This window comes from Oncorhynchus clarkii, chromosome 2 (assembly GCF_045791955.1).
Source record: "Oncorhynchus clarkii lewisi isolate Uvic-CL-2024 chromosome 2, UVic_Ocla_1.0, whole genome shotgun sequence".
NCBI classification, from domain to species: Eukaryota; Metazoa; Chordata; class Actinopteri; order Salmoniformes; family Salmonidae; genus Oncorhynchus; species Oncorhynchus clarkii.
In genome coordinates, this window is record NC_092148.1 from 87,773,851 (window position 1) to 88,039,447 (window position 265,597).

Below are 265,597 nucleotides of genomic sequence, written 5' to 3' on the forward strand. Positions count from 1 at the left end.
ATTGACTGACTTCCATTAGAATGCTGTTTGGATGTGAAATTGACTAACTGTCATTAGAATGCTGTTTGGATGTGAAATTGACTAACTGTCATTAGAATGCTGTTTGGATGTGAAATTGACTAACTGTCATTAGAATGCTGTTTGGGTGTGAAATTGACTAACTGTCATTAGAATGCTGTTTGGATGTGAAATTGACTAACTTACATTAGAATGCTGTTTGGATGTGAAATTGACTAACTGTCATTAGAATGCTGTTTGGATGTGAAATTGACTAACTGTCATTAGAATGCTGTTTGGATGTGAAATTGACTAACTGTCATTAGAATGCTGTTTGGGTGTGAAATTGACTAACTGTCATTAGAATGCTGTTTGGATGTGAAATTGACTAACTGTCATTAGAATGCTGTTTGGATGTGAAATGGACTAACTGTCATTAGAATGCTGTTTGGGTGTGAAATTGACTAACTGTCATTAGAATGCTGTTTGGATGTGAAATTGACTAACTGTCATTAGAATGCTGTTTGGATGTGAAATTGACTAACTTCCATTAGAATGCTGTTTGGATGTGAAATTGACTAACTGTCATTAGAATGCTGTTTGGATGTGAAATTGACTAACTGTCATTAGAATGCTGTTTGGATGTGACATTGACTAACTTACATTAGAATGCTGTTTGGATGTGAAATTGACTAACTGTCATTGGAATGCTGTTTGGATGTGAAAATGACTAACTGTCATTGGAATGCTGTTTGGATGTGAAATTGACTAACTGTCATTAGAATGCTGTTTGGATGTGAAATTGACTAACTGTCATTAGAATGCTGTTTGGATGTGAAATTGACTAACTGTCATTAGAACTGTTTGGATGTGAAATTGACTAACTGTCATTAGAATGCTGTTTGGATGTGAAATTGACTAACTGTCATTAGAATGCTGTTTGGATGTGAAATTGACTAACTGTCATTAGAATGCTGTTTGGATGTGAAATTGACTGACTTCCATTAGAATGCTGTTTGGATGTGAAATTGACTAACTGTCATTAGAATGCTGTTTGGATGTGAAATTGACTAACTGTCATTAGAATGCTGTTTGGATGTGAAATTGACTAACTGTCATTAGAATGCTGTTTGGATGTGAAATGGACTAACTGTCATTAGAATGCTGTTTGGGTGTGAAATTGACTAACTGTCATTAGAATGCTGTTTGGATGTGAAATTGACTAACTGTCATTAGAATGCTGTTTGGATGTGAAATTGACTAACTTCCATTAGAATGCTGTTTGGATGTGAAATTGACTAACTGTCATTAGAATGCTGTTTGGATGTGAAATTGACTAACTGTCATTAGAATGCTGTTTGGATGTGACATTGACTAACTTACATTAGAATGCTGTTTGGATGTGAAATTGACTAACTGTCATTGGAATGCTGTTTGGATGTGAAAATGACTAACTGTCATTGGAATGCTGTTTGGATGTGAAATTGACTAACTGTCATTAGAATGCTGTTTGGATGTGAAATTGACTAACTGTCATTAGAATGCTGTTTGGATGTGAAATTGACTAACTGTCATTAGAACTGTTTGGATGTGAAATTGACTAACTGTCATTAGAATGCTGTTTGGATGTGAAATTGACTAACTGTCATTAGAATGCTGTTTGGATGTGAAATTGACTAACTGTCATTAGAATGCTGTTTGGATGTGAAATTGACTAACTTCCATTAGAATGCTGTTTGGATGTGAAGTCCAGGTTACGACCTTGTTAGTCACAGCCAGGTTGTGATTTGAGCACATTGTGTCTTTGAGCTTTTTTTGGTTGTACATCCAGAAAGCAGAGTCAAGTAATTTACTCCTTAATCCCTCTTCAATCCCCTGTATTACATTTGAAAGGAAAATGCTTACCCATGTTAGGAATGAAAGTTTGCGTGTGCATTTAAACCCGGGAGTACTAGCTACCTAGTAGCTCATGGCATGATGAATATCAGACTGCTTCTCTGGGGCGGTTCCCTGGAATACGCTTCTGTCAGCAGATTCACACTTTCCACAGCTATAGCCTAGCTTGTGCTATTAAGGATCATTTGTGTGTGTGTGTGTGTGTGTGTGTGTGTGTGTGTGTGTGTGTGTGTGTGTGTGTGTGTGTGTGTGTGTGTCCCAAGCGTGAACCCACTGCGGTATGCTAAGGGGCATTAACTCAGACGTGAACCTGGAGAGGCACAGCGAGCCACGTTAACTTCGACATGAACTATGGTAGTGTACAGAGACAGCTCCCTGTCCTCCCCAGGCACAGGGGATAACTCACTGTCATATCCTCATCTTTAGGGTACAGTATGATACTGTATGTGGCACTTGATAGACTATTTTATCCAATGTGTCCTACAGTATAGGGAATGCAGACATTTTGAGTCTTTTGTATGTGATCATTGTGGGGAATTGAACCTACACTTGTGTGTTTAGCGCCATGCTGTTACAAACGGAGCCTCTCAGTAGGACCACTCCTTATGGTCCAATAAGGAGCTGATGTGACTCACTTAGACTGTATCAGGTTACGGACCAAGCTCCGATTTCCAGGATATGTTAAATGACGTGGTGATGGGAGAACTACTGATGTGATGAGTAACAAATTGGTGACTCAAAACACAAGTGCCACTCTCTCAGATTCCTGTCTGCATTAGTCAGTCATTGCTCCTGGAAATACGATCCTTTAAGTTGATGCAGAGACGAAAAACCCTTTCACACAAACACAACGGGTCACAGACAGACCTACTAATGTGTTGTGATGTCTGTAGAAGATTGCAGAGTAATGAATGTGTTCTTTCAGCTTTCCTCGTACATGGACATGTACTTGTTTTGCTTTAACAGTCTCTCTGCATGACAGTTTGAACAGCTTAGCCTAGGAGCTCTGACATGTACAGTTCAAGTCGGGAAGTTTACATACACCTTAGCCAAATACATTTAAACTCAGTTTTTCACAATTCCTGACATTTAATCCTAGTAAAAAAAATCCCTGTCAGTTAGAATCACCACTTTATTTGAAGAATGTCAGAATAATAGTAGAGAGAATAATTTATTTCAGCTTTTATTTCTTTCATCACATTCTCAGTGGGTCAGAAGTTTACATACACTCAATTAGTATTTGGTTGCATTGCCTTTAAATTGTTTAACTTGGGTCAAACGTTTCGGGTAGCCTTCCACAAGCTTCCCACAATAAGTTGGGTGAATTTTGGCCCATTCCTCCTGACAGGGCTGGTGTAACTGAGTCAGGTTTGTAGGCCTCCTTGCTCACACACACTTTTCTGTTCTGCCCACAAATTTTCTATAGGATTGAGGTCAGGGCTTTGTGATGGCCACTCCAATAACTTGACTTTGTTGTCCTTAAGCCATTTTGCCACAACTTTGGAAGTATGCTTGGGATTCATTTTCCATTTGGAAGACCCATTTGCGACCAAGCTTTAACTTCCTGACTGATGTCTTTGGACATCATCTTTGGACCATCTGAGAACAGCCCACGCTCTCAACACAACCGTTATTTACATGGTTGCATTGAGATTCGTAGACTCTCACTATAACACACAACTCCTCTCTATATTACAAGCTAAGTCTATTTTCTTCTCCCTCTTACTCTCAGGAGGAGACCTCCCAACCACCCGGGAGCGTCCTGCCGTGCTCTGCTGATGCTGCACAACGATACTGTACTGGACCTCTGTCCTCTTCAGGGAAACTGTACTCTCGTATGCATGTAAGAAGTACTGCCAACTGTAATGGTAAATGTGCAAGCTTTCAGAATATCCATGCACTGCTCCTCACTCCTGAAGTAAATGGTAACCTACCCTCGTGTGTATCCAGGAAATACGGCCCGTTGTATTGCTAGAATGCAAGCTGGCAGAATATCTCCATGACGCATCCTCTTTGTTTCCCTGTTTAGGTTTTCATCACAACCGTTTTGGTTTTGGAATAGGTCATGTGACCAGGCCACACTCCCCGTTTTCTATCCTTTCATTTTTAGAATGGGACATGACATGCAGACAGTGAAATGAGAGAATTAGGACAGTTTCTTTCTCTCTCTCTCTCCAACCCGTGACCAAGGTAACCTGTGATCTCTCTACTTCCTTTAATAACAAGCTGGTCTCAGCCAGGCCATCGCATTGTTCTGTAATCCACAAATAACCTACCACACCCACTGTCTGCAGACAGTGACCTCTTCTGGCAGAATGAAGAACATTTCAATGACCTCAGACACAGTAAAAATACAGAGCACTGAAGGTGCACTGAGTAACTCCCCCCAGAAGCTGGTTTCCTATGGTGGTTTAGATGTGAGTTCCCTGGTCTAGCACCATATGAAATCAGTGTTCTGGGAGGCAGATTAGCAGCTCATGGAAACAGACCAAATTGTAGTTTACACGTATATGATATATAGTGATGTATGGTGTATATGGTAAGTACAACCGCATGAAGTGTTTCATTGCAATTTTGTAATAAAGTTATTTCTGTCTTGATAACTATGTTATTAGTTTGGCTGCTTTCTGTATAACCTCTAAAGGTATTAAAGGGAACAAATGATACCATCAGTGTGTATGACTCCTTTATTTATGGTTGTAGTCTCTGTTGTTGTTTATTCCTGTACTCTCTCTCTGTTGTTGTTTATTCCTGTACTCTCTCTCTAATGTTGTTTATTCCTGTACTCTCTCTCTGTTGTTGTTTATTCCTGTACTCTCTCTCTGTTGTTGTTTATTCCTGTACTCTCTCTCTGTTGTTGTTTATTCCTGTACTCTCTCTCTAATGTTGTTTATTCCTGTACTCTCTCTCTGTTGTTGTTTATTCCTGTACTCTCTCTGTTGTTGTTTATTCCTGTACTCTCTCTGTTGTTGTTTATTCCTGTACTCTCTCTGTTGTTGTTTATTCCTGTACTCTCTCTCTGTTGTTGTTTATTCCTGTACTCTCTCTCTGTTGTTGTTTATTCCTGTACTCTCTCTCTGTTGTTGTTTATTCCTGTACTCTCTCTCTAATGTTGTTTATTCCTGTACTCTCTCTCTGTTGTTGTTTATTCCTGTACTCTCTCTGTTGTTGTTTATTCCTGTACTCTCTCTGTTGTTGTTTATTCCTGTACTCTCTCTCTCTGTTGTTGTTTATTCCTGTACTCTCTCTCTGTTGTTGTTTATTCCTGTACCCTCTCTCTGTTGTTGTTTATTCCTGTACTCTCTCTCTGTTGTTGTTTATTCCTGTACTCTCTCTCTGTTGTTGTTTATTCCTGTACTCTCTCTCTGTTGTTGTTTATTCCTGTACTCTCTCTGTGGTTGTTTATTCCTGTACTCTCTCTCTGTTGTTGTTTATTCCTGTACTCTCTCTGTTGTTATTCAATCCTGTACTCTCTCTGTTGTTGTTTATTCCTATACTCTCTCTCTGTTGTTGTTTATTCCTGTACTCTCTCTCTGTTGTTGTTTATTCCTGTACTCTCTCTCTGTTGTTATTTATTCCTGTACTCTCTCTCTGTTGTTATTTATTCCTGTACTCTCTCTGTTGTTGTTTATTCCTGTACTCTCTCTATGTTGTTGTTTATTCCTGTACTCTCTCTCTGTTGTTATTTATTCCTGTACTCTCTCTGGTCTTTATTCCTGTACTCTCTCTCTGTTGTTGTTTATTCCTGTACTCTCTCTCTGTTGTTGTTTATTCCTGTACTCTCTCTCTGTTGTTGTTTATTCCTGTACTCTCTCTCTGTTGTTGTTTATTCCTGTACTCTCTCTCTGTTGTTGTTTATTCCTGTACTCTCTCTCTGTTGTTGTTTATTCCTGTACTCTCTCTGTGGTTGTTTATTCCTGTACTCTCTCTCTGTTGTTGTTTATTCCTGTACTCTCTCTGTTGTTATTCAATCCTGTACTCTCTCTGTTGTTGTTTATTCCTATACTCTCTCTCTGTTGTTGTTTATTCCTGTACTCTCTCTCTGTTGTTGTTTATTCCTGTACTCTCTCTCTGTTGTTATTTATTCCTGTACTCTCTCTGTTGTTGTTTATTCCTGTACTCTCTCTATGTTGTTGTTTATTCCTGTACTCTCTCTCTCTGTTGTTATTTATTCCTGTACTCTCTCTCTGTTGTTGTTTAATCCTGTACTCTCTCTCTCTCTCTCTGGTTGTTTATTCCTGTACTCTCTCTCTGTTGTTATTTATTCCTGTACTCTCTCTCTGTTGTTGTTTATTCCTGTACTCTCTCTATGTTGTTGTTTATTCCTGTACACTCTCTCTCTCTCTCTGTTGTTGTTTAATCCTGTACTCTCTCTCTGGTTGTTTATTCCTGTACTCTCTCTGGTCTTTATTCCTGTACTCTCTCTCTCTGGTTGTTTATTCATGTACTCTCTCTCTCTGGTTGTTTATTCCTGTACTCTCTCTCTCTCTCTGGTCTTTATTCCTGTACTCTCTCTCTCTCTCTCTGGTTGTTTATTCCTGTACTCTCTCTGTTGTTGTTTATTCCTGTACTCTCTCTCTGGTTGTTTATTCCTGTACTCTCTCTCTGGTTCTTTATTCCTGTACTCTCTCTCTCTCTCTCTCTCTCTGGTTGTTTATTCCTGTACTCTCTCTCTCTGGTTCTTTATTCCTGTACTCTCTCTCTGGTTGTTTATTCCTGTACTCTCTCTGGTTGCTTGTTCCTGTACTCTTTCTCTGGTCTTTATTCCTGTACTCTCTCTCTGGTTGTTTATTCCCGTAGTCTCTCTCTCTGGTCTTTATTCCTGTAGTCTCTGTGTGTTGTTGACCATGAACTGTTGCCTCAACACATTTTATGGCTTTTCTTTAATGGTGCTAGTTACAATCAGATGAACCATAAGCATGTCAATCTTTTGTGGTGACTCGACGGTGACTGCACACACACACATGCCCGCACACACACACATGCCCGTACACACACTCAGGGCCGTAACTACATATGAGGACACCGAAGTCCGGACCTCTGTATTCTTTTCGAATTTGAAAAAACAAAAATGTTGGAACTTGGTTGGGGTCTCATCTTACTGGTGACAGTTAGATTTTGTCTGTGTTTTATATATCTCCACACTATGAGGTTGGAATTACTGTGAAAATTATGATAATTCCCTTTTAGTGTAGGAGCTGTTGGTGGGATGGAGTTTTGGCAAATTAGTTAATAGACCAATAAGATGGTTCCAAACCTTTCTGTAAATAACAGCTAGATTTTAGACCCAGGTCCCAGACAGTCCAAGCAAAATTCTTACTTGAGAAATTGCTTTTTGCTAAGAAGCTTTTTAGTTTATTTTTTACATTTTAATTGAAAACAACCACAGTAAGGTACTTAATTATTACAGACAAATTATTTGATATTGAGATAAAAACATGCGCATTGGATTTTTTTATAAAATACTTTTTCTGCTAACATATCCCTCTGTACTTATTAAATGATTAGTTTTTAATTCTGGTGCTGAGTTAATGTGTAGTGGCTAGTATATAGCTAATAAGCTAGGTGTTTGTAGATAGACAGAGGTTAATGAAGCAACAGCAAGCATTGTGATAATGGCAGGAGTCATTTTGGCTTGTTTTTGCTGTTCTCCAAATAGCATTTTAGCATTCACTAAAATTCAGATCCTGGTTACACATATTACACACACACACACACTGTCCCATTTGACATTAAAGCACACACCCCTCGCTCTTCGATGGCAGACTGTATTTCACCTGACAGACAGGGAGGCGATTATTGTACTTGTACAGCCTACTGGGCTCCGAGAGAGTTCCTCTCTCAAGTGATCATGTGAGTGAGTCTCTGAACTTACAATGACTGGCTCCAAGTCGTTATACTTTTTTTCCTGTGCTTTGTGCTATTTGCCTCACACTCATGTGTGCTTTGTTAACTATGAACTTTCTTGTTTACCCAACCGTGGGACAGACTATGTTCCCACACTCAGGACTCTGACTCTCTATTGATTACACAGACTTTTGGCCTCCCATCCTTTTCTAACCACCTCTCGCCAGCTTTGTATTCATGTTACCTGATGAAATGGCTGTACAATATCATCTTGTTGCCATCTGGTGCACATTCAAATGTCATAAAAAATCAACACTGTTTCTAGCCCCAATTCTGACTTGTGCTCTGATATCTGCTTCACTGATTTCTGCTCCTAAAATGGATCAATTGAAAGTGTGGATTCACAGCTCCAATCCAGATGTGTTGGTCATTACTGAGACGTGGTTAAGAGAGTGTTTTGAGTACTGATGTTAACCTTTCTGGTTATATCCTTTTTCGGCAAGACAGATCTTCCAAAGGTGGGGGAGTGGCAATCTTTACCAAGGATCACCTTCAGTGCTCAGTTGTCCCCACTAAGTCTGGCTCCAAACAATTTGATTTGCTGGGTTTAAGCATTACAATTTCAAATAGCTCTTTGTTGACTGTTGCTGGGTGCTATCGTCCTCTATCAGCACCGGCCTGTACCCTAGCTGCCCTAAACTCTCTCCTGGCCCTTTACACGCTACGTCTTAATTTGTCCTGCTAGGTGACCTAAACTGGGACATGCTTAAACAACCTGACCAAGTCCTAAAGCAATGGGACTCCCTAAATATTTCTCAGATTATTACTGATCCCACAAGGTATGACTCCAAACACCCAGAAAAGGCAACTCTCCTAGATGTCATACTCACAAATAATCCTGATAGGTATCAGTCTGGTGTTTTCTGTAATGACCTTAGTGATCACTGTTTTACAGCCTGTGTTCGTAATGGCTGCTCAGTGAAATGACCTGTCCTGATTTGTGATAGATGCTTGCTAAAAAACTTCAATGAGCAAGCCTTCCTTCATGAACTGGCTTCTGTAAATTGGTATAGAATCAGCTTGATCCCCTCTGTCGAGGACGCTTGGACCTTCTTTTTTGATATTTTCAGTGGTATTGTTAAAACAAACCCACATAAAGAGAATGAGCATTAAAAACAGGTTTAGCCCCTGGTTCGACCGTGATCTGGCAGTTACTCCACCTTAAGAATTCCATTTGGGGAAAGGCTCAGCACGCATACTCAGGCTGACTTGCTCTCGTTCAGGCAAATTAGAAATAAGTGTACTCAGGCTATCCGGAAGGCCAAAGTTAGTTACTTTAAGGAGCAGTTCTCTCTCTGGAAAACGGTTACAGACCTAGAGAAATGAACCCTCCTCACAGCTGCCCATGTCCCTTAATGTTGATGTTACTGACAAGGAGCACATGGCTGAGCTCTTTAATTCATTAAATCCTATTTGACTCAGCAATTTTTTTATTTTATTTTTCCTTTATTTAACTAGGCAAGTCAGTTAAGAACAAATTATTATTTTCAATGACGGCCTAGGAACAGTGGGTTAACTGCCTGTTCAGGGGAAGAACGACAGATTTGTTCCTTGTCAGCTCGGGGATTTGAACTTGCAACCTTCCGGTTACTAGTCCAACGCTCTATCCACTAGGCTACCCTGCCACCCCCGCATTGCCTGTCTTTCATTTCTTCATCTCCAACCCCTTATAATGTGACTAGCCCCGATGCCCTACTACAAAGTTTCTCCCTGCAGGTGGTCACTGAGTCCGAGGTACTAAAGGAGCTCCTTAAACTTGACCCTACAAAAAAAAACATCTGGGTCAGATGGTTTGGATCCTTTATTCTTTAAGGTTGCAGCCCCTATCATCACCAAGCCTATCTCTGACCTTTTTAACCTGTCTCTACTCTCTGGGGAGGTTCCCATTGCTTGGAAGGCAGCCATGGTTGTTCCTTTATTTAAAGGGGGAGATCAAGCTGATTCTAACTGTTATAGGCCTATTTCTATTTTGCCATGTTGTCAATAATCAACTGACTGGCTTTCTTGATGTTTATAGTATTCTCTCTGTTATGCAATCTGGTTTTTGCTCAGGTTATGGATGTGTCACTGCAACCGTAAAGGTCCTAAATTATGTCACCATTGCCTTTGATTCTAAGCGATATTGTGCTGCTATTTTTATTGCATTGGCCAAAGCTTTTGATACGGTAGACCATTATATTCTTGTGGGCCGGCTAAGGAGTATTGGTGTCTCTGAGGGGTCTTTGGCCTGGTTTGCTAACTACCTCTCTCAAAGAGTGTGGTGTATAAAGTCAGAACATCTGCTGTCTCAGCCATTGCCTGTCACCAAGGGAGTACCCCAAGGCTCAATCCTAAACCCCACTCTCTTCTCAATTTACATCAACAACATAGCTCAGGCAGTAGGAAGCTCTCTCATCCATTTATACACAGATGATAGTCTTATTCTTAGCTGTCCCCAACCCCGGATTTTGTGTTAAATGCTCTACAACAAATCTTTCTTAGTGTCCAACAAGCTTTCTTTACAATTAACCTTGTTGTGAACACCTCCAAAAGAAATGTAAGAAGAATGCCCCTCTTCCCACAGGTGTTATTACTACCTCAGAGGGTTTAGAGCTTGAGGCAGTCACCTCATACAAGTACTTGGGAGTATGGCTAGACAGTACATTGTCCTTCTCTCAGCACATATCAAAGCTGCAGGCTAAATTTAAATCTAGACTTGGTTTCCCCTAGTGTAATCGCTCCTCTTTCACACCAGCTGCTAAACTAACCCTGATTCAGATGACCATCCTACCCATGCTAGATTACGGAGATGTAATTTATAGATCGGCAGCTAAGGGTGCTCTTGAGCTGCTAGATGTTCTTTACCATTCGGCAATCAGATTTGCCACCAATGCTCCTTATAGGACAACATCACTGCACTCTATACTCCTCTGTAAACTGGTCAACTCTGTATACCCGTCGCAAGACCCACTGGTTGATGCTTATTTATAAAACCCTCTTAGGCCTCATTCCCCCCTATTTAATATACCTACTGCCGCCCTCATCCTCCACATACAAAACCCGTTCTGCCAGTCACATTCTGTTAAAGATCCCCAAAGCACACACATCCCTGGGTCGCTCCTCTTTTCAGTTCGCTGGAGCTAGTGACTGGAACGAGCTGCAACAAACACTCACACTGGACAGTTTTATCCCTATCTCTTCATTCAAAGACTCAATCATGAACACTCTCTAACTGACAGTTGTGGCTGCTTTGTGTGATGTATTGTTGTCTCTACCTTATTGCCTTTGTGCTGTTGTCTGTTTCCAATAATGTTTGTACCATGTTTTGTTTTGCTACTATGTTGTTGTCATGCTGTGTTGGTACCATGCTGTGTTGTCCTCTGAGGTCTCTCTTTATGTAGTGTTGCGGTGTCTCTCTTGTCATGATGTATGTTTTGTCCTTTATTTAAATGTTTAATCTCCAGCCCCCGTCCCCGCAGGAGGCCTTTTGGTAGGCCGTCATTGTAAATAAGAATTTGTTCTTGACTGTCTAGTTAAATAAATAAAAATATTTTTTAAAAGACAGGGTGATGGATGGACGGCCTCACTGAGCTGATCTACACACAAAGGAGATGATGATGATGATGATGTACACATGAAGGAGATGATGATGTATTCATGAAGGAGATGATGATGATGATGTACACATGAAGGAGATGATGATGTATTCATGAAGGAGATGATGATGATGATGTACACATGAAGGAGATGATGATGTATTCATGAAGGAGATGATGATGATGATGTACACAAAGGACAGGGCCAGCAGAATCCAAGGAGTTCGTTTGACTGAGTGATAACAAGGAAACCTGGGCAGTGGGCAAGTATTTGTAAAACCTCTGAGTAGAGGTGCTGATCTAGGATCAGTTTAACCTTTTTTTATCAGAGTAGAGGTGCTGATCTAGGATCAGTTTAACCTTTTTTTTATCAGAGTAGAGGTGCTGATCTAGGATCAGTTTAGCCTTTTTGATCAGAGTAGAGGTGCTGATCTAGGATCAGTTTAACCTTTTTGATCAGAGTAGAGGTGCTGATCTAGGATCAGTTTAACCGTTTTGATCAGAGTAGAGGTGCTGATCTAGGATCAGTTTAATCTTTTTGATCAGAGTAGAGGTGCTGATCTAGGATCAGCTTAACCTTTTTGATCAGAGTAGAGGTGCTGATCTAGGATCAGTTTAATCTTTTTGATCAGAGTAGAGGTGCTGATCTAGGATCAGTTTAACCTTTTTATCAGAGTAGAGGTGCTGATCTAGGATCATCAAAAAGAAAGGAGGACCAAGGCACTCTTCATATAGTGAATTAAAATGCTTTTATTTGTATGGCATGTTCAATAGAAACAAAGTTTTAAAAATCCGACGCGTTTCGGCTGCATGGCCTTCGTCAGGGAGTACAAAGAAATAATACAATGTCCTCTTTTGAACAGCTTTTCCAATTAGCCCTAATTAGAAGAGGGAGTGGTTACAAAATGTATTGGACACACCTAGTAAGCAATACTATACACATTAAAAGGCGAAATGCTGTAGCTACGTTAACATAAAGATACAACTCCAAGCTAGAAGTATCAGAACACTTAGAAAGGTAGTTCTAACCTTAAATATGACTGGGAGAAGTGTCAAGAATAAGAAAGCTAAATATACCATAGTACACTAGAACACAGCAAAACATGAACAACAACAGTCTAAACATAGCTGAAGGCAATAGAGCAAAATGTCCACTAGATGACAGCAAATGGACCCATCACAACCCTACAGGAAGGGTGAGAAATCCATATCTTCATTTAAACTAGGGTATTTAGTGGCCTGTAGTTTGTAAATCCATATCTTCATTTAAACTAGGGTATTTAGTGGCCTGTAGTTTGTAAATCCATATCTTTATTTAAACCAGGGTACTTTGTGGCCTGTAGTTTATAAATCCATATCTTTATTTAAACCAGGGTATTTAGTGGCCTGTAGTTTGTAAATCCAAAAAAGTTCCATTTGGTTTAACTGTTTAAGACGGTCCCCTTTTCTAATAGAGGCCGGAATATGATCAATACCATAGCTTGTAGGGAGGCAGGGTTGCCATGGTGTAGGGACTTGTAGTGCCTTGCCATGGGGTAGGATCATTTGAACCTTTTTGATCAGAGTATAGGTGCTGATCTAGGATCAGTTTAACCATTTTGATCAGAGTAGAGGTGCTGATCTAGGATCAGTTTAACCGTTTTGATCAGAGTAGAGGTGCTGATCTAGGATCAGTTTAACCGTTTTGATCAGAGTAGAGGTGCTGATCTAGGATCAGTTTAACCGTTTTGATCAGAGTAGAGGTGCTGATCTAGGATCAGTTTAACCGTTTTGATCAGAGTAGAGGTGCTGATCTAGGATCAGTTTAACTGTTTTGATCAGAGTAGAGGTGCTGATCTAGGATCAGTTTAACCGTTTTGATCAGAGTAGAGGTGCTGATCTAGGATCAGTTTAACTGTTTTGATCAGAGTAGAGGTGCTGATCTAGGATCAGTTGAACCTTTTTGATCATGCTGATCTTACATCAGCACTCCTTCTCTGAGTTTCTTCATGAATGAAGGCCCAGACCTATGGGCCCCACAGGTCTTCCCACGTCATGCAGTTTATCAAAACACTTCTTGTGACGTTTTCCCATTTTGTGGTACGACTACAATACGACAAGCGATATGAAAATGTTTACCAGAGGGCCAACATGTCCTTTCCTAATCTCCATTGTCTAATCTAGATGGGCCTAGCCATGATTGCTTGTCTGGGCCAATTATTTAGGCAGAAATGAATGCAAGAGCTGTTCTCCAGGATTACATCATCAAAATTCTTCGCATTTCAGCATCCGCTGTTATCCTTTGTCTAATACTGATGAGCCTCTGGTTACTGTAGGCCTACCACACTGTCTCTGAGAGTTTGTAGAATACATAATAGGATTATTATTGTAGACAATGCAATGCTGAATAATATCAGATGAAACACTGTCTGAAATGGCACCCTATTCACTATAGTCATAGGGTCTGGTCAAAAGTAGTGTACTATGTAGGTAATAGCGTGTAATTTCGGACACAACCACTCTTTGTCACGTGCTGGCATTCTGTAATATTCGTAAGAAAACTGAAAACAGACTATTTCAAATCTACACGTGTCTTTGTTCTTGGAAAAGATGAGTTCTTCTCCCCTCAACCCGAATCTATTCTAATGTCCTTGAATTACACACAGTACTGTGTGTTCTCTCTGTACCTCATAAATCGGACGTGTGTCCTTTTGTTTCAGAAACGGCCTTGGGGTATGAATGATTTCATTTTGTAAGAAGACTTCTTTCTCTAAGGTCTTCTGCTAGACTTACAGTGACGTCATGCAAACGGTTGGTACTAAATACATTTCTATGTCTATGTGATGATGACCCTGTAATCATATTATGTGATTTTATTAACATCATTTCCTTGACTTTGCCTCATACATCCAATAGAATGGATCCTGCTTTTTCATAAACAACAATATTATGACCAAATGGGAGTAATGATGAGGGGTTTGGGATTTTATTTTAAACTGTTGGCAACAACTTCAACATATTAAATGCAGCACTATTATACAGTATAACGTTGGCTGTCTGTGGTCCAATCATTGAGAAATTCAATTAACCTTGAATATGTATAAAATGCATGTATTACAAAGATATAGTAGGCTCACATTTTAATATAAACTCTACATTTGGTTTGAATAGCAAATGGGTTTGAATTTGATTACATTGGTATAGGCCATCATCAGAAAGAGTGAGGCAGGCCTGACTGTTTTAGTGCTGTTCAGAGGGACATCAATTATCTTCGCAGTGTTCACTGTGTCACATATATTGGAATTCCTCTCCCAGTATTCACTGTTACTGTAACAGTTTCCCATGTTAGCTGGGAACCAATGGAATATTACAATGCACAAAGGAATGTCCCATTTGTTACCATCCACTGACCTACATGTACCCCACCACCACAACCACCCTCATTCAATGCTTCTTGCTCATTGTCCAGGGCCAGATAGTTACCATTAATTGGATCCTGAGACTGGTTTCAAAGGAAATAAATATTCTATAGCATACTTTTCATAACTCTACAGTTAGGTATTTTCCCATGCTCTTTTAGAGGTTGCACCTCACAACAGATCTAGGATCAGCATTATTTGTGTTCTATATGACATGTGTATCAATACATAGGTCTACTATCAGCAGTGGCGATTTTATCATATAAATCTTGGTGGGGCAAAAAAAATTAACTATGTGGGGAGTAGGGTTGCAAAGGGTCGGACATTTTCCATGGGAAGTTAAGCCTGGTAAATTTGGGGAATTTTGCTTTAATTCATCAAAAAGTTACCTTATAACAGTGAACCTGGTGCAGAGATCAACAAGGCCTATGGTGTCATCACTACCGTGTCTCGCCACCTTGGCCTGGATGAGGGCAAGGTTCTTGGCAGTCTGGCGAAGTACACTTCCAAGCAAGGGCTTTGCGTTGGAGATGCAATATGGCAGTCGTGCCCACATATCTCATCAGCCACCTGATGGAAGGAACTTTGTGGATCTGAGGCTCTTTCCCCTGTTGCCTCCATCATCCTCCAAATCCCACCAACATCAGTCGCCTCAGAGCGCAACTGGTCCTTGTTTGGGAACACACACACCAAAGCATGCAACAGGCTGACCAATACAAGGGTTGAAAAATTGGTGGCCAACCTGGCAATTTTTAGGCTTTTTGAATCACACAACGAGCCATTCTCAACAAGGTTGGAAAGTGACAATGAAGATGAGGCCTCAGAGTCTGATGTTCAAGAGGTGGTCATTGAGGAGGTCCAGGGAGAAGACATGGAAACCTGAGAGGAAGACAACCAAAGCTTTAGTTTCTAGACTATCATTTTACAGATGTATGTTGAAAATGTTTTTGGGAGATACGATGGATCATTGAGGGTCATTCAATATTCCCTTTCTTTTGTTGTTCAGTGAAATCATTCCAATCATTCCACGTGAAGAGTCAACTCATTTAATTAAAGTTAAATTCGTAACTTAAATGTTTTTTTTATATATCTATTGGAAGGATTTCATCATTTGTAATTATGTCTACTTATGATAAGATAAAAGGTTTATGTTTCTGTCTCCATATGATATGGTAAATATATCCAATGCAAAAGACATCTACATTTAAATGGTATTAACATTAATTTGCATATATTTCCGTTAATTCCCGTTATTTCCTGTATATTCCCGTGAATTCCCACGGAAAGTTTCCACCTCTAAATATTTCCCAAAATGTGCAACCCTAGTTGGGATTCATGCCAGCAAAGCCACTACACAACAAAACGCAACACTGAACAATACATGAATTGCACTATACGGTGACAAACGGTGCCCACAAACTGTTAGGGCCGACATAAAGCTGTCCCAACAGCAGAGTCCCAACAGCTTACCACTGCTACACCTGGCTATCAGCTGTCCCAACAGCAGTCCCAACACCTTACCACCGCTACACCTGGCTATCAGCTGTCCCAACAGCAGTCCCAACACCTTACCACCGCTACACCTGGCTATCAGCTGACCCAACAGCAGTCCCAACACCTTACCACCGCTACACCTGGCTATCAGCTGACCCAACAGCAGTCCCAACACCTTACCACCGCTATACCTGGCCCAACAGCAGTCCCAACACCTTACCACCGCTACACCTGGCTATCAGCTGACCCAACAGCAGTCCCAACACCTTACCACCGCTACACCTGGCTATCAGCTGACCCAACAGCAGTCCCAACACCTTACCACCGCTACACCAGGCTATCAGCGGAGCCTTGTCTGGCAGTGAAACAGTTCATTCAGCCCCATTTACTGCCTTTAAAAACATAACTGACATGGCTGACTTGCTTAAACAAATGTGGTTTCTACTGTCATTTGAGATGTACGGACTAAGGCATAAAAGGGACGACAATCGGATGAGAGGCAATCCGTAATTTTGATTAAGACGTTAATGAGCGAGCTAGGACGGACATAGTCATAACTATTTGTTCAGCACTTTTGAAATGTACAGTGACAGAATTCGAGCTGCAACAAACACTCAAACTGGAAAGTTAGCCACTGTCACTGATTCCTTCCAAACCACTCATTGTCGAATTTGCGATTTCCAACTTGTTGTTTATGTCTAATGGCCTATGAGCATCGATACATTTTTATCTATCATTTCTCTTCATTATTTATCTTCATATGTTAAGGATTAAAAAGGGTTTGCCAGTAGATTGTTGACTTGATTCATAATGACTGCTAGCCAAGATTTTGAAAGTTGGTTGACATGGTCAGTCCAATCAAAGCTACTGTACATATAACGTGATTTGACGTCATTTTATCTGTGGCCAATGACCTTGAGCCTTCTTGGAAAGACACTTCTAATGTAACTCTATGGCAGCACCCAAGGGGCTAGAATTTCGTAACTCTTGTCTTAGACTTGGCGGTGACGTTGTGTCCCCATGAGTGACAGAACACTGAGCCAATCACAGAGCACCATATTTTCTGCTCCCCACCACCACAGAAAGCACTGAGCTAGGCTGAAACACCTGCATTTTGGAGCTGCCTTACTCTAGAAAACAAAAAAGAGAATGTTTGTATGCAGCTTTATTAACGCAAACTGATATGTGACACGTATTAATGCCAACATAACATGTAAAACAGGCAAGCCCTGCCCCACCTGCCTTGAATAATGGGTCACCACTGCTTGGCATAGATTGTACAAGTGGACCTAAACCATTCCATAAAAATGCACCCCACACCATAACACTGTATCCCTCATTTACTCAAGTGTTTCCTTTATTTGGGCAGTTACCAGGATGCCTACAGTCGGGAAAAGAGTTTGTGCAGCATGCAAGCTAAATATAGTTTGTTGCATTGTGGCCACAGACATATACTCCATAGAAAGGATTTGTAACCTCTTACCCTGACAATTTGCCTGCTAAACTAATGGGTACTCAAGCAAATGGATGCCGGTCCTGATTTGAATGGGAACTGCCATCTATGGATTATATTTCTATGGTTGGTTGGTGTTGTCAGTTTCCCTTTTGCAGATTTCAAAATACAATCGCGGGAAAAACGTACAGTTTGGAATGCAAATGCCTTCTACTGAAAAGAGAGAACCAACAGAATAAAAACAATTCTCAACAACTCCCAATTTTTTAGCTAACAGCCGCATTGATCACTTAATCGGGCCATGCTTAATCCGGCCATGTTTCTCACTGAAGTGAATTTACTGAGAGACCGCCAACGTGCTTTTCCTCAATATTCTTTTCAGTAAATTAACTCCTCCCACTCGAAATCCTCAAGCTTTTCCCTCATTGGCCGATTTGTGATATTCCGCCATATTCAAACTTCCGCCGTCACTTTTGGTTGGATTGATCGATTTACTGCGGATTTCTTTCCTTCTTTCATCCATCGTTGCAATATCCATTGTTTTGAATTAGCGATATTGGCTAGCTTCCTACTACACCCAACCTCTAAAATGGAGGAGTCAGAGGTGGGCGAATTATCTGTGGAAGACGAGCCGAAGAGACGAAGGATTTCCTCGAAGAGAACGTCCACGGTCAACTCAGAAACCTCCCCCGCCACTGTCAACAACTCCAAAAAGTAAGAAGCGATGGGTAATATTGATACATTAAATGTGTGTTTCTAGACTAAAAAAAATAATATTCAAGATTAGCCCGATATGCTAGCCAAATTTGGAACCTAAAATTTGTCACATCACATTGTTAATCCATTTAATAATGGTTCAATCAATAAAATATGGATTTAGGTTGGCCTTCATGTTACTGTGGCTAGTTAGCCAAACGTATCAAGCTTAGGGTCCCTGGTTTTAACGTATGGGTCATGTGCTCTGTTTACATTTTCTAGTAAATTAGCCTCAAACAAACACTGCATCGTTAACTATAATTCTGGATTTGCACTCTAGTAAGTTAACGTTAGAGTAGTTAGTTAGCTAAGTTAGCATGTATTGGCTATACTAACTAGTAACGTTATGTAGCTAACTAGTTTCGTTTGATTTTTTTTTTTAGACAAAACAAAATGTTAAGTTTGAGTAGTCTCAAATTTGCCTAAAATAGTTAGCTAGCTAACTACGTCCATAGCAGTACATCAGTGGACCACCCCACAGCCTTTTAGAGGTATCTGATGCTGAATGTACTATCAATCTCCTGAGGAAAGAGTCCATCAAAAGATAACATTGTTCTTCTATATCGGTGTTGTAGGTTTATCTAGAACACCTTTTCAGGAAAGTTGTATGCTTTGCCTAAAACATACTGACGAGACCACCATCGCATGTTGATTTTTGTCCACCCACACCAGACGCGATCAGGACACCCAGGTTGAAATATCAAAACTCTGAACCAAATATATTAATTTTGGGACCGGTCAAAAAGCATTAAACTTTTTGGGCAGTTTAGCTCGCTTGCTGTTGCTAGCTAATTTCTCCTGTAATATAACAAATACTCCGATAATTAATCCACAGATAAAAGGGTAAACCGAGTAGGTTTAGTCATCTTTCCTCCTCCAGGCTTCATTTTCTTTGGACTTTATATGGCGGTTGGCAAGCTACATTGCAATACATTTTTAACTGCTTTTCGACCTGTCCTCCAATTTAATATAGTTTGTTAAGAGATCGTTTTGATATTTCAACATGCTTGTCCTGGTCGTGTCTGGTGTGGGTGGACGAAATCAACATGTAAGTCTACACTTAACACCAAAAGTATGATTTGTGTGTGTCTGATTTGTCAAAGAGTCAGATTCCATACGCCCTAGGTAGGGGCATTTGGGTTGGGATACAGTATGAATATCTCAAATAGTGTTTATTTCTGCCTGTTTTCCTTTCTCTCACTGTAGACCTCCACTGTGCCGAGGGAGTTCCTTCACCTTTCTGACTCCAGGAACACCATGGGACTTCAGTCTGGTGAGTAGTACTAAACTAATGTAACGCCAACATCAATCCAGCATCTATCTCTGTCTTTCTCAATTACTACGAAGTCAGTCAATAAACTTTTAACACAGTACAAAAATTATTACTTGATTTATTTCAATGTGAAATGTACAGTGCCTTGTAAAAGTATTATGTCCCCTTGTTTAGACATGCCTAAGTGTAAGGAGTAAAATGTGGCTTAACAAATCACATAAGTTACATGGATTCACTCTGTGTGAAATAATAGGGATTGACATGATTTTTGAATGACTAACCCTTCCTCTGTCCCCCCCCATACATACAACATCTGTAAGGTTCCTCAGTCAAGTATTTCAAGCACAGATTCAACTTCAAAGACCAGGGAGCTTTTTGAAAGCCTCATAAATAAGGGCAGTGATTGCTAGGTAACAATAACTCATCAGACATTGAATATCTCTTTACGCGTAGTCAAGTTAATAATTATGCTGTGGATTATGTATTAAACCACCTAGACACATCAAAGATACAGTTGTCCTGAACTGAGCTTCAGGACAAGAATGAAACTGCTGAGAGATTTAGTTACCATGAGGCCATTGGTGATTTTAAACCGGCTACAGAGTTCAATGGGTGTCTTTTGGGAAAACTGTAATGACTCACAATAATTACCTAAATGACAGAGTGAAAAGAAGAATACAAATATACAGAATAAAAAATATTCCAAAATATGCGGGGAGGAAAAAAACAGCAAAGGAATACACTTTTTTGGTATAAAGAGAAACTAGGTGGGGCTAAGCAAAAACAAAATCCTAGAAGAAACCGTCTGCATTCCACCAGACACTGGGAGAGGAAATCAGCTTTCAGCAGGACAATGAACTACAACACAAGGCCAAATCTACACTGGAGTTGCTTACAAAGAAGACAATGTTTTTGAGTGGCCAAATTACAGCTTTGACTTAAATCTGCTTGAAAATCATTAGCAAGTTTAGAAAATTGCTGAATAGCCATGATCCCCAACAGAGCTTGAAGAATTTTGAAAAAAAATAATGGCTAAATATTGCACAATCCAGGTGTGCAAAGCTCTTAGAGATTTACCCAGAAGACTCGCAACTTTAATCAATGCTAAAGGTGTTTCTAACATGTATTGACTCGGGGAGCTGAATACTTATGCAACTACTATATTTGTATTAATATTTTATTATTTTTCTTAAATTTTGACATATGAGTATTTTGTGTAGATCGTCGACAACAACAAAAAATATGATTCAATCCATTGTAAATCCCACTTTGTAACACAATAAAATGTGAAGAAATTCAAGGGGGGTTTTTGAGTACTTTTGCAAGGTACTGTATATTCACATTTGTAAATCTTGTGAAGGTTAGCAACACTCATTCTGTACACGTGTTTATCTTTCCCTCAGAAGAGGAAACACAAAGAGCCCAAGGATGATGACACTGTCAGTCTGTCCAGCTTTGACCTCAAAGTAGTAAGCCAAGGCTCCACCAAATGTTACACGTTTTCTGAGGATTAATATACCCCCCCCCCCCCCCCCCCCCCAGCATGCCAGTAGGCTATATTCTGCCCCCCCCCCTCATGTGCATGTGATATATGTATATACTGCATACCGGTAGACTATATCCTGCCCCCCCCCCCCCTCCCCATGTGATATATGTATATACTGCATACCGGTAGACTATATCCTGCCCCCCCCCCCCCCCCACAGCATGCCAGTAGGCTATATCCTGCCCCCCCCCCCCCTCCCCATGTGATATATGTATATACAGCATACCAGTAGGCTATATCCTGCCCCCCCCCCTCCCCATGTGATATATGTATATACAGCATACCAGTAGGCTATATCCTGCCCCCCCCCCCCCCCCTCCCCATGTGATATATGTATATACAGCATACCAGTAGGCTATATCCTGCCCCCCATGTGATATATGTATATACAGCATACCAGTAGGCTATATCCTGCCCCCCCCCCCCCCCCCCCCCCCTCCCCATGTGATATATGTATATACAGCATACCAGTAGGCTATATCCTGCCCCCCATGTGATATATGTATATACAGCATACCAGTAGGCTATATCCTGCCCCCCCCCCCCCCTCCCCATGTGATATATGTATATACAGCATACCAGTAGGCTATATCCTGCCCCCCATGTGATATATGTATATACAGCATACCGGTAGGCTATATCCTCCCCCCCTAACGGCCTTGTGAGCGTCACTGACTGCAGTCTAAGCCTTCTCTGGTACCATCTTTACAGAAGAGAAAACGCAAAGAGAAAAAGGAGGATGACGACACCGTCAGTCTGTCCAGTTTTGACCTCAAAGTAAGTCGACAGAGAGGAATGCCTCACTTCTAGTCCTTAGGACACTTTGCTGTGTTTTTTTTAATGTATTATTTCTTACATTTGGCACAAGCATTTTGCTACACTTGCAATAACATCTGCTCACCATGTGTATGTGACCAATATATATGTGAGAAGTGGAGTAAAGCAAAGCGATAGGGTTGTTAGTTATATCCCCTGGGTATGTATTCAGATTGCTGTCCGTAACAATGATTTCACTCCTCTGTATTGCAGGAGCCCAGTAACAAGCGTGTGCGACCACTGAGCCGGGTGTCATCTCTGGCTAACCTGATCTCCCCTTCCAAGAATGGAGCCGTCCGACGCTTTGGTCAAACCATCCAGGTATGGTATATATCATGCTGTCATAACTCCAGACAGAAGCCAATGGCACGTGACCTGATAGCAGATCCTTTTTGTTGTTGTGTGGATTTTGTTTAATGAACTGCAGGAAGTTATAGAGAAGGAGATTGACAGTAGTGGCACGGACAGAGAAGCCCGAGACCAGACTCTGGCGTGTCTAAATTATTACTCGTGTCCTCAGAACATGTCGCTGCGGGGTGACAGCAAGTCGCCGGGGACGTCCCTGAAGTCGTGCAGTAAGGCAGCGGGCCCAACACCTCCCAAACGTAGGAACAGCACTCTGTGGTCTGAAACACTGGACGTTCACCAGAAGAGCACCTTCTCCACCAAAGAGATTAAGAGACAGGAGGTAACATACAACTGTAGGATACGTTATCATCATAGTTCAATGACTTTTATAGATAATGTGTTGTGCCAAGCATAATATAATCACAATATATCATGCCTTATTATAAACTGGGTGGTTTGAGCCCTGAATTCTGATTGGTTGAAAGCCATGGTATATCAGACCTTATACCACGGATATGACAAAACATTTAAGGCACCTTGGAGGTTTGTGATATATTGCCAATATACCACGTCTAAGGGCTGTGTCCAGACACTCAGCATTGCGCATAAGAACAGCCCTTAATCGTGGTATATTGGTCATATACCACACCTCCTCTGGCATTATTGCTTAATTATCTATATGTAGTAGGGCTGGGTGATATAGTTAATTTAATTTATTCTAATTGATCATTTAGCGCAATATTCCAAATGCCTGTATTGCAAGAATCACATTTTTATTTAAACATAAATGTTTTTTAGTGTTTGTCTGCTTTTTCTCATGTTGCCTTGTCGTTCTCGCTCCTGTGCTGTGTGCATCTTCCCATTTACAAACACACCAAGCCCCTGCCGCTCACACCGAGCCCCTGCCGCTCACACCGAGCCCCTGCCGCTCACACCGAGCCCCTGCCGCTCACACCGAGCCCCCGCCGCTCACACCGAGCCCCCGCCGCTCACACCGAGCCCCCGCCGCTCACACCGAGCCCCCGCCGCTCACACCGAGCCCCCGCCGCTCACACCGAGCCCCCGCCGCTCACACCGAGCCCCCGCCGCTCACACCGAGCCCCCGCCGCTCACACCGAGCCCCCGCCGCTCACACCGAGCCCCCGCCGCTCACACCGAGCCCCCGCAGCTCACACCGAGCCCCCGCCGCTCACACCGAGCCCCCGCCGCTCACACCGAGCCCCCGCCGCTCACACCGAGCCCCTCCCCCGGCCGCTCACACCGAGCCCCTCCCCCTGCCGCTCACACCAAGCCCCTGCCGCCCACACCAAGCCCCTCCCCCGCCGCCCACACCAAGCCCCTCCCCCCGCCGCTCACACCAAGCCCCTCCCCCCGCCGCTCACACCAAGCCCCTCCCACTGCCACAGATCCAGAGCAGACACTGCTGAAACGTGCGCATCAATGAACATTGATTTAGGAAAATAAGGCCACGTACAGCTAACAGCAACAAATAAACCGATATGATTTTTAGGCCGTTTCGCCCAGCCCTAGTATGTAGTAAGGGGATTGATGTCATAGTTAGCAGTTTGTGTCTGAGTTCGATATGTACTCTTTGTCTGGTATGGAATAAATGATGAATTCAGAAGTGGCAAGTCTTATTGACCACATAATGTTCTCTTTAGGCCATTCATGAGCTGTCCAGAGGAGAACAAGACCTTATTGAAGACCTCCAAATGGCACGAAAGGTACAATAAATGATTAAATTAACAAGTTTGTCTCTTCCCCTCATGAAGCTGATTGACCTTAGCTTTAATTTCTTGTTCAACAGGCATATCATGATCCCATGCTGAAGCTTTCCATCATGACAGAGGAGGAGCTAACTCATATATTTGGAGATCTGGATTCTTACATTCCACTTCATGAAGGTACTAGGTCTTCATCGTATTCGTACATTCCACTTCATGAAGGTACTAGGTCTTCATCATATTCGTACATTCCACTTCATGAAGGTACTAGGTCTTCATCATATTCGTACATTCCACTTCATGAAGGTACTAGGTCTTCATCATATTCGTACATTCCACTTCATGAAGGTACTAGGTCTTCATCATATTCATACATTCCACTTCATGAAGGTACTAGGTCTTCATCATATTCGTACATTCCACTTCATGAAGGTACTAGATCTTCATCATATTTACTACTAGCCTCAACAGGGTTGGGGGTCAATTCCAGTTAATTTTAATTACATTTTAGTTTCAAGAATTGGAGTTGGATTTTCCATTTACTTCCTAAATGGAATTGACCCCAGCTCTAAGCATTAGTGTCAATAGTGCTGCCAACTCTTTATTTGAGAGTTGGTGGCTTCTGGTTTAGTAACCCCCAATACGGCCTCTGGTGGCTACTGGTTTAGTAACCCCCAATACGCCCTCTGTTGGCTACTGGTTTAGTAACCCCCAATACGCCCTCTGGTGGCTACTGGTTTAGTAACCCCCAATACGCCCTCTGGTGGCTACTGGTTTAGTAACCCCCAATACGCCCTCTGGTGGCTACTGGTTTAGTAACCCCCAATACGCCCTCTGGTGGCTACTGGTTTAGTAACCCCCAATACGCCCTCTGGTGGCTACTGGTTTAGTAACCCCCAATACGCCCTCTGGTGGCTACTGGTTTAGTAACCCCCAATACGCCCTCTGGTGGCTACTGGTTTAGTAACCCCCAATACGCCCTCTGGTGGCTACTGGTTTAGTAACCCCCAATACGCCCTCTGGTGGCTACTGGTTTAGTAACCCCCAATACGCCCTCTGGTGGCTACTGGTTTAGTAACCCCCAATACGCCCTCTGGTGGCTACTGGTTTAGTAACCCCCAATACGCCCTCTGGTGGCTACTGGTTTAGTAACCCCCAATACGCCCTCTGGTGGCTTCTGGTTTAGTAAACCCCAATACGCCCTCTGGTGGCTACTGGTTTAGTAAACCCCAATACGCCCTCTGGTGGCTACTGGTTTAGTAAACCCCAATACGCCCTCTGGTGGCTACTGGTTTAGTAACCCCCAATACGCCCTCTGGTGGCTACTGGTTTAGTAACCCCCAATACGCCCTCTGGTGGCTACTGGTTTAGTAACCCCCAATACGCCCTCTGGTGGCTACTGGTTTAGTAACCCCCAATACGCCCTCTGGTGGCTTCTGGTTTAGTAAACCCCAATACGCCCTCTGGTGGCTACTGGTTTAGTAACCCCAATACGCCCTCTGGTGGCTACTGGTTTAGTAAACCCCAATACGCCCTCTGGTGGCTACTGGTTTAGTAAACCCCAATACGCCCTCTGGTGGCTACTGGTTTAGTAACCCCCAATACGCCCTCTGGTGGCTACTGGTTTAGTAACCCCAAATACGCCCTCTGGTGGCTACTGGTTTAGTAACCCCCAATACGCCCTCTGGTGGCTACTGGTTTAGTAACCCCCAATACGCCCTCTGGTGGCTACTGGTTTAGTAACCCCCAATACGCCCCCTGGTGGCTACTGGTTTAGTAACCCCCAATACGCCCTCTGGTGGCTACTGGTTTAGTAACCCCCAATACGCCCTCTGGTGGCTACTGGTTTAGTAACCCCCAATACGCCCCTCTGGTGGCTACTGGTTTAGTAACCCCCAATATGCCCTCTGGTGGCTACTTAACCAGTGACTACGACAAGACTATTTGAAGAAGAAAAAATCCTCTTCAAATAGAGGGCTGATGGTTTCGTTCGTGTGTTTCTCCTTGCTACAGACTTGTTGGATAAGCTTGCAAAGGGCACCGGTCCTAATGGAACAGTTGGTCAGATTGGACAGATCGTCGTGGACTGGGTAGGTGCCGCCTCTCTTGTGTATTGGGTTTATGGTTATTATCTGTGTATTTGTATATTTCTTTATGGCTATTTTTTTTATCGCGAGAGCTCGGGCGAGTAAGATTTCCAATGTATTAATTACACTTTGCAAATAGATTTTACATTTCAAGTTTTTCTCGCATCGCCAGTATTTAGAATTAATGTGTTTTGTTTATTTATGAAATGTAGTCCCAGCTTCATGCTCTCGCCCCCTGTGTTGCCTTCATCCACAGATGCCATCTTTGACCTTCTTCTCCCCGTCTTTAGAGTGAGAGGAGTCAGCTGCCATCTTTGACCTTCTTCTCCCCGTCTTTAGAGTGAGAGGAGTCAGCTGCCATCTTTGACCTTCTTCTCCCCGTCTTTAGAGAGAGAGAGGAGTCAGCTGCCATCTTGGATCATCTTCTTCTCTTTGACTTAAAAAGCAGACATGTTTCCATGATCTGAAAATGACACTTGTCTTCTTCTCTTCCAAGTTTTCTTTGTCTGAATGCGTACAGGGATGAAACTCCTTTTTTTCCCATTTCTTAAAGTTTTGTGTGGGGGGGGGGGGGTGAGAAAGAGAATGTGTCTTCATCTTCATCACCCCCCTGTCGTCCTCTAGTTGCCAGGTCTGAATGCGTACAGAGACTATTGCAGTAACCAGCTGGCTGCCAAGGCCCTGTTGGACCAGAAGAAGCAGGACCGGAAGGTGCAGGACTTCCTGCAGCGCTGCCTGGAGTCTCCCTTCAGTAGGAAGCTGGACCTGTGGAGCTTCCTGGATATCCCCAGGAGCCGTCTGGTGAAATATCCCCTACTGCTGAGAGAGATACTGAGACATACACCACCAGATCACCCTGACGTTCCCTGTCTGGAGAAGGCGGTTTGTAGAGAGCACCCACACTACCCTACATCGTCACACAGTTATCGGACACATCATAAGAGTTACAAATGGCACAGCCACACATGCTAATAGAATTCTACATGTATTAAGAGTTGAATTGACTGAGGTGTAACACTGTGATTCCAGATAGCCATCATCCAGGGTGTGCTGTCTGACATCAACATGAGGAAAGGAGAGTCAGAGAGTCAGTACTACATTAATAAGCTGGAGTATCTGGACGACAGGCAGAGAGACCCGCTCATCGACAACTGCAAGACCTTGTTGTGTCACGGAGAGCTACGCAACAAGAGTGGCTCGGTGAGCCTTGTTCAGACACGCTGTATATCAATATAACCTGTTCTGTATGGCTTTATGCCCCCTCCAACTAACATGTATCCAGGCTTTCTGTTTTTCTCCTCCGTGTAAAGTTGATTCATCAAATGTATTTATAAAGCGTGTGTTTTACATTAGTAGTTGTCACAGTGCTTTACAGTACCGGGCATGTTGTGATAACTCTGTGTGTTGTGTAGAAACTGCACGTGTTCCTGTTCTCTGAGCTGCTGGTGCTGACGAGGCCGGTGACACGTCACGAGCGGAGCTGCTACCAGGTGTACCGTCAGCCCCTCCCCATCAGAGACTTGGCTCTGGAGGACCTGCAGGATGGAGACGTACGCATGGGAGGGTCATTCAGAGGGGCCTTCAGCCAGGGGGAGAAAGGTGAGGAGTTATGGTCTGGGGCTCAATTGTTTCAATTAGACTTTCTTCAATTCCTTGTGTTCTTTTTCAAAAATGTGTTGGACAAGTAGATCTCAGGATTAAATGCCCAGTTTATGAGTTGCTGACACAATATCCTGTGTGTCGTTAACACCACCTATATTTTTCTGGGTTCATGATCCTATTGGGACAGATACTGAGACCAAGGAGATGTGCAGTTTCTTCCAGTTGTGCTTTAGGAGGTATTATATGTGGATTTGTTTTACCATGAACAACAGTTTATATCATCTTCATTTTTTTTCTCCTTCTCTCGCTGTCCTCCAGCTAAGAACGTGTTCCGCGTGACCTCCCTGGACCCGACCCACGGCCAGTCTCACACTCTGCAGGTCAACGACGTCTTCCACAAGCAGCAGTGGCTCAACTGTCTCCGCAGCGCCATCGACGCCCAACCTCAACAGCAGAGGGCGCCACTCAGAGATCAGCACAGTGAGGCTACAACCATGACCAGGGCCAAGCGTCGTTCTTCTGTGGTGTCCATGTCTGATATGGTGGGGGAAGGGGCAGATGAGAACGTCTGGCACCAGGTCGGTGAGCCAATCCTTGGGTGTAAAGGCACAGAGACACTCCCCGCGTCTGGTTCTTCAAGTAGAATCAAAAGAGAGTGGAGCCGTGGTACGCATCGCAGGAGGAAAGAGACCGGGGTTTAGGAGAACGGAAGAGTCCACGGAGCCTCGTGGGATGTCTACACCTGTACACCTTCATTCATTTTTATTTTTACTGTGTCTTCTTCTTCTATGGTGTTATGTTGGACTTCTTACTTGTGATATTAATGTGGAGGCTACTTGTTTGTGAATTTCCATGACACCTGTCTGTCGAGTAGTGATTTTGCATAAAAGAGTATGTATGACAATAGCAGTGATGTACCATGGCGACCATGTAGTAAGCTATGTCAAAACCGTCCAATCACATCCGTCCAGTCTGTGCACTGCAAACCAATGAAATTGAAGAGTTCTGTAAATTTCAGGAGAAAAAAAGTTATTGGTTTACTTTACAAGGGAATGATATTTGCCAACCAAATTGACTGAAAAATGGTTTTACAGCGATTATGAGAATTAGGATTTTAGGATTAGAATTTTTTTTAATGTTAAAATGACTAACTCTGTTTTTATACAAAATAGCACTGTTTTTAGCTCTTAGAATAAGAATATATGTTGCTTGGAACTGGAATTTATTAACCACTTTTGATAAGTCATTATTTCTACAGGGTTGGTCAGTGTGTCCTTCGTTACTATTAAAAAGGCCTCTGCAGGCTTTGTGATGTTTCTCTGTGTCCCAAATGACAGCCTATTCCATGTTTTTTGGGGGGGGTTCATAGCCCTATGTGGCCTGGTCAAAAGTAGTTACACTATATCGGGTTGTGGGGTGCCATTTTGAGACTGGAGCCTCTCTTTCCATGCAGCACCATGTGTTGAGGTTGATCTTCAGTAGTGTACACAGTGCAGACCACATGCAAATATTAGTCAACTGTCTGATGTGTTGTGGAGACAAAGGTGACAAAGGATGAAATGAGTATGTTGTTGTGAGAAGGCTCGGCCGATTCTCTACCCTCCTTCACAAGGAAGTGTTCACTCTCTCACATTTTAAAAGTCTTGGATTAGTGTAAGTACGGCAGAAGGGAGTTTCTAACATATTCCTACAACCAGCCCGTTCCTTTTAAATCCGTGAAGGAGAGTGCGCAAGTGTAGGGTATGAGGGCACGCCTGGAGAGAAGGGTAGAGAATTGGACTGCAACTGAGTTGGGAAAGTAAAGGTTTCGGAATGGGTTCTCTTGAGAACTGGAGGTGAGAGAAGCACGAAACTGACACGACAATCAACCACAAGTTATGCTGTGTGCAAAGAGAGGGGAAAAAGTATCACTGGAATGCTTTGTGTGAAAAGGGAAAGACCAGTTAGATTATGTGAGGGAAAATCTGTGAGAAGCTACCTGTGTTCCTTTTCAATTAAAAATAAAGAGCTTTGATGTTTGAATCGATGCTGTGAGATTTCCGTTTGTCAGCTGTCACTGGTGAAGAGAACAAGACCTCTGATGTGAAGAAAGAGGAAGTCCTCGTGTGTGTGTGTGTGTGTGTGTCAGCATACTCGGAAGCAGACAGTGACTGCTAAACCATGCTTACTTGCGCAATCGTTTTAACCCTGGAAAGCCCCTACTTCCATGGCTACATCCACCAAACAAGATGCTCCTTCCCCATTCTCCAACAGACTGTTAACTGTGACAGTTTGTCATTTCAGATAAAAAGCTAATGTTAACCACACAGTAGTTCTGTATTTCTTCTCAAAAAGTATTGTGAATATGGCACTGCTTGGTGCTCGGTTTACATGTTCCAACATATAACACAATATACAGTACCAGTTTAAAGTTTGGGCACACCTACTCATTCAAGGGTTTTTCTTTATTTTTACATATTTCCTACATAGAGTAATAGCGAAGACATCAAAACTATGAAATAACACATAGAATCATGTAACTGAAAAAGTGTTAAACAAATCAAAATATATTTTATATTTGAGATCCTTCAAAAGTAGAGGCTCTTTGCCTTGATGATAGCGTTGCACACTCTTGGCATTCTCTCAACCAGCTTCACCTGGAATGATTTTCCAACCGTCTTGAAGGAGTTCCCACATATGCTTGTTGGCTGCTTTTCCTTCACTCTGCGGGCCAACTCATCCCAAACCATCTCAATTGGGTTGAGGTCGGGTGATTATAGAGGCCAAGTCATCTGATGCAGCACTCCATCACTCTCCTTCTTGGAGAGTCATTGTCCTGTTGAAAAACAAATTATAGTCCCACAAAGCGCAAACCAGATGGGAAGGCGTATCACTGCAGAATAATGTGGTATATATTTGGACTGCAATTTCTGAGGTTGGTAACTCTGGGTCTTCCTTTCCTGTGGTGGTCCTCATGAGAGTCAGTTTCATCATAGCGCTTGATGGTTTTTGCAACTGCACTTGAAGAAACTTTCAAAGTTCTTGAAATGTTCCGGATTGACTGACCTTCATGTCTTAAAGTAATTTATTTGCTTATTTGAACTATTCTTGCCAAATAGGGCTATGCTCTGTATACCACACCTACCTGGTCACAACGCAACTTATTGGCTCAACGCATTAAGAAGGAAAGAAATTCCACAAATTAACATTTAACAAGGCACTCCTGTTAATTGAAATGCATTCCAGGTGAGAGAAGCTGGTTGAGAGAATGCAAAGAGTGTGCAAAGCTGTCATCAAGGCAAAGGGTGGCTACTTTGAAGAATAGAAAATATATTTAGACTTGTTGAACACTTTTTTGGTTACTACATGATTCTATATGTGTTATTTCATAGTTTTGATGTCTTCAGTATTATTCTACAATGTAGAAAATAGTAAAAACAAAGAAAAACCCTTGAATGAGTAGGTGTGTCTAAACTTTTGACTGGTACTGTACATCATTTATTTTCAGTAAAGCAACAATGGAAGAGTAAAAAGTATTAAGAACAATACAATCAATTAATATGATAACAAAATTCATTTCAAGGGGTGTGCACTTGACCCCTGCGACAACACCCTCCTTTCTAACACTCCAACCATACAGAAGAAGACAAAATGAAACACTTATAAACTCAAAATAGACATGGAATTTACATAAATCAAATAATTTGTATTATTTACATAGTTTATATACACATTATTCAAAATAAACATACATGTTTGATATGTACACATAATTACACAATCCTAAAAGCTTAGCTAAAAGATTTAAGAATTCAGAAAGGTTGGACAGACTAGCCTGGTCCCAGATCAGTTTGTGCCGTCTTGCAGTTGGCAAGGCACAACATCCCTAACATAAGGCAGGACAAATAGATCTGGGTACAAGCATGAGACTATGCTTAGTGGGAACGCTTAGGCCTAGATTCAATCCGTATCGTAGAGACTGCATTTAAGATATCTCGACTCAATCAGAAATGACCTTTACAGATGGATAGAAATATAACCCTTCGGCGATACAGATTTGAGTATCGCCCTCAGTCTTTCGAGCATAGCTAGCTGACACCTGTCACATCAGTAAGCTTACATTCATATCCCTACTTTTCATTGTAGTTTAACTGAAACCTTAACTCAGACAAATGAGTTTGGGCTCTCTTGCTTCTAGCCTGGTCCCAGATCTGTTTGTAATTGTATAAACAACTCCTATAGTCGTTGTCAATGTGTTTTTAGCCTGACAATGACAATAGGAGTTGGCAAGAACGCGCAAACAGATCTGGAACAAGGCTACCCTGCATCTTCATTCCCATCTAGTCTGAGTGCCAGTCTGTTTGTGCAATCAGCCATTGTTATGCTAATTGGTTGAAAAATGTCAGCATTACAATGAGTTGGCATTGACAAGAACACAAACAGACCTGGGACCAGGCTTATTCCTATGTGGTGGAATCATTCGGCACAAGACAAAACAGACTAATAAAAAGGATGGGGCTTGTTAGAAGTAGGATGGGGCTTGTTAGAAGTAGGATGGGGCTTGTTAGAAGTAGGATGGGGCTTGTTAGAAGTAGGATGGGGCTTGTTAGAAGTAGGATGGGGCTTGTTAGAAGTAGGATGGGGCTTGTTAGAAGTAAGGATGGGGCTTGTTAGAAGTAGGATGGGGCTTGTTAGAAGTAGGATGGGGCTTGTTAGAAGTAGGATGGGGCTTGTTAGAAGTAGGATGGGGCTTGTTAGAAGTAGGATGGGGCTTGTTAGAAGCAGGATGGGGCTTGTTAGAAGTAGGATGGGGCTTGTTAGAAGTAGGATGGGGCTTGTTAGAAGTAGGATGGGGCTTGTTAGAAGTAGGATGGGGCTTGTTAGAAGCAGGATGGGGCTTGTTAGAAGTAGGATGGGGCTTGTTAGAAGTAGGATGGGGCTTGTTAGAAGTAGGATGGGGCTTGTTTAGAAGTAGGATGGGGCTTGTTAGAAGTAGGATGGGGCTTGTTAGAAGTAGGATGGGGCTTGTTAGAAGTAGGATGGGGCTTGTTAGAAGTAGGATGGGGCTTGTTAGAAGTAGTCAAAGTCCAAGTCCAGATCTGGGGGTGGCTGATATGAGAGGTAGCAGGTGATGCGATTGGGCAAGCCCAGTTTGGACACGTCGTCCAGGGCTCTTCTGCCCAGTGCTGTTCTCAGAGCTATCCTGCTGATCTGTTGTAGACTGAGGGGAGTATCTGGGAAAGAACGAAAACATGTCCGTTGAGATAATTATATTATATTAACCCTTTTCACACTGTTGTGCCAACCTGAACTGCATTGTGAGGTTCTAATATTTTATTAAATATTTTATTTTCATATTGTCCTCTTCAGCATGGCTCCAGCAACTACGGTGGATGCATAACAACTACGGTGGATGCATAACAACTACGGTGGATGCATAACAACTACGGTGGATGCATAACAACTACGGTGGATGCATAACAACTACGGTGGATGCATAACAACTACGGTGGATGCATAACAACTACGGTGGATGCATAACAACTACGGTGGATGCATAACAACTACGGTGGATGCATAACAAATGCAGCTCAGCTCTGCTCAGTAGTGTGAAAATCTCTCTTTGAAGGTCATATTTTCATACATAAGATAATCTCTACACTTTTCCAGTCTTTTCTACCTACGTGGCATGAATAGAATACTTACTTTCATAGAACTCTAGGCAGATATTGGTGGGAGAACCTTGACTTGTGTAGTTGATGGGCTTTTTGCCCAGGTTGTCCCTGGCATATATGTTCCCACCGAACTCAATCAGCAGCTCGATCAGATCCACGTTCTTTACTTTGGCTGCGTGATGGAGCGCCGTCTCGTGGAGCTTGGCAGCGTTCACGTTCGCCCCTTTGGAGAAGATGAAAAGGTTTGATTTTAAAAAGGGAAGTGGTCGAGACTTACCGTTCTTACACGTTCTGAAAACTACAATCTGCATCAAAAAAGTACAGGACGTTGTTTTAACTGCAAAATGTCAAGATCAAATTATGGTTTGAATTGATGTAATGCTTCAAATGCAAAATCTCAAATTTCACCTTTTTTATAAAGTTAGGTTAGGTACTTATTTACTTGAGAGAGCACAGTCCCATTAATAGTCTTTGAATGATCAGGAGCAAAACAACATTTTGAAATAATGTTACCACAATGTGGTCCACCCACCGGCATTGAGGAGGACCTTGGCGCAGTCAAAGTGTTGTCTGGCACACGCTACATGTAACGGTGTCCCGAAGTGGCAGTCATGGGCCTCCATCAGAGCTCCCACGTCTATCATGAGCTGAACGCAGTCAGAGTTACCTGTAACACACACACACACACACACACACCCACGTCAGTCATAGTTCGACACTTGGGTATTGAGGGGGACTAACTACACAATATCAATCAATCAAATGTATTTAGAAAGCTTTTTTTTTTTACATCAGCCGATGTCACAAAGTGCTGTACAGAAACCCAGCCTAAAACCCCCAAACAGCAAGCAATGCAGATGTATCCCATTATCCCAGTGTATGTGTGTGTTCTTTATACTGTGTTACTGCCGCGTCCTCGCCCCCTCTCACAACATGAACATGTACCCCCCATGCAGGCCTCGTGGAGGGGTGAGAAGGTGAACAGTGGAGGGTTGACCGTAGCCCCATGTTGTATGAGTAGTTTCACACACTCCAGGCTGCCCGCAGCGCAGGCATCGCACAGCGGGGTACTGCCGTCAATGTTCCGCGCATCCACCTGAGTGAGACAGACAGGCAGGCACACACAAATCAACATTATAGCACCTCATTTTTTTAAAATGTTCACTGATACCTCTCAAGAGTCCTTAAATAGAGAATCTGAACTATTGATGGTCCATTTTATAACAGTTGTATAACAAATCAATGTGTAATTTCAAATCTAAAAACCCTTAGGCTCCCAGGGACTAGCTCCCCCTCAAATTCTGAATTTGGCTTCTGTTCAAATGTCTCCCGGCCCTCACAGAAACAGTCACAGTTGTTTGCATGTAGGGGTTACTGCAGATAAGTCACCACCCTAAGGATTCCCCCCCATTCCAGATTCAGCAGTAGTACCATTACCGACAGACCTATCACAAGAGAAAAATAGCCCTCTGACTCACGTGAGCACCAGCGTCCAGCAGCAACCGGACACACTGTGTTTGTCCCTGTATGCAGGCCTCGTGGAGGGGGGTTATGGAGTCCACAGCCACTATGTTAACTGCTGCACCTCCCTGGATCAGCTTCTGTAGCTGAAGAGCCTTTCCCTGGGCTGCTGCCTCGTGTACCGCCGAACGGTCTGTCCAGAACCCCAGGCCATGTGCTGCAGGCCCGGGAGGGAAGGAGAAAAGCAATGAATTCCTATATATACGCTGAGCTCCGAAAGTACTGGAACAGTGACACATGTTTTGTTGTGACGACTACCCCACTTTGGCACTTCGTCCAATAGAAATGAATGGGAAATAATTTTGGAGTCACTTTTATTGTAAATAAGAATAGAATATGTTTTTAAAACACTTCTACATTAATGTGGATGCTACCATGATTACGGATAATCCTGAATGAATTATGAATAATGATGAATGCGAAAGTTAGACGCACAAATATCATACCCCCCCCCCCAAAAAAAAAACAAATGCTAGCCTCCCATGTTATTGTAATGGTGAGAGGTTAGCATGTCTTGGGGGTATGATATCTGTGTGCCTGTAACTTTCTCACTCATCATTATTCACGATTCATTCATAACTAACTGTAATCATGGTAGAATCCACATTAATGTAGAAGTGTTTAGAAACATATTCTATTTTTATTTACAATAAAAATGTGACTCGAAATGACACAATACATTATTTACCATGAATTTCTATTGGGCACTAATTAATCTGAAACACAACCAAAACAAACAGCAAATGCATCCAACAAGTTTGTAGAGTCACGAGCTTGATGTGGTCATTGCGTGCGAGGAATATGGGACCAAATAGTCAACTTTTTACTACTTTAACACACATATAAGTGAATTTGTCCCAATACTTTTGGTCCCCTAAAATGGGGGGACTTTGAACAAAAAGGGCTGTAATTTCTAATTGTTTCACCCGATATGGATGAAAATAGCCTCAAATTATAGCTGACATTCTACCCCTTTAACTTCATTGTCACTGTATCATTTCAAATCGAAGTGCTGGAGTACAGAGCCAAAACAACAACACAATTGGCCACTGTCCCAATACTTTTGAAGCTCACTGTATGATACAGAGAGTACATGCACATGTTGTATTGATGCCTATATCTATTTATTCTGCCCAATAACTGTTGATCTAATTTTCATGATACAAAGAGGGCAATTATATATTTTACAGTCAAATTATTTGAGCTCATTACACAAAGTAGGCCTTTAATTTATGTCTGTATTTATTATTAAATAATGTCCGTTGCTGATTTGGGCAGGAGCTCACTGGAGCTGAGTACCAGTGTTGTGCCGAAAATCTCCCCCCTGGCCAGAATTCTCCCTCTATGTTTAATATAACACACATACAGTCATTATTAATTCCCCCCCCCCCCCCCCCCTTCTATCTTTGGACTGCAAGGACTGGTACACATCATAATTATTTTGGTAGCTCATGTTGACCAGTAGTGTGTGCCACAGAAATGATTTGACTGTAGCCACAAAATTAAGGAAATTAGAGGGGGAGTTCGGCAGGCAAGAAAATGGTGTTGCCGACCCCCCCCCCCCCCTCTAATTTCCTTAATTTTGCGGCTAGAGTCAAATTATTTCTGTGGCACTTATCAGAGTCAAATACTTTCTATAGAACAAACTTCACGTTATGCAACCCGAAATGGATAATGAATGTGTGTGTGTTATATTAAACACAGAGGGAGTGAAATGTAGGCAAGCAATAGATATTTCAGAACAATTCCCAGTCGAATAAGACATGGGAGAGATTACACATTTTGGCAAAGAGATGTATTTATAGACTAATACACTTGAAACAAATTGCCAAACCGAAAACTGTAAACATTACTAGTGCTTCCCCCGCGATCAAACCGCCATAAAAAAAATGAAACAAAGCCTAACGTGATCATTGACAACTGCCTTGAAGGACACAAATAAAAAATGATTTCTGCTACAATCAGTGAAATGTAGGCTAAACTAACAACGGAGTGAAGAGCAGAAATCTCAACTACCAAGCAAGTCGCATCAATGAAGCATTGAGTGAGTACAAGGGGGGTGGGGTTCTGGCAGGGGGGTGAAGTTCGGCACAACACCGGTACCTCACACTTTCTAACGCTTCAGCTCTTGTTCCTACTATAGAATATGAGCTCGAACGTATTGTGGAGCTCCTGCACCTAAATATAAATACTAGAGGCACCGAAAATGAGTAACGGCAACTAATTTCAGTCCAAGTCAAGCAGTGAAAAAACACGGTGCTAGATGTTGAGTTCTCGCTGAAACCCTTTGTAGGCTCCAGAGCAATAAATCATTGGTCCAAGACACCGCTCTCACGACACGTGAATCCTGTCATAAACCCGCACCTCCTTCCCTACGAGGCTTACCCGTTGCTGACGTCCGATGTCTGTCTATGTGATGGTTGGTGACATGCATAGGCATAGTCCTAACCTAAATGTATTACATCTAGACAACATTGGCTAGATTAATGATCTGGTCAGCAAAAAAAGCTAGATACAGCGAATGAATGTTATATAAGGATCACCCAGGTTACCTACGTAGCCTACAAAATAGTACATGCTCTAATACACTGGTCTCTAGCTTGTTATAACAAGCTTAGCTGGATGGTCTCAAATTAGGTCAGTAAAACAAGGAAGAGCAGAACGTTTTCTAATATTAGGCCTGAATAAGCCAGCTAAATAAAATACTCAACAAGGGAGAGGCATGACAAATATTTTACTATAATTTTGATTGTGGGTTAAGCATTCATGCTGTTTACGTCATGAGCATTAGCCTCTTTGAACTTTCAGACAGGCGAGACACAAATAAAACAACTCACCTATATCTCCAAACAGCGATGGTCTGGCACGAGTAATCTCCATTTAGCTATAGATATTATATCCTCTAGTCTTGCAGAATAAATTGATGCATTTTAAAACGCAGAGAAGACCAGTGAAGCATTGCTGCAGTAACGTTGTTGATAGTGGTGGATGATGGCTTAAATTAGAAGCACACAGAAGTAAAAAGAACATCAATGGCTTGTGGGATTTGTAGTTTGTTGTAACCAGGTCTCAGTTCATATTATCCTGTATGAGACACTTAATTTAGTATGAGATGTTACGTTTCTTATGGTATGCAATTCATTTGTGGTTGTCCATTACCCATTTCATATGATATGTTATGAATTACAATTCATATTATATTTTACGAATTTGCTAAATGTACAATATGTTAGGAATTCTCTAAACGTATGATATGTTACAAATTCTAGCTAAGTGGTTAACGTTAGCTAGCTGGCTAACATTAGCTAGGGGTTAGGGGTTAAGGTTAGGAGTTAGGTTAAAGGTCACCGTTAGGGGAAGTGTTACCTAAAAGGTTTAAGGTTATGGTTAGGGGAAGGGGAAGTAGTTGCAAAGTAGCTCAAAAGTAGTACGTTGTTGAAAAGTTGCTAATTAGCTAAAAAGCTAAAGTTGTCCGTGATGAGATTCAAACTCGCAACCTTTGGTTTGCAAGACGTTTGCATTATACGCCTACCCATCCACCCCTGCTTTCATTTTCTGTCTTAAGTAACCGTCTGTCTCATGTAACCATATGAAATGTAACATACTCTAAAAGGAGTGTCCAGATTTGCGTACAAAATCATATGAGATGCTCTGAGACCAGGTTGCAATGAATGATGGTTCCAGACAGAAATATATATTTTTCTTAATATTTGGTTCTGGTTCCAACATGGACCAACTTGAAAGAAAGTTGAACATCCATGCCTCTGCAGTAACTGGAAGACCAGTTCCACTCACACTTACCCCACCAGACATGCCACCAGGGGTCTTTTCACAGTCCTCATATCCAGAACAAATAAGCGTACAGTATTATATAGAGCCCTTATTGCATGTAACTTCCTTCCATCGTGTATTGCTCAAATAAACAGCAAACCTGGTTTCAAAAAACAGATAAAGCAACACCTCACGGCACAACGCCTCTCCCCTATTTGACCTAGATAGTTTGTGTGTATGCATTGATATGTAGGCTACATGTGCCTGTCCTTGAGCTGTTGTTGTCTATTGATGTTCTGTATTATGTCATGTTTCGTGTTTTGTGTGGAACCCCAGGAAGAGTAGCTGCTGCTTTTGCAACAGCTAATGGGGATCCTAATAAAATACCAAATACATGAACAATATTTGTTTGTCTGTGATTTTTTTAAACTGTACCTGTGTGTGGACGATACTGTTGTGTATTCTATTGCCCCTACTGTCTGACCTACAGTCTGCTTTCATTGTTTTACAAAATACCATTATTGATCTTAAATTAGTATTGAATATGGGAAAAGCAAGTATGTGTTGTTTTCTAGAGAGCATAAAAATGACTTAAAATATTTAAGCATCTGTACCTTAGACGGTTCCCATATTGATCGTATCCCTACTTACAAATATCTTGGCATTTAGATAGATGATAAGTTGTCCTTTAAAAAAAACAGATGAATTTAAGTAAGAAGATGTGAATGAAAATCTTCTATCTTTCTATAGCTTCTTCTATAGAAAAGGGCAATGCTTCTTACTTAATAGTAGAAAGCAGATCATTCAGTCAATATTTCTACCGGTCCTAGAATATGGCAACATCATTGACACGCTTACAGCTGCCACTTCATTAAAGCCGTTCGCTGCAGCTCGTTCCAGTCTCTAGCTGCAGCGAACTGAAAAGAGGAGCGACCCAGGGATGTGTGTGCTTTGGGGACCTTTAAGAGAATGTGACTGACAGAACGGGTGTTGTATGTGGAGGATGAGGGCTTCAGTAGACATCTCAGATAGGGGTGGAGTGAGGCCTAAGAGGGTTTTATCAATAAGCATCAACCAGTGGGTCTTTCGATGGGTATACAGAGATGACCAGTTTATAGAGGAGTATAGAGTGCAGTGTTGTATCCTATAAGGAGCATTGGTGGAAAATCTGATGGCCGAAAGGTAAAGAACATCTAGCCGCTGGAGAGCACCCTTACCTGCCGATCTATAAATTATGTCTCCATAATCTAGCATGGGTAGGATGGTCATCTGAATCAGGGTTAGTTTAGCAGCTGGGGTGAAAGAGGAGCGATTATGTCAAAGCTGCAGGCTATGTGCTGAGAGAAGGACAGTGTACCGTCTAGCCGTACTCCCAAGTACTTGTATGAGGTGACTACCTCAAGCTCTAAACCCTCAGAGGTAGTAATAACACCTGTGGGAAGAGGGGCATTCTTCTTACCAAACCACATGACCTTTGTTTTGGAGGTGTTCAGAACAAGGTTAAGGGTAGAGAAAGCCTGTCGGACACTAAGAAAGCTTTGTTGTAGATTTAACACTCAATCCGGGGAGGGGCCAGCTGAGTATTAGACTATCATCTGCATATAAATGGATGAGAGAGATTCCTACTGCCTGAGCTATGTTGTTGATGTAAATTGAGAAGAGCGTGAGGCCTAGGATCGAGCCTTGGGTTGCTCCCTTGGTGACAGTGGGTGACACAGCAGATTTTCTGACTTTATACACTGCAGTCTTTGAGAGATGCACACACAAACAAAACGTACGCTTGAACGAATAAGACAACAAAAATGTGTCTTTTGGAAACAAACTTTAGAAGAGGAATTGGATCAGCACGAAAACAGAATGAGACGTAGCAACATGACATTATTGTCCTTACCAGAACTTTCCAGTTACGTGGTCAAACTGATAGAGGAACTTGATGTGGGTATATCACCAGAGGATTTGGATTGATGCCATAGGATCTGCGTGAAACAGAAAAATTCTAAATACCCACGAATGATAATGTTCACACTTTGGAACTATCAGACCAACGTCAACATTCTGAAGGCACGAGGGGGAAAGGAGATCAAAATCCAAGGCCAGACCATTCGATTATTCCAGGACCTGTCTGCTAAACTGAGAAAGAAACGTAAGGAATACCTGCCAATCAGACAGCCTCTTGAGGAAAATGGGATAAAATCTCAACTCCGCTTCCCGGCAGTGCTGTGGGTAAGGAAGGGAACGCAAAGGATGGAATTCACAAGCGCTGATGAAGCCTTAATCAAGCTGCAAGAAACCTTTCCAGTCGAAGGCCTACAAACATTCTGCATAATGGGGACCTCAGTGGACAGAGTGGAGTTCCCTGCACTGAGAAGAAGATGGAGTGGGAAAAAGCCATGAAGGCACTGTAGGTTACATACAGTGATACCTAAGACCTGCTTATCGTATGTTGTGAAAATATTATTTTCCCCTCCCCTAATACAAACTATACTCTACTTTCCCCAAACTGTTCTTCTCTATTTACAGTACCAGCCAAAAGTTTGGACATACCTACTCATTCCATAGTTTTGATTTATTTTTACTATTTTCTACATTTGTAGAATAATAGTGAAGACATCAAAACTATGAAATAACACATATGGAATCATGTAGTAAACAATAAAGTGTTGAATAAATCAAAATATATTTTATATTTGAGATTCTTCAAAGTAGCCATCCTTTGCCTTGATGACAGCTTTGCACACTCTTGGCATTCTCTCAACCAGCTTCTTGAGGTTGTCACCTGGAATCTGGTGCATCAGACACTTCCCTGAAGTATGAGTGGTGCCTCCACTCATCTCACTTTTCTCTTTTCGGTGGACCCACTCGCCCCATGTAGAGCCCCACCAGCCACTATACTTTCATTTAATTCATAAGGTATAATTCATAAGAAGTACTTTCTTTATGTTTTTTTGTCTGTTCCCTGTTAAATGTTTGCTCAGCCTACATGTTCACACGTTCTCTATATGTAATGTATACAATAACTATGTACTCATACTATGATTCTTCCATACCCACGGGATGTCCAACACGCTCATATGACATGTCTGCTCAAATGTTTTATCTGGTTCTTCAATGAAAGACAAGGTTAACTTTTATTCTATACAAGTAAGAGCCAACAACATCCAACTGATTACATTGTGCACAGGGGGAAAAAAGCATAAGGTTCTTGAACATTTAAAGAGATTGTCAACAGATGTGGTTTCTTGCAAGAGTTACACTTCAAAAAAGGAGCAATTAAAAATATTTAAAGAAGAGCTGGGTTGGACAGGCCTCTGCTTCCACCTACTGTGGTAACAACAGAGGTATAGGCATCCAGATAAACAAGAATACACCCTTTTCCCTTATATCCCAGCACATGGACCAAGAAGGACATTTTCTACTTTTGAATTGTACAGTCATGGTCAAAAGTTTTGAGAATGACACAAATATTAATTTTCACAAAGTCTGCTGCCTCAGTGTCTTTAGATATTTTTGTCAGATGTTACTATGGAATACTGAAGTATAATTACAAGCATTTCATAAGTGTTGCCTTATGGCTGGAAAAGGCATTGTTCGTCACCAAACTGTTTCTGGATGGTTGGGGAGAAGTTGCTTTCGGAGGATGTGTTGGTACCATTCTTTATTCATGGCTGTGTTCTTAGGCAAAATTGTGAGTGAGCCCACTCCCTTGGCTGAGAAGCAACCCCACACATGAATGGTCTCAGGATGCTTTACTGTTGGCATGACACAGGACTGATGGTTGCCCCAAACAATCGGAAAGGGGATTCACCAGAGAAAATTACTTTACCCCAGTCCTCAGCAATCCAATCCCTGTACCTTTTGCAAAATATCAGTCTGTCCCTGATGTTTTTCCTGGATAGAAGTGGCTTCTTTTCTGCCCTTCTTGACACCAGGCCATCCTCCAAAAGTCTTCTCCTCGCTGTGCGTGCAGATGCACTCCCACCTGCCTGCTGCCATTCCTGACCAAGCTCTGTACCGGTGGTGCCCCAATCCCACAGCGGAATCAACTTTAGGAGACGGTCCTGGCGCTTGATGGACTTTCTTGGGCGCCCTGAAGACTTCTTCACAACAATTGAACCGCTCTCCTTCAAGTTCTTGATGATCCGATAAATGGTTGATTTAGGTGCAATGTTACTGGCAGCAATATCCTTGCCTGTGAAGCCCTTTTTGTGCAAAGCAATGATGACGGCACATGTTTCCTTGCAGGTAACCATGGCTGACAGAGGAAGAACAATAATTCCAAGCACCACCCTCCTTTTGAAGCTTCCAGTCTGTTATTCGAACTCAATCAGCATGACAGAGCGATCTCCAGCCTTGTCCTCGTCAACACTCACACCTGTGTTAACGAGAGAATCACTGACATGATGTCAGCTGGTCCTTTTGTGGCAGGGCTGAAATGCAGTGGAAATGTTTTTTGGGGGATTCAGTTCATTTTCATGGCAAAGAGGGACTGCAATTAATTGCAATTCATCTGATCACTCTTCATAACATTCTGGAGTATATGCAAATTGCCATCATACAAACAGAGGCAGCAGACTGTGAAAATTAATATTTGTGTCATTCTCAAAACTTTTGGCCACAACTGTACCTTACATGGTGAAAAATACACATTGATTTCATTGTATGTGGTGTTTTCAGATAGAATTCAAGCTATATTAAATCAAACCCAGACATGAATTCTTATTTTAGCAGGCAATATAAATCAGACATTCGGCAAGTTAGACAGACAGCAATAAAAACGGAAAATTCAAGGAGTCTCCTAAGAGGCAGAAATATGTAATCTCTACCTCTACCATCTCTATCTCTTTTACAGGACCCCTGGAGATACCCAACTACAGAGTACTACTAATTTTTTTCTCAAAGTAAGAAAAGCTATTCAAGAATTGACTACATTTGTATTTCCAAAAATGCACTCAACAATATACTGGGTTCAAAAATCCATGATAAAGTGATATTGGATCATTCTCCGGTGTCATGCTTAAATACACAAACAGAAAATACACCTAACAATAGAATATGGAGAATGAACAGAGCGCATCTTCAAGACCCGAAATGTATTTAAAATATAAATTATATAATTAAAACCTTTACCAATACAAATGTAGACATACAGGACAGAGAAAAGCCGACCCCCAACATAATTTGGGATGTTTTTAATGCGTACATTATGGCAATGATAATCTCATACTCTGCTAAACTTACATCTGAGTTGGAAATTCAAATTATAAAAAAATATAAATAAATCACTATCTTAGCCCATAAAAAAATCTTTACAAGGTATAGAAGAAAATGCAATTTGTGAAATTAACCAGGAATATGATCTTCTACCTTTGAAGAGAGCTAACAACTACAGGTGCAACTCAAATAAAGCATACTATTTAATGGCAAATAAACCTGGTTATCACCTCGCAGCCATCCCAAAAAGAATACACGCCAAACCAGTTATAATTTTAAAAGATAAGGATACAAATGCTTTAATTAGAAACAACAAAGCTATTAATAAAAAGTATATAGTTTCTATGAAAATGTACATAAATAAGAATTAAATAACAGTTGGATTGGTACTACAGCCTTCTTAGACTCAATAACCCTGAAGCAACTATCAGCAGACAAAAAAATAATTTAAATCACCCAAAAATAAATAATACCGGCTTTCCCCCTATTTACTCAAATGACTCTCAATTCAGTGTTTTCGAGTTCCATTTATCAAACTGTTATTTCAGCTACAGTGGGGCAAAAAAGTATTTAGTCAGCCACCAATTATGCAAGTTCTCCCACTTAAAAAGATGAGAGAGGCCTGTAATTTTCATCACTTCAACTATGACAGACAAAATTAGGAAAGAAAATCCAGAAAATCACATTGTAGGATTTTTAATGAATTTATTTGCAAATTATGGTGGAAAATAAGTATTTGGTCAATAACAAAAGTTTATCTCAATACTTTGTTATATACCCTTTGTTGGCAATGACAGAGGTCAAACGTTTTCTGTAAGTCTTCACAAGGTTTTCACACACTGTTGCTGGTATTTTGGCCCATTCCTCCATGCAGATCTCCTCTAGAGCAGTGATGTTTTGGGGCTGTTGCATGTTCAGGGGCAGAACAACAGATTTTTACCTTGTCAGCTCGGAGATTCGCTCTACAACCTTTCGGTTACTGGCCCAACACTCTAACCATTAGGCTACCTGCCACCTCCTGCTGCTAACAGTAGAGTTTCCGCCGCTGTACCTGTCCCCATACCAAGGGGAACATTTTGGTTTTTCCCTTACACTTATTTTACTTTAAGAATAAAAACCAAGTATAATAAAAATCTAAATGCATTTTAAGCTAAAATCTTCTTCCAGCCGTTAACAAGCTCAAAAAAAAGAGTCCTCGTCCAAAATCATGCCTCCTTTATACCCTCCATTTTTCTTTCTGCGAACTCATTGTGGCCAACTCATTGTGGCTAACACCTACCCCAATGACGCATCCAGTGGTGAACAAACACCTAAGGAGGCCATCATTCAAAAAGGTGCTTTTTCAGCCCCCCTTAACTCCCACCTAGTTCTCACCAAAGCAGGATGTCCGCTTCAACCCCTTAACCGCTCTAAACCTAGGGATTAACTTTTAAAACAGTAATTTATTATCATGAACCTTCCTTACTCTAATCTTACTCCAAATACTCGTACCCCCCCCCCCCCCCTCTAAGCTAAACAACATTATAAAACTGTTAACAATTTACTGCATTCCTCTAATGACCCTTGAATATCTTCCATAGTATATTACCCCCTGTTTCCAAGCTTTAACATTTAACATATTTAACCTTTAATCATTTTGTAAATAAATGCCACTCATTAATTTTTTGATATTTTTCTTATTTTCTTTAATCAATACCAATTCCCTCTCAGAGTTCATTCTTCTTTGTGCTCCGTGTGTGTGTGTGTGTGTGTGTGTGTGTGTGTGTGTGTGTGTGTGTGTGTGTGTGTGTGTGTGTGTGTGTGTGTGTCTGTGTGTGTGTGTGTGTGTGTGTGTGTGTGTGTGTGTGTGTGTGTGTGTGTGTGTGTGTGTGTGTGTGTGTGTGTGTGTGTGTGTGTGTGTGTGTGTGTGTGTGTGTGTGTGTGTGTGAAAGTGAAAGTGAAAGTGAAACTTCTTCATGACTATGTGTGCGTGGGCGTATGCAAGTTGTGTTTTTAAAATGTCACACAGAAAGATAGGCCTTAATCTACTACTCTTGTGTGACTTTATTCAGCAAATGATAACTCCTAAACTTATTTAGGCTTTTTATAACAAAGGGGTTGTATACTTATTAACTCAAGACATTGCAGCTTCACAATTTTTATTAATTTGTTATTTAAAAAAATTGAACAACATTATTCCACTTTGACATTATGGAGTATTGTGTGTAGGCCAGTGACAAACAGTCTAAATTTAATCCATTTTAAATTCAGGCAACAAAAAATGTAAAGTCAAGGGGTGTGAATACTTTCTGAAGGCACTATATCGGTAAAGGCAACAGGATAGATAACAGACAGTAGCAGCAGCGTATGTGGGGAGCGTGAAAGTGTGTGTGTGGTGTGTGTGGTCTGAATGCATGTGTGTGCATGTCATGTGTGTGTGTATGTAGTGTGTGTGTGTGTGTGTGTGTGTGTGTGTGTGTGTGTGTGTGTGTGTGTGTGTGTGTGTGTGTGTGTGTGTGTGCGTGCGTGCGTGCGTGCGTGCGTGCGTGTGTATAAAGAGTCCAGTGTGTGCATAGAGTCAGTGCAAGAGAGTTGTGCAGAAAAAAAGTAAATGCAGGTTGTCTGGGTAGCCATTTCATTGGCTAATTAGCAGTATTGTTTAGAAGTCTGATGGCTTGGGGGTGGAAGCTGTTCAGGGTAATGTTGGTTCCAGACTTGGTGCATTGGTACTGTTTGCCGTACGATAGCAGAGAGAACAGTCTGGGGTTTGGGTGGCTGGAGTCTTTGACAATTTTTGGGGTCTCCTCTGACACCGCCTGGTATAGAGGTCCTGGATGGCAGGGAGCTCGGCCCGAGTAATGTACTGGGCCATACGCACTACCCTCTGTAGTGTACACACTACCCTCTGTAGCGCCTTGCGGTCGGATGCTAAGCAGTTGCCATACCAAGCGGTTATGCAGCCAGTGAAGATGCTCTCGATGGTGCAGATGTATAACTCTTCGAGGATCTGAGGGTCCATGCAGAAACTTTTTAGCCTGCTGAGGGGGAAGAGGCGTTGTCGTGCCCTCTACATGACTGTGTTGGTGTATTTGGTTCATGATAGAACCTTAGTGACAGTTGTGGCTGCTTCGCATGATGTATTGTTTTCTCTACCTTCTTGCCCTTGTGCTGTTGTCTGTGCGCAACAATGTTTGTACCATGCTTTGTACTGTTACCATGTTGTGCTGCTGCCATGTTGTGTTGCTACCATGTTGTTGTCATGTTGTGTTGCTACCATGCTGTGTTTTCATGTGTTGCTGCTATGCTATGTTGTTGTCTTAGATCTCTCTTTGTGTAGTGTTGTTGTGTCTCTCTTGTCGCGATGTGTGTTTTGTCCTATATTTTTATTTTATTAATTATTTTTAATCCCAGCCTCCGTCCCCGCAGGAGGCCTTTGCCTTTTGGTAGGCCGTCATAGTAAATAAAAATTTGTTCTTAACTGAATTGCCTAGTTAAAGGTTAAATAAAAATGTAATAAAATTAGAAATGTGGACACCGAGGAACTTCAGGAAGTCCAGGATCCAGTTGCAGAGGGAGGTGTTTAGTCCCAGGGTCCTTTGCTTAGTGATGAGCTGTGTGGGCTGTGTGGGCACTATGGCAAGCTAACTTGCTATATAACTAGGCTACTAGCTGCTAAAGCCATCCATAGAAAAAAAGTAAGCATTCATATCTAGTTATCTTAGCTCTACACATTTCCTAAAGTTCAAGGCAGAGTTTTTTTTTACCATTGTGGGTAAGCAGCTTGCATTGCATGATTACACTGTCTCTCCTGTGCTTGAAGGAGAACTGGTCACTGAAATGCAGCCAGGGATTCTCCTCCTCAACTTCTTCAAGGATTCTCCTCCTTGCCTTCAGACACTGGGTTGACTCTCCTCAGTCTCTTCCATCTCCATTGTTTTTCACAAACGCCGCTTTAATAAAAAAGAAATGTTCCTCTCTTTCACGACACGTCTCTCTAAGTAAGTTATTTTATTAGCCTTTTTCCTACTACCAACGTTCAGTTTATGTGCACAGCTTGAGTTGATTGGCCTGTTTTGCATGCGATGCGTCACAATCAAATGCCCACCGCATTACCTCCCTAGAGAAATGTATTTGGTTATTGTCACAGCTGTGTATATTCCCCCTCTAGCTGATACCACGACAGCTCTCAAGGAACTACACTGGACCTTGTGCAAACTGCATATCCCGAAGCCGCATTTATTATAGCTGGGGACTTTAATAAATCTGAGGAAAACACTACCAAGTTCTATCAACACATCACCTGCAGTACTCGCGCTTCAAATACTCTCAACCATTGTTACTCTCCCTTCCGGGATGGATACAAGGCCATCTCCCGACCTCCCTTCAGCAAATCAGATCACTACTCCATTCTTCTCTTCCCTCCTATAGGCAGAAACTCAAACAGGAAGTGTCCATGCTAAGGTCTTATCAACGCTGGTCAGGCTAACTGGAATCCTGGCTTCAAGAATGTTTTGATCACGTGGATTGGGACATGTAACAGGTTGATTCTGAAAATAACATTGGTGTATGACGGAGTTCATCAGGAAGTATATAAGGAATGTTGTTCCCACTGTGATGATTAAAACCTATCCAAACCAAAAAACGTGGATAGATGGCAGCATCTGAAGCCTGAGCACCGCATTTAACCACGGCAAGTTGACTGGGAATACGATTGAATACAAACAGTCCAGTTATGTCCTCCGTAAGGAAATCAAACAGGCAAAACGTCAGTACAGAGACAAAGCGGAGTCGCAATTCAACGTCTCAGACACAAGACGTATGTGGCAGAGACTCCAGACAATCACAGATTATAAAGGGGAAACCATCCACGTCGCGGCCCCCGACGTCTTGCTCCTGGATAAGCTAAACACCTTCTTCACCTGCTTTGAGGATAACACAGTGCCACCGACACAGGCCGCTCCAGAGGACTGTGAGCGCTCGTTCTCCCTGGTCGTTGTGAGTAAGACATTTAAGCGTGTTAACCCTCACAAGGCTGCATGCCCAGACGGCATCCCTAGCCACGTCCTCAGAGCATGTGCAGACCAGCTGGCTGGAGTGTTATTGGACATATTCAATCTCTCCCTATCCCAGTCTGCTGTCCCCAATTGCTTCAAGATGTCCACCATTGCTCCTGTACCCGAGAAAGCGTAGGTAACCAAACTAAATGACTATCGCCCTGTAGCACTCACTTCTGTCATCATGAAGTGCTTTGAGAGACTAGTCAAGGATCCTATCACCTCTACCTGACCTGTCACCCTAGACCCACTGCAATTTGCATACCGCTCAAATAGATCCACAGATTATGCAATCGCCATTGCACTGCCCTGTCTCATCTGGACAAGAGGAATACCTATGTAAGAATGCTGTTCATTAACTACAGCTCAGCCTTCAACACCATAGTACCCTCCAAGCTCATCATAAAGCTCGGGGCCCTGGGTCTTAACCCAGCCTGTACAACTGGGTCCTGGACTTCCTGACGGGCCGCTCCCAGGGGGTGAAGGTAGGCAACAACACCTCCACTACACTGATCCTTAACACAGGGTCCCCACAAGTGTGCATACTCAGCCCACTCCTGTACTTCCTGTTGACCCATGACTTCGTGGCCACGTACGCCTCCAACTCAATCATCAACAGTGGTAGGCCTGATAACCAACAATGACGAGACAGCCTACAGGGAGGAGGTGAGGGCCATGGCGGCGTGGTGCCAGGAAAATAACCTCTCTCTCTCAACGTCAACAAAACAAAGGAGCTGATCGTGGACAGCAGAGGGAGCACGCCCCCATCCACATCAACGGGGCCGCAGTGGAGGTGAAAAGCTCCAAGTTCATTGGCGTACACATCACTGACAATCTGAAATGGTCCACCCACACAGACAGTGTGGTGACGAAGGCACAACAGCATCTCTTCAACCTCAGGAGGCTGAACAAATTTGGCTCTACCCCTAAGACCCTCACAAACTTTGACAGATGCACCACTGAAAGCATCATGTCAGGCTGTATCACCACCTGGTGATATGGCATCTGCATCGTCCGCAACCGCAAAGGCTCTCCAGAGGGCGGTGCGGTCAGCCCAACTCATCACTGGAGCACACTGCCTACCCTCCAGGAGACCTACAGGAGACCTACAGCACCCAATGTCACAGCTCCTCAAATCAAATCAAATCATTGTATTGGTCACATACACATGGTTAGCATCATGTGTATCATGATGTATCATTGTATCATTGTATTGGTCACATACACATGGTTAGCAGATGTTAATGCGAGTGTAGTGAAATGCTTGTGCTTTTAGTTCCGACCATGCAGTAATATCTAACAAGTAATCTAACAATTTCACAACAACTACCTTTTACACACACACGTGTAAAGGAATGAATAAGAATATGTACAAATAAATATGTGTATGAGCGCTGGCCGAACGAGATGCAGTAGATGGTATAGAGTACAGTATATACATATGAGATAAGTCATGTTGGGTATGTAAACATTATATAAAGTGGCATTGTTTAAAGTGACTAGTGATACATTTATTACATCAATTTTTTTTATTATTAAAGTGTCTAGAGATTTGAGTCAGTATGTTGGCAGCAGCCACTCAATGTTAGTGATGGCTGTTTAACAGTCTGTGTACGCGACCAATAAAATTTGATTTGATTTGAAGTCAGTGGTAGGGAAGAGTGTATGATATTGTTTGAAAGTTGCTCTTACTAGTTAGGCAAACCTGGGGAAGGTATTTAGTATTTGATCTGTTATATACCTATTTGGGCTAGTGGTCATTTGTAATGTGATTCTCTATTTGCCCTCAGTATGCATTTCTTCAACATTTCTGAATTCCATTTCGCTGCACCCTGATAAATATTTCTTCAACATTTCTGAATTCCATTTCGCTGCACCCTGATAAATATTTCTTCAACATTCTGAATTCCATTTCGCTGCACCCTGATAAATATTTCTTCAACATTCTGAATTCCATTTCGCTGCACCCTGATAAATATTTCTTCAACATTCTGAATTCCATTTCGCTGCATCCTGATAAATATTTCTTCAACATTCTGAATTCCATTTCGCTGCACCCTGATAAATATTTCTTCAACATTCTGAATTCCATTTCGCTGCACCCTGATAAATACTTCTTCAACATTCTGAATTCCATTTCGCTGCACCCTGATAAATATTTCTTCAACATTCTGAATTCCATTTCGCTGCACCCTGATAAATATTTCTTCAACATTCTGAATTCCATTTCGCTGCACCCTGATAAATATTTCTTCAACATTCTGAATTCCATTTCGCTGCACCCGCTACCTATTGCTATTCTGCTTTCACACAGCTTACTTTATTTATTTTTTCCTTCACTAGTTTTCTCGGCAGTATAGACTTGTGGCTCACAGAGTGGTCTTGGAATGAGGATTGGAAAGCGTACAGCATGGCAGCGGTCAGAGAAAAGTGTTACCCAGTTATGTTGTCAGAACCATCCGTAACAACTACCCCTCATCCACCGGTGTCTACGCTGAAGTCAAGGAGGCAGATCACACCTTCAGAATCCTTTGAAAAACCTTCCACTGATGGCCCATCGCCTTTCCCTTCCCTTAGTTTCTATCTCATTTTCTCATTCATAAACGATTTGTTGGTATACTGCAATTCTACTGTCAATGTGTACAAGATCAAATACTCCTTACTAGACATGCAACACATAGCCTTGAAAAATCCCAATTGACACCTGTGCTATGGATGTATAAGAAGACCAAAAACAGTATAATCACTTCGAATTGTTTTCTGAGGGAAAATAATACATTCTAAACTTGTAACTGTATAACAGTTTTATTTCACAGATGGAATAAATAATAATATATTGACAGTATCTGTAGAAAATCCTCTCTGAACCCTCTCTCTGACCCTGGGAGTTGTATCATTAAAAGGCTGCATCAAGCAGCTTTACCATCCCCCAATCAGAGCCTGACTATTGTTTTGCAACAGAGGGCAATTCACAATGCCGTTGTTAGGGAGGTTACTAGGGAGCCTTCTGGGAGAGTTTCAGAGATAATCACAAACTCTCCTTTACTCCCTGGGTCAAAGAGAGAGGGTTCAGAGGGGATTCTCTACAATATCAGTGCAATACAGTAGCATCAGTTAGCTAGATGGTGGTTGGTAGGATAAAATGACTGGATTTGAATAGGAAAATATATAGTAATAATGCTTACAGTAGGTTGGGTGGGTACATTGCAGTTGAGTCAAGTAAGAGGTAGTTGTTTAAGTAATAATGTCCTCGAAGACGGTTTTTGGAGGATATATTGGCATGGGTGTTGTTAGAGCCGAGACGAAGCCGATGGCCAGCAAACCGTGCCAATACAGCGTAACCTCCAAACACCGGTTTCGAGGGCATTATCACTTTTATACAACGGGTTACCAACATACTAAAATAATGATTGACATATTTTCATTTTTAAAAACTTTATGTTGATGCATTTATTTATACTATTTCATCCTTGCACAAGGTACAGTCCCGACACAAATCAAGGGTTGTGTCGGGACCCAAGCCGACTGGTCATTCATTCTATCGGTTCGGTTGCTAGAGATGCAACCCAGTCGTTCAGTCTTTTTTGTTCTATATCTATGGACAGTTGTTCGTTCTAAATGTTCCATTTCCATACTGGCTAGGCAACGTTCTTATCCCTTGCTTGCTAGCAAGCCAACTACGGTTAACTTGCAGTCACTTCAAAAAGTGCAGCCAGAAGAACAGCAAAGCATTTGCTGTTTTTTAGTGACATTTATTTGGATTCATCCATAGTAATGAAATAACGAGGTGCAATTTCGCCTGGCAAAGAACATTTTCTCACTCGTCAGGACACTGTTGTTCAGAGGAGCTAGCCAACAACACAGCTAACACAATCCATTCAAACTGAAGCTGGAAAGACTGCAAACTAGCTGCACTTTGTTTAGTTTGAACGTTTTTCAATTGACAACTAAATGTAAGGAAAAAAGAAATGTGAGATCATTTCTAGATGCTTTTTATAGTGGAGATCAAGTTTATAAATTGCGTGGCTGGGCTGATGAGACAGTGGATTGTGCAGTCAGATAGAACAGAGTAAACAGACATTTAAACGTCTTAGATTTAGCCGGTGGTACTTGTGGAATAGACACCGGCTAGAATGCAGATTTAACCAATCAGCATTGAGGATTAGACCCACCTGTTGTATAATGTGGCATAGGTAGTTGCGCAGTAGCAACAGTTGTGTGTGTGTGTGTGTGTGTGTGTGAGATGTAAGGAAAAAGACAGCTTCAATCTCGACAAAAGGCAATATTTTATTACCAAGTCTCCTGTGAACATCATGCTACACACTCACTTTTGCTCACAGACATATAACACGCGCACTCACACACAGTCTTGGTCGAACAGGGAGTACAGGAGGGGACTGAGCAAAAAAAAACACATAAGCAACAAGACAATGCCAAATCAGTATTTTATTTAATAATACATTTTTCTTTTACATTAACTAGGTAAGTCAGTTAAGAACAAATTCTTATTTACAATGACAGCCTTTTATACATTGGGATCACTGAGAAATGACCTTGTTTTTGAAAGAAAAGCAATTTTTTTTGTCCATTAAAATAACATAAAATTGATCAGAAATACAGTGTAGACATTGTTAATGTTGTCAATGACTATTGTAGCTGGAAACGGCTGATCTTTATGGAATACAGTGCCCTACGAAAGTATTCGGCCCCCTTGAACTTTGCGACCTTTTGCCACATTTCAGGCTTCAAACATAAAGATATAAAACTGTATTTTTTTGTGAAGAATCAACAACAAGTGAGACACAATCATGAAGTGGAACGACATTTATTGGATATTTCAAACTTTTTTAACAAATCAAAAACTGAAAAATTGGGCGTGCAAAATTATTCAGCCCCCTTAAGTTAATACTTTGTAGCGCCACCTTTTGCTGCGATTACAGCTGTAAGTCGCTTGGGGTATGTCTCTATCAGTTTTGCACATCGAGAGGCTGACATTTTTCCCCATTCCTCCTTGCAAAACAGCTCGAGCTCAGTGAGGTTGGATGGAGAGCATTTGTGAACAGCAGTTTTCAGTTCTTTCCACAGATTCTCGATTGGATTCAGGTCTGGACTTTGACTTGGCCATTCTAACACCTGGATATGTTTATTTTTGAACCATTCCATTGTAGATTTTGCTTTATGTTTTGGATCATTGTCTTGTTGGAAGACAAATCTCCGTCCCAGTCTCAAGTCTTTTGCAGACTCCATCAGGTTTTCTTCCAGAATGGTCCTGTATTTGGCTCCATCCATCTTCCCATCAATTTTAACCATCTTCCCTGTCCCTGCTGAAGAAAAGCAGGCCCAAACCATGATGCTGCCACCACCATGTTTGACAGTGGGGATGGTGTGTTCAGCTGTGTTGCTTTTACGCCAAACATAACGTTTTGCATTGTTGCCAAAAAGTTCAATTTTGGTTTAATCTGACCAGAGCACCTTCTTCCACATGTTTGGTGTGTCTCCCAGGTGGCTTGTGGCAAACTTTAAACGGCACTTTTTATGGATATCTTTAAGAAATGGCTTTCTTCTTGCCACTCTTCCATAAAGGCCAGATTTGTGCAATATACGACTGATTGTTGTCCTATGGACAGAGTCTCCCACCTCAGCTGTAGATCTCTGCAGTTCATCCAGAGTGATCATGGGCCTCTTGGCTGCATCTCTGATCAGTCTTCTCCTTGTATGAGCTGAAAGTTTAGAGGGACGACCAGGTCTTGGTAGATTTGCAGTGGTCTGATACTCCTTCCATTTCAATATTATCGCTTGCACAGTGCTCCTTGGGATGTTTAAAGCTTGGGAAATATTTTTGTATCCAAATCCGGCTTTAAACTTCTTCACAACAGTATCTCGGACCTGCCTGGTGTGTTCCTTGTTCTTCATGATGCTCTCTGCGTTTTTAACGGACCTCTGAGACTATCACAGTGCAGGTGCATTTATACGGAGACTTAATTACACACAGGTGGATTGTATTTATCATCATTAGTCATTTAGGTCAACATTGGATCATTCAGAGATCCTCACTGAACTTCTGGAGAGAGTTTGCTGCACTGAAAGTAAAGGGGCTGAATAATTTTGCACGCCCAATTTTTCAGTTTTTGATTTGTTAAAAAAGTTTGAAATATCCAATAAATGTCGTTCCACTTCATGATTGTGTCCCACTTGTTGTTGATTCTTCACAAAAAAATACAGTTTTATATCTTTATGTTTGAAGCCTGAAATGTGGCAAAAGGTCGCAAAGTTCAAGGGGGCCGAATACTTTCGCAAGGCACTGTATATACATGGATTTAAATTTCTGCTGGTCCTTGACAGGCGCGGCAACGTCCTTCATGAGGTAGTCACCTGGAATGCATTTCAATTAACAGGTGTGCCTTGTTAAAAGTTAATTTGTGGAATTTCTTTCCTTCTTAATGCGTTTGAGCCAATCGGTTGTGTTTTGACACGGTATGGGTGGTACACAGAAGATAGCCCTATTTAGTAAAAGACCAAGTCCATATTATGGCAATAGCAGCTCAAATAAGCAAAGAGAAATGACAGTCCATCATTACTTTAGGACATGAAGGTCAGTCAATACGGAACATTTCAAGGCCTTTGAAAGTTTCTTCCAGTGCAGTCGCAAAAACCATCAAGTTCTATGATGAAACTGGCTCTCATGAGGACCACCACAGGAAAGGAAGACCCAGAGTTACCTCCGCCACAGAGGATACGTTCATTAGAGCTAACTGGCTCTCATGAGGACCGCCACAGGACAGGAAGACCCAGAGTTACCTCTGCTGCAAAGGATAAGTTCATTAGAGTTACCAGCCTCAGATTTCACCCCAAATAAATGCTTCACAAAGTTCAAGTAAGAGACACATCTCAACATCAACTGTTCAGAAGAGACTGCGTGAATTAGGCCTTCATGGTCGAATTGCTGCAAAGAAACCACTACTAAAGGACACCAATAATAAGAAGAGACTTGCTTGGGCCATGAAACAAGAGCAATGGAACATGTTCCGGGATTCTTCCGATGGCATTGAGGAGTACACCACACCAGTCACTGGCTTTATCAATAAGTGCATCGAGGATGTTGTCCCCACAGTGACTGCACGTACATACCCCAACCAGGGTAGGTAGCAACACATCTGCCATGCTGATCCACAACACTGGAGCTCCCCAGGGGTACGTGCACAGTCCCCTCCTGTACTCCCTGTTCACCCACGACTGCATGGCCAGGCACGACTCCAACACCATCATTAAGTTTGCAGACGACACAACAGTGGTAGGCCTGATCACCGACAACGACGAGACAGCCTATAGGGAGGAGGTCAGAGCCCTGGTCGGGTGGTGCCAGAATAACAACCTATCACTCAACGTAACCAAGACTAAGGAGATGAATGTGGACTACAGGAAAAGGAGGACCGAGCACGCCCTCATTCTCATCGACAGGGCTGTAGTGGAGCAGGTTGAGAGCTTCAAGTTCCTTGGTGTCCACATCACCAACAAACTAGAATGGTCCAAACACATCAAGACAGTCGTGAAGAGGGCACAACAAAGCCTATTCCCCCTCAGGAAACAAAAAATATTTGGCATGGGTCCTGAGATCCTCAAAAGGTTCTACAGCTGCAACATTGAGAGCATCCTGACTGGTTGCATCACTGCCTGGTACAGCAATTGCTCAGCCTCTGACTGCAAGGCACTACAAAGGGTAGTGCGTACGGCCCAGTACATCACTGGGGCTAAGCTGCCTGCCATCCAGGACCTCTACACCAGGCGGTGTCAGAGGAAGGCCCTAAAAATGGTCAAAGACTCTACTATCTACAATCGCATGGCAAGCGGTACCGGAGTGCCAAGTCTAGGACAAAAAGGCTTCTCAACAGTTTTTACCCCCAAGCCATAAGACTCCTGAACAGGTAATTTGCATTGTGAGCCCCCCTCCACCCCTCTTTTTAAGCTGCTGCTACTCTCTGTTTATCATATATGCATAGTCATTATAACTATACATTCATGTACATACTACCTCAATTGGGCCGACCAACCACTGCTCCCGCACATTGGCTAACCGGGCTATCTGCATTGTGTCCCACCCACCACCCGCCAATCCCTCTTGTACGCTACTGCTACTCTCTGTTCATCATATACGCATAGTCACTTTAACCATATCTACATGTACATACTACCTCAATCAGCCTGACTAACCAGTGTCTGTAGGTAGCCTCGCTACTTTTATAGCATCGCTACTGTGTATAGCCTGTCTTTTTTACTGTTGTTTTTATTTCTTTACTTACCTATTGTTCACCTAATACCTTTTTTGCACAATTGGTTAGAGCCTGTAAGTAAGCATTTCACTGTAAGGTCTACACCTGATGTATTCAGCGCACGTGACAAATAAACTTTGATTTGATTTGTACATTAGACCGGTGGAAATCTTTCCTTTGGTCTGATGAGCGCAAATTTTTGACTTTTGGTTCCAACCGCCGTGTCTTTGTGAGACGGAGAGTAGGTGAACGGATGATCTCCACATGTGCGGTTCCCACAGTGAAGCATGGAGGAGGAGGTGTGATGGTGTGGGGTTGCTTTGCTGGTGACACTGTGGGGGATTTCTTTAGAATTCAAGGCACACCTAACCAGCATGGCTACCACAGCATTCTGCAACGATACGCCATCCCATCTGGTTTGCGATTAGTAGGACTATAATTTGTTTTTCAACAGTACAATGACTCAAAACACCTCCAGGCTGTGTGTGCCAATGTTGGTGTTGCTTCACAGTCGCCGCTGTTCCATAAGGTGTTTTTTAATCTGTTTTTTAAAATCAAATTTTACTGCTTGCGTCAGTTACTTGATGTGGAATAGAGTTCCATGCGGTCATGGCTCTATGTAGTACTGTGGCCTCCAATAGTCTGTTCTGGACTTGGGGACTGTGAAGAGACCTCTTGTGGCATGTCTTGTGGGGTATGCATAGGTGTCCGAGCTGTGTGCCAGTAGTTTAGACAGACAGCTCGGTGCATTCACCATGTCATAAATAAAAGTAGTGATGAAGTCAATCTCTCCTCCACTTTCAGCCAGGAGAGATTGACATGCATATTATTAATATTAGCTCTCTGAGTACATCCAAGGGCCAGCCGTGCTGCCCTGTTCTGAGCCAATTGCAATTTCCTAAGTCCTTTTTTATGGCACCTGACCACATGACTGAACAGTAGTCAAGGTGGACAAAACAGGGCCTGTAGGACCTGCCTTGTTGATAGTGTTGTTAAGAAGGCAGAGCATCGCTTTATTATAGACAGACTTCTCCCCATCTTATCTACTACTGCATCAATATGTTTTGACCATAACAGTTTACAATCTAGTGTTACTCCAAGCAGTTTAGTAATCTCAACTTGCTCAATTTCCACATTATTCATTACAAGATTTAGTTGAGGTTTAGGGTTAGTGAGTGTTTTGTTTCAAATACAATGCGGCAGGGTAGCCTAGTGGTTAGACTGTTGGACTAGTAACTGGAAGGTTGTAAGTTCAAACCGCCGAGCTGACAAGGTACAAATATGTCGTTCTGTCCCTGAACAGGCAGTTAACCCACTGTTCCTAGGCCGTCATTGAAAATAAGAATTTGTTCTTAACTGACTAGCCTAGTTAAATAAAGGTCAAATACATTTTATTTTTAGAAATATTTAGAAATATCCTTGCCACCCACTCTGTAACTAACTGCAGCTCTTTGTTGAGTGTTGCAGTCATTTCAGTCGCTGTATTAGCTGATGTGTAGTGTTGAGTCATCCGCATACATAGAAACTCTGGCTTTACTCAAAGTCAGTGGCATGTCGTTAGTAAAAATTGAAAAAAGCAAGGGGCCTAAACAGCTACCCTGGGGAATTCCTGATTCTAACTGGATTATATTTGATAGGCTTCCATTAAAGAACACCCTCTGCTAGACAAGTAACTCTTTATCCACATTATAGCAGGGGGTGTAAAGCCATAACACATAACTTTTTCCAGCAGCAGGCTATAATCAATAATGTCAAAAGCTGCATTGAAGTCTAACAAGACAGCCCCCACAATCATTTTATCATCAATTTCTCTCAGCCAATCATCAGTCAGTTGTGTAAGTGATGTTCTTGTTGAGTGTCCTTCCCTATAAGCTTGCTGAAATTCTGTTGTCATTTGTTTACTGTAAAATAGGGGTGTATCTGGTCAAACACAATTTTTTTCCAGAAGTTTACTAAGGGTTGGTAACAGGCCGATTGGTCAGCTATTTGAGCCAGTAAAGGGGGGTTTACTATTCTTGGGTAGCAGAATGACTTTAGCTTCCCTCCAGGCCTGAGGGCACACGCTCTCTAGTAGGCTTAAATTGAAGATGTGGCAAATAGGAGTGGCAATATTGTCTACTATTATCCTCAGTAATTTTCCATCTAGATTGTCAGACCCTAGTGACTTGTCATTGTTGATAGACAACAATAATACATTTTTTCGCCTCTTCCACACTGACTTTACGGAATTCAAAAGTACAATTCTGGTCTTTCATAATTTGGTCTGATATACTTGGATGTGTAGTGTCAGCGTTTGTTGCTGGCATGTCATCCCTAAGTTTGCTTATTTTGCCAATGAAAAAGTCATTCAAGTAGTTTGCAATATCAGTGGGCTTTGTGATGAATGAGCCATCTGATTCAATAAATGAAGGAGCCGAGTTGGCTTTTTTCCCCTAAAATTTCATTTAAGGTGCCCTAAAGCTTTTTACTATAATTCTTTAAATAATTTATATTTGTTTCATAGTGTAATTTATTTTAAGTTTTATTTAGTTTAGTCACATGATTTCTTAATTTGCAGTATGTTTGCCAATCAGTTGGGCTGCCAGACATAATTGCCATACCATTTGCCTCATCCCTCTCAACCATACCATTTTTCAATTCCTCATCAATCCAAGGGGATTTAACAGTTTTTACAGTCATTTTATTAATGGGTGCAGCTTATTAGTAACTGGAATAAGTGATTTCATAAAAGCGTCAAGTGCAGCGTCTGGTTGCTCCTCATTACACACCACAGACCAGCAAATATTATTTACATCATCAACATAAGAATTATTACAACACTTCTTGTATTACCTCTTATACACTATATTAGGCCCATCCTATGGAACTTTGGTTTTCATAGATATGGCTATTATATTGTGGTCACTACATCCTATAGATTTGGATACTGCTTTGAAGCAAATATCTGCAGCGTTAGTAAAAATGTGATCAATACATGTTGATGATTTAATTCCTGTGCTGTTTGTAACTACCCTGGTAGGTTGACTGACAACCTGATCCAGGTTGCAGGCACTGGTTACAGTTTGAAGTTTTTTTCCTGAGTGGGCAGCTTGATGAAAGCCAGTCAATATTTAAATCACCCAGAAAATATACTTCTCTGATGATATCACATACTGTACATTATCAAGTATTTCACACATATTATCCAGATGCTGACTGTTAGCACTTCGTGGTATATAGGACCTTCCCACAAGAATGGGCTTTAGGTGAGGCAGATGAACCTGTAGCCATATTACTTCAACAGTATTTAACATTAGATAGTCTCTAAGCTTTACAGGAATGTGGTTCTGAATATACACCACAACACTGCCTCTGTTGGCATTTCTGTCTTTTCTGTAGATGTTATAACCATGTATTGCTACCACTGTATAATCAAAGCTATTAACTAAGTGAGTTTCAGAGATAGTCAGAATATGAATGTCATCTGTTACAAGCAAGTTATTGACTTCATGGACCTTGTTTCTAAGGCTACATGTGTTAATATGGGCTCTTTGTAGCACTTTTCTGGGTTGTTTGATTGACAAGCTTCCCAGTAAAGCATTAAAAACAATGGTAGACTTCCTCATGTTATTTACATTGGAGCTGATAGTGCAGGGTGAGCTGCATAAAGTGGTCTTCCTACTATTGCACACCGCCTCAGTGCTAACAGTGTAACTCTGGTTTATAGGCTCATGATTACTGCTTACAATAGCTGTAGGATAAACAGATGTATTCGGTGCAATTAGGCGTACATAAATTAAATGACTTACATTGTGTTTGCCAATGCCCCTAAGATCATGTACATTTGATGCAGCATTATGACGACTCATTGTCACAATGGTAGGGATTAACTGAGATGGTCTCGGATCACTTATTGCAGTGTTTCAATGCAGCCTTGAAATGCGTGGACAGAGTCCAGGAGCCAAGATCACTTGGATGGACTCCGTCATTCCTGTAGAGTATCTTCTGTTTCCAGAAGGTATCAATAAAAGTGACTCCAGCAGAGCTGCAGTAGTCTTTTAGCCAGATCTGTAATGCCACCAGTCTACTGAATATTTCACACCCGCGGCCCAATGATGGTACTGGACCGAAATGATTGGCCATTTTTTGGAGTCTTTTAATGCTAAAATTAGTTATTTAAAATCCATTTTCAGATGTTCCGAGCTAGCCCTCCTGATGTCATTTGACCCCACATGGACTACGACAGTGTCAGCTCCCGGCATCTGTGGTAGAACAGTCGGAAGCAGCCTTGGGGACCGAGATGTTTCTCACCATAGAGCTGCCTATGAGGACAGTTGGTGATGTTGAATGGGCCAGTCTCTCAGGCAGCCTCACGGCCTGGTGAGGCTAGGTGCTACGAGGATCTGAACCCGAGGTAGAAGCCACCGGAGAGGTAGACTAAGCCGAGGATGAAGACGCAGGTACCCCTGGATCCGATCTTGATTGGGAAGCCACCACGGACGAAGGCGCCAGAACCTCTGGATCCAGGTCGGCAAAGCTGTTTCTGGTCTGTGTCAGTTCCGCAGAGTGAAGGAAAAGCAGCCAACGAGTGCTCAGCATATGTGGGAACTCCTTCAAGACTGTTGGAAAAGCATTCCAGGTTAAGCTGGTTGAGAGAATGCCAAGTGTGTGCAAAGCTGTCATCAAATCTAAAATATATTTTGATTTGTTGAACACCTTTTTGGTTACTACATGATTCCATATGTGTTATTTCATAGTTTTGATGTCTTCACTATTATTCTACAATGTAGAAAATTGTAAAAATAAAGAAAAGCCCTTGTGGATAAAGTTTGGCATGACACAATTTCACGTGTACAACATCTAAAGACCTGCATCATGATACAGAGAGCTTTTCAGTCTGAAAAAATATGTATTTGGGTGTTTTTGGAGCCTTTGTTAATTATTTTTGGATGCCCTGTATCTCCTGAATGAGGCCCAGGAAGTAAATTGCTGTTGGGGCAAGTTTCTCAAAAACAAATTAAAAGATGTGTCTGAAACCTTCTATAGCATGCAATTTACATCAAAAATACTGATCAGATCCCTAAATTGTGAAAATTGTCTTTAAATCTGATGTCACCAAGCAGGCACCAACTCACTTCAACATAAACATGAACATAAATACATTAATATGGAAAAATACCACCACAAACTCTCTCTCTCTCACACACACACAGAGAGAGACACACACGTGTGATCAACAATAGGATATACATAAGGTTACCCTTGAAAGTTGAGAAGGGCCTGATGCAAAGTGCACATTGGATTAATGTGATACAGATGTCAAAATAATGACTTACTATCTCATAATTATTACTTAGTATATTATTATTATGAGTTACTATTTTATAATTATGACTTATTATCTCATAACTCGTAGTCAGATATTTTTTGTGGGGGTGGCGGGAATGGGCTTCCATAAATGCGTCCACTAGCGGTAGGCGAGTGAAGAAATGAAAGCGAAGCAGTCTCGAAATGGATGCAGGTAGTTATAGCTAAGTTTCTGTTTCTTTTTTGGAAGCAATACTTCACTTTTAGTTAGGATTACATTGTTTGGTCATTATATATAAGATATATGTAAAACATATCTGAGCATAAACTCAGAAAAAAACACAAAATATCGAAATGTGTTCTAATGGCGAAGTTTTTCCTTGTGCTCTTTCTTACTTCCTGGTTGCAACATATTTTTCCTCAGCCTACCAAACTCACTGACAATGTTGAGATTTGATTTTGGCACGAAGATTGCGCCAAATCGCTCATATGGATTGGCAACATTTTCCTTGGATTAGAGAACTTAAGTGTCGAAATGTCCATGGAAGACAGAGGTGGTCTGCAAAAGCCCAGAGAAATAGAGACAAACTGATTTAATACATTTCCAACCATGGAAAGCGATAATGGTGCCGTGAGAGAAGGTGACGTCGAGTTTTGTTTTTTTGGTCTATCACAATGTTCTATCACTTTTCTATTATGGTTACTATTCATAATTTAACATTTTAACAACTCGACAATATTGGTTTTAGTCATACATCATTTGTTTTAGTTTAGCCTAAAGGATTACAGTATTTACCGTTTGAAGTATTTTATCAAGTGCGCATACTGGTCGAAAGAAGTTGACTGCCATTAGCAGCGAGAATCATGTGTTCACATGGGCGAGACATTTCTTTGTGGTTGCATATATCTTTTTATATTGTTTTTTAACAGTATGCTCACCAATGTTAGACCTACCTCAAAATATATATGTAGAATATAATCAATAAGGTTGTTGAAAATGCAAGACACCTAGTATATAATTAAATAGAATGGTATAGAAAACAATAATTGAAATTATCAATGTGTTATTTATAAATGCAATATGCATAGAATAGAATATATCAGTATGGTAGTTATAAATACAAGATGCATTTAATAGAAAATAAAATGCATGGCACCTTTTGGTAAAAACAGAACAAGTTTGCAACTCCACAGTAGTCACTTTTTAACCTTGTTCCTGTTGCAACCTCCAGGTGTGTTGGTACCTGTGCTACCAGGTTCGAAAAACTTTGACAACAGCATTCGGCCTCCACTGCAAAACTCGTACATGTACAAGGAGTCTAAGCAGTCTTTCAGATACAACTCTGCTTTCTTGATAAACAATGCTACTCTGCAGGAACGGGTCAGTATTTCACTACAGTACATGGTAAAATTGGCCAACCCTGGCTTACTCCTTGGTGTACTGTACCCCGGCCCTGACTCTGCCCATAGAGTCCAGTTTATAGTATCTGTGCAATACTTAGTACAGGATAGTATATGTACTATTTCATGATAATATCTGTGTAATACTTGATAGTACATGTTAGTATATGTACTGTTACATATCTGTGTAATACTTGATAGTATATTTGTGTATTACTTAAGTCATTTTGTGCTGCCCCTTCATTCATTAAGTACATATTTACAACATAAAATAATTTAACTTAATATCAGTATTTAAATGTTTTACTCTTATTATTATCTATCCTGGTGCCTAGTCATTTTACCCCTACCTATATCTACCTCAATACCTTGTACCCCTGCACATTGATCTGGTCCTGCTACTCCCTGTATATAGCTCCACATTGATCTGGTACTTCCTGTATATTGCTCCACATTGATCTGATACTTCCTGTATATAGATCCACATTGATCTGGTACTTCCTGTATATAGCTCCACATTGATCTGGTACTTCCTGTATATAGCTCCACATTGATCTGGTACTTCCTGTATATAGCTCCACAATTGATATGGTACTTCCTGTATATAGATCCACAATTGATCTGGTACTTCCTGTATATAGCACCACAATTGATCTGGTACTTCCAGTATATAGCTCCACAATTGATCTGGTACTTCCTGTATATAGCTCCACAATTGATCTGGTACTTCCTGTATATAGATCCACATTGATATGGTACTTCTTGTATATAGCGCCACATTGATCTGGTACTTCCTGTATCTAGCTCCACATTGATCTGGTACTTCCTGTATATAGCTCCACAATTGATCTGGTACTTCCTGTATATAGCTCCACAATTGATCTGGTACTTCCTGTATATAGCTCCACAATTGATCTGGTACTTCCTGTATATAGCTCCACAATTGATCTGGTACTTCCTGTATATAGCTCCATTCTTGTGTATTTTATTCCTCTATTTTAATTTGTGTTATCAGTTTAAATGTTTCTTATTTTTTAAATATGCATTGTTGGGAAAGGGCTCGTAAGTAAGCATTTCACGTTAAAGTTTACACTTGTTTTATTCGGTGCATGTAACAAATACAATTTTTATTATATTTGAGAGGCTAAACTATTGCTTGTTGTTTGACAGTATGAGGCTTTCCGAACAAAGAGGAGAGACATGGGATACACAGAGGAAGAAATGGAGGAGTCCTATGGCTTCTTGCTGTTTGACGACGAAAATAAGGTAGCAAAATAAACATTTCAATGTATATCTCACAATAATGTTTATAGTCATTCATACATCTCTATTTCTGTAGAGTCACACACACACAATGTATTCTCCCCAAAAAAATGTTTTATGGAGAAACCCTTATCTAACTTTGTGTCATAGAAAACGACCTCAAAACATTGTAATCAAGTTACCAATCGCTAATAATCAATATTCTTCTATTTTTAAGGCAAATAGAGTGGGAGAAACTGGTGTTGTCCCTGGACACAGCACATGTACCACACTTGGAGATCCTTCAAAGGGTAAATGAGCTGCGCCATATTGTGTAAATAACAAGATATCAGACAAGACGCCTGGGTTTTGAGTTCCACAGCACGGGAGTTAAATACACTAGGACAATAACGCCTCGATAAAAACAAGAACAACCTGTCTTGGGTTAAGGATATATGAGAAAAACTGGTTTGATCTATTTCTACTGAAACCTTTTTCATATTACCGAACAAGGCCTCATCTAAACAATGGAGCATTTATACGCTTTTACATGTTAAATATAGAGGCAACTCACACACTACATGACACGGAGTAGTCTCTAGAACGAACCTAAACTAATTCCATTTGAGTGTGGACTATATGGCTAAAGACATGTCAAAACGTAAGTAGTGAGATTTAAATAAGTTGTCTTACTAGGATAATGGTGTACTGTTTCAGGTGTTCGGTTTCAGTACATGTTTGGTCCATTGTCCTTCTGCTTTTGAAAGTGAAACTGCTTTACGTACATGATAGTGTAAAGAGAAAGTGGAAGGAGAGACCAGTAGTGTTTGCTAGGACCAGATATTTAACATTAGTCTATACTTAGGGGCCTGCAGTAAAAATGTTTGAATGATGTAGAAATTAGATTTTTACCTCATTGGAATGAAAGTGAGGAATGAGGGAGGAGTCTACTTTATCGACAGAATATTATGTTATGAGAGTTTAGCTCTGAACATACATACAATGAAACTCTGGTAAATATCTTTCTTTGTTTGAAGTTAGAATTCCTCAATAGAAATCTCCATTACTTCAGGTTACATAGTGAGCCAAGCTGTGTTCGGCTGCAGGCCCTAGTAGAAAAGGGGGAGGGTGGTGGAAGATTATCTACAGTTGGACAAAGTCTGCTAGTTTTTTTTTTTATCTACTAGGCTCAGATTGCGATAACTGCCATAGTTATGGAGGAAGGAAACAGTGGTCAAAGTCTAGTGTTCTGTTTCATCATGTTCCAAGTTTACAGTTCTAGATGTTTATGAGATCACCATAGAAGCTCTGTAAGACATGAAGTGTTTTTTTTCCCTCTATAGCAGTAAGTATAATAGTACTTTTTGTCAGCCCTTTTCATTCACGTATTGTTTCTTCACTTGTCACCTCTTATGTCCTTCAACTTCCTGTTTTGTCACGTGTAGGTTAATCAACATGACACAGGTTTCTTTGGTTAGATTAAATTATAAGGAAAGAGAACATCTAATCACATATCCATAGAATGTACCTTGTGTGCCACAAGACAGTGTTTGCCTGCTGTGCTAAAGCCTAGGCATTAGCTTAGGGAGCCAACAAGTTCATTATGTGCATGTGGCGCCAATTCTGCCAAACCACCTCAGTTACATTATGCAGTGTTGGAACTGTAAAACCACTAAACCTAAAAATAAAATAATGTAAAGTGTGAAGTTTCACAGCCTCTTCTAAATTTCTCACTTAATTGTTCTCACATAGATCTTAAACGAATGCTTACATTCAGATATACAGTACCAGTCAAAAGTTTGGACACTCCTACTCGTTCAAGGGTTTTTCTTTATTCTTACTATTTTCTACATTGTAGAATAATAGTGAAGATGTCAAAACTATGAAATAACACAAATGGAATCATGTAGTAACCCCAAAAAATGTGTTAAACAGATAAAAATATATTTTATATTTGAGATTCTTCAAAGTGGAACACTCACCACCCCGTGTTCTTGTTGTTTTGGTTTTATCAGAAAGAGGAGGGGGGATACTGGAACACTCACCACCCCATGTTCTTGCTGTTTTGGTTTTATCAGAAAGAGGAGGGGGGATACTGGAACACTCACCACCCCATGTTCTTGCTGTTTTGGTTTTATCAGAAAGAGGAGGGGGGATACTGGAACACTCACCACCCCATGTTCTTGCTGTTTTGGTTTTATCAGAAAGAGGGGGGGGGGGGGATACTGGAACACTCACCACCCCACGTTCTTGCTGTGGAAACAAACTTGTCAATGTTGTGAATGTTCTTGTTTAACTCAGGTGTGTACGTGTCCAAGTACTCGGACTGCCTGGACTTAAACCGCTGGTACCACGGGAAGTCTGGGTACATCGCCATCATCAGGCTCACCAAGGTATTTACACAGTAGCAGGGCAATAAGGGTGCTGACTAGAGGGAGTACAGCTATGACCGGAAGAACCTTTTTGTAGCAGGTTATGAGAGCATTTTAAACCGTTACCCTTTTCCCAACCTTAACCTAAATCTCCTAACCTGCCACGTTAATTATCGTAACCTACTGCGTAAGTTCTCCTAACCTGCTACAAAAAAAAAACACTTCCGGTCGTAGCTGTACTCCCTCTAGTCAGAACCGGCCACCGGGTCATAATGTTGGGTAACCTCACAGTTGGGTAACCTCCTTTCCCCCAAAGGTTTCTCTTGAGGTTTCTGCCTCCTGGCCACTGTGCGTCTGCTTCTGTTTGCGGTCTGGGCCCGGGTTACTGTAAAGCAATTTGGGACGACTGCTGATGAATATATTTGGGACGACTGCTTTATAAATATATTTGATTGATTAGTTGAAAGGGCCTGCAATTTAATTCTCTCTCTTTTTGTGGGGTTCTTACAGGGCAGGGTCAGAGAGGTGACTGAGAACTACACAGTAAACTACACCTCTCCCTCTAATGGGTTTGACTGTCATGTATCAGAGCAGCTCAGTTCTGTGTCAGCCAACACCAGCTCCTTCCTGGCCTTTGAGAGAACACAGGTGAGACTCCTCCCTCCTTCCACCATCATCCCTCCCTCTCACATGGTGTGTTATGTTGCCTTCAATTGTCAAAAATGCACTCAGTGTGTCAAAGCAATAAAACAAAAATGTTATTTAGTAAGCTACCTTTAACGAAAACATTTAATGATGTATTATTCGTCTTTTTGCCACAGGCATTTAGCAAAGTTGATGAAATACATCTGCAGATACAGTAGTGATAAATACAACACAATAGCAAAGCTGACGAGATTTGTGTTGGTCTTTGCAGTACTACATGTATGAGCTGCCTGTTGGAGGGGCAGTCCAGCCTCCCAGCCATGTCTGCCCATTCGCTGTCGTGGCTTTCTCCTATTGGGATACCAAGACACCCGCATCAGAGGACAAGGAGAAAAGGTACACCTCCCTCTTTCCCCTCGTGGGGTTTGTCACAAACGACATTATGCTCACTAGAAAATATTAGGTGAAAAAAGGAATTAAACTGTTATCGTGATTAATAAAATAAAAATGTCTCCCTGTCTTTTTAGTGAGGAAGAAAAAACAGGTGAGCAATGAACTGATGGCTACTTATTAATGTGTCTTTGTCTAGTGTGTTATCCAAATGAATTTGACTTTTTGTGTGTATTGTAACACTGCACTGGTGCTTTTGGATAATGTTATGATAATGGTAATGGAATGCGATTACAGTCTTTCACTACTATCCGTGGAGGGGCCAGCTCCAAATCAGCTCTCAGATCTACCATGTGGGTCTGAAGTCCAGCACAGGACCCCTAATCCCAGCTAAACTGTAAGTTCAATGCAACCCTGTGAAGGTGTACTGTCTCTCCCTATGATATGACTTTAAAAATATATTCTAAATCTATCTCCAATTGACTTGATGTGGGTCGTGTTCAGTAGAGCACACCATTGGAAAAACGCAACGGGAAAATCTAAAAGCACATTTCAAGTACCTCCCCATTTTATTCTGTTTTCATGTGGTGACATAACTTGAGAAGGTCACATGAATCACACTTCCTTCCTTTTGGTTGATTGCAGTCCAACAATGATGTCAGTTGACGGAGCAATTCCAATGTCAGATCTGAGGCAGAAATTACCGAAGGCTATATTTGAAACCTGTTTCTCCGGTGAAGGTACAGTCATGTTTAAAATTAAACCTCTTAAGAATCCGCCCCTTTTTTCAATTTTTACTTATAATGACATACCCAAATCTAACTGCCTGTAGCTCAGGCCCTGAAGCAAGGATATGCATATTCTTGATACCATTTGAAAGGAAACACTTTGCAGTTTGTGGAAATGTGAAAGGAGAATATAACACGATAGATCTGTAATACAAAGAATGAACCAACCGTTCTTTTGTATTTTTTTGTACCATCATCTTTGAAATGCAAGAGAAAGACCATAATGTATTATTCCAGCCCGGTTGCAATTTCGATTGTGGCCACTAGATGGCAGCAGTATATGTGCAAAGTTTCATACTGATCCAATTAACCATTGTATTTCTGTTCAAAATTTTGTATCAAGACTGCCCAAATGTGCCTAATTTGTTTATTAATAACTTTTCATGTTCAAAATTGTGCACTCTCCAAGAACAATAGCATGATATTATTTCACTGTAATAGCTACTGTAAATTGCAGTGCAGTTAGATTAACAAGAATTTAAGCTTTCTGCCAATATCAGATATGTCTATGTCCTGGGAAATGTTCTTGTTACTTACAATCTCATGCTAATCGCATTAGCTCAACCGTCCCGTGGAAGGGACACCGATCCCGAAGAAGTTTTGTAAATGTACTCAAAAGGGGGTTTCATTTTGATAGCATTTTGTTTGAGCAGTGTCACCACAAACAAAACCTTCTCAGGAAATGTTTAGGTGTTGCTTATCTGAATAAAGATGAAACTGTTTATTTATTCAGCTTTGATAACAGAATTTATTGAGTGTGTATGGCTCAGTGGTAGAGCATGACGCTTGCAACGTCAGGATTATGAGTTTGATTCCCGGGGCCACCCATACATGAAATGTATGCATGCATGACTGTAAGTCACTTTGGATAAAAGTTTCTGCTAAATGGCATATTATATTAGCTTTACACAGATTTATTTTTTGTTTTTTACCATGGAATGTCTAAATTATCACCTTTTTTCTGTATTTTGTATTTTCTTGTAATAACTAACTTTGCACACTAGGAGTACTTTATTATATTGAGTTGTACTGTTTTTCAGTGTCTCTGGAAGGAATGGGTTGCAGTCTGTATGAGCTTTCACCCAGTGAGGCTGAAGACACCTCTCTCTCTCAGCTCACACAGGGCCTCAAGGAGAAAGACCTGGTGAGCTTTCATTGTTTTTAAATTTGTCTCAAGGACTATTGAAAGAACGGAATGCAGTATGTTGTTGCCTTGTCAGACTGTGATTCAAATGAATTATATTTTTGTTACTAACAGGCCCTCACAATACAACTGAATGATAATGGTTTTCTTATACTCTTACATTCATCTCACTTCCTCACATATGAAGGTAAGACAGAACCTGTATACACAACATACTGTATTTCGAATTTGGACATAGATATTTAGCTTCTAACGTGACATTATAATTGTATATTTCCAGATACTGGGTCCAGTAAGCCAGAGGTATTGCAGGGGATGTTTGTGTTTCCAGACTCCAGAGCTATACATAGAGGTGTGTGTGTGTGTGTGTGTGTGGCCAACTTTAATTTGTGAACACTTATGCCCTTGTATACAGTAGTGATTTTTATCTAATCTTTTGTAATGTATCTTTATGTAATGCCATTTTAATTTTCTTTTTTTACCACAGACACCAAGGTCTGCTGGAAGAAGCCCTTCCTCTCACCAGAGTGCCTCCAGGTGGTGCCTGCACTGAACTACGCAGAGACAGAGGTGGAAAAGTGCCTCCCTTCACCAAGCGGGGAGCTACGTGGTTTACTAGAGCAGCATATCCAGAGCTACGCTTCCCTCATCCACCCTGGGCTTACCATCAGTCCATCCAGGGAGGCCAGCATCTTCCCAGATCAGTTTGATGTTCCCGACGCCCTCAAATACCTATACTCCGCCCCCAAGTGGACTGAGATGGGATGGAAACGTCTCAAATCTTATTTCCACCAGCCGGGCTCCTTTGAGCTGTCGGTGTCCAGAGCCACGGAGCTTCTGGTGGCAGGGCGAGAGGAGCGAGGAGATGAGCCGGATGATGATGTCTACTACTGTCTGTCATCTCCAGAGGGGTCCCCCATGAGTCCTGCTAGTCTGGGTGGCCCAGAGGAGCAGCAGTCAGGGGGAAAGTCCCCAGGAGACACAGCTGACACAGCAGCAGACTTTAGTAAAGCACTTGCAGTGTCAATGGAGGACTTTGAGAAACCTGGTAAGACTATGGAAGACATTAATGCGCCAGACAAAGCAGTAAAGGAAGGGAATAACTTGCTTTTGAAGGAAGTGCGAGAAAGGTTGCCCTCTGATCTTAGCAAGCCTCTAATCCCTGCGGAGGATTTCGCGAAACCTGGTTTGAACAAGGCACCAAGTAAAGCACCAGTGACAACTTTGCCTCCAAAAGAGGTGCAGGAGGAGCTCACCTCTGATCTTTCTCAGACTCCTGTGTCGGCAGATGACTCTGAAAAACCTGGGAAGACCAAGGCTGACTGTAATGCACCAGGGGTAAGAACAGAGGATGAAGGGACAAGTTTGATCCCAGAGGAGGTTGAAGTTGATGAACAAGAAAAGGTGCATTCTGATCTTTTAGAGCCTGTAGTCTCTGCAGAGGACTCGAGGAAACCGGCCCTGGCAGCATTGGGCAAGGCAGACTGCAACGCACCAGAGGTAGGAGTAGCGAATGAAGAGACTAACTTGTACCTGAAGGAGGTGCAAAAGGATATGCCCTCTGGTGTTTCACAGCTTCCAGTCTCTGCAGAGGTCTTGAGGAAAGCTGACCTGGCAGCATTGGGCAAGGCAGACTGCAACGCACCAGAGGTAGGAGTAGCGAAGGAAGAGACTAACTTGTACCTGAAGGAAGTGCAAAAGGATATGCCCTCTGGTGTTTCACAGCCTCCAGTCTCTGCAGAGGTCTTGAGGAAACCTAGTCCGGCCCTGGCGACCAAGCCCAACAGCAAGGCACCAGAGGCAGGCGTAGAGGATAATATGAAAACCTTGCCTCAGAAGGAGGTGCAAGAGGAGGTTCCCTCTGATCTTTCCCAGCTTGCAGTGTCGGCAAAGGCTTTTGGGATAGCCAGTATGAGAGTGATGAAAAAGGCTACAGAGGTGACAGAGGTTTCAACCTCACCTGCATCAGGTAACCTCCCAACAGTGTTAGTCATCACTGCCACTGAAAGAACTGCAACCGTTTTACCTCACAATGAGTCCACCACAAATAACTCCTCCAGTTTACCTTGCGCCAAATTACAGGATAAGGGCGGGAGTGCTCTCAATGGACAACGTGGCAAGGCCAATCAGCCTTCAAAACCCACAGAGGTCAGTCATTCCTCTATATCTGATTGGAGGAAACGGCCAAGGAAACGTCATAGATTTAGCGGATTGTGTAAAAGGATCTTGAGGTCTACAGTGGCTGACTTTGAAGAGAAAGAAAAAGAGGACATGGAAAGTATGGATTCAAGTGAAGTCTACCTCTTGAAAAAGAGGAAGGAACGGATGGATTTAATTAAAGTTAACCCATTGCAAAAGGAGGAAAGGATGGATGTAACCCAAGTTCGCCCATTGAAAATGCCAAGAGAACTGATGAATTTGATCCAAGATCCCCCATTGAAAAAGAAGGAAAAGATGGATGTGACCCAAGTTCACCCATTGAAAATGCCAAGAGAATTGATGAATTTGATCCAAGATCCCCCATTGAAAATGAAAAACAAGGATTTAATCCACTATCACCCATTGAGAAATAAAGAAAGTATGGATTTGATTCACGACGACCATCCTTTGAAAAAGAAGACCGAACGATGGGACTTGAAGGCAATCATCTCCGAATGTGGTAGAATTTTTGTCCCTCACGGTTCAGAAGTTATCGCCAAGGATATAGAATCTTTGAAAGTTAAGGGGAAAGTGTTAGATCACAAACAATGTGCTGACGAGATGATGGTTGAAGCTTGTATCAAAGTCCCCCAACCCATTGAAACAGGAGATGGACCTAACCTAGAGTTGAACAAGTCAGATGAGAACAAAGATTTTCCCATAGGGATGTTAGACAGTGAAGACAGTCTGCATGAGGTCAAAATGGCTGATGTAGGCAAGATGGCCTCTCTGAATCCCTCAGAACTGCTCCTGAACAAAGACACGGATTCTCCTTCCTCAGGAAAACACAAAAAGAAGCGTCAATATGTCGCAATATCCCTCAGTCAACTAAAGACAGTCCTTTCAAGAGGGGGAAAGAGGAATAAACCCATCAATCCTGCTCCAGAAGATCAAACATCACCTGTGAACAAGAAAAGCAAGGCTGATACTCCTGGCATGGATGAAATGGAAAATGTTAATATCAACAAAGCCAACCCGGACAGAACCACAGGTGCTGTTGAAGTTGCAAAGGAACAGACATTTGGCCTAGACCCAAAGTTTGCACTAGCATTAGGCTTGACTCCTACGGAGTTGAATAATGATGCACACAAATCTCCAGAGAAAAGTGATATTCCATTAAAGAAAGACATTCAGAGCAGACTGGACCTGGTCCCACCTCAAGCCACATCTGACCAAACGTCTGAGGCTTTGCCCAGCTCACCTTCAACAACAATCATCTTGGCGAGTCAGAGGAGACCATTCAAAAAGAAACACGAGCACGCAGACTCCATTAGGAAAAAATGTAAGTTCCTTTTGGGGAAGTTCGTGGTTGTTGTGAACTTCACATGTCATGAAAATAACAGAACATGCAGATGGATTTTTATTTTGTTCTTATTAAACCAAATGCTAAATTAGATAGCAATGTTCTTCATCATTGACTTGTGATTACAGTTAAATATATGCGCTGAAATGTTGAAATATGCCCGAAATAATCAGGTTGTCTTGAATTCCTGACGATTCCGTTTCTATATTTCCTTCTTCATCTGAACTGCAAAGCGGCATTCTGAAGTAACGTGCTAATGGCCTCTTGCTTGCCTGGTCCCAGATCAGTTTGTGCCATCCCCTATGGTCATTGTAACGCAGGTGGCAAGACAGCACAAACAGATCTGGGACCTCTTGCTGGCGTCTCTGACTCATCTTGCTGTGTGTTGATTGGCTAGCTCCCCTATCGCTGCGGTCCCCCTGTTGAACATAACGTTGCATCTATTACAGATTATGTTCAAATTAGGTTCAGTGGGTTGGCGAGGATATTTCTTACTATTGCAAGAAAAACATCATCTTCAAAAAAGTAAAAAAAATAAAACAAAGATCTTTACTAAACAATTTGCATGCAGGGGGACTGCTTTACAGCCATGTAGGTATTGATCATCACCATGCGCTCCTTTGTGTCTTTTGTTTCTACAGGGTGGTTGCATTATCGCTCACCAGCTGCTTTAGAAAGGGAGACAGTAGCTATATCCTCCCAACTAGTGACACTTGACCCGGATGTCAGCCGTGTTGTCAGTAGGGGTAGGCCCTGCGAAGGTGCCAGCGCTGTATCGTGCCCACCTGCAGAGTCTCTGACCCTATTGGCCGATTTGGCTCGCAGTACCAGTAATGACAAGGTACTGGAACAACAGTCAGACCCAAAGGCTCTTGAGAAACAAGATGACCACCCAAGTTTGGTGATAAGTGACAACAGTGTCAAAGATGGCATCTCTCCTCATGATCCAGATGGTGAGCCAGAGTTTGTCCTTCCTGCTCTGCTGAAGCACCCTTCTGCTGCTAGGCTTAAACTCCCCCCTCAGTCTCCGTCACCCAAGGGGCTGGTGGTGGGGAGTGGGGAGCGGGTTGTGTTAGTCTCACAAGAGCATTCATACTCACTGCCGCCATCCTCTCTACTATTGGGTTTGTCAGGTTCAATCGTTCAAGTCCCCATTTCGGAGGGACTTCAGCAGCATCGCAAGGATATCTTTGCTGACGGAACTCAAACACTACGGGCCTTCCTGTATCAGCAGAAGGACCAGAACGGGAAGGAACCGGGATTGGCTCGGGAATCCCTGAGCAGAGGAATCAGGTGCAGGCAGAAGTTCCATCGCTTCCGGCGGTTCATTGAAAAAGATGGCTCAGTTCAAGTGACAAGGCTGTGGAAGGAAAACTATAACTTTAATTCAGACAGCAAGTTTACCAACGACCCTAAGGATAAAACAGTTATTAGAGCCCTACATGGGTATGTACTTACAATCACTAACTTAAATACTATTGTCTTCAGTTTGATTAGTTATGCATACAGTAGCTAGAAGAAAGGATAACTGAAGAGTTTGCTAGAGACCAAAAGCTGATACTATATTACTCACAGTGGTCGACTAATTGTTTGACTGGAAATGCAAATTAAAACTCTGATTTTTCTCTGTCCTTTCCCTTCATCCCTCTGCACTCCCTCTCTGTACAGCCCATGGGATTTTGACATTAAGGACACAAAGGAACAGGTTCAGCTCATCATCCACATGTGGATAGGTCTTTTCTACAGCAGGTCCACTGCGAGGTTCTGCCAGGCAGACTCAAGTCTAACATGTTTGGAAAAAAAGGATTCTATAGAAGTGGCTCATGGAATGGTACCAGCCCAGGTTCCACCTGGGACCAAGACAAGTTCCCCTGCTTATATAGACCTCTCCAGGATACCAGAACCTGACGTTTTGGACCTTAGTAAAATGGGTCAAAAAAAAGCACAACCATTAAGCCTGGAAGCTGAGGTATTGGACCTTTCAATGAAAACAACCTCAACTGTGCTAGACTCTCTAGACACAGAGTCTAAGCGGAGAATAGATTTGAAAAATCATCCATCATACCTACCAGCAACTGGCCTGCACAAGGAAACCATCTCTTGTCCAAAACAAAGTACAAGTGTTGAGTTAAAGGTTGGAAAACAAATATATGATATATTTAAACCACATATGTTTTCCAATAAATCTTTTGTAGACTTTTTTTGTTTGTTGTTGCAATGATTAATCGTTTATCTTGGTGTTCTCTTTCTCTGCAGGTTTACAGAGACCGTGTGGACAGCGTGATGTCAGAAAGATCAAGTGACCTGGGTGATGATGAAGACTATGAAACCAACAACCATGAGAATGACAGCAAGGGTACCCTCCAAAATGGTGTGTCCCCTTACGAAAGAACTTTGGAAAGTGATCGATCGTACATACTTTTGTGTGAACAGGCAGCAAGTGTGTACATTCATCACAAAAAGCTCCTGGAGACTCAAACTGCTCAGGTTTTGGAGGGCAACAACAAAAAGCTCCTGGAGACTCAAACTGCTCAGGTTTTGGAGGACAACAACAAAAAGCTCCTGGAGACTCAAACTGCTCAGGTTTTGGAGGACAACAACAAAAAGCTCCTGGAGACTCAAACTGCTCAGGTTTTGGAGGACAACAACAAAAAGCTCCTGGAGACTCAAACTGCTCAGGTTTTGGAGGGCAACAACAAAAAGCTCCTCCAAAAGGAGGAGGAGATGACGGGTGATGGAGAACCAAACGCAGTGTGTCTTAAAACCATGGGCTCTAAGGATGTCAATAAGGAGCAACAACTTAAAGATAACGATTCAGTCAAAACAATGCCATGCACAGAAGTGCAGATGGATGGTGATGCTGCCAATATGGCTGACACAGTGGAGCGTAATGCAAATGAAGCCAGAGACGGGGCTCACGCTGTCATCTGTGATGGCAGTGAGTCAAAAGAGGAGATGCACAAAGTAGATCACAACGTGAAGGATTCTGTTGAAGCGGCAAAACCAGAAGCAGTGCATGCTGGGAAAGATACCACAAACAAGGAAATCACTAAAGCACAAACTGCTGTGCATGTTGGGAAGGATTTCATTGATAACGATAAGGCACTCAAAGCAGTGCACAGTGAAAATGTTCCCAGAGATTATGGAAACACCAAAGACCAGGTGCAAACTGCAATGCAGGATGGGAATGATACTAGAGATGAGACCCTACCAGCGGTGATTTGTGGAGAAGATTCAGGAGATAAAACACCACCTGTGGTGTGTGATGGGAACACGTCTGTGGCTGAGACACTACCAGAGATATCACATACTGAAAATGATTCCCAAAAAGAAACACTGGCAGTGTTGCATGGTGGAAATGATCTGAGAGATACGACACTACCTGTGAAATGTAATGGCAAGCTGTACATAGACGTAGAACCCACTGTAGTGCATGATATAAATGGTTCCACGGATGAGGAACTACCAATGGGGCAGGGTGGAGATGTTTCTGCTGGGACTAGCAGAGTACTGCCAGAGATGCATGGTGAGATTAAATGTAAAGATTTATTGCCCACGCAAGTATTTCCAGAATGCGATGGGAACATGCCTTTTGTAGGCGAGTTTGACACACTCATTCAGCCCAATAATGTTTCAGGAGTGGCTAAACATGAAATAAATGAGGCTGATGTACAAACTAAAGAACAGGAAAAAGAATTGATGCAGGGTCAGAGTAAATCTGATGATGTCACAACTCAAAGTTCCACAACATTCCCGCCAGGGTCCCAACATTCTCAAGACGAGACATTAGAAAGACTGACAGGTCAGGTAGAAATACCACTGATTCCCAGGGAAGACATCGCACACACAGATGAGCTACATTCAATAGGTGAGGTATCAGAGATGGCGCAAGGTCAGGTAGAAATTCCATTTATTGGAGTAGAAATACCATTTATTGGACTAGAGAAGAATAGCCAGGATATCAATCACACAGAGGTGCATGATACTCACCCAAGTCAGAAAGAGACACTGATCACAGTCTGTGATAGTGCTAATGTGTTATCAGGTGAAATGCTAGCAAAAATATTTTCAAAGGGAACAGAATCTGTCAGTCGATGCCCAACTGTGGATGAGGTGCTGTATGGTTACATCCCCATTCCTGACATCTGCAGTGCCTCCTTGGCCATCTGTGATGCCGATGGGGTCAGCAAACCCCTCAGAACTGGGGAAGGTTACGGCAGATGCCCAACTCCTACAGAAGACGAGCCACCTTTCGTTCCAGGATTTTCTTATGACCATCACACACCAAACACTGTTTTGTTGCCCAATGCAAAAGACACCAACAGTCCCAACCTCGATAGTGGTCTTGCGCTCATTGAAAATGAAAAGGATCATCATGAACCAAGTCTTAGTCTCTATAAAGCTAGGGCTGCTACTGGGTTGCACAATCTGCATAAATCCAGCAACAATAACAAACCAAATAATCTGGAAGCCATTGATAATCGGTTCTCTCAAGTATTGGCTGATCCTCGCAAGAACCCAATCGCCACTAGCACACCTCTCAACACTCCCTCATCTTCTTTAAAGGAAAGAAGCGATTACGATCCATATTCAAATACGCGACTTGCCGCTGTTGAACCAGACCTGCATGCTAATTCAAGTCGCCATTCGCTGCATAGTTTCTCTTACTCGTTTCCCAACACCCACTGTTCCTTAACAGAGAAAGCTGCCTTCTCTGTGCCATCAATCCACCCGGAAGTCCTGTCCAATGAAACAACATTAACTGGGAACTTTAGTGAAATTGCTTTAGAAAGAGAGACTTGCTTGCGTCCTGCCTTAAGTGAGCTCATCCTACAGTCCACCCGTCTGAGTATTCCAGCGGGCAGTGGACCTACAGCAGCTTCTCAGAACCTTTCAATGCACAGTTTTACTCAGCCCCAGCCAAACAGCCAGAAACCTGCCATGATTGTGAATGTCTCCAAGAGTGAGGACAGCAGAGGACAGTACAACTGGGAAGAAGGACAAACAGATATTGACCCTATGTCTTCAGACGTCCTAAAAAGCAAACAAACCGATACCCCTGTCCGCTCAAACACTAACGCTCACTCTTATAACACACAGTATGCCACAGAGATGAGACAGATTGCAGTTTTGCAAGATTATGAGGATGTTATGGCTGATGAGGATGTTATGGGTGATGATGAGGATGTTATGGCTGATGATGAGGATGTTATGGGTGAAAATGAGGCACCTTCTGTAGATAAAGACAACATTGAATCCAGTTTAGAGACCAATTGGATATCAGATGACAAACATTTAAGAAGTAAATTCCGGTTAAATAAAACAAGACTTGACTTCATCAACTCTTTACGCCAGTCTCGGGAATGGGAGCAAAGGGAATTTGATGCGGTTTTGGACTTCAACAAGCAAGGCACTTCCTCGTCAGTCACCATCCAGTCTGAAGAATCAGACAAAATACTTTCCCATATGGAAGAGAACCAACAGGAGTGGTTAAAGTATTGTAGGGCTAAGAGGAGTGGCAGCCAGATGGATATGACCAAGGAAGAAGACTCCTCAGTGGCAAAGCCACGCTTAGTTACCGTTTTGGATCACAAAGGAAACAGAATCACCTATGAAAACTATCCCGTTTTAAAACCTACAGCAAGCATGCACACACGGACAGTTCCTGACTCGAACAGACAGGGCTTGAGCAGTTTTCTGGAGTTCTCCAAGAGGTGGGATGATACACATAATGCTGATGAATCTGATCTTACTCAGTCATCTATGGATCTGGAGACCCTCATCTTCTCAGAGAGAATGAACCAGATGCTAAAACGTAAGAGTAGTAGCAGCAACAGGAACATCCGATCGAGACACCGCAGGTCAAACGTAGAAGAAAGAGCTTCCACCAGTAGCCCGGCTGTGACAGTGCACTTTTCCAGTCTACAGGAGGATCAGGACGGCTCCGAGGAGCACTGGGAGGCGATACCATCACTTGCGGGACAAAAGATCAGAGTGGAGATGCCTGAAAGGATGGCAATGCCTGAAGAAACAGATGGAGAACCTCAGCATCTTAAGAAACTTTCCTGTACAAAGGGCAGTGAGATGACGCATGTAAAAGTTTCAGATCTGGTTGTGGATAGTTTCAGGGTGTACCATGCTATGATGACTGAGGTCTGTGCAGGCAAGAAATACCCATCCAGAACTGAGAGACTCAAGAGAGAAGACGCAAAGAGAAACAGTTCGCCAAAGTCTCGAGCTCCAAGCAAAGACAAAGACTTCTGTGGGAAGATGAAGGAGGACATGTATGACAGCCTGCATGATAATCTGAACTCTGTTGTGAGACAGTCATGTAAGAACAAGTTCAGGTTCTACATACTGGTGACATCATCTGACCCATTCTTCAGAGAGACGAAGGTAAGATGAATGTAAAAAACGTTAGCCTATGCAGTGCAAACAGAACTGGGACTAGTCTATGAAAACCATTAGTACAATTAATGAAAGCCAAAATGTTAATTATTCCGCCACGTTTACAAACAAGCATTTTAATTTTGTAGGAGCTGTTAGAAGCAGAGGGCCACATTGCGGTAGAACAGTCTCAATTCTGCCTGGGAAAGGATAGTCCATTGTGCCCTCTACACATCATCTTAAGGAACGAAGATATCGCTGAACACATTTGTGAGGTAAGACTGTTATACCCATTGTAGACTTATAAAAAGTATCTCAAACTCCCGGAAAAGAATAACCAATCCAGGTTCGAAATCCAACCTTTTGAATCGGTATACTTTGTCATTACACATCGTCATTTTGAGATTTCTGTTCTACCCTCAGGTCCCTCACTTGCTTGAGTTAAAGAAGTCTCAGAATGTGTTGTTTGCTGGTATTGACCGTCCTGATGACATCGTGAACCTGACCCACCAAGAACTCTTCAGCAAAGGCGGTTTCGTGGTGTTTGAGGGAGCAGCTCTGCACACACTCAGTCTCAGTATGGACGCTTCTCTATTTGCAAGAGAACATATAAAAAGTGTATTTTCTACATGTTATTTTGTTTTCACAGGCAACTAGGATGTCTCTAGCCTGGTCCCAGATCAGTTTGTGTCATCGTGCCAACTCTTATGGCTGATGTTTGGCAAGAAACAGAACTGGGACCAGGCTATGTCCCCTCCCAGCATTGCATGGAATGTGCGTGTCGCTGAGTAACTCTCGCTCTCTCTCAGGCAACATGAAGAAAATGTCTGGTTTCCTGGAGGGATTGAGTAAAAAAGGGAAGTGGAAATGGCTCTTGCACTACAGAGATAGCCGGAAGCTGAAAGAGAATGCACGGTAAGCTTATTCTTGCGCTTGTAAGAACCTTGGTGGCTACTTTGGATGTGTGGTGACGACTAGGGCTGTTAGGGCGGTGACCATATTACTCCCACACTGGCAGTCACCAGTCATGACCACAGTCAAATTCCACTTGACTGTTTAGTCACGGTAACTAGGCTTCCAGCTCTGATGCTGCCGATGGTCATTAGTAGCCTACCAAACGTGCTAACTGCCTGGTACTCAGCACTAATCACTCTGTCCCTATAATCACTCTGACATCAATGCAAATGTAAACAAAAATCTAATCAAACACTTCATGAGTGCCCATGAGCTCATGTTGTGCAACAATTCTATAGGCTATGCAATTGCGTGAGAAAACAGTTTAGAAGACCTTTTCAAAAGAGGATCCCATCAGCTTCCTATAGGCTTGGCATACTATATTTCTCAACTTTCCTAATATTAAGCACATTGCTTCTCTTTACAAACAGGAGTATAACCTACCTGGCTGGCATGAAAATGAACCAGGGGAAAAGCGTCCTCCATTCGCTATAGATAGCATAGATTACGTATTTTCCCCTCCCCCGAGACAGGTGCATGTTAATGGTCCATTCTAAATCCAAACAAATCTCACGCATATTATTTAGTACATGTAAAGACCAGATTAAATCAAGAATAGTCTGATGGGTGACAATATTAGCCTATCACTTGTGAATGATATACTATGACTTGTGAATGATGCCCAGCTTGTGTGTAGTAAGGCAAGAAACAGCACATGCCTTTTTTTTGGCGACTTTTTCAAATCATAGTAGCGCACCTCATGTAGCCTAGCCCATGGGCCTATATGTTTTAATAAGGTTAGTGTAACGGATGTGAAACGGCTAGCTTAGTTAGCGTGGGCGCTAAATAGCGTTTCAATCAGTGACGTCACTTGCTCTGAGACCTTGAAGTAGTAGTTCCCCTTGCTCTGCAAGGGCCGCGGCTTTTGTGGAGCGATGGGTAACGACGCTTCATAGGTGTCAGTTGTTGATATGTGCAGAAGGTCCCTGGTTCGCGCCCGGGTATGGGCGAGGGGACGGTTTAAAATTTTACTGTTACATTGATGCTGTTGACCCGGATTACTGGATGCTGCGGAAAAAAGGAGGAAGGTCAAAAGGGGGGTGAGTGTAACGGATGTGAAACGGCTAGCTTAGTTAGCGTGGGCGCTAAATAGCGTTTCAATCAGTGACGTCACTTGCTCTGAGACCTTGAAGTAGTAGATCCCCTTGCTCTGCAAGGGCCGCGGCTTTTGTGGAGCGATGGGTAACGATGCTTCGAGGGTGACTGTTGATGTGTGCAGAAGGTCCCTGGTTCGCGCCCGGGTATGGGCGAGGGGACGGTCTAAACTTATACTGTTACATTAGTATCACACCTCATGTAGCCCATGGGCCTATATGTTTTAATAAGGTTAGTATCACACCTCATGTAGCCTAGCCCATAGGCCTATATGTTTAAATAAGGTTAGTATCATACCTCATGTAGCCTAGCCCATAGGCCTATATGTTTTAATAAGGTTAGTATCACACCTCATGTAGCCTAGCCCATAGGCCTATATGTTTAAATAAGGTTAGTATCACACCTCATGTAGCCCATGGGCCTATATGTTTTGATAAGTTTAGTATCACACCTCATGTAGCCCAGCCCATGGGCCTATAAGGTTAGTATCACACCTCATGTAGCCCATGGGCCTATATGTTTTGATAAGTTTAGTATCACACCTCATGTAGCCTAGCCCATAGTCCTATAAGGTTAGTATCACACCTCATGTAGCCCATGGGCCTATATGTTTTGATAAGGTTAGTATCACACCTCATGTAGCCTAGCCCATAGGCCTATATGTTTTGATTAGGTTAGTATCACACCTCATGTAGCCTAGCCCATAGTCCTATATGTTTTAATAAGGTTAGTATCACACCTCATGTAGCCTAGCCCATAGTCCTATATGTTTTAATAAGGTTAGTATCACACCTCATGTAGCCTAGCCCATAGTCCTATATGTTTTAATAAGGTTAGTATCACACCTCATGTAGTCTAGTCCATAGTCCTATAAGGTTAGTATCACACCTCATGTAGCCTAGCCCATAGTCCTATATGTTTTAATAAGGTTAGTATCACACCTCATGTAGCCTAGCCCATGGGCCTATATGTTTTAATAAGGTTAGTATCACACCTCATGTAGCCTAGCCCATGGGCCTATATGTTTTAATAAGGTTAGTATCACACCTCATGTAGCCTAGCCCATGGGCCTATATGTTTTAATAAGGCTAGTATCACACCTCATGTAGCCTAGCCCATGGGCCTATATGTTTTAATAAGGTTAGTATCACAACTAAAGTGGCCAAATAACTACTTAAAATTAAGCACATTAATCCGCTTTGTAACCAGTGGCATAAATAGGCGGTGTGTGATTTTCAAGTCTGGGGAAGATCATTTTCACCATAAAAATGCTCCTTTATAATAAAGCATTACATGTATAATTGCATGCATTTTAGAGAATGGTGTTTTCCCGCTAATTGATTGCATTTTGGAACATTCGCGCTTATAGCCTACTGCCATGTGTGTATCGCTGCGCTTATAAAGGTGAAGAAATATCCTAATAGTTTATCAACATTTTAAAAAAAATAATTCTGATCTGTTGTTTCAGCCTCATTGCTTTTGAAAGTTTTTGTTGATGCAAATAGTTGTATTAATTTGATATTTAATCGCAACCCACAACTGTCCCAGACGATGTTTGGAATATTTCTCTCTCGGACCAATAGAATAGGTCAACTTTATAACTATGGGGGGTAGTGGGGCGGCAGATAGCCGAGTGGTGTTGAACTTGTAACCGAAAGGTTGCAAGATCGAATCCCTGAGCTCACAAGGTAAAAATCTGTTGTTCTGCCACTGAACAAGGCAGTTAACCCACTGTTCCCCGGTAGACTGTCATTGAAAATAAGAATGTGTTATTAACTGACTTGCCTAGTTAAATAAAAAGGTCAAATGAAAAAAAATTGTAGATTGACATAGGCTAGTACTTTTGCTCTTTGTTAGGCCTACTCCTCTTGTTAGCTGACGAAAAGTAAACGTGGACAGTTCTAGCACCTTCAATATGCACCTCGGAATTTGCTAAGATTGATTAGCGCAGTTGCGTCCTCGATGTGTCTTGTCTTCACTTGTAGCCTACTTCAGAGCTGAGATAGATGCCTGTAAGAAGAACCTGATCACGTTACGGGCATTGGCTAATAAGAATTGAGATATCTGAGAACCATGTGAGTGAGACGTGCGACGGAACATGCAGCCGGGAGAAGGGAATTATAATTACTATATTGAGCCCAAGGGCACAACGGCCACAAAATGCATGTTTTTATTTCAATTTTATTAGGGAGCATTACGGCCACACTAGAGGGATGCCGCCGGGAAATTCGAGGCACTATCAAGTGCTTGTCAAATTGTGAATGAGAGACTGATGAAGTGTTAACAGCCTGCTCAAAAAACAAAGAGCTCATGCCTTTCATGCAAGTCGCATCATGCAGCCTTAGAATGTATTAAAAATCAAAACATATAGCCCAACGTTTGACAACGTATCACCACTAAAGTTGAATATATACAGTTGAAGTCGGAGGTTTACATACACTTCGGTTGGAGTCATTAAAACTCGTTTTTCAACCACTTCACAAATGTATTGTTATCGAACTATAGTTTTGGCAAGTCAGTTAGGACACCTATTTTGTGCACGATACAAGTCATTTTTCCAACCATTGTTTACAGACAGATTATAATCACAATTCCAGTGGGTCAGAAGTTTACATACACTAAGTTGACTGTGCCTTTAAACAGCTTGGAAAATTCCAGAAAATGGTGTCATGGCTTACGAAGTTTCTGATAAACTAATGGACATCATTTGAGTCTGTGGGTCTGTGGATGTATTTCAAGGCCTACCTTCAAACTCAGTGCCTCTTTGCTTGACATCATGGGAAAATCAAAAGAAATCATCCAAGACCTCAGAAAAAAAGTGTAGATCTCCACAAGTCTGGTTCATCCTGAGGAGCAATTTCCAAACACCTGAAGGTACCACGTTCATCTGTACAAGCAATAGTATGCAAGTATAAACACCATGGGACCACGCAGCCGTCATACGCGTTCTGTCTCCTAGAGATGAACATACTTTGGTGCGAAAAGTGCAAATCAATCCCAGAACAACAGCAAAGGACCTTGTGAAGATGCTGGAGAAAAAAGGTACAAAAGTATCTATATCCACAGTAAAACGAGTCCTATATCGACATAACCTAAAAGGCCGCTCAGCAAGGAAGAAGCCACTGCTCCAAAACCGCCATAAAAAAGCCAGACTACGGTTTGCAACTGCATATGGGGACAAAGATTGTACTTTTTGGAGAAATGTCCTCTGGTCTGATGTAACAAAAATAGAACTGTTTGGCCATAATGACCATTGTTATGTTTGGAGGGAAAAGGGGAGGCTTGCAAGCCAAAGAACACCATCCCAACCGTGAAGCACCGGGGTGGCAGAATCATGTTGTGGGGGTGCTTTGCTGCAGGAGGGACTGGTGCACTTCACAAAATAGATGGCATCAAGAGCAGGAACATTATGTGGATAAATTGAAGCATCATCTCAAGACATCAGTCAGGAAGTTAAAGCTTGGTCACAAATGGGTCTTCCAAATGGACAATGACCCCAAGCATACTTCTAAAGTTGTGGCAAAATGGCTTAAGAACAACAAAGGTTTTGAGTGGCCATCACAAAGCCCTGACCTCAATCCTATAGAATATTTGTGGGCAGAACTGAAAAAGTGTGTGCGAGCAAGGAGGCCCTCAAACCTGACTCAGTTACCAGCTCTGTCAGGAGGAATGGGCCAAAATTCACCCAACTTATTGTGGGAAGCTTGTGGAAGGCTACCCGAAACGTTTGACCCAAGTTAAACAATTTAAAGGCAATGCTGCCAAATACTAATTGAGTATATGTAAACTTCTGACCCACTGGGAATGTGATGAAAGAAATAAAAGCTGAAATAAATAATTCTCTCCACTATTATTCTGACATTTCACATTCTTAAAATAAAGTAGTGATCCTAACTGACCTAAAACAGGGAATTCTTACTAGGATTAAATGTCGGGAATTGTGAAAAATTGAGATGAAATATATTTGGCTAAGGTGTTTGTAAACTTCCGACATCAACTGTAACACTAATTGAAGCATGTAGGAGGATATGTTTCTTTGTTAAACTGCTCAACACAGAATAGCCGCATGTGTGCGCTCCCATAAGGACAATAGAGTATGCTATTCTGTTCTTCTGAAATAGACTTCATTTTCTTCATATCATGTTTCTTTAGACCTGTCTAAAATAAATCATGGATTTATTGTGATGGTGTCGGCTATATTAAATTGATTTAATAGACTTTTAAAAAATGTAGATGTTCCAAAGGTCTTCATCAGTGTGGAAGCCAGGAGATGCTAAAAATGTGTTTGTTAATTAACGGTCAATTACCTTGAGACCGGCAGTTATTTGCTTAACAATCACGGCTGACAAAATGTAATGACCGCCACAGCCCTAGTGATGAGTTGATATTTTAGAGAATTAATTCTGTAAATGCCACAGATGTCAGCTCAAGCAGAAATCCCCTTTAAAAGTTGATTGCAGTGCACTCGTCATCAAAGACACTGCATTTCATTTAATGTCGGCCAAAGTACATTTTTATATTTTTTAAAGGTACTTATCATCCCGTAAAAGATCCTTACTAACCACCAGAATTGTTCATTACACTTTTTATTATTCTGTTTGCAAAATTGTATTGTTTTACTGTAGTGTGTTGCGATTTTAAATGCACTTTTAAAAAATTAAGTTAGCTTTGATTTGATACAGGTCTAGGGCAGGTAGTCAAAGACACTGCATTTGATTTGAATCTTGGACAAAGTACATTTTATATTTCAAGGTAACTAATGATCCCGTAAAATCCTAACTGTTCTTACCTCCCTCTACAGGTCTAGTGCGGAAGCACAGGGCAAAAAAATATTCATGGACATCTGCCAGGAGGCTGGAATGGTGGAGGTCTTACCCTACCATGAATGTGACGTCATTTCAAGGGAACGACCCAACTACCTCCACTGTCTAGTTCGCCTACAGGTCCAGAATGTATCGGCTCGTTTACCTGTATTTATAACTGGTGAGATATCAGAATTTCCTGTACAGAATTCGTTAAGATTACGTGTGTAGCTAATAAATATACTGAACAAAAAATATAAATGCAATTTCTAAGATTTTACTGAGTCAGTTGAAATACATTCATTAGGCTAGATATCACAACTGGGAATACAGATACCTTAATTTTTATTTTTTAAAGAAGTAGGGGCGTGGATAAAAAAAACAGTCAGTATCTGGTGTGACCACCATTTGCCTCATGCAGTGTGTTACATCTCCTTCGCATAGAGTTGATCAGGCTGTTGATTGTGGCCTGTGGAATGTTGTCCCACTCCTCTTCAATGGCTGTGGGAAGTTGCTGGATATTGGCGAGACCTGAAACACGCTGTCGTACACGTTGACCCCAGAGCACCCCAAACATGCTTAATGAAAATGGGTGACATGTCTGGTGAGTAGGCAGGCCATGGAAGAACTGAGACATTTTCAGCTTCCAAGAATTGTGTACAGATCCTTGCGACATGAGGCAGTGCATTATCATGCTGAAACATGAGGTGATGGCGACAATTGGCCTCAGGATCTTGTCACGGTATCTCTGTATTAAAATTTCCATTGATAAAATGCAGTTGTGTTCTTTGTCCATAGCTTATGCCTGCCCATACCATAACTGGGGCATTCTGCAAACCGCTTGCCCACACAACGCCATACACGTGGTCTGCAGTAGTGAGGCAGGTTGGACGTACTGCCAAATTCTTTATAAACAAGGTTGAGGTGGCTTATGGTAGAGAAATTAACATTCAATTATCTGGCAGCACCTCTGTTGGACAATCCTGCAGTCAGCATGTCAATTACACACTCCCTCAACTTGAGACATCTGTGGCATTGTGTTGTATGACAAAGCTGCACATTTTAGAGTGGCCTTTTATTGTCCCCAGGACAAGGTGCACCTGTGTAATGATCATGCTGTTTATTCTTGATATACCACACCTGTTAGGTAGATGGATTATCTTGACAAAGGAGAAATGCTCACTAACAGGGATGTAATTATTATTATTTTTTTTTACCAAATTTGAGAGAAATAAGCTTTTTGTTCATATAGGAAATTTCTGGGATCTTTTATTTCAGCTCATGAATCATGGAACCAACACTTTACATGTTGCATTTATATTTTTGTTCAATGTACATGAGGATTCTTAGTTGCAAGAATGCTGGTTTCTGACATAATTCTTTATTTATTTTGCAGACACAACGGCAGACAAAGCGTTTGCAAAACATGGGATCTTCACAATGAATATAAACTCTTTCCTGCTGATTTCTCAGAGTGACACATGCACTATTTCTTAAGCTGATGGGGAAGCTGTCCACAGAAGTCCTCAGTACATCAAAATGCAATGACATTCTATTTATAAAGTCCTTTTTTTTAAGTTGTCACAAAGTTGTCAAAGTGATTTAAATGAACCCAACCAAGAGGCCAATGAGCAGCGGAAAAGAAATACTCTAAGGAAACCTTCAAACCTCGAGAGGAACCACTCAGAAGGGGGAGGCCCCTTTAAGAAATAAACATTTCTATTCCAAAATCAACTTTTTGGGGAATTCTTGAGAGTTCTCTCAGAAGTTTAATACATACTGACGATCTAACCCAGATCTAAACCATTGTAGTGTAATAATACAAAAAAAAGAAGTAAAATTTAAAAAATAAATAAAAATTGTTTATATCAAGGCTAAGAACATTTACGTAGAGCAACGTTTTGGTTCCTTTGTGTAAATTGCCTTTAATTTCATGTAGATATATTTATTCGTAATATTATTATTTTTTATAACAGGTAGATTGTGTATAGATTAACATCTGCTTCGCCATTATATTTCTTCAATTGTGTATTTATATGTATGTTTGTAAAGACATTTATTGTACTTTTGCGATATAAAGAAATTGAAGTAGTGTTCCTCATCTTTTCTTTTCAACCACATACATGCAACAAAAAAAGCAAAGTGACCATGGCTCTTTTCTCTATCCCAGGTAAAATACATCTTTATTTCACTTTAAACAACAGAATAGTGCCTTATGTAAAAAATACAATTTATATCACATTTATATTGTCTATGTATAAACCCGAATAAAACCAATTATTTGGCGACATTCACATTTGTCAGAAAGTGAAGAAACCTTCATGATGTCACGCAATGTGATAATTGCATGTTTTTTAACTAACTGTCAAGCAAATTAGCCTACAAAACGCAGCCATCACAAATTAGTAAAACATAATTCATTCTTCTTTTTTCTACAAAATGTATTTCCATTGTTTTAAAGGGTCATAGATACAGATTCCAACAATACATTTGGATTATAAACCAGTTGGTTAAGATTTGGGAGTCGTCTGGACGTGTTGGTTATACTATCACTGATCACCAGCGTCTCCAAAGATGTCGTTCTTCGTGCGCTCCATCTCTGCAAAGTCAAACTCCGTGCCCATCGCGCGCTCGTAAATGTCCTTGATGTCATCACAGGTGGTCTCAAAGTGGGTCGTTGCGTCATACGTGCGTGAAATAAATATCTGCATAGATATCCCAGAAGCATAGAAGGGAAAAATACATTTTGACCATGTATTTAAAAAGAAAATGTCATAAATAAAACAAAGGCCAACATGAGGATTAGGACTAGTTCACTCACCTGGCTGTCTTTTCCCATGTCAGTTGGTGCATATTGATCACTGACGCTCACAAACCTGTGAGGAGAGAAGGTTTGAACAGGGTCAGAAAACATCAACGAATGGAGGATATGCTACCAGGCCAGTGCAGTACATCTCAGTAGTGTGAAAACAGTATTTACAGCATTGTGTTCCAGTGATGAGCCCCTGTGCTAGTAGTAAAAAAAACAGTTCGTACCATGGCATTGTTGAATACTCGTTTCTCATTGGCTTGAAGGGCATTCTAGAGCATGCATTATTTAAGCAATAAGGCGGTGTGGTATATGGCCAATATACCACAGCTAAGGGCTGTTCTTAGTCACGACGTAATGTGGAGTGCCTGGACACAGCCCTTAGCCGTGGTATATTGGCCATATACACCACAAACACCGAGGTGCCTTATTGCTATTATAAACTGGTTACCAATGTAATTAGAGTAGTAAAAATGTTTTGCCGTACCCGTGGTATATGGTCTGATATACCATGGCTGTCAGCCAATCAGCATTTAGGGCTCGAACCACCAAGTTTATAATTCCCTTTAACAAACGAGTGGGTCTAATCCTGAATGCTGATTGGTTTAAACCGCATTCCAGCCGGTGTCTATTCCACAAGTTACCACCGGCTAAATCTATGACAGTAAAATGGCCATTTACTCTGTTCCATCTGACTGCACGATCCACTGTCTCATCAGCCCAGACATGCAACTTAGAAACTTGATCTCCACTATAAAAAACATCTAGACATTATCTCACATTTCTTTTAGACCAACAGTCTTCAACAGCAGAGATTTGTATAAACATTGCTGTCTGTCTCTCCAACATTTGCAACATTGTTTCAATATTCAAATTTGATCTCCAGCTGTCCCATAGTAATGAACGTGTTGGGAGTCAGACGAGACAGACAGTCAGGCAGCGTTTTTCAGCCAGTCAAATCATGAATCAGCTGGCCTTATTTTTATGCATATATACATAAAATTGTATGCATATATCACAAAAGTGAGTACACCCCTCACATTTTTGTAAATATTTGAGTATATCTTTTCATGTGACAACACTGAAGAAATGACACTTTGCCACAATGTAAAGTAGTGAGTGTACAGCTTGTATAACAGTGTACATTTGCCGTCCCCTCAAAATAACTCACACAGCCATTCATGTGTAAACCGCTGGCAACAAAAGTGAATACACCCCTAAGTGAAAATGTCCAAATTGGGCCCAAAGTGTCAATATTTTGTGTGGCCACCATCATTTCCAGCACTGCCTTAACCTCTAGCACTTAGCCATCCCGGATTCGGGATCGTGAATACAGCCTCAAGCTCATTACCATAACGCAACGTTAACTATTCATGAAAATCGCAAATGAAATTAAATAAATATGCTAGCTCTCAAGCTTAGCCTTTTGTTAACAACACTGTCATCTCAGATTTTCAAAATATGCTTCACAACCATAGGAAAACAATCATTTGTGTAACAGTAGCTAGCTAGCGTAGCATTTAGCGTTAGCATTAGCGTTAGCATTCAGCAGGCAATATTTTCACAAAAACCAGAAAAGCATTCAAATAAAATCATTTACCTTTGAAGAACTTCAGATGTTTTCAATGAGGAGACTCTGTTAGATAGCAAATGTTCAGTTTTTCCTGAAATATTATTTGTTTAGGAGAAATCGCTCCGTTTGGTGCGTCACGTTTGGCTACCCAAAAAAAACGAAAATCCAGTCATCAAAACGACAAACTTTTTTCCAAATTAACTCCATAATATCGACTGAAACATGGCAAACGTTTAGAACCAATCCTCAAGGTGTTTTTCACATATCTCTTCGATGATATATAGTTTGTGGAAGTGTGCTTTCTGTCCTGAATCCCAGGAGAAAATGCCCGCAACTGAAGATTACGCACCAATTTAGACAAAGGACACCGGGCGGACCCCTGGAAAATGTAGTCTCTTATGGCCAATCTTCCAATGATATGCCTACAAATACGTCACAATGCTGCAGACATCTTGAAGAAACGACAGAAAGCGCAGGCTCGTTCCTGGTGCATTCACAGCCATATAAGGAGACATTGGAAAACAGAGCTTCAGAAATTCTGCTCATTTCCTGTTTGAAGTTTCATCTTGGTTTCGCCTGTAGCATGAGTTCTGTGGCACTCACAGATAATATCTTTGCAGTTTTGGAAACGTTAGACTGTTTTCTTTCCAAAGCTGTCAATTATATGCATAGTCAAGCATCTTTTCGTGACAAAATATTGCGCTTAAACGGGCACGTTTTTTTTATCCAATAATGAAATAGCGCCCCCATAGACTCAACTGGTTTAACCCTCTTGGGCATGGAGTTCACCAGAGCTTCACAGGTTGCCACTGGAGTCCTCTTCCACTCTTCCATGATGACGTCAAGGAGCTGGTGGATGTTAACAGACCTTGCATTCCTCCACCTTCTGTTTGAGGATGCCCCACAGATGCTCAAGAGGGTTTAGGTCTGGAGACATGCTTGGCCAGTCCATCACCTTTACCCTCAGCTTCTTTAGCAAGGCAGTGGTCGTCTTGGAGGTGTGTTTGGGGTCGTTATCATGTTGGAATACTGCCCTGCTGCCCAGTCTCCGAAGGGAGGGGGATCATGCTCTGCTTCAGTATGTCACAGTACACGTTGGCATTCATGGTTCCCTCAATGAACTGTAGCTTCCCAGTGCCGGCAGCACTCATGCAGCCCCAGGACCATGACACTCCCACCACTATGCTTGACTGTAGACAAGAGACACTTGTCTTTGTACTCCTCACCTGGTTGCCGCCACACACGCTTGACACCATCTGAACCAAATAAGTTTATCTTGGTCTCATCAGACCACAGGACATGGTTCCAGTAATCCATGTCCTTAGTCTGCTTGTCTTCAGCAAACTGTTTGCGGGCTTTCTTGTGCATCATCTTTAGAAGAGGCTTCCTTCTGGGACGACAGCCATGCAGACCAATTTGATGCAGTGTATGGTCTGAGCACTGACAGGCTGACCCCCCACCCCTTAAACCTCTGCAGCAATGCTGGCAGCACTCATACGTCTATTTCCCAAAGACAACCTCTGGATATGACGCTGAGCATGTGCACTCAACTTCTTTGGTCGACCATGGCGAGGCCTGTTCTGAGTGGAACCTGTCCAGTTAAACTGCTGTATGGTCATGGCCACCGTGCTGCAGCTCAGTTTCAGGGTCTTGGCAATCTTCTTATAGCCCAGGCCATCTTTATCTAGAGCAACAATTCCTTTTTTCAGATCCTCAGAGAGTTCTTTGCCACGAGGTGCCATGTTGAACTTCCAGTGACCAGTCAGTGTGAGGGAGTGTGAGAGCGATGACACCAAATTTAACACACCTGCTCCCCATTCACACCTGAGACGTTGTAACCCTAACGAGTCACATGACACCGGGGAGGGAAAATGGCTAATTGGGCCCAATTTGGACATGTTCACTTAGGGGTGTACTCAGTTTTGTTGCCAGCGGTTTAGACATTAATGGCTGTGTGTTGAGTTATTTTGAGGTGACAGCAAATTTACACTGTTATACAAGCTGTACACTCACTACTTTACATTGTAGCAAAGTGTCATTTCTTCAGTGTTGTCACATGAAAAGATATACTCAAATATTTACAAAATTGTGAGGGGTGTACTCACTTTTCTGATATACTGTACAAAGAAATGTTAATTGAAAAAAAAGTTACAACGAAACAAAGTGCAGCTAGTTTGCAGTCTTTCCAGCTTCAGTTTGAAGTGATAGTGTTAGCTGTGTTGTTGGCTAGCTCCTCTGAACAAACAGTGTTCTGACAAGTGAGCACATTTTCTAAAGCCAGGCGAAATTGCACCTCATTGTTATGGATGTATGCAAATAAGAATGACACTAGAAAACAGCTTGAACAAATGCGGCTACTTTGCTGTTATTCTGGCTGCACTTTGTTGACGTGCCTGAGTTAGCCGTAGTTGGCTAGCTAGCAGTATAGCAATGGAACATTTGGAGTGAATGACTCTGGGTTGCTAAGGAACGCCGTTTGGGTCTTTGCGTGTCAAAAAAAAGAGAAAGTTAAACTTCAAATTACACCGTTATATTATTGAAACGTTGTGTGTGATGAATTTGCATGTGCAAGCCAAGCTCCACCACTATCAGTAGCACTGTCAATGCTGTACAACAACAAAAACAACAACAAAAAGTCTGCAAACAAGCAAAACACCGGGCCACGAACGATTTTTACAATAACACGTTGGTAATAATTCCCTTGTTTACTTTAACCATTTGTACATTGTTACAACACGGTGTGTGTGTGTGTGTGTGTGTGTGTGTATATATATATATACACACACACACGACATTTTTAATGTCTTTATTGTTTTGAAACTTCTGTATGTGTAATGTTTACTGTTAATTTATATTGTTTATTTCACTTTTGTATATTATCTACCTCACTTGCTTTGGCAATGTTAACACATGTTTCCCATGACAATAAATCCCCTTGAATTGAATTAGGCATTATTTGTTAGACCGCAACTTCTGGGGTAGCTAGCTAGCTTTAGCTTGGTACCTAGCTAGCACCAATCCAACCAGCCTAAAAACAATGACCAGTAGAAAATGCAGTCATTTTCATTATTCTTAGCAATGATTTAGGAATCCTTGTGAGTAAGTATTAGCTAGGTAGTCAATTGTTGTTCGCCTATTGAAATGTAACTAGCTAGGCAGCTACTTAAACCCTGTTGCCCAAAGCAAACATGATAAGCAGCCAGCTCGCTTCATCTGGCTAGTGAGGTTCGACCGGACCGGGTTATGTGTTGTGAAGCTAGCCACAATAAGGATTAGGCACAATAGTGGAACTTCAAAATAAAAGTACCTATTTGAAAGTGATGACCAGTAGAAAATGCAGTCATTTTCATTATTCTTAGCAATGATTTAGGAATCCTTGTGAGTAAGTATTAGCTAGGTAGTCAATTGTTGTTCGCCTATTGAAATGTAACTAGCTAGGCAGCTACTTAAACCCTGTTGCCCAAAGCAAACATGATAAGTAGCCAGCTCGCTTCATCTGGCTAGTGAGGTTCGACCGGACCGGGTTATGTGTTGTGAAGCTAGCCACAATAAGGATTAGGCACAATAGTGGAACTTCAAAATAAAAGTACCTATTTGAAAGTGATGCAGAAGGTTACAATTGGTGGAATTATGCCATATTTAGACTAGATAATGTTAAACAAGGTTGGAATGTGAGTCTACTCTGTGACACCCACAGAACACAACTGTGAAGAGTTTATGCAAATATTAGCGTTGTAGCTCTTATCGCGGGACTGTGACTGTGTGAAATCACCTCCCCAGTCAGCCTATTGTGTGTATTGACATTCATATTGCATTGTACAGCTTTACCTTAGGATTGGGGATCAATGAAATGGGGTATCAGTCTACTCAATACCCAATATATGCCCCCCCAACATCCTCATCAGTTATCAGACTCCAAAACATCCACACGGTATTGTTTTTCCTCTGGAATACTGTTCAACACACACAGGTTGACAATAAATGTGGCTCAATTCACAGTTGTTTCAGAATCCCGCAATAAGAGAGCACTAATGTTCTCTGGGTGTCACTGAGTAGACTGATACCCTAAGTCATTGATCCACAATCCATAGGTAAGGCTGTGCAGTGAGATAAGTTTGCCCCCAATGCAATTATAAAGTATAATACAGTCAGTGTGATTACAACAGAATTTTGTAAAATTAACAAATTATTGTCTTTTGTTGATTTTATATAAACATTCCAACCTCATTTAGCATGATCTATTTAATTATGGCATAATTCTACTATTTATTTGCTATTTATTAGCTAGCTAACTATATTGCTACTGAAACAGATGTCGTTTTCTATGTTTTTGGGGGAAGAACATTGTTTGCATCCAAGAGCTAGCTACTTTTTTTTTTTTAAATGACCAGCACTGTATGTGCGCGAGATAACTTTACTAGCATCGTAGCATACTGTACATGCAGTGAATTTCTCAATGTCAACAACCCACTTTCCCATTAATAAACCCTGAATATGAATACACGTCATCTGGCTGACTCATCGATCCTGCCCTGTGAAACCTCACTGTGGCTTTGAATATAATATAATCACATAATAATTTAACACATTTTTTTTAGCGTAGTTATTACACATCGATTTACACTATCACTCGTATTTCATATGTCACAAAGATTCATCGATTCATCAAAGATGAAGTGAGGTTTCACAGGGCAGGATCGATGAGTCAGCCAGATGACGTGTATTCATATTCAGGGTTTATTAATGGGAAAGTGGGTTGTTGACATTGAGAAATTCACTGCATTATATTATTATATTCAGGTCCTGATTGGCCAACAATCTTATTTGACACGTTAAATTGTGTTATTTGACGTGTATCTTTTTTGACAAGACCCAAACGGTGTTCCATAGGCTGTGTCCATAGATGCAGAACAAAAAGACTGAATGACTGGATCACGTCTCTAGCAACCGAACTGATAGAACGAACGATCAGCCGGCTTGGGTAGCAACCCTAGATTTGTGTCTGGACAATACCTTGTGGAATTCATCACAATAACGTATTTTGTGAAAATAAAGTATTAGTTAAAAGTTGACACCTACTCATTCCAGGGTTTTTCTTTATTTTTACGATTTTCTACATTGTAGAATAATAGTGAAGACAATGCCAAGTGTGTGCAAAGTTGTCATCAAGGCGAAGTTTGGCTACTTTGAAGAATCTAAAATATATTTTGATTTGTTTAACACTTTTTTGGTTACTACATGATTCCATATGTGTTACTTCATAGTTTTGATGTCTTCAGTATTATTCTACAATGTAGAAAATAATATCAATAAAGAACAACCCTTGAATGAGTAGGTGTGTCCAAACTTTTGACTGGTGCTGTATGGAAAATCATTATTTGAATATGTTTGTCACTTTTACCATGTCCTCGACGTCAGTGTTTGGAGGATATATATAAATCCTCGGGCATTATCACTTAAATAACGCACGGTACATACAATTCAATAGTTCATTTTTACATGTTTTGTTTGAGCTACTTTTGGAAGCAAAAGTGGAATTGAAAACATTGTTATTGTTGAATTCTACTTTCATAATAGCAAGCTAGGACTGATGGTTTGGCTAGCTAAACTAGTAAGGCCGTTTTAGTTACCTTTTAGGCAACTACTGTAGCTATATAGTAAACTTGCTAGCTAGCTACTTCACATTTATATGCGTTCTACGGAAATCAATGCAACTCTGGAAGGTCAGTTCCACTCCACTAGCGCGTCGTGGAACACACTTTTCCTTACACTGTTGACTATCCCTTACATAACAGTATAATAGTTACAGTAGTAAACCAAAAATCTAAATTGTATTTGTCACTTGTTTCGTAAACAACAGGTGTAGACTAACAGTAGCTAGGTTTCTATCCAATTGGTGACAGATTTTCATGCGAAAATTCAAAGATCTACATAAAGACAATATTTACATTTTCTAACAGTGGTGTTTCCACCAAACGGACTTGTTCAGTGAGACAGGCCTGTCTCACTGAACCCTACCCAGCAGGCCTGTCTCACTGAACCCTACCCAGCAGGCCTGTCTCACTGAACCCTACCCAGCAGGCCTGTCTCACTGAACCCTACCCAGCAGGCCTGTCTCACTGATCCCTACCCAGCAGGCCTGTCTCACTGAACCCTACCCAGCAGGCCTGTCTCACTGAACCCTACCCAGCAGGCCTGTCTCACTGAGCCCTACCCAGCAGGCCTGTCTCACTGAGCCCTACCCAGCAGGCCTGTCTCACTGAGCCCTACCCAGCAGGCCTGTCTCACTGAGCCCTACCCAGCAGGCCTGTCTCACTGAACCCTACCCAGCAGGCCTGTCTCACTGAGCCCTACCCATCAGGCCTGTCTCACTGAACCCTACCCAGCAGGCCTGTCTCACTGAGCCCTACCCATCAGGCCTGTCTCACTGAACCCTACCCAGCAGGCCTGTCTCACTGAGCCCTACCCAGCAGGCCTGTCTCACTGAGCCCTACCCAGCAGGCCTGTCTCACTGAGCCCTACCCAGCAGGCCTGTCTCACTGAGCCCTACCCAGCAGGCCTGTCTCACTGAACCCTACCCAGCAGGCCTGTCTCACTGAGCCCTACCCAGCAGGCCTGTCTCACTGAACCCTACCCAGCAGGCCTGTCTCACTGAACCCTACCCAGCAGGCCTGTCTCACTGAACCCTACCCAGCAGGCCTGTCTCACTGAGCCCTACCCAGCAGGCCTGTCTCACTGAACCCTACCCAGCAGGCCTGTCTCACTGAGCCCTACCCAGCAGGCCTGTCTTACTGAGCCCTACCCAGCAGGCCTGTCTCACTGAACCCTACCCAGCAGGCCTGTCTCACTGAACCCTACCCAGCAGGCCTGTCTCACTGAGCCCTACCCAGCAGGCCTGTCTCACTGAGCCCTACCCAGCAGGCCTGTCTCACTTAGCCCTACCCAGCAGGCCTGTCTCACTGAGCCCTACCCAGCAGGCCTGTCTCACTGAACCCTACCCAGCAGGCCTGTCTCACTGAACCCTACCCAGCAGGCCTGTCTCACTGAGCCCTACCCAGCAGGCCTGTCTCACTGAGCCCTACCCAGCAGGCCTGTCTCACTGAGCCCTACCCAGCAGGCCTGTCTCACTGAGCCCTACCCAGCAGGCCTGTCTCACTGAGCCCTACCCAGCAGGCCTGTCTCACTGAGCCCTACCCAGCAGGCCTGTCTCACTGAGCCCTACCCAGCAGGCCTGTCTCACTGAGCCCTACCCAGCAGGCCTGTCTCACTGAGCCCTACCCAGCAGGCCTGTCTCACTGAGCCCTACCCAGCAGGCCTGTCTCACTGAACCCTACCCAGCAGGCCTGTCTCACTGAGCCCTACCCAGCAGGCCTGTCTCACTGAGCCCTACCCAGCAGGCCTGTCTCACTGAGCCCTACCCAGCAGCTCTGATTTTGTTTATATAATACAACACGTCGCACATTTTCTTACTGCACCAGACACCTTAGTTTAATGTAAAAATTGCACAACTGGGCCTCCCGGGTGGCGCAGTAGTTAAAGGCGCTGTACTGCAGCGCCAGCTGTGCCATCAGAGTCCCTGGGTTCGTGCCCAGGCTCTGTCGTAACCGGCCGCGACCGGGAGGTCCGTGGGGCGACGCACAATTGGCCTAGCGTCGTCCGGGTTAGGGAGGGATTGGTCGGTAGGGATCTCCTTGTCTCATCGCGCACCAGCGACTCCTGTGGCGGGCCGGGCGCAGTGCGCGCTAGCCAAGGTTGCCAGGTGCACGGTGTAGCCTCCGACACATTGGTGCGGCTGGCTTCCGGGTTGGATGCTCGCTGTGTTAAGAAGCAGTACGGCTGGTTGAGTTGTGTATCGGAGGACGCATGACATTCAGCCTTCGTCTCTCCCGAGCCCGTACGGGAGTTGTAGCAATGAGACAAGATAGTAGCTACTACAACAATTGGATACCACGAAATTGGGGAGAAAAAGGGCTAAAATTCAAAAAAGAATTAGTGGAAACACCACTGTTAGAAAATGTAAATATTGTCTTTATGTAGATCTTTGAATATTCGCATGAAAATCTGTCACCAATTGGATAGAAACCTAGCTACTGTTAGTCTACACCTGTTGTTTACGAAACAAGTGACAAATACAATTTGATTTTTGGTTTACTACTGTAACTATTATACTGTTATGTAAGGGATAGTCAACAGTGTAAGGAAAAGTGTGTTCCACGACGCGCTAGTGGAGTGGAACTGACCTTCCAGAGTTGCATTGATTTCCGTAGAACGCATATAAATGTGAAGTAGCTAGCTAGCAAGTTTACTATATAGCTACAGTAGTTACCTAAAAGGTAACTAAAACGGCCTTACTAGTTTAGCTAGCCAAACCATCAGTCCTAGCTTGCTATTATGAAAGTAGAATTCAACAATAACAATGTTTTCAATTCCACTTTTGCTTCCAAAAGTAGCTCAAACAAAACATGTAAAAATGAACTATTGAATTGTATGTACCGTGCGTTATTTAAGTGATAATGCCCGAGGATTTATATACGTGCCAAACGGCGTGTTCAGTGGCTCTACATTTTCATTTACCAAAAAAAAAAAAATTGTAAAGTTCAATGTGTTTCCATCACATGTTCAACTCTACCGGTAGTTTTATCACAAATAGAAAATGTACCTACAGTACTATGGTCTTGCCACGTGCGCTCTAGCCAACAGCTCGCAGATACAGTGCAGGTAGGCTGTATGGGTAGACTATGACATTATTATGGAATATTATGAAATATGTTTATTTGTTTATATGTTTATTTGTCAAAAGTCAAGCATCGACCATCAGGTCACCAGAATAAGACCTTCAATAATTATTGGAAAGAATAATCACTTTCACCCCCCCTCTTAATTTATGTAATCTGTACACCTAATAAATTACATGGTTTCCCTAGTTGTAATGGGAATACCAAACACTCAATTATCGCGTGAAGTATACTTCGATATGATGGTTATTATAGCAACATTTGCACATAAAGCCATTTCCAACTGCCATTTCTCGCTAATTAATTATAACGACACAAAACGTTTCCACCATGTCGAATTTATTTTTTTATTTTACCTTTATTTAACCAGGCAAGTCAGTTAAGAACTAATTCTTATTTTCAATGACGGTGTTACGGATACAGTTATCCTGTGTGTATCCTGTGTGTGTGTGTGTGTGTTTCTTTTCTCTCCTTCTCCCCTCACAGGTGAAAATCATCACTCCCCAATCAGTCAACAATCAACCCATCAATCAGAAGACACACCTCCTCCTGTTTCCTACCCTATCACAGTTCCTTCCCCATGGTTTAAAAACCCCATCATTTGTTTGTTCAAGAGCTCAATCTCTTTGTAATGCCATGTTGGTAGATCTCTGTTCTATATAGATTTCTAGCTCAATCTCTTTGTAATGCCATGTTGGTAGATTTCTGTTCTTTATAGATTTCAGTAGCTCAATCTCTTTGTAAATACCATGTATGTAGATCTCTCTCTTTGCGTCTTAACCTCTTTTGTTTGAGCACCTCCAAATCATTTTGTCATCTCCTGTGAGTATTGTTTTGGTTATGGTGTTTGTTTGTTGCTGGTGGGAAAAGGGGGAAACCAAGACAAGTCGCCCATGGGCATACACTGCCCGTAGGTAAACTTTGTTAAAAACACTAGTTAGAACTGGGCGGACCACCCACTGTATTTTTGGTTAGTTAGTTAGCTGTTGTTAAAGTAGGCTAGTCTAGCTTAGGGGTGTTTTTGCATATTTGTTTCTTTCCTTGGGTCCAGCTCAGCCCCTTTTCCTGCTCCCCCCATTACCGTGTGTTTATCAAATAAACCTTGAGTTTGACGGTAGATTTCAGTTGTCCTGGTTATTACGTTCACACTTTTACTTTGTCACAATTATAATTTACATGAGTTATGTTACGGGTCTCACTACCATCACCCCTAGACTGTCGGGCCAAAAGGGATTCGTAACAGACGGCCTAGGAACAGGGTCAGAACGACAGATTTGTACCTTGTCAGCTCGGGGGTTTGAACTTGCAACCTTCCGGTTACTAGTCCAACGCTCTAACCACTGCCACCCCAATGAATAAATGACCTGTCGGTATTTATACAAATTGTACTGAAACTTCCTGTTTCCATCACAACTGTCGTTTCCATCACAACTGTCGTTTCCATCACAACTGTCGTGGTTTTTATACGGTATGACTTGACTCGCATTAAAAACTGTGGATGGAAACGTGGTGACTGGAATGCTTACTTACTTACGGGCCCTAGATAGATCAATACACACAGTGTACAAAACATTAGGAACACCTGCACTTTCCATGAACTATCCAGATGAAAGATTTGATCACTTATTGATGTAAATTTGTTAAATCAGTGTAGATGAAGGGGAGGAGACCTATTAAATAAGGATTTTTAAGCCTGCAGACAATTGACTGTGTGCCATTAAGAGGGTTAATGGGCGAGACAATATTTAAAAGTGCCTTCAGAAAGTATTCACACCCCTTGACTTTTTCTACATCTTGTTGTGTTTACAGGCCGTATTTACAATATATTAAAATGTAGATATGTTTTTGTCACTAGCCTGCCTACCCATTCATTATGTTAAAAAAAATGAAAAGCTGAAATGTATTGAGTGAATAATTATTCAAACCCTTTTATGGCAAGCTTAAATAAATTCAGTAGTAAAAAAAATCTTAAACAAGTCACATTATAAATTGCATGGATTTTTTTGAATGACTACCTAATCTCTGTACCCCACACATAATTGTAAAGTCCCTCAGTCAAGCAGTGAATTTCAAACACAGATTAAACCACAAAGACCAGGGAGATTTTCCAATGCCTCGCAAAGGGCACCTAATTGCTAAATGGATTAAAAAAATGTATGTATCAATACAGGCATCCTTCCTAACTCAGTTGCTGGGGGGGGGGGCTCAGGGATTTCACCATGAGGCCAATGGTGACTTTAAAACAGTTGAGGTTTAATGGCTGTGATTGGAGAAATCTGAGGATGGATCAACAGGGTAGTTACTCCACAATAGTAACCTAAATTACAGAGTGAAAAGGAAGCGTGTACAGGATAAAACTATTACAAAACATGCATCCTGTTTGCAACAAGGCACTAAAGTAATACTGCAAAAAAATGCGGCAAAAAAATGTGGCAAAGCAGTTAACACTTTGTATTCAGGACAAAAAGTTGTGTTTGGGGCAAATCCAAGACAACACTTTACTGAGTATCACTCTCCATATTTTCAAGCATAGTGGTTGATGAATCATGTTATGGATATGCTTGTAATCATTAAGGATTAGGGAGTTTGTCACGTCCTGACCTTAGTTTATTTTTTATGTCTATTTGGGTTTGGTCAGGGCGTGAGTTGGGGTGGGCATTCTGTTTTGTTCTGTGTGTTGTATTTCTATGTGTTGGGCCTGGTATGGTTCCCAGTCAGAGGCAGCTGTCAATCGTGGTCTCTGAGAACCATACTTAGGTAGCCTGTTCCCACCTGTGTTTGTGGGTAGTTGTTTTCTGTTTTTGTACCAGACAAAACTGCTTCGTTCATTCTCTTGTTGTTTTTTCATTCAGTGTTCAATTCATAAATAAAGATGAACACGTACTACCACACTGCACCTTGGTCCTCACCTTCTTCAACCCACAACAGCCGTTACAGTTTCAGGATATAGCAAGTAAACAGAATGGGAGCTAAGCACTTCCAAAATCTGGTTCAGTATGCTTTCCACCAGATACTGGGAGAAATTCAACTCATTTGAAAGAGCTTGAAGAATTTTGAAAAATAAAATAAATAAATGGCAAATTTTTCACAATCGAGGTGTGGAAAGCTCTTAATAAGAGACTTACCCAGAAAGCCTCACAGCTGTAATCGCTGCAATCGCTGCCAAAAGTTATTCTACAAAGTACTGACTCAGGGGTATGAATACTTAAGTAAATTAGATATTGAATATTTCATGTTCAATAAATTTGCAAACATTTCTAAAGGCATGTTTTCACTTTATCATCATGGGGTACAGTGCCTTGCGAAAGTATTTGGCCCCCTTGAACTTTGCGACCTTTTGCCACATTTCAGGCTTCAAACAAAGATATAAAACTGTATTTTTTTGTGAAGAATCAACAAGTGGGACAACATTTATTGGATATTTCAAACTTTTTTAACAAATCAAAAACTGAAAAATTGGGCGTGCAAAATTATTCAGCCCCTTTACTTTCAGTGCAGCAAACTCTCTCTCCAGAAGTTCAGTGAGGATCTCTGAATGATCCAATGTTGACCTAAATGACTAATGATGATAAATACAATCCACCTGTGTGTAATCAAGTCTCCGTATAAATGCACCTGCACTGTGATAGTCTCAGAGGTCCGTTAAAAGCGCAGAGAGCATCATGAAGAACAAGGAACACACCAGGCAGGTCCGAGATACTGTTGTGAAGAAGTTTAAAGCCGGATTTGGATACAAAAAGATTTCCCAAGCTTTAAACATCCCAAGGAGCACTGTGCAAGCGCTAATATTGAAATGGAAGGAGTATCAGAACACTGCAAATCTACCAAGACCTGGCCGTCCCTCTAAACTTTCAGCTCATACAAGGAGAAGACTGATCAGAGATGCAGCCAAGAGGCCCATGATCACTCTGGATGAACTGCAGAGATCTACAGCTGAGGTGGGAGACTCTGTCCATAGGACAACAATCAGTCGTATATTGCACAAATCTGGCCTTTATGGAAGAGTGGCAAGAAGAAAGCCATTTCTTAAAGATATCCATAAAAAGTGTCGTTTAAAGTTTGCCACAAGCCACCTGGGAGACACACCAAACATGTGGAAGAAGGTGCTCTGGTCAGATGAAACCAAAATTGAACCTTTTGGCAACAATGCAAAACGTTATGTTTGGCGTAAAAGCAACACAGCTGAACACACCATCCCCACTGTCAAACATGGTGGTGGCAGCATCATGGTTTGGGTTTGCTTTTCTTCAGCAGGGACAGGGAAGATGGTTAAAATTGATGGGAAGATGGATGGAGCCAAATACAGGACCATTCTGGAAGAAAATCTGATGGAGTCTGCAAAAGACCTGAGACTGGGACGGAGATTTGTCTTCCAACAAGACAATGATCAAAAACATAAAGCAAAATCTACAATGGAATGGTTAAAAAAAAATAAACATATCCAGGTGTTAGAATGGCCAAGTCAAAGTCCAGACCTGAATCCAATCGAGAATCTGTGGAAAGAACTGAAAACTACTGTTCACAAATGCTCTCCATCCAACCTCACTGAGCTCAAGCTGTTTTGCAAGGAGGAATGGGAAAAAATTTCAGTCTCTCGATGTGCAAAACTGATAGAGACATACCCCAAGCGACTTACAGCTGTAATCGCAGCAAAAGGTGGCGCTACAAGGGGGCTGAATAATTTCGCACGCCCAATTTTTCAGTTTTTGATTTGTTAAAAAAGTTTGAAATATCCAATAAATGTCGTTCCACTTCATGATTGTGTCCCACTTGTTGTTGATTCTTCACAAAAAAATACAGTTTTATATATTTATGTTTGAAGCCTGAAATGTGGCAAAAGGTCGCAAAGTTCAAGGGGGCCGAATACTTTCGCAAGGCACTGTAGGTAAAAAAAAAAAAATCCATTAAGAATTCAGGTTGTAACAACAAGATGTGGAATAAGTCAAGGGGAATGAATCCTTTCAGTATGTGTGTGTTGGTGTAAGTATGTGCGAGTGTGTGGGTTGAGTCCAGTATGTGTGCTTAGAGTCAGTGCAAGAGTTAGTAAAAAAAATGAAATGTCCAGTTAGACATTTGATTAGCTATTTAGCTGTCTTATTAAGCAGTTGTTTCCAGACTTGGTGCACTTGGTGCTACCACTTGCCGTGCGGTAGCAGAGATTACGGTCTATTGCTTGGGTGACTGGAGTCTGGGGGCGTTCCTCTGACACCGCTTGGTATTAAAGTCCTGGATGGCAGGGAGCTGACCTCAATCCTGTAGAAAATTTGTGGGCAGAACCCTAACTGTGTGCGAGCAAGGAGGCCTACAAACCTGACTCAGTTACACCAGCCCTGTCAGGAGGAATGGGCCAAAATTCACCCAACTTATTGTGGGAAGCTTGTGGAAGGCTACCCAAAACGTTTGACCCAAGTTAAACAATTTAAAGGAAATGCTACCAAATACTAATTGAGTGTATGTGAACTTCTGACCCATTGGGAATGTGATGAAAGAAATAAAAGCTGAAATAAATAATTCTCTCTACTATTATTTTGACATTTCACATTCTTAAAATAAAGTGGTGAACCTAACTGACCTAAAACAGGGAATTTTTTTACTAGGATTAAATGTCAGGAATTGTGAAAAACTGAGTTTAAATGTATTTGGCTAAGGTGTATGTAAACTTCCCGACTTCAACTGTACACATTTTTACTATGAGTGTTACAGGGCGATAGTCATTTAGGTAGGTTACCTTGGCGTTCTTGGACACATGGACTATGGTGGTCTACTCAAAACAAGTTGGTGTTACAGACCGGGTCAGGGATAGGTTGAAAATGTCAGTGAAGACCCTTTACTAACTAGACACTAGTGTAACAGTACAGTAGTATAACAGTGTATCTTATAGTAGAGTACAGTATAGCAACATAGAATCAAAATCCTTACTTCTGTTCAATGGGCTCCAGGAGATCCAGGGCTGGCTTGAGTTCCTTCTCTGGGTCGTTAGTCTCCACTACGCTGCTGGCGATGGCAATGTACTTGCCCTGCGCTGCCACGTTGTGGGCCGAGGAGATCATACACACGTAGATGTCTGCGACAACAACAAAAAAAGAGACCAGACCAGTGACAAACACCCTCAACTAAGCTCCACCGCTTTGTGTTCAGTAGGGTGTAAAAAAGTAGCAAAACGTTTTGAAAACAGAAAAAAAAACCAAAAAAAAAACCCATCTGCGTTTCTTCCAGGTAGACCATCCCTGTTTCTGTTTTCTTCCGAATGAACACAGACGATGCCATTCAAAAAAAAGTCACAACAGTGGCAACTTAATTTCACACACACAAGAATTGATGAAATGCTCATGTACTGCTTATGAATGTGGGTATGTATGGGTTATAAATGTGTTACGAAGTCCTTATGTAGGCTAGGTACCCTAGTATCCAGGGGTCTCACCATGTTTCCTGTTGACCTGGATCTGAGGGATGATGATCTGGCAGGAGTTGACGTCGCCGGTGTTCTTGATGGGGTGGCTCATGACACAGATGATACGGACCACTTGGCCAACTTTGCTGACTCTGTCCATGATGTAACTGGGGTCACAGATCAGCTGCTTACAGCGGGCTATCTAGAGAGGAAAGGCGAGATGGTAGCGTTTAGGGTTTATAAGGGTTTATAATTCAGGTGAGGGTGGGTTTAGGATAGGTTCAGGGTTAAGTTCATCAAATCAAATTTTATTGGTCACATACACATGGTTAGCAGATGTTAATGCGAGTGTAGCGAAATGCTTGTGCTTTTAGTTCCGACCGTGCAGAAATATCTAACAAGTAATCTAACAATTTCACAACAACTACCTTATACACACACAAGTGTAAAGGAATGAATAAGAATATGTACATATAAATATATGGACGAGCGATGGCCGTGCGGCATAGGCAAGATGCAGTAGATGGTATAGAGTACAGTATATACATATGAGTAATGTAGGGTATGTAAACATTATATACAGTGGCATTGTTTAAAGTGACTTGTGATACATTTATTACATCCAATTTTTTATTATTAAAGTGGCTAGAGATTTGAGTCAGTATGTTGGCAGCAGCCACTCAATGTTAGTGATGGCTGTTTAACAGTCTGAGGTTCTTGAGATAGAAGCTGTTTTTCATTCTCTCGGTCCCAGCTTTGATGCACCTGTACTGACCTCGCCTTCTGGATGATAGCGGGGTGAACAGACAGTGGCTTGGGCGGTTGTTGTCCTTGATGATTTTTTGGGCCTTCCTGTGACATCGGGTGGTTTAGGTGTCCTGGAGGGCAAGTAGTTCGCCCTCGGCGATGCGTTGTGCAGACCTCACTACCTTCTGGAGAGCCTTACGGTTGTGGGCGGAGCAGTTGCCGTACCAGGCGGTGATACAGCCCGACAGGATGCTCTCGATTGTGCAACTGTAAAAGTTTGTGAGTGTTTTCAGTGACAAGACAAATTTCTTCAGCCTCCTGAGGTTGTGGGTGGACCATTTCAGTTTGTCTGTGATGTGTACGCCAAGGAACAAAAAAACAAATTCCCCATTCTCCACTACTACTGTCCCGTCGATGTGGATAGGGGGGTGATCTCTCTGCTGTTTCCTGAAGTCCACGATCATCTCCTTTGTTTTGTTGACATTGAGTGGGAGGTTATTTTCCTGACACCACACTCCGAGGGCCCTCACCTCCTCCCTGTAGGCCGTCTCGTCGTTGTTGGTAATCAAGCCTACCACTGTCGTGTCATCTGCAAACTTGAGGAGTTGGAGGCGTGCATGGCCACGCAGTCGTGGGTGAACAGGGAGTACAGGAGAGGGCTGAGAACGCACCCTTGTGGGGCCCCAGTGATGAGGATATGTTGTTTCCTACCCTCACCACCTGGGGGCAGCACGTCAGAAAGTCCAGGACCCAGTTGCACAGGGCGGGGTCGAGACCCAGGGTCTCGAGCTTAATAACGAGTTTGGAGGGTACTATGGTGTTAAATGCTGAGCTGTAGTCGATGAACAGCATTCTTACATAGGCATTCCTCTTGTCCAGATGGGTTAGGGCAGTGTGCAGTGTGATTGCGATTGTGTCGTCTGTGGACCTATTGGTGCGGTAAGCAAATTGGAGTTGGTCTAGGGTGTCAGGTAGGGCACTTCATGATGACGGAAGTGAGTGCTACGGGGCGATAGTTGTTTAGCTCAGTTACCTTAGCTTTCTTGGGAACAGGAACAATGGTGGCCCTCTTGACGCATGTGGGAACAGCAGACTAGGATAGGGATTGATTGAATATGTCCGTAAACACACCAACCAGCTGGTCTGTGCATGTTCTGAGGAAGCGGCTGGGGATGCCGTCTGGGCCGGCAGCCTTGCGAGGGTTAACACATTTAAATGTTTTACTCACATTGGCTGCGGTGGAGGAGAGCCTGCAGGTTCTGGTAGAGGGCCTGTCGGTGGCACTGTATTGTCCTCAAAGTGAGAAAAGCAGTTGTTTGGTCTGTCTGGGAGCAAGACATCCTGGACCGTGACGGGGCTGGTTTTCTTTTTGTGATCCGTGATTGACTGTAGACCCTGCCACATACGCCTTGTGTCTGAGCCGTTGAATTGCGACTCTACTTTGTCTCTGTACTGACGCTTAGCTTGTTTGATTGCCTTGCGGAGGGAATAGCTACACTGTTTGTATTCAGTCATGTTTCCAGTCGCTTTGCCATGTTTAAAAGCAGTGGTTCATGCTTTCAGTTTTGCATGAATGCTGCCATCAATCCACAGTTTCTGGTTGGGGAAGGTTTTAATAGTCACCGTGGATACAACATCACCGATGCACTTGCTAATAAACTTGCTCTATCCGGAACATATCCCAGTCCATGTGATCGAAGCAATCTTGAAGCGTGGAATCAGATTGGTCAGACCAGCGTTGAACAGACCTGAGCAAGGACGTTTCCTGTTTTAGTTTCTGTCTATAGGCTGGGAGCAACAAAATGGAGTCGTGGTCAGATTTTCCTAAAGGAGGGCGAGGGAGGGCTTTGTATGCGTCGCAAAAGTTAGAGTAACAATGGTCCAGAATTTTGCCAGCCCAAGTCAGGCATTTAATATGCTGATTTTAGGGAGCCTTGTTTTCAGATTAGCTTTGTTAAAATACCCAGCTACAATGAATGCAGCCTCGGGGGGGGGGGGGGGGGGGGGGGGTATACACAGCTGTGATTAAAATCGAAGACAATTCTCTTGGTAGATAATGCGGTCGGCATTTGATTGTAAGGAATTCTAGGTCAGGTGAACAAGGACTTGAGTTCCTGTATGTTGCTATGATCACACCACGACTCGTTAATCATAAGGCATACACCCCCGCCCTTCTTCTTACCAGAGAGATTTTTGTTTCTGTCGGCGCGATGCGTGAAGAAACCTGGGTGGCTGTACCGACTCTGATAACGTATGAGCCATGTTTCCGTGAAACAGAGAATGTTACAATCTCTGATGTCTCTCTGGAAGGCTCGAATTTAGTCTACCTTGTTGTCAAGAGACTGAACATCGGCGAGTAGTATACTCGGGAGCAGTGAGCGATGTGCCCGTCGACAGAGCCTGACCAGAAGACCTCTCCGTCTGCCCCCTCTGCGGCGCCGTTGTTTTGGGTCGCCTACTGGGATCCGATCCATTGTCCTGGGTGGTGGTCCAAACAGAGGATCCGCTTCGGGAAAGCCGTATTCCTGGTGGTAATGTTGGTAAGTTGACGTTGCTCTTATATCCAATAGTTCTTCCCGGCTTTATGTAATAAGACTTAAGATTTCCTGGAGTAACAGTGTAAGAAATAATACATAGTTTCCTAAGAACGTGAAGCAACCATCTCTGTAAGAGATCATGTAAGAGATGGCGAACCGCCATCTGGAACCATTCAAATTTTGCCAGTTGTATACAATGCCAAAAGACATTCACCGTGAGGAACTAATAGAAAACAATCATTATAAACTGGGTGGTTCAAGCCCTGAATGCTGATTGTATATATACTGTACCACGGCTATCAGCCAAATGTATCTGGACCCCCTTCAAATTTGTGGATTTGGCTATTTCAGCCACACTTGTTGCTGACAGGTATAAAAAAAATTGAACACACAGCCATGCAACCTCCATAGACAAACATTGACAGTGGAATGGCCTTACTGAAGAGCTCAGTCACTTTCAACGTGCCACCGTCATAGGATGCCACCTTTCCAACAAGTCAGTTCGTCAAATTTCTGCCCTGCTCGAGCTGCCCCAGTCAACTGTAAGTGCTGTTATTGTGAAGTGGAAACGTCTAGGAGCAACAACGGCTCAGCCGCAAAGCGGTAGGCCACACAGAACGGGACAGCTGAGTGCTGAAGCGCGTAGTGCGTTAAAAATCGTCTGTCCTTGTTTGCAACACTCACTACTGAGTTCCAAACTGCCTCTGGAAGCAACGTCAGCACAATAACTGTTCATCGGAAGCTTCATGAATGAAATTTCCATGGCCGAGCAGCAGCACAAAAGTCTAAGATCACCATGCACAATACCAAGCATCGGCTGGAGTGGTGTAAAGCGCACCGCCATTAGACACTGGAGCAGTGGAAACACGTTCTCTGGAGTGATGAATCACACTTCACCATCTGGCACTCCCGACTGGACAAATTTGGGTTTGGCGGATGCCAGGAGAACGCTACCTGTCCGAAAGCATAGTGCCAACTGTACATTTTGGTGGAGGAGGAATAATGGTCTGGGGCTGTTTTTGATGGGTCGGGCCAGGCCCCTTAGTTCCAGTGAAAGGAAATCTTAACGCTACAGCATTAAATGACATTCTAGATGATTCTGTGCTTCCACCGTTGTGGCAACAGTTTGGGGAAGGCCTTTTCATTTTTCAGCATGACAATGTCCCCATGCACAAAGCGACGTCGATACAGAAATGGTTTGTCGAGATCTGTGGAAGAACTGGCCTGCACCAAAGCCCTGACCTCAACCCCATCGAACACCTTTGGGATGAATTGGAATGCCGACTGTGAGCCAGGACTAATTGCCCAAAAATCAGTGCCCGACCTCACTAATGATCGTGGCTGAATGGAAGCAAGTCCCTGCAGCAATGTTCCAACATCTAGTGGAAAGCCTTCCCAGAAGAGTGGAAGCTGTAATAGCATCAAAGGGGGACCAACTCCATATTAATGCCGACGAGCAGGTGTCCGCATACACTACATGACCAAAAATATATCAGACCCGATACCACGGGTATGAATCCCAAAGATATTTGTACTGCTCTAACTAAGTTGGTAACCAGTTTATAATAGCAATAATGCACCTCAGGGGTTTGTGATATATTGCCAATATTCCACGGCTAAGGGCTGTGTCCAGACACTCTGAGTTGCGTTATACATAAGATCAGCCCTTAGCAGTGGTATATTGGCCATATAACCCCCTCAGGTCTTATTGCTTAATTATAACATGAGGCAAAAATGTGACAAAAACTCACCTCTCCCTCTGACTTGACCCCCACCACCTTTCCATTCTCCATAACAATCTCCTCTATGGGCTTGTTCAGCATGTAGGTGCCACCATAGATAGCGCTCAACCTAGAGGGAGAGAAGTCAAGTCAAAGACACTGGTGAATGGTCGAGCATGGGATGGGTTAGTTAAGCAAAAGGCTAAAAACAGTCAAATCAGGGATGTGATCAGAACCACAGAACTAGAATGATTTATACGATCAGAACAACTGAAATCAGTAGGATATTGGTTTGGGAGTAGGTTAACTTCAACTCTAGTATGTACTGAAAACGATAGCGTCAGAAAAGCAGGAATTCTTGATTAATTAGGAACAATTACATAATACGGACAAAGTCATCTTACCTGGCAAAGCCTTGTGGCAGCTCCCCCAGGCCGTAGAGAGGGTAGAGGTAAGGACTCTTGCCATATCTGGCCAGAGACTCACTGTACAGTTTGATCCTATTGATAGTGTTGATGCAGGGCTGATCCAGGTACCTGAGAGATCACACAAATACTAGATTGTAACACAGTTACTTTGTTAAAATGTTCCCGAATAAAACATCAAAAATGCTTATAAATGTTTATAGATGTTACATATTTTAGATTTGACACCCCTTTAATTATGTGTACCTGCCTGAACACAGTGGACAGTCGCCCATCCTATTAATTCCCATCATTCAAGTTTCTAATAGTGTCGAGGACAAACATCGTACTCACCCCGAGCTCTCACAATAAATAATAGTAAATAAAACACTAAATAAAACCTCAAGAAACATCCACATGTATAGTAACGCTGATACACAAGAAACATCCACATGTATAGTAACGCTGATACACAAGAAACATCCACATGTATAGTAACCCTAATACACAAGAAACATCCACACATATCATTTTATTATTATTATAATAATAATTTGGGTGCCTATATTTGTCTTATTTCAGACAAAGCCACTTACTCGTCTGTCCTGTAGAGAGCGAGGGCGTGACCAGTGAAGTCCATCACATCCTGGCCCAGGCTGAACTTCTTGTACAGGGCACGCATCGACGACTTGTTGGGGTCGACACCCTCCATGGTTTTGGGATCGTTCAAGTCGTAGTTGGCAACGAAGATCAAGAAGTTCCTAAACCGCCTCTTCTCAAAAATTCCCATCAAACCTGAGGTGTCAGGAAAGTCAGTCAGACAGAAATAGAAAAAGCTACTGTGGTCTGAAATTAGACTAAGAATGTGGTCCTGTGTGGTTGTGGGTTCAATTGTGAATTTCATTCCTGTGGGGGTCGCATACACATACAAAACAAATGGATGCGCTCAGAAATACTGTAAGTTTCTTGGGATAAAAGCTTTGGTTAAGTGGTATAGCTATAGCATAAGTTAATAGAATAAGACTTACTAGACTTAACTTTTTCTCCTTGGGGAGCATAGGTCATCAACAAATAATCAACCGAGAAGATAGCATATACATACCAACAAATGTATGCACTCACTGTACTGTAAGTATCTTTGTGCTTAATGGCATAATATTATAGGAATAAGCATCTGAGAATGCCATTGATATACACTGAGTGTACAAAACATTAAGAACACCTTCCTATTGTTCTCAGAACAGCCTCAATTTGTCAGGGCATGGACTCCACAAGGTGTTGAAAGCATTCCACAAGGATGCTGGCCCATGTTGATCACAGTTGTGTCAAGTTGGCTGGATGTTCTTTGGGTCGTGAACCGTTCTTGATACACATGGGAAACTGTTGAGCGTGAAAAACCCAGTAGCATTACAGTTCTTGACACAAACCGGTGTGCCTGGCACCTACTACCATACCCCGTTCAAAGGCACTTAAATCGTTTGTCTTGCCCATTCACCCTCTGAATGGCACACATAGACAATCCATGTCTCAATTGTCTCAAGGCTTAAAAATCCTTCTTTAAAAACTGTCTCCTCCCCTTCATCTACACTGATTGAAGTGGATTTAACAAGTGACATCAAGAAGGGATCTTCGACTGACCAGGTGAGAGCTGTCATGGAAAGAGCAGGTGTTCTTAATGTTTTGTACACTTAGTGTATATACACTCACTGGAGGCCAGTGCCTCTGTCTCAGTGACAGGCACTTTGTAGATGGCTCCCTTCTTGTAGACAAAGCTGCCCTCGATCACCTTGAAGTCCAGGTAACGGGTCACCTGAGTGATCAGCAACATCCTCACCAGCTGACCTGGGTACAGCCGAGAGAGGAAAAGAGACCTGATCATTAGGGCATGCAACGGAAAACATTTCTTATTGGACAGGGCCAGTTCGTCCCTTCCTGTTCCAGTCCCTCCCCCGTGTGGTGGCTAATAAACACAACCCTGCACTCAGTATTGTATCTAGAATGCCATATTGCTTTCCTACCATTGGCCATCAGGAACTTTGGGATGAGGTCCACGCTCCAGTCCCGACCTCTTCCCATGGACTCCGGAGGTTTACCTGGAAGGCTGAAGCGCTTGTACAACTGGAGGGGGACAAGTAAAAAAATAAACAGGAATGATTAAACATTTTATTTGTTATTACTTTTTTATTACTTGTTGTTTTTATTTCTTTACCTACCTATTGTTCACCTAATTCATTTTTTGTACTATTGGTTAGAGCCTGTAAGTAAGCATTTCACTGTAAGGTCTACTACACCTGTTGTATTCAGCATTTCACTGTAAGGTCTACTACACCTGTTGTATTCAGCATTTCACTGTAAGGTCTACTACACCTGTTGTATTCAGCATTTCACTGTAAGGTCTACCTACACCTGTTGTATTCAGCATTTCACTGTAAGGTCTACTACACCTGTTGTATTCAGCATTTCACTGTAAGGTCTACTACACCTGTTGTATTCAGCATTGCACTGTAAGGTCTACTACACCTGTTGTATTCAGCATTTCACTGTAAGGTCTACTACACCTGTTGTATTCAGCATTGCACTGTAAGGTCTACTACACCTGTTGTATTCGGCATTTCACTGTAAGGTCTACTACACCTGTTGTATTCAGCATTTCACTGTGAGGTCTACTACACCTGTTGTATTCAGCATTTCACTGTAAGGTCTACTACACCTGTTGTATTCAGCATTGCACTGTAAGGTCTACTACACCTGTTGTATTCGGCATTTCACTGTAAGGTCTACTACACCTGTTGTATTCAGCATTTCACTGTGAGGTCTACTACACCTGTTGTATTCAGCATTTCACTGTAAGGTCTACCTACACCTGTTGTATTCAGCATTTCACTGTGAGGTCTACTACACCTGTTGTATTCAGCATTTCACTGTGAGGTCTACTACACCTGTTGTATTCGGCATTTCACTGTAAGGTCTACTACACCTGTTGTATTCAGCATTTCACTGTGAGGTCTACTACACCTGTTGTATTCAGCATTTCACTGTGAGGTCTACTACACCTGTTGTATTCAGCATTTCACTGTCAGGTCTACTACACCTGTTGTATTCAGCATTTCACTGTAAGGTCTACTACACCTGTTGTATTCAGCATTTCACTGTAAGGTCTACTACACCTGTTGTATTCAGCATTGCACTGTAAGGTCTACTACACCTGTTGTATTCGGCATTGCACTGTAAGGTCTACTACACCTGTTGTATTCGGCATTTCACTGTAAGGTCTACTACACCTGTTGTATTCAGCATTGCACTGTAAGGTCTACTACACCTGTTGTATTCGGCATTGCACTGTAAGGTCTACTACACCTGTTGTATTCGGCATTGCACTGTAAGGTCTACTACACCTGTTGTATTCGGCATTTCACTGTAAGGTCTACTACACCTGTTGTATTCGGCATTGCACTGTAAGGTCTACTACACCTGTTGTATTCAGCATTTCACTGTAAGGTCTACTACACCTGTTGTATTCAGCATTTCACTGTAAGGTCTACTACACCTGTTGTATTCAGCATTTCACTGTAAGGTCTACTACACCTGTTGTATTCAGCATTGCACTGTAAGGTCTACTACACCTGTTGTATTCGGCATTGCACTGTAAGGTCTACTACACCTGTTGTATTCAGCATTTCACATTAAGGTCTACTACACCTGTTGTATTCAGCATTTCACTGTAAGGTCTACTACAGCTGTTGTATTCAGCATGTCACTGTAAGGTCTACTACACCTGTTGTATTCAGCATTTCACTGTAAGGTCTACTACACCTGTTGTATTCAGCATTTCACTGTAAGGTCTACTACACCTGTTGTATTCAGCATTTCACTGTCAGGTCTACTACACCTGTTGTATTCAGCATTTCACTGTAAGGTCTTCTACACCTGTTGTATTCGGCGCACGTGACAAATAAACTTGGATTTGATTACTTAATTTCTTTGACAGTAAAACAGTGGTGTCAGTTTTTGAGTATCTCAAACTCAGCTGTGCCTCAACTATAATAATGAAATGTGACAGCATAGATAACATAACATGTCACTTACTCTATATCTGTGTGACAACATAGATAATAGAACATGTAACTCTATATTTGTGAGATAGCACCACATGATGTGGGCTGTTTTAGAACCACTGGTGTGTATTCATTAGTTGGATTCCGTTACAAAACATTTGGTTTACTACAAACAGAAAACGTTTTGCAACGGGAAAACAAGTTTATATTGGACAAATTCAGGTAGGTCCCTCCCCGTTTGGTTCCGATTGGGTTCTAGAGTAAATGGTAAACGGTATCCATTGCAAAACGTTTTGCAAAGGATGAAACGTTTTGCAACGGAATTCGAATAATGAATACAGCCCAGGTTAATACCCTTTCCACACTACTGATCTGAGTTGAGCCAATTACTGGGCTGGCCTAGTTAAGGCTTGACCAAAAGAAAAACAGGACAGGCATGATAGCATGAAAATGGTCATCTTGTGTGCCTTCGCTTACGTCTTCCAGTGGTGTGATGGAAGCGCTCTCTGCTCCATAGTACGAGTTCCTGTCCATATGAAGCACCTTCTTCCCCTTTACTGACATAATGCCAGACAGAATGCATTCCTTAGGAAATAAATAGATAGAAGTCAGACAGGTAAATTCGTTAAACAATTTTTTTTTTTATAAAAGTGATATTTTATGTTTTAGACAGATGTTTAAAGAACAATGTAAACAGTATAACAGCTAACACCACAACTAGCTAAACTGGCTACTATTAGCTAGCTAGTGTAGCCAACTAGCTAACGTTAGCTACATTTTACCAAAGATTTTTTTTATAACTAAACCAAGAGACCACAGCCTGTCGTTTCCAATGTGAACACGTGAGCCATAGTGGGCAGAACAAGCAAGGAGGGGTGAAGAGTCAGGGACGTGTGAGCGAAATCCTATTGGCGCGTTCTACCATCATCTGCATATTTCCGTTAGGGAACGCTTAATAGCTCATTTCGCCTTTGCGTTCCTTCTAAACAACAATAATTAAAATAAAATAAAAACGTCCACAAAGGGTAAAGTCTACAAACCTTGGTCCACTATGTTCATAGCATATTTAATTTTGGCTACAGAAAACTGTATTGAGATCAAATGTTTTTGTCGATAAGAATTTGCAGAATGTCGGCCAAAATCCATCTCCTCCCACTGCCCGCCAGTGGGCTTCCTCTCACTGCCATATTTGGTAGTGAGTGGAGACGCCAAGCGGATGCTTCACATTTATACATCCTGTGAAATATCTGTCTCATTGTTCTGTGATTTTACTCTAGTTGAAAATAACAGGAAATACTAGTTATTGTACGTGAGCTGTCACTTGTTGTAGACTGTGGAAAGTATCAACACACACAGATAACACTACTGAAAAACAAAGTAGACACATTTCTGAAAATAACTTAAAATGGATATCTAACTAAACAGAAAGCAAGCTCATTTAGCACTAGTTAGCCATGACATTAGCCTACAGATTAGCCTACACACCTAACTGTGACATGTCATGCATGAGCATGCTTCGACTATTGGAAGTTCGTACTATTGCTTTGTCCATTTTCTCACCGTTAACCCGGTACCGAGAACGATAACATCATATTCTTCATCCATAGCTGAGTGTCCTTCTTTACTTTATTCCTACGGTTATTTATGTCAGTGAAAATGGAATGGCTGTTTGGTATTTGAAAAGTTTTCCGGCTGCGCAGCGTAGGTAATGATCCCTGCGAACGTACCTTTCTTCTGTGGGTTGTCCCATGTTTTTGCGCATGTCAAATCGATGGTTTTGTCGGTGGAAACAAGATGGCGGCTCTGACAAGACCGCCAACATATTTACTCGAATAGATGTCAAAATTAACCCTCATCGAGCGTTTTGTTCGCGACCTGCATGTATTTCATGCATCATGAAGACCAGGAAGATGTTCTATAGTAGGGATTGACGAAGCCACGACCGTCACTAAAGTCAGCGTGATGTGCGAGAGCTATGCCCGCTCGCTGCTGCGTGTGTCGGTGGCGCAGATCTGCCAAGCGTTGGGCTGGGATGCGGTGCAGCTCACCGCCTGCGACCTGCTTTCCGATGTTCTGCACAGATATATCCAGCAGTTGGCCAGGGGTTGTCATCGATATTCGGAGCTCTGTAAGTACTGTATTTCTGAAATGTCTACTTGAAGTGAAAGTGATCTGGCTAGTTATTGAGTCACGTTGTTTATTCCCGGCTCTGTGACTAAGCGCCCCCTCCAACCGAGGCCTAACGTTAGTTCTAATAATATACATTTTCAGTAAACATAACCAAGCTGCTAACCAACTATGTTAGTAAGCCACATTATGTAATCAATGACCAGACTTTGTTGTGTTTGCGAGTATACATTTTCTAAGTATTGCATGTATGTAGCTGTTAGCTTAATTGTGTATGTTTTGGCCATGTGTATTTGTGTTTCTCTAAAAACCTGTCATGCTGTGTCCGACATGGTTAGCTCAGATGTCAACACAGGGGAGTGTTCAACATGGCAGAGAAGGAAAACAGTGTGGTATCTCATTTTAGAATGGCTTTTAAGAAAATACTGTCCTATAAATGTAGTAGGTTTGTCAATAATTGTACAGGATGAAATGACAGAAAAGCAACTATTTGCTGAAGACATAACAGCTAATGGTTTAGGATATCTTCATTTTGGCTCAATCAAACCAGGATTTAAGAAAGAGGAGGATCTGTTTGACAAAGGAAATACTGTATGCAGACAAGTCCTGGTATGGTATGATCCTTGTTGTCCATTCAGTCTCACCCCTTGGGTTTGACCCTTAGGAAGATGCATGTAAAAGAAGGCCTTTCGTTTTGATGTCTCATGCATTCTCCTGTCTGTTCCTAGATGGGAGAACAGACCCGGTGCTGGATGACGTAGGCCAGGCATTTAGGCTGCTGGGGGTGAGTCTATCTGAGCTGGAGGACTATGTCCACAACCTGGAGCCCGTAGGGTTCGCCCAGCAGACGCCCCTCTTCCCCCTCAGCAAGAACAACGTGCTGCAGTTCCCTCAGCCTGGAGTGGGGGTCCGGTGGGACGCAGAGGAGAGGAAGGACTACATTCCAGATTATATGCCACCCTTGGTCTCACTACAGGAAGGTAAGGCTGTAGCATTGTGTGTGTTTGTGTTACACAACTTACCTCTATGGAGAACAGTTGTGCGTGGAGAATGTTGTGAGATAGGGAGTGATGGGGAGAGGATGCTTCTGTATTTGTGTGTTTATGGGGTTTTGTCAAACAGATAATGTTTTTATCCTTGACCTTTAATTCAATGCCAATCAGACCCTAGAAGATTTAGTGATTGATTTAACTCAGTATTATATCTCTCTCTCTTTCTCAACTGCAGAAGAGGAGGAAGCCCTGGCTGACATGGGCACCTCTGCTGAGGCCATGCAGGTCCCGCTGGACGATACCGACGAGGATATGGATGATGACGAGGCGGTGAACGATGAGAACCACCCTGTGAAGAGACACCTGGACAGCCCCGACGCCGCCATGGGTATGATGCCCACCTCCAAGAGGCCTCGCATGCACTCTGGCTTCAGCCCCGACTGGAGCATGGAGCCCAGGGAGCCCCTCACCTCCCTCAACCCCCAGCGTGTTCCTCCAGGCATGATGGCCTCCCACTCTCACGACAGCCTGGGTTCAATGTCTATGTCCCCTGAGACACCTGGGCCTCCAATGTCGTTCAGACCCCAGCCGGTGACCCCCGGGAGACACTCAGATCATAAGTCACATGGCAGTCAAAGCCGCAAAGGGCCCAAGGGCTCATCCCCCAGCAGGCCACGGACTAAGTCCCCCAAGGGGGTCAACGCTGGTGGGGCTATGTCAGGCAGCCCCATCCGCTCGCCCAAATCTTCCAAGGAAAGGAAAAAGTCACCTTGCCGGACCAAGAGCCCTAAAAGTCCCAAGAGCCCCAAGATAGGCTCTGGAGCCAAGTCTGGGTCTCACCCCCAGGGCAAGTCTGAGGCTCAGGTCCTTGGCCTACAGAGGCTGCCCCTGTCAGCCCTCAGTGAGAGGATGGGGAAGGAGAATATCCACGTGCAGAGCCTAGAGGACCACGAGCTTGCAGGTTTCGTCTCTAGTAAACTCGTCGAACCTGGCACCAACAACGCCGATATCGACGACTCCATCGACACTGTGATCGCCAGGGCATGCGCCGAGCGGGAGCCCGACCCCTTCGCCTTCTCGTCGGGCTGCGAGTCGGAGAACGATGGCTTCTCCTCTCCCCGCAGGCTCACTATCATGGAGCCAGGAGGAATGCCTAAGCTCTCACTGGGAGCCAACACCATGGCTAAAGACCTGTCCACGCCACTACACCTCAACGCAGGTGGCGGCCCCGGGAGCTGGACCATGGACGACTCCATCAACGAGGTCATACGCAAGGTAAACCAGGGGGATCCCTCAGCAGGACAGCCCCAGGACGAATCGTACCTCTCCTCAGCGTCCGCCTCACCCCCGACGCCGGAGCCCCTCCTCAAGATGTTCCAGGAGAAGAACAAACTCGTCTCCTCGGCTGACATCAAGAAGAAACTGAAGAAGGAGCTCAAGACAAAGATGAAGAAGAAGGAGAAAGGAGAGAAACCGAAAGATAAAGAGAGGGATAAGGACAGGGGGAAGATGAAAGAGAAGAACAAGGATAAGAACAGGGACAAGAGCAAAGATTCTTTCTCCAAAGAGGCTAAGATACCATGGAAGGACCTTGGAAACAAGGACGACCTCAGGGAACACTTCCAGGGTCAGATGTCAGGGTTTGGCAGTCCGGAGGGCTCCATGATCAAGATCAAGTCCCGCGGTGGAGGGGATGGCAGCGGCAAGAAGGAGAAGGACAAACACAAAGACAAGAAGAAGGACAAGGAGAAGAGCAAGAAGGACAAAGACAAGCGGGAGAAGGGCAAGGACAGGCAGAAGATATCCTCCCTCACCCCGTTCAGTTTGAGTGACATGCCTGTCCTGTTCAGCCCGTCGACGTGTCTCCGCATCCCCTCGATGTTGCCCCCTCTTCCCCCCATCCTCCAGGACAAGGATGTGAAGAGCAAGGAGAAGGACAAGAAGAAAGACAAGAAGGAGAAGAAGAAGAAGAAAGATAAAGACAAGGAGAAGGAGAAGGAGAAGGAAAAGGAGAAGGAGAGAGATAAAGAGGAGAAGAAGAAAGAGAAGGAGAAGCGAGAGAAGGAAAAAGAGAAGATCAGACTAGAAAAGGTAACTTGTCTTTTCCCAGGATTGGTTTGTAGTGTAGCGTTTTATAAAACATTAGTGAAGCATCTTATGCACACACACACACACACAATAACAACGTTGCTCCTTCTTCTTTTCCCCACTGTTCCAGGTGAGGGTGGAGACTCCAGTGACTGTCCCGTCTCCTGTCATCCCCAGGCTGACCCTGAGGGTGGGGGCTGGACAGGACAAAATGTAAGTTTCTCAATTCAAATCAATACAACTTTAATAGTCCATTCAGAAAGTATTCAGACCCCTTGACATTTTTCACTTTTTGTTACGTTACAGTCTTATTCTATTAAATAAAAACAAATCCTCATCAGTCTACACACAATACCCCATAGTTACAAAGTGAAAACAGGTTTTTAATATATATATTTTTTTAGACAGAAATCAATTCAAATTTATTGGTCATACACGTGTTTAGCAGATGTTATTGCGAGTGTAGCGAAATGCTTGTGCTTCTAGCTCCGACAGTGCAGTAATATCTAACAAGTAATATCTAACAGTTTCACAACATGTACTCCAAAATACACCTAAATATAAGTAATACATGGATTAAGAATATATATACATATATGTCAGAGCGTCATTGGACAGTACCAGTCAAAAGTTTGGACACACCTAGTCATTCAAGGGTTTTTCTTTATTTTCACTTTTTTCTACATTGTAGAATAATAGTGAAGACATCAAAACTATGAAATAACACAAATGGAATCATCATGTAACCAAAAAAGTGTTAAACAAATCAAAATATATTTTAGATTCTTCAAAGTAGCCACCCTTTGCCTTGATAACAGCTTTGCACATTCTTGGCATTCTCTCAACCAGCTTCACCTGGAATGCTTTTCCAACAGTCTTGAAGGAGTTCCCACATATGCTGAGCACTACAAAGAGAAACTCAGCCGTGAGCTGCCCAGTGACGCGAGCCTACCGGATGAGCTAAATCCCTTTTATGCTCGCTTCGAGACAAGCAACACTGAAGTACGGATGAGAGCACCAGCTGTCTTGAACGACTGTGTGATCACTCTCTCCGTAGCCAAGACCTTTAAACAGGTCAACATTCACAAAACCACGGGGCCAGGCGGATTACCAGGACGGACAGTACTCAAAGCATGCGCGGACCAACTGGCAAGTGTCTACACTGACATTTTCAACCTCTCCCTGACCGAGTCTGTAATACCTACATGTTTCAAAGCAGTCCACCATAGTCACTGTGCCCAAGAAGGCGAAGGTAACCTGCTAAATGATTACTGCCCCGTAGCAGACTCTTTTCGTAGCAGACTCTTTTCGTAGCAGACTCTTTTCGTAGCAGACTCTTTTCGACTACTGCCCCATAGCATTTTTTTTAATTTTACCTTCATTTAACTAGGCAAGTCAGTTAAGAACAAATTCTTATTTTCAATGATGGCCTAGGAACAGTGGGTTAACTGCCTGAACAATGGATTTGTTTTACCTTGTCAGCTCGGGGATTCGATTTTGCAACCTTACTAGTCCATCGCTCTAACCACTAGGCTACCTGCCGCCCCATTTACGTCGGTAGCCATGAAGTGTTTTGAAAGGCTGGTCATGGCTCACATCAACACCATCATGCCAGAAACCCTAAGACCACTCCAATTCACATACCTTTCCCACCTGGACAAAAGGAACACCTACGAGGTTCACTGACTACAGATTAATTAGCATTCGACACCATAGTGCCCACAAAGCTCATCACTAAGCTAAGGACCCTAGCTGGTAAGGGTAGGCAACTACACATCTGTCACGCTGATCCTCAACACTGGGGCCCCTCAGGGGTGCATGCATAGTAGAGGTTGACCGATTAATCTGAATGGCCGATTAATTAGGGCCAATTTCAAGTTTTCATAACAATCGGAAATCAGTATTTCTGGACACCGATTTTGCCGATTCTTTAAAAAAATATGTTTTTTTTACATCTTTATTTAACTAGGCAAGTCAATTAAGAACACATTCTTATTTTCAATGACGGCTTAGGAATGGTGGGTTACCTGCCTCGTTCAGGCGCAGAACAACAGATTTTCCCCTTGTCATCTCGGGGTATCCAATCTTGCAACCTTACAGTTAACTAGTCCAACGCACTCCACAAGGAGACTGCCTGTTACGCGAATGCAGCAAGCCAAGGTAAGTTGCTAGCTAGCATTAAACTTATCTTATAAAAAAACAATCAATCAATCATAATCACTAGTTAACTACACATGGTTGATGATATTACTAGATATTATCTAGCGGGTCCTGCGTTGTGTATAATCTGACTGAGTATACAAGTATCTAAGTATCTGACTGAGTGGTGGTAGGCAGAAGCAGGTGCGTAAACATTCATTCAAACAGCACTTTCGTGCGTTTTGCCAGCAGCTCTTCGTTGTGCGTCAAGCATTGCGCTGTTTAAGACTCCAAGCCTATCAACTCCCGAGATGAGGCTGGTGTAACCGAAGTGAAATGACTGGCTAGTTAGCGCGCGCTAATAGCGTTTCAAACGTCACTCGCTCTGAGCCTTGGGGTGGTTGTTTCCCTTGCTCTGCGTGGGTAATGCTGCTTCGAGGGTGGCTGTTGTCGTTGTGTTCCTGGTTCGAGTCCAGGGAGGAGCGAGGAGAGGACGGAAGCTAAACTGTTACACTGGCAATACTAAAGTGCCTATAAGAACATCCAATAGTCAAAGGTTAATGAAATACAAATGGTATAGAGGGAAATAGTCCTATAATTCCTATAATAACTACAACCTAAAACTTCTTACCTGGGAATATTGAAGACTCATGTTAAAAGGAACCACCAACTTTCATATGTTCTCATGTTCTGAGCAAGGAACTTAAACATTAGCTTTCTTACATGGCACATATTGCACTCTTACTTTCTTCTCCAACACTTTGTTTTTGCATTATTTAAACCAAATTGAACATGTTTCATTATTTATTTGAGGCTACATTTATTTTATTGATGTATTATATTAAGTTAAAATAAGTGTTCATTCAGTATTGTTGTAATTGTCATTATTGAAAATACATTTGGTTCTTTTTTGGTTCTCCAATAATCGGTATCGGCGTTGAAAAATCATAGTCGGTCGACCCCCCCCATAGTCCCCTCGTGTACTCCCTGTTCACCCACGACTGTGGCCAAACACAACTCCAACAACATCATTAAGTTTTCTGACGACACAACAGTGACCGACAAGGATGAGACGGCCTATAGGGAGGTGGTCAGAGACCTGGCAGTGTGGTGCCAAGACAACAACCTTTCCCTCAATGTGAGCAAGACAAAGGAGCTGATCGTGGACTACAGGAAAAGGAGGGCCGAACAGGCCCCCATTAATATCGACTGGGCTGAAGTGGAGCGGGTCGAGAGTTTCAAGTTCCTTGGTGTCCACATCACCAACAAACTATCAAGGTCCAAACACACCAAGACAGTTGTGAAGACAGCACGACAACACCTTTTACCCCTCAGGAGACTGAAAAGATTTGGCATGGGTCCCCAGATCCTCAAAAGGTTCTACAGCTGCACCATCGAGTGCATCAACGCCTGGTATGGCAACTGCTCAGCATCTGACCGTAAGGCGCAACAGAGGGTAGTGCGTACGGCCCAGTACATCACTGGGGCCAAGCTTCCTGACATCCAGGACTTCTATACCAGGCGGCGTCAGAGGAAGACCCAAAAAATTGTCTAAGACTCCAGTCATCCAAGTCGTAGACTGTTCTCTCTGCTACCACATGGCAAGTGGTACCGGATCGCCAAGTCTAGGAACCAAAAGGGTCCTTAACAGCTTTTACCCCCAAGCCATAAGACTGCTGAACAATTAATGAAATGGCTACCCAGACTATTTACATTGTAAATCAATGTAAATAGTTTCTCTTTTTCTCCCCCTTTGTTTTTACACTGCTGCTACTCGTTGTTTATTATCTATGCATAGCCACTTTAGAAATGACCTCGACTAACCTGTACACCCGCACATTGACTCGGTACCGGTACCCCCAGTATATAGCCTCATTATTGTTATGTTATTTTCTTGTTACTTTTTTACTTTAAAAAAAAATGTTTTGTTACAGAAATACTTTTAGTTAATTTAGTAAATATTTTCTTAACTCTGTTTCTTGAACTGCATTGTTGGTTAAGGGCTTGTAAGTAAGTATTTCACGGTAAGGTTGTATTCAGCGCATGGACTTGTTGGCTGCTTTTCCTTCACTCTGCAGTCCAACTTATCCTAGACCATCTCAATTGGGTTAAAGTCAGGTGATTGTGGAGGCCAGGTCATCGTTGCAGAATTATGTGGTAGCCATGCTGGTTATGTGTGCCTTGAATTCTAAATAAATCACAGACAGTGTTACCAGCAAAGCCTCCTCCATGCTTCACGGTGGCAACCACACATGCGAGATCATGCGTTCACCTACTCGGCGTCTCACAAAGACACGGCGGTTGGAACCAAAAATCTCTAATTTGGACTCCAGACCAAAGGACAGATTTCCACCGGTCTAATGTCCATTGCTCGTGTTTCTTGGCCCAAGCAAGTCTCTTCTTAATGGTGTCCTTTAGTAGTGGTTTCTTTGCAGCAAATTGACCATGAAGGCCTGATTCACGCAGTCTCCTCTGAACAGTTGATATTGAGATGTGTCTCTTACTTGAACTCTGTGAAGCATTTATTTGGGGTGAAATCTGAGGCTGGTAACTCTAATGAACGACTTAGCCTCCCAGTGTGAGTTCTGCGGCAGAGGTACCTCTGGGTCTGCCATTCCTGTGGCGGTCCTCATGAGGGCCAGTTTCATCATAGCGCTTGATGGTTTTTGCGATGGTTTTTGCACTTGAAGAAACTTTCAAAGTTCTTGACATTTTCCATATTGACTGACCTTCATGTCTTAAAGTAATGAGGGACTGTCTTTTCTCTGTTATTGCCATAATATGGACTTGGTCTTTTACCAAATAGGGTTCTCTTCTGTATACCACCCCTACCTTGTCACAACACAACTGATAAGCTCAAACTCATTTAGAAGGAAAGAAATTCCACAAATGAACTTTTTAAGAAGGAACACGTGGTAATTGAAATGTATTCCAGGTGACTACCTAATGAAGTTGTTTGAGAGAATGCCAAGAGTGTGCAAAGTTGTCATCAAGGCAAAGGTTGAAAACTTTTGAAGAATCTCAAATTGATTTTGATTTAACACTTTTGGTTACTACTTGATTCTATATGTGTTATTTCATAGCTTTGATGTCTTCACTATTATTCTACAATGTAGAAAATAAATAAATAGAATTAAAGAAAATCCCTGGAATGAGTAGGTGTGTCCAAACTATTGACTGGTGTATGTAGGTAAATCTGTTTTACGTGGCACTATTTCTATGCTTCACGTGTCTTTTTACATTTGATTTTGCACACCAGCTTCAAACATTTGAAAATACAATATTTTTGGTTATTGAAAATAGATTTCACAGCGGTTTAGATGGTACAATGATCATCTACACTATACATTCCTTGTTTTTGTTACAAATTGAAATTAAGCAAACTTTTAGATTTTTAGTAACCAGGAAATGCGGAGCAATTTCTACATATTGCACCTTTAACTTAATTTGGCCGAGGCATTCAGCTGCATCAAACATGTATAGCACACACTGATACAGGAGTAATTATACATAGATGTACAAAACAAGTGCTGTGGCTGGTCCTATGTGGTTCAGGGCCTATAATTTTGACCCCCATGAAGTAAGTTTCTCATTGGCTCTGTTCTGATGTCTCTTTCTCTTCTTCTCTCTCTCTCTCGCCTTCCGTCTTTTTCTCTCTCTCTTTCTGCCTATCTCCAGAGTTATCAGCAAGGTGGTCTTGAATTCCGAGCCGCCGCCACCGCCTAAGATGCCAGCTCCTAAGACCCCCGCCACCAAATCTGGACCCGGCAATCGCCTTCAGCTGCCGCCACCTCCTCCAATCCTCCCTCCAATACCCTCGTTGGCACCCCCTGCATCCCATCTTCCCCCTGACAGCCCTCCCCCTGCCATGCTCTCCCCCGCATCCTCCGGCAAAACATGTGTACGCAGCGTGGTCACTGAAACTGTCAAGACATATGTGGTGAGTGCCATGCCACTATATTACTCATGTATCTCTCCGGACTATTCTGTCTTCCTGTGGGACCCCCTTAATCACTCATATACAGCTCATTTTTTAAACCATATTTAAAAATGTATTTAACCTTTATTTAACCAGGTAGGCCAGTTGAGAACAAGTTCTCATTTACAACTGCGACCTGGCCAAGATAAAGGAAAGCAGCAACAACACAGAGTTACACATGGAATAAACAAACGTACAGTCAATAACGCAGTAGAAAAATATGTATACAGTGAGTGCAAATGTAGTAAGATTAGGGAGGAAAAGGCAATAAATAGGCCATAGTGGCAAAATAATTTTAACTTAGCAATTAAACACTGGAGTGATAGATGTGTAGAAGATGAATGTGCAAGTAGAGATACCAGGATGCAAAGGAGAAGAAAAAAAAATAAGAAAAAAAAACAATATTAGGATGAGGTAGTTGGGTGGGCTATTTACAGATGGGCTGTGTACAGGTGCAATGATCGGTAAGCTGCTCTGACAGCTGATGCTTAAAGTTAGTGGAAACATATGTCTTTCTACTCCTATGTGTTTTGAAATCTGTTTTTAATGAAGAAGCACAACTGCAGTATACATAGTCTTGAGCATGTTCTCCATTGCTCCGGATAGTTAGCAGGTAATGGATATACGCTGTGTATACCAAACATTAGGAACACCTCACTAATATCGAGTTGAACCCCCTGTAGCAGAACAGCCTCCATTCGTCAGGGCTCTCTACAAGGTGTCAAAAGCATTCCATGTCAATGCTGGCTCAAGTTGGCCTCCCACAGTTGTGTCAAGTTGGCTGGATGTCCTTTGGGTGGTGGACCATTCTTGATACACACTGGAAATAGTTGAGCAGTGTTGCAGTTCTTGACACAAATTGCCTGGCACCTACTACCATACCCCGTTCAAAGGCACTTAAATCGTTTGTCTCGCCCATTCACCCTCTGAATGGTACACACAGACAATCCATGTCTCAATTGTCTCAAGGCTTAAAAATCATTCTTAACTTGTCTCTTCCCCTTCATCTACACGGATTGAAGTGGATTTAACAAGTGACATCAATAAGGGATCATTACTTTCACCTGGATTCACCTAGGAAAGAGCAGATGTTCCTAATGTTTTGTACACTCAGTGTACACAGGCATACATAATAAACATAATAAATGCCTATTCTTATTGTACTCCTGAGTGTCTTGTTGCTAATGTTGTTTCCCCTGTAGGTCCGTGATGAGTGGGGAAATAAGGTCTGGATCTGTCCTGGCTGTAACAAGCCTGACGACGGCAGTCCCATGATTGGCTGTGATGACTGTGATGACTGGTACCACTGGTAAGAGAGAGGTTTGGATTCATTTATCCAGCCATTAATTCATTTATTTTATTAATTTGTTAATTTGTTTGTTCATCCATCCATTGATTAATTAATTCATTTACTGTAGAACCATAGTGAGGAACATTGACTAGTTGTTGTTGTAGAACCATAGTGAGGAACATTGATTGACTAGTTGCTGCTGTAGAACCATAGTGAGGAACATTGACTAGTTGGATATTGACTAGTTGTTGCTGTAGAACCATAGTGAGGAACATTGACTAGTTGATGTTGTTGACTAGTTGGAACATTGACTAGTTGTTGCTGTTGAACCATAGTGAGGAACATTGACTAGTTATTACTGTAGAACCATAGTGAGGAACATTGACTAGTTATTGCTGTAGAACCATAGTGAGGAACATTGACTAGTTGTTGCTGTAGAACCATAGTGAGGAACATTGACTAGTTATTGCTGTAAAACCATCGTGAGGAACATTGACTAGTTATTGCTGTAAAACCATAGTGAGGAACATTGACTAGTTATTACTGTAGAACCATAGTGAGGAACATTGACTAGTTATTACTGTAGAACCATAGTGAGGAACATTGACTAGTTATTACTGTAGAACCATAGTGAGGAACATTGACTAGTTATTACTGTAGAACCATAGTGAGGAACATTGACTAGTTATTACTGTAAAACCATAGTGAGGAACATTGACTAGTTATTACTGTAGAACCATAGTGAGGAACATTGACTAGTTATTGCTGTAAAACCATAGTGAGGAACATTGACTAGTTATTACTGTAGAACCATAGTGAGGAACATTGACTAGTTATTGCTGTAGAACCATAGTGAGGAACATTGACTAGTTGTTGCTGTAGAACCATAGTGAGGAACATTGACTAGTTGTTGCTGTAGAACCATAGTGAGGAACATTGACTAGTTATTGCTGTAAAACCATAGTGAGGAACATTGATTGACTAGTTGCTGCTGTAGAACCATAGTGAGGAACATTGACTAGTTATTACTGTAAAACCATAGTGAGGAACATTGACTAGTTGATGTTGTTGACTAGTTGGAACATTGACTAGTTGTTGTAGAACCATAGTGAGGAACATTGACTAGTTGTTGCTGTAGAACCATAGTGAGGAACATTGACTAGTTGATGTTGTTGACTAGTTGGAACATTGACTAGTTGTTGTAGAACCATAGTGAGGAACATTGACTAGTTGATGTTGTTGACTAGTTGGAACATTGACTAGTTGTTGCTGTTGAACCATAGTGAGGAACATTGACTAGTTATTACTGTAAAACCATAGTGAGGAACATTGACTAGTTATTACTGTAAAACCATAGTGAGGAACATTGACTAGTTATTACTGTAAAACCATAGTGAGGAGCATTGACCAGTTATTACTGTAAAACCATAGTGAGGAACATTGACTAGTTATTACTGTAAAACCATAGTGAGGAACATTGACTAGTTGATGCTGTTGACTAGTTGGAACATTGACTGGTTGTAACCTAAAGAATACAACGTATGCTACGCGGTGGAAAGCTGATCTACTCTTACGATGCATCTCTTTTTGATCATTCCGTCTTCCCTCCTTTTTATCACTCACTCACTGATTCCATCTTTCTCCCCCCAGGCCTTGCGTCGGGATGGTCTCGGCCCCTCCCGAGGACCAACAGTGGTTTTGTGTGAAGTGTGCCGGCAAGAAAAAGGACAAAAAACACAAGAAGAGGAAACACAAAGTGCATTGAGAGAGACTATGCAAAAACATAGGACTTAGGACTGTTCATTCGCTGGACTGACTGCTTCTTCAAGCCATCCTCTTGGAACATTCCGGGCCACTGCTGTAAACAAAGAAAGAAAGACAAGTGGGAAAACGTGACAGATGAGACATTCACACCTCCTGATGACTTTAGTTAATGACATGATGAGCCAATGATATGATAGCGCCCGTGTATGACTGTAGGAAACAAAGAAATACAGACTCTTTAACCAGCACATGTCCAACCGCCGTTCTGTGGGTTCCATGGTTACGACGCTTCCTTCCCCTCCCTTCTGTAAAGTGTTTTGGGGAGGGGGGTGCTTTTAAGTCTGCGTCCTGGTTTTCTACCCTTCTGTCTGTGGGCACTAGCACTCCACATCATGGATATCTACCCAAGTGTGCACTTGCACAGTTCCTTTCATGGATTGAACAATCTCTTAGTGTGCACTTGCACACTTTGGTAGATAATCAGGACGCAGCCTCCTGTTGATGTGAGAGCCCAGCGTTCAGGAAGGAATGTTCAGGTGCTCTAATGTCGTCACGGAGATCATGCTTTTCAATCATCATGGCTTCAAACAGATAATTGTTGAGTTCAGTGTTGTCAAAGAGAACAGGGTATAGAGAGAAGTCTACATTCATCTTGTTGTTGTTTACCTTAGTAATGTCATAGCCTGGTCCCAGATCTGTGTGTGCTCTCTTGCCAATTCTGATGGCTATTGTCTTGAGTTGGAGACAGCAAGACAACACAAACACATCTGGGAACCAGGCTAGTATTGTCACATAAAAGGAGGTCAATAATATCAAACTGAATGACAGATTCAGATTCTGTTTAAAATCCCCCCTCTCGGTTTTCTGCTGCAGTATCCTAAAATATGTATTCTCCCCTATGTATTTATTGAGAAAGACTTTTAATGTGGCTCTATGCTCCAGCATTTTGGATTTGAGATCAAATATTTTATACGTGGTGATGACAGAATGTCCTATTTTATTTGAGGGTATTTTCATACATATCTGTTATACCGTTTAGAAATGAATGCACTTTACGTATCTAGTCCGTCCATTAGAATTTATAGTGTATTACATTTAGTCAAAAGTTGACTATTTGTTTCCGTATTTCTAGCACACAATGACTACATAAAGCTTGTGACTCTACAAGCGAGTCAGATGCATTTACAGTTTGTTTTGGCTGTGTTTCTGATTATGTTGTGTCCTATAGAAAGCTATGGTAAATAATGTATTGTGTCAATTTGGAGTCACTTTTATTTTAAATAAGAATATAATATTTTACATTCATGTGGATGCTACCATGATTACGGATAATCATGACTTGATCGTGAATAATAATGAGTGAGAAAGTTATATTCACAAAGATCATGCCCCCAAAACACGCTAACCATTAACAAAAACAGGTTAGCATTTTTACATGTTATGATATTAATGCCTGTAACTTTCTCACTCATCATGATTCAGGATTCATTCAGGACTATCTGTAACCATGGTAGCATCCACATTCATGTAGTTGTGTTAAGAAACATATTATATTCTTATTCACAATTAAAAGAGACTCCAAAATTACACAACATTGTTTACCATTAGTTGAATTTCTATTGGACACAACATAATCTGAAACACAAACCAAACAAAATGCAAATGCTTCCAACAAGTTTGTAGAGTCACACACTTGATGTAGTCATTGTGTGATAGGAATAATGGGACTAAATACTAAACGTTTGACTAAATGTAACACACTATAGGTTAATTTGTCCAAATACTGTATTTGTCATGACAACTTCAAATGGGGGGCGGGGCTAAATGCATAAAGTGCTTATATTTCTAAACAGGAAAACAGATTTATGAAAATACCCTAAAATAAAAAGGGACATTCTCTACTGTTGCCTCATATAAAACATTTGATCTCAAATCCAAAATGCTGGAGTATAGGGCCAAATGTAAACGTTTTAGCTTCCCTGTCCAAATAAATACGTAGGGGATAGTATATAAAGCCACATGCATTTTGTTCTTAGGACTTTTATTCTAATTTGTTAAATCCATTTCCAGGTGATTGGTTTTTAACTTGAATAATTTTCTGTAATTTCTGTATATATTTCTTTTGAATGAAAGTTTGTATTTTTTATTTTTCATATAAATTGTCTCCAAATCAGTTCTACAGTAGCTGTGCTCATTGTAAAGGTATCTAATTTAGCTGATATTTCATATATTAAAGCCTAACAGTCTGTTAACTACACATAAATCTCATTGCCATCCTAAAAAATGAAAAGAGTAGTTGGTCATCTTCATCTGTACCCAAGTTCTCTGTAGGCATCTGTCCTTGTTTCCATGATTCAGGTTGAGATCCCACTTCTATCTAACATTGTGCATTTTTTTTTTTTTTACATTGATTGTTCTGTGTGCAATCCTCACCTTTTTACCCCAAGATACGTTTTTCTTAGTTTGTTTTGATGCATTTAATTCATGAAAATACAGTGGAAATATTTTAACAAAACCGAAGTTGAATTTGTTAAATGAATCTGAAATGTTTGGATAAGGAAGCAGTGTGTCATTTTTTTGTTTGTTGTTGCTGTCATTTGGATTTAAATTTGCCTGAGGAGTATGGAGTCATACAGCCCAAAATAAGTAGTTTCCTCTCCCTTGTCCACAGTCCCCTTCCATAAGGAGTTGGCAAGAGATTAAACAGACTGGCACCCAGAAGTCTAGTGGATAATATACAAGAAACACCTCATGTAGAGTGTTCAAGTGGAGCCTACTAGAATGTTCAAGTAGTAGAATCTAGCGCAGAGCGTTTTACGTAGAGTCTAAAGCCTAGTGTAAACTTTTCAGTAACACTTTACTTAAAGCTGACGGGTAAAATACTTTATTATTTGCTGAAGACATATATGATCCTTCATAATGTCTTTATAAGACTTAAAAATCCAAGGGTAGGTAGAATGTTTTAAGAAGTAATGTCTTCCTGGTGTGGTAATACACAGTATTTAGCCAATTTAAAAGGTCTGTCCGGCACTATACAGCACATTTAGATGTTCCATTACACAGCAATTCTTCAAATTTAGCATTTCTCCATATGACCACATGGTGTCATTCTTAATGCAGGTACTGGCAGGCTTCTTCACATGCCACAACATTGAGTGTGGAGCTCTTATCCAATGTTGGATTCTGGGGTGTGAAGAAGTGGAATTCATTTTGTGTACAGAATGCTGTAGAACGTCTCTGAGGAATAGTTTGGCCCCGAGCTGACAAGCTAAAATTCTGTCGTTCTACCCACTGTTCCCCGGGCGCTGTGGATGTCGATTTAAGGCAGCCTCCCGCACCTCTCTGATTCAGACGGGTTGGGTTAAATGTGGAATAGACATTTCAGTTGAATGCATTCAGTTGTACAACTGACTAGGTATCCCCCTTTCCCTATACAACTGACTAGGTATCCCCTTTCCCTATACAACTGACTAGGTGTCCCCTTTCACTATACAACTGACTAGGTATCCCCCTTTCCCTATACAACTGACTAGGTATCCCCCTTTCCCTATACAACTGACTAGGTATCCCCCTTTCCCTATACAACTGACTAGGTGTCCCCCTTTCCCTATACAACTGACTAGGTATCCCCCTTTCCCTATACAACTGACTAGGTGTCCCCCTTTCCCTATACAACTGACTAGGTATCCCATTTCACTATACAACTGACTAGGTGTCCCCCTTTCCCTATACAACTGACTATACAACTCACTTTCTGCAATTTGAACTGTTAATTAAAGTCCAGTAGTTTTTATAGTGTCTGTCTTCAAGCCCACATGATGCAACAAACCACAGGTGCCATGGGATTGCAATATTTTTTTTACCTTTATTTAACTAGGCAAGTCAGTTAAGAACAAATTCTTATTTTCAATGACGGCCTAGGAACAGTGGGTTAACTGCCTTGTTCAGGGGCAAAATGACAGATTTGTACCTTGTCAGCTCAGGGGTTTGAACTTTCAACCTTCCGGTTACTAGACGAGTAAATAGATTTTCTGATTGGACCATAATGAGGCCTATATCATGCAGGGAACTATTATGTTGCTACCCATCTGTCTAGGTAAAAATGCCATGTGCTGTTGGCAAGGTTTGATTTTGAAGAAAGCACAAAAATATAATAATATAAACAAACGTTTTTTTTTTTTTCATCTTGCCAAATCCTATGGCCCCCCCAGAGGTCAAATAACTATATATGTGAATAGGGACTGGGTTTTTGTTTTGTTTTGCCGTCGTTAATAGGATACGTGTTAATGTTACATTTGCTCTCCAGATCTCTCATCCTTTTATATACAGTATATAACCGTTCCTGTGACAATAATAGGAATAGCAACACCATGCAAGCAGCGAAATCATCACCATAGTAACAGGCAGTATTTTTTTTACCTCGCGTCTCTCCATGAGTTAGGAGGCAATTGGTTTGTAACTTGCATCGTGATGACATTTAAAACCAGAATCTGTCATCTGTACTCCAATGGGTCTATAATATATTATTAATTGATTGCACCTTTAAGGAGATACCTACACTATTCCTTTCTTCTGTCTATCTCTGCCTGTCTGGCTGTGTCTCTCTCTGCCTGTATGGCTGTGTCTCTCTCTGCCTGTCTGTCTCTCTCTCTGCCTGTCAATCTCTCTGCCTGATTGTCTCTGCCTGTCTCTCTCTCTGTCAGTCTGTATGCATGCCTGCCTGTCTGTCTCTCTGTCAGTCTGTATGCCTGCCTCTCTGCCTGTCTGTCTGTCTCTGTCAGTCTGTATGCCTGCATGTCTGTCACAACCCGGTACATCTCATGCTGGGGGTTTCATTTTGGTCTATTTTAGACTGCTTGAGTCAGATGATTTGGGCTCCAAATCTTCACAGTAAATTGAAATATTTGGCCAGGCAGAAAGCAGAACTGATGCACTATACTGTCATGCTTGGGCTGTGTTGTGTTGTATGGGTGGTGGCTGGGTGGGTGGGTGGATAGTGTAGGTGAGTGCTAAAAATGTAATGGCGTATAGAGAGTGTTATGAGATAAAGAGTGAAAGTGTGTGTGTGTGTGTGCCACAGCTGGCCCTCGATGGGAAAGAGACAGTCTTCTGATGTGAAGAAGTCTGAGAGGAAGTGAAACAGGACCTTGGAAAAAGAGAAGTGAAAAGTGTTCTCTTGCAAGATAAGCTCTGTGCTTTGTACAGATAACTAAAAACGTGTTTTAATGGCGGCTCTCTGCCAGTTTCATCAGGTTATACAACACCATGCATTCAATGAACAATACATAGATCATTGAATGTGTAAACAGTTCCCTCAAATGCCTTTCTTTATAGAAAGTGTGGTATGCTCAGATGTGCTTATAAAAAGCCAGGAAGCATTATACAGTGTGTGCAGGGTTTAAGTCAAGTCACTGTTACAGAAAGTGTAAACAGAGGGAGAGAGAGACAGAGAGTAAGTGGTGTAAACAAGTTTGGCATTTGAAATTGAACTGGACTTTTTACAAGCTCTTCCCTGCTAATGTAAGAGTCATATCAATGTCGAGCATATCCTTTCTTACAAGCAAACCGTTTCCTCTCCCATGTGACATGTGAGACCTTATGAGATGTATTGGAGATGTGTGAGACCTACAGGGAGATATATTGGAGATGTGTGAGACCTTAGGAGATGTATTGGAGATGTGTGAGACCTTAGGAGATGTATTGGAGATGTGTGAGACCTTAGGAGATGTATTGGAGATGTGTGAGACCTACAGGGAGATGGTGACGTCAAGAGAAACAAGGTTATAGGAATGCTTGTCACCTCTCGTGAATACCATGACTGTCTAGTCCTGTTGATCATCTTAGCCAAACGCATCTTATGGTGTTGGGTAGTTAAGATGTCCCCCCCCCCACCCACTCAACATACTGTTGGGTGTCAAGTCTCATACATTCACAGCTTGTTGCTGGGTCTTGTTGCCGGGTCATCTGTTGCCGGGTCTTGTTGCCGGGTCATCTGTTGCATCATAAATTGTTTATCTGAGGGTGTTTAGATGACCCAATTAAAGCTGGTCATCACAGGGCCTGGACTGGAGGTTCTCATAGACATAGTCACTGGCCAGAAACGACCAATACCCTGAACCAATACCTACGGATGGAGCTTTCATTTCTACAAAATAATGGATAACAAGACACAGACTGACAGAAGTTTCAGAATCTGTTTTCACAATCAGACCCATGTGAAAGTGCATACACTAATAGAAAGGGAAAGGGTCTCTAGAACAGTCTGCAGCATCCGGCCTCCCCCTACTAGAATCTGAAGTCAAATGTCTACTGTTTGCTGATGATCTGGTACTTCTGTCACCAACCAATGAGGGCATACAGCAGCACCTAGATATTCTGCACATATTCTGCCAGACTTGGGCCCTGACAGTAAATCTCAGTTAGACCAAAATAATGGTGTTCCAAAAAAGGTCCAGTTGCCAAGACCATAAATACAAATTCCATCTAGACACCGTTGCCCTGGACACAAAAAACTATACATACCTCGGCCTAAACATCAGCGTCACAGGTAACTTCCACAAAGCTGTGAATGATCTGAGAGACAAGGCATGAAAGGCCTTCTATGTCATCAAAAGGAACATAAAATTTGACATACCAATTAGGATGTGGCTAAAAATACTTGAATCAGTTACAGAATCCATTGCCCTTTACGGTTGTGAGGTCTGAGGTCCGCTCACCAACCAAGAATTCACAAAATGGGACACTGCATGCAGAATTCTGCAAAAAATATCCTCTGTGTACAATGTAAAACACCAAACAATGAATGCAGAGCAGAATTAGGCCGATACCCACTAATTATCAAAATCCAGAAAAGAGACGTTCAATTCTACAACCACCTAAAAGGAAGTGATTCCCAAACCCATAACAAAGCCATCCCCTACAGAGAGATGAACCTGGAGAAGAGTCCTTTAAGCAAGCTGTTCTTGGGGCTCTGTTCACAAACACAAACAGACCCCACAGAGCCCCAGGACAGCAACACAATTAGACCCAACCAAATAATGAGAAAACAAAAAGAAAATTAGTTGACACATTGGAAAGAATTAACAAAAAAAACTGAGCAAACAAGAATGTTATTTGGCCCTAAACAGAGAGTACACAGTGTAACTGTAACTGACCCAAAATTAAGGAAAGCTTTGACTATGTACAGACTCAGTGAGCATATCCTTGCTATTGAGAAATGCAGACATGGCTCTCAAGAGAAGACTGGCTATGTGTACACTGCTCACAACATGAGTGGAAGCTGAGCTGCACATCCTAACCTGCCAAATGTATGACCATATTAGAGACACATATTTCCCTCAGATTACACAGACCCACAAAGAATTAAAAAATAAATCACATTTTGATAAACTCCCATATCTATTGGGTGAAATACCACAGTGTGCAAGATTTGTGACCTGTTGCCACAATAAAAGGGCGACCAGTGAAGAACAAACACCATTATAAATACTACACATTTTTATGCTTATTTATTTTCCCTATTTGCACATCGTTACAACACTCTATATAGACATACTATGACATTTGTAATGTCTTTATTCTTTTGGAACTTCTGTGAGTGTAAATGTTTACTGTACATTTTTTATTGCTTATTTCCTCATTTCTTAATTATCTATTTCACTTGCTTTGGCAATGTTAACATATGTTTCCCCCCATGCCAATAAAGCCCCTTAAATTGAATTGCGAGAAAGAGAAAGAGGGGAGAGAGAGACTGAAACATGTCTTTCAGTAGCTTAACACAGTCGTACTACGGATGTGGTTGACTAACGGATGAGGTGGTTGACTAACGGATGTGGTTGACTAACGGATGAGGTTGACTAACGGATGAGGTTGACTAACGCATGTGGTTGACTAACGGATGAGGTTGACTAACGGATGTGGTTGACTAACGGATGTGGTTGACTAACGGATGTGGTGGTTGACTAACGGATGAGGTGGTTGACTAACGGATGAGGTGGTTGACTAACGGATGTGGTGGTTGACTAATGGATGTGGTTGTTGACTAACGGATGAGGTGGTTGACTAACGGATGAGGTGGTTGACTAACGGATGTGGTTGTTGACTAACGGATGACGTGGTTGACTAACGGATGAGGTGGTTGACTAACGGATGTGGTGGTTGACTAACGGATGTGGTGGTTGACTAACGGATGAGGTGGTTGACTAACGGATGTGGTTGTTGACTAACGGATGAGGTTGACTAACGGATGAGGTGGTTGACTAACGGATGTGGTTGACTAACGGATGAGGTTGACTAACGGATGTGGTGGTTGACTAACAGATGTGGTAGTTGACTAACGGATGAGGTTGACTAACAGATGTGGTGGTTGACTAACGGATGTGGTGGTTGACTAACGGATGTGGTTGACTAACGGATGAGGTTGACTAACGGATGAGGTGGTTGACTAACGGATGTGGTGGTTGACTAACGGATGTGGTGGTTGACTAACGGATGTGGTTGACTAACGGATGAGGTTGACTAACGGATGAGGTGGTTGACTAACGGATGTGGTTGACTAACGGATGAGGTGGTTGACAAACGGATGAGGTAGACTAACGGATGAGGTGGTTGACTAACGGATGAGGTTGACTAACGGATGTGGTGGTTGACTAACGGATGTGGTGGTTGACTAATGGGTGATGACTAACGGATGTGGTTGACTAACGGATGTGGTGGTTGACTAACGGATGAGGTGGTTGACTAACGGATGAGGTTGACTAACGGATGAGGTGGTTGACTAACGGATGTGGTGGTTGACTAACGGATGTGGTTGACTAACGGATGTGGTTGACTAACGGATGAGGTTGACTAACGGATGTGGTGGTTGACTAACGGATGTGGTTGACTAACGGATGAGTTTGACTAACGGATGTGGTGGTTGACTAACGGATGTGGTTGACTAACGGATGTGGTGGTTGACTAACGGATGTGGTTGACTAACGGATGAGGTTGACTAACGGATGTGGTGGTTGACTAACGGATGTGGTGGTTGACTAACGGATGTGGTGGTTGACTAACGGATGAGGTGGTTGACTAACGGATGAGGTTGACTAACGGATGAGGTGGTTGACTAACGGATGTGGTGGTTGACTAACGGATGTGGTTGACTAACGGATGTGGTTGACTAACGGATGAGGTTGACTAACGGATGTGGTGGTTGACTAACGGATGTGGTTGACTAACGGATGAGTTTGACTAACGGATGTGGTGGTTGACTAACGGATGTGGTTGACTAACGGATGTGGTGGTTGACTAACGGATGTGGTTGACTAACGGATGAGGTTGACTAACGGATGTGGTGGTTGACTAACGGATGTGGTTGACTAACGGATGAGGTTGACTAACGGATGTGGTGGTTGACTAACGGATGAGGTTGACTAACGGATGTGGTGGTTGACTAACGGATGAGGTGGTTTACTAACGGATGAGGTTGACTAACGGATGAGGTGGTTGACTAACGGATGAGGTGGTTGACTAACGGATGAGGTTGACTAACGGATGTGGTTGACTAACGGATGTGGTTGACTAACGGATGTGGTTGACTAACGGATGAGGTTGACTAACGGATGTGGTGGTTGACTAACGGATGTGGTTGACTAACGGATGAGTTTGACTAACGGATGTGGTGGTTGACTAACGGATGTGGTTGACTAACGGATGAGTTTGACTAACGGATGTGGTGGTTGACTAATGGATGTGGTTGACTAACGGATGAGTTTGACCAACGGATGTGGTGGTTGACTAACGGATGTGGTTGACTAACGGATGAGTTTGACTAACGGATGTGGTTGACTAACAGATGAGGTTGACTAACGGATGTGGTGGTTGACTAACAGATGTGGTTGACTAACGGATGAGGTGGTTGACTAACAGATGTGGTTGACTAACGGATGAGGTTGACTAACGGATGTGGTGGTTGACTAACAGATGTGGTTGACTAACGGATTAGTTTGACTAACGGATGTGGTGGTTGACTAACGGATGTGGTTGACTAACGGATGAGTTTGACTAACGAATGTGGTGGTTGACTAACGGATGTGGTTGACTAACGGAAGAGTTTGACTAACGGATGTGGTTGACTAACGGATGAGGTTGACTAACGGATGTGGTGGTTGACTAACAGATGTGGTTGACTAACGGATGAGGTGGTTGACTAACGGATGTGGTTGACTAACGGATGAGGTTGACTAACGGATGAGGTGGTTGACTAACGGATGTGGTGGTTGACTAACGGATGTGATTGACTAACGGATGAGGTTGACTAACGGATGTGGTGGTTGACTAACGGATGTGGTTGACTAACGGATGAGGTTGACTAACGGATGTGGTGGTTGACTAACGGATGTGGTTGACTTTCCTTTCAGATGATATTGACCTTCTGAAAAAAGTGTTACCTTTATAATTGATGTTATTTCCTGAATTATATAATTTCACTGTTTCTGTAATAGATACGGCTTTACTTTCAAAATCCCTTGAATTAGAATCAAGCCTTCTGTTGAACGTGACACTTGGATCAGACTATAGATACTATACTGTTAGAATGTAACACTTGGATCAGACTATAGATACTATACTGTTAGAATTTAACATTTGGATCAGAGGTATATCAGGAAATAGTAATGAAAGTTAACTTAGTGCAGGCCAAGAATCCAGGAACTTTTGCTCTCTGCTTCAAACGTTTTTTAAATATATTTTCTTTATTTCACCTTTATTTAACCAGGTAGGCTAGTTGAGAACACCTTTATTTAACCAGGTAGGCCAGTTGAGAACAAGTTCTCATTTACAACTGCGACCTGGCCAAGATAAAGCAAAGCAGTTTGACACATACAACGACACAGAGTTACACATGGAGTAAAACAAACATACAGTCAATAATACAGTAGAAAAAGTCTATATACAGTGTGTGCAGATGAGGTAGGATAATGGAGGTAAGGCAATAAATAGGCAATGGTAGCGAAGTAAATACAATATAGCAATTAAACACTGGAATGGTAGATGTGCAGAATATGAATGTGCAATTGCCCCTAGCACAGACAGTCACAGGTAGAGAGACAGGCAGACAGACAGCATCAACACATCACAAAGACTCGCTAGTATTTCCACATAAGCGTTAAACGATTTATGTGGAAACTAAGACTGTAAGAGTAGGGCTGAAACAGGAGGGATTTATGCTCAGATCAGAGAGGAAGAGAGGAAGAGAGGATCCCCTTCATCATGTCAGTCTTATCCCTATGATACCCTCCCAGCCTGCATGAAGTGCACACACACTGCGCACACGCACATTGCACGCACACACACTGCACGAACACACACATCCACATGCACTGCATTCAAATCCCTTTCCTACTTAATGTTAGAGAGAGAGAGAGAGAGAGAGAGAGAGAGAGAGAGAGAGAGACCTATGGGGGTCGGAGGCCTAGATTTATTTTCTCCTGGGCTCTCAGAGTCAGAGAAGAATATCACAGAGCAAATCTCATTCAAAATGTCATCTTAATGTTGTGGTTAGGCGAAAGCACTAGGTTGTTCCATCACGTACCTGGAATGAAAGGAGGAGCTAAACGCATCAACAGGAACTAATATGATTTCATGTCATAGTCAGAATATTTTTTAACAATGTAGTGTATAGGTGGATGAGCAATGATGAGTTGCTATGCAAACTAAGGAAATAGAGTTGTAATTTGAAACTACATATGGCTATCAGCAGGAAATTATCTAACTTCTTGCCTGCCATACTCTTCACTTTGATAAATGTGATGGCGGATGAGAAACGAGTAACTAAATTAGAGTAATAAACAAGTCATTTGAAACTAGGGTATGCCTCTTCATGTGTCACTTCCTGTTGTCAGTTGGGTGATGGCCAATGGCTCCAGGGTCTGGGACAACACTATGTAAATATTTTAGTTCTGGTACCTGTTTGAGTAACATATTGTGTTGGTGTGTGTGTGTGTGTGTGTGTGTGTGTGTGTGTGTGTGTGTGTGTGTGTGTGTGCTAATAGCCAACTTCTCTAACTCGCGTTGTCATGCCAACTGAACGCGTGTTACAGTAGAAGAAACGCTGTCTGTAGTACAAGCACATCTGATGACCATACAGAGATGGTCAAACAGCTAATATGCTACACTGTCAATGGGATATGATCCCGGTTGTGTCCCAAAAGGCACCATATTCCCTTTATAGTGCACTACTTTTGGCCGGAGCCCTATGGGGCCTGTAGTGCACTAGTTTTGGCCGGAGCCCTATGGGAATAGAGTCCATTTAGGATGCACACCGTGGGGATATACAGTATCAATCATCAAGTTTGCGGACGACACAACAGTGGTAGGCTTGATTACCAACAACAACGAGACGGCCTACAGGGAGGAGGTGAGGGCCCTCGGAGTGTGGTGTCAGGAAAATAACCTCACACTCAACGTCAACAAAACTAAGGAGATGATTGTGGACTTCAGGAAACAGCAGAGGGAACACCCCCCTATCCACATCGATGGAACAGCAGTGGAGAGGGTAGTAAGTTTTAAGTTCCTCGGCGTACACATCACAGACAAACTGAATTGGTCCACCCACACAGACAGCATCGTGAAGAAGGCGCAGCAGCGCCTCTTCAACCTCAGGAGGCTGAAGGAATTTGGCTTGTCACCAAAAGCACTCACAAACTTCTACAGACGCACAATCGAGAGCATCCTGTCGGGCTGTATCACCGCCTGGTACGGCAACTGCTCCGCCCACAACCATAAGGCTCTCCAGAGGGTAGCGAGGTCCGCACAACGCATCACCAGGGGCAAACTACCTGCCCTCCAGGACACCTACACCACCCGATGTCACAGGAAGGCCATAAAGATCATCAAGGACAACAACCACCCGAGCCACTGCCTGTTCACCCCGCTATCATCCAGAAGGCGAGGTCAGTACAGGTGCATCAAAGCTGGGACCGAGAGACTGAAAAACAGCTTCTATCTCAAGGCCATCAGACTGTTAAACAGCCACCACTAACATTGAGTGGTTGCTGCCAACACACTGACTCAACTCCAGCCACTTTAATAATGGGAATTGATGTCAAATATATCACTAGCCACTTTAAACAATGCTACTTAATATAATGTTTACATACCCTACATTATTCATTTCATATGTCTACGTATATACTGTACTCTATATCATCTACTGCATCTTTATGTAATACATGTATCACTAGCCACTTTAAACTATGCCACTTTGTTTACATACTCATCTCATATGTATATACTGTACTCGATACCATCTACTGCATCTTGCCTATGCCGTTCTGTACCATCACTCATTCACATATCTTTATGTACATATTCTTTATCCCTTTACACTTGTGTGTATAAGGTAGTAGTTTTGGAATTGTTAGTTAGATTACTCGTTGGTTATTACTGCATTGTCGGAACTAGAAGCACAAGCATTTCGCTACACTCGCATTAACATCTGCTAACCATGTGTATGTGACAAATAAAATTTCATTTTATTTTATTTCATCTAGCAAATGTATTACAGAGATTTCTGTTCAGGTCAGGCTCAACGTGCGTCCTGACAGAGATGGCAAACAAAATGCCATCTGAGAGAGAGGAGACAAGCATAATGTTTCCTTTATTAAAAGGTACTCATGCTCACCACATTGTTGGCTTACTGACTAAACATATACGGTATAGGCAGCACGCTATCCTTCCCCCACATCTCTACTCTAGTGTAATAATGACACTGTCTCTCTCTCCCCATTCTCTCAATGTCTCTATCACACTCTCTGTGTCTCTCCTCTCTCTCTCTGTACCCCTCTCTCTCTCTTCTCCTCCTGTGGCTTATCATCCATCAGTCGAGGGAATCTGGAGAATGTGACATATGCACATCCCCTCCAGTCAGACAGGAGATTATTCAGGAAGTGATGGTATGACTGGATAGGAGCCGGGCCCCAATAAATATTTACCGGTGTTAAATATTTGGTGTTTTCACAGCTTAAATCTTGTGCAAAAGCCCCGCATTTAATTGCATAGTTAGTAGTTAGGAGTTTGAAAATTGTAGTTTGAAAATTGAAATATGTCAACATTTGAAGTTTGACAGATTATAAAGACATACAAATTCCTTTATGTGTTATAAAAGAGTGTGGTGCTATTATTTTTGTATTGATTCCCCTGTTGGAACCAGAGACTGTGGTTGGACCAAACTTCCTGCCACAAGTGCACCTGGGGCCTAGCTCCATGTATGTGCTTCATCACAACAACACCTGGGTTTGACCTACATTTGACCTGGGTTTGAACTACATTTATACTGTAGTTCTCCTGTATCCAGGCATCATTCAATATACATGCAAAACATGAAACAGGGATTGTGCCACAACAACCTGAACCCCAGGACCTGAGTGAAAAACAGATCCAAAGATCCATGGGCAAATTATTCAGAAGTTTCCCCTTCTTTGCCTCATGTATCCCAGTGTGCCCAGTGTGACAGTAGGAACAAAACAACCCTGTCCAATTTCCTGGACTCTTCCTAATACGGGTGTCAATTAGTGGAAGAGTGCTACTGTGGCCGCAGCCTGCGAACCAGGCTGCCGCGGGCGGCACAATGCATTAGCCCACGATGAGCTGTCAAAAAGGATTATTTCAGCTACGCCCGTCAGCGAAGGGGGTGCTCTACTGCACTAAACCAGAGGAGGAGAGAGGGGGGGGACACAGAGAGAGAGAGACAGAGAGAGAGAGAGACAGAGAGAGAGAGACAGAGAGAGACACAGAGAGAGAGAGAGAGACAGAGAGAGAGAGAGACAGAGAGAGAGAGAGAGAGACAGACACAGAGAGACGCAGAGAGAGAGAGAGAGAGAGAGAGAGAGAAATAGGCTACCCGGAGAGAGGGAGAAAGAGTGAGAAGAAGAGAAGTGGCCATTTAAACACACACAATAAGTTGGATTTTTCTGGAAGAGCACCGTGCGATGTTGGAACACTCGTCGGATCTAGCCCTGGTGCAGAGCTTGTATGTTAACAGCATGCGCTGTCCCCCCTCTGCCTCCGCCGCTGGTGTCCCCGTCAGGAATGAGGACCTAGGATCTCTGAGGTACGTCCGTCGGGTTGGTTGGATGTTGGGTTGGCCCCTAGTTCATTCAGAAGGAATCAGATCTAAACTGGCTGGCTTTTGTTGTAGTTGTGGTTGTGGTTGGAGCTATAGTCAGTGATTGTAATGCTTCTTTGTTCCTGTGGTGGTGGATAATGGCTATTGTTATAGGCTGAATTCATTGTTTGCAGTATTCATTCCCATTCCATGGTGGGTTAGGGTAGATTTATGATGTTTATGTTTTTCACTGAAAGAAAAAGAGACAATCTAACTTGTGATCTGGGGGAAAATCTCCCCCCCTGCCCGAAAATCCACCCTCCCTCCGTCATCTTTAAGAAACAGACAGACCTGAGCAGGACGCACCTATTAGTCCTATTGATTGAAGTTATCAAATCAATTGTGTAAAAAAACAACAACATTATATTATCTGATTTAAAAACCAATGTATTAACAGTATCTAAATTAAAGGATGTCCCTTCTGAAGGTCAACGGTCACCCAGAAATGAAAATAAATGGAAGAAAAATAAATGGGTCGAAGACGAAAAATAGGTGCGACTCTCGTTCACAGTTAAAAACTGAAGAAATGGGGCTCTGTCTGTCAGGCTGTCGGTGACGCTAACAGAATTCTACCTCCTGAAAATGACAGAGAGGCCACTGGAAAGTACAGGGCATAGTTTCTGAGAACAAGTTCCATCCATCCGGTCTCTAACGCCTCTGGTCAAAATCAGCATAAGCTCTGAGCTATCTTCTGCAAGGCACGGGACAATTTACATTAGCCAATAAGGAATTTGCATAAGCCAGTACCACAAACCTAAACTCAAACTACTCTGATAAGGTTTGTGTTAACCAACGTTACAGCCAGGCTACGACGCCTGTGCATTTCTTTTCAGATTAGATTACAACATTGAGTCATACTCATATCCTCTCCTTCTCCATTTTGAGAGCGCCAGCTTCAGTTGTTTGCCATTCTGCAAATGCTTTCAGAGCTAAGACAAAGTATGTCAGTCATGCAGGCAGGCAGTCATGCAGGCAGGCAGGCAGGCAGTCATGCAGCCAGGCAGGCAGGCAGGCAGTCATGCAGGCAGGCAGTCATGCAGGCAGGCAGGCAGTCATGCAGGCAGGCAGGTAGGTAGGCAGGCAGGCAGGCAGGCAGGCAGGCAGGCAGGCAGGCAGGCAGGCAGGCAGGCAGGCAGGCAGGCAGGCAGGCAGGCAGACAGGCAGGCAGGCAGGCAGGCAGGCAGGCAGGCAGACAGGCAGGCAGGCAGGCAGTCATGCAGGCAGGCAGGCAGGCAGGGAGGCAGGCAGGCAGGCAGGCAGGCAGTCAGGCAGGCAGGCAGGCAGGCAGTCAGGCAGTCATGCAGGCAGGCAGGCAGGCAGTCATGCAGGCAGGCAGGCAGGCAGGCAGTAAGTTTATGGCGACATATACAAACAGACGACATAACCCATTTGGGTAACTCTCTGTGCAGTTGGCCTATTTACACTTGACCTGCTTCACCATTGGTTTAGAAGAGGTGCAAATCAAATGCTGGATGAATTGATTTGTAGGGGCTAGGAATAGTCCGGCTCGTCCCACATTACAGAGGGATACAATAGAAAAGATGTAAGTAAACAAGGATGGCATGGTATGTGTAGGGATTACAATAGGATTATCATAGTAATCATCTGATGGATTAAACACGGGAGGCTAGCACTGAGAGAGGCGGCAACATACTTCCGTTGCAACAATAAAACAGTATTTATTTTAATATCTCTGCACAATATGTTCCCTTTATGCCCACAATTTAGCCTACTGTAGGCTACCCAGCAGATCTCCCATGTCAGACTTGACTATATTTAGTACATTTTAGTCATTTAGCAGGTCGATTTACAGGAGCAATTAGAGTTTCAGTGCCTTGCTCAAGGGCACATCGACAGATTTTTTTTAACCTAGTCGGTTCAGGGATTCGAAGCAGTGACCTTTTGGTTACTGGCTCAACTCTCTTAACCGTTGCAATATTCAGACTAACTCGTCGGATTCCACGAGACTACTGTTGAAATGTAATCTTCTTTTCTTAATGAGATTTTTGGAGATCTAATATTATTAGGCACAATTATCGGTGTCCAGTATGAAGGAATTTAGAGCTAGTTTCACGAGCCAATGCTAACTAGTGTTAGCGCGATGACTGGAAGTCTATGGGTTTCTGCATATAGATATCCATAGACTTCCAGTCATTGCGCTAACGCTACTTAGCATTGGCTTGCGAAGCTACCTCTAACTTCCTTCATACTGGACACAGAGACATAAAATGGTATCCATGAGTTCATCTGACTCTGGGGAAGTAGATAAATGACCTCATTACCAAAATCCCAAACTATCCCTTTAAGGAAGTCACGAGGTTTTGCTAACCTGAGTTGGAATACCTTATGATAAGCTGCAAACGATACTATTTACCAAGAGAGTTATCTATATTTTTCACAGCTGTCTATTTACCACCTTAAACCGATGGTGACACTAAGACCGCACTCAACAAGTTGTAAAGGGCCACAAGCAAACAAGAAAATGCACATCCAGAGGCGGCGCTCCAAGTGGCAAGTGATTTTATTGCAGGGAAACTAAAATCCGTTTTACCTCATTTTTTACCAGCATGTCACCTGTGCAATTAGAGGCGAAAAAACTCTAGATCACCTTTAAATCATGTTCAATACAGAAGTGGTCCAATGAAGTGGATGCTAAGCTACAGGACTGTTTTGCTAGCACAGACTGGAATATGTTCAGAGATTCATCAGATAACATTGAGGAGTTTACCACATGAGTCACCGGCTTCATTAATAAGTACATCGATGATGTTGTCCCCACAGTGACCATATGTACATATCCCAAACAGAAGTCATGGTTTACAGGCAACTAAAGGCTGTGCTAAAGGCTAGACCTGCCACTTTCAAGGAAAGGGACACTAATCTGGATGCTTATAAGAAATCCCGCTATGACCTCCGATGAGCCAACCAACAGTCAAAACGTCAATACAGGACTAAGATTGAATCATACTACCCCCGGCTCTGACGCTCGGCGGATGTGGTAGGGCTTGCAAACTATCACAGATTACAAAGGGAAACACAGCCGCAAGCTGCCCTTTGAAGCGAGCCTACCAGGCGAGCTAAATTCCTTCTATGCACGCTTCGAGGCAAGCAACACTGAACCATTCATAAGAGTACCAGCTGTTCTGGGCAACAATGTAAACATTCACAAGGCCGCGGGGCAAGATGGATTACCAGGACATGCGCTGACCAGCTAGCAAGTGTCTTCACTGACATTTTCAACTTCTCCCTGACCCAGTCTGTAATACCAACATGTTTCAAGCAGACCACCATAGTCCTTGTGCCCAAGAACGCCAAGGTAACCTGCCTAAATGACTATCGCGTTATAGCACTCACATTTTAGCCATAAAATGCTTTGAAAGGCTGGTTATGGCTTTCAGTCAATTGGAGGTGCAGCTGTGGATGTATTTCAAGGCCTATCTTCAAACTCAGTGCCTCTTTGCTTGACATCATGGAAATCAAAAGAAATCTGCCAAGTCCTCGGAAAAAAATTGTAGACCTCCACAAGTCTGGTTCATCCTTGGGAGCAAATTCCAAACACCTTAAAGTACCACGTTCATCTGTACAAGCAATAGTACGCAAGTATAAACACCATGGGACTACGCAGCCGTCATACCGCTCAGAAAGGAGACGCGTTCTATCTCTTAGAGATGAACGTACTTCGGTGCGAAAAGTACAAATCAATCCCAGAACAACAGCAAATGACCTTGTGAAGATGCTGGAGGAAACAGGTACAAAATTATCTACATTCACAGTAAAACGAGTCCAATATCGACATAACCTGAAAGGCCGCTCAGGAAGGAAGAAGCCACTGCTCCAAAACCACCATAAAAAAGCCAGACTATGGTTTGCAACTGCACTTGGGGACAAAGTTCGTACTTTTTGGAGAAATGTCCTCTGGTCTGATGAAACAAAAATAGAACTGTTTGGCCATTATGACCATCGTTATGTTTGGAGGAAAAAGGGAGATGCTTGCAAGCTGAAGAACACCATCCCAACCGTGAAGCACGGGTGTGGCAACATCATGATGTGGGGGTGCTTTGCTGCAGGACAGACTGGTGCACTTCACAAAATAGATGGCACAAAACTGTATGTATGCGATGCATAGCAAAGCTCTTTTAAACTTTGCTTAACATAAACACAAACTGCAGTGTAGTCTGCCTTGAAAATTGTTATGGATACAGAATTAACTGGGGTTTCATAAATGGGATATTCCTTATCAGTGCTTATCAGATATTCCCAATATTATTTTAGGGGGGATGTGAATGAGAAGCTGCTGCGAACGCTATAATGAACGATTCCTGTCCAGTTGATGAAGCTACCAAACTCTCTCTGCTCCGAGTTGTATTCATTAGGCCACAACATACCAAAAAAAATTGCAACAGCAAACCAAAATGTGTGTTTTTTATTAGGCAAGTTCAGGTAGCCCCTCCCTCCCTCTGTGATTCAGTACATTTTCTTCCGTTGGGTGCCTAATGAATACACCCCTACTCTGCTCTGTTCTGCTCTTGTACAACCAGTACTTGACAACCGTGGTTTCAGCCCCCCTCGGAGTGGGTTTCATATAGGAAGACCTCGCCTGGCAAGTCCAGTTCAACAAAGAAAGACAGGCTCCTCCCCCCCAGGAATACACCAGCAAAATCACAAAAGGGTAACATGAACTGTGACCTCTATAGAAGCAAAGTGTACATCCTAAATGGCACCCTATTCCCTATGTAGTGCACTACTTTTGACCAGGGCCCATAGACCCTATTCCCTATGTCGTGCACTTATTTTGACCAGGGCCCATAGACCCTATTCCCTATGTAGTGCACTACTTTGACCAGGGCCCCTACTTTGTAGGGAATAGGGTGCCATTTGGGATGTAGCCAAAGACTCAGGAGGCCTGGGATTTTTTTTATTTTAATGACCTTAATCACTTGGTTTTCTTCCAGGCCTATACTCACAAAGAGTCTCAGAGTAGAAGTGCAGTGCTGATCAGTTTTGCCTTTCATATCATAATGAATATGATTATTTAGACAGGGGGGGATCTGATCCTAGATCAGCACTTCTACTCTGAATACTGGCCCAGATACTAATAGGAAAGGACTGGACTTGGAGTCGAGTGGCTCAACCTAAAATCTGGAGCAATTCATGAGAATTATTGGCAAGAGGATTATAGAATGAGAATTTCCTATAGCTACTTGATTGGTGATAGCGAAGTGCTTTGGGCTAAGGACTCCTCGGGGAATGGGTTTGCCATATAGCCTATACTCTCTAACCTCTTTCACAAATGGTATTGTGTCTGTAGTCAAGGTATAAGGAAGTGGTTTGGGTTGCTGTATACTTTTCCTTTCTCTGATAATATTTTACCTCTGTTACAAAATGTAAATTGCTTTCTGCTATCTTGGGTCTGTACTAGTCTAGCCAGGGAATGTGGGGGTTTTCATGTCCTTGGATCAACACATGCCATATTTCCCAAACACATAATTTAGGTCAGATTGAGAGCCATGGTTGGTTGGTGTGAGTGAAGACACTTGTGTAGCCTAATTTAAATAGACTGACAAAAAAATTGTCAAACACATTGTGGATTCTGAGAAAGTGTAAACCAAGATAACTGGACTAGCCTACAGTATTTTTACATACTTGACATGGAATGGAAGTAGCCACGCCTCTCTAGCTATCCCTATCTGCAATCGCTTTGACAGTGAGGGGATTCGATTAACCTGGTCCGGGTAGGCGTGTTTTGCACCGGGTGAAAATGGATTGCAATCCCTTAAAACAAAAGTGAAGTAAATAAGTATGTGGAGTAATGTGTAGGATTATGTATGTTCACATGCAAAAGTGATTACTTTTAATAAAAACGGTTTGTCTGGATTCACAATGAAAATTCGATCATATTTTATGGTAAAGAAATGTATGTTTCTGATATTGTTCGATTTGAAAGGGCGCTCCTCCATCGCCGCTTTTGCCCGTTCACGTCATGGGCCACAGAACGGGGCCCCGCGGTTCAACATAATCGAATCCGCCCAGTTGCGCGCCTGTAGTTTATTTCAACGGGGGATTGGAGGAGAAATTAGCTGGGGATAGCAGAATACGAATGTCAAACGACTGATGATTAGTATTCGCATGCTGCTGCTCTGAGTAGAAGGCTAGAATATAACCCCCCCTCCTGCACCTGTCCCGCTGCGTCTTGTGGTCGCGCAGGAGTTGAATCTCGAGGCGATTTCACTCGCTTTCATTGTTGACTACAGCGTGGTGGGTTCTGGTTGTAGCTCGTGAAAATGACTTCGACATACAGTGGTCTGGATTTTCATCCGGATAGGATGGTAGAAAGCCGGTTGATGATGAGCTCGGAAGATACAACGTAAGTAACTGTTTATTAGATTCTAATAACCGATATCTAAAATATTTTTGTTGCATTAATTGCGTATAATAAAATAACCTCAAGTTGCATTCAACGCACTGATAATTTTACGAGACAATTCACCGTCATGTCTGAGTAACGTAGCAAGTGAAATGGCTAGCTAGCTAGCTAGCTAGCTGGAAAAAAAATGTTTACTTCTTGGCTAAGGAAATGCTAGTGAAGTGACATGTGCTTCCGGAGTTAACATGTTCCAGACATTATCGGACTAGGTAGTCGTCATTCTAAAGTGTTTAAAATAGTCAGTTAGAAAGAATTGCTTGTGTGTTTCGGTGTCGTTACCGTGAGAGCGCGAGAAAAAGCAGCACACGCGGCAGCCGCCCTTTTGATTTTTTTTTCTTCATGCCGCTTGCTTGAACGAATAGAGGAACAGAGAAGGCAGCAACGGAGTCTTCTGTTCAGTAACAGGTAGGCCGTGAAAGAAAATGGCTCAAAAACAAACACGAAATTATACACCCTATTGCAACGATTTTGATATCAAGTCGATGTATTGCATAATTCGCTATAATGTAACGTTATGCTTTTTTTCACGAGACAGTAAATGCATTTTATACTCGGATGTTTCACGAGGGGCAGGCAACTAACTACGATTCTTTTGTAGCGAGTAGCGACCGTAGTTCCCCGTTAGCAATCGATTTCCCGTAATGGAGGTTCGTGTAGGGTGTCTTGCGGAACACACGTGGTACATTATTGAGCAATTTTAATGGACATCTTGTGACCGCCGAAATAGATTGTTAGTAAAGGAAGCCAGTCAACAGCAAATATATACATGTTGTTTTAGAAATGCCCGGGAGGCTAATTCGGCTTACCACGACTGGATTTCAACTCTCAGCCATATAAAGGGTACACAGCTCAAGGCTGTGCGTTGCTGAGGGAGAGTACACTCTGAAATCCCCCTCCCCTAGCTAGCTCTAGAAATGGGCTTGGCCCTGTAACGTTCATGAAACATAACCTATTTAGCTACATGGCTAGCTACATACTTAAACATGTTTACAGCAGCCCCCGTAGCCCGATATTGATCATTGGGCCGATAAATGGATTTGCAGTAAAACATGGTGAATGACAAATAGCATGTGATTTCCTGCTAGACGAGAACACACTGGAAGAATTAAGCGAGAGAGGGAATCCATTTTTGTTTTTGTATCTACTACAAATAGGTTTGTCATAATCCTCATGGGAACTCTTTCGACCTCTAACCTGTCCAGCACACATCTGTTGTTGTATGATGGATTTCTGAAGGATGTTACTGTCATCCCCGCCAATCACTCACTAGGTCAGCATCATACAGCAAGTATGCTGTAATAACTACATGCATTTGAAATGCACACACAGACAGACAGGAAAAAAAGTGACCTAAACAAGGGATGATTAATAAGTGAGGTAAAAGGTCATCATGGTTATCTGGCACTTGCATGATTGTGGGTCTAAAGCCTAGCAGAGCAGTGGTCTGGGACAATAGAAATGAAAGGAATCTCATCTTTTGGTTTTGGACCCACACACAGGTGATGCAATCTCAACCCAACTCATCTGTGTTCTGTGATTTGATTGAGCCTCTGATAAAGGACAGTGAGATAGATAGTGATATATCTGGGCTTAAGTGTGATCCTTTGGCAGTGGATACTGATATGGGAAGCATCCCAAATGGTGCCATTTTCCCTATATAGTGCACTACCTTTTTACCCTATGGGTCCTGGTCCAAAAGTAGTGCACTATATAAGGAATAGGGTGGCATTTGGAACACACAGTGTGTTATCTGGGCTAAGCTACATTTGATGGTGCTGTGATCCCATTGTTGTGGACTCTGACTGATTTTTAAATAGACTGATATGAAAAGTATACATAAACTCTCATGGTTAATAGTATGGTCTACAGCTTGTCATGAGGTATTGACATCAGGCGAGTAGAACATTGAACCTCCCTTTAATATTAGAGATCGAGCACCAGTTGTTAACAGACACACCCTTGCCCCCTTTCTTGACGCTGGCATATGGTCTTGAAGATGCATAAGAAACAGCTAGATGTATATTGTCCCTGTTCAGCCGTGAATCCGAGGAACATAGGATATTATATTTCTTTGGGTCCCGTTGATACAATAGTAGTAGTTTCGTCAGGGTTGCCCGCACGTTGGCCTCTTAAGCAGACCCTTCAGAGTCTCTGGAATTGGGGCCTTGTCTGGGGTGAGCAGTATGTCCTGCACCGCCTAAACGTTGAAGTAGACTCCTCATCCAAATCCAGGTTAGTGGTCGCTGTTCTGATGTTCAGAAGCCTTTTTTTCAGTCATAGGAAAAGATGGTGGAAACATTACACATTGCACTAAAGTTTATCGGCACATATAAACACACAAAAATTGCAGAATTGGCCAGGAACCCGTAAAACTGCAGCTATTCATTGCAGCTCCATTCTAGACCAGACCAAAAACGCCAAAGGAACCTGTCTATATGACTATTGCGCATCTCCCACCCGGACAAGAGGACCACCTATGTGACAATGCTGCAACTGGATCCTTGACTTCCTGACGTGCTGCCCCTTGGTGGTGAGGGGAGTCAACACATCTGCCATGCTGACCCTCAACACCCCAGGGGCCCCTCAAGGTTGCGTGGTTAGTCCCCCTCCAGTGCTTCCTGGTCACTCACGACTGTGTTGCTGCGGCCGACTCCCAACTTTACGTTTTCTGACGACACGACGTTGGTAGGCCTGATCACCTACGATGATGAGACAGCTTATAGGGAGGGTATCAGATACCTGGCAGTGTGGTGCCTGGACAACCTCTCCCTCAACTTCAGCAAGACAAAAATGAGCTGATCGGGGACTACAGGAAATGCAGGGCCGAGCATGCCCCCATTCACATCAACGGGGCTGTGGTGGATTGGGTCGAGGCTCTTGTCCACATCACTATGATTCTATTATGATCCAGACACCAAGACCGCCGGGAAGAGGATATGATAATGCCTCTTTCTCCTCCCAGAGGCAGAAAAGATTTGACAAGGGCCCTCAGACCCTAACATTTTTTTTTTCAGTTGCACCATTTTGAGAGCAACTTGATTGACCGCTTCACTGCTTGGAATGGCAACTGCTTGGCATCTGACCGCAAGGCGCTACAGAGGCCCAGTCCATCGCCAAGCTCCCTGCTATCCAGGAAGTCTATACCAAGGCGGTGTCAGAAGAGGGCCCTAATATTTGTATTTCTTAATTCCTTTACTTTAGATTTGTCTATTGCTAGATATTACTGCACTGTTGGAGTTAGAAACGCAAGCTTTTCGCTACACCCGTAATAACATCTGCTAAATGTGTATGTGACAAATCAAATTTCATTTGATGTAGGGCTGACTCTATTTAGTCGACTCTACCAATTTTGTTGGGCCAGTGTTTTTAACGCGTCTTGATTGACGCCTGTCTCAGTGGCCTAATCCATTGTGGATGGCACAACAGCATCACCAGTAGTACATTTACTTTTGATTCCCATAATTTTGAATCTACAATTTGTTTGTTTACTGTAATATCTGTTAATGCATTCATATTTGTAGTCTTTTTTTTTTGTACAGTTTTCGTTGTCTTAGTGGACACTTTGTTTGCAGAGCGCACAACCTAGGCTACACTTGTTCTATTTACGAGTTGTCAATTTATTGTGTTTGGAGCATTCCTGTCAATGTTGAGTAAGGATGTTGGCCTGACCTATATATAGAAGTGGGCCTAGGCTACCTGGCCTGTGCGCAAATGTTGACTTATTAATGTGCCCATTTGGGGATCTGATAGTATTTCTGATTGTCTTGACGCACCACCACTCATGAGCTGTGTAGCTTCTCAAACTAAATGTTTTCTTCACCTGAAATGGCAAGTAAACCAAGTCTGTTTTTACGTCCATTGAAAATACGTCCTCAATGTAGTCTATTTGGGAAAAAATCATTCCAGCCTTCTCCTTTTCGGTAACCACTCAGCGTGAAGGGGGGAAAAAAGTAATGTGCTGAATCAGCTGAAACTTCCCAAAAATATAAAAAATATATATAATGTTGCAAGTGCAAGCTTCTGGCTGGATGAAGTTGATTGTTGATACAATGTTTCAAGTTCCTTGCAGACGAGCCATGAGTAGCCAATGTGACTTATTTTTTTAATCCAGATTTTTTCCAGCTGCAGTGTTATTTGTTGGCTTTATGTAGGCAATTCTTTACATGTTTGGTGATGGCAATAGAAGTTACTTTTAGATTTGTATGAATTTAATTTGGATGAAGCTCATAACTGGCACGCAGATTGGTAAAAACGGTGACACAAATTGGCACTCCAAATGGAAATGGTTGCGGACCCCTGGTGTATTACTGGCAGATTCTGCGAAAGCCAGTAGCAGCGGGAGGAGATTCGGGAACAGTTTTTTTCCCCCCTGCTTGTTAGGCTTGTTAAGTTCATGTTTTAAGTATCACAATATTTCTGTTATTACGGGGCTATCACTTAGTCAAGAGTGCGCATGCGCATGAAGTCTGTTGGTTGATGGACCTGGCCTTGAGTGTAATGGCAACCTTTGAGGGTGTTCAAATGGTATAGTAAACTTTGTGGGTATAGTAAACTTTGTTAAACGGGAACCTTGTCGTTGTGTCATTTCGAGTTAACAAGGCTATCTTGATCTCTAGCTCCCTCTTGAGTTATTTGTCTTAATTATTTAATCACAGCGTGCTTAGTGTCAGACAAGCCCAGTAGCCTACATATAGTTGATTTCTTTAAAACATAGTCTGTGTCCTAATAATGGAAAAATACACATGGTAAAATTTCTACCTGTAGATTGGTCAAACAAAGATTTGTTTTTTTCTGGGGACTGCCCTAGGTTCCAGCCAACAAAGTCAGACGGTTCTCTCTGTTACCACACGGCAAGCAGTACCAATTAAACAAGTTTTACCCCCTTTTCTCTCCAATTTCGTGGTATCCAATTGTTTTAGTAACTACTATCTTGTCTCATCGCTACAACTCCCGTACGGGCTCGGGAGAGACGAAGGTTGAAAGTCATGCGTCCTCCGATACACAACCCAACCAAGCCTCACTGCTTCTTAACACAGCGCAATCCAACCCGTCGCGGCCGGTTACGACAGAGCCTGCTGGGCGTGAACCCAGAGTCTCTGGTGGCACAGCGTAGAGGTCCTGGGCTGGCGTGGTCACATGGTCTGGAGTTGAGTCCAATTGGAGTCTAAAACGACATAGGCGGCTTATAATTGAGAAATTAACATAAAATTATCCAAATCAAATTTTATTTGTCACATACACATGGTTAGCAGATGTTAATGCGAGTGTAGCGAAATGCTTGTGCTTCTAGTTCCGACAATGCAGTAATAACCAACAAGTAATCTAGCTAACAATTCCAAAACTACTACCTTATACACACAAGTGTAAGGGCATAAAGAATATGTACATAAAGATATATGAATGAGTGATGGTACAGAGCGGCATAGGCAAGATACAGTAGATGGTATCGAGTACAGTATATACATATGAGATGAGTATGTAAACAAAGTGGCATAGTTTAAAGTGGCTTGTGATACATGTATTACATAAATATGCAGTAGATGATATAGAGTACAGTATATACGTATACATATGAGATGAATAATGTAACAGCAACAGCTCCGGTGAATATCCCTTCAGTCAAAATGCCAATTGCACACTCCCGCAATTTGAAACATCTGTGGCATTTTGTTTTGACAAAATTGCACATTTTAGTGGCCTGTCAGGTGGATGGAATATCTTGGCAAAGGAGAAGTGCTCACTAGCAGATTTGTAAACAAAATTTGAGAGAAATAAGCTTTTTGTGCGTATGAAAAATGTATATTTGATTTCAGTTCATGAAACATGGTCCCAAAACTTTATATGTTGCATTTATATTTTTGTTGGGTGTTAGCTAGCATTAAACTTACCTTACAAAAAAACAATCACACATGGTTGATTAATATTACTAGGTTAATTTCTTACGGCTGAGATCCCGTTAACGGGATCGAAATGACAACAGCCAGTGAAAGTGCAGGGCGCCAACTTCAAACTACAGAAATTTCATAATTAAAATTCCTTAAACATACAAGTATTTTACACAATTTTTTAAGAAACTTGTTGTTAATCCCACCACAGTGTCTGATTTCAAAAAGGCTTTACGACGAAAGCGTACCATGCGATTATGTTAGGTCAGCACCTAGTCTTAGCAAAACACAGCCATTTTTCAGGCCAAAGAGAGGAGTCACAAAAAGCAGAAATAGCGATAAAATGAATCACTAACCTTTGATCTCCATCAGATAACACTCATAGGACTTCATGTTACACAATACATGTATGTTTTGTTTGATAAAGTTTATATTTATATCCAAAAATCTCAGTTTACATTGGCGCGTTACGTTCAGTAATGTTTTGCTTCCAAAACATCCGGTGATTTTTGCAGAGAGCCACATCAATTTACAGAAATACTCATAAACATTGATGAACTTCTCCTTAATGCAACCGCTGTGTCAGATTTCAAAAAAGCTTTATGGAGAAAGCACACCATGCAATAATCTGAGTACAGGGCTCAGAGACCAAAACACAGATACCCGCCATGTTGTGGAGTCAACAGAAGTCAGAAATAGCAGTATAAAGATTCACTTTGATCTTCATCAGAATGTACTCCCAGGAATCCCAGTTCCACAATAAATGTTTGTTTTGTTCGATGAAGTCCATTTATGTCCAAATACCTCCTTTTTGTTCGCTTTTAGTTCACAATTTCACGAAGCGCAGGCCAGACACAAAAAAAAATCCATTACAGTTCGTAGAAACATGTCAAACGATAGATTGTATAGAATCAATCTTTAGGGTGCTTTTAACATAAATATTCTATAATGTTTCACCCGGAGAATTCCTTTGTCTTTAGAAAGGAAAAGGAACGCAGCTAACTCTCACGGGTTCGCGCGAGACTGAGCTCATGGCATTCTGCCAGACATCTTACTCAATCAGCTCTTATTCTCTCCTCCTTTACCGTAGAAGCCTCAAACAAGGTTCTAAAGACTGTTGACATCCAGTGGAAGCAATATGACCCCATAGATGCTGTATATTGGATAGGCAAAGACTTGAAAACCCACCAACCCCAGATTTCCCACTTCCTGGTTGGATTTCTCATGTTTTTGCCTGCCATATGAGTTCTGTTATACTCAGACGTCATCCAAACAGTTTTAGAAACTTCAGAGTGTTTTCTGTCCGAATCTACTAATAATATGCACAGCTTAGCTTCTGGGCCTGAGTAGCAGGAAGTTTACTCTGGGATCCTTATTCATCCAAGCTACTCAATACTGCCCCCAGCCACAATAAGTTAACTAGCTTGTCCTGCTTTGCATATACTCATTATCATTTATTATCATTTAATTTATCATCGAATTACAGCTTACTTTGCCAAGCGGGCGATGTTTTAACCAAAGCACATTCACGAAAAAAGCACAATTGTTGCACGGATGTACCTAACCATATACAAACAATGACTTTCTTAAAATCAATACACAAAGTATATATTTTTAAACCTGCATATTTAGTTTAAAATAAATTAATGTTAGCAGGCAATATTATTTAAGGAAATTGTGTCACTTCTCTTGCGTTCGTTGCACACGGAGTCAGGGTATATGCAGCAGTTTGGTTTGCCTGGCTCGTTGCGAACTAATTTGCCAGAATTTTACATAATTATGACAACATTGAAGGTTGTGCAATGTAACAGCAATATTTAGACTTAGGGCTGCCACCCGTTTGATTAAAATACAGAACGTTTCTGTATTTCACTGAAAGAAGAAACGTTTTGTTTTCGATGATAGTTTCCGCATTTGACCATATTAATGGCCAAAGGCTTGGATTTCTGAATTTATTATAGTTAAGTGCATGATTTGATAGAGCAGTCTGACTGAGCGGTGGTAGGCAGCTGCAGGCTCATAAGCATTCATTCAAACTTTACTGCGTTGCCAGCAGCTCTTACCAATGTTTGAATCACATCTCTGTTTATGACTTCAAGCCTTTCAACTCCAGAGATTAGGCTGGCAATACTAAAGTGCCTATTAGAACATCCAATAGTCAAAGGTCTATGAAATACAAATGGTATAGAGAGAAATAGTCGCCGTGTCATAATTCCTATAATAACTATAACCTAAAACTTCTTAACTGGGAGTATTGAACCACCAGCTTTCATATGTTCTCATGTTCTGAGCAAGGAACCTAAACGTTAGCTTTTGTTTTTTACATGGCACATATTGCGCTTTTACTTTCTTCTCCAACACCGTTTTTTGCATTTCAACCAAATTGAGCATGTTTCATTATTTATTTGAGACCGAATAGATTTTATGTATTTTATTAAGTTAAAAGTGTTCATTCAGTGTTTTTAATGGTCATTATTCCAAACTTTATATAATCGGTATCTGTTTTTGGTTCTCCAATCGCTATCGCCGTTGAAAAATCATAATCGGTCGACCTCTAATTCCAGGTGACTACCTCATGAAGCTGGTTGACTGAATGCCAAGTGTGTGCAAAGCTGTCAAGGCAAAGGGTGGCTACTCTGAACAATAAAATGTATTTAGATTTGTTTAACAATTGGTTAGTATATGATTCTGTGATATTGTATAGTTTTGATGTCTTCACTTACTCTACAAGGTAAAAATAAAGAAACCCTTGAATGAGTAGGTAACTGCTTTTGACTGGTACTGTATGTAGCCACATTATCTTTACTCATTGTATTTATTACTTTATTTATATTTTCTTTCTCTCTTCATTGTTGGGAAGGGCCTGTACGTAAGCATTTTACTCTTAGTCTACACAAAGCATGTGACAAAAAAAAATTGAGCTGGCTGTCTGTTGATCTTGTCAAAGTGTGGCCCCTTGGCATGGAGTCCTGGGGCTGACGGTGGTGGCCAGCTGTTCTCATAGTGTGTGTGTTCAAGAGGGAGAAAGGGAGCCGTGCAGACAGATGTTGACGGCTGAGAGGGCTCCATTCTGGCTTGTCACCTGTTCTGCTGCTGCTGGTGTGATGTTGGATATGCACCCTGTATCGAGGTTAATAAAATAAAAAAAAGTATTCTCTGGTCCAAAACCAGTTTGGCTGAAGATGTAGGTCTAGATCAAACTGCGTATGCTGTGGCCTACATCGACTTCAAACCGCTCTCCTGAGTTTTGTATGCTTCATTTTACATTTTTTGGCGGGAAAAATATGGCGTTGGTGGTGTCTTCCCGGCCCTAGCTGGTACTCTATAGAGCACGGGGACAGGAAATAGAGCCTACTTTCATATTACATGCTCCGTGTTAGATTTGGAAATGGAAAACATTGAGACAGGAAGGTGTCTTGGATTCGACCCGTGCCAAAGTAAATAAAAAAATCCAGTTTGTATGGAAGTTGGAACATCCCATATGGCGCACACACAAGTGGCACGTTATGATATAGGAAGCTAAGCCTTGTTAATAAAATCTTGAAGATTGCAATGGCATGAACTTGATCTACCAGGTGACCATAGACTCATGGTACCCAGCACATGGGATGAGTTGTCAAAGTTGAGTGGAATCGGCTGCCAGGCCAAAGTTGTTTATGATTGGGTGTACACAATGTGAAATGTTTTCCAATGGAAAGTGAAAATAAGATTTCCTTATTGGACAAGCCCAGGTCTTCTCTTTTTATTTATTTTTTTATTTTTTACAGCTCGGTGTAGCCCCTCGCTATTTCAGGCATTTGTGTTGGATAGGTTTCGGGAACCAGGGGAGTGTGTAGGCAGGTTGACCTCTCCCTCTTGGACAGTGGCCCAAGTGGAGCAGAAAGCTGCTAGCTAGCTGGTGACAGTTTCAAGAAGCGCTGGAAGGAGCGCATAACTGCAGGATATCGGTGAACATATCGGAGTCTGACGATGTTAACTAAAAATGCCAACTGTATCGTCCTGATGTCTAGTGTAACGCCGACGCTAAAAACCCGGATGTCAAAGCTACCGTGCATACCTATATAACGTAGGTACAGGACGTAATGACGCTACACGTGCCACACGGCATTCCTAACCTAGCCCACAATGTCTGCTGTGTGGATTGAGCAGTCAAGTCGGGCAGTCATTTGAAAGAGTTGTCTCGCGGAAATTATCTTAAAGGGGAAATCCATTAAAGCCAAAATAATAGAATTCGTTGCCCTTGACAATCAACCGTTCTCCGTCGTGGGTGATGTTGGCTTTCGCCGACTGGCCGAGCGCCGGTACACACTACAAACGTCGCTATTTTTCGGATATTGCCCTACCGGAGTTACAAAGTAATAGTCACTGCTATTAGCTTCACAACATGCAAACTATGGAGCAACGTTTGGTGTCTTTGCGTGTCAAAGATAGTAGCACTGTCAAAGCTGTACAAAAAAAGTCAGCAAACACTGGCCACGAACGATGTGTTTACGCTACCGCGTTGGTAATGAAGCATAATTTGCAACTTCTGGGATAGCTAGCTTTAGATTGGTACCTAGCTAGCTTTAGATTGGTACCTAGCTAGCACCAATACAACCAGCCTGAAACAATGTCCAGTAGAAACTGCAGTCCTTTTCATTATTCTTAGCAATGATTGAGGAATCCTTGTAATTATTATTGTTCGCCTATTGAAATTGAACATCAGTTCACGAATATAAATAGCTAGCCAGCTAACCTTGTTGCCCAAAGCTAACGTTATAAGCAGCCAGCTAGCTATTGCGGCTCGACCGGACCGGGTTGTGAAGCTAGCCAAAATAGTGGACTTTGTGGTTAGCCGTCAAAATAAAAGTATGTCATTGACAGTGATGCAAACATTAATACATAGTGTTATGCCATACTTTTTTATTTTGAAAGCTAACCGCAAGTCCGCTATTGTAGCTAGCTTCACATAGATGGGTCCGACCACCATTAATCAAATAAGAACGGTCTTCTAAATTAGGAGTATTTTAGATGATGACACCTAGCTATATAGTTAGCTAGCTTCTTTTTCCTTTTTTAAATCATGCCATTAAGGGATGGCATCAAATGGCAGTTTACTCTGGTCTTAACAGCACTATCTTATTTAACTTGTTTTATTTTATGTCGAGTGCTTTTCTAAGCACCAGACTAGGAACCCCCTGTTTTCCCTGGGTCTAACTTCAGTGTATTTCGGTCTCTAATATGCTGCTAGTTTCCCCCCTGAGGACCCATCGGTGCTAGCCTAGATCCCATAATTCAGTTTGGATCTAGGCTCTGACCCTGCTGTCACACCAACTTTACTTTGAATCCTTATTCTCGAGGCATTTTGAGTGTCCATTTTTTAAAATCATGCACCCATTCACACCCCGACGCAACTCTTAATTGGCATCCCCTCCTCCGGCCTTTATCACAGTCACCCAGGGACACTCACTTATTCATTTCATTCCATTCATTCTTTAATTTCATTCCATAACCACGGTCACCAGGGACACTCTGGTTAAGAAGCTAATGGGATAGGTCTTGTCATCAGGCCCTGGCTGCTTGTTTTTTAACATGGGGCTCTAGTCGCAGCCTGTTAACATGGGGCTCTAGTCGCAGCCTGTTAACATGGGGCTCTAGTCGCAGCCTGTTAACATGGGGCTCTAGTCGCAGCCTGTTAACATGGGGCTCTAGGTCGCAGCCTGTTAACATGGGGCTCTAGGTCGCAGCCTGTTAACATGGGGCTCTAGTCGCAGTCTGATTGGACACATCTTTCTTCATCAGGGGAAACGCAACAATGAAAATGAGGCCATATTGAGGCAGAATTGGAGTTGATGCTGGGAGGAAAACGTCTTTAATGGGGCCCTCATCGGAGCACCGATGTACTGATTATAGACCAGGACAACAGTCCTTTCAGCAGTCTGCAGCACCTTGTATGGAATTCAGACGAGATATCAGACTGAAGAATGTGTGTGTTGCGCCTTGCTGTAGTGACTCGAGGTGCAGGCTGCCCTTCCTGTGTGTCGTTGTTTAATGTAATCGTTGTGGTTTACAGCCTTGTAGTGCTGGGGCTCACACACACACACACACACACACACACACACACACACACACACACACACACACCAGAAACCAACTGCTGCTATTTCTGTGTCGCTTGTCATGTGCCTTGCTGGAGTGAGAAGTGGTGCATCATGCTCTGCTTGTGTGATCTAACCAGTCCGAGGCCGTCTCCTACTGCCAAGTGACTCCTGAGGGAAGAGAGCATCAGTTATAACCCAACGAAGGAGAGCCTCTTGTTAACATGGCTATTTATGCAAACTCCCTTTACCACAACTATGAATTGAACCAAAACATGAAGCAACGCTGCATGATATCACAGGGTGTGGATGGACCTATGAATTTTAAAACTTAATTTATTTGAAAGAACTCTTAGAATTTTTAAGGTAGTCGAGTGATCAAACAATCCCAACCAAGCCAAGGAAAAGCCTTAGGCTTGTATTCCAAGTTAAACTGGTTGGTGTGAACGCTCCATTTAATTTAGGATTCATACAGAACCCAACGACGCCAGGTGACACCTTTTTGAGAAGATGGTTGACATGTAGTCTAGGGTATATAGCCTTATATTGGTGAATGGCGCTGCCTCCGCGACAGTCTCGCTATAATGGGAGCTACTAGGAAAGGTGAAGCAGCAGTGGAACTGACATGCTTCTGCGGTCAGACCCCAGCAAACGGCCGGGCATATGGTCCCGGTAAATCATGTTATTTTATGGGAAGAGCAACAGCAGGTATGCTAATTTCAGACTTGGGCCTTGGAGTCCTCTGGAGCCCAGGCGTCAGCTGCTCCCGGGTGTCTTTGGGACAGGTCACCTGCCACATCATAGGGCCGCCAGGCCTCAAGTCTTTGCCTGGTCTGGGTCGTAATCATTGGGGTACAACATATGTAGCGAAACACTTTGCAACTTAAAAGGGCACGTGTTTTTTCTTCTTATTGGATACTTTGGAGACTTCTGTTTAAAAAAAAAAACTAAAATGGAATATCCCCTTCTCTTCCCCCCCTTTACTTGGTGAGCGTCCTCAAGTTTCCTCCAAGGAATCCAAGGAATTCCTCCAATCATGAAGTTTCCTCCAAGGAATGATTAAACAATCAGAATGGGGGACAGCCCCATGTTTTTAAAAATCACTTAGCATTTACAGTGACTCAAGTATTCATACTGCTGATTTATTCCACGTTTTGTTAGACTGATTTCAAAATGGATCAAATGTATGTTTTTCTTCTTCTCACCCATCTACACACAATACCCCATAATGATAAAGGGTAAACTTGTTTTTTTTAGACATTTTTAGCAAATATCTGAAATTAAATGCAGATCTAATTGACATAAGCATTCACAACTATCTGCTATGACACTCCACAAATTGTGCTCGGGTGCATCCAATTTCACTTTGATCATCCTTGATGTCAATACAATTTGATTGGGTTGCCAATTCAATAGTTTGAACATGATTTAGAAACGTACCTCTGTCTGTCTATATAAAAGGTCCCCACAGTTGACAGTGCATGTCAAAGCAGAAACTATACCATAAGGCAAATATAGGCAAATCCTTGATAACGACCTTAGAATGAGGGTGAAGATTTACATTGCAGCAGGACAATGACCCCCAGAATACAGTCAAAGCAACCTGGGAATGGCTAAAAAATTAGAATGTGGATGTCCTTTTGAGTGACCCAGCCAAAGCCCAGACTTAAATCCCAATGGAAATCTAACTGACTTGTCTAGTTAAATAAAAAAATTGGTTTGAGGTCGGGTTACTACATGATTCCATATATGTCTTCACTATTCTACAATGTAGAACATTGTAAAAAATAAAGAAACCCTGGAATCAGGCGTCAACATTTCACTGTTACTGTAGATGTATGTCATTAATTTTTTTATTTTTATACATTATCAAAAATGTCTAAACCTGTTTTTGCTTTGTCATTATGGGGTATTGTGTGTAGATTGCTGAGAATTGTTTTATCCATTTTAGAATAAAGCAGTAACGTAACAATGTCGAAGGGTCTGAGTACTTTCCTAATGCTCTGTACATGTATGAGTTCAGAAGGCAAGTCACTCGGTAAAATGGCGTCAAGCTGTCTGGTTACTAGATAATGGTGTCACACGACACAATGCCCGCTGGTTTAGTTAGACGTAGCGTTAAGTGGAAGGATTACAAAGCGTCCTTCTGACTCACTAAAGGCCCATTGTTATCGTAGAGGGTAGCTGTGAAGTGTTCTCTCCAGCATCTGAACAATATGCGCTTGTTTCCCCTGCTGCTGTGCTGGGGATGGCATAGAAAAATAATTTGTAGAATGGAACCTGCCATCACAGTAGGTTGACTTGGAATGGGGGATGTCCATTCTAAGAATTCTATGTCTATGGAACGCTAGTAGGTTACTCCCTGTTCCATCGCCAACCCAACCAATGCCTGAGGAGTGACATGGTGATGGTTTACAGGCAACAGTCCTCTGCTTACTGAACTCTGTTTTTAGAGGGTAAAACATTATGTATGGAAATACAAAAGGATTCTTCTTTTTTTTTTTTTTTTTTGACAAGTTCAGTCCTTCCTGTGTTTCGGCCTGCTATCTTTCAATTTGTGCTGACTGACCCTACTGTGCTGGGGCCTTCCTGCTCAGAGGATTCTGTGTAGCTAGCTGTCGGGATGGGTGGCGGGTGTAGTGAAGACGCCCCATGGCTTTGTGGACTGTAAAGCGTCTTCTTATGCTTCCAATTCCAGTCGTGTGTTTAAAAAAATATATATATATTATATTTTTGTAGCTGTGTGTAGCTGCTTGGATGAGTTGACTCCAGTAGGATGGTTTCTGCCTCTATTTTTCCACCCTAAAATGAGTGTGATTAGTTAACAAGTATTGGATTTGGGTGTTTTCTAAGAGTTGGATTTCCAAAGGAAGAGTCGCTAAGGGACTTGTCAGTAAGCATGTCGTTTAGGTCGTCCCTTGGTGTGTCGGCCGAGCGTTTGGGCTCTGTGTGTAAGAGATGGATGGCTCGTGTCCAAAGGTCTGTATACTTACCCTCTATCATTTTAAATTTAGCCTAGTCATCTTAACCCTGTTTGTTTTCCTCGGGCCCTCTGCTTACTATCCCATTAGAATTAATCGGTGTGTGTCGCCAGCTTGCTATCCACTAGGAGTCCCTCTGCTCATCTGGCTGTGTGTGTGTGTGTGTACACACACACACACACACACACACACACACACGTTTTCCTCAAGCTCACGTGTGCTCTACTGTGAGTGAACGATAACTTCTCGTTGGCAATACCTGTACCTAGGAGACTGTAGGGCAGGGATCAACTAGATTCAGCCACGGGCCGATCATTTTTATTTTATTTTTCATTGTTTTTCCGAAATGGATGGTCAGCGGCGAGGGGGCTGCAAATTTGACCGCAAGAAGCCTAAAGACTAAAACAGTCATTTCAAATCTAGCTTACGTCTTGTGTACGATAACCTGTTTCGTGAGAATACTTGAACAGATATCTTTAATTAAATCACTTTGAGGTGATTTCCTTTTTTTTTTTTTTTTGCCATGGGCCTCCAGTTGGGGAACCCTGCTGTAGGGCCATAATCACAATGAACTCCCTTCCCTCACAGCTAAATGTAGGACCAGAGTCCTGGCCCTCTTTCAGCCTGGCTGAGTCAGGAAGGCTATGGTCAGAGATTGTGAGATGCTGCCCCCTCAGCTTCCCAGTCTAGCTCAGTGGAGGCCTGTGCTGAGAGAGGCTTCTGCTGTGTTGTAGTGGACTGTGTGATACTGGTACGCTCACGACGTGGTCTCTAAGTCCTAGTTGGGGGGGTCTGTGAGGTATGCTCCTGTGCTGTGTAGAGTACTGAGCTTAATCAGTCCCAAGTCTAGCCTTAACTTAATCACCCTGAGAATGCTGATCTCCTCTCAGGGCCCGTCGAGCTGCCTTGCGTTGGCGCTGACCCTCCCTGAGAGAAGAGAGCGGGGGACGGGGGGTTTATGTGTGGCTTGTGTTTCCGTGTCACTGAATTGTTTGTTAAACAGTGCAAGTTGAAGTACTATTTCATTGGCTGGTAAAAGGAAATAAAACCGATTTTTAGAATGCTAAAGGTTAAAACAAGGATTAAAAGTACAAACTATTAGCTCAATATTAAACACACACTCCCCACTTCGTCCTTGTGACTAGCCACTCAAATTAATACACCAGTTTCCAATCAACTCCAAGTGGTGGGAGGGGCCAATAGTTAGGCTACCTCGGTCATTGGCCAATAACTGAAAAATGGGACCCGTCAACAAACACTAACACGTTTAGCGTACATTCAGCGATTAACGATGGGTCTTGTCCAGTCATTTTGGAGAGGATGTGTGATTATTTTCATCAGCGTCTGCTATTTTATTTTGTTAGTTATGTGCTCTAAAATGTATGTACAAAATAAAAATACACGTGGTACAGATGTGACAAACTATCGCTAGGGAGCAATTGTTCTGCTAATAATGCAGCACAACTTAACTGCTTTAGTGCCAGGCAACTGTACCAGCCACACTGACTGGTGGACCCAAAAGTATGTTTCAGGTTCTGGTACAGTCTAATAATCCCTCACCTCTCCCCGACAGCAACGGCAGCAAGATGAACGGTTCCATTGAGAACCTGGAAACACCTGACCATGACTCCATCAAGATGTTCGTTGGCCAGATACCTCGCTCCTGGACAGAAACCGAGCTCAAGGAGCTGTTTGAGCCCTACGGCGCCGTGCACCAGATCAACATCCTCCGAGACCGCACCGCCACACCCCCCCAGAGCAAAGGTAAGGCGGAGACGGGCACAGAGCGAACACACACACACACACTGTACCCAGACACACACACACTGCACCCAGACACACACACACACTGCACCCAGACACCCGCAGAGCAAATAATCCATTTAAAATGTCTCTAATGAAGCCCTTTCTATACCAGCATAAATACCTTTACTATAGCCCAGGCCCTAGAGGCCAAAGAGGACTGAAACACAGACAGAAAGACAAGGTGCCAACGCCATTCATTGTCAAGTGTTAACGGCAAATACCCCTGAGCCAGGCTCTGCAAGCTGTTTGTGCACACAGTTGTTGTCTATTACTTAAAATACAGCGTTCGGTTCTAATATATTATTACGGGTTAAATACCAACCCCCTTTACACTTGTGCATTATGGGAAACATTGTCTTTCCCTCTGGTGAGAGGGAGAGATTATTTTCCATTTTTAAAGACTATCACCTTCTAAAAGAGTGCCTGAGTTGAGCTGTTTCGTTTAGCCTCGCAATTAGACAAGACGGTGACGTGGAAGCCTGTAGTTAATAATAATAATAATAATAATAATAATAATAATAATAATAATAATAATAATAATAATAATAATAATAATAATAATAATAATAATATTATTATTTTAAAACATCTAAATTACATCACACCGTTACATAACACCTAACAATACAGCACCTTTCAACCATATATCAGTGGAATATTAAATGGCAAACTACTGATAATGATACATACCTGTTCTAACTTAAGCCCCTAGCTTCTCACCCGCACGTTCGGCCCCTTATATATAATTCAGAAAGTGTTTCCATATCATACAACATTTCGCTATCATTGATTCATAAGATGCAGTCTCCGCCATTTAAAGCCAATCCGCTCTCTTCCAGTTATGTAGTACAAGTCTAGCCGCAGTAAGAGAACCCGCGGAGGCAAGACCAAACTCTTATTTTGCTCATACGTGGTGGTTATAATAGATTAATCCCCTAATAAGCACAGCTGTGGGGACTTTGGGATAGGCTGTGCCACCCATTCTTCAAGCTTTTTAAGAACCTCCTTCCAGAAAGCAAGCACCATGGGACATCCCCATATAGCATGCAGAAAGGTACTTACTTCACCCTTGCATTTCAAACCACCCATTTTATCTGAGGTCCAGTAGTATCTGAACAATCTAATGTATAAATGTATCCCTGGTACACCACCCTACATTGGAAACACATATTTTTTCCATACATTTGATATACTGAAGATTATACGTAACTGTCTTATGATTTATATTATCTTGTTTGATATTGTAAATTTAAGATCCATCTGCCAAATCAACCTTAAATTCTCAGTTCCCATGTTGTGCATGACTCTTTTTATAAAATACTATAGCTGACTGTGATATTTCTTCAGGTCCTGATAGGATATAAGCACTATAATGCTGCAATGTTTGGTTGTATTAGAGAGTCTCAGTCTTAAATCATTTTCCACACACAGTCTGTGCCTGTGTTTTGTTTTCATGCTAGTGAGGGCCGAGAATCCACTCTCGCATAGGTACGTGGTTGCAAAGTGTCTTAACAGCGTGATTTACCAAGGCAAGAAACTCTGAGCGCAGCCCATTCTGAGCGCAGCCCAATCCAGAAATCTGGCAGTGGCTTCTGATTTTAAATTCAATTTTAATAGAATCGCTTGTTGCAACTTTGAGGCTCTCTTGTTCAGAGATCGGTAAGAGGACTGGAGGCAGGGCATGAAAGGGAGAACAAATCCAGTTTGTTGTCCGTTTTGGGAAAGTACCTGTGTAATTGCTCACTACGGTGCTTTGCTATATCACATTTGACTTTGTCCGTAAGCTTGAGTTCATTTGCACACACAAATCATACAATGATGGAAAGACCTGTGTGTTGTCCTTGTTAATGCAGACAAAAAAAGAGCTCCAGCTTCTTAATCACAGCCTCAATTTGTCCTGCACATTGAATACAGTTGCGGAGAGTCCCTGTAATCCTAGATTCAGATCTTTCAGGATAGAAAAAAAAACATCACCCAGATAGGCCAGTCATGTTAGAAACTTGTCAGACAAGTGAAAATTATGGTCATTAAAGAGAACTTTAAGCTCGTCTCTCAAGTAAAAAAAAACGGGACAATACTTTGCCAGCGTACTTCTGTATGTTGTAAAAGCGTTACATGGTCGCTGCCCATATAATTTGCATAATGCAGAAAATACATAAGAGTTCTGGGGCCTTGCTTTAACAAAGTTAACCATGTTCCACTGTAGCGTCCAAGACGTCTTTCAAGCTGTCAGGCATTCCCTTGGCAGCAAGAGCCTCTCGGTGGATGCTGCAGTGTACCCAAGTGGTATCAGGAGCAACTGCTTGCACGCGTGTTACCGCTCCACTATATCTTCTGGTCATGGCTTTTGCGCTTCCAGTTCAGATACCAACCCATCTTGACCAGCAAAGTCCATTTGACGTCACAAAGCTGTCCAGTACTTAAAATATCCTCTCGCGCTGTCCTGGTTTGCAGAAGAGGATGTCTTCCTTAATTGACCCCCCCCTCCCCCCATAAACATAATGGACATATACCAGGATCTGTGCCAGGCCCGCCACATCTGACTCATTCAGCTGTAACTCATAGAATTCACTGGCTTGTGTGTGAAGCAGTAATTGTTTCAAAACGTCTCCTGCCATGTCACTGATGCGTCGTGAAACAGTGTTGTTTGATGAAGAAGTTGTCTCTAGTTTTTTGGGGGGCCTTTTCCCCCAGCATTGTCCCAGCCATGTCTGCAGCAGCAGGAAGAATTATGTCCTCCACAATAGTATGGGGCTTGCCTGTCCTAGCCACTCGGTAGCTCGCTGTATAAGACCCTTGTAGCCCCTTATTAATGGTACCTGTTGCTTTTATACATGTCTTACTACTTGAAAGTCTTTATTCTCGCTCAAACTCCTGTGGTTTATTTTTCAAATTTTTACCTGGTAGAGTAATGGTTCATGTGATTGGATGTTAATTATTTGACGGTGCTATTTCAAATATACAGCCCTGTTGGGAAGTATAAATGTACTGTTTGAAAATGTGAATCACATTTTTATTTGGTGTACCCTCACCAGCATTGTGCGTACCCCTGGGGGGAACACCTGCCCTAGTGCATGCAGGCATTATCTAAGCCATACCTCCCAGATAAATTTATGTTTTCCTATGTAAACTGATGGGTTGTGCCATATGGAAGAATACTTTTATTTATACTGGGAATTTCCAAGCGTCTGGGGTGGCAGGTAGCCTAGTGGTTAGAGCCTTGGGCCAGTAACCGAAAGGTTACTGGATTGAATCCCTGAGCTGACAAGGTAAAAATCTGTCGTTCTGCCCCTGAACAAGGCAGTTAATCCACTGTTCCCTGGTAGGCCGTCATTGTAAATAAGCATTTGTTCTTAACTGACTTGCCTAGTTAACTAAAAAGAAATTATGAATGTTAACCCATACCTCTCGGGAATGTTGTAGGATTGGGTTAGCCTCTTCAGTTGGCTGTCTCTGAATTTGTTTTTTTGTGTTTAAGGCCTCAATAGGCTTAAACGAGGCTGTGAGACCTCTCAATCTGAGTCCATCCCAAATGGGAATCATAATTTCCACCGTGTCTTGCCAATGTGAATACTTCAAATGATATGTTGTATGGTTCTACATTGGGTGATGCTAGTCCTCCTTTATTCCTTGGAGCATGTAACTTTAAACAGCGTATCAAATGTATTTATAAAGCCCTTCTTACATCAGCTGATATCTCAGTGCTGTACAGAAACCCAGCCTAAAACCCCAAACAGCAAGCAATGCAGGTGTAAAAGCACAGTGGCTAGGGAAAAACTCCCTAGAAAAGCCAAAACCTAGGAAGAAAGCTAGAGGAACCAGGCTGAGGGGCGGCCAGTCCTCTTCTGGCTGTGCCGGGTGGAGATTATAACAGAACATGGCCAAGATGTTCAAATGTTCATAAATGACCAGCATGGCCAAATAGTAATAATTACAGTAGTTGTCGAGGGTGCAGCAAGTCAGCACCTCAGGAGTAAATGTCAGTTGGCTTTTCATAGCCGATCATTAAGAGTATCTCTACCGTTCCTGCTGTCTCTAGAGAGTTGAAACCAGCAGGTCTGGGACAGGTAGCACATCCGGTGAACAGGTCAGGGTTCCATAGCCGCAGGCAGAACAGTTGAAACTGGAGCAGCAGCACGACCAGGTGGACTGGGGACAGCAAGGAGGAGTCATGTCAGATGGTCCTAGGGCTCGGGTCCTCCTCCTCCGAGAGAGAGAATTAGAGAGAGCATACTTAAATTCACACAGGACACCGGATAAGACAGGAGAAGTACTCCAGATATAACAAACTGACCCTAGCCCCCTAACACATAAACAACTGCAGCATAAATACTGGAGGCTGAGACAGGAGGGGTCAGGAGACACTGTGGCCCCATCTGATGATACCCCCGGACAGGGCCAAACAGGAAGGATATAACCCCACCCACTTTGCCAAAGCACAGCCCCCACACCACTAGAGGGATATCTTCAACCACCAACTTATCTTCCTGAGACAAGGCCGAGTATAGACCAAAAAGACCTCCGCCACGGCACAACCCAGGGGGGACGCCAACCCAGATAGGAAGATCACGTCAAGTGACGCACCCCTACCTAGGGACAGCATGACAGGCAACCAGTAAGCCAGTGACTCAGCCCCTGTAAAAGGGTTAGAGGCAGAGAATCCCAGTGGAGAGAGGGGAACCGGCCAGGCAGAGACAGCAAGTTCATTGCTCCAGAGCCTTTCCGTTCACCTTCACGCTCCTGGGCCAGACTACACTCAGTCATATGACCCACTGAAGAGATGAGTCTCAACCTTTAAACCTTTAAAGACTTAAACCTTTAAAGACTTAAAGGTTGAGACCGAGTTTGCGTCTCTCACATGGGTAGGCAGACCATTCCATAAAAATGGAGCTCTATAGGAGAAAGCCCTGCCTCCAGCTGTTTGCTTAGAAATTCTAGGGACAATTAGGAGGCCTGCTCTCTGGCACCTCCCATCACTCTTTTTGATTCCTGAATCAGCTCTGATTGCTGCTGTCAAGGGCTCAAAAAAATATAGTAAAAAGGAGAGGTGTGAGAGGACTACCCTGCTGGGTTCCCCTCGAACAATAAAATAGATCATACCAGTTTGTGAGGACTGCTGCTCATGGATTGGGGTAAAAATAACTTAACCCACTTGAGAGAACATTCCTTTGGCCCTTGATTTTTCAAGGGTGTATGTGGAAAAAGCCCCACTCCACCCTATCGAATACCTTCTCCGCATCTAGGTAATGTATCGTCCATTTCACTCAGCTGCATGAGGTGAAGCAAATGTCTTAAGATTCTGTGGCGGTAATACTTTTTATAATTTTTTATTTTATTTTTTACAAATCCCACCTGATCTGTGTAATATGAGGTACCACCTTCTCCAGCCTCATCGCTAGTACTTTGGAGAGCACCTTACAATCAACTTATAATACTCAACCTGGAAACCGTCTAATCCTGGTGACTTTCCAGACTTCATTGAGGTGATGGATGTTCTTATCTCAGATTCTAGTATAGGGAGCATCCGAATCCTGTATTTGATCTGGGGGCGACACCCCCCGGAAGCGCTATCTTTGGGGGGGTGTATTACATTTAGCTAGGTCTAAGTTACATTCAGACTTATAAAGCGTTGAGTAAAAGTCACACCACATTGTTCATATCTTTTGTACTTTTGTACTCACTTCCATTTTTGAAAACCGGTATCTTTTTGTTTCATTTGTCTAGCCAATTTTACTTTTTTCACCATTTTCGAAAGTTTGTCCTCAGCCGAAACATAGCATATTTAAAGCTTTTTTGTTGTTGTTGTTAGATCTCATGTAATTGAAACTTCAGATCAGACTTGTTTCAACAGTGACTCAGTATTTTTTTCCTTTATTTCTCTTTTTTTCCCCAGCTCTTTAATTTGAGTTGTTCAACTCTTTCTCTACCTTCTTTCTACTGGTTTTCTATTATTTTGCTTCTAACATAAGCTTTAGAGGCCTCGCACACCATATTCAATGTATCAGTGTAATGTTTGAAAAGTGGAGAAAAAAAAATAACTTGGTCTTCATCGAGGGGTAAAGATGAACTGTTTGGTCTTGGAATAAGGATGTGTTCAGCCTCCATCTAATGCTTTTCTTAGCCTTATCAGCCTCCACTGCTATAAATAATTCCGTTGCGTGGTCAGTCAATCTATCACGTCTTTAGTCATACTCTTGTAAATTAGGAAGTTTCCTTTCCTGGAATAAGATGAATGGTTATGTGAATAAAATGAATGTGAATAAAGTGACCAAAATAGCGTTGTAGCTATACAGTCTAAAATGTCTAAAATGGCTAAGTACTGTAGCTATTAGTTTGCCGAATTGTGATTTCACCGTTTCTTTGCGATAGTGTCTCACACACAGACTATCCCGTATAGAACTCACTGGCCTATATAGCTATGCCCTCATTTCTGGTCCTCTTGAGTTTTGCTTCAGGAATTCCAGCGCCTTGCGATAGTCATCGAAGCTCTCGTCTTTCACCCTTCCGTGTAAAGCGTTAGCACAGCTAAGTAGGTGGGTCCTACTAGGTACATCCAACTCATGAAGCCTCTTCCTGGTTGCGAAAAAAAAAAAAAACTTTTATCCGCCAGCTCCGTGGTCCTATTGGGAAAGAAGGATAGCGTGCAGAACTTCCAAGTCACCCCTCTCTTCTCCTGATACATTCCCTTCGCAGCGATGATACACTATGCAGAAATCGCAAAAAAAAAAAAAGCTTCAGTTTCCTGGTTACAAAAATGAATAGTAAGCTTTTAATTTCAGTTTGTGACAAAGCAAGCAAGTAGTGTAGACTATCATTGTACCATCTAAACTGCTTTGAAAGGGCTTTTGCATAACCAAAAATATTGTATTTGACGCTCGCGTGTATAACAGAAAGTAAAAGACTGCAAAGACTGGAACTTAAGAACAGGAAGCATAAAAATAGAGCAGATCTGCTGCTTAGTAGACTTGCTTTCAATGAGAATGACGGCTCTAACACATTTCTATGTGCATTTGGTCAGATCACCCAAAAAGTTACATATTGCAGCTTTTAAGTGTAACTATTAGAAATCTGAGATTATTATTATTATTATCTCCAGCTCAGGCCTCCAGCTATGCATTTGGTTTGCTAAGTGGCTAGATGTCAAGATCATCATCTTTGTTACAGCAGAGACATTCAACCCCTTCCTGGATTAAGATCCCTTTGGCCTACATTATAATTCATGTTTTAAAATAGTGCCCCTTGTGTGCACTTTCTGTAATACGGGGTGGCAGGTAGCGTAGTGGTTAGAGTGTCGGACCAGTAACCAAAAAGTTTGCTAGATTGAAACCCATAGCTGGCAAGGTAAAAATCTGGCATTCTGCCCCCTGAGCAAGGCAGTTAACCCACTGTTCCCCGTTAGGCAGTCATTGTCAATAAGAATTTGTTCTTAACTGACTTGCCTAGTTAAATGAAGGTTAAATAAATAAAAAATTGTACAGTACAGAAACGGTATGATAATCTGCATAACGCCCAATCCCTGCCATTGAAAGTAACCCAGCCCTCCAGGTGAACGTGAGAACACAACGACAGCTCCTCTGCTATCTATGGTCTATGAAAAAAAAACTTCATTTTTTTATGGCCAGATTTCTCAATCCTGAGGAATTCAAAGCCATAATCTACCAACCAGGGTTTTTTTTATGTGGCTTGTTGAACCTTCTTTGGTGATGGGATTTTGTCTGGGGAGTGGACTATCTGGAAGTGCCAGTGCCTCAGAGCTGGGCGGGGCATTGTTGTAAGGCTAGGCCTAATCTCAGTTGCAGTCTGGAATTTTCTCAGGTATCTTGTTCCCGCCTCCGAGCTATAATAATATAGTCTTCTGCACTGTTCTAAGCAAGCGCCACCTAAAAGTGAACTACTCTCTCCATTCTGTTATTCAATGTACATCATGATTAGGCTTTCAGTATAAACGTCTAGATGGGCTACATGGATGGATACCTGGGCATCTGTGTACTTAATGGTCAGACCAGTGTCTGCTAGATACTGCTGAATATAGAGCACATTGTGTGTCTTGGTGTGAGAGGATGACTAGTTCAAAGCAGAGGAGCTCTCTCGCTCCTCGGCATAGAGTAGTGTCAGCTGTGATGGCCCATTGACATGTTAATTTAATGGTAATTTATTCTAATAGATAATCTGGGTTGATCACAAGCAGCCCTTTTGCCTCTGCTGACTTTTATGTGAGGTTTATTCTGAATTGGAGGATGGAGGCTCACTCTTTCCTTCTCTTCCTCTGCCCCCCCCCCACCCTCGCGCCCCTCGCGCTCTCTGTTCTCCTCTAGTCAATTCAAAGGGTTTTTATTGGCAATGGAAAACATGTTTTACATTGCCAAAGCAAGTGAAATAGATAATAAACAAATGTGAAATAAAATATATATATATATATATATATATATATATATATATATATATATATATAAAAAAAAAAGAGAGAAATTGACAGTAAACATTACACTTCCAAAGGGAATAGGCATTTCAAATGTCATATGGCTATTTATGGTCCTCTTGACCCCCCCCCCCCCCCCCCCCCCCCCCCCCCGCTGCCCCTCTCTCTACTCTTCTACTCTCTCCCCTCTTGCTCTCGCCCCCTCTTCACAATCTCTTTCACCATCGTAGCCTGGGGGCCTGGACCCAGTAGTCCTACCCCCCTGTTGGGTGAACTGGGGAGTTTCATCAAGAGGCTTTGGTGACGCCCGTGCTGTGTTTTATCCCCCTCTCCCTCCATCAGGATTTTGTTTGAATAATCCTGGTTCTGTATCTATATTGAGCAGTCAGATTTTAAGTGCTGTGTTTATTTTAGGTCATGTTGACTCCAGGGTATCTTTGTGAGATATCAGAAGGTAGAGATGGGTCTGTTTTATTTATTTAGCCTCATCAGAGTGAGTGGCTGTGCTGAACAACGGAAAGAGGGAGGGAGGGAGGGGGGGGGGGGTACTCAGCTGCCTTTTGGAGAGAGGACATCAAATGGCTCGACGCATATAAAGAGTATCGCATCTCTCTACACAGCGCGACCTGGGTAGGAGAGCGGCGCTTCCACACTACAGTAACGGCCACACACACACACACACACACACACACACACACACACACACACACACACACACACACACACACACACATCCTGTGAGGGAAGAGGGCTGCACTCTGCAGTAGCAGCATAAAACAACATTATGTAGGTCAGAGACGCTGCAGTGCTCCACTTCTGTGTGTGTTTGTGCGCTTGCTCTCTACCAAGCTCTGTGCTCCCAGCTCAGAGAAACTGACAGGATGGAACGCCACTGGCGGTCTACTGGGGCGGAAGGATGAGAATTTTCTCCCACCATCCCCTCTCTCTGTCTCTCGTTCTCTCTCGGGCCCCCTTTCTCTCGTTCTCTCTCGCCCGTTCTCTGCCATTGTGTGTACTGTACTTGCCTTTTTAAATGTGTATTCGCAGCACTTCACACTGATGTAATGGAGTGCTGTTCTCTGTTAAAGTGTGGGTGGACGGTACAGTGGCCCTCTACCCCTGATCAGTGATCCTGACCGACAGCTAGCCCCTTGGTCTCCTGCTCTCTGCCCTTTCTGTGACGGGACAGTCGTCATGTGTATCAACTGTAGCCTTCACCCTCGGCCCTGTCACTTTATCTAGCCCATCTGCCAGCTAGGAGCCACTGCCTGTCCTTTGCCTATGTTCAACCGTGGTGCTGAAAATAACGTGGCACGTGTTCTGAACGTGTGGCGCGGTGCGCGCCGTGCTCTGGACGTGTGGCGCGGTGCGCGCCGTGTTCTATTTACCTTCCATTTCCTGTCTTGGAACAGCGTTGCTGTGCGAGTTACGTTACTGGTCTCTCATTGAGTTCTGTTTTTCTCTCCTCTCCTCCCCGCCCCCCTTCTCTCCTCTAGGATGCTGTTTTGTAACGTTTTATACCAGAAAAGCTGCCCTGGAGGCCCAGAATGCATTGCACAACATAAAGACCTTAACTGGGGTGAGTAAGCAGGAAGTGTGTGTGTGTGTGTGTTAGGGGTAACCACAAACGAGCAAGATTTCTGGCTCTCACAGACCTGTAACTTCTTCTTTAAGAGGCTCCTCTGTCCTCCACTCGTTACCTGTATTAATGGCACCTGTTTGAACTTGTTATCAGTATAAAAGACACCTGGCCACAACCTCAAATAGTCACACTCCAAACTCCACTATGGCCAAGACCAAAGAGCTGACAAAATTGTAGACCTGCACCAGGCTGGGAAGACTGAATCTGCAATAGGTAAGCAGCTTGGTTTGAAGAAATCAACTGTGGAGCAATTATTAGGAAATGGAAGACATACAAGACCACTGATAATCTCCCTCGATCTGGGGCTCCAAGCAAGATCTCACCCCGTGGGGTCAAAATGATCACAAGAACGGTGAGCAAAAATCCCAGAACCACACGGGGGGACCTAGTGAATGACCTGCAGAGAGCTGGGACCAAAGTAACAAAGCCTACCATCAGTAACACATTACGCCGCCAGGGACTCAAATCCTGCAGTGCCAGACGTGTCCCCCTGCTTAAGCCAGTACATGTCCAGGCCCGTCTGGAGTTTGCTAGAGAGCATTTGGATGATCCAGAAGAAGATTGGGAGAATGTCATATGGTCAGATGAAACCAAAATATAACTTTTTGGTAAAAACTCAACTCGTCGTGTTTGGAGGACAAAGAATGCTGAGTTGCATCCAAAGAACACCATACCTACTGTGAAGCATGGGGGTGGAAACATCATACTGTTTTTCTGCAAAGGGACGAGGACGACTGATCCGTGTAAAGGAAAAAATGAATGGGGCCGTGTATCATGAGATTTTGAGTGAAAACCTCCCATCAGCAAGGGCATTGAAGATGAAACGTGGCTGGGTCTTTCAGCATGACAATGATCCCAAACACACCGCCCGGGCAACGAAGGAGTGGCTTCGTAAGAAGCATTTCAAGGTCCTGGAGTGGCCTAGCCAGTCTCCAGATCTCAGCCCCATAGAAAATCTTTGGAGGGAGTTGAAAGTCTGTGTTTCCCAGCAACAGCCCCAAAACATCACTGCTCTAGAGGAGATCTGCATGGAGGAATGGGCCAAAATAGCAGCAACAGTGTGTGAAAACCTTGTGAAGACTTACAGAAAACGTTTGACCTCGGTCATTGCCAACAAAGGGTATATAACAAAGTATTGAGAAACTTTTGTTAATGACCAAATACTTATTTTCCACCATAATTTGCAATTAAAGTCATTAAAAATCGTACAATGTGATTTTCTGGATTTTATTTCGTAGTCTGTCATAGCTGAAGTGTACCTATGATGAAAATTACAGGCCTCTCTAATCTTTTTAAGTGGGAGAACTTGCACAATTGGTGGCTGACTAAATACTTTTTGTGTGTATTAATTTAAAAAATAAATTGTGGAATAGAAAAAAAAAAAAAATATATATATATATATATATATATATATATATATATATATATATATATATATATATATATATATATATATATATATATATATATATATATATATATATATATTTTTTTTTTTTTTCCATTCCATGAGTTGTCAATGTATTCATTGACACGAGTGCTCCAAACAAAACACAATCTTGAGTAAGGACACGCGCCTGATCACACAGGGAAGTGGGCCTAGGCTACCCGGCCTGCACACAAATGTTGACCAATAAATGTGCCCATTCAGGTTTATGATACGTTTTCTGGCTTGTCTTAAGTTCTTGATGCACCCATCCCTTTAGCGGGATAATTTTCATCAACACCCGCTGAATTGCAGCGCTTCAAATTAAATTACTAAAAATATTAAATTTTCATGAAATCACAATTCAATATAGCAAAACACAGCTTAGTTTTGTTGTTAATCCACCTGGCGTGTCAGATTTCAATACAGCTTTTTGGCGAAAGCACAACAAGCGTTTATGTAAGAACATCTCTCTCAGTAGACAAAATATTACAAACAGCTAAGTAGATTGGTCACGAAATCAGAAAAGCAATAGATTAAATCACTTACCTTTGATCTTCGGATGTTTGCACTCACGAGTCTCCCAGTTACACAAATGTTCCTTTTGTTCCATAATTATTATTTTTATATCCAAAATACCTCTTTGTTTGGCGCGTTATGTTCAGAAATCCACAGGCTCGAGCGGTCACGACAACGCAGACAAATTCCAAATAGTATCCCTAATGTCCACAGAAACATGTCAAACGTTTTTTATATTCAATCCTCAGGTTGTTTTTTAAATATATAATCGATAATATATCAACCGGGACTGTCTCTTTTTCAATAGGAGAAGGAGAGACAATGGCTGTCCCACTCTGTTGCGCAAGCAAAACTGCTGCTGGTACCCCGTCATCCTTTGATGCGGTGTGGTCTTTCTCGCATAGTTTCAGGCTTTTATTTTGAAAAATATGTCTAAAGGCTGACACCTTGAGGAAGCCATAGAAAAAGGAGTCTGGTTGATATCCCTTTAAATGGAGGCAAGGCATCCAATGGAACAGAGAGCTTTCAGGAAAAACATCACTTCCTGGTTTGATTTTCCTCAGGTTTTCACCTGCAATATCAGTTCTATTATACTCACAGACAATATTTTGACAGTTTAGAAACTTTAGAGTTTTCTATCCTAATCTGACAATTATATGCATATTCTAGTTTCTGGGCCTGAGAAATGGGTACGTTTTCTTTTTTGCCAAAAACGAAAATCCTGCCCCCTACCCTCTAAGTTAACTCGCCTTCACTGTGCAGGTTCTCCAAAGTAATATTTTTCTTCGCCTCCAACATCAAGTAAACAAAGTCTGTTTTCACATCCATTGAGAATGATAATAGTTCCTTAAGGCTTAAGACAACATCTGCTGAAATGGCAGAGTGCGAAATTCCCAAATATTTTTGGGAAATATTTAACTTCCATACATTCACAAGGGTAATACACCAACTTAAAGCGTAACCTCTTGTTCATCTAGCCATCGCTCAGCCAGCCAGTCATGCTGCTCCTTGCCTCAGCCAGCCAGTCATGCTGCTCCTTGCCTCAGCCAGCCAGTCATGCTGCTCCTTGCCTCAGCCAGCCAGTCATGCTGCTCCTTGCCTCAGCCAGCCAGTCATGCTGCTCCTTGCCTCAGCCAGCCAGTCATGCTGCTCCTTGCCTCAGCCAGCCAGTCATGCTGCTCCTTGCCTCAGCCAACCAGTCATGCTGCTCCTTACCTCAGCCAGCCAGTCATGCTGCTCCTGGCATTGACTGGAGTCCCATGGCGCGTCAGTGGAAAAGCTTGCGTCCCTGTCGGTCGCTAGACCTGGGTTCAAATACTATTTAAAACAATTTCAAATAGTTGAGCTGTTCTTGAGCTTGTTGCAATGGAACCAACCTGCAAAACCTGTCCTGGCCACCCATTTTGGCCCGCCGGGCAGGCTAATGGAAATGCTCAGTTATTTGAAAGATTTCAAATAGTATTTGAATGCAGGTAGGCCTGCCTGTCGCACTGACTCTGTGCCTTCCTCTTCTTGGTGAGTGACGCCGGTCCTCATACTGAGAGGGCCATCTGCCGATTTATCTTAGTTCCCTTTCCTCTCGCATGACTGCCTTTTTTGTTTTTATCATGAGTTCTCAAGCGAGGGAGTAAAATTGTCATCAATACACAGCAAACACATTTTTAAACTTAAAGCCCGGACATCTTTCTCATGGTTCACTTCTCTAGAAAAATAACACATTTCATACAGCCAGCCTAGCCTCCCTTGTGTGTTTTGCTTTGATATTGAAAGTTTTGCTCGATATCCAATCCATTTCCCATGACAACTAATAAACTTAACTTTGAAACCTTGCAACCTCACTCATATTTCTATTCCCCTTAGTTAAAATTTACTCACTATGCTATATATATTCCTTCAATTCCCTTTCCTGCCGTCTCTGGGCCAACATAGCAGGTGTAGATTGCTAATCCAAGAGGCTAACTCTTCAGATCCACTTCTCCCACAGCGTATTGGAGGATCTAATGGAACTGCCAGGGGAAATAAGTTGCAGGTGGAAATATGTAATTTGGAGACTGATTGGATTTTCTTGTTGTCTTCTTGTTGGAAGCTTGAGCTATGGCGCTCATTTTTTGGAGAGTGTTACCAATGCTAGTGGAAATGGGTGGTGTTTTAGTTAGCGTTCCATTCACTTTAAATGCCAGTAAACATTTTTTAGAAGCAGACCAGAGGAGACCAACACTTGTGAAGTGAAATGAATCCTGAACGGATGTTCACATTCCCTAGATAGCCCCGGTCAAAAAGAAATTGGATCTGAGGATTTGAGCCCCACCTCTAGCCAGTGGACATATCCACTTCCATAGCTGACTGGAGTGTTGGAGATGATGGGGTTGGAGAGCGAACAATGGAGACATGGTGGAAGAAAAGAACGGGGGAAAATAAACCGGCAAGAGGGCAACATGGGTTGTTTCTAAATTCCCAGTCTCACCTTCCCTTCATCTGTACTGTTTGGGAAAGACTTGACAAACCCTGTGAAAACAATATGACGGAATCAAGCTCATCGTTAGGCTGGCTTTCACCTGACCAGATCAGTTCCGGTGAAGAGGGAGGCTGGGAGAGGACAGGTTTTTAAACAACTGAGAGCCAAGGAGGAATCGTCAGCCAAGCAGCACCTGGTCTGTTCGTCGTTGGGAACTAACGCTTGTTGGCGCTGTTGTGATTGTGGTGACAGGTGTGTTGATGGCGTGATGATGGCGTGATAAACATGTTTCTTCCGTGTTCTCTTCCCAGATGCATCATCCCATCCAGATGAAACCCGCCGACAGCGAGAAAACAAACGGTGAGTGACATCACCGCAGATACGCCGTGGCACTGGCTGAAGTGTGTAAGCAAAACACGACTTCTGACCGGTTAAATAGAGTGGGCCCTGTGTCTCAAATAGGACCCTATTCCTTATGTGCACTGCACTACTTATGACCAGGGCCCATAGGGAATAAATAGGTGATAGGTTTCTATTTGGGGGGGGGGCAACCTGAGAACAGAACACAGCGAATGTCTTCTACCATGAAATCCCAGAGTGGAAATTACAAGGGGGTGACCTAAAAAAAAAAAATTAAATAAAGGGGCTTAAATATATATCTTTTTTTAATACAAATAAAATATGTATTTGTGTGTTGTACAATGACCGGTGTCTATGTTCAGTGTCTGTGCAGAGATGAACAGAGTGCGTTTTTCAGTTTAGTTCAATGATTATATCAACGATTGTTTTACATCTCCATTTCAGCGGTGGAAGACAGGAAACTCTTTATCGGAATGGTGACGAAGAAATACGGCGAGAATGAGGTTCGGCTGATGTTCTCTGCTTTCGGCCAGATAGAGGAATGCCGAATTCTCCGTGGACCCGATGGTCTGAGCAGAGGTGGGTTGTGGGTAACTCCGGGGTGTCACTCTCCACGCTTCCTTTTTTATACCAAGTGGTCCTGTGTTCAGTGAACGAGTTGGTAAGAGTGTGGGGATATTAACACCCAGAGGTCTTGGGTTCAATTCCCGGGCAAAGGAAACATCAATGCACGTAGTCAAAATATATGCATGTCAAATGTACTGCAATGTACATTGGGTACAAATCTGATTGGTTAGGTATAATGGTAGTGGCTTCCTCTTTAAATGCCCCCCCCCCCGCAGAGTGAGGGGGCCGCACCACCGCCTATAACAATAGTCCCGGCCGTCGCCATGGCAACCCCTAGCTGCTGGTGTTCTGGGCTGGGCTCAGCTGGCAGGCAGGACACACACACACAGAGAGTACTGCACCGCCCCCACTATGCTCCACAAAGGATGGGATTACTCCTGTCTGTCTGTGCCGCAGAAGACGCCATAAAAGCCAATGAGTTGAAAGCAGAGCAGAACATGCAGAGCTCAAACTGTCACTGCACCCTGTGGCTAGATGGTAGCCATGTTGAGTGTCTGTCATTGTAGCATGTGATGTTGCCATGCCATTATTATTATTATTTTTTTATATATTTTTTTTAATACAATTAATTTACGTCATCCCTATCCGCTATCACATTCACTCTCTCACCACATCCACGTCGCCCCATCCTCAGCTTCTCTTAATTGTGATATAATACGTCTGTTACTGTTACGTTACTGTGCTCATGTGATTGTTGTTGTGACTGTCGTCGTCGTCTCTTCCATGTACTAACCAGTGAGAGCGGTCCCTTCTGTCGGTGTGCTTGGAGTGCCGTTCATTCTGCTATGGTGTAACTGTAATATGTAATGTTTCATAACGACGTGTCCAAATACTTTTTTTTTTGTGTGTGTGTGTGTGTGTGTCTGGTTTTGTTTCTTCTTTGTCCCTCCCTCCCCCTCTTGTTCCCTCTCCCTTCCCCCTTACAGGCTGTGCGTTTATCACATTTTCTACCAGGGCTCAGGCTGCGAATGCAATCAAATCCCTGCATCATTCTCAGACAATGGAGGTACTGTACCCCTCAGCACATATTTACCTTAAAAAAATCTGTTTTAGAGGAAGCCTAATGAATCCATAATGTCCCACAAAATATTATTGATAATGTGACTGGTCATGTTGCAAAGCACCATGCAATCTCTTAGATAAGTATTTACCAAGGTTTTACATGGTAGAACATTAGCCCTCCCCTCTATCGAATAGGGCGTTTTAACTGAAATATAGGCTACCTTATTAAGAGTATTTGTCCCACTAAATCTGTTCAAAATAGGGGCCGGTATTCCTGTTGAGTCAGTTCAGTGCTTAGGAACTGGAGCAGAAGTATTGTGACGGTCAACATGTCAGCTGCTCCCTAGTGAAGCGTCCAACCGATCCCTAATTAGGAACAACTCATTAAATCTAGCTCATCTCTGGGCCTCAGAGATTAGAACTAGGCTCTTCTAATGGTGGCAGCCTTAGGGTTGCTGTGAAATTCTGGAACCCTTTTTAAAATTCCCATGTTTTCTAGAAATCACGGTTGAAGGGGTTTCCCTTTTGATTCTGAATATCCTCTGACTGGGATTTTTGGGGACTTTGGGAACGTTTCCAGGAATTTTACAACCCTGGTTGTCCCTTTACTGTCTGTTACCCCCTGGTGCTATTGGAGCTGCTACTAGTGTAGAAAGTCATATTCCCGATCAAGCCTGGTCCCCTCATCTGGCACTCTAACACAGATACCTTCCGCATGTCTACGTCTGGTCTCTCCAGTGATACGTCAATATCTGGCTTGTAATGTCTGTCCGTTACAGAGGAACGCAGTGCTGTCTTATGTATGCCTTTTTGTTGTGACAAAATGTTTTATCTAGTTATGTCTTGACTTGGAAGTACACGTGTGTGAGAAGTCGACTCTCCTCCGCCTCAGTCCCTCTCGTTTAGACCAATAGTCATTTTGAGCCATATCCTTCAGTGTTACAAAGTATAATTGTCTGTCTGTGAACACGATCCCTTCCTGGGTCTGTGTCTGTCTGTGAACACGATCCCTTCCTGGGTCTGTGTCTGTCTGTGAACACGATCCCTTCCTGGGTCTGTGTCTGTCTGTGAACACGATCCCTTCCTGGGTCTGTGTCTGTCTGTGAACACGATCCCTTCCTGGGTCTGTGTCTGTCTGTGAACACGATCCCTTCCTGGGTCTGTCTGTGGAATGTTGCCTGGCTTTGTCATGCATGGCAGTGTTCCATCTCTGTTTTACTATTTGAATGCAACATTTTGGCAACTTATTTAAATAACTATATTTCAGATTACCACAGGATGTAGTCCATCCCCTAAAATGGATTCCTGACAAATGGCCTTGCAGATTTTTACTCTGTTATAGTGATGGTGTTTCTGGATGTGGATTTCACTGGGTGACATCTACCCCCCCCCCCCCCCCACCACCACAGGGCTGCACTTCTCCTATGGTGTGTAAGTTTGCGGACACTCAGAGGGACAAGGAACAGCGGCGCCTGCAGCAGCAGATGGCCCAACAGATGCAGCAGCTCAACAGCGCCTCCACCTGGGGAAATCTGGCAGGGTTGGGAGGCCTCACGCCACAGTACTTAGCCGTAAGTACACCTTAACTTCTTGTGACTCTCAAACCCGGATCCGGGAGCGTAATCATAGCCTCAAATGAATTAGCATAACGCAGCGGACACAAATCTTCCTATTCATGAAAATCACAAATGAAATATATTGAGACACAGCTTAGCCTTTTGTTAATCGCACTGTCGTCTCAGATTTTCAAAATATGCTTTACAGCCAACGCTAGACAAGCATTTGTGTAAGTTTATTATGGCATAATGCTATGCTAGGCTCTGCTGGCAGCAGGCAACATTTTCACGAAAATAAGCAATCAAATGAAATAATTTACCTTTGAAGAACTTCGCATGTTTTCACTCGGGAGACTCCCAGTTAAATAGCAAATGTTCCTTTTTTCCATAAAGATTATTTTTGTAGGCGAAACAGCTCCCGTTTGTTCGTCATGTTTGGCTGAGAAATCGACCGGAAAATGCGGTCACTACAATGCCAAACGTTTTTTCCAAATTAGCTCCATAATATCGGCAAACATGGCAAACGTTGTTTAGAATCAATCCTCAAGGTTTTTTCACATATCTATTCGATAATATATCCGTCGGGACAATTGGTTTCTCATAAGAAGCGATTGGAAAAATGGCTACCTCAGTACTTTAAGCAAGATTTTCTGCGGGAGCCATCATGTGACCACTTGCTAAATGTGGTCCCTTACGGCTATTCTTCAACATAAATGCGTAAAAAGACGTCACAATGCTGTAGACACCTTGGGGAATACGTAGAAAGTGTAAGCTCATTCGTAGCCCATATAAGGAGTCATTGGCATGAAGCGGTTAAAAAAAATGCGGCACTTCCTGATTGGATTTTTATCTGGGTTTCGCCTGTAACATCAGTTCTGTTGCACTCACAGACAATATCTTTGCAGTTTTGGAAACGTCAGTGTTTTCTATCCAAAGCTGTCAATTATATGCATAGTCTTGTCGTGACAAAATATCCCGTTTTAAAACGGGAACGTTTTTTTATCCAAAAATTAAAATACTGCCCCCTAGTCGTAAAAAGTTAAGGGGTCAATTCAGAAAGTAAACCAAATTCCAATTCCACATTTTCCTAATTGAAAAAAGCATTGAGGAGAATTGGAATTTCAGTGTACTTCCTGAATTGAAATGGAATTGATCCCGATCCCAACACTGCTTAATACTCCGTAGTACACTATATTAACAGCCAGTGGAAGTGGAGGGCACCAAATTCAAAACAACAAAAATGTCATAATTAAAATTCCTCAAGCATACAAGTATTGTACACCCTTTTAAAGATAAAATTCTCGTTAATCCATCCACAGTGTCTAATTTCAAAAAGGATTTACAGCGAAAGCACCACAAACGATTGTTTGGTCACCACCAAGCCACAGAAAAACAGCCATTTTTTCCAGCCAAAGAGAGGAGTCACAAAAAGCAGAAATAGATAAAATTAATCACTAGCCTTTGATCTTCATCAGATGACGCATAGGACTTCATGTTACAAAATACATGTATTTTTTGTTTAAGTTCTTATTTGTATTTTAAGAAATCTGAGTTTACATTGGCGCGTTATGTTCAGTAGTTCTAAAACATGCGGTGATATTGCAGAGAGCCACATCAATTTACAAAAATACTCATCATTAACATTGATAAAGCTACGACTATTATACATGGAACTGTGTCAGATAAAAAAAACTTTACGGAGAAAGCAAACCATGCAATAATCTGAGTACAGCATTCAGACAACAAAGCAGCCAAAAAGATACCCGCCATATTGGGTAGTCAACATTACTCAGAAATAGCATTTTAAATATTCACTTACCTTTTGATCTTCATCAGAATGCACTCCCAGGAATTCCAGTTCCACCATAAATGTTTTGATTTGTTCGATGATGTCCATCCGTTATGTCCAAATATCTTATTTTGTTAGGGCGTTTGGTAAACAAATCCAAAGCGCGTTCAGGTCGCGCCGAACATTGGACGAAAAGTTCAAAACGTTCACGTAGGTTGGCATGTTTCTAAGTATGGAATCGATCTTTAGGATGTTTTTAACATACAACTTAATGTTCCAACCGGACAATTCCTTTGTCTGTACAAATGAAGTGGAACGTAGCTACCTTTCACGTGAGCGCGCCAGACCGAGGCTGTGGCACTCTGCCAGACCACTCACTCAAAGAGCCCTTATGAGCCCCTCCTTTAGTCAAATCCTCAAAACAGGTTCTAAATACTGTTGACATCTAGTGGAATCCTTGGGAAGTGACATAACTAATATCACCCTGTATCTTCAATGAGTTGAAAAACTACAAGCCTCAGATTTCCCACTTCCTGGTTGGATTTTTCTCAGGTTTTTGCCTGCCATATAGGAGTTCTGTTATACACAGACATCATTCAAATAGTTTTAGAAACTTCAGAGTTTTCTATCCAATACTAATAATAATATGCAAATATTAGCATCTGGGACAGTCGGAGGCAGTTCACTCTGGGCACGCTATTCATCCAAAAGTGAAAATGCTGCCCCCTATCCCAAAAAGGTTAACCTGGGAGGCCTCACACCACAATACTTGACAATAACTGTAAACCATCAACATACTTTTTAATAAATATACACACATTTCATCATTGTTGGAAAGCATGGCATTGATGTAATGGACTCCTTCTCATTTTGTTTTTCCTCGGGTTCTTGTCATCTCTCCTAGCCTTATTTCTTAAACCGTATTTGAGGAGAAGATCCGAGGGCCCTCTCGGACCTTCTCCTCCAGTGAGTTTTTTTGAGGAGAGAGGACGCAAGGAATCACAAAGCCTGAACTAATTGAGAAAGTGCACAAGTCTCTCCTTTGCTCTATTGTTCTAGAACTTTCTTTCGCTTTGTTTTACAGTTGCTCCAACAGGCGACGGCTACCAGTAACCAGAGTACTTTTGGCAACCAGAGTACTTTTGGCAACCAGAGTTTTGGTAACCAGAGTAGTTTTGGTGGCATGCAGAGACTAGGAGGTGAGTCGCTCACTGTCCCTGTTCATGTCCCCCCATAACTTCAACCCACTTGAAGAAACAGACGACTGTATGTAAAATAACCTTCTGACTCAGCACTTCACTCCCACATAGTTTCACAAACACTGACATCACATTACCCTTGAATGAGATCATCGTTGGGAAGATTAATCAGAGTAGCTATTGTAGGAGACATAAGTATGCTGGGGGACAAACTTAAAGGGTTGAATATCAAAAACCTTTGGAGTGCCTCAAGGCAGTGTGCTAGGGTCACTTGTTTTCCTGTTATATGTCAATAATATGAAGTCTGCTTGTTGTTGCCATGTTCTTCTGGTCTCCCATAAGGACAGCTGATGCAGCTCCATTTCCCCCTCTTGGTTGTCATTGCAAATAGGAATCTGTTCTTAGTTATATTTATCAAGGTATAGCCGTTATCTCTCCTCCCATGATCCAGCCATGTTAGCTGATCATGACGATATTACTTTTTATAATGACGATGTTAATAATACACTTCCCCGCTCTGTCTCCTCTTCCAGGTGTGAACCAGCTGCAGCTGCAGAACCTGGCCACATTAGCAGCTGCCGCCTCTGCAGCCCAAAACTCAGGCGGCTCCACCAACACCCTGTCAGCCAACGGCGCTTTAGGTAATCTCTATAACTCAGGTAAATATGGTACACCACTTTCCTCTTTACGTCCGGGTTCAAACCCTTTCTCTCATGACTTGTCATTTTCAAAAGTCGCCAGACCCCCAAAAGATTACAGCTACAAGTCTCTTCGTCTTGCCTGGGTTCTGTCCTCCAGCGGATGGTCGGGGGGCTGTAACATAGTGATAAATAATTTGTACACGTCGATCCCAAACGGATATAGTATTTGACAAAAACAGAATCATTTCCAACCTTCATTACATTGGGATACGATCAGATATGCCTCTCTAGTTATGCTGGAGTACTTCAACTGATTTCCTCAAATAAAATAACTTTAAGCTGATTTCCTGGTGAATATATTACTCTTCTGTCCAACAACGGAAATGATAATAAAATAAAAATTGGCCGACCCAAATAAAATCACCAGGCTTGCCTATTGAGGAGCCCTGCTATACGCAGTAGTTTATTTGCTTTTTGTTGTCTTTAACTCACATAGTCGTAAATAAATTAATCAGTTGAGTTGATCGATTTAGTTTTTTGAGTCTCGGTTTACCTACTGGTGATCTCTCCCCAGCAGCAGGCCAGACGGCAGGTTCCAGCGCGGGTGCAGCCATGAACACCCTGGCCTCTCTGGGCCTGACCCAGGGCCTTGGCGGTGGTCTGACGGGCGCCTCCATGGGCCTCAACAACCTCAACGCCCTCACTGGGGGGGTCAGCGGTGAGTATGCCCTCAGTGAGTACCGCACAAAAAAAAAAAAAAAAAGACTTTACTACCTTTTCTTCAACCCTTTTGTTTCTATCTTTCAAATCATACCTTCATTCTGTTGATGTTCTTCAGGTATCTGGTTGGTTTCATGGACACAGATTGCCTGGTCCTGGCTTTGGAGAATCTCCATAAATTGTCCAGGACTAGGCTAGTGTTTGGGAACCTAGCCACTATAGTCCTCATTGAATCTGAAATGTTTGACTACATGTATGGTAGGCCCCGGACCATACCGGTATTGCACAATTATTTTTCCCCTTGGAAAACATGAAGCAGACCACTCTTTGGTCCTTTTTAAAAAAAACTTACTGTTCTATTAAATTGGAAAATAAATGCATGTGACTGGATGACAACATAATGATGTTTGTTTCCAACATTAGGGCTTTTTATCTAAAGAAGTGCAATCTGCTTCGTGTTTTGTTTCCTTGCCACGATAGTAAAGGTTATCACGATACTGGTATCGTTCCGGCCCTACTGTACGGTAGAGAGGACTGTAGGTGTCGAAGCCTCTCTGGCTGTTGTATTCACTTGCGTGGATGTAATCTATCTTTTTTTGAATTGTCAAATAAATTCTATGTTTCTGTCTACTGTGTTAGGTATGGCTGCTATGAACGGGGGCCTGGGGGCCTCGATGGCTAATGGCTCTGGAGCGAGTTCCATGGATGCCCTGACCCAGGCTTACTCGGGGATGCAGCAGTACACTGCGTCTGCCCTGCCTTCCCTCTACAGCCAGTCCCTGCTGCAGGGTGCAGCCGGCGGGAGCCAGAAGGAGGGTGGGTCTCAGGACACACACCAATTACCAATATTGTTTTGATCCTGTGTGTCAACTAGTCTCTTGTCAGCCCATATGGTTGATTGAGGTTATTGGATATGATTGGTCATTTAGCAGACATTGTTATCCAGAGCAATTTATAAGTATTGAGTACTTACATTTTCATACTGTCTTTTTGGTATTTTGTTCCGGTAGTATTGTCTTTCTTTCAAATACTTTGAGTAGTTGCTTGAGACTGCCACAATATTGTAAGTTAACCCCTAAACTTTAATCTTGGGTCAGTTTTGCCTTTCCCCCCAATAATGGTTACGGTTAGGATTGGGGGACGGGAAGCTGATCCTAGATCTGTACGGAGGGGAGATTTTACCAGGGAACCCTTGAGTGGCAGATGGGCAGGCTTTGCACTTTTAGGACTATTCCATTGTGCCAGGCGAGCTCAATCAAGCACAGATTGAGAATTGGAAAGATTTTAAATACAGTTTTGAACCCAGGTCGGTCTGATGGCCACGTTGGTGTTTCTTGATCTGTAAAAACTTTTCTTCCGTTGACCTTAGTCTACCTTTCTCACATCTCTCTCTTTCCATCTCTTCCCACAGGTCCTGAGGGGGCTAACCTGTTCATCTATCACCTGCCCCAGGAGTTTGGAGACCAGGATGTCCTTCAGATGTTCATGCCTTTCGGAAACGTTGTCTCTGCCAAAGTCTTCATTGACAAACAGACCAATCTGAGCAAGTGCTTCGGTACGTATGCTCGTCTTCTACCCCCTAAACATGAGCAAGGAGATGGCCATGGTAAAATAATTTGTTGCTCCAATTCTAAAATGCATAGATCAATGTTTTATGGCTTACCACAAACTTCTCTCTCGCCAACTTGCTTTTTGCATGGTTGGTTATATACGAAATAAAACTTTTTTTAATGGCTGTTTACTAGTATTCTCCATTCCTCAGGGTTCGTCAGCTACGTCAATCTAGTATTTATCTTTCCCTCATCCCTTCCTCAGGGTTCGTTAGCTATGTCAATCTAGTATTTCTTTCCCTCATCCATTCCTCAGGGTTCGTTAGCTACATCAATCTAGTATTTCTTTCCCTCATCCATTCCTCAGGGTTCGTTAGCTACGTCAATCTAGTATTTGTCTTTCCCTCATCCATTCCTCAGGGTTCGTCAGCTACGACAATCCAGTGTCGGCGCAGGCCGCCATCCAGGCCATGAACGGCTTCCAGATCGGCATGAAGAGGCTCAAGGTGCAGCTGAAGCGCTCCAAGAATGACAGCAAACCCTACTGATCGTACCCAGGGCAGGGGCCTTCCCCCTGGCTCTGTGTTAGCACTGCTAGGGTAAGTCTAAGTCTGCCCAACCAGCTAGCCAACCCACGACTATAGCCGAGGCCACCCGATCAACACAGCAGAGACTTATTTAACTGGGGTGTGGCTGAATGGTGCTGTTGGTGTCACACCGACTCTCACCGCTTGCGTCGCCGATTTATTATTCTCTTAAGTTACGATCTTATCTCTCTACGTGTTTAGTACACCATCCATTCCTTACAGTTTCATGTCATTTTTAAAAGTCGTATAAAGTTTTTTAATTTTTTTATTGATATATTTATAGCTATCAATGGAGCCAATGTTCAAGGGGGTCCTCTGTGTCGACTGCTATAAGAGGGAGCATCAGATTTAATTATTTCCATACCATTTCATTACCTCTACAAAGTTTTTTTTTTTTTTTTAAATACAGGTCGACTAAGGATCAGACACGCTTGTTACTGTCAAAGCTCTTGGTCTTCATTCTGTCGCATTGATCTGTATGTGTCATTCTGTCGCATTGATCTGTGTGTGAATCTCCCTTTTATGTTCTCTCTCTGCTTCCATCTTTTTCTCTCTCTCTCTTTCTCAATCTAATCCATGTCAAGCTGCTGGGGCTTCCTCTGCTCTCCTCTCTCTCAACTTCTTCCAATCATTCCATCCATCTGTCCAAGTCTTCCCTAAAGGGACTGACTGGTTGGAGATGGATCAGTGTATGTCTTAGTCTACCATACATCTAGTGATGTCATTTCCTGTGTCAAACCTGTGTATTGTTCTGTGTGTGGGGAAAGCTTGTTCCTGATTTGCAGTTATGTGTGGTGACTGGCAGTTGGTTGATTGTGCCTCATGGTTGAAAGGTTATTGTGCTGTGGCTCTGTCTAACTTCTCTTTCTCTCCTCTTCTCTCTCCTCTCTACATCTCTCTCTCCGTGTTTTTTCTTCCCTTTTTTTAGAACAAATCTTCATGCCTGTTTGCTCATCGTTAGCCTAGCATGTCCTCATGGTGTTGAAAACCGACTCCAAACTCCTCTTCCTCCCGGCTACTCCTCCTCATCCTCCCACCATTGTCTCTAAAGCTCGCCTGACCAATAGGCTACCTGGGCACACCCCGCTGACCTTTGACCTATGACATTTGACCTTAGCTCAACATGATTGGGTGTATCCAAAATGGCACCCTGCTCCCTATATGGTGCACTGTTTCTGCCCAGAGCCTTTTTGACCAGTGCAAGTTACTGCACTTTATAGGGAAGAGGCTGCCATTTTGGAAACATAGCTGTTTTTTTGCATGCAACTTCGTTTTTCTTTGTTCCTGTATAAAATGTGAGGGGAGGTCGGTCAAGCAAAATCAATGTGAAATCTTACCTGAGCTCATTTCATTTAAAAAAAAAAACCTTTGTTTTTGTACATTTTCTGCAAATGCGCAAAAAAAAAAACATGTTTTAAAAGCCTGTGGGATTGTTATTTTTGTTGTTTTGTAATTTGCTTGTTTCTGTTGCTTGTTTCTTTTTTTTTACCTCTTCTCTCTCAGTATAAAGTTCACTTGAAAGTTTGAATACAGGGACTAGCACAGCGATGTGCTACTTTGTGCCATTAGCAATATGTCTGCTTCTGAAACAACAAAATAATTGTGTCCAAAATGGCACCCCCGTCTCCTATGTAGTTCACAACTTTTTACCCGGGCCTTGAGCTCTAGTCAAAATTAGTGCACTATGTAGGGAACAGGGTACCATTTTAGACCGCACCCTAAGACCACTCGACTCGCAACACTTATAAAAACTAGTCTGAATATCAACCAGAATTGCCCCTCAGTGCTCTGTTAGGTTTGTCACATTTTCAATTGTCACCAAGGCTATTTAAACATTTAAAAAAAGACTCTTGGCTTTCATTTAATGATTATGTGTATTTGCCTATTTTTGTTTATAATTTTTTTTCAAACATATTTGACGGCACAACGGAGGTAGATTTGCTCTTGACTACTGGGGGAAATTACTACCTACTACGAGTCTGAACTTTTTTTAGAAATGATTCACAAATAGACAATCTGTGGTTTAAATGCACACTTAGATTACCTACCTATATTTTATACCATTGAATCTATAGAAGTTTAAAGCTAAGTAAAACAGAAACCCAGGTTAACTTTGGGGTTCTTTTTTGTAGATTATGTTGTAATGTCATCTAGGGTCTAAGTGTATATGTTTTTAAATGGGTTGGGGGTGGGGGGTCAACAACACAGCCTTTCAAAAAAAAAAAAAAACTCGTTACTAGTGGTGATGTAATTGATACTTACACGTGTTGTCAGAATTCCTTTCTGGGTTATTTGCTATTTTTAACCTCTGCAACTTTTTTTCAGTTAAGTAGATTGTCATTGTCTCATCTTGGGGAATATATATGACTAAATTTGTTTTTTCCTACATTAACAGAAAATAGTTTAAATTTAGTGTTAAATTCTCATGGTCTTGAGATTTTTTTTTGTTTGAATTTCTTGTTGATGATTTCATAAATGGATGTTTTTGCTTATGGATGCCTCATATTGCAAGATAATGTCTGTTACCACAGAAGACAGACGGGGTGTTTTTGTTTAAAGTGCCCATGTGTCAAACTCGCAGTTTATTTTTTTAATTTTTTTTATTTTGAACTTTCTTACAATATGCTTTCATGTGAGTGCCCAATTTCTCAACACACACTTTGTTCTGTGACAGTAAGAACACTGGGAGCCCCTGAACGGGAAATCACACAGGGGAATTTTTTATTAGATCTCACACACACACACACACACACACACACACAACGTATTTGTTAGTGATAAGATAGTTGAAATCCAACATTTAAAAAATAGAAAATTCCTTTAATCTTAACCGGTCACACAGAATCTGTGTTAACACTGTTGAACCCCCCCCCCCCCCCCCACACCAAAAGTGTTGGTTTACACAAGCATTCCATGTTTCGGCATAAAGTTTACTACTCAGAACAGAAGTGTCTTTATTGGGTTGATAATGGACCAGCCTACTTTCTGTTAGTTGTACTGCAGAGATGATGGGACAGCTCAAATCATTTACATCCAGCCCCCAAAGAAAAGTTCCCCCAAAAATATGCGTACCTGGTCCCATATTCACAAAGCGTCTAGGATCAGGTTCCACCTGTTCGTGTGATCTTATTCATTATATGATACAAGCTCTAAAGCTGATCCTAAATCGGCACACCTACTCTACGGCGCTTTATGAATGCGACCCAGAAGGAGCTAAACAAGGGTCGTCAACTCAGGGTCCTTCGTGTTTGAGATTCAGCTCTGTGTGGAAGATGCCAAGCACTGCCTACGGTGTCGTTTTCTCAACAGACTTGGGATTAACAAGCCACAAAATGCATTTTTCATTTTTTTTTTTTTTTTTACTTGCAAATCACCCAAGATGGCACCAGTTTGTTGTTGTTTTAGCTTGAAAGTTCTAGCAGCACTTGAGAAGTTTCAAAGTGTTTGCTGTTGAATGGTAGCGATTTGGTTTTGTCTGTTTATAAGCAGAAATATTGGAGGCAATGTAAACTTCTTTTTTTTTTTTTTTTTTGCAAATCTGTTTTGTTTTTTTGAAGCATGGGTTGGTGGCACTTCCCAAAACTACCAAGGTACCACTAATAAACATTATTTTATGTTGAATAAGATGGGGAATGTGCTTTTTGCAGTGAGTTTTTCTATCCCAATATACAACACTCAGTGCCATATATCTAGAAACTGCCTACACAGATGCTATTAGGCCATGGTTTAGGGACTAGAGATTACTGCAGTTAGGAATGCTCAGTTTGCTTTTCTTATAATATACATACCAGTGTGTCATTAAGGCTAAATCACCCGCTGATGTGTTTTTTCACTTTGTGATGTTATTGCTTCAACTGGTACGTGATTGTACTGAATTTTAACACATTGGCAAGTAATTTTGTGAATATTATCATACATTGAACAACCCAAACCTTTTTTTTGAAGACAAATCATCCTGTTAGTGAGTGGACAAAGTTGAGTGCTTTGCGGTACAGTCACAGACAATGTATTGCTATAATATGAATGCCTAGTTGTCGGGTAAAATGGTAAAGTTACTGTATATTGATTTTGATTTATTGATTATAGAATAGTAATCCTTTTCACGTTAACCAAAACCTGGGTAGTGTCGCATTATTAACATTGACTATATAACAGTTTGTTAAACAATTTGGTATGTAGGCTACAACAAACTGTTAACAAATGTTAGTAAATATTTTAATTGATTATAATGGGTAGTTATACAACTGTATTGTAAAGTGTTACCGTAAATGTTGAAATATAAGCACAATATAAATCACATGGGTCAGGGTATAGGAACTAGAAACTCTCACTTCGGGGGCTTCCGTCACAACCATTTTTTTTTAGGACTAATTCCAAATGTCAGCTTATTCCCTGCGTAGTGCACTACTTTTGACCAGGGCCCATTAATCTGGTCAAAAGTAGTGCACTATGTAGGGAATAGGGTGCCCCTTAGGACTTTTCTCAGTATCTCTATCACTGGTCACCGTTTTTTCTATTCTCATATTCTGAAGTGCTGTTTGACAAAGTGTGGTAGCTTTGCATCGCTTAGATATTGTCATGGTCAAAAATCTCTGTCCTTTTTTTTCTCTCTGTACCGTTTTTTTTTTTCCTTATCTGATGATTAAATAATTGATAGAACTTCATGTTCTTCTCCACATAAATTATTTGATAGATGTTTGTTGTCTTGAGAAAAGCCAAAGTTGCGGTCCATCTTCATGTTGATCTGTAAAACATTTACAGTAGTGATTTTGTTTTTAATTCAACTTTTGAAATTTGGGTGGGATTTGAAAAAAAAAAATGGAAAAAAAAAATGACAAACTGGCTCTTTCCAATTTCTACAATACTGGTTGTGCATATGTATTTTGTACCAGTGAAGCTTTTTTATATTGGAAATAATTAAAGAAAAAAATATATATTGGAAAAAAAAATGTCTGTCCTCTCTAAGGCCCTCGCCTTGAATGTGCTAGTCTTGAGTTTGGCTTCTTGGTGGTTGTCAGTGATAACATTTCTGATTTAAGTTTTTTTGTTTGTTTCTTAAATAAATAACCTTAATTTTGATTTAATTACCTTGCTTTCTACATGTTCCTCACTTTGTTATTGTTTCTATATTGGGGGGTGGGGTGGGTGGGGATCCTCTAAAATCGTGGTCAGTTTCATGTTAGTGCTGTGCTCTGTCCACATGGTTATTATAAATGACCATCTGGGCTTATTATAGACAACTTGTATGGATAGATAAATGTCTTAGTTTAATATTTGTTTAGTTTCTGGGCTTTTTCCTTTTACCTGTTGGTAGATATTTCAATTTACCATAGAAGCAGTGGTGTGTAGTTGGAAATCAGTCAATGTTTTATTTGGTAAATGTTTGTTCATGTGTGGTGTGTTTCTTTGCCTCTGTCTCCAAAATTAAACCATTTTTCCCTAATATTCAATGTGTCTGTGTGTTGTGTAGTCCCAGTGCCTGTCCAGTGATGTGACAACATTTACAAACTCCCCAGTGTCTGTCTTCCTAACTTGTTTCTATCCATTGTCCTTCTCTTTGCTTATTTATTTTGTTTCTAAGCATTTGCTGATTTTTTTTTTTATCATTTGAGTTTACTGCTATATTATTACTAATATACAGTAGCCTATGGACATAACATATTTGTGGGGCCGTGAGTGATTGTGTGTTCTGTTTTTGTTCAAAAAGAAGCCCTGCAGGTGAAGTACTCCCATCGTCTGAGGATGCCACCAAATATCTTGGTATTCAAGATGTTTACAAACTACTGAACTGCAAGAACCTCTGTTTTTTTTTATAAGTACTACTGAATAAAGGGCAATGAACAACGGATGTACCCTTTGCCCACACACTATTGGACAAGGCTATTGTGTTTAGGCCTTTGGACTATGCTCAGAAAGACCCAGAGGCAGGCATGTGTTGTGTACCCATGATGACCACATTACTATTTTAAAACAAGTTATTGTAGATCATGATGACTGCACTGAAGTGGCCATTTCACAGGGCCCCAAAATAATTTTTAAAAATGGGACCAAATGAGGTTAATGTCTAAAAGTACACATTTCTAAACTTTTATTTCATTCTGATTGTATTCGGTTACTAATAGGTTATATAGTATCATGAATGTAAATTAGCTGCTTTGTGGTGGGACTGGCTACTAAGTAACCATTTAAGAAGCGAAATAACAGTTTATATAATAAAATAACAATGAATGGTAAAATGCTGGTTTTGCCCAGTGCAATGTGTAGATGGCACTAGGCTACATGCTATGTTTGTTGGAATAGTTATTTCACAAACTGTAGGCTAATACACAGTCAATCTATAGCTACTCAATTTCCTGTGAGCTGCAGTAGGCCTACTGTAAGTGGTTAGATATGGTGATTGCTGTCACGGTGCAGCTCTAGTGGCTACTTCAAATAAAATAAAAACGTATTTCCATAATGTAGGCTAGGTAATTCATGAATTCCCTTTGGTCAGGACATTGAACTCCACACACTGTCAGTGAGAGAGCGTGTTCTGACATATTAGGTCTAACATCTTTAATTACAAATATTTCTTATATTTGCTCAGCAGTGGCTTCCTGCTGTAGTCTTTTTGCCTTTCATGAAAGTCCATTTGGATTTGTTTGTGAACTTTATGCCAAGTTTCTCAAATGAGATTCCCTTCAGCTTAACTGAAGACCTGGAAAAAGAGATGAATAAAGACAGTCAATATTACACCAGCATTATAAACCAGACACAATCAAGCTTATTATACTAAAAACCAGACACGATCAAGCTTATTATACTATAAACCAGACACGATCAAGCTTATTACACTATAAACCAGACACGATCAAGCTTATTACACTATAAACCAGACACGATCAAGCTTATTACACTATAAACCAGACACGATCAAGCTTATTACACTGTAAACCAGACACGATCAAGCTTATTACACTATAAACCAGACACGATCAAGCTTATTACACTAAACCAGACATGATCAAGCTTATTACACTATAAACCAGACACAATCAAGCTTATTACACTATAAACCAGACACGATCAAGCTTATTACACTATAAACCAGACGTGATCAAGCTTATTACACTATAAACCAGACACGATCAAGCTTATTACACTATAAACCAGACACGATCAAGCTTATTAAACTGTAAACCAGACACGATCAAGCTTATTACACTATAAACCAGACACGATCAAGCTTATTACACTGTTTGATTTACCTTCTTCTCGGCTTCGTTGCTCTGGTTCCAAAATTAGAATGTCCATCGGCCTGTCCGCTTGCTGTGGAACTGCTTGAAAAGATTGTCCCCGGTTCCCACGTCTTCAACTCTCAAACGCCACAGATGTATCCACATCCACAGAAATTTTTGTCATTTTTAGATACAATTCTACTAACAGCATACATAGTTCATGATTCAATCTGTATGTGCAAAAAAGTATGGAAATGTATGCTTTAAAATGGTTGGGCCTGGGGTGTGGACTGTGGAGGAAGAAGTTGGGACAGCGTATGGGGTCGCTGGGTGCCGGAGCTATGTCGCTGTTGTCGTTAGATTAGAAAACTGTATTATGCTCCAATAAAGAAATGATTTGTGCAGCATAGACAACAATCAACACACATACAAAAACATTAGTTGAATCACAAACCTTTTTAAAAACAGACCTGCAACATGATTTAAAAGAAGTGCATTACACCTCAAACGTTTGCTTTTCTTCAGTCTGGGGAAAGGTGTTCTGATGTCTGGCTGCTGTAGCAGGGCCAGGAATTTACTGCAGGTCTCACCATCCTTACTGGTGCGTGTATCCAGCAAACGGATGATAGAATCTTCCGGGGCTGATTTCCTGAAGATTTATTTGCAGCTTCCTGTATTCGTGTAAAGTCACCAGTTTCTGCTCGTCTACATGCTGAAGGATGTGACTGGGGTCCGCTGACAGGACATCCGTCAGAAACGTCTTAATCTCTCTCAATTTATCCATGCTGTACCTGAGACAGAGAGATGGACACCTTGTGGGGGTTTTAGAACCTACGGAATGGGACGCAACTGAATTGAAGAATTTAACTGAATAAAATCAATATATATGACTGGAGTTGAATCATTTATAGCCTACAATAATTAGTCTAGGTAGTTAGGCCTACTTTTTAATTGGAAAAAAAACGTTGCTTTACCCCAGTTCCTCCTCGGGTTTATATTATTGATTATGATTTTTCCGAAGAATTGCGTTGGCGGCCAGTTAGACTACGAGCTCGCAGTGTGTCACAAAACTCATACAAGTAGGCCTAAATTATGTTTTCCCTTTTACTCAAAGATTAGGCCACCATATGCCGATAAATATGTTATGCTATGCCTATTAGATTAGATATTGACATACTTGACAAAGATTAGAAGCTTTTACCTCGAAGAAAACCTATATAGGGGACTGCAGAAAGATATTATGTATGTAGGCTACCCTATGTATTTGTGATCAGAATTTCCTTTCGCTTTAATTCTATTTGAAATATGGAAATACCTTATAGACTAGGCCTACTCGTCACAGCTCTGCATTTGACCAATCATCGCCTACAGGGAAGTTAAGAGAGATTCAAAACGGTAATAACCATAGCTCAACTCAGACAGCTACAGACTGTAGGTTAAACGAGACACAAATACACTGTCACCATCTATTGTTGACAAGTGTAACTACAGTTAATATACAGTATAAATTGATGGATGAATCATAAGGATATAGTAATGAATAAGAACTGTTTCTAACCCAGTTCCCTCATCTCTGATCACCTTCAAAACCACAACTCATATATCATGATGTGTTTTTCATTCAAATAAAAAGTAGCAAATATCTACTTGAGTTATCAAGAACAACCTCAACCTCTCCCTCAACGTTAGCAAAACAAAGGAGCTGATTGTGGAATTCAGGAGGATCCCAGCTGGACACGACACCATCCTTATCAACCTGGCCGCCGTGGAGACAGTCAATAACTTCAAATTCCTCGGCGTACACATCTCAGAAAAGCTGAAATGGTCTAACCACACGGACACCGTGGTGAAGGCACGACAGCGACTCGTCAACCTCAGGGTGCTGAATAAATTACTGAAGGCTATACGTGCAGCCTAACGCGCCATTTGTGCACACTGCCTGTCCTACAGGACACAACCACCAGGTGTCGCAGGAAGGCCAAGAAGATCATCAGAAAAGACTGGCCAATAAATGTTTCTTCCCTCAGACCATCAGGCTGCTGAATAGCCTCCACCCCCTTCCCATAATAAACATTCTCTCTCCTGCTGTCCCCCCCCCCCCCCCTTAATAATATAGGTTAGGCAAATTAACGTAGCAGGTTAGGAGGAGACTTAGGTTAATGTTAAGGATAGGGGTAGGGTTAGTTAAAATGCTCCCCTAACCTGCTACGACAAGTCACTTCCGGTCATAGCTTTACTCCATCTAGTCAGATCCTGCAATGTGTATTTGGGTCTGAGTGCATGTCTGTGGGAGAATCTCAATTGCAGACTCCTCGCATCCTCGCCTCCTTATCTAAACCCATTGGATGAGAAAGCCAGAGGTCCGGCCTCTCTGAACTTCTCATCCAATGAGTTTTGAGAAGGAGGAGAATTCAATTGAGTTCGCCAGCTTGTAGTTCTAATAACCGGAAATGAGTTACCTCCAGTTCGTTCAGCTATTCCTATTGGGAAAATGAATGCGGAAAGAATAGGATTTTGGGATAAAAGCCGAACATAAAGGTCTGAGGTTAATACAGGCTTTGGAGATCTCATAAGTTGTGTTCTATGAGATAATATCAGTCAGTTAACATGACCTTTATGAATTATGAAGCATTTGTGTTTTTTTCTGATTACATCAATTATTCAAAATTCACAAAAAGTGAGGTCAGTTGATGAAATTTATCTGATAGACGTATAACAAAACGTATACGGTTCTCCTAAGCCTGTGTTTAACACAGATCTTATTTTCGGCATTCCATTAATTTCCCTATAGAGCCCCACAGTGGAGGTGTCGTAATACCCATAAAACCAACGGTCAAACAGGGAAATAGTTCCAATAGTTTTCCACCATTCATTTTTCCCATAGGTAGTTTTAGAAACACTTAACATGAGGGCTGTGTTTCGTGTAGGCCTACCCTGGCGTGACATTTTCATAACACGTCCAGTGTAGCTGATTTCTGTCATTCTGATTTTGCACTTGCCCTTATTCAGTTTCAAATTGATGCTCCTCAGTAGTTGTCTGTCTCCGGTCGTGTTGCTCTGTGTCATCACCCCAGACAATAATGTCATCCATGACGTTTAAGACACCTTCCAGACCTTTCAAATGCTCTGCGAAGCACATTTGGAAAAAAACCTCTGGAGCGGACGTGATTCCGAACAACAATCTCTTGAAGGAATACCTCCAAAACGGTGTATTGAACGTGCAGAACGTCCTTGGTTCGCATCAACAACTGAAAATTCCTTGGCGTTCGGGATTTCAGCAACTACCTCGTCAATGGTACGTAAAGGATTACGTTCTCTCTTGATGGCTTTATGCATACCCGTATTGTGTTTGGCTTCACGGCTGTCCCCAAGCTGTTTAGCCATTCACTAGGCTCAGTTTGCTTGACGATGACATCCATCTTTTCCTTGTGGTTAAGTTCCTTTTTATTTTAGTGCTACAGACCCTTTTCTGGTTTTCTGAGATGCCACTGGCGATGAAAGTTTAAATATGCAACATTCTTACATTTAAAAAGTAATACTAAGGAAAGCTCAACATTACGAAACAGAGCAAATGATACCACCAACTACTCTGAGCATAGAGGGAAAAATTGGAGAGTTTGAATCCAGAAACATAGGCTGAATTTTGCTCAAATGTTGTTATACTTCCGACACCATGCAATAATACATCGCACAATGAGGCAGGGATACGGTTAAAATAACAATGTTTATCTGATGTCATGAGTCAAGTACCAGTAGAGATGAACACTTACTAATTAGTAACAACGCCACCCTCAGGCAGTCCAGGTGAGAACATGTACATACATTACAAATCTGATTGACTTTTATTTAAGGAGAGCGAATCGATATACAAACCCGAAGTCAGCTGTAACTGTCAATAGTAAAACAACGTTTAAAACAATGTTTGAGTGAACCTGAATTAAAGAAAATGAATGGTGAAGTCGATGTCATCGATACACGGTAGACTCCTCCTCACCACTCTGTAGTGGCCTAGGGCAAAATGGGGAAGGTTTACGAGGCCAAACCCAACAGTGGCGTGTTTGATAGAGGCACTTGTTGTTGTAATCATCTGGACCGTCAATCATACGCGATATAAACGTGAAAGTACATTACAATCTGATTCAACAGGCTGGCTACACATGCACCTTAGTTGATTCAACATTAAACTATATAACCTCTGCGCTTCCGCGAAACACGCCGACGGCTCAACCAATCAGCTTGAAGTATGGTGCCACCTCCTATCTTTCACAGCAGTGTGGCTGCTGCTCTGTCGTGTGTGTAACCGTCTAGATTAACTAGCTACGTCGTTTTTTACTTATTTTATTCATTTAAAATCATGTCAGCGATACTATTCCTGAAAAACTTGCACCGCGTCAGCAGAGTACCTCTCAGTGTCGCTCGACCGGTCGTCGGTTGTCTGTATCATACCCGGAAAGGAGTCTACGGTCACCGACCCAAACAAAGCCAGGGGGACACGAAGTTGCACAGTGACCCAGTCTCGTATATCACTGCACTCAATCGAGGTCAGTAGTTTTTCCAGATAATGGACATGTTGGACAACATTACCAGTGGGCAAAACCAGGTTGAATGGTATGACGTCTTATTCTGGTCGCAAACTGTTTTTACCCCCCGACTTTTTACTGACCAGAATGACGTATTTTTCTGACCACCATATTACCAATTGCGTCATAATTGTGACCTGTATATTATGTGCTATATTGTGTAGCCTACTGGTCATAGTTAAGACCTCGTCATAACTTGGTAATGACTACCTGACTACAGCGTATTACCTACTGTATAAAGTATTGCAGAGTATAACGTTTGGTATTGAAAATATTGTTTATTACATTTCTATTTATTTCTATAGTAACCAATTCAAGTTTAAATCTGCAACATATTCTTACATTTAAATAGATCAAGCAGTGGCAGAAACAAATCTACATCAAACATTTTGGACATCTGCATCATACAGTAATGTTGCATAATTCAACCACACACATTACATGCATAGAAATACTGGGACACAGAGTATATAAAGTTCAAATGTTCTATATTTATTAATGATTAATAAGAGTGGTGTGATGGGGGGGTGGATCCTCATCAAGGACCTTTGAGCACAGAAGGTGATCTGGAGCCTAGTGGTCCTGTTGAAGAGTGGTGTGATGGGTCAGATCTGGAGCCTAGTGGTCCTGTTGAAGAGTGGTGTGATGGGTCAGATCTGGAGCCTAGTGGTCCTGTTGAAGAGTGGTGTGATGGGTCAGATCTGGAGCCTAGTGGTCCTCTTGAAGAGTGGTGTGATGGGTCAGATCTGGAGCCTAGTGGTCCTGTTGAAGAGTGGTGTGATGGGTCAGATCTGGAGCCTAGTGGTCCTCTTGAAGAGTGGTGTGATGGGTCAGATCTGGAGCCTAGTGGTCCTGTTGAAGAGTGGTGTGATGGGTCAGATCTGGAGCCTAGTGGTCCTCTTGAAGAGTGGTGTGATGGGTCAGATCTGGAGCCTAGTGGTCCTGTTGAAGAGTGGTGTGATGGGTCAGATCTGGAGCCTAGTGGTCCTGTTGAAGAGTGGTGTGATGGGTCAGATCTGGAGCCTAGTGGTCCTCTTGAAGAGTGGTGTGATGGGTCAGATCTGGAGCCTAGTGGTCCTGTTGAAGAGTGGTGTGATGGGTCAGATCTGGAGCCTAGTGGTCCTGTTGAAGAGTGGTGTGATGGGTCAGATCTGGAGCCTAGTGTTCCTCTTGAAGAGTGGTGTGATGGGTCAGATCTGGAGCCTAGTGGTCCTGTTGAAGAGTGGTGTGATGGGTCAGATCTGGAGCCTAGTGTTCCTGTTGAAGAGTGGTGTGATGGGTCAGATCTGGAGCCTAGTGGTCCTGTTGAAGAGTGGTGTGATGGGTCAGATCTGGAGCCTAGTGGTCCTGTTGAAGAGTGGTGTGATGGGTCAGATCTGGAGCCTAGTGTTCCTCTTGAAGAGTGGTGTGATGCGTCAGATCTGGAGCCTAGTGGTCCTGTTGAAGAGTGGTGTGATGGGTCAGATCTGGAGCCTAGTGTTCCTCTTGAAGAGTGGTGTGATGGGTCAGATCTGGAGCCTAGTGGTCCTGTTGAAGAGTGGTGTGATGGGTCAGATCTGGAGCCTAGTGTTCCTCTTGAAGAGTGGTGTGATGGGTCAGATCTGGAGCCTAGTGGTCCTGTTGAAGAGTGGTGTGATGGGTCAGATCTGGAGCCTAGTGGCCCTCTTGAAGAGTGGTGTGATGGGTCAGATCTGGAGCCTAGTGGTCCTGTTGAAGAGTGGTGTGATGGGTCAGATCTGGAGCCTAGTGGTCCTGTTGAAGAGTGGTGTGATGGGTCAGATCTGGAGCCTAGTGGTCCTGTTGAAGAGTGGTGTGATGGGTCAGATCTGGAGCCTAGTGGTCCTCTTGAAGAGTGGTGTGATGGGTCAGATCTGGAGCCTAGTGGTCCTCTTGAAGAGTGGTGTGATGGGTCAGATCTAGAGCCTAGTGTTCCTTTTGAAGAGTGGTGTGATGGGTCAGATCTGGAGCCTAGTGGTCCTCTTGAAGAGTGGTGTGATGGGTCAGATCTGGAGCCTAGTGGTCCTTATGTAAGCATAAAAAGATAAGAAAATAAATTAACTATTGGCATAATGTTGACATGAAGGATACGACAGAACAGTAACATACAGTAGAATATATTTTACAGTCAGAATCTACAAAAGAGTTCTCATTGTCTATGTCAATTCTCTCAACTTGTCACATTTACTTACCAACTACAATGGAGCACTCATGAGCGGTATCAAAGGCTCTGTTCTTCTGTTCCTTCACACACTTCAAGTGGGACATAATTCATTGGTCATCAGTCTGAAACATAAAAAAAAAAAAAGAGGATATCAAAATTAGACAGTAGTTTGATATTGACTTTTTTTAAAACTCATCTCTAAATGTTAAAGTTTTGCTTAAACTTCTAATAAATGTTGTAATAGTCAAACAGATTTTTAGAAACACTCCACTCCATAATCCTGAGGACATTGTCCCGGACAAACACTCCACTCCATAATCCTGAGGACATTGTCCCGGACAAACACTCCACTACATAATCCTGAGGACATTGTCTCAGACAAACACACAACTCCATAATCCTGAGGACATTGTCTCGGACAAACGCACCACTCCATAATCCTGAGGACATTGTCTCGGACAAACGCACCACTCCATAATCCTGAGGACACTGTCCCAGACAAACACACTACTCCATAATCCTGAGGACATTGTCTCGGACAAACGCACCACTCCATAATCCTGAGGACATTGTCCCGGACAAACACACAACTCCATAATCCTGAGGACATTGTCCCGGACAAACACTCCACTCCATAATCCTGAGGACATTGTCCCGGACAAACACACAACTCCATAATCCTGAGGACACTGTCCCGGACAAACACACTACTCCATAATCCTGAGGACATTGTCCCGGACAAACACACCACTACATAATCCTGAGGACATTGTCTCGGACAAACGCACCACTCCATAATCCTGAGGACATTGTCCCGGACAAACACACCACTCCATAATCCTGAGGACACTGTCCCAGACAAACACACTACTCCATAATCCTGAGGACATTGTCTCGGACAAACGCACCACTCCATAATCTAAAGAGGACATAAAGAGACAAAAAAAGAGCATGACTCACCAAGGGAGGTGTCTGTTGAATCAGGACACAAGGGTTTCGCACGTTAAAGAAAGGCGAGTTAAAACAGGAGTTTATTTGCTTTACAAACGTATATTATTAGATCAGTGCTATTTCAATTGGATCTACTTAAACTACTTAAACTGGCTGTCCCCATAGGAGAACCCTTTTTGGTTCCAGGTAGAACCCTTTTTGGTTTCAAATAGAACCCTCTGCGGGTTCTACATTCTAGAGATTCTACATGGAACCCAAAAGAGTTCTACCTGGAAACAAAAAGGGTTATTCAAAGGGTTTTCCTATGGGGACATCTGATGAACCCTTTTAGGTTCTAGAATACACTCTTAGAATAAAAGGGTGGTAAGATCAGGCAATGGGGAGCTGAATGACATGTCTCTTGGGGAATCCAGTCTGTGAGACCTGTTGCAAGGGAAAAAACACTGATCATCAGCATAGCTAGTGCAAACCTAGCTCTTACAAAACTGGTTAGTAGGAATTAATACACATTGAAGATCAGAGTATCAAACAGAAGAAACAACAACATTTTGCATACACAACTTACTGTGAATGACTATGACATTAAGCAGGGATGGTTCTGCTCTCTCCTTTTCCTGGGATGTGGCAGAATAGCTCACTGGTAACTGAGATCCTCTGGCCAAGCACCGCTGATAGGCCATGCATCAGATCATTGACATATTTCAGGAACTGTAAAGACAGATGAATCGTAGTTAACCATTACCTAAGAACTTCACCAAGTTAGACTTAGCCTAGCAATTACATTGACTGTTGCACCTCAGACATCTGCCAGTTAGGCAGACATACCGAGACATGGAGAGCAAGATAGACAGCAAAACATCACCTATTTACATTTATTAGTCAGCAGGCTGGATAACTTCTGTAGTCCTGCCCTTGGTTCCTTCTTCCATCCAACCTAGAAGATTCCTGCAAAAACAGAGAATCAAGAATTGACAAAGGCAGTTGAGGGGTGTAACGTTAGGTTGAGGGGGAACAGGGATAGGCTAAATGTATTGTCAACTACAAAATACACAAAAATACAAGGATCTCTGATGAATCAAGAAACACTTCCACATTGGAACACACAATACCCCATAATGACAAAACAAAAACAGATTAGTATACATTTTGACTAGAGGTCGACCGATTAATCCGAATGGCCGATTTTAATTAGGGCCTATTTCAAGTTTTCATAACAATCGGAAATCGGTATTTTTGGACACCGATTTGGCCGATTTAAAAAAAAAATAATAATAATAATCCAAAACAAATGACACCTTTATTTAACCAGGCAAGTCAGTTAAAGAACACATTCTTATTTTCAATGACGGCCTAGGAACGGTGGGTTAACTGCCTTGTTCAGGGGCAGAACAACAGATTTTTACCTTGTCAGCTCGGGGGAGCCAATCTTGCAACCTTACAGTTAACTAGTCCAATGCTCTAACCACCTGATTACATTGCACTCCACAAGGAGCCTGCCTGTTACGCGAATGCAGTAAGAAGCCAAGGTAAGTTGCTAGCTAGCATTAAACTTATCTTATAAAAAACAATCAATCAATCATAATCACTAGTTAACTACACATGGTTGATGATATTACTAGTTTATCTAGCGTGTCCTGCGTTGCATATAATCGATGCGGTGCGCATTCGCGGAAAAAGGACTCGTTGCTCCAACGTGTACCTAACTATAAACATCAATGCCTTTCTTAAAATCAATACCCAGAAGTATACATTTTTAAACCTGCATATTTAGCTAAAAGAAATGCAGGATAGCAGGCAATATTAACCAGCTGAAATTGTGTCACTTCTCTTGCGTTCATTGCACGCAGAGTCAGGGTATATAAAATAATAATAAATGTTTTGTTTTCGAAATTATAGTTTCCGGATTTGACCATATTAATGACCAAAGGCTCGTATTTCTGTGTGTTATTATGTTATAATTAAGTCTATGATTTGATATTTGATAGAGCAGTCTGACTGAGCGATGGTAGGCACCAGCAGGCTCGTAAGCATTCATTCAAACAGCACTTTCGTGCGTTTTGCTAGCAGATCTTTGTTGTGCTTCAAGCATTGCGCTGTTTATGACTTCAAGCCTATCAACTCCCGAGATTAGGCTGGTGTAACCGAAGAGAAATGGCTAGCTAGTTAGCAGGGTGCACGCTAATAGCGTTTCAAACGTCACTCGCTCTGAGACTTGGAGTAGTTGTTCCCCTTGTTCTGCATGGGTAACGCTGCTTCGAGGGTGGCTGTTGTCGATGTCTTCCTGGTTCGAGCCCAGGTAGGAGCGAGGAGAGGGACGGAAGCTATACTGTTACACTGGCAATACTAAAGTGCTAATAAGAACATCCAATAGTCAAAGGTATATGGAATACAAAATGGTATAGAGAGAAATAGTCCAATAAATACTCTATTAACTACAACCTAAAACCTCTTACCTTGGAATATTGACGTCTCATGTTAAAAGGAACCACCAGCTTTCATATTGCCAGGTCGCATTTGTAAATGAGAACTTGTTCTCAACTTGCCTACCTGGTTAAATTAAGGTGAAATAAATAAATATGTTCTCATGTTCTGAGCAAGGAACTTAAACGTTAGCTTTTTTACATGGCACATATTGCACTTTTACTTTCTTCTCCAACACTTTGTTTTTGCATTATTTAAACCAAATTGAACATGTTTCATTATTTATTTGAGGCTAAATAGATTTTTATTGATGTATTATATTAAGTTAAAATAAGTGTTCATCCAGTATTGTTGTAATTGTCATTATTACAAATAAATAAAACAAATCGGCCGATTTTAATCTGTATCGGCTTTCTTTGGTCCTCCAATAATCAGTATCGGCATCGACGTTGAAAAATCATAATCGGTCAGCCTCTAATTCTTGCAAGTTTTGTAAAAAAACAAAACTGAATATACCATTAACATAAGTATTCAGACCCTTTACTCAGTACTTTGTTGAAGCACCTTTGGCAGCTATTACAGCCTCTTCTTGGCTTTGAAGCTACAAGCTTGGCACACCTGTATTTGGAGATTCTCCCATTCTTCTCTGCAGATCCTCTCAAGCTCTGTCAGGTTGGATGGGGACGGTCTCTGCACAGCTATTTTCAGGTTTCTTCAGAGATGTTTGATCGGTTTCAAATTGGGGCTCTGGCTGGGCCACTCAAGGACATTCAGAGACTTTGCCCGAAGCCACTCCTGCGTTGTCTTGGCTGTGTGCTTAGGGTCGTTGTCCTGCTGGAAGGTGAACCTTTGACTCCGTCTGAGGTCCTGAGCACCCTGGAGAATGTTTTCATCAAGGATCTCTCTGTACTTCATCTTTCCCTCTCTGTTCATCGTTCCCTCGATCCTGACAAGTATCCCAGTCCCTGACGCTGAAAAACATCCCAACAGCATGATGCTGCCACCACAATGCTTCACCTTAGGGATGGTGCCAGGTTTCCTCCAGACGTGACCCTTGGCATTCAGGCCAAAGAGTTCAATCTTGGTTTCATCAGACCAGAGAATCTTGTTTCTCATGGTCTGAGAGTCCTTTAGGTAACCTCTGCCAAACTCCAAGTGGGCTGTCATGTGCCTTTTACTCAAGAGTGGCTTCTGTCTGGCCACTCTACCATGAAGTCCTGATTGGTGGAGTGCTGCAGAGATGGTTGTCATTCTGGAAGGTTCTCCCATCTCCACAGAGGAACTCTAGAGCTCTGTCAGAGTGACCATCAGGTTTTTGGTCACCTCCCTGACCAAGGCCCTTCGCCCCCGATTGCTCAGTTTGGTCGGTGGGTCAGCTCTAAGAAGAGTCTTGGTGGTTTCAAACTTCTTCCATTTAAGAATGATGGAGCCCAGTATGTTCTTGGGGACCTTCAATGCTGCAGAAATTTGTGCCTTGACACAATCCTGTCTCGGAATGCTACGAACAATTCCTTCGACCTCATGGCTTGGTTTTTGCTCTGACATGCACTGTCAACTGTGGGACCTTATATAGACAGGTGTTTCCCCTAACCCGGACAATGCTGGGCAATACTTATGTAAATTGGTTTATTTCTTTTTAATACATTTCTAAACATTTCTAAAAACCTGTTTTTGCTTTATCATTATGGGGTATTGTGTGTAGATTGACGAGGGGGAAAAAAACGTATTTAATCCATTTTAGAATAAGGCTGTAACGTAACAAAATGTGGAAAAAGGGGAAGGGGTTGGACTCGGGAAGAGCTCGGCCTGCATGAAGCCCCCTGATGCCTAGTCCCCTGAATCTCAAACAGAATAGGTCCGAGCCTAGCATGTTGACTGGATACAGTGAGCCACAAGACCCTAACCCGCTTTCTTCCACCAAAAAAAGAGATTTCAACCAAGTGTTTGGTTTTCGCCAGGCATAATGGGACCCATGTCGTTCAAAAAGTTACACTTTTTGAATCATCTGTCCATAGAACATTCTTCCAAGAGTCTTGATGATCATCCAGGTGCTTTTTGGCAAACTTGAGTAAACATTTTGGATGACATGGGTCCCATTTATGCCTGGTGAAAACCAAACCCTGCATTCCACAGTAAGAACCTCATACCAACGGTCAAGGATGGTGGTGGTACTGTGATGGTTTGGAGGTGCTTTGCGGCTTCATGACCTGGACGACTTTCCTTAATAGAAGGAACCATGAATTCTGCTCTGTATCAGAGAATTCTACAGGAGAATGTCAGGCCATCCGTCTGTGTGCTGAAGCTGAAGTGCAGCTGGGTCATGCAGCAAGACAATGACCCAAAACACACAATTATGAAAATGGCTAAAAAGCAACACATTTTAAGTTTTGAATGGCCTAGTCAAAGTCCAGACCTAATCCCAATTGAGATGTTGTAGCAGGACTTAAAATGAGCAGTTCGTGCTTGAAACCCCCCTAAGACAAGTATTTCCTACCTCATACATTTATGGTTGAAAACCCACAAATGTTGCTGAGTTAAAGCAGTTCTGGATGCAAGAGCAGGCTACAATTCCTCCACCGCAATGTGAGAGACTGATCAACAACTACAGGAAGTGTTTGGTTGCAGTCATTTCAGCTAAAGGTGGCACAACCAGTTATTGAGTGTAAGGAGGCAATTACTTTTTGCACACAAGGGGAAATGGGTGTTGCATAACTTTTGTTAATAAAATAAGTATATACTTTTAAAAAAAATGTAAACTCAGGTTCACTTTATCATATTTATTAGATTTTGGTTGAAGATCTGTTCAAATTCAGTCTAAAAAAAATATGGAAAAATCAGAAAGGGGGCAAATACTTTTTCATGGCGCTGTATTCATTCACCTATTGTTATTGCAGAACAGATGAAGTGTTGTTGTTCAGTTGTTGTAGTCATTGTCGTCACTACGTATCACAACTACACTTTTACTACTTGCTTTAATTAGCATTTAACTGGAAATGTGTCTAATGCTTGTCATAGACTATGGATATCCTCCTACCCCCCCCCCCTCACATAGACTATGGATATCCTCCTACCCCCCCCCCCCCCCTCACATAGACTATGTATATCCTCCTACCCCCCCCCCCCCCCCCCCCCTCACATAGACTATGGATATCCTCCTCCCCCCCCCCCCCCCCCCCCCCCTCACATAGACTATGGATATCCTCCTACCCCCCCCCCCCCCCCCCTCACATAGACTATGGATATCCTCCTACCCCCCCCCCCCCCCCTCACATAGACTATGGATAGGATATCCTCCTACCCCCCCCCTCACATAGACTATGTATATCCTCCTACCCCCCCCCCCCCCCCCTCACATAGACTATGTATATCCTCCTACCCCCCCCCCCCCCTCACATAGACCATGTATATCCTCCTACCCCCCCCCCCCCCCCTCACATAGACTATGGATATCCTCATAAATATCCTACATAAAAAAGGCTGTTGTTTTGGGACAGTCTTTGTCCCTGGGTAAATCCATATGAATTAAATCACTTTTTTGACAGTATCCCTTTTGATTTAAACAAGTGTAGTTTGTCAAATGGGCACGTACACAGCTTGTGGATCTTTACAAAACTGCTAGAGTGAGTATATTTTTTAAAAATGTGAAATATTTTTTTCTTGCTGATATCGGCATATGTTTTGAAAACCATTATGAAAGCGACGATTATAGACGTTAAAACACAGCGTTGGAATTGTAGTTCACATGGAGCCATGTGGGCGACTGTACCTGCCAGCTGTGACACAGCTTGGGATCGAACCCGGGTCTGTAGTAACACCTCAAGCACTGCGATGCAGTGCCTTAGACCGCTGCACTACTCGGGAGGCCAAATAGATTTTAACAAACAATTGATCCCCCCCAAAAAAATGCGGCCCCTCCGTTGAATTTCGAAATCCCGATGTGGCCCGCGAGCCAAACAGTTTGCCCACCCCTGCCCTACATCATCTGAGGTTTTTGTGTTGTGCCTGTCATCGGTTGAGACACAACATGCTCTTGAATACAGGATGGGTCGTCATTTCAGTCATAGAAATAGAATGAATAGAATGGACCTATCCCTTCAGACCACTGCACTTTAGCTGGTACACCTTTTTAAATTGAAATGTTAACTTGTAATTACTACCATAAACATGATTGCTGGTCCATCCACCCACTGTTGAATGCCAACTTAAATGGTCATGTCTGTTCTATTGTCTATATTTCTGTGATTACAATAGGTTTCCTATGGACGATTGACAGAATCATTTAAAACAACAGATATAAAATTAGTACCACAAAGATCGCTGTTTAACTTTTCCAGTGTTGAAGACATGGATGTCTCATGCAATGGTGGAGTATGCCAAATAGGTCAACTTTGAGCAGCTGTATCTCTTGAATGTTTTGGCATTCAGGTCCAAATGGTCACTTTGTGAACACTTCTACAATGGGCAAATATGCATTGAAGGTTTCATTCAAATCAAAATGGATTTACCCCCCTCTGTTTACACAGACCATGGGCTAGCACGCCTGGTGGAGGCTTACCGAGCACATGGACACAAGGCTGCTAAAATTAACCCTCTACTGCCTAATGACCCAGTGGAGGACAGTGTGCCAGAGATCAACATGTTGACTGGAGCTGTACAAGGACCCCTGAACACATCAGGTAGGCTATGTCTATGTGGTCTATTGACTTCTCCGTTAAATACGTTTCTAAAGGGAGAACACGTCATTGATTTTAAATCAATCTATCAATAAATACACTTCACATTGATGATGCATAGCAGTGTTTTCTAGTATCTTCCTACTACTACTAGGCTACTAGCTAGATACTACTAGGTAGTTATACTGTAGTGTAGGTAGTAGGGAAGCCTTATGGAGAGGTCAATGTTAAACCCATCACCAAACATTCTAATTGCTAAACCAACCGTTGTGTAACCAACCGTTACAGTTGAACGCTAAACCAACCATACCAATTCAATGGGAAGCGCCTGGAAATGGCTCGCAGCACATCAATTTAACAATAACACGTCAACTTAACGCAGGCTCTCTGCATGGCTCTCTGCATGGCTCTCTGCATGGCTCTCTGCATGGCTCTCTGCATGGCTCTCTGCATGGCTCTCTGCATGGTGTCGCCTGGGATGAAGCATTTTCAGTGACAGTCACTAATAATATGTCATACCTCAGTTTTTACAGTTTATACCATGGCATTGTTGATGACTAATTTCTGATTGGTTTGAAGGGCATTCTAGAGTGCATTTATTTCCCTATAATGCACAAGGTATATCATCAGCACAGTATAATTCAATGGCTATAGTTCATTCTTACATGTTCTATGTTTGAGCTGCTTTTGAAAGCAAAAGTTGAGTTGAAAACATTATTGTCATTGTTGAATTAGATTTTCATAATAGCAAGCTAGGACCCAAAGATTTGTATAACTAAACTGTCATTGATCTATCTGTGATAGGACTGATGGATTGATTAGCTAAACTATCAAGTCTATTTGTGTAGTTAACTAAGGCAACTACTGTAGCTATCTAGTAAACTTGCTAGGTACTTCAGTGGATCTTGAACATGTCTATTTTCAAATGAACACATTTCTAGCGGTACATTTGTTAAATTATAGCCATGGTATAAAAACGGATAATGAACTCTGGACTCAATGCGTTCTTTGGAAAAGAATACAACTCCGTAGAAGATTAGTTCCACTCCGCTAGCTAGCACGTCGAGAAGCACACCATCCACGTTGTTCATTATTTTCCAGAGAACACATAGCCCCTCGTTGGTTATCACTTACATAATCACTCCTAAATAATAGACCACTCAAATGCAGGTAATACACATGAATTAGTGGATATGATTCAGAGGGTAAAATCACTTTCTGAAAATTGGGGATGTAAAAAGGGCTTTATAAAATACCCTGAATAACTCAAATGTGTCTATAATATCCATCACCTGTAACCCTACATGGAGATAAGGAATTCATAATCGTCTCCTCCTTGTACACTATTGCCTCACATGAACAATACACCTACATGTTCTGTCCTGCATACTGCAACATGTTTGCGACCAAACAGATCTTACTCAGGCGGGGTTCACCTGATTTAAAAAATACAAATCTTCAAGAGGAGACTCTTATATATGAACTCCTTTTCGTCCAGGACTGCGGCATTTTGGTAAAGCGGAGGCGTCGGTGGAGGAGGTGATTGGCTACCTGGAGGAGTCCTACTGTGGCCGCATTTCCATAGAGACCAGTCAGCTGACCAGCCTGGAGGAAAGGGAGTGGCTCGCAGACCGCTTCGAGCAGCTGAAGAAAGAGATGTTTACTGCGGAGGAGAGGATAAAGTTGGCCAAGCTCATGCTGGAGTCACAGGTAGATGGATGGAGGGAAGGTTAATGGATGATAGGAAGGAGACCTCCACCGAGGAGAGGATAAAGTTGGCCAAGCTCATGCTGGAGTCACAGGTAGATGGATGGAGGGAAGGTTAATGGATGATAGGAAGGAGACCTCCACCGAGGAGAGGAGAGAACTGGCCAAGCTAATGCTGGGGTCACAGGTAGATGGATGGATGGAGGGAGGAATGGATAGATGGAGAAACGTTGTCGTACTGTATTTATAGGCTAATGAGCTTTAATTGCCTAAATAATGAAAACTAGTATCTTATCTAATATCAGAGTAAAGTGATTATTTTATTAGCGAGGATGAGGTGGTATTGTTTTTATCAATGTTACTTTTCTTTTGGTCCCATTTCCAAGAAAGACTGAGACAGATCTTGCTGACTTATGTCTTGATGTATTTTGCCTTTATTTTCGCCAGAAGCCATTGAGAACACATTCTCTTTTACAATAACAACCTGTTTCTTCTTGTGTTACCTCAGGAGTTTGATCACTTTCTGGCCTCCAAGTTCTCCACGGTGAAGCGTTATGGTGGTGAGGGAGCAGAGAGCATGATGGGAGTGTTCTACGAGATGTTCCGTCTGTCTGCCCACAGCGGGGTGACGGACATCGTCATGGGGATGCCTCACCGCGGGAGACTTAACCTCCTCACGGGGCTTCTGCAGTTCCCACCAGAGGTCAGGGTTTAGACATCTTCGAGATCGAAGGTCATGGCTGTAATGGCTACCATGAATGACCCTGTGGGATAACTAATAAAGATGGTCTCACACTCCCAGTCGTATGAATGAACAAATGTTTTGGCACCAATTGTCTTCCTCAGGGTTCACTCCTGGGACTTTTAAACGTTTATTTATTCACATATTGATTGATTAATTGATTGATTTGATTGATATTTATTTGGGATGTGTGACTCCTGTCTCCCCTTCACCTCCAGCTGATGTTCCGTAAAATGCGTGGCCTCAGTGAGTTCCCAGCAGACTCTCCCTCTATCGGCGACGTCCTCTCCCACCTCACCTCCTCTGTAGAGCTGGACTTTGGTGCTGCCCACCCCCTCCATGTGACCATGCTGCCCAACCCCTCCCACCTGGAGGCCATCAACCCAGTCACCCAGGGGAAGACCCGTGCCCGCCAGCAGCTCAAACAGGAGGGAGACTACTCCCCAGACGAGAACGCACAGCCTGGTGATAAAGTTGTCTGTCTCCAGGTATCGTACTGAGACCATAGTCATAGCCCTATTTAGACATATGCTGATATACATACGTAGACATGGCTCAACAGGAGGGAAACTACTCCCCAGAAAGACAATGTTTAGCCTGAGGACAATATAACCTGTGGAGTATTGTCTGGGAAGCCACTATAAACTGTGGAGTATTGTCTGGGAAGCCACTATAACTGGTGGAGTATTGTCTGGGAAGCCAATATAACCTGTGGAGTATTGTCTGGGAAGCCAATATAACCTGTGGAGTATTGTCTGGGAAGCCACTATAAACTGTGGAGTATTGTCTGGGAAGCCACTATAAACTGTGTAGTATTGTCTGGGAAGCCACTATAACCTGTGGAGTATTGTCTGGGAAGCCAATATAACCTGTGGAGTATTGTCTGGGAAGCCACTATAAACTGTGGAGTATTGTCTGGGAAGCCACTATAAACTGTGTAGTATTGTCTGGGAAGCCACTATAAACTGTGGAGTATTATCTGGGAAGCCACTATAAACTGTGGAGTATTGTCTGGGAAGCCACTATAACTGGTGGAGTATTGTCTGGGAAGCCACTATAAACTGTGGAGTATTGTCTGGGAAGCCACTATAAACTGTGGAGTATTGTCTGGGAAGCCACTATAAACTGTGGAGTATTGTCTGGGAAGCCACTATAACTGGTGGAGTATTGTCTGGGAAGCCACTATAAACTGTGGAGTATTGTCTGGGAAGCCACTATAAACTGTGGAGTATTGTCTGGGAAGCCACTATAACCTGTGGAGTATTGTCTGGAAAGCCACTATAACTGGTGGAGTATTGTCTGGGAAGCCACTAACCTGTGGAGTATTGTCTGGGAAGCCAATATAACCTGTGGAGTATTGTCTGGGAAGCCACTATAAACTGTGGAGTATTGTCTGGGAAGCCACTATAACCTGTGGAGTATTGTCTGGGAAGCCACTATAACCTGTGGAGTATTGTCTGGGAAGCCACTATAACTGGTGGAGTATTGTCTGGGAAGCCACTATAAACTGTGGAGTATTGTCTGGGAAGCCACTATAAACTGTGGAGTATTGTCTGGGAAGCCACTATAACCTGTGGAGTATTGTCTGGGAAGCCACTATAACTGGTGGAGTATTGTCTGGGAAGCCACTATAACCTGTGGAGTATTGTCTGGGAAGCCAATATAACCTGTGGAGTATTGTCTGGGAAGCCACTATAAACTGTGGAGTATTGTCTGGGAAGCCACTATAACCTGTGGAGTATTGTCTGGGAAGCCACTATAAACTGTGGAGTATTGTCTGGGAAGCCACTATAACCTGTGGAGTATTGTCTGGGAAGCCACTATAACTGGTGGAGTATTGTCTGGGAAGCCACTAACCTGTGGAGTATTGTCTGGGAAGCCAATATAACCTGTGGAGTATTGTCTGGGAAGCCACTATAAACTGTGGAGTATTGTCTGGGAAGCCACTATAACCTGTGGAGTATTGTCTGGGAAGCCACTATAAACTGTGGAGTATTGTCTGGGAAGCCACTATAAACTGTGGAGTATTGTCTGGGAAGCCACTATAACCTGTGGAGTATTGTCTGGGAAGCCACTATAACTGGTGGAGTATTGTCTGGGAAGCCACTATAACCTGTGGAGTATTGTCTGGGAAGCCAATATAACCTGTGGAGTATTGTCTGGGAAGCCACTATAAACTGTGGAGTATTGTCTGGGAAGCCACTATAACCTGTGGAGTATTGTCTGGGAAGCCACTATAAACTGTGGAGTATTGTCTGGGAAGCCACTATAACCAGTTTGAAGTGTGGCCCTTTGGACCTCGGTGGGCAAAAATGAGTTTGACACCTTAGAGCAGGGGTGTCAAAGTCAAATGGACGGAGGGCCAAATAAAAAAATCAGCTACAAGACGAGGGCCGGACTGTTCGAATGTTCATTGAAAATTTTTTAAATGACGCATATAGTCTAGTGAACCTAATTGAACCTACTGAAAACCTAACAAATATATTACAATATGATCAGATAAATAAAGCAATATTTTCTTATGGCTCTGTCAGTAATCTTTAATTTTCAACAGACACAAAAGACAAATTTCCTTTATATAAATATCCCCATAACATGAACATTAAATGAAAGAAACCGGTATTCAAGGCACCATCAGTAGACTATATTTTCTATTTTAGCAAAAGTGGGCTAAATTTACTTCAAAGAAAAAACAATAATAGCAATTTTCTATCATCCACTCAACTGAAATATTTTTAAAATATAATTGGATTGAAATACAAAAAAATAAAGTGCAAAAATCTATTAATCAAAAACAACACTTTGTTTAAGGAGAAGTAACATGCAGTGAAAACAAATATTAAATTTTAACTTTTAAACTTGAACTGAGTAAAAACTCTAAATATGTGATTGCACAGTAATGTTCACTTGTTTGAGGTTGAGGGTGATACTTGGTGGTGTCCCATCTTTTCCACAAGTTCATCAATGTTCGGGGTAAGGCTCTGAGCTGAAGAAATCCTCAGAATTGAGTGGAGGTGTTCAGCAGTAAGTCGACTTCTGTGTGATGTTTTGTTCAGGTTCATCAAAGAAAACAGTTGTTCACACAGGTATGTGCTGCCAAACATAGACAACGTTTGAGCAGCCTGGATGCGCAGCTGGGGCATTGTGCCGGGGAGGAAACGGGCGAACTCCGCAGCACCCACTGCCGCATATTTTGCCCTCAGTGCATCATTGCATTGGAGGTCAATCAACTCCATTTGGAGGTTTGGTGGTGAGCTTTCCACGTCAACAGCAAATGGGTTACCGAGCAGTTCCAACCTGCTTTTTTGTGCTTCAAAGTCAGCAAATCGGCGTCGAAAGTCAGCGGCAAGCATACCTATTTTATCAGCCAACTGTGTGCTCGGGAACGCACTGGTAGAGAGCTTCTCTTTCATGGTCTGGCAGCTGGGAAAGTGGCTCAAATTTTCTTTCCGCATCTGCGTCTCCCACAGAGTCAGTTTGGTTTTAAATGCCTTCACTGTACTGTACATATCAGAGATGACACGATCCCGACCCTGCAGCTGCAAGTTTATTGCATTCAGATGACTCGTAATGTCACACAGAAAAGCCATTTCACACAGAAACATTTCGTCTCGGAGTTGTGTTGTGTCTTTCCCTTTGCTGTCCAAGAACAGACAAATCTCCTCACGAAGCTCGAAACATCTTTGAAGCACCTTTCCCTGGCTTAGCCATCGCACCTCTGTGTGATAAGGCAAATCACCATGCTCCGTTTCTAACTCCGTCAGAAATGCTTTGAACTGGCGGTGATTCAAACCTTTGGCTCTGATAAAGTTAACTGTGCGCGTGATGATGCTCATTACATGCTCCATTTTCAAGGCTTTACCGCACAACGCTTCCTGGTGTATGATACAATGATAAGCTGTCAGCTCACCTGTCGCGTTTTCCTCTTGCATCTTTTCCCGTATCTTCGCCACCAGTCCGCTCCTGTGTCCACACATCGCAGGTGCTCCGTCGGTTGTCAAACCCACGAGTTTTTCCCAAGGCAGCTCCATCTCATTTACACATCTTGACACCTCTTCATACAAATCATGCCCCGTAGTTGTGCCATGCATAGGACGTAAAGCCAAAAACTCCTCTGTCACGCTTAGGTTGGAGTCCACTCCGCGGATGAAAATTGACAACTGGGCAATGTCAGAAATGTCGGTGCTCTCATCCACAGCCAAGGAATATGCAATAAAATCTTTTCCCTTTTTCACAAGCTGCTCTTTTAGATTGATGGACAACTGGTCTACTCTCTCGGCAATGGTGTTTCTGCTCAGACTCACATTTAAAAAGAGTTGCCTTTTTTCTGGGCAAACTTCGTCACAAACTTTAATCATGCAGTTTTTGATGAAATCCCCCTCCGTAAATGGCCGGGCTGATTTAGCGATCTCTTCTGCCAAAATAAAACTGGCCTTGACAGCAGCCTGGCCTTGTGATTTGGCTTTTTTGAACAGAGCCTGTCGAGATTTGAGGCCTCGTTTTAATTCCTCTGCCTTTTGTAGCCTTTGTTCCATGTCCATATTCTTGTTTTTGTCCGCGTGTTTCGTTTCATAATGTCGTCTCAGATTATACTCTTTCAGTACCGCCACACTTTCTCCACACAGAAGACACACAGGTTTTCCAGCTACCTTCGTGAACATATACTCCGACTCCCACCTTGTTTGAAACCCCCGGTTCTCAGTATCCACCTTCCGTTTTGCCATTTTTGATGGGTATCTGAAAGTTAATTTTACTGTGATGCTGACGACTGCTGTGCCAATAAATATTGAAATGAAGCAGCCTACTGCTCGGTGCGTCACCTTTGCATTGTGGGAAATGTAGTATTGGTGCGTGTAAAAGATCTGCGGGCTGCCGGCTTGCTGCGGGCCGGTTCTAATAATAAATCAAGATCATCCCAGGGGCCGTAAAAAACCTTCTTGCGGGCCGGATGTGGCCCGCGGGCCTTGACTCTGACATATGTGCCTTAGAGGAATATACTACAAAGCAGGATTTTATATTTTTGAGAAATTTAAGCTTGAAATGGGTGTGGTCTAATTGACTTGACAACCAAAAACACTTGTCAAAGTTTATCTTTCTTAATGAACCAGGAATCAGTAGTTGTTTCTGGTTGTTTATCAAAGTCAGCTGGCTAACTCATTAATCCTGCTTATCCCTTTGAACTGGAAACACTTTAACTCGGTCAAACTTCTGTAGAAAAGGATACTTCATTGCTCTCTAGTGAATTTGCCTTGCACAATTGTGAAAAGCACTTTTAGTACAATATGTAATTTAAAGGGGTCTAGTAGAAAGGGATTATGACACTGAAGTCCAGTTTATTGTGTCCATCGTTGACGTCAATTATTTTTCAACTTTCAGGCCTGAAAAGAACTGGTGATCATTGTGGAACCTTTCCTTAATTTTCTTAGGTCCATGGGGATGCCTCATTCTCTGGCCAAGGAATTGTTCCGGAGACATTCACCATTTCACTACTCCCCCACTTCAGAGTCGGTGGGAGCATCCACCTCATTGTAAACAACCAAGTGGGCTATACCACTCCGTCTGCGAGAGGGAGATCATCTTTGTACTGTAGCGATGTTGGTATGTAAACTGTATCACTTTATCTATCAATCTTAATTGGAATAATAATATATCTATTGGAATTATATATATAATATATAATATATATATATATATATATAACACACACGCATTCGGAAAGTATTCAAACCCCCTTTCCCACATTTTGTCTAAAATCTATTAAATACATTTTGTTCCTCATCAATCTACACACAATATCCCATAATGACAGTGAAAACAATTATTATTTTTTTTAATTTATTTTTTATTTTTTTGCAAATGAATAAAAAAAAACAGAAATACCTTATTTGCATAAGTATTCAGACCCTTTGCTATGAGACAACATTTTTCTCAGGTGTGTCCTGTTTCCATTGATCATCCTTGAGATCTTTCTACAACTTGATTGGAGTCCAAAAATTCAATTGATTGGACATGATTTAGAAAGGCACACACCTGTCTATATAAGGTCCCACAGTTGTCAGTGCATGTCAGAGCAAAAACCAAGCCACGAGGTCGAAGGAATTGTCCGTAGAGCTCCGAGACAGGACTGTGTTGAGGCACAGATCTGGGGAAGGGTACCAAAACATTTCTGCAGTATTGAAGGTACCCAAGAACACAGTGACCTCCATCGCTCTTAAATGGAAGAAGTTTGGAACCACCAAGACTCTTCCTAGAGCTGGCTGCCCGGCCGAACTGAGCAATCATGGGAGAAGGGCCTTGGTCAGGGAGGTGACCAAGAACCCAATGGTCACTCTGACAGAGCTCTAGAGTTCCTCAATGGAGATGGGAGAACGTTCCAGATGGACAACCATCTTTGCAGCCCTCCACCAATCAGGCCTTTTTGGTAGAGTGGCCAGACGGAAGCCACTACTCAGTAAAAGGCACATGACAGCCCACTTGGAGTTTGCCAAAAGGCACCTAAAAACTCTGACCATGAGAAACAAGATTCTCTATTCTGATGAAATCAAGATTGAACTCTTTGGCCTGAATGCCAAGCATCACATCTGGAGGAAACCTGGCACCATCCCTACGGTGAAGCATGGTGGTGGCAGCATCATGCTGTGGTGATGTTTTTCAGCGGCAGGGACTGGAAGACTAGTCAGGATCGAGGCAAAGATGTAGCATCGCTCCCCATCCAACCTGACAGAGCTTGAGAAGAGCTGGAGAAAAGAATGGGAGAAACTCCCGAAATACAGGTGTGCCAAGCTTGTAGCGTTATACCCAAGAAGATTCAAGGCTGTAATTGCTGCCAACTGTGCTTCAACAAAGTACTGATGTAAAGTGTCTGAATACTAATGTGATATTTCAGTTTATTTTTTATAAATGTGCAAAAATGTCTAAACCTGTTTTTGCTTTGTCATTATGTGTTATTGTGTGTAGATTGATGAGAGAGAAAAAAAAATAGTTAGAATAAGGCAGGAACCTAACACAATGTGGAAAAAGTCAATTGGTCTGGATATATTCCGAAGGCCCCGTATATGTACAGTACCAGTCAAAAGTTTGGAGATACCTACTCATTCAAGTGTTTTTCTTTATTTGTACTATTTTCTACATTTAGAATAATAGTGAAGACATCAAAACTATGAAATAACATACAGTGGGGCAAAAAGGTATTTAGTCAGTCACCAATTGTGCAAGTTCTCCCACTTAAAAAGATGAGAGAGGCCTGCAATTTTCATCATAGGTAGACTTCAACTATGACAGACAAAATGAGAGAAAAAAATCCAGAAAATCACATTGTCGGATTTTTAATGAATTTATTTGCAAATTATGGTGGAAAATAAGTATTTGGTCAATAACAAAAGTTTCTCAATACTTTGTTATATACACTTTGTTGGCAATGACAGAGGTCAAACGTTTTCTGTAAGTCTTCACAAGGTTTTCACACACTGTTGCTGGTATTTTGGCCCATTCCTCCATGCATTAAATAGGTCATGCTGGCGAAGTAATTACAATATAATTACAATATAGCAATTAAACACTGGAATGGTAGAGGAGCAAGGTAAATAAATAAATAAATAAATACAGTATGGGGATGAGGTAGATAGATGGGCTGTTTACAGATGGGCTATGTACAGGTACAGTGATCTGTAAGCTGCTCTGACAGCTGGTGCTTAAAGCTAGTGAGGGAGATGTGAGTCTCCAGCTTCAGAGATTTTTGCAGTTCGTTCCAGTCATTGGCAGCAGAGAACTGGGAGGAAAGACGACCAAAGGAGGAATTGGCTTTGCGGGTGACCAGCGAGATATACCTGCTGGAGCACGTGCTACGAGTGGGTGCTGCTATGGTGACCAGTGAGCTGAGATAAGGCGGGGCTTTACCTAGCAGAAACTTGTAGATAACCTGTAGCCAGTGGGTTTGGCGACGAGTATGAAGCGAGGGCCAACCAATGAGAGCATACAGGTCGCACTGGTGGGTAGTGTATGGGGCTTTGGCACTGTGATAGACAACCCATATGAGTTCTGTTATACTCACAGACATCATTCAAACAGTTTTAGAAACTTCAGAGTGTTTTCTATCCAAATCTACTACGAACTTCTGACTTCAACTGTGTGTGTGTGTGTGTGTGCGTGTATGTATGTATGTGTGTGTGTGTGTGTGTGTGTGTGTGTGTGTGTGTGTGTAAATAAAAAATAAAAATGGGAATTATGATATCTTTAACATATTTCAAGTATATCTCTTTGGGAATTAGAATCCGTAATATACGGGAATGTCAATACATCGGTAATATCTCACTCTGTGTGTCTTCTCCCCTCTCCAGGTAAGATGGTGGGCTGTGCGGTGATCCATGTGAACGGTGATGATGCGGATGAGGTGGTGCGAGCCACGAGGCTGGCGGTGGAGTACCAGAGACGCTTCAGGAAGGATGTTATTCTGGATCTGCTCTGCTACAGACAGTGGGGACACAACGAGCTGGACGAACCCTCCTTCACTAACCCTGCCATGTACAAGATCATCCGGTAGGTCGTTGACTTTACTGCCCTCTGAGGTATTTAACAATCAATTCATTGGACAGGGTTCTACTAATAAGTTCATTTCTGGAAAGTGCAAAGTTCTAATGTAAGGCTCTCCAATGATTTATCCAACCAGGTAGCCTAAATCATTGAGAACTAGATTAAGGCAGCCCCCCCGCTCCTCTGATTCAGAGGGGTTGGGTTAAATGCAGAAGACACATTTCAGTTGAATGCATTCAGTTGTACAACTGACTTGGTATCCCCCTTCTCTAATTCTCTTTGCAACAAGATGGTTGCTGATGTTTATTTCCTTGAACTGTATACTTGATTACAGTATAACAATGGCCTGTATACTTGATTACAGTATAACAATGGCCTGTATACTTGATTACAGTATAACAATGGACTGACCATGAAGCCATCTTGACTAATCTTTTCAAACAACACCTCATCAACTCTAACCTTCCTAATATATAGTGTTTTTTTTAGACTGTTTGCCCTTATGTAGCCTTGATTACAGAACAATGTCCAAATAACATAAAATACCTACCCTCTCCTCATCCCCCCCAGCTCCAGGAAGAGCACCCCAGACTCTTACACTGACCAGCTGATCTCAGAGGGCCTGATGACAGAGGAGGAGCGTGTTGCTATCAGGACAGCCCACTACGGCATGCTGAACGACAAGCTGACTAACATGATCTTCTACAGCCCTCCACCCATGAACCTGCAGGTAACATGACCCTCTACAGCCCTCCACCCACCAGGTAATATGACCCTCTACAGGGTCTGTGATGTGAAATAATTTCAAATACTTTAGCTGGGCTTGATTGAGTTTGCGTCGTACGATGGAACCAATAGAATATGTTGACACCACAGGCAGATTAAAGCAAACGCTCAAAATATGTGACCGTTTGTACCCGGGTCTGGTGACGAGAGCTCCCTGGGGTGTTGAGAAACGGAGCAGAATTCATGTTTCTATTGTTTGCTGTAGCAAATAGACTAATACAGTTGTATTGTTGCAGGGGCGCTGGGGAGGTCTGGAGGAGCCCCAGGCAAGGGTCACTCACTGGGACACCGGGGTGCCTGCTCCCCTGCTGCAGTACGTAGGGGCCAAATCTGTGGAGATCCCCGAAGGAGTCCAGCTACACAGTCACTTGGGGAAGATGCACGTGGCGGTAATAACAATTATAGGATATATATATATATATATATAATATATATATACACACTTTTGTGTGTATTAGGTAGTTGTTGTGGAATTGTTAGATTACATGTTAGATATTACTAACACGGTTCGCTACAATACAGTGCTTTTTTTTTTGTGTGAACAATTATTGTTTTTTCATGCATATATCCTAGACAATTACAGTCTCAAGATACAATACGCACATATATATACAGTGCCTTGCGAAAGTTTTCGGCCCCCTTGAACTGTGCGACCTTTTTCCACATTTCAGGCTTCAAACATAAAGATATAAAACTGTATTTTTTTGTGAAGAATCAACAACAAGTGGGACACAATCATGAAGTGGAACGACATTTATTGGATATTTCAAACTTTTTTAACAAATCAAAAACTGAAAAATTGGGCGTGCAAAATTATTCAGCCCTGTTAAGTTAATACTTTGTAGCGCCACCTTTTGCTGCGATTACAGCTGTAAGTCGCTTGGGGTATGTCTCTATCAGTTTTGCACATCGAGAGACTGAAATTTTTTCCCATTCCTCCTTGCAAAACAGCTCGAGCTCAGTGAGGTTGGATGGAGAGCATTTGTGAACAGCAGTTTTCAGTAATTTCCACAGATTCTCGATTGGATTCAGGTCTGGACTTTGACTTGGCCATTCTAACATCTGGATATGTTTATTTTTGAACCATTCCATTGTAGATTTTGCTTTATGTTGTTGGAAGACAAATCTCCGTCCCAGTCTCAGGTCTTTTGTAGACTCCATCAGGTTTTCTTCCAGAATGGTCCTGTATTTGGCTCCATCCATCTTCCCATCAATTTTAACCATCTTCCCTGTCCCTGCTGAAGAAAAGCAAGCCCAAACCATGATGCTGCCACCACCATGTTTGACAGTGGGGATGGTGTGTTCAGCTGTGTTGCTTTTACGCCAAACATAACGTTTTGCATTGTTGCCAAAAAGTTCAATTTTGGTTTCATCTGACCAGAGCACCTTCTTCCACATGTTTGGTGTGTCTCCCAGGTGGCTTGTGGCAAACTTTAAACAACACTTTTTATGGATATCTTTAAGAAATGGCTTTCTTCTTGCCACTCTTCCATAAAGGCCAGATTTGTGCAATATACGACTGATTGTTGTCCTATGGACAGAGTCTCCCACCTCAGCTGTAGATCTCTGCAGTTCATCCAGAGTGATCATGGGCCTCTTGGCTGCATCTCTGATCAGTCTTCTCCTTGTATGAGCTGAAAGTTGAGGGACGGCCAGGTCTTGGTAGATTTGCAGTGGTCTGATACTCCTTCCATTTCAATATTATCACTTGCACAGTGCTCCTTGGGATGTTTAAAGCTTGGGAAATCTTTTTGTATCCAAATCGAGCTTTAAACTTCTTCACAACAGTATCTCGGACCTGCCTGGTGTGTTCCTTGTTCTTCATGATGCTCTCTGCGCTTTTAACGAACCTCTGAGACTATCACAGTGCAGGTGCATTTATACGGAGACTTGATTACACACAGGTGGATTGTATTTATCATCATTATTCATTTAGGTCAACATTGGATAATTCAGAGATCCCCACTGAACTTCTGGAGAGAGTTTGCTGCACTGAAAGTAAAGGGGCTGAATAATTTTGCACGCCCAATTTTTCAGTTTTTGATTTGTTAAAAAAGTTTGAAATATCCAATAAATGTCGTTCCACTTCATAATTGTGTCCCACTTGTTGTTGATTCTTCACAAAAAAATAGTTTTATATCTTTATGTTTGAAGCCTGAAATGTGGCAAAAGGTCGCAAAGTTCAAGGGGGCCGAATACTTTCGCAAGGCACTGTATATGTACATGTACAGTTCAATAGGAGAAAACAAACAAAGGAAAGTAAACAATACCGTACAAATGAAAAAGGACCAAACCGATTTTGACCAAATACAGTATGTTTCCTTTTTTTGCACTATTGGTTAGATCCTGTAAGTAAGCATTTCACTGTAAGGTCCACACCGGTTGTATTCGGCACACGTGACAAACTTTGATTTGATTTGCTTTCAGCAATATAGCGCTTTTCTAAAGCCCAAACGTAATTGGGTGACGGCAGGCCTCACTAGTGTGAACAGTGCAGTCTGTTGTTCTTTGCTCGAGCTGGATGAAGCTCGCTGTTCTCGTTTTAAAGACTCTCTGAAGCTTTATGAAAACAGATCTGTTCTTCTCTCAGGGTCGCCTTGCGAAAGTGGAGAATGGAACTAATCTGGACTGGTCCACTGCTGAGGCCATGGCGTTTGGCTCTCTGCTCTGCCAAGGTCAGTCAGACTCCATGGCTTTTTACACCACAAAGCCAAACTAAGCTGTACTGAGCTGGCCAGTTTACGTATCCACCATATACAGTTGTTGTCAGAAGTTTACATACACTTAGGTTGGAGTCCTTAACTTGTTTTTCAACCACTGCACAAATTTCTTGTTAACAAACTATAGTTTTGACAAGTCGGTTTGGACATCTACTTTGTGCATGACAGAAGTAATTTTTCCAACAATTGTTTACAGAAAGATTATTTCACTTATAATTCACTGTATCACAATTTCCAGGGGGTCAAAAGTTTACAAACACTGAGTTGACTGAGCCTTTAAACAGCTTGGAAAATTCCAGACAATGATGTCATGGCTTTAGAAGCTTCTGATAGGTTAATTGACATAATTTGAGTCAATTGGAGGTGTATCTGTGGATGTATTTCAAGGCCTACCTTCAAACTCAGTGCCTCTATGCTTGACATCATGGGAAAATCAAAATAAATCAGCCAAGACCTCAGAAAATAAATTGTAGACCTCCACAAGTCTGTACAAACAATAGTACGCAAGTATAAACACCATGGGACCACACAGCCGTCATACCGCTCAGGAAGGAGACGCGTTCTGTCTCCTAGAGATGAACGTACTTTGGTGCGAAAAGTGCAAATCAATCCCAGAACAACAGCAAAGGACCTTGTGAAGATGCTGGAGGAAACCGGTACAAAATGATCTATATCCACAGTAAAACGAGTCCTATATCAACATAACCTGAAAGGCCGCTCAGCAAGGAAGAGGCCACTGCTCCAAAACCGCCATAAAAAAGCCAGACTACGGTTTGCAACTGCACATGGGACAAAGTTCGTACTTTTTGGAGAAATGTCCTCCGGTCTGATGAAACAAAAATAGAACTGTTTGGCCATAATGACCATCGTTATGTTTGGAGGAAAAAGGTGGAGGCGTGCAAGCTGGTGTGCTTCACAAAATAGATGGCATCATGAGAAAGGAAAATTATGTGGATATATTGAAGCAACATCTCAAGACATCAGTTAGTTAAAGCTTGGTCACAAATGGGTCTTCCAAATGGACAATGACCCCAAGCATACTTCCAAAGTTGTGGCGAAATGGCTTAAGGACAACAAAGTCAAGGTATTGGAGTGGCCATCACAGAGCCCTGACCTCAATCCTATAGAAAATTTGTGGGCAGAACTGTAAAAGCGTGTGCGAGCAAGGAGGCCTACAAACCTGACTCAGTTACAACAGCTCTGTCAGGAGGAATGGGCCAAAATTCACCCAACTTATTGTGGGAAGCTTGTGGAAGGCTACCCGAAACATTTGACCCAAGGTAAACAATTTAAAGGCAATGCTACCAAATACTAATTGAGTGTATGTGAACTTCTGACCCACTAGGAATGTGATGAAAGAAATAAAAGCTGAAATAAATAATTCTCTCTACTATTATTCTGACATTTCACATTCTTAAAATAAAGTGGTGATCCTAACTGACCTAAAACAGGGATTTTTTACTTGGATTAAAAGTCAGGAATTGTGAAAAACTGAGTTTAAATGTATTTGGCTAAGGTGTATGTAAACTTCCGCTAGCATAGTTTGGTGTTTTTTTTTGCATGATAGTGGAAACAAAAAAGGGATTGATATTTATTATATTTATTATATTTTACAGAAATTGCTTGATAGATTTAGGTTTTCCAGACTGAACATTTCCATAAAATGTCAATACTTAGAACAATCTAGAAGAAAAAGAAACGCACACCTATTAAGACGAGGTGCTGGCTAGCGGAGTAGAAAACTTGAAAATCAAAGAGAGCTGCACACTCTAGGAGCTCAGATGCAAAAATGTAATTACCAACGTTTCGACAGCCAAGCTGTCTTCATCAGGTGATGAAGGTTGGTAATATTTTTTTTTGCATCTGAGCTCCTAGAGTGTGCGGCTCTCTTTTATTTTCAAATACTTAAAACAACACATTGTTTTGTTGTTGTCATTTCTTGGTGTAATTCGCTCATGTTTTGTAAGAATGTGTTTATTCTGTTCTGCAGGGTTCAACATTCGCATCAGTGGGCAGGACGTTGGGAGAGGCACCTTCAGTCAGAGACATGCCATGATAGTTTGTCAGGACACAAATGATATGTACATCCCCCTAAACCACATAGACCCTGAACAGAAAGGATTCATGGAGGTATTTAACACATAGACTATGTACTATCCCCCTAAACCACTTTGTTGTCACGTTCTGACCTTAGTTCTTTTGTTTTAGTGTGGTCAGGGCGTGAGTTGGGAGGGTTGTCTATGTTAGTTTAGATAGAGCTGTTTCGGTTGTTTTCGTTGTTGTTTTGTTATTCAGTGTTCAGTTTACATTAAATAAGATGAACACGTACCACGCTGCGCATTGGTCCTCATCTCCTTCCCCAGACGACAAGCGTTAGTTGTAAAGATTCCTGTCAGTAATACTGCTGCAGGGCAGACAACTAGAATCAGTGTTACAACTGTAAAGATTCCTGTCAGTAATACTGCTGCAGGGCAGACAACTAGAATCAGTGTTACAACTGTAAAGATTCCTGTCAGTAATACTGCTGCAGGGTAGGCAACTAGAATCAGTGTTACAACTGTAAAGATTCCTGTCAGTAATACTGCTGCAGGGTAGGCAACTAGAATCAGTGTTACAACTGTAAAGATTCCTGTCAGTAATACTGCTGCAGGGCAGACAACTAGAATCAGTGTTACAACTGTAAAGATTCCTGTCAGTAATACTGCTGCAGGGCAGACAACTAGAATCAGTGTTACAACTGTAAAGATTCCTGTCAGTAATACTGCTGCAGGGTAGGCAACTAGAATCAGTGTTACAACTGTAAAGATTCCTGTCAGTAATACTGCTGCAGGGCAGACAACTAGAATCAGTGTTACAACTGTAAAGATTCCTGTCAGTAATACTGCTGCAGGGCAGGCAACTAGAATCAGTGTTACAACTGTAAAGATTCCTGTCAGTAATACTGCTGCAGGGTAGGCAACTAGAATCAGTGTTACAACTGTAAAGATTCCTGTCAGTAATACTGCTGCAGGGTAGGCAACTAGAATCAGTGTTACAACTGTAAAGATTCCTGTCAGTAATACTGCTGCAGGGTAGACAACTAGAATCAGTGTTACAACTGTAAAGATTCCTGTCAGTAATACTGCTGCAGGGTAGGCAACTAGAATCAGTGTTACAACTGTAAAGATTCCTGTCAGTAATACTGCTGCAGGTCAGGCAACTAGAATCAGTGTTACAACTGTAAAGATTCCTGTCAGTAATACTGCTGCAGGGTAGACAACTAGAATCAGTGTTACAACTGTAAAGATTCCTGTCAGTAATACTGCTGCAGGTCAGGCAACTAGAATCAGTGTTACAACTGTAAAGATTCCTGTCAGTAATACTGCTGCAGGGCAGGCAACTAGAATCAGTGTTACAACTGTAAAGATTCCTGTCAGTAATACTGCTGCAGGGTAGGCAACTAGAATCAGCCTCTGGATGCTTTTTTTTGTTGGTGCGGATGGTTGGAGGACCAGAAATATAATTATAATAATTTGTACACTGCAAATATATCACAACTAATCCTAAAAAGAGATTTGTTCTTTTCAAATACAATAATTTCATACCATGAATTACATTGAGACACGATCACATGTATCTCTTGGGAACAGGTTTCCTATTTTAAACTATTTTTTTCAGCTGAATTCCTGGTGATTTTGGTTTTGTGACTAAAAACTAAAATAATAATATATACAAATAATTTACTAAAACTTTTCAACAGGGCAAAGAAAATCCCTCCTGTTGCCCACCCCTGTACAACTGAAACAGTCACATGCTCATTATAACTAAACCATTATCTTCTACTGTATACTGGTTAAACTTGTTATAGAGCGTGCACTTGTGTGTGTCTGTGTGTGTCACCCAGGTGTGTAACAGTGCTCTGTCTGAGGAGGCCGTGCTGGGCTTTGAGTATGGCATGGCCATCGCCCAGCCTAAACTCCTGCCCATCTGGGAGGCTCAGTTTGGTGACTTCTTCAACGGAGCTCAGATCATCTTCGACACCTTCATCTCCGGAGGTATGATACTCTGGTTAATTATTGGAATTAATGTCACTTCCTGTAGCCAAGGGCTATTTTTAGGTTAGTTCCTGTATTTACAGACAGTTGTACATGATGGACCGGGTTCATTCTAACCACTCGTGGTGCACAGTATACCTATCGGGACGGTTTCCTGGACACAGATTAAGCCTAGTTCTGGACTAAATAACATGTTTACCATTTGAAAGTGGTTTTGAGTCCAGGGCTTGGCTCAATCCATGTCCAGGAAACCGGCCCAGCAATCTTTAGAACCGAATGAGGAGGGTTTGAAGGAAGTAGCTGAATGAACGGAATATGGAGGCAACCCATTTTCTCATCATGTCCGAGTAGAGATAATAGGCTGTTGTCTAACGACAACATATAAAAGGCTTTATAGAGCAGACTTGATTAATACTACATAGATGCACTCACAGATAACTCTGAGCTGTGTTTGTGGTTCCTACTCCAATAGGTTTAGTAGCTGCTGCATTGTGGGATACGTAAAGGCTTCATATAGCTAGATGGAGGCTGGTTTCATTAGGGGTTGATTGAAACGTTTCCCTGTCTCTCCCAGGTGAGGCTAAGTGGCTGCTGCAGTGTGGGATGGTGATCCTGCTGCCCCATGGTTATGACGGAGCCGGACCTGAACACTCCTCATGCCGTATAGAGAGGTTCCTACAGGTGAGGAGGACAGCCGGTCCCAATTTGTTTGGCTGGGCTTCTTTTGTCAAACGTCTTTCCTCTTCAGTTTCTCTGCTCTCCTCACTTCCTTCTCAAAATCCCAATAGGGGAGGAATGAGGGGAGAGGAGGTGAGGAATTGAGGAACGACTTTTGATTAAGAACCTGGGTCAACTACCTCTGTTATTGGGGCGGCAGGGTAGCCTACTGGTTAGAGCGTTGGACTAGTAACCGAAAGGTTGCAAGTTCAAATCCCCGAGCTGACCTGTCGTTCTGGGCCGTCATTGAAAATAAGAATTTGTTCTTAACTGACTTGCCTAGTTAAAACATATATAAAACATATATACAAACATACGTTTCAATGATCAGCTATTTTAATATATATATATATATATATATATATTAAAATAGCTGATCATTGAAACGTATGGTTTCTTGTCTATCTAAATAACCATCATCTCTCGCCATCTCCCCAGCTGTGTGACAGTAAAGAGGAGGGGGTGGATGGTGACAATGTCAACATGGGCGTTGTCAACCCTACGACTCCAGCACAGTATTTCCACCTGCTGAGACGACAAATGATACGCAACTTCCGCAAGCCGCTCATCGTGGCCGGGCCCAAGACTTTGCTCCGATTCTCTGTAAGACATTTAAATATTCAACCTCTAATACAATCAAGCCATAAAGTAGTCATTTAGGCTATTTGAGGAGATCCGTTTGGGCAAGGAGAGGTGCAGAAACACTCATGGTGACTAGTTATTTATAGATCAGGAGATATTTAATGACTGAGTTGAATTTCCTTCCCGTTTTCTAACTGTAGGGAGCAACATCCAGTCTGGTTGACATGGCTCCTGGTACATATTTCAAGCCTGTGATTGGTGACCCCTCAGTCACACCAGCAAGGTAAAGAAGGACCCAGGATACACTCTCCATCAAATAGTACACTGTCAGAAAATAATTTAAATTTGGAACCAAAAAAAGGTTCTAGGATGTGATAGATACAGTGCATTCGAAAAGTATTCAGACCACTTGACTTTTTCCACATTTTGTTACGTTACGGCCTTATTCTAAAATGGATTAAATACAACATTTTCCTCATCATTCTACACTTAATACCCCATAATGACAAAGCAAAAAAAAAATGTTATTTTTTTGCAGATTTATAAAAAATACTAAACAGAAATACCTTATTTACATAACTATTCAGAACCTTTGCTATGAGACTCAAAATTGAGCTCAGGTGCATTCTGTTTCCATTGATCATTCTTGAGATGCTTCCGCAACTTGATTGGAAAGGCACACCTGTCTATGTAAGGTCCCATAGTTGACAGTGCATGTACCAAGCCATGAGCAAATACCAAGCCATGAGGTCAAAGGAATTGTCCGTAAAGCTCCGAGACAGGATTGTGTCGAGACACAGATCTGGGGAAGGGTACCAAAAAATGTTTGCAGCATTGAAGGTCCCCCAGAACACAGTGGCCTCCGTCATTCTTAAATGGAAGAAGTTTGGAACCACCAAGACTCTTCCTAGAGCTGGTCGCCCGGCCAAACTGAGCAATCGGGGGAGAAGGGCCTTGGTCAGGGAGGTGACCAATAACCTGATGGTCACTGACAGAGCTCCAGAGTTCCTTTGTGGAGATGAACAACCATCTCTGCAGCACTCCACCAATCAGGCCTTTATGGTAGAGTGGCCAGACTGAAGCCACTCCTCAGTAAAAGCCTCATGACAGGCTGAACGGACTCTCAGACTCTCATGAGAAACAACATTCTCTGATCTGATGAAACCAAGATTGAACTCTTTGGCCTGAATGCCAAGCGTCACGTCTGGAGGAAACCTAGCACCATCCCTACGGTGAAGCATGGTGGTGGCAGCATCATGCTGTGGTGATGTTTTTCAGCAGCAGGGACGGGGAGATTAGTCAGGATCAAAGGAAAGATGAACGGAGCAAAGTACAGAGAGATCCTTGATGAAAACCTGCTCTAGAGTCCTCAGGACCTCAGACTGGGCTGAAGATTCACCTTCCAACAGGACAACGACCATAAGCACACAGCCAAGACAAAGCAGGAGTGGCTATGGGACAAGTTGCTGAATGTCCTTGAGTGACCCAGCCAGAGCCCCAACTTGAACCCGATCAACCATCTCTGAAGAGACTTGAAAATAGCTGTGCAGCGACATTCCCCATCCAACATGACAGAGCTTGAGAGGATCTGCAGAGAAAAATGAAAGAGACTCCCCAAATACAGGTGTGCCAAGCTTGTAGCGTCCTACCCAAGAAGACTAGAGGCTGTAATCGCATTCAGGTTGTTTCACAAGCAAAGTCATTTGTATCATTTCACTTTGTGAAAACAATTAGCACAGACAAATCTGATTAAGCTTAGCCGGAGTCATTTATTTCTTAATATATGTCTCTGGGTTTAGCTTATACCACAGCCTCTGCCATAGAAACAAACGGAGCATGGCTTGGTGACTCTGGTCCAAATTTTACAATGCAAAAAAACAACAACAAAAACGCTTGTCTGTAGCCAAAACGGTTCAAAACTAAAAACCTGAACAAAAATTCTGGGCAGATTCTCGGGATGCTTTTATCATCATGAGTTAAGGAACTATGAAAATATTTCAAATAAATACCCTATTTAATCTACAGTGCCTTGCGAAAGTATTCGGCCCCCTTGAACTTTGCGACCTTTTGCCACATTTCAGGCTTCAAACATAAAGATATAAAACTGTATTTTTTTGTGAAGAATCAACAACAAGTGGGACACAATCATGAAGTGGAACAACATTTATTGGATATTTCAAACTTTTTTAACAAATCAAAAACTGAAAAATTGGGCGTGCAAAATTATTCAGCCCCCTTAAGTTAATACTTTGTAGCGCCACCTTTTGCTGCGATTACAGCTGTAAGTCGCTTGGGGTATGTCTCTATCAGTTTTGCACATCGAGAGACTGAAATTTTTTCCCATTCCTCCTTGCAAAACAGCTCGAGCTCAGTGAGGTTGGATGGAGAGCATTTGTGAACAGCAGTTTTCAGTTCTTTCCACAGATTCTCGATTGGATTCAGGTCTGGACTTTGACTTGGCCATTCTAACACCTGGATATGTTTATTTTTGAACCATTCCATTGTAGATTTTGCTTTATGTTTTGGATCATTGTCTTGTTGGAAGACAAATCTCCGTCCCAGTCACAGGTCTTTTGCAGACTCCATCAGGTTTTCTTCCAGAATGGTCCTGTATTTGGCTCCATCCATCTTCCCATCAATTTTAACCATCTTCCCTGTCCCTGCTGAAGAAAAGCAGGCCCAAACCATGATGCTGCCACCACCATGTTTGACAGTGGGGATGGTGTGTTCAGCTGTGTTGCTTTTACGCCAAACATAACGTTTTGCATTGTTGCCAAAAAGTTCAATTTTGGTTTCATCTGACCAGAGCACCTTCTTCCACATGTTTGGTGTGTCTCCCAGGTGGCTTGTGGCAAACTTTAAACAACACTTTTTATGGATATCTTTAAGAAATGGCTTTCTTCTTGCCACTCTTCCATAAAGGCCAGATTTGAGCAATATACGACTGATTGTTGTCCTATGGACAGAGTCTCACACCTCAGCTGTAGATCTCTGCAGTTCATCCAGAGTGATCATGGGCCTCTTGGCTGCATCTCTGATCAGTCTTCTCCTTGTATGAGCTGAAAGTTTAGAGGGACGGCCAGGTCTTGGTAGATTTGCAGTGGTCTGATACTCCTTCCATTTCAATATTATCGCTTGCACAGTGCTCCTTGGGATGTTTAAAGCTTGGGAAATCTTTTTGTATCCAAATCCGGCTTTAAACTTCTTCACAACAGTATCTCGGACCTGCCTGGTGTGTTCCTTGTTCTTCATGATGCTCTCTGCGCTTTTAACGGACCTCTGAGACTATCACAGTGCAGGTGCATTTGTACGGAGACTTGATTACACACAGGTGGATTGTATTTATCATCATTAGTCATTTAGGTCAACATTGGATCATTCAGAGATCCTCACTGAACTTCTGGAGAGAGTTTGCTGCACTGAAAGTAAAGGGGCTGAATAATTTTGCACGCCCAATTTTTCAGTTTTTGATTTGTTAAAAAAGTTTGAAATATCCAATAAATGTCGTTCCACTTCATGATTGTGTCCCACTTGTTGTTGATTCTTCACAAAAAAATACAGTTTTATATCTTTATGTTTGAAGCCTGAAATGTGGCAAAAGGTCGCAAAGTTCAAGGGGGCCGAATACTTTCGCAAGGCACTGTATATAAAAAATATTTGTCACAGGGAAATATTAGGTTAATTTAATAGTGAAATCTTTGGTTAATTTTATAGGGAAATATTTGGTTAATTTAATAAGGAAATCTTAGGGTTGCTGCAGAATTTTATATCCCATCAAGGTGTGTCATGGTTCCAAAAAGTTTGATATTCAGTTCCCCGTTTGTCCTCATTACAGACTCAATTCATCGGGGGATGGACTCTACAAGGTTTTTGATTTATTTTATTTAACCTTTATTTAACTAGGAAAGTCAGTTAAGAACAAATTCTATTTTACAATGACGACCTACCCTGGCCAAACCCGGATGACGCTGGGCCAATTGTGCGCCACCCTATGGGACTTCCAATCACGGCCGGTTGTGATACAGCCTGGAATCGAACCAGGGTCTGTAGTGATGCCTCTAGCACTGAGATGCAGTGCCTTAAACCGCTGCATCACTCAGAAGCCCAAGGTGTCGAAAGCGTTCCACAGGGATGCTGGCCCATGTTGACTCCAATGCTTCCCACAGTTGTGTCAAGTTGGCTGGATGTCCTTTGGGTGGTGGACCATTCTTGATACACACAGGAAACTGTTGACATTGACCAACCCAGCATCGTTGCAGTTGTGGACACACTCAAGCCGGTGCTCCTGGCACCTACTACCATACCCCTTCTAAGGCTCTTAAATATTTTGTCTTGCCCGTTCACTGTCTGAGTGGCACACATACATAATCCATGTCTTAATTTCTCCTCCCCTACATTTACACTGATGTGGATTTAACAAGTGACATCAGTAAGGCGTCATAGCTTTCACTTGGAATTCACCTGGTCAGTCTGTCATGGAAGGAGCAGATGTTCCTAATGTTTGGTCCTCTGTGTGTGTAATATTGCTGTCCAGGTTTGATTTAATAATCCTGTTCTTTTTATCCCTGTAGTGTCCAGCGGGTGGTGTTGTGCTCAGGAAAGCACTACTATGCCCTGTTGAAGCAGAGGGAAACGTCAGCTGCCACTCAGACCACAGCACTGATCAGACTGGAGGAGCTGTGTCCCTTTCCTCTGGAGGCCCTGCAGCAGGAGCTGAACAAGTACACCAATGCTAAAGGTAGGCTGTACCTGACCTGGCCACTACTTACCTCAAACACTACTGCATCAAAGCTGGGACCGAGAGACTGGAAAAACAGCTTATATCTCAAGGCCATCAGACTGTTAAACAGCCACCACTAACATTGAGTGGCTGATGCCAACATACTGACTCATCTCCAGCCACTTTAATAATGAAAAAATGTATGTAAAAATGTATCACTAGCCACTTTCAACAAGGCCACTTAATATAATGTTTACATACCCTACATTATTCATCTCATATGTATATACTGTACTCTATACCATCTACTGCATCTTGCCTATGCCGTTCGGCCATCGCTCATTCATATAGTTTTATGTACATATTCTTATTCATTCCTTTACACTTGTGTATATAAGGTAGTTGTTGTGAAATTGTTAGATTACATGTTAGATATTACTGCACGGTCGGAACTAGAAGCACAAGCATTTCGCTACACTCGCATTAACATCTGCTAACCATGTGTATGTGACCAATAAAATTTGACTAGATTTTTACTATCATATAAAAATGTATTGGTTGCGTACGCATATTTTGCAGATGTTGTCGCAGGTGTAGCAAAATGTTTGTTTCTAGCTCAGTGCAGTAATACCTAACAATACACAAAAATCTCCAAAATGTATCGAAAGGAATGAAGAAATATTAGAACGAGCAATGTCAGAGTCCAGACTATAAGTATATGTGTATATTTATTTATTTAAACATGATTAAAGGATGGTGTGTATAGACATTGTGGACAGTATATGAATAGAAAAGGTATGTACAGCAGTAGTTATATAGAATAAGCCTTGACTAGAATACAGTATATACATATAAAGTGGGTAAAACGGTATGTAAACACTATTAAAGTGTTCCATGTCTGTACGTAGGGCAGACGTCTCCTAAGGTGCAGGGTTTTAGTATCTAAATCTAAAATACTGTTTAGCAGTTGCTTTTATCCAAGTACACCGACGCTTAAGGTACCCTGACCTGACCTCGACCTCACCTGGCTTGGCCCATGCTGGGTCATCACTAATTACCACAGACACCATAGGCTGATTTTCTCAGACACAGATTAAGTCTCGGCCTGGTCTAAAAAGCTATTTCAAAGGAAATTCTCCACGGAGCATGTTTTTTCCCCCTCCTGGACAATGCTCTGAGAAGCTGTTCCTTTACTACAGATGCCATCTGTTCCCTTTACTTCTCTGCAACAGCATTAAATCAATATGAATGGACAATTACCTTGGTTTTTGTGTGTGTCCCATACAGAGTTCGTGTGGAGTCAGGAGGAGCCCCAGAACATGGGCCCCTGGTCGTTTTTGGCCCCCAGGTTTGAGAAGCAGCTGGCCTGCAAGGTGAGCCCTGTCCCTGTCTTTGGTTGGTTGTTTTTGTGTGTGGATATTTGACACTTTCATTGAGACAGTTTAGAAATCAGACTGGGAAACAGGTAGGTGGGAGCAACCGTGTGAAGGGCGGACCCGGCGATTGAATCTCGGTGGGGAGTCGTAGATATAACTTGTGCTGGGGTGTGTTACCATTGAAGACACATTTCAGTTGAAGACAACTGACTAGGTATCTCCCTTTCCCTTTCCTTTCCCATTACACCATGGCTCTGCGTGCCCTGTCCCTGTCTGAAGAACCAGGAAAACACAGTATAGATTTAACTGGGTTTACATCTTTGGATATTACTTACCCTGCTTGGAGAATACTAACTTACTTAGGCTAATCTCCTTCGGCCCTATTTGGGACATAAGGTCACAATGAGTTAGAAATCTCTGGACGTTATCTAGTCTGTTCTCACAGTGTCTCCCACATGGGTGAAGTGCCATGTGAGACTAAATATTAACTATGCATTTCTTCTCTTCCCCCAGCTTCGATTGGTCAGTCGGCCTGCTCTGCCCGCCCCGGCTGTGGGGATCGGAGCGCTCCACCAGCAGCAGAACGAGGCCGTCCTCACCGCCACCTTCTCCTCCTGAGCCACTGGAACAACTGGGGCCCAAGATGGACACTATTGGGCCCCAAAATGGAAGCTCACTCCCAACACTACTTCATAAAGCTTCAGTAAAACCACATGACATCTCTATCTTGGAAAATCCCGACTGAATTCAGATCAGTTTTATGTTTGTTTAACTTGTTTCACTGTCGTGATTCAGTCTGGAAGCTAGGCTACCTCTTCTCATCCTCTCCATTCAAAATGTTGTCAAAACACAAGTGCTAAAGGGCTGCTTTCAATGTGGCGAATTCAGTTGCTGTTTGGCGGTTCGTGGGGATGGGTTTAGCATTATGAAATGGAGTTGGGTTTAACATTATGAAATGGAGTTGGAACTACAAAACAATGTGATATAGACAGTCAGAAATTGCGTAGAGCAATTATTATTATTATTTTGTTTTATTGTGTTCAATTCACTAGCTGTAAGGCATTATTAGGTTACTGACAAATAGCAAAACCTAAATATGGTTCAGATTGAATTACGGCATTAGACACTAAATTTAGAGCATCATTGTTTTATACATTGGTTTTTTAAAATGTATCACACAACAGCAGAGTATTATGATTTGATTTCATTAACCTGACATATGACTATCATCTTGTTCCGTCTATCATCTTGTTCAGTCTATCATCTTGTTCAGTCTATCATCTTGTTCAGTCTATCATCTTGTTCAGTCTATCATCTTGTTTCTTCGAGGTAGAAGAGTGTCTCAGGTTGTCAATCAAAAGGGCTGAGGCATTCATCAGTGTTGTCCGCATGAGCTGCTGTAGATTTTCTACTGTTGTCAATGTCAGCCTCAACATCAGTTTGTTATAATAAAATGTCAAAATACTGTTAAAGTGTGAAATTTAAACTTCAAAATATTATTTTGTGTATTTTTGTTTGTGTGTAGAAATCCAAAGATTTTCATTGTGTTTAAATTGTGAAAAAACACCAAGCGAACAACTACTGCACAAATGTGCCTTTCAGCACCACGGCTATTTAATATTTCTTTAGGAAAGTTAGGGCTGCTATTTCTCTACAAATTAGTCCAATTAAAATATTAATCCCATCTCAGTAGCAGTTCTGTTTCATTTTCAGAAGGTTTCATTAGTTGTGGATTCTGTCTTTACTGCTACAGGTACGATTTAAACAGTCCGATGAGAATACTGACCATTACTGGATTAGAGTTCTAATTTACTATCTAGTGGTACAAAACTAATGCCCCACTCAGACCACTTCCAGACAGTCCAAGCAAAATTCTTGCTTGAGAAATTGCTTTGCTAAGAAGCTTTTTAAAAAATGTTTTATTAAACTTTAATCGAAAACCATCATAGTAAAGGTACTTAATTGGTACCCAGAAATGTTTTGAAATTGAGATTTTATAAAACTGCTACATTGGACTTTTTAAAAAGTAGTTCACACCTGCATAACACATTTTTTCCCATGTAGTTTCTTAAGTAGCTACCTTCCATGTTATGACAAAATAGCACTAAATACTTTTCTCAAACAGTTGTGCATATGTTGTGGGAATATTTCTTTTGGTCTAAAGCAGACGTTAGATCTAGTCTTGTAATTCCTCTGTTCTTCTTATCGTCAGTAATATAGTAGCATCCTTGAGCTTCTTGAGGGTGACTCAGTTGTACTATGAATTCAAATCAGCACCTAACCACTAAGCCCTTTCTGAGAGGATTGGTGTAAACAATATGGCAGTAAATCCATCTTACTCATGAGACAAGTGGAATTGTTGCTATACTACTTATCTCCTTGCTTACACCCATCAAATCCTCTCAGATATCCACAGGTATCTGGGTGTACAGGCTAGGCCCTCATTTGGGATTCAGGTCTGCCCAGAAAACACAGTATTTTCTGTGAGATGGTATTCAATCTTACAGTGCATTGGGGGTAGGTGCCAGGGATTGTTTCTGGGCATGGCCTAAAGCTCCAGAATGGTACATTTTTAATTTCAAGGTCTACTGTAGTAGCAAGGGGTTGATTTGGGATTCAGGAGCCCAGAAATGAATCAGTCTGTCAAGGGAGACAAACAGGAGAGGCTCCATCATCCCATTAACACCTTCTAATAGAACAGAAGTCTCATTTCACTTCCTTTGAGATTTTCTGACACTATAACAGATCTAATTGGTTTTCTAAATAGACAGCCATTGCATTTAACTGAGAGTAGTCTGTCCCTTTTTGTTTTGTGGAGAGAGGAAAAAAAAGATCCTCATAAGTAATTATGATAACTGTTGAACGTGATCTATTCTAAACAGGGACCAGGCAGGCAGTCCGTGACAAGCCTTTTGGATTGGCTGAGGCCATGCATGTTGGATGTGCTTTCCATTCTATTATATGCATAAGTAGGAAGGCCTAGGGCAAAAGCAATGCCAGGGGATTTTTAAATACTCCCTCGGGGTTGCCATTTTGTTGTGAGGACTAAGCATAGTTCAATGTCATCATCGTTTTATTCATGTGAAAGCCGTCACTTGCATTGTCCACTAATATATATATATATATATATATATCTCCATTACTTGCTCCAATGACACGAGTCGTGGATTTGGTGCAATGCCAACACTAATCGTTCACTCATACATCCTCATCACGCACACTTTCGGCTACATAGGCATGAGAGGAGAGCGGCCTCCCCAGCCACCCACTCCTTATTGCTATAACAACCAAAGGCGCGGTCAAGCAGGCAGCGTGACTCAATAGGATAGCGTTTCAATTCAGACGGACACCGACCGACCCCTCCAACGGGAGTTATCTTTCTGTCAAGTAAACATAGCCTAAACAGAATCCAGAGAGCTATAGTTCATTTTTGCAAAGCGAATGAGACAGAATAGCGAAGGAGCTCCCCGTCTGTTACGTGAAGATTAGACTAGTGTTATAACCTGTAGGTAGGCTGCTACTGGTGGTAGGGCTGTAGCCTACTGGAGAGTAGGACACCTTTCGCAGCGCAGCGGTTGTATGGATGGGCTGAGCAAAGCCAGGTTTAAAACTAACTGGGCGACAATCAGGAAGAAACCCTATTCAGTCCTACTTTTTTTTGTCGACTAGAGACGGGGCACCATCCCCACTGAGTCAGCACGAGAAGGTGACATTCTTTGTGAAGCGGTACCTCTAATCTTCTCACGTCTGTCTTCCCCGGTGACGACATGGCGAGTGAGAACGGAGAGTCTGGGGGGGGATCTTGGAAAAAGAATGTCGATGATATCAAGAAGGTATTCGAGTTCAAAGAAGTCCTTGGAACGTGAGTAATAAATGTGTGGTCTATAGAATCTTGTAACAGGTCCTTAAATTACAACTTTGTTGTCGGCTGTCAAGGGGGTTTACACTAGATAGCACAGCCACAAAGTCTATCGTAAAACTTCATGCATTTTTGTTTCGCTTTTTGGTTTTAATTTAAGGATAAGGTTAGCAGTTTGGTTAGAGGTAGGTTTAAAATGACATTTTATTAAGATAAATTGTTTAAAAAATGGGCATGGTTTATGACTTTGTGGCTGGGGTAACTAGTTACGACCGCTGTCAATCGATTATACAGTGTAACAGAAGCGGAAATGGCAATTGTCTCTACTCTTGTCAACGAAGCTTAGACAATACGACATGTGATATTGCCGGCGTACGTGCGATTTTTGCAAATACTAACGTTTTGAATGATGCTTTATTGTGTCCTACAAATGGTTATGACATCGACAGTTACTAGATGCAACAATTCAAAAGCACGTTGCCAAACTGTCAATAATAAGTATATTCTATGGCAGGAGTTCGATGGAAAAGCGGTCGGGTCCGCCTCTATAGATTTCGACAGTTACCTCTAGGTTACGTTTGGTTTAGTTGGTAGCGCAACGCCAGGGTTGTGGGTTCGATTCCCACGTGGGACCAGTACGAGATAAAATAAGTATAAAAATGTATGCACTCACTACTGTAAGTCGCTGTGGATAAGAGCGTCTGCTAAATTACAATTTAAAAAATATATATATTTATCAATATCAGAGATCAAAGGGTTAAAGCAGGTCCAACCAAGGTGATGTGTCAAGGCACCTGCATTACAGAATAGATTATCTTGAGGTTTTCTTATTAATTTACATGTCGTATGTAATCAGAAATACATTAGTTAGCATCTGTTATTAAATGCATTGACAGGACTCTGTGAATGGTAGTCATTGTTTCAGCATCAAAATGGTCAGGAGAATTGGATTGTCAGTTGCTGCCTGCTGTTGAAAATGTGTCTTCTGATGTCTAGTCAGACTGGATAACATTGAATAGATACAGAAGATTCCTGGTGCTGAATTATGATCATGTCTAATCTGACTTTAATTGTGATAATACGAAAGGCACTTGTCCACCGGGCAAGTCAGTACATATTGGTTAACCAAAGATCATGACCACTTCACTTGCTCGAAAATATTTTTTAAAAGTAGCTATTTTCACCTACACACACGGGGAAAAACAGAAAGACCGGACTACTGGATTTCTTTACATTTAGGTTGTTATTAGAATAAAATATGACCTGCCCAATAGGGACAACCTCAGAGCAGGCTCAACTTGCTCAACTGTTCACGTCATCGGCCACTGGCAATACACTCTTAGGGGGGAAAAAGGTGCTATCTAGAACCTAAAAGGGGTTTTCGGATGTCCCCATTGGAGAACTCTTTTTAGTTCCAGGTAGAACCCTTTTGGGTTCCATGTAGAACCTTTTCCACAGTGGGTTCAATGGTTCTACATGGAACCTAGAAGGGTTTTACCTGGAACCAAAAAGGGTTCTCATATGGGCACAGCTGAAAAACTATTTAGGAATTATTTTGTCTTTCTAAGAGTGTATGGTCAACTGCTATAACTCCCTCTGGGAGTATGGAACATTTTCATTATCTTTATCATCAGAGACTAACTTATAAATATATATATATATACACACACACACACACACACACACACACACACACACACACACACACACACACACACACACACACACACACACACAACCTTGCAACAAGTTGGTATGAAGCTGGTGATGTTCGTGCATGGCTTTCATCAGCCGTTAGTTCTTCATTCTTGTTATTCTCTTGTGCTTCCACTACTGTACTACGTCAGAGCAGACAAATTCCTCCAGAGTTTATTTTGGTCCTCCAGTTAGTGCTGCCTGACTTATGGCAGTTTTGCTGTGGGTGAGTTATGATGCAGACAGGGAGCATGTAAGTACTCACTTTGAAGGGCAAATTCCCCAAATGGAGACTGGAGCTTTCCAAAAACTCTCTCTGCCTCTAAACTATTTTTCAAGATTTTCGTCAAGGGCGAGGTGTTTACATGCATAAGATAAATAGCGCTGCTTGGTTCCCTCTCCGTTGAATTGATAAGCTGTGTGTTCTAGAAAGTGAAAAACAAAGTCCTTTCACCTACAGATGTTTTCTTCTATTTATTTCCCTCCATGTGGGGCGAACAGGTAGCCTAGTGGTTAGAGTGGAGGGGCGGCAGGTAGACTAGTGGTTAGAGTGGAGGGGCGGCAGGTAGACTAGTGGTTAGAGTGGAGGGGCGGCAGGTAGACTAGTGGTTAGAGTGGAGGGGCGGCAGGTAGACTAGTGGTTAGAGTGGAGGGGCGGCAGGTAGACTAGTGGTTAGAGTGGATGGGTGGCAGGTAGACTAGTGGTTAGAGTGGAGGGGCGGCAGGTAGACTAGTGGTTAGAGTGGAGGGGCGGCAGGTAGACTAGTGGTTAGAGTGGAGGGGCGAACAGGTAGCCTAGTGGTTAGAGTGGAGGGGCGGCAGGTAGACTAGTGGTTAGAGTGGAGGGGCGGCAGGTAGCCTAGTGGTTAGAGTGGAGGGGCGAACAGGTAGACTAGTGGTTAGAGTGGATGGGTGGCAGGTAGACTAGTGGTTAGAGTGGATGGGTGGCAGGTAGACTAGTGGTTAGAGTGGAGGGGCGGCAGGTAGCCTAGTGGTTAGAGTGGAGGGGTGGTAGGTAGACTAGTGGTTAGAGTGGAGGGGCGGCAGGTAGACTAGTGGTTAGAGTGGAGGGGTGGCAGGTAGACTAGTGGTTAGAGTGGATGGGTGGCAGGTAGACTAGTGGTTAGAGTGGATGGGTGGCAGGTAGACTAGTGGTTAGAGTGGAGGGGCGGCAGGTAGACTAGTGGTTAGAGTGGAGGGGCGGCAGGTAGACTAGTGGTTAGAGTGGAGGGGCGAACAGGTAGACTAGTGGTTAGAGTGGATGGGTGGCAGGTAGTCTAGTGGTTAGAGTGGAGGGGCGAACAGGTAGCCTAGTGGTTAGAGTGGATGGGTGGCAGGTAGTCTAGTGGTTAGAGTGGAGGGGCGGCAGGTAGACTAGTGGTTAGAGTGGAGGGGCGAACAGGTAGCCTAGTGGTTAGAGTGGATGGGTGGCAGGTAGACTAGTGGTTAGAGTGGAGGGGCGGCAGGTAGACTAGTGGTTAGAGTGGAGGGGCGGCAGGTAGACTAGTGGTTAGAGTGGAGGGGCGGCAGGTAGACTAGTGGTTAGAGTGGAGGGGCGAACAGGTAGACTAGTGGTTAGAGTGGAGGGGCGGCAGGTAGACTAGTGGTTAGAGTGGAGGGGCGGCAGGTAGACTAGTGGTTAGAGTGGAGGGGCGGCAGGTAGACTAGTGGTTAGAGTGGAGGGGCGGCAGGTAGACTAGTGGTTAGAGTGGAGGGGCGGCAGGTAGACTAGTGGTTAGAGTGGAGGGGCGGCAGGTAGACTAGTGGTTAGAGTGGAGGGGCGGCAGGTAGACTAGTGGTTAGAGTGGAGGGGCGGCAGGTAGACTAGTGGTTAGAGTGGAGGGGCGGCAGGTAGACTAGTGGTTAGAGTGGAGGGGCGGCAGGTAGACTAGTGGTTAGAGTGGAGGGGCGGCAGGTAGACTAGTGGTTAGAGTGGATGGGTGGCAGGTAGACTAGTGGTTAGAGTGGGGGGGCGGCAGGTAGACTAGTGGTTAGAGTGGAGGGGCGAACAGGTAGACTAGTGGTTAGAGTGGATGGGTGGCAGGTAGACTAGTGGTTAGAGTGGATGGGTGGCAGGTAGACTAGTGGTTAGAGTGGAGGGGCGGCAGGTAGCCTAGTGGTTAGAGTGGAGGGGTGGTAGGTAGACTAGTGGTTAGAGTGGAGGGGCGGCAGGTAGACTAGTGGTTAGAGTGGAGGGGCGGCAGGTAGACTAGTGGTTAGAGTGGATGGGTGGCAGGTAGACTAGTGGTTAGAGTGGATGGGTGGCAGGTAGACTAGTGGTTAGAGTGGATGGGTGGCAGGTAGACTAGTGGTTAGAGTGGATGGGTGGCAGGTAGACTAGTGGTTAGAGTGGAGGGGCGGCAGGTAGACTAGTGGTTAGAGTGGAGGGGCGAACAGGTAGACTAGTGGTTAGAGTGGATGGGTGGCAGGTAGTCTAGTGGTTAGAGTGGAGGGGCGAACAGGTAGCCTAGTGGTTAGAGTGGATGGGTGGCAGGTAGTCTAGTGGTTAGAGTGGAGGGGCGGCAGGTAGACTAGTGGTTAGAGTGGAGGGGCGAACAGGTAGCCTAGTGGTTAGAGTGGATGGGTGGCAGGTAGACTAGTGGTTAGAGTGGAGGGGCGGCAGGTAGACTAGTGGTTAGAGTGGAGGGGCGAACAGGTAAACTAGTGGTTAGAGTGGATGGGTGGCAGGTAGACTAGTGGTTAGAGTGGAGGGGCGGCAGGTAGACTAGTGGTTAGAGTGGATGGGTGGCAGGTAGACTAGTGGTTAGAGTGGAGGGGCGGCAGGTAGACTAGTGGTTAGAGTGGAGGGGCGAACAGGTAGCCTAGTGGTTAGAGTGGATGGGTGGCAGGTAGTCTAGTGGTTAGAGTGGAGGGGCGAACAGGTAGCCTAGTGGTTAGAGTGGAGGGGCGAACAGGTAGCCTAGTGGTTAGAGTGGAGGGGCGAACAGGTAGCCTAGTGGTTAGAGTGGAGGGGCGAACAGGTAGCCTAGTGGTTAGAGTGGATGGGTGGCAGGTAGTCTAGTGGTTAGAGTGGAGGGGCGAACAGGTAGCCTAGTGGTTAGAGTGGATGGGCGGCAGGTAGTCTAGTGGTTAGAGTGGAGGGGCGAACAGGTAGCCTAGTGGTTAGAGTGGATGGGTGGCAGGTAGCCTAGTGGTTAGAGTGGAGGGGCGGCAGGTAGACTAGTGGTTAGAGTGGAGGGGCGAACAGGTAGCCTAGTGGTTAGAGTGGAGGGGCGAACAGGTAGCCTAGTGGTTAGAGTGGATGGGTGGCAGGTAGACTAGTGGTTAGAGTGGAGGGGCGAACAGGTAGCCTAGTGGTTAGAGTGGAGGGGCGAACAGCTAGCCTAGTGGTTAGAGTGGAGGGGCGGCAGGTAGCCTAGTGGTTAGAGTGGAGGGGCGAACAGGTAGCCTAGTGGTTAGAGTGGAGGGGCGAACAGGTAGCCTAGTGGTTAGAGTGGAGGGGTGGCAGGTAGTCTAGTGGTTAGAGTGGAGGGGCGGCAGGTAGTCTAGTGGTTAGAGTGGAGGGGCGGCAGGTAGACTAGTGGTTAGAGTGGTTAGAGTGGAGGGGCGGCAGGGTAGCCTAGTGGTTAGAGTGGAGGGGCGAACAGGTAGCCTAGTGGTTAGAGTGGAGGGGCGAACAGGTAGCCTAGTGGTTAGAGTGGAGGGGCGAACAGGTAGCCTAGTGGTTAGAGTGGAGGGGTGGCAGGTAGTCTAGTGGTTAGAGTGGAGGGGCGAACAGGTAGCCTAGTGGTTAGAGTGGATGGGTGGCAGGTAGACTAGTGGTTAGAGTGGAGGGGCGGCAGGTAGACTAGTGGTTAGAGTGGAGGGGCGAACAGGTAGCCTAGTGGTTAGAGTGGATGGGTGGCAGGTAGACTAGTGGTTAGAGTGGAGGGGCGGCAGGTAGACTAGTGGTTAGAGTGGAGGGGTGGCAGGTAGTCTAGTGGTTAGAGTGGAAGGGCGGCAGGTAGCCTAGTGGTTAGAGTGGAGGGGCGGCAGGTAGACTAGTGGTTAGAGTGGAGGGGCGGCAGGTAGCCTAGTGGTTAGAGCATTGGACTAGTAACTGAAAGGTTGCAAGATCGAATCCCCGAGGTGACAAGGTAAAATATGTCTTTCTGCCCCTGAACAAGGCACTGTTTCTAGGCCATCATTGAAAATAAGAATTTGTTCTTAACTGACTTGCCTGTTAAATTAAGGTAATATAAAAAGCAACAACACATCCTTCACCTCCCCCTTCTCTTGGGGAGAATGTGATTTGATCTGGTATTGAAGGAGGCCTGTGTCAGAGGGGGAAATATGTTTTTGATCAGCCCTGGGAGATTGGTATCAAGCAGGACAAGTATGTCACTCTTAACTTCAATAAACCGACCCTGCTGGTCTCCATTCACCAGGGTCAACATGGGGATCAGGATTCAGGGGTCGATTTCAATTCAGTCAGGAAGTGTAAACTGAAATTGAATTGGAATGTCAGGTTGCTTCCTGAATTGACTGTATTGAAATGTAAATGGACCCAACCCTGATGAGGATGGCTATTTGCCTTGACTAGAGCTAAACAATAAACAGCTATGGATATATCCCTTCATAGTGGCTTAGCCTGTTTGTTGTTCAGAATCCGAGATAATTCTCAATATGCTACATCTCTTAGGCTAAATCGCATTCAGATTGCACACTTTTTGGCTTAGCCCAGGGCTAAGAAAGAACATGCAGTTTGAAAGCCCTTCATTTTCCCTAATTTTCCCTCCCCTCAACCTCATATGGATCAGTGTTCCACCCTGTCCTTTTCCTGAGGTACAGGCTGTCCTTTTCCTGAGGCACAGGCTGTCCTTTTCCTGAGGCACAGGCTGTCCTTTTCCTGAGGCACAGGCTGTCCTTTTCCTGAGGTACAGGCTGTCCTTTTCCTGAGGTACAGGCTGTCCTTTTCCTGAGGTACAGGCTGTCCTTTTCCTGAGGTACAGGCTGTCCTTTTCCTGAGGTACAGGCTGTCCTTTTCCTGAGGTACAGGCTGTCCTTTTCCTGAGGTACAGGCTGTCCTTCTCCTGAGGTACAGGCTGTCCTTCTCCTGAGGTACAGGCTGTCCTTCTCCTGAGGTACAGGCTGTCCTTCTCCTGAGGTACAGGCTGTCTTTCACCTGAGGTACAGGCTGTCTTTCACCTGAGGTACAGGCTGTCTTTCACCTGAGGTACAGGCTGTCTTTCACCTGAGGTACAGGCTGTCTTTCACCTGAGGTACAGGCTGTCCTTCTCCTGAGGTACAGGCTGTCTTTCACCTGAGGTACAGGCTGTCTTTCACCTGAGGTACAGGCTGTCTTTCACCTGAGGTACAGGCTGTCCTTCTCCTGAGGTACAGGCTGTCCTTCTCCTGAGGTACAGCTTGTACCTCTCATCACCATCGGGGAGGAGCAACTTGTTCCCATCAGGATCTTGACTTGAACACACTGTGTTCAAGTCAAGACTGTGACCCCTGGCTTGGGTCAAACGAAGCCCTAACACGATTCCACTCCATTCCATTCAACTATATTGTCCTTGCAGGGAAATTCATCCAGGAGTACATAAGACCATTGAGGTTGGTTACAAGTTTGTATTTGAAAACCACTTCTAAGACACATACGTTCCGAACTCACTTCAGTCACACTAAAGAGGGAGACTCACTGGGCTGGTAGCTGGCACATAAAGACACCGCTGGAACGCCCATTAAGGTGATTATGTCCCAATCATTTGAAAGATTGTTCCAGAAAACTAGGTGTTTTAATCGGCGTATGCTTACTTCGATTTTGACCTTACGCTGATTAGGATAAGCAGAGTAAGGTGTTTACGTGACTATTGCATAATCTGCCTAATGCCATAATCCGTTTAATATTGAATTATTACTGTGCATGTACAGTGCCTTGCGAAAGTATTCGGCCCCCTTGAACTTTGCGACCTTTTGCCACATTTCAGGCTTCAAACATAAAGATATAAAACTGTATTTTTTGTGAAGAATCAACAACAAGTAGGACACAATCATGAAGTGGAATGACATTTATTGGATATTTAAAACTTTTTTAACAAATCAAAAACTGAAAAATTGGGTGTGCAAAATTATTCAGACCCTTTACTTTCAGTGCAGCAAACTCTCTCCAGAAGTTCAGTGAGGATCTCTGAATGATCCAATGTTGACCTAAATGACTAATGATGATAAATACAATCCACCTGTGTGTAATCAAGTCTCCGTATAAATGCACCTGCACTGTGATAGTCTCAGAGGTCCGTTAAAAGCGCAGAGAGCATCATGAAGAACAAGGAACACACCAGGCAGGTCCGAGATACTGTTGTGAAGAAGTTTAAAGCCGGATTTGGATACAAAAAGATTTCCCAAGCTTTAAACATCCCAACGAGCACTGTGCAAGCGATAATATTGAAATGGAAGGAGTATCAGACCACTGCAAATCTACCAAGACCTGGCCGTCCCTCTAAACTTTCAGCTCATACAAGGAGAAGACTGATCAGAGATGCAGCCAAGAGGCCCATGATCACTCTGGATGAACTGCAGAGATCTACAGCTGAGGTGGGAGACTCTGTCCATAGGACAACAATCAGTCAGTCGTATATTGCACAAATCTGGCCTTCATGGAAGAGTGGCAAGAAGAAAGCCATTTCTTAAAGATATCCATAAAAAGTGTCGGTTAAAGTTTGCCACAAGCCACCTGGGAGACACACCAAACATGTGGAAGAAGGTGCTCTGGTCAGATGAAACCAAAATTGAACTTTTTGGCAACAATGCAAAACGTTATGTTTGGCGTAAAAGCAACACAGCTGAACACACCATCCCCACTGTCAAACATGGTGGTGGCAGCATCATGGTTTGGGCCTGCTTTTCTTCAGCAGGGACAGGGAAGATGGTTAAAATTGATGGGAAGATGGATGGAGCCAAATACAGGACCATTCTGGAAGAAAACCTGATGGAGTCTGCAAAAGACCTGAGACTGGGACGGAGATTTGTCTTCCAACAAGACAATGATCCAAAACATAAAGCAAAATCTACAATGGAATGGTTCAAAAATAAACATATCCAGGTGTTAGAATGGCCAAGTCAAAGTCCAGACCTGAATCCAATCGAGAATCTGTGGAAAGAACTGAAAACTGCTGTTCACAAATGCTCTCCATCCAACCTCACTGAGCTCGAGCTGTTTTGCAAGGAGGAATGGGAAAAAATTTCAGTCTCTCGATGTGCAAAACTGATAGAGACATACCCCAAGCGACTTACAGCTGTAATCGCAGCAAAAGGTGGCGCTACAAAGTATTAACTTAAGGGGGCTGAATAATTTTGCACGCCCAATTTTTCAGTTTTTGATTTGTTAAAAAAGTTAGAAATATCCAATAAATGTCGTTCCACTTCATGATTGTGTCCCACTTGTTGTTGATTCTTCACAAAAAAATACAGTTTTATATCTTTATGTTTGAAGCCTGAAATGTGGCAAAAGGTCGCAAAGTTCAAGGGGGCCGAATACTTTCGCAAGGCACTGTAAACATATTTAATGAAGTACACAGTTAAGAATAATATGTGTTGCATAATCAAATAGGCACAGTGGAAAAGGCTCCAGTTGTATACAGGAAGTGGGCGATCGTAATGGCAGGAAGTTGCGATGCCCTCATCTGTTTTTATTCTTAGCTGTGGATGTGAATGGCCTCTTCTAAACACCTGTGAATCATCATCATGACTTGCTGTCTTAACAGTGGATAGGTTAAACACCAGTCATCTCAACATGTCCCCTGCCTGTCTGCCCAGCTCAGTTTTTTACTGTTGAAAACCTTCTTTTTTTTTACACACCCGCACCTCAAGTCCCATGTCAACACCACAGGGGCCCAGGTCGGCCGTTCCTGCTCCCGGTAGCTCCTGCTGTGTTGTGTATAAGCAGACCCAGTAGGTAGTGTGTTGTGTTGTGTAGTGTATGCAGGGAGTTAGCTGCCAGGTTGAGACAGTCCTGGCAGCTATTACATATATACACACAGCACTGTCTCCTCCTCCCGATCCCTCGTTCAGCCAAGAGGATTTGACTACTTGGGGATTAAGAATAGACTGATCTAGGAAGGAGGAGTGAGGCACAGGAAGAGACTCAGATTATCTCCTTCCCCTCCTCCTCCACTTCAGGCTTCCCCATCAGTGTCCAATAGGGATCATCTGTTCTCACTTGTCCCTGACTGAACCACCTCAAACCCCTAGCATCTACCCTCTCTAGGCCCTCTAGCATCTACCCTCTCTAGGCCCTCTAGCATCTACCCTCTCTAGGCCCCTAGCATCTACCCTCTCTAGGCCCTCTAGCATCTACCCTCTCTAGGCCCGAGACACTTTTAGACCAGAAAGGTTGGATAGATTATTAGGTAGACCTATGAGCCATATGGTAAAACCTTCAGAGTAGTTTATAACAGGGAAATGTTCAACTACCACCATAATACTCATACCTATTCAATCCTTTAACATCTAGGAGCTAGTGTGTAGGGGTTAGGGTAGGAGTTAGGAGCTAGTGTGTAGGGGTTAGGGTAGGAGCTAGTGTGTAGGGGTTAGGGTAGGAGCTAGTGTGTAGGTGTTAGGGTAGGAGCTAGTGGGTAGGGGTTAGGGTAGGAGCTAGTGTGTAGGGGTTAGAGTAGGACTAGGAGCTAGTGTGTAACTGTTAGGGTAGGAGCTAGTGGTTAGGGTAGGAGCTAGTGGGTAGGGTAGGAGCTAGTGTGTAGGGGTTAGGGTAGGAGCTAGTGTGTAGGGGTTAGGGTAGGAGCTAGTGTGTAGTGGTTAGGGTAGGAGCTAGTGTGTAGAGGTTAGGGTAGGAGCTAGTGGTTAGGGTAGGAGCTAGTGGTTAGGGTTAGGGTAGGAGATAGAGTATAGGGGTTAGGGTAGGACTAGGAGCTAGGAGCCAGTGTGTAGGGGTTAGGGTAGGAGCGAGTGTGTAGGGGTTAGGGTAGGAGCGAGTGTGTAGGTGTTAGGGTAGGAGCTAGTGGGTAGGGGTTAGGGAAAGACTAGGGGCTAGTGGGTAGGGGTTAGGGTAGGAGCGAGTGTGTAGGGGTTAGGGTAGGAGCGAGTGTGTAGGTGTTAGGGTAGGAGCTAGTGGGTAGGGGTTAGGGAAAGACTAGGGGCTAGTGGGTAGCGGTTAGGGTAGGAGCTAGAGTGTAGGGGTTAGGGTAAGAGCTCTCCTCTCCTATTCTGTCCTATTCTGTCCTATTCTGTCCTGACCTGTTCTGTCCTCTCCTATTCTATCCTATCCTGTCCTGTTCTGTCCTCTCCTATTCTGACCTATTCTTTCCTGACCTGTTCCGTCCTCTCCTATTCTGTCCTGACCTGTTCTGTCCTCTCCTATTCTGTCCTCTCCTATTCTGTCCTATCCTGTCCTGTTCTGTCCTCTCCTATTCTGACCTATTCTTTCCTGACCTGTTCCGTCCTCTCCTATTCTGTCCTGACCTGTTCTGTCCTCTCCTATTCTGTCCTCTCCTATTCTGTCCTGACCTGTCCTGACCTGTCCTGTCCTCTCCTATTCTGTTCTGACCTATTCTGTCCTGACCTGTTCTGTCCTCCCCTATTCTGTCCTATTCTGTTCTGACCTATTCTTTCCTGACCTGTTCCGTCCTCTCCTATTCTGTCCTGTTCTGTCCTGACCTGTCCGGATCTGTTCTGTCCTCCCCTATTCTGTCCTCTTCTGTTCTGTCCTGTCCTGACCTGTTCTCTCCTATTCTGTCCTGACCTGTCCTGACCTGTCCTGTCCTATTCTGTTCTGACCTATTCTGTCCTGACCTGTTCTGTCCTCCCCTATTCTGTCCTATTCTGTCCTCTCCTATTCTATCCTATTCTGTCCTGTCCTGTTCTGTCCTCTCCTATTCTGTCCTATTCTTTCCTGACCTATTCAGTCCTCTCCTATTCTGTCCTATTCTGTCCTGACCTATCCTGTCCTATTCTGTTCTGTCCTGACCTGTTCTGTCCCCTCCTATTCTGTCCTATTCTGTCCTGACCTGTTTTGTCCTCTCCTATCCTGCCCTATGCTGTCCTATTCTGTCCTCTGCTATTTCGTCCTCTCTTATTCTCTCCTATTCTGTCCTCTCCTATTCCGTCCTCTCCTATTCTCTCCTATTCTGACCTGTCCTGACCTGTTCTGTCCTCCCCTATTCTGTCCTATTCTGTTTTGTCCTGCCCTGTCCTATTCTGTCCTCTCCTATTCCGTCCTCTCCTATTCTGGCCTGTTCTGTCCTCTCCTATTCCGTCCTCTCCTATTCTGGCCTATTCTGTCCTGACCTGTCCTGACCTGTTCTGTCCTCTCCTATTCTGTCCTCTCCTATTCTGGCCTATTCTGTCCTCTCCTATTCCATCCTCTCCTATTCTCGCCTATTCTCTCCTATTCTCTCCTATTCTGTCCTGACCTGTTCTGTCCTGTCCTATTCTGTCCTGTTCTATCCTGTCCTGTTTGTGTTGAGAAACATAATGGATTGCACCTGTCAGCCAGCCATTCAACTGATCTGTAGGAGAGGAACAATATTATAAAGTAGATGTCAGGGTCCGTGGATCAATAGCAGAATGTTATTATGTTTGTGAACACCCTCCGCAGCACAGCAGCTGTGTCTGCGTTTGCATCCCGAATGGCACCCTAATCCCTATAGAGGGCCTTGGTCAAAAGTAGTGCATGCTGTAGGGAATAGGGTGCCATTTGAGATGTAGACCATATAGATAGCCCTGTAATGGTGTTACGGTATGTTTTCATCTGTTCTCATGCTGTTAGTCACTCGTTATCTAATGAGATCTGCTGTGTCACTAAAGCCATCAAGTCTATCACCGTCACAGTCTCTCTCTTTCTCTCACTGTCTCTCTCTCTCTGTCTCTTTCTCTCTGTCTTTCTCTCTGTCTCTCTCTCTGTCTCTCTGTCTCCGTCTCTCTGTCTCTGTCTCTCTGTCTCCCCCCCCCCCCCTCTCTCTCTCTCTCTCTCTCTCTCTCTCTCTCTCTCTCTCTCTCTCTCTCTCTCTCTCTCTCTCTCTCTCTTCCTCTCTCTCTCTCTCTCTTTCTCTCTCTCTCTCTCTCTCTCTGTCTCTCTCTTTCTCTCTCTCTCTGTCTCTCTGTCTGTCTCTGTCTCTCTCTTTCTCTCTGTCTCTCTCTCTCTTTCTCTCTCTCTCTCTCTTTATGTCTCTCTCTTTGTCTCTCTCTTTATGTCTCTCTCTGTCTCTTTCTTCATGTCTCTTTCTTCATGTCTCTCTCTCTCTCTCTCTCTCTCTCTCTCTCTCTCTCTTTCTTCAGGTCTAATTCCAGTGCTTTAAGCTGTTGGTATTTTCAGGTAGGGAATAAGTGTCCTCAGCAGTGAGCCCTGCTCCAGATACCATGTGAGCTGACCTAAATGGTTAACTGACGATGCAGCCCGGTCACAGATCGGTGCCTGCTCTTGCATTCTCCCTTGCTGCTGTTGTTGTCAAGAGAAACATGCTTGGCTCTGCAATTCCATAAGGAGTTGGTAAGAGAGCAGAGACCGGCTAATGATGATGATGATGATGCACTGGTCAGAGAAACATTTAGAATAATGAGTTAATACATACTCATACAGTTCCCTCTTAAACTGATCCCATCTGTGCAGGACAATTAGATCACTATGTAACAGGTGACCACTGTAACCACATTCACTATCAGTGGAGAGCACTATAGTACAGATATCAGTTTAAAGCAGGGGTGTCAAACACGGCAATTTGGATCTAAACTGTGTATAAATGATAAAGGACCTACATTCATACTGTATCTTGACTGTGTCCAAAAGTGGGTATCTGTGTTCCAATCTGGACACAACCGTGTGTGTGTGTGTGTGTGTGTGTGTCGTAAGTTTGTGTGTTTGTATTATCTGTGTGTACACTCTTACAAAAAAAACTCTTGAGTTCCATGTATAACCCTTTCCACAGAGGGAACCCAAAAGAGTTCTACCTGGAACGCAAACGAGTTCTACCTGGAACGCAAAAGAGTTCTACCTGGAACCCAAAAGAGTTCTACCTTGAACCCAAAAGAGCTTTCCTATGGGGACAGCCAAAATAAGGCCCTCTGAGCCCCAGTACAGCTGTCAGCAAGGCCCTCTGAGCCCCAGTACAGCTGTTAGTAAGGCCCTCTGAGCCCCAGTACAGCTGTCAGTAAGGCCCTCTGAGCCCCAGTACAGCTGTCAGTAAGGCCCTCAGAGCCCCAGTACAGCTGTCAGCAAGGCCCTCTGAACCCCAGTACAGCTGTCAGTAAGGCCCTCTGAGCCCCAGCACAGCTGTCAGTAAGGCCCTCTGAGCCCCAGCACAGCTGTCAGTAAGGCCCTCTGAGCCCCAGTACAGCTGTCAGCAAGGCCCTCTGAACCCCAGTACAGCTGTCAGTAAGGCCCTCTGAACCCCAGTACAGCTGTCAGCAAGGCCCTCTGAACCCCAGTACAGCTGTCAGCAAGGCCCTCTGAGCCCCAGTACAGCTGTCAGTAAGGCCCTCTGAGCCCCAGTACAGCTGTCAGTAAGGCCCTCTGAGCCCCAGTACAGCTGTCAGCAAGGCCCTCTGAGCCCCAGTGCAGCTGTCAGCAAGGCCCTCTGAGCCCCAGTACAGCTGTCAGCAAGGCCCTCTGAGCCCCAGTGCAGCTGTCAGTAAGGCCCTCTGAGCCCCAGTACAGCTGCCCACAGGGGTTTGGAGTGTGCCAGACAGAGCAGAGGGATAGCTATCTGGAGAGAGAGGAGATTGGGCAGTAATCGCCCGTATCAAAACAGTAACAGTCGGGTGCTCCCAAGAGATTTCTGGCTTAGCAGCGATCTTTAGAGCAGATTTTGTTGAAGCCTCTTTGGCAGTTCCTTTCTCTCTCTCTCTCTCTCTCCAGCAGATTCTACCCTCACTTTTGTATTTTTTTAAACATTTGGTAAGGAGTGACTATACGAGCCAGCTCTTATCGTTCTCAGGTCAGTCTCAGACAAACTAATCTCCAATAAGAAAGATTAGAATGATTATTTCCCCCATTTAATTTAGACTCTGACTAGCCGAGCCCAGAGCAAACATTCCAGGAAAGCAACCGCAGGCCCAGGGCCAGAGAACACAGCAACAACATATAGGCCTAACAGGCCACTAGTGTTGATGCAGTGGCAGACTCTGAACAGCATAGCAGTGGTGTGTTAGTAACAATGATGTATATAAACTCTAGATTGCTGATGCTATGTAATTGCCAACGAGAGGTTTTGAAGTCCTCGGTCGACCATATTGGCACTCCTGGGATCAAACCCCAGGCTGTAGTGACGCCTCAGCACTGTGATGCAATGCCTGGGCACCGCTGCACCACTCGGTGCCCCTCTCACATAATGGCATTATGCAATAAGGTGTATGTAATAGAATACATGTGTCAAAAAGGAATGCAGACATTAATACAGGCATTTCTATAGCTTCCAAAATAGTTTTTACAGCCCCTATTAGTCATCTCGTGTATATATAAATCGTTGGTTAGTAATAATCAGTGGGAGGGGATGTTTTATTCATCTCAGGACCTATAGAGGCAATGTTTTTGCAAATCATAATTTGCTGTACAGCAGGTATAATGCCTGTATAAAGTTATCATTAACTGATTTACGTTGTGCTATGACACGCCTATGACAACCTGTGCCACATCGCCAGACTAAAGTAATCTCTGTTTTCTGTAAATACTGAATCAATCAACCCTCTTATGATGATGCCTGTTACTTGTCTTGGTGAATGTTGGAATAACACTGTAGTGTGGCCGACAGCAATGGGGTCTGTTCCATTTCAATTCAGTCCTTCCTAAATGGAAAGCTCATACCACTGTAGTGTGGCCGACAGGAATGAGGTCTGTTCCATTTCAATTCAGTCCTTCCTAAATGGAAAGCTCATACCACTGTAGTGTGGCCGACAGGAATGAGGTCTGTTCCATTTCAATTCAGTCCTTCCTAAATGGAAAGCTCATACCACTGTAGTGTGGCCGACAGGAATGGGGTCTGTTCCATTTCAATTCAGTCCTTCCTAAATGGAAAGCTCATACCACTGTAGTGTGGCCGACAGCAATGGGGTCTGTTCCATTTCAATTCAGTCCTTCCTAAATGGAAAGCTCATACCACTGTAGTGTGGCCGACAGGAATGAGGTCTGTTCCATTTCAATTCAGTCCTTCCTAAATGGAAAGCTCATACCACTGTAGTGTGGCCGACAGGAATGAGGTCTGTTCCATTTCAATTCAGTCCTTCCTAAATGGAAAGCTCATACCACTGTAGTGTGGCCGACAGGAATGGGGTCTGTTCCATTTCAATTCAGTCCTTCCTAAATGGAAAGCTCATACCACTGTAGTGTGGCTGACAGGAATGGGGTCTGTTCCATTTCAATTCAGTCCTTCCTAAATGGAAAGCTCATACCACTGTAGTGTAGCCGACAAGAATGGGGTCTGTTCCATTTGAACTCTTCCTAAATTGAGAGTGCATAACACCATGTAGGCCTTATCATCAACCCAGTGCTGATTTAGCTGCTCAACAGCAGGGCGGTAATTATCACTTTGAGGGAATTTTGGCAACACTTTAGCCTGAATTATAATTAAACAATAGACGGATTAGCTGAGAATGTCACGATAAGCGGTGCGTACGATCCAATGGGGCAGAAGTCCCTGTGTTGGGATTCTTGATGGCCAGATAGCTAGCAACAATGACAATAAACTGCCATGTGGTGAATCATAAGTGGCTCGTTTCAGTTATTTTCATCTTGTTCTTGATACCATGTCTTGTTTTGTGGTGTTTTGACTGATTTCATGTCAATGCTAATATGGATACAATTCACTAGCTAGCTAACCAACAACTTTAACGATGTATTTGAGAGAAAACAAGTGCTCATAGTGCAAGTTTTTATTTATCCATTCGATAAACATTGGAGACAAATTATTGTTTGCATGTTGTCAACAGTCTAAGCCAACCCCGTCTGTTTTGCCTCATAGTTGCACACTCGTCGTCATAGTTCCAGCCCATCTAAGGCCAGAAGGGGTGTGGTATATTGGCCGACAAACCACAGCTACTGGTTACCAACATAATTAGAACAGTAAACAATTGTTTTTGGGTAATGCCCATAGTATATTGTCTGATATACACGCGGCTGAATGATTGTTTCAGCTAATCAGCATCCAGGACCAAAATACCTGGTTTCTAATTCAGTTGTAATGCATTCTAAGATCTGTCATTAGAATGTCTGAACCTCTTATAATGCCTTATTGTTTTCCCATTGTGACCCTGACTAAATTACAGCCATTTCTAGATACCGACATAACATATTAACATATTATACGCCTCAGACATGACATATTAACATATTATACGCCTCAGACATAACATATTAACATATTATACGCCTCAGACATAACATATTAACATATTATACGCCTCAGACATAACATATTAACATATTATACGCCTCAGACATGACATATTAACATATTATACGCCTCAGACATAACATATTAACATATTATACGCCTCAGACATAACATATTAACATATTATACGCCTCAGACATAACATATTAACATATTATACGCCTCAGACATAACATATTAACATATTATACGCCTCAGACATGACATATTAACATATTATACGCCTCAGACATGACATATTAACATATTATACGCCTCAGACATAACATATTAACATATTATACGCCTCAGACATGACATATTAACATATTATACGCCTCAGACATGACATATTAACATATTATACGCCTCAGACATGACATATTAACATATTATACGCCTCAGACATGACATATTAACATATTATACGCCTCAGACATAACATATTAACATATTATACGCCTCAGACATGACATATTAACATATTATACGCCTCAGACATGACATATTAACATATTATACGCCTCAGACATAACATATTAACATATTATACGCCTCAGACATGACATATTAACATATTATACGCCTCAGACATAACATATTAACATATTATACGCCTCAGACATAACATATTAACATATTATACGCCTCAGACATGACATATTAACATATTATACGCCTCAGACATGACATATTAACATATTATACGCCTCAGACATAACATATTAACATATTATACGCCTCAGACATGACATATTAACATATTATACGCCTCAGACATGACATATTAACATATTATACGCCTCAGACATGACATATTAACATATTATACGCCTCAGACATAACATATTAACATATTATACGCCTCAGACATGACATATTAACATATTATACGCCTCAGACATGACATATTAACATATTATACGCCTCAGACATGACATATTAACATATTATACGCCTCAGACATAACATATTAACATATTATACGCCTCAGACATAACATATTAACATATTATACGCCTCAGACATTGGCTTGTTTTGGTAAATGTTGGTATAAAACAATGTAGTATTAACTGAATAGTTCTGACAAAGACAAATGTCTTGAACTACATCAATTTGCAAACCGTACTAGTGACCGTACTAGTGACGTACTAGTGACCGTACTAGTGACCGTACTAGTGACCGTACTAGTGACGTACTAGTGACGTACTAGTGACCGTACTAGTGACCGTACTAGTGACCGTACTAGTGACGTACTAGTGACCGTACTAGTGACGTACTAGTGACCGTACTAGTGACCGTACTAGTGACCGTACTAGTGACCGTACTAGTGACCTTACTAGTGACCGTACTAGTGACCTTACTAGTGACCGTACTAGTGACCTTACTAGTGACCGTACTAGTGACCTTACTAGTGACCGTACTAGTGACCGTACTAGTGACCGTACTAGTGACCGTACTAGTGAAGTACTAGTGAAGTACTAGTGACTGTACTAGTGACCGTACTAGTGACCGTACTAGTGACCGTACTAGTGACTGTACTAGTGACCGTACTAGTGACCGTACTAGTGATGTACTAGTGACGTTCTAGTGACCGTACTAGTGACCGTACTAGTGAAGTACTAGTGACATACTAGTGACCGTACTAGTGACCGTACTAGTAACCGTACTAGTGACCGTACTAGTGACGTACTAGTGACATAATAGTGACGTACTAGTGACGTACTAGTGACGTACTAGTGACGTACTAGTGACATACTCGTGACATACTAGTGACGTACTAGAGGAAGGTTGTGGACCGTCCGACTGTTCTGCAGCCGAACGCTGACCATGAACTGTGAGTCCTAAAGTGAGTTGTAGTTCCATTAGACCATGCTCCACTCCACCTGGATTCCATTAGACCATGCTCCTCTCCGCCTGGATTCCATTAGACCATGCTCCACTCCACCTGGATTCCATTAGACCATGCTCCTCTCCACCTGGATTCCATTAGACCATGCTCCACTCCACCTGGATTCCATTAGACCATGCTCCACTCCACCTGGATTCCATTAGACCATGCTCCTCTCCACCTGGATTCCATTAGACCATGCTCCACTCCACCTGGATTCCATTAGACCATGCTCCTCTCCACCTGGATTCCATTAGACCATGCTCCACTCCACCTGGATTCCATTAGACCATGCTCCTCTCCACCTGGATTCCATTAGACCATGCTCCACTCCACCTGGATTCCATTAGACCATGCTCCACTCCACCTGGATTCCATTAGACCATGCTCCACTCCACCTGGATTCCATTAGACCATGCTCCTCTCCACCTGGACTGTCCAGCTAGCAGTGACTTTCCATCCAATAGATTATATAAGCGGACCACTAAAGCGTCTTACACAAGATGATTCTCTGTGATGACTCTGACTCAGCAGCTATAGAAGCACTCACACACACAAACTCACACACACACACAAGCCGGTACACACACACCAACTCTAGCCCACATCAGCCTCTGTGAAAAAACAGACCCCAAAACCACTTCAGACTTTTACATTTACATATATTTATTTGCTTAATTGCCAACAGTTGTTATGCTAGTGCCATTTTTAGAGAAAAGAAAAACCAGCACACTGCACCTGTCAGTATCCTCTCTTTCTTCTCTCTAAAGGTACATTTGAACATTTCCTAAGGGCACTTTAATTAAAGAATCTTAGTGAAAGAATCTTTGTTAAAGAATCTTAGTGAAAGAATCTTTGTTAAAGAATCTAAGTTAAAGAATCTTAGTGAAAGAATCTTTGTTAAAGAATCTAAGTGAAAGAATCTTTGGATGAATTAGGTGTCCTGTTACAGGCTTAGTGTCCCTCCTCAGCAGCCAAGGTTTTCTTTAAAGAGGTTGAATACCCATCAGTCAGCTTCAAGTTAAATCAGATTTTATTTGTCACATGCGCCAGATACCACAGACCTTACAGTGAGATGCTTACTTACATGATCTTTCCCCACAATGCAGTTAAATAAGAACATAGAAACACACAACAATGAAGCTATTTACAAGGAGTACGAACTCCATATCAATGTGTACCCTTTGCACATTGATGTGGAGTTCGTACTCCTTGTATATAGCTTCATTGTTAGATATGTTACTACATGTAGGCAGTGGTAAAGTGACTAGTCATCGGGATAGACAATCAGAAGAAGTCGCTTAGCTAGCATCTTACCCTGGTCTCCAGATGCTGTGTACAGGAAGTCATA

The 265,597-nt window shown here is 42.5% G+C and overlaps 8 protein-coding genes across 32 annotated transcripts in view; 6 read left to right on the forward strand and 2 right to left on the reverse strand.

Moving 5' to 3' along the window:
* The first annotated feature begins 18,136 nt into the window (after window positions 1-18,136).
* LOC139375693 (neuroepithelial cell-transforming gene 1 protein-like) lies at window positions 18,137-29,891 on the forward strand. Its single transcript, XM_071117505.1, has 13 exons — window positions 18,137-18,434; window positions 19,683-19,749; window positions 21,153-21,218; window positions 22,007-22,072; window positions 22,325-22,432; window positions 22,632-22,799; window positions 24,121-24,183; window positions 24,267-24,363; window positions 26,197-26,273; window positions 26,895-27,152; window positions 27,300-27,470; window positions 27,683-27,869; window positions 28,191-29,891. The coding sequence occupies exons 1-13, from the start codon at window positions 18,310-18,312 to the stop codon at window positions 28,571-28,573; spliced, it is 1,836 nt and encodes a 611-aa protein (XP_070973606.1). The 5' UTR covers window positions 18,137-18,309; the 3' UTR covers window positions 28,574-29,891.
* A 1,435-nt stretch (window positions 29,892-31,326) lies between these two features.
* Window positions 31,327-38,056, reverse strand: LOC139383113 (ankyrin repeat and SOCS box protein 13-like). The gene is made up of 6 exons (XM_071127434.1): window positions 37,885-38,056; window positions 35,005-35,204; window positions 34,472-34,622; window positions 34,059-34,193; window positions 33,558-33,749; window positions 31,327-33,085 (listed from the first exon to the last, which is right to left on the reverse strand). The coding sequence occupies exons 1-6, from the start codon at window positions 37,925-37,927 to the stop codon at window positions 32,922-32,924; spliced, it is 885 nt and encodes a 294-aa protein (XP_070983535.1). The 5' UTR covers window positions 37,928-38,056; the 3' UTR covers window positions 31,327-32,921.
* A 24,712-nt stretch (window positions 38,057-62,768) lies between these two features.
* On the forward strand, window positions 62,769-89,491 carry LOC139375704 (protein TASOR 2-like). 5 transcript variants are annotated; one of them, XM_071117530.1, is made up of 24 exons: window positions 62,781-62,829; window positions 63,040-63,256; window positions 63,848-63,996; window positions 65,187-65,282; window positions 65,497-65,569; window positions 67,560-67,651; window positions 68,141-68,278; window positions 68,547-68,671; window positions 68,803-68,819; window positions 68,963-69,062; window positions 69,311-69,405; window positions 70,494-70,597; window positions 70,712-70,784; window positions 70,878-70,949; window positions 71,085-74,078; window positions 74,741-75,052; window positions 75,233-75,545; window positions 75,768-76,233; window positions 76,356-80,495; window positions 80,636-80,761; window positions 80,910-81,063; window positions 81,296-81,401; window positions 87,397-87,578; window positions 88,794-89,491. In XM_071117530.1, the coding sequence occupies exons 2-24, from the start codon at window positions 63,226-63,228 to the stop codon at window positions 88,892-88,894; spliced, it is 10,059 nt and encodes a 3,352-aa protein (XP_070973631.1). In that variant the 5' UTR covers window positions 62,781-62,829; window positions 63,040-63,225; the 3' UTR covers window positions 88,895-89,491. The 5 variants fall into 5 exon arrangements, with proteins under 5 accessions (XP_070973623.1, XP_070973631.1, XP_070973617.1 ...); XM_071117516.1 differs by having other exon boundaries at window positions 74,741-75,545; XM_071117538.1 differs by lacking the exon at window positions 74,741-75,052.
* Window positions 89,361-118,112, reverse strand: LOC139375749 (rab GDP dissociation inhibitor beta-like). 2 transcript variants are annotated; one of them, XM_071117568.1, is made up of 11 exons: window positions 117,930-118,107; window positions 116,847-116,954; window positions 114,333-114,432; window positions 114,022-114,156; window positions 112,911-113,109; window positions 112,315-112,446; window positions 111,941-112,040; window positions 106,936-107,107; window positions 106,434-106,578; window positions 90,219-90,273; window positions 89,361-90,102 (listed from the first exon to the last, which is right to left on the reverse strand). In XM_071117568.1, exons 1-11 carry the CDS (start codon window positions 117,972-117,974, stop codon window positions 89,947-89,949), a joined length of 1,347 nt encoding a protein of 448 aa, XP_070973669.1. In that variant the 5' UTR covers window positions 117,975-118,107; the 3' UTR covers window positions 89,361-89,946. The 2 variants fall into 2 exon arrangements, with proteins under 2 accessions (XP_070973669.1, XP_070973675.1); XM_071117574.1 differs by having other exon boundaries at window positions 89,431-90,102; window positions 117,907-118,112.
* A 24-nt stretch (window positions 118,113-118,136) lies between these two features.
* LOC139375739 (transcription initiation factor TFIID subunit 3-like) lies at window positions 118,137-131,664 on the forward strand. Its single transcript, XM_071117556.1, has 7 exons — window positions 118,137-118,497; window positions 119,225-119,476; window positions 119,724-121,579; window positions 121,707-121,789; window positions 127,394-127,655; window positions 128,897-129,003; window positions 130,636-131,664. The coding sequence occupies exons 1-7, from the start codon at window positions 118,332-118,334 to the stop codon at window positions 130,748-130,750; spliced, it is 2,841 nt and encodes a 946-aa protein (XP_070973657.1). The 5' UTR covers window positions 118,137-118,331; the 3' UTR covers window positions 130,751-131,664.
* Window positions 131,665-145,596: 13,932 nt separating this feature from the next.
* LOC139375762 (CUGBP Elav-like family member 2) lies at window positions 145,597-199,007 on the forward strand. 19 transcript variants are annotated; one of them, XM_071117604.1, is made up of 14 exons: window positions 145,597-145,843; window positions 168,838-169,028; window positions 178,986-179,068; window positions 183,843-183,891; window positions 184,336-184,470; window positions 185,445-185,524; window positions 186,930-187,091; window positions 189,950-190,064; window positions 190,598-190,723; window positions 191,280-191,423; window positions 192,065-192,241; window positions 192,837-192,980; window positions 193,396-193,574; window positions 194,491-195,462. In XM_071117604.1, the coding sequence occupies exons 1-13, from the start codon at window positions 145,722-145,724 to the stop codon at window positions 193,521-193,523; spliced, it is 1,656 nt and encodes a 551-aa protein (XP_070973705.1). In that variant the 5' UTR covers window positions 145,597-145,721; the 3' UTR covers window positions 193,524-193,574; window positions 194,491-195,462. The 19 variants fall into 19 exon arrangements, with proteins under 19 accessions (XP_070973705.1, XP_070973689.1, XP_070973723.1 ...); XM_071117588.1 differs by having other exon boundaries at window positions 145,672-145,843; window positions 191,280-191,438; XM_071117622.1 differs by having other exon boundaries at window positions 145,672-145,843; window positions 190,598-190,705; window positions 191,280-191,438.
* A 5,764-nt stretch (window positions 199,008-204,771) lies between these two features.
* On the forward strand, window positions 204,772-243,162 carry LOC139375841 (2-oxoadipate dehydrogenase complex component E1-like). 2 transcript variants are annotated; one of them, XM_071117767.1, is made up of 19 exons: window positions 204,940-205,320; window positions 215,416-215,568; window positions 217,064-217,275; window positions 217,781-217,975; window positions 218,233-218,502; window positions 223,441-223,612; window positions 226,351-226,549; window positions 227,114-227,273; window positions 227,566-227,718; window positions 229,920-230,004; window positions 232,040-232,179; window positions 233,933-234,083; window positions 234,658-234,764; window positions 235,239-235,403; window positions 235,583-235,665; window positions 239,954-240,120; window positions 241,390-241,475; window positions 241,992-242,109; window positions 242,140-242,357. In XM_071117767.1, the coding sequence occupies exons 1-18, from the start codon at window positions 205,134-205,136 to the stop codon at window positions 242,094-242,096; spliced, it is 2,790 nt and encodes a 929-aa protein (XP_070973868.1). In that variant the 5' UTR covers window positions 204,940-205,133; the 3' UTR covers window positions 242,097-242,109; window positions 242,140-242,357. The 2 variants fall into 2 exon arrangements, with proteins under 2 accessions (XP_070973858.1, XP_070973868.1); XM_071117757.1 differs by having other exon boundaries at window positions 204,772-205,320; window positions 241,992-243,162.
* A 1,547-nt stretch (window positions 243,163-244,709) lies between these two features.
* Window positions 244,710-265,597, forward strand: part of LOC139375924 (calcium/calmodulin-dependent protein kinase type 1D-like) — a 62,465-nt gene continuing 41,577 nt past the window's right edge. Inside the window, exon 1 of the mRNA XM_071117893.1 lies at window positions 244,710-245,340. Within this exon, the coding sequence (XP_070973994.1) occupies window positions 245,246-245,340 (95 nt within the window). The 5' untranslated portion in view covers window positions 244,710-245,245. The remainder of the gene's footprint in view (window positions 245,341-265,597) is intronic.

Coding starts and splice junctions, on each gene's coding strand:
- LOC139383113 (XM_071127434.1), bottom strand. CDS start 37,927: ATGGAGATTACTCGTGCCAGACCATCGCTGTTTGGAGATATAG. Junction 34,194..34,471: donor CCACGAGGCCTGCATGGGGG/GTACATGTTCAT, acceptor TGTGTGTTACAG/GTAACTCTGACTGCGTTCAG. Junction 33,750..34,058: donor CAAGGTCCTCCTCAATGCCG/GTGGGTGGACCA, acceptor TCTTCTCCAAAG/GGGCGAACGTGAACGCTGCC.
- LOC139375704 (XM_071117516.1), top strand. CDS start 63,226: ATGGAAAGCGATAATGGTGCCGTGAGAGAAG. Junction 65,283..65,496: donor TGTTTGACGACGAAAATAAG/GTAGCAAAATAA, acceptor TCTATTTTTAAG/GCAAATAGAGTGGGAGAAAC. Junction 74,079..74,740: donor AGACTCCATTAGGAAAAAAT/GTAAGTTCCTTT, acceptor TTGTTTCTACAG/GGTGGTTGCATTATCGCTCA.
- LOC139375693 (XM_071117505.1), top strand. CDS start 18,310: ATGGAGGAGTCAGAGGTGGGCGAATTATCTGTGGAAGACGAGCCGAAG. Junction 24,184..24,266: donor ACCTCCAAATGGCACGAAAG/GTACAATAAATG, acceptor CTTGTTCAACAG/GCATATCATGATCCCATGCT. Junction 27,153..27,299: donor TTCCCTGTCTGGAGAAGGCG/GTTTGTAGAGAG, acceptor CTGTGATTCCAG/ATAGCCATCATCCAGGGTGT.
- LOC139375841 (XM_071117757.1), top strand. CDS start 205,134: ATGTCAGCGATACTATTCCTGAAAAACTTGCACCGCGTCAGCAGAGTA. Junction 218,503..223,440: donor ATAAAGTTGTCTGTCTCCAG/GTATCGTACTGA, acceptor TAATTTTCTTAG/GTCCATGGGGATGCCTCATT. Junction 234,765..235,238: donor GTATAGAGAGGTTCCTACAG/GTGAGGAGGACA, acceptor CCATCTCCCCAG/CTGTGTGACAGTAAAGAGGA.
- LOC139375739 (XM_071117556.1), top strand. CDS start 118,332: ATGTGCGAGAGCTATGCCCGCTCGCTGCTGCGTGTGTCGGTGGCGCAG. Junction 121,580..121,706: donor AGAAGATCAGACTAGAAAAG/GTAACTTGTCTT, acceptor CCACTGTTCCAG/GTGAGGGTGGAGACTCCAGT. Junction 129,004..130,635: donor TGTGATGACTGGTACCACTG/GTAAGAGAGAGG, acceptor TTCTCCCCCCAG/GCCTTGCGTCGGGATGGTCT.
- LOC139375762 (XM_071117588.1), top strand. CDS start 145,722: ATGTTGGAACACTCGTCGGATCTAGCCCTGGTGCAGAGCTTGTATGTT. Junction 169,029..178,985: donor CACACCCCCCCAGAGCAAAG/GTAAGGCGGAGA, acceptor TCTCTCCTCTAG/GATGCTGTTTTGTAACGTTT. Junction 190,065..190,597: donor TGGCATGCAGAGACTAGGAG/GTGAGTCGCTCA, acceptor CTCCTCTTCCAG/GTGTGAACCAGCTGCAGCTG.
- LOC139375749 (XM_071117568.1), bottom strand. CDS start 117,974: ATGGATGAAGAATATGATGTTATCGTTCTCGGTACCGGGTTAACG. Junction 112,041..112,314: donor CTGCCACAAGGCTTTGCCAG/GTAAGATGACTT, acceptor CTCTCCCTCTAG/GTTGAGCGCTATCTATGGTG. Junction 90,103..90,218: donor ACATGGGAAAAGACAGCCAG/GTGAGTGAACTA, acceptor ATATCTATGCAG/ATATTTATTTCACGCACGTA.